This window comes from Pseudorasbora parva, chromosome 14, assembly GCF_024679245.1.
Source record: "Pseudorasbora parva isolate DD20220531a chromosome 14, ASM2467924v1, whole genome shotgun sequence".
NCBI lineage: Eukaryota > Metazoa > Chordata > Actinopteri > Cypriniformes > Gobionidae > Pseudorasbora > Pseudorasbora parva.
The window spans coordinates 30,820,419-31,108,776 of NC_090185.1; the positions used below are offsets into that span (position 1 = coordinate 30,820,419).

General features: G+C 38.3%; 8 protein-coding genes across 20 annotated transcripts; 2 read left to right on the plus strand and 6 right to left on the minus strand.

The window, feature by feature from the left end:
- Window positions 1-27,761: 27,761 nt before the first annotated feature.
- On the minus strand, window positions 27,762-30,919 carry adra2a (adrenoceptor alpha 2A). The gene is made up of 2 exons (XM_067414897.1): window positions 30,632-30,919; window positions 27,762-30,487 (listed from the first exon to the last, which is right to left on the minus strand). The coding sequence occupies exon 2, from the start codon at window positions 30,370-30,372 to the stop codon at window positions 29,218-29,220; it is 1,155 nt and encodes a 384-aa protein (XP_067270998.1). The 5' UTR covers window positions 30,373-30,487; window positions 30,632-30,919; the 3' UTR covers window positions 27,762-29,217.
- A 1,672-nt stretch (window positions 30,920-32,591) lies between these two features.
- shoc2 (SHOC2 leucine rich repeat scaffold protein) lies at window positions 32,592-67,893 on the minus strand. Of its 3 annotated transcripts, XM_067416213.1 has the most exons (10): window positions 64,576-64,748; window positions 49,206-49,406; window positions 48,430-49,132; window positions 43,337-43,474; window positions 40,928-41,058; window positions 40,620-40,808; window positions 40,313-40,435; window positions 40,061-40,198; window positions 35,824-35,941; window positions 32,592-35,739 (listed from the first exon to the last, which is right to left on the minus strand). In XM_067416213.1, exons 3-10 carry the CDS (start codon window positions 49,067-49,069, stop codon window positions 35,531-35,533), a joined length of 1,686 nt encoding a protein of 561 aa, XP_067272314.1. In that variant the 5' UTR covers window positions 49,070-49,132; window positions 49,206-49,406; window positions 64,576-64,748; the 3' UTR covers window positions 32,592-35,530. The 3 variants fall into 3 exon arrangements, with proteins under 3 accessions (XP_067272314.1, XP_067272313.1, XP_067272312.1); XM_067416212.1 differs by lacking the exon at window positions 64,576-64,748 and adding an exon at window positions 67,750-67,893 and having other exon boundaries at window positions 48,430-49,406; XM_067416211.1 differs by having other exon boundaries at window positions 48,430-49,406.
- Window positions 67,894-70,349: 2,456 nt separating this feature from the next.
- Window positions 70,350-82,487, minus strand: pdcd4b (programmed cell death 4b). The gene is made up of 12 exons (XM_067416220.1): window positions 82,342-82,487; window positions 81,806-81,893; window positions 81,199-81,501; window positions 77,202-77,296; window positions 77,013-77,126; window positions 76,621-76,842; window positions 73,689-73,786; window positions 73,490-73,607; window positions 73,234-73,341; window positions 72,160-72,270; window positions 71,942-72,081; window positions 70,350-71,026 (listed from the first exon to the last, which is right to left on the minus strand). Exons 2-12 carry the CDS (start codon window positions 81,846-81,848, stop codon window positions 70,966-70,968), a joined length of 1,413 nt encoding a protein of 470 aa, XP_067272321.1. The 5' UTR covers window positions 81,849-81,893; window positions 82,342-82,487; the 3' UTR covers window positions 70,350-70,965.
- Window positions 82,488-84,309: 1,822 nt separating this feature from the next.
- On the minus strand, window positions 84,310-171,082 carry rbm20 (RNA binding motif protein 20). 6 transcript variants are annotated; one of them, XM_067416226.1, is made up of 15 exons: window positions 170,980-171,082; window positions 127,294-127,366; window positions 114,004-115,024; window positions 111,736-111,797; window positions 111,249-111,346; window positions 108,670-108,746; window positions 98,101-98,244; window positions 95,471-95,602; window positions 95,318-95,397; window positions 93,238-93,859; window positions 92,100-92,192; window positions 89,843-90,392; window positions 89,479-89,586; window positions 88,967-89,088; window positions 84,310-85,841 (listed from the first exon to the last, which is right to left on the minus strand). In XM_067416226.1, exons 2-15 carry the CDS (start codon window positions 127,326-127,328, stop codon window positions 85,773-85,775), a joined length of 3,213 nt encoding a protein of 1,070 aa, XP_067272327.1. In that variant the 5' UTR covers window positions 127,329-127,366; window positions 170,980-171,082; the 3' UTR covers window positions 84,310-85,772. The 6 variants fall into 6 exon arrangements, with proteins under 6 accessions (XP_067272327.1, XP_067272325.1, XP_067272324.1 ...); XM_067416224.1 differs by lacking the exon at window positions 170,980-171,082 and adding an exon at window positions 165,420-165,733; XM_067416223.1 differs by lacking the exon at window positions 170,980-171,082 and adding an exon at window positions 129,203-129,485.
- A 502-nt stretch (window positions 171,083-171,584) lies between these two features.
- smc3 (structural maintenance of chromosomes 3) lies at window positions 171,585-202,636 on the minus strand. Its single transcript, XM_067416221.1, has 29 exons — window positions 202,425-202,636; window positions 201,772-201,847; window positions 201,643-201,681; window positions 198,153-198,220; window positions 197,887-197,958; window positions 190,921-191,000; window positions 190,760-190,838; window positions 190,177-190,294; window positions 188,571-188,746; window positions 188,342-188,422; window positions 186,721-186,885; window positions 185,204-185,325; window positions 184,231-184,444; window positions 184,005-184,108; window positions 183,638-183,737; window positions 181,777-181,937; window positions 181,539-181,680; window positions 180,582-180,732; window positions 180,337-180,489; window positions 179,604-179,755; window positions 179,352-179,510; window positions 177,642-177,749; window positions 177,446-177,554; window positions 177,112-177,359; window positions 175,399-175,611; window positions 173,922-174,110; window positions 173,645-173,822; window positions 172,455-172,561; window positions 171,585-172,301 (listed from the first exon to the last, which is right to left on the minus strand). Exons 1-29 carry the CDS (start codon window positions 202,437-202,439, stop codon window positions 172,230-172,232), a joined length of 3,651 nt encoding a protein of 1,216 aa, XP_067272322.1. The 5' UTR covers window positions 202,440-202,636; the 3' UTR covers window positions 171,585-172,229.
- A 1,488-nt stretch (window positions 202,637-204,124) lies between these two features.
- Window positions 204,125-209,560, minus strand: dusp5 (dual specificity phosphatase 5). Its single transcript, XM_067416228.1, has 4 exons — window positions 209,074-209,560; window positions 207,973-208,115; window positions 207,349-207,568; window positions 204,125-204,830 (listed from the first exon to the last, which is right to left on the minus strand). Exons 1-4 carry the CDS (start codon window positions 209,435-209,437, stop codon window positions 204,436-204,438), a joined length of 1,122 nt encoding a protein of 373 aa, XP_067272329.1. The 5' UTR covers window positions 209,438-209,560; the 3' UTR covers window positions 204,125-204,435.
- A 59,308-nt stretch (window positions 209,561-268,868) lies between these two features.
- On the plus strand, window positions 268,869-276,136 carry si:dkey-286j15.3 (uncharacterized protein LOC100038796 homolog). 4 transcript variants are annotated; one of them, XM_067416231.1, is made up of 4 exons: window positions 271,788-271,812; window positions 273,293-273,494; window positions 273,674-273,739; window positions 273,922-276,135. In XM_067416231.1, exons 3-4 carry the CDS (start codon window positions 273,682-273,684, stop codon window positions 274,467-274,469), a joined length of 606 nt encoding a protein of 201 aa, XP_067272332.1. In that variant the 5' UTR covers window positions 271,788-271,812; window positions 273,293-273,494; window positions 273,674-273,681; the 3' UTR covers window positions 274,470-276,135. The 4 variants fall into 4 exon arrangements, with proteins under 4 accessions (XP_067272333.1, XP_067272334.1, XP_067272332.1 ...); XM_067416232.1 differs by lacking the exons at window positions 271,788-271,812; window positions 273,293-273,494 and adding an exon at window positions 268,869-269,120; XM_067416233.1 differs by lacking the exon at window positions 273,293-273,494 and having other exon boundaries at window positions 271,745-271,812; window positions 273,922-276,136.
- Window positions 276,137-280,441: 4,305 nt separating this feature from the next.
- Window positions 280,442-287,126, plus strand: LOC137040539 (stonustoxin subunit beta-like). Of its 3 annotated transcripts, XM_067416235.1 has the most exons (4): window positions 283,033-283,325; window positions 284,796-284,997; window positions 285,177-285,242; window positions 285,425-287,126. In XM_067416235.1, exons 3-4 carry the CDS (start codon window positions 285,185-285,187, stop codon window positions 285,970-285,972), a joined length of 606 nt encoding a protein of 201 aa, XP_067272336.1. In that variant the 5' UTR covers window positions 283,033-283,325; window positions 284,796-284,997; window positions 285,177-285,184; the 3' UTR covers window positions 285,973-287,126. The 3 variants fall into 3 exon arrangements, with proteins under 3 accessions (XP_067272337.1, XP_067272336.1, XP_067272335.1); XM_067416236.1 differs by lacking the exons at window positions 283,033-283,325; window positions 284,796-284,997 and adding an exon at window positions 280,442-280,690; XM_067416234.1 differs by lacking the exon at window positions 284,796-284,997 and having other exon boundaries at window positions 283,034-283,325.
- Window positions 287,127-288,358: the final 1,232 nt, after the last annotated feature.

Genomic DNA, 288,358 nt, shown 5'->3' on the forward strand with positions numbered 1-288,358 from the left:
AACACCATCCAATCAAACTATTCTCAAATGAATGTATCTTGCTTTACAGAGATGTTTAAATGGAAACAAACAGAAAGGCTTTTGCCATATGCATTGGCATGCAAAATGTGACTCTTTTACCACGCACGGGGCACACAAGAGCGCAGCGCTCTTCTTAATTAGATGTGAAGTGTGAATTCAGCTAAAGTGACTCTGGAAGAACATAATTGACAAAAAATGGCTATTGTTTGGCAGGAAAGGGTGGTTGGGGGTTTGGAAAGCATAAAGGTACTGATGCATCCAACAATGCCTCAAAAATCAGAGTGGGTTACAGAAGCGGCACAAAAAAAATGCTCTTCAAAATTTAAAACGTCTAATGTAGAATCACACATGGTGATAGCCCTCCTCAGCAACACAACAATAAAGAGGTACTCAACTTCAAGATAAAGAGGGCCAAATTCAATTCATATATATATTCGATTTAGCATATATATTATTATTATTATTATTATTATTATTATTATTATTATTATATGCTTTTACACTGTTAAAGACTTGGATTCCCATGCTAAAAAGTGATTTAGCGCAAGTGTTTTTGTTTGTTCCCTGCATTTCGGCGATGATTGTTTTATAAACAAGGCCCAGTTCAACTCTGGATTTGCAGATCGTCTAATGCTGAAAGACGGAACGGCCCCAGCAATTAAGATTCACGGTAATGCGTTGGAACTGCAGGCAGTTAAGTGAGTAAAACGTGTCCTGCCACTCAGCCTTGTTACAGTGCATCTGTCTTTTATAAATATGACAACTAAAGTATTTTATAGTTATATGAATAGCTAAACACTTTTCAGAGATATCCAATACTACTCTATATGTACTCAAGACTGTCATGAGACAGAAACTGTGTGTGATACCACGCCTTTAAAAACGGGGTGTAGGGAGCTCTGGGTAGATGTAGTAACTTTGTTTTCTGGCAGTTGCACTCATCTTTTGAATGGACAGAAGCACTGATCCTCATCCATCTCCTAAATCTCTCACGGCTGGCTCCTAGAGCCACACCCCGGTACACTGCTTCAGCTGGCGGGCTAAACGGTGTGAGGGGGTGACGTCTACACTGCATCACTGGGTAAATTAACTCCCATGATGGAGTCACTGGCCAACTACCAACTATGGTTTGAAAAAGCAGGGAAAGCAGATCTCTTTAGCTTTGGCAGACCATCTGCTTAGTAGAGGGAAACTCTGATGTAAAACCAACAGCCCGAAGACCTCACTGTCACCACTGAACCCCGGTTTAAAGGTTGGGGTCAGATCTGCGCACACTGCGTTCCCCTTGAAAGCTCCTCTGTGCAGACAAGAAGGAAATACTCACGTCACACCAAACTCCATGAATTTTTCTTCTGCTTTTTGGAGCAGGGAAAACTTCTTCAAGTCCTCCGTGATGCAGTCATCATCACTCTGTACAAGAACAAAGGGGGGAAGTCAGACTGTTCCAGCTATCGTGGCATAACATTTCTGCCCGTCGCTGGCAAAATCCTCGCAAGGGTACTGCTGAATGAATTGGTACCTGTGATAGCAAAAGATCACATTCCAGAGACACAATGTAGCTTCAGAGCCAACCGGGGAACCACTGACATGGTGTTTGTCCTGATGCAGATTCAAGAGAAATGCCGGGAACAAAACAAAGCACTGTACGTCACCTTCTTTGAGAAAAGCATTCGATACTGTGAGCAGGCAGGGATTTTGGAAAATTCTGAAAAGGCTAGGCTGCCCTCTGAAATTCCTCACCATGATCATCCAGCTTCACGAAGACCAGCTTGGACAAGTCAGACATAACACTCAGACAACATAGCACTCAGACAGACAACTCTCGCAAGCCCTTCCCTATTTCAAATGGTGTGAAACAGGGCTGTGTTCTTGCCCTGACACGGTTCACCATTTTTATCAGCATGATGCTCCAGCAAACCTCAGACGGCCTCGACGATACTGATGGCCTTTAAATTCATATTAAATCTGCTCTTGATTGAGCTCTGGAATCTCCCTTACTGGAAGAGACTCGGGAATTTCTCTCACTGGAACAGACTCAGGAATTTCTCTCACTGGAACAGACTCAGGAATTTCTCTCACTGGAACAGACTCAGAAATTTCTCTCACTGGAACAGACTCAGAAATTTCTATCACTAGAACAGACTCAGGAATTTCTATCACTAGAACAGACTCAGGAATTTCTCTCACTAGAACAGACTCAGGAATTTCTATCACTAGAACAGACTCAGGAATTTCTATCACTAGAACACACTCAGGAATTTCTCTCACTGGAACAGACTCAGGAATTTCTCTCACTAGAACAGACTCAGGAATTTCTCTCACTAGAACAGACTCAGGAATTTCTCTCACTAGAACAGACTCAGGAATTTCTCTCACTGGAACAGACTCAGGAATGTCTATCACTAAAACAGACTCAGAAATTTCTCTCACTTGAACAGACTCAGGAATTTCTCTCACTGGAACAGACTCAGAAATTTCTGTCACTAGAACAGACTCAGAAATTTCTATCACTAGAACAGACTCAGGAATTTCTATCACTAGGACAGACTCAGGAATTTCTATCACTAGAACAGACTCAGGATTTTTTCTCACTGGAACAGACTCAGGAATTTCTATCACTAGAACAGACTCAGGAATTTATATCACTAGAACAGACTCAGGAATTTCTCTCACTGGGACAGACTCAGGAATTTATATCACTAGAACAGACTCAGGAATTTATATCACTAGAACAGACTCAGGAATTTCTCTCACTGGGACAGACTCAGGAATTTATATCACTAGAACAGACTCAGGAATGTCTTTCATTGGAACCGACTCAGGAATTTCACACAGGGGAACCGACTTGAGAATTTCTCTCACTTGAACAGACTTAGGCCTAGTTCAGACTGCACGATGTTCAAACTTGTCGGGTCACTGCTCTTTTTACATTGCATGACTGGGGTGATTGGTAGCATTCTGTCCCTGCTGTGTTCACACTGCACGATAGATTGGCGACAGAGGGGTTCACACTGCGTGACTGTACAAGAGGAAGAATCACCAACAACTCTCTCTCTCCGGTGCGCAAACTACGTTTCCCAACATTGCCAACCAAACACACATGCGATGTGACAAGTAACAATATGCGCGAGCAATAAGTTCTCAAGCGAGATTTGGAATTGTTATTAAAAATAATGAACTGCACAAAGTTTGCTCCAAATTGTCTGTGTGCTGATATGTGGAGAAAATGAAAAAAATATATTGCGGTGGAAATTGTGGGAGAGACAAAGGGAGCAAGGATTGTGTTCTGCAAAGAGAGTTTGAGCTAGATAAATAATTTTGCAATGTGCTGCTGCTGCGGCTGAACGTGCAAATGTTTGGGCTTTGTTTCAGTTTGATAGAATTGTAAATATATGTATTAAAATACTGATGTTCTGTCTATAACTCCTCCCTGAACTTCCCACTGCCCTGTATATTGCCCTCTCATTGGCTGTCAGTCATCTCTGATGTCCTTTTTAGCCAGAACTCATTTCACACAGCAGGAGTTTGAATCCCCGACAGGTCCAGATATTTATCATGCCAAATGTCTCGCGGGCATCTGCGACTCGTCTGTGATTCTCCCTGAATGTTTCCTTGATCATTCACACTGCATGCACGAGCACCGATTTGCCTATGATCTCGGGCATTTTTCGACGATTTTGCAAAACCTGTCAGCCAGTCGAAATCGGGGCTAAAATTGGGCAATGGATCGAGGATCCACAAGTGACCAGAACCTACTTAACAAGGTCCAAAAAGGTCCCTCGAGGACCATCGATGGGCAGGTATGCATTCATCTGCTTATTAAGCCTGGTGTTATTGACTTGAATTAGGGGTGTAACGATATATATTGTTAATCGATATATTGCTATATAAAATGTCGATATATGTGTCATTGATGTAAACGATATGATTCGCTATGTACGAGTTGTTTTATCCAAAGCATTATATATTATGCATGAGTAAGAAAAAAATACTGATTACAAAGTTTCAGTGACATTACTACATTAAATGTCTAAATATAATCTTCAATTTAATGTATAATAATGCAATCAGGGAATATTTGTGGGTCCTGATAATACTACACTAATAATAATATTATTTTAATAAATATTAAAAAAGCCTTTATTTTGGCTTATAGTATTGTGATACATATCGTATCGTGAGTTCAGTGACACAAGTGTATTGTTACACCGCTACCTTAAATTGAGTCAGACACGCCAGTTGTAGAAAATCCCTTGTGTGGTCCTCGAGGGTTCTTCCTTCCGCTTCAGTCTTTGATTTTGTCCCGTATTCTGTCACGGTTTGGGTGGATGTAACGATGCACACAATGATGTAATTTTTTTTAATTATGTTTTATTGACGTAGTTCGGGAGGAACAAGGCAAATAAGCTACTCAAGTGTCACCAGCTGACAATAATCGGTAATACTAATCAACAAATACTCTTGTGTTAACAGCTGTCTACAATCAGTAATCAACATATCTACCCTATCAGCTTGAAGGCAAGCCAAATATAATCACAGTCAAACTCACCTAAGGATTCTCTACAGTCTTCAGAATCTCTCCACTCACCAGGTTACTTCCTATTCCTGGGGGATACTCTGCATTCGGGCCAATTACCAAGCTCAGAGCCCTCACCCCGGACAGCACGCCAGATATGTTTACCGACTTAAATTATCTGACTTATTTGTAATTGTGAACTTTCTTTTAATTGTAAATTCAAACAAGGACACACACAGGAGACAAACTTGGAAACACAGATTAGAACAACTTCAATGTAGATGTTAAACAAAACAGAACAAGGAACAGACTGAAACTAAGGGCTTAAGTACAAAGGAGCTAACGAATTAATTAATAAGGCACAGGTGAATGGGATGATTCACTGGGCCTCATTCATGAAAGAAAAAAACGCATGCCAGAAAACTGCGTACGGCCGTTTCCACGCAAAACTTGCCATTTATCAATATGGACGTGAGCGGTGACTTAAACACAACATATCAATTCTAGCATGGTTAACTTGACATTTCAGCTATTCATCATCAAACTAAAATGCAGTCAACCAAACATAAAAGTTAAAAGTATTTTAATATAGCCTATTTAATAAAGCCTACATTTAATTAAAGTAATTGTTTGCAATTATGAGGTTAACAAGTAGCCTGACAAGCCAGACCCACATCAAGATATTTGGTCTGGAAACTCACCGTATACAGGGCTCAATCCGAGGGGCGGGATAAACGGTTGTCTTTCAAACTCCCTCTGCACGCGATAGGATAGCGATACAACCAACCAGAGCAACGAAGGTGAAGCGGAGCTCGTTGATAGATTAAACATTCGCCGTATCCGGTCTGCAAAACTCAGAACACATCTTCCCTTCTTAAGAATGACTTAGAGAAAAAAGCTTAACTCCAAGTCTTCCAGAGTCGCGGTCAAAGCTGATTCAAATGACCACCGTTAGCAGGGTTGCCAACTCTCACGCATCTGGCGTGAGACTCACGCTTTCAGGCTCTGTGTCACGCTCTCACTCCGCCCAACTCAATCTCACGCCAAATTGCCAAACCTGCTTTTGATATTAAACAAAGCTATAAGCTTTAATTTTTTTCAATGTGTCTTAATGAAATTCAAACAATAAATAGCGTTTTGGCGCTAATGTGGCATAATGTTAAAGCCAGAGGCGTTGAAAAGCGGAGTTGCATGCTCTAGTCTCCCTGCGGCGCGCGCTGGTCACGTGGCCCATGAGCGCTCAATACTTCTAGCGCTGTGCCAATGAATTTAAATGGCTTAAGCGGATACTCAACAGTTCCACTATATAGATGTTTGCTGCAAGTTTTGGTAAACAGTACAGCATAGTGTGAGTGTGTATTGATTATTAAGTCAGCCATATTTACAGGATCGTTTTATTATTGAGAGTGATAGAGATGCAACATTGTTAACATTAATGTTATTCTTGTATTTAGCCCTCAGGTATTCCTTACTAATTGGTCACACTCATACTCATTAAATTATATTTATTGAATATTTTGAGGAGATCTTTTGGTACTAAATACTATTGTGCAACAATTATTGTCAATAAATGACCACTTAAAATATTTTTCTTCTAATATTTGTATATATTTCTTCTAATATTTATATTACAATTAGTGTAGTAATTAATGTTAAAATAGAGAATTCCAATTCAAAGAGGCAAATTAGAGTCATTTTGTGGCAAAAAAATATTAATGTTTATTTGTAATGCCATTAGGTGCCTTATGGCTCTTTAATAAATATACATGTATCTAATCTAGTTGCTCAAAAATATATTGCAGTCTTTGCATTCTAATAAATATTTAGATATGATGATCAAACACTAGATTTCTTTAAATGTGAAATTTCAAAACTTGAATAACTTGCATCCTAATATTTTTAATGAATAATGATACTTATATAAGCACTCACAAGTGAATATTAGGGAATGGCCCATATAATTTGACCCAAGAAATGTTTAAACTAGTGCTAAAACAAACATATTTTTTCTTATTATGTACAGTATATATACTAGATATAAACTGATACTGAATCAAGATATCCCACCCCCCCCCCCCCCCCCCCCCCCGGCCCCAAAAAAATCTCACTCCAACCTGAACTTAAAAGTTGGCAACCCTGCGTTAGCCAGCTTCTGTGTTTACTAGTAGCTGGCAACCGCAACTCTGCTGTCATTATGTTAAGCCCCGCCCACCGACTGTATACACAATGTGATAGGCCTGGCAAGAGTTTAGCGTTTACAGCTCAGAAGGGTATTGAGAGTTGCTAGACGACACTCGCGGCAGATTAGATTTGCTGCCGCTAGGGTGCGTCTAGATTTCTAGGCTAGTTAACAAGTGTTTTTGGAGTAAGATCAATTTCTCTTACACGAGTTTACTTACTCTTCATGGCCGGGTTACGTTTCTCCATGTCGTAAACTCTAAAGCTAAGCTTCTAAACCGTGAATTATTTATTTTTTATTTTTTTACGATTCATACAACAATATGGGATTGGCAAACGAATGTTTGCTAAATCACAACTGAATTCAGTCATAAGATGATTTCTGCACTTGGGTCTGCACTAGTTTCTTTGTTAGATTGATAAATGAGGCCCAATGAGACACACGGGAAACCTGGGTTAAAGCTCCATCTCACCGTGTAACGTGCAGGAATATCTAAATTGGCAATGCCTAAACTTTCATAACGATGCAGCACTGGCCCGTTAGCAGTCACGAGCATAGTTCACGTTCGTGTTCTCGCAACATTGCATTCTTAGAATTCATAAAAATGTTACCAGCCAACTGGCAATTTACACTGTAGCAACTGAGACATATCAGACACAATTATTTGTCCAATTTAATAATCTTTCATGGGTCTATGGACCCATCCCCCAAAAGACCCATAAGAGCAAGAAGAGGCCTCTGGTTACAGGACATGTGGGAACTGATAAGGTTTATGACCAGAAAGAATTTGCAGAGAGCTGTGACTAATTATTTTTATTTTTTACAAATAACCATTCTAAACCTATATAGCCTATATATAAACCACTTGAGAAAATTATAAATATATATTTATCTCATGTTTTTTTTCTTTTATAGGGTTTGGCCTATGTAGAAATTCAATCTTTGTTGGATTTATGTTTCAGACTTGCATACTATATTTAATGAAAATCATGTGTATGGCATGTTAGTTGTCTACGAAGTTGTAATTTAAAGATCTGAATGATACCTGTTTTCCGGAGCTAAACTGAACTGACAATCCTTGGATTAGTCATGTCACTTATTTTTGATAAAGAAGTAACATTTTTTCTCAGTAAGAATGATACCGATTAAGTGCAAAATTAAAAGCAGACAGCCTTTAGCTTTTTTCATGTTATAATTAGCCCTTTAGAGTCTCAATTTCAAGCAACTTTTAAGACTAACTCAAATTAGCACATTCATAACTTGGCATAATGATGGAAGCCACAAAATAAAGCCTGGTGGGCCGGGTGCGCCTGTGGGGCACTAAAGTATAATACATTTTTTTATTTGGCTTTAAATCAAATACAGTACTTCAAAACTCTGTGAGTAACTGATAGGTGAAAATAATTGCATTATTGCTGTGCTGAATCATTTCATGTTTTAAAAAAAAAAATCTGAAAAGAAAACTAATTGCTTGTTTCCAAAATGGAGCAATTCTGACCTCTGTGTCACGGCACATTTGCGGACACATCTCTGCTGATGACAGCCCTCTGTCTTTACATCCTCAAGTCAATTATTGTGTGTGTGTGTGTGTGTGTGTGTGTGTGTGTGTGTGTGTGTGTGTGTGTGTGTGTGTGTGTGTGTGTGTGTGTGTGTGTGTGTGTGTGTGTGTGTGTAGGTGACTGGGGGGGAGGTTGAGGTCTGGGTTTCAGACAGTGAGAACATTGGGGGGGGGGTGAATTAGCATCTTGCGTTGACTGATATGGGAAACATAAAGAGGAAGTGTATGTCAGCACTGAGTAAACTGATGTGATTGAATGGTACAATAGTACTGGACACGTTGAACTTTGCTAATGAAATGCACATTGTATCTCCCAGTGTGGCTACCTACGTATGAATCACAATTCAATAACATACGGATACAGTAAAGTTGTTCTGTTTTTTGGGGGGGCTTTACTAGACAGGTTTGCGTGCCTGAATGTTCAAAAACACATTATTTTTCATTTTTGTAGCCCCTCTCTTCCCAGTGTGTCAGTAACACTCTTGTGTAATTCCCAAAAGCATTGTTTTGCAACTACGGTCTCAAGTTGTGATTGGTCAACCGTTTTAAAGGTGTGTTTTAAAAAAAATGTTATACTGTTGTCTGAGGTCACCTCATGATGTTTGTGTGGTTTTTACATTCAAAAACATCATAAATAATAAAAAATAGGCTATTTTCTACACTGGTTTTGAGGTTCTCTCCTGAACGCTGGGTTTTGATGGGCGTGACGTACTGGATACTTGGAAGTAATCGCCCACGGCTGGGATTGGATAAGAAGATTTGCATATTTAATGAGCTTCAGCTCCATTGTCATATCTATGCCCCCGTCCGTTCACATGAGGGAACGGGTGGTTTTAAAAGCAGCAACTGGAATGAATCAAGTACAAGAGAATAGCACAGAACAAGAAAGGAATATTATAAGATTCATCGGTCTGCCGATGGCTGTGTGCTTTCCAGACGGGCTATCAAAAACGTTAGCCCGTCTGGAAAACACACAGCCACGGGAGGTTGGGCTTTGCGAGCCCTGGCCCATACGTGTCCGAGTCCAGGGTGCTAAAGGTAGGCTGTGTTCTGTTAGACACGTACACATAAGCAAAACTATTTATAACAATGCAATACTATTACATATAAAACACGTTTTACTCACATAAGTGTGTTGCACCATTCCTGTCGGATCCAATATAGAAGAAACAGCATTGTGTTTTAATCTCAATTAGAGATGCACCGAATCCAGATTTTTGAGGTACGGGCGAATACCGAATCCACTGGTTAAGATTCTGCCGAATCCGAATACCGAATCCAACTCCCATCCTCAGTCCATTATCACAGTAAACACATTAATGACATACACTGCTGTGGACGTTGTTTATTTTTAATTTAATTAAATTTTTTTTTTAAAGGCAACATTATGCCGGATTACTGTGCCGTATTGCTGTCTTTAGATTCCTTCATGCACAACTCTTATTCTCTCGGATGGGAAGTTCGGTGCTTTTCCGCGAAACGGTTCTTTCGGACAGTTCATTTCAATGAACCGGTTAGAAAAATGAAGAACCGGTGTTCTTTTACATCTTCACATAATGACGTCATTTCTATCATCCCGGCGGATGAAAATACATTCAAACACATTCATATAAAGTATTTTTAATCAAAACTTAGTATAGTAATAATTATTATTGTCGTCATCATCATCATCATCTTGGATACGTTTTTTAATTCATGTTTTGCAAAAGCACTCAATACAGCCACTGTCTTGCAAACACTGATGTTTTACAATAAACTTACATTGACATAACATAAACTTACACAAATCCTTGCTCATATATTATCAGCATCTGTTTTCCGAGAGAAACAGCAGCCGTCCCACTCCGAGAGAAACAGTTCTGTTCAAGACGACGCTATCATGCATGCAGTATCTCAGCTCACCGGTTCTCACAGCAAAACATGTCTCAGTTCAGTGAACTGTTGGAGTTACAACATCTACTTCAAGATATTAGTTTATTTCTAGTCTGAGGGACTGTCACTCATGTCAGAAAGTAAGTAACTATAGTAACTTTTAAGATCAGCGCTGATTTAGAACGATTCAGTCTGATTTGGTGAACTGGTTCGACCGGATCACTAAAAAGATCCGGTTAAAAAGAACGATTCGTTCGCGAACCGGACATCCAGCAGCTATTGTTTAGGGTTCTTGCCACCACGAGACAAATCGGCATTGCAAATTGAACATATAGTTCGACTTGAATTGCCTTCTTGTGACTGAAAGTACTGCCAAACAACACATTTTCTGTTCACGAGTTCCATTTTCACTCTCTCACAGCCTACTGCATTCGAACGGTCTACCTAGTAAACATGTTGCCATAATCAACCGCGGCATCATGTTCGACCAGTATCGCGTAGTGCAAGTGGGTTCGGTTCGGTGGAAAAAAATTCTAAGGTACGGCAGAAACCGAACCCAGTCAAAAAGCCCAATATTTGGCCGAATCCGAACCCGAATCCTGGATTCGGTGCATCCCTAATAACAATGTTTTACTCACACAAGTGTGTTGCACCATTCCTCCTGTCGAATCCAATATAGAAGAAACAGCATTGTGTTTTAATTTCAATATGTCTGCAAATCCAGCATCGACCTGAGATTTGTTTATAAACGATCCTGGAGTGAACTGAAGTGAACACCACTGTCAACCCCACGTTAGCTGAAACTTCATTAAAAATAAAGTTCAACCACACATTCCTAATATTAGGAACCGAAGGAAGCTTATGCAGCTACTGTTCTTCCACAACCAGGAATAGTGCAATATCTTTCTGTCTTCTTCAGCATGTCTATTGCTGCTCGCTAGCGTGATCCGATGAGTCGGTGGGCGGGGCTATTGAACTACACCTGCTTATTATTCTCTAGAGGCGGTGTTTCGTCAGTTGAGGACGTCAAGATGCGAACACGATCGTTTTCTGGGCCTGGTGTCTATAAAAGCTTTTCTTTGACTAACAATAAAGTTTTCAGCTCTGAAACTTACAGGATATTCTTATATTACCATGACCTTTTATATATCAAAAGCTCAAGGGAAAGTTGATATCTCAATTCATCACCCCTTTAAGCATGCTTTTTCTTCTTTAGATCACAACAGCATCCTCATGTTGACAATCTTTCTCTCTCGTTCGGTACATCTCTCCCTTAGGGACCCCATAGGATTACCTGCACATCAATTATGAGTAAGTGCCCTGGAGAGGGGGCATGAAAGAATGAAGGGAAATTGATGCTACTACTGCCCCAACCAATTATTTTTCTATTTTTATTTTGGAATGAAAATCCTTTATATGAGTCATGTACTAAATTTATATAATGATATATTTTGTTAAGACCTTTTCACCTGGAATAATTTAACGTATTTTTCAATAATGTCCTACATGATTCATTTGTTGGATTGGGAACATTGCAATAAATGAACTGACATCACAAAGGGACCGAGATATATTAAGGCATTAGCAAAAGCATGGAATAGAAAATATTCAATAAAAATGGTTTTAAAATGGATTGGGGCATGATTTGCATAGCAATTACACAGACGAGACCTGCTCATCATGTTCTGTCCACTTCGTTCTTTAAAACTTGACGTGAGGGCGAATATTGGGTGATATGATTCACCTGCAATCAAGTGATTGCTTTTAAAAAATTTCGGACAATTTCATTTAGCATTTAATTCAGCCTCAACATACTTCAAGTGGGATCGAAGAACGAACTGGTGTGACGTTATTTTGAACAAAATCCGGCCAAAATGAAGCTTGTTTGGTGTTCGTTTTAGGAGTTCGAAACATCTTTCCAAAGCAAACTTTCCACAAAAAAAAGTACGATATTGATATTTTCTGTTTATGCCAGAGCTAATGATGGGAAATGTGGTTTTTTTTCCTCAAGTCTGTCAGCTAAACCAGCTAAAGAAGTAGTTACATTGTTGTTCTTTATCAACAGGAAACAACATTTACTAAACAACAAATTACCCTTGAATATGATTTTACAATGGACTTCCTGCTTAATTCAGAAGTTCTCTCTGAATCTCTGAGATTCTCTCTCTGAGCTCTGTTCTAGAAACATTTTTTTCATTCGATTTTTATTCAGCATTAAGACATAAGACAGAAGAGACTAACGCCTCCGGTAGAATGGTTAAATTTGTTCATCTTAGCCGTAGCATTATTAAACAGAAGGAGACATATGAAGGTCTGGCAACTGTCTGGTGTGGATTTACGTTCGGTCTACTACAGAAGCCTCTTTCTTAGTAATAACATTACCATTACTCTGTGTTAGGCAGACTATATGTGCAAGGCGCCGTGTCTTTTCCCATTTTTATGACAAAATGAAAGCATAAAAGAATTTAATAAAACCAGTGGTGAAATACTGCCAGAGTGGGGATCAACGTTTATACCTACAGTCAAGTAAAACATTAATGGAATGTTCTGGGGTCAATAAAAGTTATGCTGTATCGACAGTATCTGTGAAATACTGTCATTTACCACAGGAAATAATTTAAACTCATCCCTCAATTTGTAAAAATGAACAGATAACAAAAACTGCCCACACAGACCTTTATAAGTGTGAAGGTGTCAACGTTTTTCCAAATTCAATTTAAATTTAAATGATTTCCTGTTACCGTCACATCATATTAAATGCCGTTGACAAAGCTTACCTAGTCAAGTAATTTGTTTGCCCACACTATAATGAAACTGCTCCCTGAGATTTGACTGCCAATCAAATTTGACGTTTAATATACAGTTACGTGAAGCGGGATTTTGGACAAATGAGGTCTTGCTGTGGGCGGGGCTTCCTAACGTGACAACACGAACCTATCAATGCCAAATGCCTCTGCTTTGGGGTGTGGAGTGTTAAGTAGAAGCACCCTTAGTAGAAGCACCCTTTTGATCTAATACAGTCATGAGTCTTTTTGAAAAAGAAAGATGCAACAAGTTTTTCACACCTAGATATGGGGATACTTAGCCATTCCTCCTTGCAGATCCTCTGCAGTTCTGTCAGGTTGAATGGTAAATGTTGGTGGACAGCCATTTTCAGGTCTCCAGAGATGCTCAATTGGGTTTAAGTCAGGACTCTGGCTGGGCCATTCAAGAAGAGTCACAGAGTTTTTGTGAAGCCACTCCTTTGTTATTTTAGCTGTGTGTTTAGGGTCATTGTCGTGTTGGAAGGTGAACCTTTGGCCCAGTCTGAGGTCTTGAGCACTCTGGAGGTTTTCGTCCAGGATATCCCTGTTCTTGGCCGCATTCATCTTTCCCTTGATTACAACCAGTCGTCCTGTTCCTGCAGCTGAAAAACACCCCCACAGCATGATGCTGCCACCACCATGCTTCACTGTTGGGACTGTATTAGGACAGGTGACATTTTTCTCCACACATACCGCTTATAATTAAGGCCAAAAAGTTATATCTTGGCCTCATCAGACCAGAGAATCTTATTTCTCACCATCTTGGAGTCCTTCAGGTGTTTTTTTTTAGCAAACTAGGAGAGGCTTCCGTCAGGCTGCAGTGATGGTTGACTTTCTACACCTTTCTCACATCTCCGGACTGCATCCCTGGAGCTCAGCTACAGTGATCTTTGGGTTCTTCTTTACCTCTCTCATCGAGGCTCTTCTCCCCCGATAGCTCAGTTTGGCCAGACGGCCAGCTCTAGGTAGGATTCTGGTCGTCCCAAACATCTTCGATTTAAGGATTATGGAGGCCACGTGATCTTAGGAACCTTAAGTGCAACAGACATTTTTTATAACCTTGGCCAGATCTTTGCATTGCCACAATTCTGTCTGAGCTGCACAGGCAGTTCCTTTGACCTCCTGAATCTCATTTGCTCTGACATGCACTATGAGCTGTAAGGTCTTATATGGACAGGTGTGTGGCTTTCCTAATCAAGTCCAATCAGTATAATCAAACACAGCTGAACTCAAATGAAGGTGTAGACCCATCTCAAGAAAAATTAACAGAACCTGAATGTCCGACATCTAATCTGTTAATTTTTTTTAATAATTGTTTTAGTTTAGCTTTGTTCTTATCTTTGGTTATTATTATTTGATATGTTCATTTGAGTTAAATATGATGAGTGAAAACTGGGTTTGATGGAAATAGTAAGTTTGACAATAAGGTTTGAGTATGTGTAAATCTGTGGAGGCTGTAAACAGAAGGATGTTTTATTTTTTATTTCAGACCACTATTGTGGATCTAACCATTTTATTTTATTTATTTTTATTATCTTTACAACTGTTTTAACTATCCTTGTTTTTAATTTTTAATTTGTAAACATGGTATTCTTTTTTCTCATGCGTATGTTACCACTATTTTAATTAATTTCTATGTAAAGCACTTTGAATTGCCTTTTGGGTATGAAATGTGCTATACAAATAAACTTGCCTTGCCTGCCCTGAGTTAAATATATGAGTGTCACAGCAAAGGGTCTGAATACTTAGGACCATGTGATATTTCAGTTTTTCTTTTCTTTCTTTTTTCTTCTTTATCTGCAAAAATGTCAACAATTCTGTGTTTTTCTGTCAGTATAGGGTGCTGTCTGTACATTAAATTAGAAAATAATGAACTTAAATGATTTTAGCAACTGGCTGCAATATAAAAAAGAGTGAAACATTGAAGGGGGTCTGAATACTTTCCGTACCCACTGTATATCTCAGATACAAGCGATTACTTACAGTTAGAAAGAAACAAGCTTTGTTTCCACCTTAAAGGAACTGTATGTAAGAAATGTATTTCAATTAATCATAAAATGGCCCTGATATGTCATTAAACATTAAGAAATCATGTTCATTTCAAATACTTATATCTCTGACAACAGTAGTCCGGCCAGGATATATTGTCATTTTAAAGTTGTTGTCTCAGCCCTCAACTGATGTTGATGATGGCATGTTGTGTTTTGGCCTGAAGCTCCGCCCTCCACCTGTCGATCAATCACAAAGTCAGTAGTGTTTCTGCATCCGGGTTGCCAGATCTTCTCTAGTTACCACAGCTGCAGCTACAAACGTTCCTGCTGATCCTGCAGCCAATCTGGCAACCTCGAGTCAGGGGGAAGGGGAGGGGGATACACCGCTCTACAGTAATTTGAAAGTGATTGCAGTACCAGTTTTGGCCACAATCTTACATACACTTCCTTTAAGTAAAGATATGCTGGCAATTTGATTAACTTTTGTAAACCCAGTCAGTTACAGTGAAAGTTTTCAAAATGCAATATTTAACGTGATTATAACAACTGTAAAGTGTCCAAATGTGTAATCAAAATGATAAAACACTAAATCCAGCATAAACTGGATTTTCGAATGCTGAAGACAGATGTTGTTTTCGGCTGATATTTGCTTAATGAACTGCCAAACCTACAGATGAATCAAATTCCAAACTTTGGCAAGCTATGCAAAAGGGCCAGCCCTTTCAGCACACTCAGTGTCTGAATTCACTCGTTCATTTTCATTTCCTCCTTCAAGTGGACTATATTAGTGGAGTAACGTAGGGGATGAGGGGATGGAGGGCGATTTTGAACACAGCCAGAGAACTACTTGATTGAATCGTTTAGTTCCGTTCTCAAAAGAATCGTTTACAAGAATCTGATATCATATCGAATCAATAGCTTGGTGCAGTTAAGAACAAAGACATTACATGGAAAAGTATCTGGCATACACATCTCCTTAGATGGAGTTAATATCTAGACATTTATCATATATTGGAAAACGTGGGCTCCTTCCATAACACAAAGAAATATCGGATTAATTTTATTCACTAGCTTCAGTTTATCTCATTAAAATTAATTAAAACAGTGTTTTTCTCCACTGCTTGTGTTCCCTCCGTGAGTCAATGTTTACCTCAATTTCCAATTTGCTCTTTTTAATATTGACAAGTATGTACTCAAACACATGCACGTACGTTCTAACACAAGCATTAATGTCCTGCCTGGCAGGTCTTCAAATTTCAGCTGCAACTTTCCACTTATCAAAACAGCCACAAGGGAAAAGGGCAACAGATGCAAAGAGGAAACACTGGCTACTGATTCCCAGCGGACCCTGTGTGAACCGGCTACCGGAGAAGCCTGCTTTCACTCCATGCTGATTTGTTCACCGCAGGAACTACTTACTGTTTAAGTGTCTCATGACATTCGTGGCCCTCCTCGTCCTCACCGACCCAGACATCTTTATAACGGCATGAAGCTATCTGACCTCTTGGCCATTTTCAGTTCATGTGACAGAAATCATAGACATTCTCCGGGGACTTTATCATGCTGATTTGGTAGAACATCAAGGTCAAATGCTGCTATTGCTTCTCAACTCTCAAGCTTTCCTCAGTTCAACGTGACTAGTATTTTTTTTTCACCTTGTTTTTGAATGAAGGTAAAACATCCCCAGAGAAAACTTCTATTGCTCAGATGTTGCGCTTTCATAGCTCAGGTGACTTCAAGGTCCTGTATGTCATTTTAGTTTTAGTTTTTATTGTACTAAAGCATAAAAACACCATATGTTTGCAGAGAGAATTCCAACACACACACACACACACACACACACACACACACACACACACACACACACACACACACACACACAGGTGCAAGGTCTGTCTACCTTGCACCTAAAATATTTTGAAGATTAACCCCTTCATTGCTGGGGGTTTTTTTTTTTGCATCATGGCTGATTTGTAGTTTATATCACCAGTTTTCAGATATTTTCATATTTCCCATTCATTTCCTATGTCGGTCAGTTTTGACCACAAAGTTACCATGGGTTTATTTTTTATTTTTATTTTTCAACCCTTTAAAGGGGGGGTGAAATGCTGTTTCATGCATACTGAGCTTTTTACACTGTTAAAGACTTGGATTCCCATCCTAAACAGACAAAGTTTCAAAAACTAATGTTGGACGTTTTCTGTGTCAAAAATACTCCTTCCGGTTTCTCACAAGTTTCGGAGAGTTTTTTTCGAGTATGGGTCGGCTTGACGTTAATAGACCGGAAGGTCCTTGTATGGGCCGTACGGGCTCTTCTCCCGGTAGGGTGCACGCGCGTGCGTGACTAGAGCGAGAGAGGACATGCACGCCCATAAAGACTCTCTCAGGTGCAGATCCAGTCGATCCAGGCTCCACTTTATTCCTATGGGTGACGTCGAGCGACTTCAACGCTTCAGCACAGCATTCCCGGAAGGCAGCGCTGCATTTGAACCGATTTGAACACAGAAATGACGGGAAGCTTCACAACATCGCGGATCTCCACCGTTCACTGCTGTCCGGACTTCACCAAATCATACCAAAGAAGTGTGTTTTTGACGGAGCGGTCCCAGCGATAAAGGTTAGGTCCTGCTTTGGAAGCAGCCGGTGAGTAAAACTGCTTCAAATGTCTGTGCTGTTGGCAACCGTCGCATGAGTAAACATCAGTAAACGACACGATCGCGTGCTTCGTCATTCAAATGCGCTAACGGACTCTATTGTGTTGTTCTATGTACACTAGTCTGACGTGCAAAGAGACAGTAAAGACACACAAATGTTGACAGGACACTAAATACAGTACATACCACAGAGACAGACGTCCTGCTGTTTCTATTTCAGCCTCCGAATGATTCTGGATCATTATCTGTATTAGCTGAGCTGGATATCCATGAGTTTCTCCACGCTTGAGGACGTCACCGCTTTGCGCTCATCATTCTTTAGCTCCGCCCACACGATACGCCTCCAGGCACTCAGTTTTTTCCGGAAAGACTCGGTACAGCCCATATTTCTTTTATAAATATAATAAAACTAAAGACTTTTCGGAGATATGAAGGATGCAATACTACTCTATAGGTACTCAAGATTGACATGAGATTGACTGAAACTGAGTGTTTCACCCCCCCCCCCCCCCTTTAACATATCCAAATACATTTTCACGTGTCACCCCATTCTGATAAAGCAAAAAATGTAAAATAAAATAAAATATAAAAAAATAAAAATTAAAGTGTAAATTTTTTTAGACAGTTCTGACCGAAGAGGCCAAGAGGGCTAAACATGAAGCCCAACCTATAAAAATAACTGTTATAATATTCCTAGAATATATAATATGATTTCAGATTTTTTTTGTGGAAATATTACCTCCCACTAGAGGGTAAATCAGTAAATTTAGTAAATCAGGAAAACTAGATTTAAACAATAAGACTAACTTTTGAATATTCTACTCCAAAAATCTTAGATATTGTGCCTTTAAGACATTGTTGACATCACTAGACTACTAAGACAAAGGTGTCACACACACACACACACAAAAATAATAATAATTGAGAAAACGAATACACTCCAATGCTCACCATATAGCCTCATTAGTGGACATTTTATTTGGGATTTTCTTTCTTTGGGAACACTCTCAAACTTTGCACACTGAATTGAAAATCAACCGACCCCATCAGCATTCATCTCATGTTGTTTGTGTCCCCGCAGGCTAATTTATAAACTGCATTCTGCAATTAAGCACTCGAATCACTGCATTTCTGCCATTTGTTTTCCCTCAAATGCACTCCGCATCGCTGTGTTTTAAACACATACCCGATGACTCCTGGTACACAGCTGCATTTCAGTGGCTTTAAGTGTATTGCTCATTTGACAAACACAAATTGATTTCCCACAGGGTGGATTGTGAGGGGAAAGTAGGGTCTAGGAAACATGCTAGATGGGGCAAACAAATTCCTCTATTCTGCTCCCTCCCCCCTTCCCATCGCACTCTTTAATAAGATGTCTGCTTTTTTGTTTGCCTGTAAAAAAGAGAGAAACTGCTATTGATTAACAGCGTTGCATGAAGAACACACAGTGGGGTGTCTGCAGGAAGCGCTCAGTCTCTCTTTAAGCTTGACCTTTGAGGCTTCACAACTTTCTGAATTCACTGGTGGCGTTTAGAAGAGCCACAAACACAAATCTATTGCACCTCCACTCACAGATAACCGCAAGCCAAATCTAAAAGTTTCAAGTGAGACAGCATCTGGAGCATTTTGGTTCTTTCATTCAGTGCAGTCGTCTGTGTCGCTGAGGCAGAGTTCAGAAAAAAAAAAGTTTATCATGCAGTGCAGCATATGCCAGCACTCATAACCCATGATGTGGCGCTCATTTTCTCAGTCATTTTATCTAGACTGCCTCCTGTTTAAGCTTGGATTATGGGCCTGAGAGGCCCAAGGCACCCGCTTCAATATGAAGGCTCCCATTTTATGTTGTAATGTTGTAATATCTATTGAGTTAATCATTGTAGATGAGATTTTTTGTTCATTTTCACAAACAACGGTAATCAACACAATGTCACAAAAACTTATTTTGAACTCAGAACATTCCTTTCAATTGTGTACTGTAAGTCCTTTTCAAACTCATAAAATGAGATGAGCCAGAATTTAAAATGTAAAATAAACTGATGATACCAAAAACAGACCTGTTGTTAGCCAGGTGCAGACAGATTATTAGGAATAAAGTTCAAATGCAGTTTAAAAACAGTCTAACAAGCAGTACATTTACAAAGGATAGCACAAACTAGACCGGACAAACAGTGAGTGAAGGTGAGGAACTTAATTACACAAGGTGATGAACTAAATGACGAACAGTTGTGATGATTAGTGTCCATGGGAACTGATGAGTGGTGGGAAACTCAAACAAACGAACACATCTGACTAATGAAATCAAACTAAATGTCTATGAAAACGAAACTAGGCCCACATCCACACAAAGCCAGAGCTTTCCCTATCTGATCTTTTTTTTCCCAAAATGCAAGATCTGTCTGGACAAAATGCTGATACAATAAAAAAAATTACGTATACTACTAAAAGTGTCTCAGTGTGCACACAAGAACAAACACAACGGAGTAAGTTTAACAGAATGCCCCCTTTTGTCATGTGCAACCGCCTGACATGGAGTGGAAAAGGCTTAGGAGATAACGGCAGAGGCATTGAAGGGATGGTGGAGGCACGCTGCTGTAGACCCCAGCCCAGGGCAGAGCCAAGGTGTAGCTGTGACAATATCCTGGTGACGACCAATGGCAGTGGAGCCGATGGATCCCACGGTGCAGATTGAGGAGCCGAGGTGGGGGAGCCGAGGTGGGGGAGCCGAGGTGGGGGAGTCGTGGTAGAGGAGCCGAGGTAGGGGAGCCGAGGTAGAGCTGCCGAGGTAGAGGAGCCGAGGTAGAAGAGCCGAGGTAGAGCTGCCGTGGTAGAGGAGCCGAGGTAGAAGAGCCGAGGTAGAGCAGCCGAGGTAGAGGAGCCGAGGTAGGGGAGCCGAGGTGGAGGAGCCGAGGTAGAGGAGCCGAGGTGGGGGAGCCGAGGTAGAGGAGCCAAGGTAGAGGAGCCGAGGTGGGGGAGCCGAGGTAGAGGAGCCAAGGTAGAGGAGCCGAGGTGGGGGAGCCGAGGTAGAGGAGCCGAGGTGGAGCAGCCGAGGTGGAGCAGCCGAGGTGGAGGAGCCGAGGTAGAGGAGCCGAGGTAGAGGAGCCGAGGTGGGGGAGCCGAGGTAGAGGAGCCGAGATAGAAGAGCCGAGGTAGAGCTGCCGAGGTAGGGGAGCCGAGGTGGAGCAGCCGAGGTGGGGGAGCCGAGGTAGGGGAGCCGAGGTGGGGGAGACGAAGTGGGGGAGCCGAGGTGGGGGAGCCGAGGTGGGGGAGCCGAGGTGGGGGAGCCGAGGTGGGGGAGCAGAGGTGGGGGAGCCGAGGTGGGGGAGCCAAGGTAGAGGAGCCGAGGTGGGGGAGCCAAGGTAGAGGAGCCGAGGTGGGGGAGCCAAGGTAAAGGAGCCGAGCCGAGGTAGAGGAGCTGAGGTGGGTGGAGCCGTGGTGAGGGAAGCGAGGTAAAGGAGTCGAGATAGAGGAGCCGAGATGGGTGGAGCTGAGGTGGAGCAGCCGAGGTGGGGGAGCCGAGGCAGTGAAGCTGAGGTGGAGGAGCCGAGGTGGAGGAGCCAAGGTAGAGGAGCCGAGGCGGGTGGAACCGAGGTAGAGGAGCCGAGGTGGGTGGAGCTGAGGCGGAGGAGCCGAGGTAGAGGAGCCGAGGTAGAGGAGCCGAGGTGGGGGAGCCGAGGTGGAGGAGCCAAGGTGTGGGATCCAAGGCGGGTGGAGCCGAGGTAGAGGAGCCGAGGCGGGTGGAGGCGAGGTAGAGGAGCCAAGGTGGGTGGAGCTGAGGTGTAGCCAACAGGTCGACTTGCCGAGGTGGAGCGAAGGGATCGGAGGCAGAGCAACAGAATCCTCTTGCTTGGACGAGACTGGTGGTTGCACAACCTGAGGCTCCACGTCACAGCAAGGCTTCACTGGGGAAGGCGAAGGGCTGCAGGCATCCAGCAGAGGCGGGGCTGGAGGACTGGCTGAGTGTTGCGTTGCTCTGTGTTGCTGACAGAGGTAAGATTGACAAGCTCAATAATGGTAATTCCAGTTCCTAACAGGTTAATGAAAAGGTCTCAGTACTGTCTTAAAACAGTGATGATTCAGAACATACAGATATTACTGGATAAAATAATAATAGTTATTTTATAATGAGCATAAATTGATGGTAAAACTTAATTTTTCAGTGTCCTTGTTACATGTTACATGTATAGTAATAACAGTAAATTATGCATAATTACAGGCTACTTACCCTCAACCAAATCCTAACCCAGTAAGTACATGTAGTTAATTCATATTACTCAATATTTAAACATAGAATAGCACTGTAACAATGACGCCATAAAATAAAGTGCAACTTGTCAGAACTTTTGTCAACACAAAAGTAATAGTCTAAGCACCAATTTTTTCAAAGATATAACCATTTTGAAGTCTGTCAAGACAAACAATTGAAAACCCTGAAAACCCTGGCAGTGATTATTCTCACAGTCCTCACCTGCGCCGAAGTAATTTACTGTCAAGTTTTTTTTTACCCCCCTCACGAATTTGACCGATACACTCACTTCTCATTCACACTATGAAGTGAAGATCATCACTTCAAAGTACAGTACCCCTGCACGCCCACTGAATGTCCCTAACCGCGTGGCCTGGCCATCTCTCCGATCTCCCACTCACACTTCAGGATGGCCAGTATATCCACGCACAGCCTCTCCCTAGATCCCCCTCCAGCTCCTATCATGACATATATGCCACCTGTGGGTGGTAATGTGCTGCCGTATCTTTAAAGTTGCCATTAATGCTTTTATGTCGGTTTGTAAAAGGATACGGAAACCGCCACGGGTCCATGTAGGCTAATAAAAACCTTATTTTAAACTTCGTAATTGTCACCCTGCTGTCTTGGCGGTTTAATGATGATTATAGATGAGATGAAATTATCCTGATCCATCATAATTATGAAGGTCTCTGTACATTCTCTCCCGCTCCGGCAGTGGCTATAAATGTATATTGCTGCCACTGAGGAACTTTAACCGCAGGCAGTGTTTTACACTATATATGTAAAAAGCTATTCTTACCTGCAGAGCAAACAGGGACATTTCTGAGGTGAACGGTCAACTGATACTTTAAAGTCAAACTGAACTGACACACGGGCAAAATAATTAATATGACAAGATAATCGCTGAGAGATTTCATTTCCTGTGAAAGTTGAGGGGTTTGCGCAATTGCATGAGATTTTCAGTAAACAGGTTTAGAATAGTTAAAATTTAAAGGAATACTGCACAAATTAATTAATGAAATGAACTCTGATTGGTCAATTTGCATGTCAATCAAACCGTGGTTGTTTTTATTAATTTCTTGAGCATCTGCAGTGCCAGTTAATATACTGTCAGTCAAAGGATCGGGCTTTAAAAAAAATGCAAGTATTAAAAAATATTCAAGTATTACGACTATTTACAGTTTTTTTTTTTTTTTTTTTTTTTTTCAAAACGTCATTTAATTGTTTTACTTACGGAAATTTACTAGCAGTTTCTGTAACACAAATTGGATGTTTAAGTCATTTATTTAAATTACATTAAACTGACTTAAAGCCCCCAGTCAATCCCTTAAAACTCATCTTTGATTATTAAAAACACATGTAAAAGTTTTTTACTGTAGAAAAAAATGATTAATTCCTCAACATAGCTTGAATGTAAAGGCCAAAGTATACTTCACTTTTTTATGCGTAGGCTGGTCCGTTCACAGTGACGCGAATTTCATCATCAAAAGAGTACGCGCGTACTGAATGCTGACCTCCAGATTTTTTTAATTTTGTACTTTGTACCCTCAGGTTGCACATCTGCATTTAATTCTTTTGCAGTATTTACATGGGATATAATACGTGGTCGCCATTTCGAAATGTCCGTCTCGTCGTAGACTTGTTTTCTTATTGGCTATTGTGACCATAGACATCATTGTGACAGTACTGACGTTATTACAATCTTACTCATCCCGATAAATATCAAACATGTTTGATATGATCAGGATAAGCCCGATTTGCGTTAGTGCAGATCGGGAGGTGCAAGATTTGATCTGTAAACGCCTCACATTACCAGATAATCCGTGCCAAACATCGGAACCGATCGAGTCCTGGAGAATATTTTTTCTCCGAGTCTCGGGAGGGGAAAATCGGGCATAACTCGGCATAAAACTCCTGTAGTGTGAGCCAGGCATTAAATGCAACATAATATTCAATTTTGTTAGATTACACTTGTCAATAATTCAGATTTATACAATTCAAATTCAGATCATTTTGTCATATTTCTAGCTCCATAGCTGTAAGGCTTCAAAAACTCTCTTCAGAAACCTGAGTGACATCACGGACACAACGTCCATATTTTGTTTTACACATTTACATATTTTTTACATATTTTTTTTGTAACTCGTGGCGAGAGTTTTCTCAAAACTGCGCATGTGTTGAACACCTGTGAACTCATACATGTCAAAAGAAGTAACCTTTGCAAGGCTGTGCGTTCGACTGTGTGCATACATTCACATACACGTTAAAAAAAGTATGCTTTCAGCTTAACTCGACACCCATGCATCATTTAGTATATGCGGATTAATGAATATGCAAATTAGCCCTGCCTTAACTCACATGACTCAGGTCAACTTTACTGTAGTAAACACTGCATAAAGGTATTGCTGTATAAAACTTCGAACACAACAGTAATTAATATGATTAGCCTTTGCTTGACTATGATATCAAACAGCCAATAATGTGTTGCTAATGTTACACAAACCATGTTCCCGTTCAGAGTCACAGTCTGCTGTCGTCTAAAAATCAGCACCCTAAGAAACACTTCTAAAGAAACGTCAGTGGAGAAAGGCACATAGATCAAACCAAATCACCTTTCACAAATCACACAGTCAACTTGTAGAAGAATGGGGAGAAGACCATAGTGAGCCAAAAGCAACGGGACAAAACGTTTAAACAACGTGATTCAGATTTCACTTTCCACAACTACTAGAAGACTTAAAACTGTCAGACAGGAGGCTCACCTCACATCTACGTCGTCAAGCTCAGTCTGAGCCTGAGCAGTACGCTCAGCCATCAGGAAGTGAGTGCTTCTAATTGACTTCACTTTTCCCTGAACTCTATGTGTCCAAGTCTATGTGTCCACTTCGCTGTGTCCATTTCTTTTACTGTCTATGGCGAAACCAGTCTCAGTCGGGTGCATGTTGTCCTCTGGCCAACGAACAAACCGTGTATGATTATGATTCTGGCAACATTGCACCCTAGTTCACCCTAACATTGTAATACACATCATATACATAATTCACTCACTAAAATTTCCATCATTTTTCATATCAAAAGAAAAATATACAGTGATAACGTGGCTTCTCTTCACTGAAAAAACAGGAAAACGCACACTATCCAATTTACTTAATTATATTATTTGTTTTCTACGCAACAAAATTGTGTTTCTTTTCTAAACGTGATTTTATTTGCTTTGAATTAATGTAATTCTCTAAAATGTGCAATCTACTAGATTACAATATTTAGGGTAAATGTGAACCAGTTAAGTACTTGAAAATTATTTTTGCTGAAACTGTAGTTCCCAGCATACTTTGCTTGGGACTTGACGAGAAGAGTAAAATTTTTGAACTTAAGCGTTATTTCAGTAGGCTATTATTTGATGTGTTTCTGGGGCAAAAATAGATAAGGGGGAGACATTATATTATAGAGCATTTCATACATAGCACTTGACATGTTCCTTATGTGCTTTTGCTGGCTAATATAATGAAAGCTAGTTAGTACAGTCCACAAAAAAGTGACCACAAAAATATACAAAAACAAAATAAACTTGTGATTTAATTAAAGAGGCGGGATCTCAAGCCCCCCTCTGCAGACCACTGTTGTTAGGGAGCCATATTAAAATCGTTTTGAGACTACTCAACTGGGTTACTTAAAAATTACTCCATTCCATGATGTTGAAGTTATGTCAACAAATGATGTTTGTTTAACTTAATTGATTCATGTGGAACCGATGTACACAATTAAATCATGTAAATCTAACAACTTTTTTTCAGTGTTGGCGCTCCACTGCTTCAGAGAACAGATAATGATATGCTAAAGCCAGTGGTGTAAAGTAACGAATTACAAATACTCTCATTACTGTAATTGAGTAGTTTTTCTCAGGAATCGTACTTTTTTAAGTAGTTTAAAAACAGTGTAATTTTACTTGAGTACATTTTAAGTGCTATATCGGTCCTTTTACTGCGCTATTTTCCCTAAACCTGCCGTCGCTACATCATGTTTATTTATTTTTCCTGTCAACATGATTGGCTAAGATCAATAATCAGTCCTGTGTCTCCGTGCGTCACTCGCGTGACTCCGTCAAATCAACGACCAGCCTAGAGTCATAGGCACGCGAGCTTTATGAAAGGGGTAAGTGCTGGCTACTGTATGATGACTGAAATCGTCAAATGGCCTAAACAATTACTACAAATTGACTGCAGAATATTACATTTTCTAATACATGCATACGTGTTCTGTTAGCGCAGCACAAGCTCGCAGTGCCATCTGCTGAAAACACTTCATTTAGCTTGATTGTTTGCCAGGCTTCAAAGTGCATTAAGCATTAACCCTTTGTTACTGTTAGATTTTTGTCCCTTACGTTGATTTCGTTTAACATGTAAACGCATTAAACCTACTTTCTGTCAGCTTATTGAAGCGCATATTTTAATGTAATGTGTTCTCACGTGGCGATTTTAAATTGTAAGCCGTGTATATAGCAAATAACTTTTATAAAACATCAGATTTATATTTCAATCAGATTTATATTTTAATTGCAAGCAAAAATAATCAGTGGTGAAAACCATTTACTCGATGTTACTCGAGTTAATCGATTCTGATTTCTTTTCTTTTTACAGAGAAAACGTCCATTGAAATTAAAGCAAAGAAATATTAAGAAATATTTTTTTTGTTCTTACTGAGAGTCCTCCATAAAAGAGTAAGTTACATTTTTAATTTGCAGGGTATAAGGTGGACTAACATTCATAGCATAATACTCACTACTCTTGAGTACTTTTAAAACGGCTACTTTTTACTCCTACTTTGAGTAGTATTTAGGAGAGGTACTTTTACTCTACACTGTAAAAAAAAAAAAAATGTTGGTTTTTGTTGGTTTAACTTAAAAAAATAAGCAACCTGGTTGCCTCAAAATTTTGAGTTTATTGAAATTAAAAATTTGAGTTGATACAATGAAGGAAATTTGTTTAATAAATAGAAACTCAAAATATTATTGTATCTGAACCACATAAAAAATGTGATAAATCATGAAAATAGCACTATTTGGCATGTTTCTCTGCATCATTAGAAATAAAACACACACAATTACCCAATATGCTTACAAAATCTTTTAATAATATTTTAATAAAGGTTGTCGAATCTCAAAAAATGTTAATTGTATTAACTCACAATTTTAATTTCAATGAACTCAAAATTTTTAGGGCAACCAGGTAACTTTTTTCTAAATAATTTTTTACTGTGTACTTAAATTACATTTTTTGACAAGTAACAGTAATTCTACTTGAGTACGCTTTTTCAGTACTCTTTCCACCACTGGCTAAAGCCCACCAGCACCTTGACGTGATTGGTTACATGGTAGTTTGTGATGTCATAAACAAACCGCCTTTGCTTCAAGGAGAAAATACTCGGCAATAGTGTTGACACAGTGTAAAAAAAAATGTGTTGGTTTTTGTTGGTTTAACTTAACAAAGTAAGTAACCTGGTTGCCTTAAAATTTTGAGTTTATTGAAATTAAACATTTGAGTTGATACAATGAAGGAAATTTGTTTAATAAATAGAAACTCAAAATATTTTTGTATCTGAACCACATAAAAAATTTGATAAATCATGAAAAGAGCACCATTTGGCATGTTGCACTGCGTCATCACAAATAAAACACACACAATTACCCAATATGCATACAAAATATTTTTATAATATTTTAATAAAGGTTGTAGAATGTCAAAAAAAATTTCATTGTATTAACTCAAAAATTTAATTTCAATAAACTCGAAATTTTAAGGTAACCAGGTAACTTTTTTCCTAAATAATTTTTTGACAGTGCATGAATTTGCACATGGTTTGTCTGAAAGCATAATTAAAACACCACATAGACATATAAACAACATAAAAAAACTAGATTTTCACCACAAGGGGTATTAAAAAATGTTATTGATAATAGCTTTACTTATTTTGATGAGTTAAAGCAATGTAAAAAGTAAAACAGGTTGTCATAACGTATATATCATATGTTGTAAAGTTTTCATGAGTGTAAACTGTTCCTGCCCCAGTGTGTATTTTAATACCCATCCCAATCAATAATTTGCCTTATACACTTCCATTATAAAATCATCACTTTAAGTAATTTGGCCTCTGAGAAGATACTTTCAACTCTTTCACTCCATTTAAACCTAACTTGTATTATTCTCAGAAGCCTTTTTTCTGTATTTTGCAAAATCTTCAGTAACATTTCTATAATGATACCAGACAAAAAAAAACCTGTTCTGTACTTTTTATTTTTTCAATGTTTTCTCTCTTTGTTAGAGTGTGTGCAAATACATTTTTTTTTTAGATCTCAATGGTAAAACACGTAAAACCAGGAGACAACCAGAAAACAGCCAATATATATCGAAGTGAGTCATACATCACGATTCGTTTTTTCAGGTATGGCAATAATGCACAGTGACGGGTAGTTTGTAGATGTCATTTCAAACCTTTGTTTTGAGCCGTAGTACTCGGGTCACACTTCAATTGGACTGGACACTCGCTCAATCTCACTCCGACTGGATCTCTCCGTGCATCCCAAGAAAACAGAACGCACACTGTAATAGTCCTGACCCCACCTTGACCTGGAGAGGCTCTGTTGTCAGTCACTGGATATCTTGCTGAATATTCAACTCTTTTGTTGTGCGTTTCTACAAATTGGCCAGCTAAACCAACAGCCAAGTATGACAGAGTTTATTAGTCGCAGACTGGAACTAATTCGCTTGTGTTGTGGCACTAAAGATCCATCCATTATATCTAGGGTGACATATAAAATCTACATCAGGAGCCAGAGAAATTTGTTGTGACACCAGCCTGTCAGGTTCCAGTCAGACGAGCTCAACATCTTTTTTGCTTAATGGTCCATGACGAGATTTGAAATGAACCGTTACTGGCAAGGATAAAACCACCGAACAATATCAACACCTTCACTGTTAATTACATAATATGTCAGGGAAATAAACACGCCCTGCGAGAAGACATCGACATGCACATTGTGGATAGTTTTCACAGCAGTCCAAATCAACAATCCTTAGTCTTTTGGCACTTTTTCAGTTGTTTTTCACATTCGACAGGGTTTGTGATGCATAAACGTCCCTCCGCGTTGGCAGAAGATGAACAATCACAGTTACGAAACTTCACACATCAAGAACGACACAATTCACTTCTGAAATGGACGCCACATATTGTGCTGTATTTGCATAACCATGCATTTGTACAAAGCATGAGTGTCTTTTTTCCCCCTCGGCCTTAATGACACACAACACGCCGGCTTAGTACACAAGTACTTCCCTTAAACAGCAGGTGATATATTACATTTGATAAAGGAAACACAGCCCGAATTACACCATCCTCCTGTTATCTCTCCGGCAGAGGATCTTCTTGAAGGATCTGCGGAAGTCATTATTGAAGATGGTGTATATAATGGGATTGAGGGAGCTGTTGCAGTAGCCGAACCAGAAGAAGAACTTGAAAAGCGCTGAGTGGACGCAGTCGCAAAACGCCGTCAACGTGTAGGTGAAGAAAAACGGGAACCAGCAGATGACGAACACGCCTATGACCACCGCCAGGACGAAGGTGAAGCGCTTTTCCCGGTTCTGACGGCCCTTCCACCTGCTGGTCTTGGCGGCCTGGCAGGCCTCGTGCTTTTCGGCGTCCCCCGGTTTGATTTGGCTCAGCTTGGTCTTTCCCTTTGAGCTCTTCTTCTTGAGGGAGCAAGGGTTGGGGACCTTGTCGTCCGAGGAGGATGACTCCTCCATGTCCATGCCGTTTACCGCGCCCTTGTCGTCCGGTTCGACGTTTGGATCCCCGTTAAGCTTCTCGTGGGGGTCGTTTTCCTTCTTGCCCGCTTCCTTTTTCCTCCGGTCCCCCGGAGGCGCTCTGGTTCGCTTCTTGGCGATCTGGTAGATTCGGATGTACACGAGGACCATGATGATGCAAGGCAAGAAGAACGACCCGATGGAAGAGGAAATAATGTACCATTTTTCTCTGTTGATTTCACAGATGTTCCCCTCTTCCTTCTCCATGGTGATAAGTGGCGGGAAGGAGATCACAGCGGCGATGACCCAAACTACAAAAATGATGCGTTTGATTCGCTTCGGCGTGCGCTTGAGGTTGTACTCGATGGCTTGTGTGATCGACCAGTACCTGTCCAGACTGATGGCGCACAGGTGAGTGATCGAGGCCGTGCAGAAAAGCACATCCAAGGCCAGGTAGATTTCGCACCACACCTGCCCGAAGACCCAGCAGCCCATCAGCTCATTCGCCAAGGAGAACGGCATCACCAGGGTGGCCACCAGTATGTCAGCAAAGGCCAGCGAGACGAGGAACAGGTTTTGGGGAGCCCGGAGAGCTCGGCTCGTGAACACGGCGATGATGACCAGCACATTGCCGAAAACGATGAGGAGGATGAGAAGCCCCACCAGGACGCTCAAAGGAAGGGCCACTAGAAGTGTGTACGAGTGCTCTGTCCCGTTGGTCACGTTGTCACACCCCATTGCTGAGAATCACAATCTCTTCCTCTCACAACTGAAATTATGTTTTCAGTTGATGGCACTTCATTTTTTTCTGTATTATTGAAGGCAAAAGTGACATTTTCGGTCACTTTGACGACTAAAAAAAAATGGAAAACTCTATTATTATAAGAAATAAGGATACATTTATTTAATAGGATCATAAAAATAAGGTAAACAATCACTTTAAGCAATACCACAATATTACACTAAAAGAAAAAAGTAAGGCACGAATGGACCTTACCTTAGCTGGGAAAAAAGCCTGATACGACCCACAAACTTATCAAGCCATCCAAGAAATCTTCATCAGAGTGTAACTTCTTTTTTTTAAGTCGCTCAGCATGACAAAAACGGCGAGGTTAATTGTTCGCATCTCGTCGGTGGTGCGTGCAAAGACCGCGCTTCATCATCAGCGCTCAACTCAGCTGTGCGCGCGCAGGATGTGTCTCGCGCACAGAGCTAATAGAGGCGCGTAATCACATTAGCTTGTGTGTGTGTGTGTGTGTGTGTGTGAGAGAGAGAGAGAGAGAGAGAGAGAGAGAGAGAGAGAGAGAGAGAGAGAGAGAGAGAGAGAGGGTGCGCGCTCGCTTGAGTTCTAAACGACTTCCCTCGTATGCTGTACTTGAGCCACGCCCTCTTATTCTCGTCACACCAGCCTCCAAAATTACGTTGCTTAGCAGCCGCCAAGAGTAGCGAGGTGGAGACGTCAAAAGCACTTAAAACTTCTTAAAACACTCTTTATAAGTGCCTGACGGGTTTAATTCACTTAAACAATTTGTCCGTTTTAGTGATGAGAGAATCTACTAAGTGGCTTTGTTTGTCGGTGATAATATTAACAAAGTACAAACATTATCTAAAAAAATGTTATAAAATTTAATTATGCAGTACTTTATGATAATTAAGTAGATAAAGGTGAGTTATATACGCAGAGGTGAATTTCAAATAAATTTTTACCCTAAAAGTAAAGGAATATCTACCTGACTAACGTTAAATATGTTGAGCTGACTGAAGTTGCCAGGATTCGCACTCACTGAGATCCTGCTCATTTCCGTGACGTTTCCAGGGCTGAAAATCAGCCATTTTAAAATCCCTTCACATTTTTCAGGCTCTCCGTGACCGTGGGAACCCTAATAATAACCAAAAACGTTACTGCGAGTAACTAGTTTTTTTCAAGTAACCAGGCTAAGAGATGAATGAGAAGCGGATGAGCGCGGAGGACGCGCCCGCTCAGTCAGGAGCGGTGAAACAGCGACACCTCCCGGGATCAACCATATGCTGAATCCGAAATCGCCCCCTAAATTCCCTGCATTAATCCACTCATATTTGAAGGAGTGAATGAAAACGAGTGAGTGAATTCGGACAGCTGTTGTGTGTACATCGGCTGTTGACTCGCTATTGCGGCGCATTATGGGATTTATTGAGTGCACCCAAAAACGTCCACCATGGTTTCGGACACCACTTCAAATGGATGTCCCCTCAAATAATGCCCTATTTAAGGTTATATGGGGCGATTTCGGATTCAGCCATAGACTAATATAAAATATTATGGGAAATGAACAAAAATAAACTATTTTATAGCTCAGGTTTTTCGAAGAGAGCAGTCTCAGCTCTGTACATTCTCAACTAGCTTCATGGTGCATTATGGGATAGTCTATGCATTTTAAACAGTATTGAATACTTTTTTCTGCTCGGTTTAAACACATCAAATAATTTTTTTTTTATATTTGAAATGTTTTTTTAATGACAGACGATTGGATGGATGGACGACAGATATAGATGGGTAGTTGGATGGAAGATAGATAAACAGACAGATAGACAAGATGGATGGACAGCTAGATAGATGGATAGATGGACTGACAGACGGATGGACAGATAGATAGATGGGTTGTTGGATGGATAGACAAACACCCTGATAGATAGATGGATAGATAGATAGATAGATAGATAGATAGATAGATAGATAGATAGATAGATAGATAGATAGATAGATAGATAGATAGATGGGTTGTTGGATGGATAGACAAACACCCTGATAGATAGATAGATAGATAGATAGATAGATAGATAGATAGATAGATAGATAGATAGATAGATAGATAGATAGATAGATATAGACTGACAGACGGATGGATGGATGGATGGACTGACAGATAAATAGACTGACAGATGGGTGGACAGATAGATAGATGACGATTTGACATTCGTAAGGCAGTCAAATGAACATTTATTTGAAGAATGCTTATCAAAGCAAAGACTTGATCTGACGGAAGAGGGTCCTGTTACTCGTTCGGGCTGAGTCAGAAAGAAAGAGAAAACACCTTTAAGGCTGTTTTTCTAGAGAAAAGTAGCTTAGACACAGTCCGCACAACACTTGATACCATATGAAGTGTAAAAAACGAAACAAAAAACAAACATTTTGCAGTTACGAAAGAGCAACATTTTGTTTTTATCTCTTGTACTTTTTTACATCCCTGTCCACCCAACCAGACAAATATGAATCTTAAAAAAAAAAGAGAGAAAGAAAGAAAGAAAAACAACATGCTTGATTCCTATACATAGCAAGGCAAGAAAAAAGCAGGAAACAACATTCCTATGTTTAAAAAAACAAAACAAAACATGGAATATGACCTTCATTTATACAGCTTCTATGGCCTAAATGCACAGACAATATAAAAATAATAAAGCATACCCTTACGCTCCAATCATAAGGATTCACCAGAACAATACAAGATCAAAATAAAAATTGCCACCACGGCTGATTAGAACTGCACTGTCATTATTCACCATCAAAAGCACATTTTTTGACTACATTCCTGATTTGTGATGCACTCATCTGATCAAAACTGATCATACCATTACCTTAAGTAAAAACCAGCCTCTCTCCTGCATAAATGGCACATAAATTAAAACAAATGTAACTTAAAATGGGACATGTGTCCCTAATGCACGTCTCACTTGAAGTACTCAAAGGCATTTATTGTCACATAATTCCATTTCGTTAACATCTAACTAATCCCTCACACACACGCGCGCGCACACACACACACACACACACACACACACAAAAGAAAACTCAAATGTACAGTTCTAAGCTTTTATACAAAACCAGGAATGCAATGCCTCTGGTGTATAGTTAAGCATGAACAGAGAAAGCCCTTTTTACAATGTTTGTGTTGTTTTTATTCAGCGCAAGATATGCACCGTATCGGCTGAGCAGGTCCAGAGAGTTCATCTGCGGCGGAACGACCATGCTGGTGGAAACCGGCCCGAGCACACAGTCCGCAATGTCTCACGCGGGGCCGGCTCCTTCACAGCATTACGTTTCTAGGAGGTCCGTAAGCAGCAACAGGTTCTGCTGGTTGATAAAAAAGCAGCGATTTGTGTCCTTTTCATGGCCCCATGAATGCGAAGTGCCTCTCCGAAGCCTTTACACTGCTGCCAATGCACACAACGTCTTTACGGATCAAAGAGCGAGAGGAAACGTGGAAGAAAAAAAAAGACAGCGTGGACAGGACACCAACAAAACATTGGCTTGATAAACAAGAGGAGGTGGAAATTTACAGTCGACTTAAGATAATACTAAACCAAAAAAAAAAAAAAATCCATCTTTTCTTCAACAAAGGTTTGTATAAATCAAAACATCTCAGCTTTTGCTCGCAATACTTGACGATCCGCACCACTTGAAAGTGATAATGAGTGGAAACAAACTAGTCAGACAGAAGTTTAAATCAAAACATTTAATAAAGAGAAAGAAGGTTCTTAATAGAATGTTATCGTTCGAATTTGCTGAGGCAAATGTTTTCATTTATTGTTATAAAATATACATGATAAGATAATTAAAATCAAAGATAAAATACTTCAGAAACAACAATAATAATAATAATAAATGCCCCCATCCATATGTTTAATCGGTAACATGAAATATCACGACCCTTTTACTTGAGGAGGATGCCAAATATCAATACAAAGTGCATTAAAGGCAGCAGCATTAGAGGGGCGGTATGTGGGACAAACGGTGCCCAAACAGTAACCGTTGTTTAATATTCTGGAGCTGAAAACAAGGCGTGAAGTTTGAAACTTGAAGGAAAAAAATGCAGAATAAAAACAAAAAGGATGGAAGTGATGTTGAATGGGCGTTTGGCATTCCTCACAGTAAACGTGGGCCTTTAACTGCTAGCATTGTTCAGCACCTGATATGATATGTAGATGCGACTCTCACCATTAGGACACAAGCAGAGCGCAACACTGTGGATATGGCAAACAAGTAAACAATTACAAACCCCACCTCCAAAACAGAGACCCCCCACCCCACCCCACCCCACCCGATACCAGGGTGACGCCGCGCACTTGCTCCAACTAGCTAAACTCATGTGACGTGATTGCTGTCGAAAATGATTTGATTCATCCATTCACTATATCGCAAAAGGAAAAAGAAAAAAAGTTGCAGATTTATCATATTAAAACGTCAAGCGTGGCAACACGTCCAAATAGCGAACAGGAATGAATATTTCAAAAAAGGGACTGACAAAAGAATCAACAATCATTACGGAATAAATTATACTCTGCAAATTCGTCCTTTTAAAAACCTCTTGGATAATTATGTTCAGACACAAACCACCCAACTGCACTGGATAGGCACAATTCTATTATAACAACAATTAAGAATAGAAAAAAAAATATTAAAATAATATTAAAAAACAAAAACACTAAATTTGTTCACTGCTTCCAAACAGGTCCTTTGTACAATAAAAATATTTTGGTTGTGGGATGATGATAAAACAAAAATCTGTGGGTAAATAAAGAAAAAAATTACTCTCATACAGTATGGCGGCAGCAGCAGCAAAAATGAACTTGTAAAAATGTTTTGTTTTTGCATACAACTGTGTCCTGGCATCGAAACCTCTGTAACGACTTTCAATAAATTGGCAAGATGATTGAAACATTTTTTAAGAGCGCCTCTTCGGAATCACTAATGTACATTAATTTTGGCAACAGAAGTCTAGACGTTGTTTTCTACGGGGGGGAAAGAGAACCTAATTGGCTATGATTCCTCCATCAATTAGAACCCAGTTGCGCAGTTTCTTGTCCTAGATATAACGGCAAGGTAACGTCGTGTGGCGATTCGGCTTCCTCTTTGAGCGTCTCAGACCATGGCGCGGTAGGGGCCCTGCATCTTGAGGAACTGGATGATGAAGGAAGGGCCTCCGGCGACGATCTGCGGCGGGAGGTGGCTGAGGGGGCAGTTCTCTATGCTCATGATGGACAGCTTACTGCACAGGGCCAGCTCGAACGGCAGACTGTGCAGGTTGGGGTTGTCGTTCAGGTACAGGTCCTCGAGGTTCTCCAGTGTGCCTGTGGGTGGGACAGAGAAAGGCTGTGAGTGATTCGCGTATAAATGTTTGCGGTGTCCGTTTGAGGGCGGCGGTGAGGTCATACCGATCTCCTCGGGTAGGTGCTGGAGTAGATTCTCTCCCAAGCCCAGGTACGTCAGGTTGGTCAGGTGACCGATTCCTCTCGGCAAAGTGGTCAGCTGATTATTGGTCAAAACAAGTTTCTGCAAATAAATGCTTGAAATGAATTCCACAATCAAATCAACTAGTATAACAGCCTCCATACAGTTCAAAGCCTGTCCTTTGAATCCCAGAATCCCGGAAAGCAGGTGAGGGGCAAAATTCATCCTATGTTATAAACATACGTCTATATTTTAGTGCAAAGCCCCTTATGGAACATGGTGATGTAAAACAATTGAGATGGAAGAACGTTTTTTTATTTCAATGCTTTTGCTTTCTCAAGCAATAATTTTGCATGCCCTGGAGAAACTATGCATTTGCTTGAAATACTTTACCAAGACTTTTGTATTAGCCCTGAGACAACTTTACATTCACTTATATATAAAAAAACAAAACAAAAAAATAAAGCCACTTCCCTCAAGAAAGTTTGAGGTCAATTGTAAAATGTTTGCATTCTCTTGAAAAAACCTTATGTTCCCATGAGAAAGTTTGCAGTTATTTGTAAAACATTCACATGCTCTTGAAAAAAAACCAGTGTAGCCTCAAGAAACTTTGTGGTTGTTTGTAAATCGTTTGCGTTTTCTTCTAAAAAAACAACAACAACCTTATGTTCCTTCAAGAAACTTTGCGGTCGTTCGTAAAATGCTAGTGTTCTCTTGAAAAAAACCTTTAATTTCCTTCGAAAAAGTTTGAGGTTGTTCGTAAAATGTTTGCGTTGTTTCAGAAAAAACCTTACATTCCCATGAGAAAGTTTGAGGTTGTTCATAAAAACATTTGCGTTCTCTTGAAAAAATGTTGCATTCCCACGAGAAAGTTTGCAGTTGTTCGTAAAACGTTTACGTTCTCTTGACAAAAAAACGTAACGTTGCCTTGAGAAAATTAGAAGTTGTTTGTGAAGTCTTTGCATTCTCTGGAAAAAAAAATTACATTTCCATGAGAAAGTTTGCAGTAGTTATGATCCCTCGAGAAAGTTTGAGGTTGTTCATAAACCATTTTTGTTGTCTTGACAATTTTTTTTTCACGTTGCCTCAAGAAAGTTTAAGGTTTGTAAAATGTTTGCATTCTCTGCAAACTTTCTCATGGGAATGTAAAGTTTTTTCAAGTCGTTCGTAAAATGTTTGCATTTTTGAGAAAACTTAACTATCCTTCAAGAGTGTTTGCAGTCGTTTGGAAAACGTTTGAGCTCTCTTGAAAAAACTTTACATTCTCTTGAGAAAGTTTGCAGTTGTAGGTAAAACATTTGTTCTTTTGAAAAAAATAGTTCCCTAGAGAAGGTTTGTGTTTGCTCGAAAAATATTTGTATTTACCCAAGAAACTTTGCATTTGATCACAGAATTTATTAATAATATGAGGTAGGGATGGGCAACAGTGGTCGTGTACTCGAGTACTCGAACGTGACAGCGACGATTGATCATGAAAACGATGATCGCCCTGACTTTAAAAAATGTATTTGTATATTTCTTGGATTGGTTATTGCGGTATTTTGGACGGTAACTGAGGTCTGATTGGTTAGCATTAGACAGCACGCCTTCCAGACCGCGAAATAAAGTGAAACTGAAGTGCGCAGTGATGCCTGAAGCACTGTGAAAGATCTTGAAATACAGTGCAAGATGTGCGGCAGCAATCTGTCACATACACAGCATTATAATGAGAATATGATTGTCATATAATGTTGTATTCTCCATGCTTTAGTTCCGCGTCTATGAGCGCGCGCTGTTAAAGGAAATCCACAACGAGAGTCAGAGTCAAGCTGCGCATCCGCGTCCTTTTCCACAGATGTAAGTCGTAAGATTACTTGTTTAATACTTGATTATATGTTGTCTATATCTAATTAATCTCATATAGGACGACGTTTGGTTGAGTTTAATAACCAGCTAGCAAAGTGCTGCTATTATATCGGCTGGTGTTGTTCATTCTCTTTAGCTTCAGCTCAAATGTAAACAGCCCGACATTATCGCCTTTGGGTTATTTGAGACGGTCATATTTTTAGGTAGGCTATTTCTTTTTCAAAATCATTGATGATATTTATAATGCAGCAGTGTTACTCATTCGTTACTCAGTGTTACTCATTTTTAACAGTAGATCTGTTTTAAAGTTGTTTCTCATGGATTTGAAAATGATCAGTGATGCTGTAGCCTACTCACTTATCATGAAAAATAAAATTACGTGCAGCGCCAATCTGTTATGTAGGCTACATGGAATTATAATAAGAACACGATTATAGTGTTGTAAATGATCTGTGGTTTCGTTGCCCGTGTATTGGCGTTGTTGTTAAGGGAAGAGTGCATTCAAAATGAGTTTAGTTTTCAAGCCAGTAAAACTCTAGAATGGCCAAGTTCACATGCACATTTGCGTCCTTTTGGGCAGATGTAAATTGTAATAGGCATATATCTGATTAATCTCATATAGGATGCGTTTGACTGAGTTAATTAATTCTCTAGCAAAGCTCAGCGAGGTGGTGTATTCACAGTTTCAGCTCAAGTACAATGCCCGATATCATTGACTGGGTCATTTGAGATGGTTATTTAGTTTCTTTTTCTTTAAGACATTTATGCATCATAATCTAACAGTTATATTTGTATAGTCATATGTTCATATTTGCATAGACATCTCATGTTTTTGTCAGCATACATTTTCGTAATAGTCTTAAAATACTTTCTTATCTCCATGACGGAGACGCCCACGGTTAATCGATTACTTGTTTTTGAGACCTATCGATGATCGAAAAGAAAAATTGACAAAAATGGCCATCCCTAATATGAGGTGGGAGAAAGAACTGCATTTCAATGCTTTTGAGATCAACTGTCACAGAGCAACAAAATACTTTTGCGAAATAATTAAAGGGGGGGTGAAATGCTGTTTCATGCATACTGAGCTTTTTACACTGTTAAAGACTTCGATTCCCATCCTAAACATGGTGTCCATAAACACTGCTCTCAGGTGCAGCAGGTCCACTCGTCCGTGCAACACTAATCGTGCCATGCTCCACTTTATTCCTATGGGTGACATCAAGCAACTTTAACACTTCAGCACAGCATTCTGGGAAGGCAGCGCTGCATTTGAACCGATTTGAACGCAGAAATTACGGGAAACGTCACAACATACGATTCAGTCGTGTCGCAAAAGTGGATTTCTACGGTCACTGCTGTCACAGGACTTCACGAAATTAACAAGAAGTGTGTTTTTGACGGAGCGGTCCCAGCGATAAAGGTTCAGAGTCGTGCTTTGGAAACAGGCGGTGATTAAAACTGCTTCAAATATCTAACTTATGTTGTTGGCTATCGTCGCGTAAGTAAACATCAGTAAACAACACCATCGTGTATAACGTTAGTTAATTTATCAATGGAGCATGCGATCTATGGTGTGTGTTTAAATACATTTGTTTAGCTGACCAATATGTCAGTTTGTTTATTGTAAAACCATCCAAACATAAAACTAGTCTAGGGAAAGTTCTCACAAAGCGTGCTTCGTCATTCAAATGCGCTAACGGTTACTCCATTGCTGTTCTCTGTATAACGTTACACTAGTCTGACGTGCAAAACTGTTTTGCTTGCTACTGCTAAGGTTTAGTCGCATACAATAGTCCATAAACCGAATCATGTCCTCATAAACTGCGAGTAAACACACACAAATGTTGACAGGCCACTAAATACAGTACATACCACAGAGACGGACGTCCTACTGTTGCTGTTTCTCCTGTTCAATTTATTTCAGCCTCCGGATCTGATTCTGGATCATATCTGTATTAGTTGAATCTGATTGATAGCCATGGTTTATTTAGGGTAGCGTATTCTTCTCCACGCTTGAGGACGTCACCTCTTTGTGCGCACTCCGGAAAGACTCGGTACAGCCCATATTTCTTTTATAAATATAATAAAACTAAAGACTTTTCGGAGATATGAAGGATGCAATACTACTCTATAGGTACTCAAGATTGACTGAAACAGTGTCCCCCCCCCCCCCCCCCTTAAAATGCACTGGATTAAAATTGTTCCTCCCATCTTTTATTTTATTTTATCACAATGTCCCCTCAAGGGCTCTGTACAGTACTGCAAAGTATCACTATAAAAGTTCGACCTAACTAAAAATCTCACATTATTTAAGAAACAAAAGACTCAATTTGAAGCCTTAAATGCAGCTGCTTATGTAGACATATGTCCAACCTGCAGATCCTTAAGGTAAGCAATCTCATTCGGGAGGGACTCCAGTTTGTTCTCCTCCAGGTCAAGCTCTCGTAGTTTCCGCAAGTTTCCAATCCCATGAGGCAACTTCTTCAAGAGATTGTTGGACAATATAAGGACCTGAAAGAACCAAAGGAAAAACAATGAGTTAAAACATAGACCTAGCTACATGACAAAAACGGGTTTGCCATCATGAAACTCAGTGAATTGTTAAAACACAGAACATTATGTCACCTCTAAAGACACAAGTCCACAGATGTCCTCTGGAATCTTGGTAAGCTGGTTTGTTGCCAGGTTCAGCTCCACCATACTGGTCCACGTCCCAAAATCCAGCGGAAGAGATGTTAACTGGTTGTCCTGTAAAAATCATTTTAAACAAATAATTGAATGGAAGGCTTGGCCATGCAAAACTAGCCACAACTATGCTTATCGGTCCAGCAAAAAACAGCCTCTACGATATTCTGCTCTGTAGTTAAAGCCTATGCCCTGAAAAGCTTGTTTCCCTACATATCTTCAACAGTGACTCCATGTGAACAATTACCTTCATATTGAGCTTGCTGAGCACTTTGGCTCGGGAGAAGATGCCGAAGGGAATCTTGTTGATACGGTTGTGCTCCATGTTGAGTGAGTAGATGGTGGAGAACTGGGACGGGCCGCCCACTGGGTAAGACTGGAAACAGTTTCGCGCCAGAGTCAAACTCGTCAGGTTCACCAGACTGGACAGAAGCCCCTGAGGAGGAAGAGATACGGATCAATAAAATGACAAATAATACAAGACAATAATTATAATTATACAATTATACAAAACGATAATTATTAAAAGCTGGAATGAGCTGAAACAAGCCTTGCCTCTGGTAACACTGAGATGTTGTTGTTTTCAAGGTTGAGCTCTTCCAGCTCTCGGCACTTCGCCAAAGATCGAGGGATCGATGATAGGCGGTTGTATCTCAGACCCAGACGGTTTATACTCGACAAGTTACCTGAAACAGTAAATGAACGTGAGAAATACCATCAATAGGCTAAAGTTTATGGTACAAGGACCAGGTTTACTAACAGCTTCATCAGCGCAAACCATCTTCTGACGTTAAAAAACTACTATCAGGATTTACTAAAGACATTAAGTGAAAAACTATCGTGGACTGTTATTTTGCGGCTAAATTTACTTGCATAAGCATTTGTATTAGTTTCCCTTTCAGATTCAGCATTTAAATGAATCCTGCAAGGTGAGTGTTAATTTTGTTACCTATTTTTAATTTAGTCTTAGCCTTAGTCTTGAGCTAAATGTTCTTGTTAGTTTTAGTCATATTTAGTCATTCACATATCTTTTTTATTTAGTCAAGTTTTAGTTGACCAAAAGTCTTGTCATTTTAGTCTAGTTTTATTCAAAAGACAACTAAATATTTCTTAGTCAAGTTTTAGTTAAAACATTTAAGTCTTTTTTACATAAATTATTTCCAATACAATTTCAGTCAAACAGTGTTTTATACATCTCAAATATTGGTTAAATGTCAATTACCAGACAAACTACACTTGATGAATGATTTTTGTTGAATGAAACACTTCATATATATATATATATATATTACACCGTATTTTCCGGACTATAAGTCGCACTTTATTTCATAGTTTGGCTGGTCCTGCGACTTTATATTTCAAATTTAATTCATACTGACTGACGAGAATAAACATATAGCCGCGAGAGGGCGCTCTATGCTGTTCCTGTGGCCTACCCCAGAAAAAAAAAACTGAAAACAGAAAAAAAAAAACTCTTAACTGAAATATTAACTTAAAGACTTAGAACTTAGAAAGACTGAACAGAATAAAAATGCCCCCATAAAGAAAATCTTATTCTGTAAAACACAAACTGCATGTAGTAAAATATGCAGCGGAGAATGATTCACGCAGCGTTCCTCTCGCGCGGCTGAGCCTCTCCCGGCAGAGTTCAAGCATCTGTGGACTCGTTCCTTCAGCTTTGGCCATCTTGCTTACAGTCCACGATTAGCTTTCTTTGTTTTTCTTCATTACAGTTAAAGTAACCTCTGCTTTTCGCCAGTCCCTCATAAGTTTCTCACTCACTTCAAAATTTCTTTCTTCTGCTTGGTTATGCAGTGAGCGAGTGCACGCATGCGCGCGCGGCTCCCGCTCTGCCCTAATGCGACTTATAGTCCAGTGCCACTTATATATGTTTTTTCCTCTTCATGACGCATTTTTTGACTGATGCGACTTATACTCCGGAGCGCCTTATAGTCCGGAAAATACGGTATATATAAATACGGTAAATATAAATATGCTGTACATATAAGGGAAAATAAGTTTGCATTTTTAAGAACTATTTAAAACTTTTCTTGTGTTAAATTGTATTCATTAATATTCACTTGTGTGTGCTTATATAAGTATAATAAAATAAAAATATTAGGATGCAAGGTAAAAATTTCACATTTAAGGAAATCTAGTCTAGATACATGTATTTATTTATTATGTATTTATTAAAGAGCCATATAGGCACCAAGTAGGTAAACCATGGAATTACAAATTATTATTATATTAATATTATATATAATTAAAATATTATTGTATTTCCAGCCACAAAATGACTAAATTTGCCTCTTTGCATTGGCACTCTCTATTTTAACCTTAATCAGTACACTATAATATAAATATATTAGAAAATAAAAATATTTTAAGTGCTCATTAATGGACCATAATTATTGAACAAATAGTTTTTACTACCAAAATATCTCCTCCAAATGTTCATTACTGTACTGTTTACCTGTATAGTGAAGCTATTGTCTATTCAATGTATAGACTCTGCTATTCAATGTCTCTGGCTTTAACTGCTATGCCACATTTAGTGCGGCAAAACACTATATATTGTTTGAATTTCGTATTAAAACTTTACAAATTTGGCGTGAGATTACTTGGCCAGAGTGAGAAGTGCGAGTCAGAGCCTGAAAGCGTGTGCCTCACGCAAAATTCGCGACAGTTGGCAACTGTTTTCTGCTTCATGTAGTTTCGCGTTTTCTCCACAGTGATGCACTGTACATTGGTGCAGTCTCGTCATCGTCTTTGTCTTTGTCTTAGTCATGGAAAAAAAGGCTGTTGACGAACATATTTGTCTCGTCTCTTCTGATGAAATTAACACTACAAGGTGATTTAGTTATTTTCTATTTGCTCTATCCATTATTTACCAGCCAAAAAAGAACTGTACAGTACAATTTTTGTTTGCCTCCAACAATAAAGATCCCAGCAGGTCCTCACCTATAGTCTCAGGTAGGTCAAGAAGTTCATTGTGCTGCAGGTCAAGGTTGGTGATCTGAGTGCAATTGCCGATCTCTTTAGGAAGGTGCTCCAACTGGTTGTGGGCTACATCCAGCGTAATCAAGTTACAGAGCTCACCTATAACACAAGCCAGCAGAATCGTTGCAAATGGACATCACAAGAGATTTTATGTAATGACACTATATGCATTTATATTTTTTATAAAAAAATATAATATATATATATATATATATATATATATATATATATATATATATATATATATATATATATATATTAGAGCTGCAACTAACGATTATTTTTTCTGTCGACTAATCTAACGATTATTTTTTCGATTAGTCGACTAATCTAACGATTAATTTTTTTACCCTTTGAAATTTTTCAAAATTCTGTGGCACCCCCTCGCATAAGTTACGCTAGAGGTGTAACAGTACAGACTGCTCACAGTTCACTTTGTATCACGGTTTTAGGTTCACGTTTCAGTACAGTTTGGTATTTGCTATGTTCAGGGGAAAAAGGACTACTGTCAAATGAAAATAAAGAAAATAAGAACAGATAACTTAAATAGAAGCAGCAGCACAAATAAATACTATTGAGCAAAGATGAGAATAAAATAAACAATGCTTTTCAGGATTTTCAGGTAGGTCTAACATTAGTTTTTAGGTAGAGAAATTGAATTAAGTAATCAAAAGTAAAATAACCACACATTTAACTGTTTAAAATTAAAAAATAATCCTTATTAAACTTACAAAAGCTATTCAGTCAGGAGCAGTGAGTGATGTCTTTATCTTTGGTTTGACATTAAACAGACAGCAGTGAATGCTACTGCCCCTTTAAGACCCACGGATAGTCGTCGTATTTTCTGTATAAAGTTCACTTAAGGCATAGAGCAGGCTATGACAGTTTGACATACTTTTTGTGAGTTTGTCCGTTTAAGCACAGGATTTGAAAGATAACTCAATATTTGCGCGCTTTGGGACGAGTGCACAGAGACAGATCTTCTCATTCGAGTCTCCTGGCTACACGGGGGTGATGACGGTGAAAATGACTGCTCATATTCGGATGTACAGCAGCACTCGCATGCGTTTTATAAAGTTTACAAAGAGAGACCGTTTTGCCCACGTTTTTCTTTTATTATCGCTGTTGTTGTAGTGTATACCTGAGGAGTCAGCACGTGTATCCATCGACAGAAACATACATACAGCATTATTTTCAAGTTACAACCCATATTAAAGATGCGTCATCAGATGCGAGATGAACCGAAGTGTAAGTGCGTCCCCGCAACTTTTGCTCGGGATCCCGGTTGGGAAACACTGGTCTGTATTGATTGACACCGCGCTGGTTTGTTTAGAATTATATGAGCGCCGTGACCGCGCGCTGCCGCGTGATGAAGGCTTGTCGCAACTCTGTTATTCAACTGCTCTGGTTTTAAAAGCTATGTCATACTAAATGCGCCAAAATGCAATAAAACTTGTTTTACGGTCGAATGCAACGCGTGTGTGAGTGAGTAAGAGACGCGCAAAAGGGCGGAGAGAGAATTTAAGGAAATGCAGCTAAACGAATATGCGTGCGTCTTTTAAATAGCGTAAAAATGAATGAATGACGAATGTGGCGGCCGTTATTGATTATGTGGCAGTCCGCCACAAATTAGTCTATGTGTGGGAAAAACTGTTTGGCCTCTGTTTAAAGTATTCCCATACTTTTGATATTCGCGGTCTAGGTTTTTGTGATAGAACCAGGAGCAGAAGCCAACATTACGCGAGATGAACGTCTGACACGACGCGTCGACGCATTTCACGAACGTCGACGTATTTCCGTAGTCGACGTCATCGATGACGTCGACGCGTCGTTGCAGCACTAATATATATGTATATATATGGGCTGTCAATCGATTAAAATGTTTAAATCACACATTTTTATCAGTTCTTAATGTACCTTAAATGAATATGTTTTAAGTTTTTAATAATCTAATCAACATGGGTATGGACAAATATGCATGCTTTATGCAAATGTATGTTTATTTTTAGTGAAACCATACTCAGAGCATTAAGTTTAGACATGTATCAAAGGTCACAGATGTTTTTCAAAGAACTAGTTCATGTCTCTTAAGCCTAAGCTTAAAAATTCAGAATAAGATAAATAAAGGGATTTTTTACACTTGCAGTTTAATTCAGAACAGGGCACAGTTCGTATGAAAAATTGGTAATGTGAAAGCTGTCATGCGGACCACTGAGCTGGAATATAGCGCGACCCCTTTAAGAGCTGGAATATAGCGCGGCCCCTTTAAAAGCTGGAATATAGCGCGGCCCCTTTAAGAGCTGGAATATAACGCGGCCCCATTAAGAGCTGGAATATAGAGTGCGACCCCTTTAAGAGCTAGAATATAGCGTGGCCCTTTTAAGAGCTGGAATATAGAGTGCGACCCCTTTAAAAGCTGGAATATAGTGCGGCCCCTTTAAGAGCTGGAATATAGTGCGGCCCCTTTAAGAGCTGGAATATAGCGGGCCCCTTGAAGAGCTGGAATATAGCGCGGCCCCTTTAAGAGCTGGAACATAGAGTGCGACCCCTTTAAGAGCTGGAACATAGAGTGCGACCCCTTTAAGAGCTGGAATATAGAGTGCGACCACTTAAAGAGTTGGTATATAGCGCGGCCCCTTTAAGAGCTGGAATATAGAGTGCGACCCCTTTAAGAGCTGGAATATAGCGCGGCCCCTTTAAGAGCAGGAATATAGAGTGCAACCCCTTTAAGAGATGGAATATAGCACGGCCCCTTTAAGAGCTGGAATATAGCGCGGCCCCTTTAAGAGCTGGAATATAGCGGGGTCCCTTTAAGAGCTGGAATATAGCGCGGCCCCTTTAAAAGCTGGAATATAGCGGGGCCCCTTTAAGAGGTGGAATATAGCGCGGCCCCTTTAAAAGCTGGAATATAGCGCGGCCCCTTTAAGAGCTGGAATAAAACGCGGCCCCATTAAGAGCTGGAATATAGAGTGCGACCCCTTTAAGAGCTGGAATATAGCGGGGCCCCTTTAAGAGGTGGAATATAACGCGACCCCTTTAAGAGCTGGAATACAGAGTGCGACCCCTTTAAGAGCTGGAATATAGCGCGGCCCCTTTAAGAGCTGGAATATAGCGCGGCCCCTTTAAGAGCTGAAATATAGCGCGGCCCCTTTAAAATCTGGAATATAGCGCGGCCCCTTTAAGAGCTGGAATATAACGCGGCCCCATTAAGAGCTGGAATATAGAGTCCGACCCCTTTAAGAGCTAGAATATAACGCGGCCCCTTTAAGAGCTGGAATATAGAGTGCTACCCCTTTAAAAGCTGGAATATAGTGCGGCCCCTTTAAGATCTGGAATATAGTGCGACCCCTCTAAGAGCTGGAATATAGTGCGGCCCCTTTAAGAGCTGGAATATAGTGCGACCCCTCTAAGAACTGGAATATAGCGCGGCCCCTCTAAGAGCTGGAATATAGTGCGGCCCCTTTAAGAGCTGGAATATAGTGCGGCCCCTTTAAGAGCTGGAATATAGTGCGGCCCCTTTAAGAGCTGGAATATAGTGCGGCCCCTTTAAGAGCTGGAATATAGCGGGCCCCTTGAAGAGCTGGAACATAGAGTGCGACCCCTTTAAGAGCTGGAATATAGAGTGCGACCCCTTAAAGAGTTGTAATATAGCGCAGCCCCTTTAAGAGCTGGAATATAGAGTGCAACCCCTTTAAGAGCTGGAATATAGCGCGGCCCCTTTAAGAGCAGGAATATAGAGTGCAACCCCTTTAAGAGATGGAATATAGAGTGCGACCCCTTTAAGAGCTGGAATATAGCGCGGCCCCTTTAAGAGGTGGAATATAACGCGACCCCTTTAAGCGCTGGAATATAGCGCGACCCCTTTAAGAGCTGAAATATAGCGTGGCCCTTTTAAGAGCTGGAATATAGCGTGGCCCCTTTAAGAGCTGGAATATAGCGCGGCCTCTTTAAGAGCTGGAATATAGAGTGCGACCCCTTTAAGAGCTGGAATATAGCGCGGCCCCTTTAAGAGCTGGAATATAGAGTGCGACCCCTTTAGGAGCTGGAATATAGAGTGCGACCCCTTTAAGAGCTGGAATATAGAGTGCGACCCCTTTAAGAGCTGCACATTCCTTATTGAAATGCCAGTATTTTGTGTGCGCGCCGAACTGTCCCGTGATTCACACGAACAGCTAGTGTGAGAAACACAGACTTGGCAGCGCTCTTGTTCAGAAAAGTAATCTGCGTATTTGTTTTAGCCGATTGTAATGTATATAGTTCAATAAAACACATGAACTGTAAGTGGACCCTGTACTTTGTTTTGTGTTTTACACAAAGTAATGTATTTAGACTAAATTACTCTGGTGCCATTTCCGCCTGGATTTGGCCTACCCAAATTGAAAAGCCTCTTGCATACAAAAATCAAAAAGCGCCTACTTTTTGGAGGGGTTATTACAGATCAGACAACATATATTTACATGTTTATCACTTTTAGCAGTGTTTTATGTAACTTCAAAGGGTTTCCAGTAAAATGACACTAAAATTTTGATACTAGATCACTGCATGTGTGTATGGGAGGCTTTTCAATTTGGGTAGGCCAAATCCAGGCGGAAATCCCAAAAAATGGCCCTGAGTGTAAGAGGATAATGATTTACCTCGGACATGAGTGAGTGAGCTTGTAATGTATCGCACTCGGACTGCAGAGAATATGCTCAGTGAAAAACTAATGAAAGTTCAGCAGAAAATATGGTAACTTATGTAGGCTATAATTGCACTTGTTTCAGAGTAATGTTATTGTTAACCCTTTTCTTTCCCTATTAATGTTGCTGCTGCATCATTTAAGTCTACTATGGCTGATCTCAATTTCTCCAACCACGGGCCATGGATCAAACAGAAAATGCACGCTGCACAATCGCGTTAATAAAATTTGTCCCGTTAAAATTAATTTGCGTTAACGCGTTAATTTTGACAGCTCTAATATATATATATGTAATTTATTTATTATATATATTTTTTTTATTGTCATAATGTGCTTTCAAAAGAAAAGGATTAGTTTGAAGCTGCAGCTCACTCACCGATCTCCGCGGGCAGCTGTTTAATCTTGTTCTCTCGGATGCTGAGCATGGTGAGTTTGGACAGATTCTTGATGTCCTTCTCTACGGTGGTGATCCGATTAAAGCGCAGGTAGAGCGTGGTGAGGGATGTGACGCGGTACACCACGGCAGGGATCTCCCGCAGCTTGTTATGCCGCAGGTCGAGCATACGCAACTTCTTCAGGTTGTCCAGCGAGTCGGGCAGGCTGGTGAGAGAGTTCTCGCTGAGCGCCAGCGTCACCAGTCCCGACAGGCATCCCAACTCGGGCGGCAGACTTTGCAGCTTGTTGCTGTACAGGTATAGCTCAGTCAGCTGGGTCAACTCCTTAATGGAAGAGGGCAAGAGATGGATGGATCTCTTGGACAGGTCCAGGCGCATTGAGTTCTCCTCACGGCACTTGTTCAGCTCTTTGATGACCTCCGCATTGCTGGCTTTTTTGCGCGTGCTGGGCGGCGGGTTGGGCCGCTTTATCGTGCTGTCCAACGTGAAGGCCACCGCCGGCGAAGCGCCGCTTGTGTCTTTCTTCCCGTCTTTGGCATCTTTCCCTTTGGTTTTGGATTTCCCATCAGCTTTGGGTTCCCTCTCCTTAGAGTCTTTATCTTTGCCCAGAGTACTGCTCATGGCGAAAGCCCCGCTGCCCAATGTCACATGGGACCCTCAGTCTCTCGCTGTCTTTCTCTCGCTCTAGTATTTTGTTTGTTATTCAAGGGCAGAACCAAAGGGAGGGGCTGTTATATCTGTGTGCACTCATACATACCTGTGTTCCTTCACCAGTGTCGGTGGACCGAGGCAGCTTGTACTCCTACAGGGGTTAAAACTCCATAGGGGCGAGGCGTGTTTGTTGTAGTCGGTGTGGCGAGGAGGCCAGCAGCCTCATGCTTGTCTGAACGGCACTCTTTCCCTCGGCTCGGCTAGAGCTGTTCTACACAGACAGGTCGCCGGGATTCACATCCTTTGGCTGTTAAACAAAACAAACCGTTTCAGTTAAGATGCACAATGCCTCAAAGACGGGACTGACATACAGACAAAAGTTTCGTTCAAATCTCAGATGTGATAAAGGTCTTTAAGAGCTTCTCTCAATGACGCAAATGTGAGCTGCTAACCAATAAACATACAGTTCCTTCCTGTATGCTTGTACCACAAGCGCTTTCAGGAAGAAGCGGCATCAAGTCATTCAGGCCGTCAACGGTCAGCCACTTGATGCAATTAAGGGCAATTAAATCCTAAAACTCTATCGGCGATGCATCAGATGATCCTTTACTGGTGGATGTGCGGGAACGTATTAACTGCAAGAAGAATTATATAGGGTGCTTCCACAATGGGAGCGTTTCACTGATAAGAATGCATTAGATCCATTTTGAGGGTGTGGGAAAAGCCAGGCTTGTTTCCTCTGAAAGCAGAACAGGAGCCACAATAATAGAGTTGGCTTTTTATATTGTAACTAAAACAAATAGTTAAATATTATCAGGGGGGAAAAAATCGTACAGGGTATATGCTGCATTCAAAAAGAATTAGAATATTCTGTGAATAAAAAGGTTGCATTCATACAGCATTTTGTTTACACAAACGTGACAAAGGTTTCAGGATTCAACTACATTCTCAGCAAACCTGCACTGTTTGAATAAAACACTGAAAGATCATTGCTGAGGAAAGATTCAGTTAGAGCTATTATTTATTGGTAAGCTAATGAAATGATTAGTGATACACCAACCATGATTTTTCACAGCCGATCAGATTGTTTTTTGACAGAAGCAAATTAACAGAATCTGATACCGGTTGCTAATTTTTAGTCAACATTTTAAGCAAATGCATTTGTTGTTTATAGGGCTGTAACGTTTCCTCAATAAAATTCAAGTGGTTGATTTAAAAAAAATCCTCAATTGCAATTTACCCGTGTTGAGAAACCGGCAAAATACGGGAAGAGGCGCATTCCACGGATGAGAATCCATGAACCCCATTATTAGACAGTTTTCTAAGGTCGCACAATATATTAAAACCATTTAAAACCATACAATAGCATAGTGCTGTTGTGAATTCACAAATGCTGTGAATCAATCAAATAAATATATGCCCTGCGGCTGCAGGTTTGATATTTATTTACATGCGTGTCGGTTATGTGCGTCTGAGAGCGGCTTCACGTGATCATTTACATGCGTGGAGCGTGCCTCAAACTCCACCTCTGAATATGTTGTTAGTTTAGGTTGCTTATACCGTTCGTCTGCGAACGCAATGTATGTCATTTCATCTTATTCGTAAGATAAATCATTTATAAACCCACACCAACACAGGAGAATACATCAAAATGTTTCTGAATATAGAAACTGTTCATGGCGATTTCAAAATATATATTTAAACGCTTGCTCTTTAAAGAGTTTGCATGTTATGTTTTGTTGTCCACATATTCTTGCTCAAGAAAACAACAGCTGTAGTATTTCTATTTTATTCCCTGGTTGTTCAAACATGTATTTTTAATGGCTTTTGTTTGCTTGGGTCTATTTTTATTACCACAAAAATATCAGAATTAATTGCCAGAATAATGGATAGATTACTCAAACACCAAGGCTAGTTGTTTATTGGCTCTATAACAGCCCAAACAAACCACTGCATTATATTCACGATCCAAACAAAGTTGCTACACACATGTAACATGAGCAGTTGTTTCTGATTTGAATAAGGTTGTATAATTTCAAAATGTAAAGCAAAAGCAGAATGTTCAGACTTTAGATTTGTGAAACTATGCTACATAAGACACACCTGCACAAAACAAAAACCGCAGACGGACTTAATGAAAATGCAAATTCACTCTATGACAGTAGGTGGCGCTTGTGGAACAGAAGATTGTGTTTCCTTGGTTACTGCTGTAAACAAAGCAGCGCTGCGCTTTTAAACAATACTTAGATTATTATATGGAGGTAAAAGAAAATCCCATTGAAACTTTTCTGAAGACTGAGTCAGTACATTCATTTTAATCACCATCCTAAATTCAATAATTATATTTTTCTTCCAATATTCCGCTTGTTGTGCCTTTTTTTAGGATCTGCTGATGTGTCTGTTCTCCTCTTTGCATCCGTCTCTGGCCTGCCCTAACATTCTGGTTACAGACTTTGTAATATTTCCAAACAAATTACATTTTGGGAAATGATTAGTGCATTTTGTGTGCAAGCCCTGAACAGAGATAAACGAGAATAAACCCAAAAAACTGGTTCTGATGTCCAGTCGAATACTGCATCTCTTGAAAGTATTAATCAACTAATCAGGAAAATAATTGTTAGATTTATCAACTACTTACAAAAATTAATCGATATATATTAATCAGTTGAAAAACAGTCATCATTGTTAGTTGAAGCCTTAGATTATTTTACAAAACTATATGCTATTTTTTATGTCAAAAACTAGTGCTGTCAACAAATAAATTAATAATTAAACAATTAATTAAATGATTTCTGATTAGGATTTAGTGAGCAGAATTAAATTAAAATATCAAATTTGTTATGTTTCAGAGAAAAAAATAAAAACAAAATAAAAATCACATTGAATATATTTCATTATTTTAAGTGCATGTTTCACATGACGGCCCCAAAAATACATTTTCTTAAATACCTTTTTTTCCTGTGAAAATGTTCACAGATTCCTTTAGCGTTTTGAGACCGCGGTTTGAAAAGTTTGTTCACTTGCTCATAAAAAGATAAAGCAGTTTTCCATCGGGTTCCCATCCAACCACAGGAACAGAATCTGTGTAGCTTTACTTGCGAGATGCAAAGTAGGTGTTTCACAATGGTCATTAAAACACAAATGACATTCAACACTCAGTAATGCAATAAAAACAACAACCAAACTGAATCAGTAAAGCCTCAGTACTCTGTTAGATGCTATCGTTGCATAAGCATAAGTGTTCCTCTGCCCTGTATCGTGAAGTTCAAAAGTGTGTGTGCAGCTGAAGTCCAAGCTCAGATCAGAGCTCCAGAAAGGTTAATGCCGCTGGGAATAATCTTTGGGAGTGCTCTTCAAAGCTCAGGCCTCCCGCAGGTCAGAAGACCTTTACGGCAAAGAGTCCAGCTCGTCTACTAGGGTGTTGAAATTAATCGGTGCATCAAAATGGTCGTGGACGATTCTGTATCGATGCAGTAATAGAGCATAATCGATTATAGGCTACTGACGCTTCTCTGACATCATTCCTCTCGTACGCCCTTATTGCGCAAACGTCAAATGGCGGAGGGAGGCAAACACAAAAGCGCGCATGTGTGAGAGCGTTACAACCGTCTACAATGCGAGTAAAACACTCGCATATACGAGTAAATGTTAATTCTGGGTGACTAAATATTATCTATCACTAGCCATTGGCTATTAAATTCTAAGATTTTACTCGCCAGTGTGTGTTAGAGGTTAAAGAGATAGTTCACCCAAAAATGAAAATGTTATGTTTATCTGCTTACCCCAGGTAGACCCTAGCCTAGAAATCTAGACGCACCCTAGCGGCAGCAAATTTAATTTGCCCGCAAGTGTCGTCTAGGCACTCTCAATACCTATCTGAGCTGTATTCCTCAGAATCTGGACGGCCCAATCACATCGTGTAGGGCAGGCTATAGAGTCGGCGGGCGGGCCATTATGACGACGGCCGAGTTGCGTTTGCGTGCTTCTAGTAACACAGAAACTGGCGAACGGCGGCGGTCTTTCGAATCAGCTTTGACCGCGACTCTGGAAGACTTGGAGTTAAGCTTTTCTCTGAGAAAAGAACAAAGAGCGGCACTGAAGTCATTCTTAAAAAGGGAAGATGTGTTCGGAGTTTAGCCGACCGGATACAGCGAATGTTTAAACAGTCAGCGAGCTCCCCTTCACTGTCGTTGCTCTGGTTGGTGGTAGCGCTATCCTATCGCGTGCAGAGGGAGTTTGAAAGACAACCGTTTATCCCGCCCCTCAGATTGAGCTGTCTATGGTGAGTTTCCAGACCAAACATCTTGATGTGGGTCTGGCTTGTCAGGCTAGGTAGACCCCACTTTATACGAGCAATGGTTGGAGGCATTATACAAGCAACGGTTGCAGTTAAAAATCTTCATTTGTGTTCTACTGAAGAAACAAACACACTACATCTTGGATGCCCTGGGGGTAGGGCTGGACGATATGGCCAAAATTTATATCACGATATATTTCTTAATTTTGGTCGATACGATATAATTTCGATATCGATATGAACTATATAAAAGCTTTAGAAAAACTACCAAGAACTGCCACAAAGGATTTCTGTACCTACAAACTTCTGACAAATTAATTTGCCAAGTCTATGAAACCTCCTCCTCCTATAAAACTATATAATATTTTAGAAATAAAAACGGTACAAATAAATTAATGTTCACCTTTTATTTGTATTTAGCCTTTATACGAACAAGAAATGTGAAATCACCGTCAAATAAACATAAGACTCTCACTTCGCAGACGCAGTTTATTGAGCATTTTCTTTTAAGTTTTAAATTTCAGTGAAGAACGATTCATAGCGCTATATTCTCCTTTTATGCAAAACTATACCTTTATCTACTGATGCACAAAAAATAAATAAAAGAAGACTCAATTCAGTGGCCTATTTGTGCTCTGTTTGAGATGAGTGCACGCTGCTTTTTGCAAGGCTTTAAACAGGAGAAAATGATACATTTTCGTGAAGCCATGTCTGACCGTCTTTCACAAGCTTTGAAAGGTAATTTAAACGAGAATGAACGCATTGGTGTTAATACATGACATTGTGTGCAAATGTGGAAAGTATTAAAACAAATGTGCCACTTGCCTCTTACATAAATAGTCTACATGGATTATTTGTAACGCTTGGCATCGTATTGTTAGACATTAGATTGATGCATCCATGTCGATGTATTGTTACACCCCTAGTCGGCACCTCTCCGGCACAAGTTTAATATCAGCCCCATTCGCACGGGATTCGTATTATCTGGGGACCTCTGGTGATTTGTAATAATTGCAGTGAATGTCGGTGATCTTAATCCCGTTCGAATCGGCCATGTCTGTAATTTGTAAAGTAAAAATTCCCCCGCAAATTAGCCTACCTACCATATTTCGCCGAACACCGAGGTCCTGTGATAACATTAGTCCCGTGCGAATCGACATCTCTGTGATTTGGCCAGGATTAGGCGGATTGTATATACTTTTTGCAAGCTTTTTTTCTCCCTGTGAGCATTTCTATCTTTATCTTTCACGAAGAATAAAGTCTGCATTCATAATGCGCACCGTTAATTCCCGTGCAGCCGCACCCACACGGATTATACTTTCACTTTAGAATGAGTATCAATTTGAGAGCAATCTGATTGAATGGTGTGTTTAATATTAACATCAATACTGTTCTGAATGAAAAACATAACAGAACAGTATAGCACAATGACAATCTTGTTTAAATAGGCGCTTTTACATTTAGTTTTGAAACTGAATCTTCCGCCGTAGGCTATATTGTCAGCTTCCTACTCGTGATAAATGAAATCTGATTCCTGCCGCTGGTCTGAGCTCAGTTCATGGCGTCTGTTCGCTAATTGAACGAAATTATATTTATTTATTAGGCTACTGTAAAATAATCAAAACGATATCGATGCCTGTTTATGATTTCATACAGCTATCTATAACGAACATCATATCCGGGAGAAGTCAGTAAATTCGAGTAAAATCACAGGCTTTGCTTATCCCGTGCGAATGCGCCACGCAAAACTCAGATGTGGAGGAGTCTAAATCACAGAGGTCCCTAGATAATACTAATCCCGTGCGAATAGTGCTTTAGATAGACGAACCACTTCCACGCCACTAGAAATAAAGTTAGTATTTCTTCTCTTATCAACTATTTATTTCTCCTTACTTGTGGAAGCTCGTTCAGTCACATTTGTGTTGCGGTCTGGGAAACTCTCTTTGTAGCTAAAACTTGCTGCGTTGGATCCGTTGGATCTATCAGCCCACTACTGCTGAGCACTGGCTGCGTGTCCGTGGTGTAGGCCTACGTCATCACGCAAGCCAATCGTGTTCTGCTCTTTCTGATGGCATGCGCCCTGAACGTCAGTCATATCGAAATATCGGAAATGTGTTTAAAAATCATATCACCGTTATTGAAAAAAATTATATCGCGATATATATTGATATTGAATTATTGTCCAGCCCTACCTGGGGGTAAGCCGATTAGTGCTGCAACGATGCGTCTACGTCATCGATTACGTCGACTACAAAAATACGTCGACGTGCTTGAAATGCGTCGACGCGTCACACTGTTTGTTTACATCTCGCGTAATGGCATACAAGGAATGGAGAAAGTTGCATTCTATCACAAAAACAGAGACCAAAACAGAGAAGTATTCAAAAGTATGGGAATACTTTAAACAGAGGACAAATAAAATGCCCCTTTGTTCCCTTTGCAAAACCGATATGGTGTACCACGGCAGCACAACTGCGATGCGCGAGCACCTCAGAGGAAAACATCTCGGCGCTCTCCGGTGTTACGGTTTAACTGGTTTCCGTGTGATCTGGTGACCAACTTCCTGGTTCAGGTCTGATATTCTTGCGCTTGCGGCATTCTGAAAAGTTGAGATGTTTTTGACTCGATGCAGTGTAGACGTGTACGAGCGCGCTTACATTGGAAATAATGAACTTGAGCGTGCAAAAGACGTGATATGTGAACGGACCCTTAAAAGACAGCGCGCCGCGAGACAACAGTCACAAACCACCGAGCTACCCCGAATCAGCTCCAGATCTCTGGAAACCATGCTAAACCATAGCAGAACCCTGACTACATTTTATGGTTTGTGATGCTAAAGAACATTTCATGACGTCTCAGACAACTGTAAATTTATGGCTACTGTGGTTTAATTATAAACGCTATCATAAACTCATATTTACCATTGTAAAATAATTTTCTTTGCCTCTTTATTATTTTATACTGTAAAAACTTCCAACCACATTTGAAAATTAACAAAGGTTGAAATATATTAGAATATATATATATATATATATATATATATATATATATATATATATATATATATATATATATATATATATTTTTTTTTTTTTTTAAGTTATCCAAAGGATTCATGAGCTAATTACAAGAAAGAACAGTAGATTAATTATTTATTGTAATAAAAATAATCATTAGATTAGTCGACTAATCGGAAAAATAATCGTTAGAGTAGTCGACAGAAAAAATAATCATTAGTTGCAGCTCTAAAGCAGATGAACATCCAATTTTTATTTTTGGGTGAACTATCCCTTTAAGGAGTTTAGCATAGATATGTTTCCCCCGCTGAATACTCTGAATGAGCACGTAAGTTTCTCAGCTCTTCTGACGACATACTCTAGTGTGAAGTCGCACAGCTCGCCGTCGCTTTGCTGAACACGTTAACAATAATCTTTGTTGTATTTTCCTGTAAAAATACCAGAGTTAATTTAGAATTATTCAGAATTTAAGAACAAGCAGAAGATGCACGTTTTTTCCCCCTGGTAGTGGGTGGAACTAATGCGCAAATGGCAATCTCAGTGGCTGGGCGCTTATCTTTTCCTGTCGCCGTTTTGATTTCAGCGAATCAGTTTGAGCGAATGTTGTCACTGTCATGATTAATATTCATGAACCCAGCAGCTCATCAATCAATAATGCGTTGTATATTGTTATTATTAGTAGAAATAGTATTATTATTATCTTATTATTACAATACTATTATCTATTTTTTTACAGAAACACCAACAATATCTTAAGCACCACCACCAGTCATTAGTTCAGTTAAATGACAAATATGCATTCATGCACTGTAAAAAATTATTTAGAAAGAAATTACCTGGTTGCCTTAAAATTGAATTCATTGAAATTAAATTTTTTAGTTAATACAATGAACATTTTTTGAGATTCGACAACCTTTATTAAAATATTATTAAAAGATTTTGTAAGCATATTGGGTAATTGTGTGTGTTTTATTTCTGATGACGCAGTGAAACATGCCAAATGGTGCTCTTTTCATGATTTATCAAATTTTTTATCTGGTTTAGATACAATAATATTTTGAGTTCCTATTTATTAAACAAATTTCCTATATTGTATCAACTGAAATTTTTAATTTCAATAAACTCAAAATTAAGGCAATCAGGTTGCGTACTTTTTTAACAAAAAACAACTTTTTTTTTTTTACTGTGTACACATTTACCAACAGTTTTAGTTCTAATCTAAAGTTCTATCATTAAATAGTGCTTGATTATCATAATAATAATAACAACAACAGTCTAATGCTTGACTGGCTGATGTTAAGGGTGTACGTTTAGATATTTAAACAGCTGTGCCATCTAATAAATTTGGTGTTTTATATCAGTATATCAGTCTGGCAACTAAACAAAAAAATAATAATTACTAGCCAATGGCGATTCTATTGCCAAAGTGTGAATAGAGGGTTGCGTTTCTGTAACTCAAGTACACTACTTGACAGTTTCATGCGCTATTAGTACTAGTGTTTGTTAGTTTTAAATATTTAAATTTAAATTTGGTCATTAATTATTCCGACTCTGATTCGATGCAAGATAGATTATTTTGGATATATCAGGTACAATATATGGCAAATTTTCTCAAGGAAAACAAATCTCTTAATTTATGCTGTAAACTATGGGAGTCAGTCGATACTACAGGGTCTACTATAATATTAAAGGTAAATATTAGTGCTGGGCGCCCGGCGGTATGACCAAACATGTATATTTTTCTAAATTAATATCGGTTTCATGGTATAAGACGTTTTTTTTTTCCTATGCATGACCGGGTGTTAACCACATTTTCTACAGACTGAGAGAGGAAATATTGCAGTAGATTGACAACAATGCACTATTTTACTGTCATGAGTAAATATTGTAGAAAAAATCCACACTAGAGTAATACAGAATTTGCAAAACCCCACAAAATGATGCTGTGGGGAGACAACCAATAAAGCACAGACCTGCAACAAACTCATTACAGACGCATGAATATTAAAATATGACCCCGGAGAGAAAAAAACAGAGTTGAGGGCACCTTAAGCATTTTAAAAATCTAACCCTATAACAACAAACTGCCAAAACGAGGGAGAAACGCGGAGGAACATTTAAAAGGTCTAGGATATTTCAATACATTTAAGAACACTGAACAAATTACACACTTAAAGGGTTAGTTCTTCCAAAATTTATGTCATTAATAATTCAAACGGTTATAAATCAGCGTATTGAATCATGATTCGGCCAATGTCACGTGATTTCAGCAGTTTGACACGCGATCCGAACTAATGAATCAATACACTGATTCATAACCATTCAAATCTTTATTTGAGGTTTGAAAACAAACCCGGAAGAGAAGACAATGCTGAATAAAGTCGTAGTTTTTGTTATTTTTGGACCAAAATGTATTTTAATAAACCCATTGATGTCACATATGGACTACTTTGATGATGTTTTTATTCCCTTTCTGGACATGGATATGTATACCGTACATAGGGCTAAATACGAAATCGCCCTCTATAACATTGTTTGAGGGGAAAGCCATTTGTAGTGGTGTCCGCGACCGTAGTGGACGTTATTGAGAGCACTTATTCAATTTCACACTGCACCGCAATAACGAGTGAACAGCCGATGTACACACAACGGCTGTCTGACTTCACACACTTGTTTTTAATCTAACTGCTAGTGAAATATATTAGTGTATCTTTTTCTTTCAGCTGTTCCCTTCAGGGGTCGCCACAGCGAATCATCTGCCTCCATCTAGTCCTATCCTCTTTATCCTCTTCTCTCAGACAGAAAATCACCGCACTCCTTCTTGTTATGTCACTTCCGGTTTGTGCATTTTTAGATGCGGAAGTAAATTTCTCTCACAAAAACGATTTAAAAAGCCTTATTAGCGTATTTACAAGTATATTATAAAGAAAATCTACATTATTTTTCTATACACTGACTCACTGGAGTCTCTAACCTGCAATATGCTCTTTAAGAATCAACATCGGTTTGTGACAACTGATTAAAATCAAGAAATCAATATTTTTTACCCAACCCAAATGTGCCGTAATATTGAAAATTGAGGATTGAATCATTCACATGATAATCATAATTGAACTGAATCGAATTGTGAGACCAGTGACAATACATACCCATCATCTACAATAATAATAATAAAGCAATACCATGAATGCACATGAACACAAACTCCTCACATTAAGAGCAATATGTCATACATTAACTGACCTCCAACGATCACTGAATGTGTAACTGAGGTTACCTTAGGTTAAGACAAAATAACTTTCTAATTCATGACCTTCCACCTACTAATCTGGTTTATTTCTTGAGACGAGCGAGTCCCAGAGTGAATTGCAGCAGTTTCTGCTGACCTGTGTCTTAGGAAAATGCTGCGACTGAATTGTAAACAGGTCACTGTAAGCCACTTCAAAGCCTTTGATTCATTGCGGGATCTGTATGTTTCCACTGTCAACTTCAGATGCTGACACTCTTATTGTGTGACATCTCTAAATTAGAGGCAGGTAAGCCCGCACGACTTCAGGTAAGCTCCCTAGAAATCCCAGGGCTGTGATATTTCGCAGAAAGGCCACTTGATACCACTTCTGAGCAAGACACTGGTTTCGCAGAACAGGTCTGCTATGAGGGACGAGTAAAACTAAACAAACATTTGCAGTTCAATATCCAAACATGCACAAAACCCCATCCAACTAAACACAGAAAGCTAAAGCTATGGTAAATGGTAAAATGGTTGCCATCTCTTCCCTTTCTAACAGGGAAGGGCATAAGCACTTAAGAGAGAGAGCAATGATTGATCATAAAAATACATTAAGGTTAGTGATGGGAAGAAAAGAAAAAAATCGATATAGCATAGTATTGCGATATTTTAGGTGAGGACATTGCATCGATACAAGGGCGCCAAGTATCAATATTTTTAGGTCCTGAATTTTAGCTCGTATTTTGCAGAATTTCACCATAAGCTCCCGCTCCTATAACACGTAAAAATTATAATAATTTGAAATATTTCTTTCAGAATTTAATATCGCTCGCACACGTGCGTGTTATTTTAAAAATCGCAGTAATACTGTATCGGGGCTTAAGTATTGCGCTAATATCGAATCGTGGAGCCCCTGACGATTATCACCCATAATTAAAGGGTTAGTTCACCCAAAAATGAAAATGATTTCCTTAATTACTCACCCTCATGTCGTTGGACACCCGTAACACCTTCGTTCATCTTCGGAACACAAATGTTGAAAGCTGATGGCTAAGAAAGGCCTCCATTGGCATTCAGTACATTCCCACTGACCCACTCACAAGCCCATAAAGGCACTAAATACGTCGTTACAAAGTCCATCTCACTACAGTGGCTGTACAATATTTTTACAATGCGACGAAAATAGTTTTTGTGCGCGCACAAATCAAAATAACGACTTTATCCACCAAGTCATTGACGTGAACTCATGCGCGAGAATATGACGCAGCTCCACCGTTCATGACCCGGAAGAGGAGGAGCGCCGCAATCGCGAGTTCACGTCAGAGACCTACACACGGAAGACAATAACTTGGCCGATAAAGTCGTTTTTGATTTTTTTGTGCATAATAACTATTCTCGTCACTTCGTAAATTTATTGTACAGCCACTGTAGTGAGATGGACTTTGTAACAAAGTCTTTAGTGCCTTTATGGGTCTTGTGAGTGGGTCAATGGGAATGTACTGAATGCCAATGGAGGCCTTTCTGAAGCCTTTCTCAGCCATCAGCTTTCAACAAAAATATATTCATTTGTGTTCCGAAGATGAACGAAGGTCTAACGGGTGTCCAACGACATGAGGGTGAGTAATTAAGGAAATCATTTTGGGTGAACTAATGACCCGTTAAGACTGGGACTTTTTTTTCACATCCTGGAGTGTCTGCCGTGTCAATTTGTGTCTCCGCTGAATTTGCCTCGCCAGCACGTCATCCTCAATAAACCCGTCTCCAAAGACTCCGATCTCTCAAGTATTCATACTCGTGCAATTGAAGCGCCATCCTCAATCCTAAACCCGTCTCTTGCATGATATCAAGGAACTTTGAATATTCCGATCTAATATGATTTCTGACCTGTAAGGTTGCCAGAATAATAATCATACACGGTGTGTTAATAGGCCAGAGGAGAGTTGGCACCCCGACTGAGTCTGGTTTCTCCCAAGCTTTATTTTTCTCCATCATGCCCTGGTGGAGTTTTGGTTCATTGCCACTGTTTCTCCAGGACTGTACAGCCAAATCAAATTTTGCTGCAATATTTTCCTGTTTAACACTGCGAAGCTGTTTTGAAAAAATTGTCATTGTAAAAGGGCTATATAAATAAAGTTGATTGATTGACTGATTGATTCAGCTTTTCAAAATAGTTCATAGTCATACCAATAGAAAATCAGCAACAACACAAGTGTCAAAAAGAAGCTCACTTGGATCCACAGGTGGTGCAAGATCCTGAAAACAAGCATCAAGACACAAACTAAAATCTTGTAAAATCCCCCAGTCTGCTAACTGGTTTATCTGTGGAGTAAACCGTTATGTGCCTCTTCTAATTATTTATGAAGTAGGCTATAATATTATGTCAAATTTGGGGGCTCAGCACGCAGTCATTCAGACAAGAAAATGTCATTTAAGTGTCGTACATGTAATTACGCGACTATAACAGCTTGTAAGCTTGAAGCACAAACATGAGCCCAGCCATTCGCATAATTAAATAAAGACTTTATTTAATGTTTTGCACATTAATAACCTCACGCATTCTGTCACTATTTAATAGATCATCGTGAATAACTGCTTTAAAGACAAGCTGACTGCTTTTTTTGATGAGTCCCGTGACTAGTATGACTATGCTGGTGTTACTGTTGAACAAACTTTTGCCGTTGCAATTAATGAAATCTCTTATTTTTCATCTTTACAATAATTCCAGCATCATGTAGCGCAAACGTTAACTGTAGTGGACGTATTGACGACAGCGCTGTCTGTTTATTCGGCGGTATAAGACTTCAGATTGTGTTTTTTAAGCTTATCAGAGGTTAGGAACGCCACACAGCAACTTTTCAGGCATTGAACCAAGCAAAAATCAATCGTAATCATTACAAAAACTAACGATCAAGCTAGTGTGTTCCCGATATCGAAATGATCACTTCGATACGATACCAAACCAACGTATCTCGACATCGATACTCAAAAGATACCAAGGCATTAAAATAGTCATTGAATTAAATGACAGAATGATTTTACACAGCGCCTGAAAATAGTCCCTAGCACGCTCTCTGTGTAAGCAGGTTGTCACATTTGGTTATGTTGACGGAAGTTAGCCCATTTTCAGGCGCTGCGTAATATCATTGCGCCGCTGCACTCATGGTACGGCAGCAAAGTTCATTGATTATTACGCAGGAATGAGAGCATTCCTAGCCATATCAGTCTAGAAAATCACAACTTGTCATTTTCCGTCTGTCATACTACACAATGTAACTTTACATAGGAAATAGGAAAATATTAAATAGGAAAATGTTGGCGTTATTCTGTCACTTATTGAGCAGTAGCTAGATGGAGCTGTTTACCTCCAGTCTTTGTGCTAAGCTAGGCTAGTGGTGGGTGCATCAGACTTATGGACAGAGTTATGGCATGGGGATGAGAATGGTATGGACTTATATAACTCTGGGGGATACAGTGAATAAGCCAAAGTCCAAAAAAGTAATCTTAGCGATTAATCGTGCAACTCGAGGGTGAGTAAATAATGACAATTTTCTTTTTTGGGTGAACTGTCCCTTTAAGTTAAATTTGAACTAAATTCAAAATAGTTCAGTTCCTAAAGCACCAAACCGTAATCAAACATTCTGTAAAAGTACAAGACGGGAAACTCATAATACTGAAAAACAATACTGATCATCAGCCATAATATAATTATCAGCTACAAGGACAGTCCGTCTCAAATGAAACATTTAAATTACAGGAAATAAAACAGGACAGTTAATATGAAGAAAACCGAAGCGATTCTGGATTCGTGTGGTGGGCGAAGACTGTTGAACAGCACAGTAAAGCAGGGGTCATCCTGCACAACTTTCTCCTAATCTTACATCCGACTGCAGGAAGAAGAAAAAACATCTTTCCTCTCTTACCACACATCTAACACGGAGAGATGATGCATCTGATATTTATAAAACAGATCCATGAAATGGCAGGAATGCCAAGTAAGACAGAAGCAAATGACCATTGTTTATCACAGCTCAAACTTGGATGGCTGTGTGCAATCCTATGGGATGATGAAGTATAAAGTCTGCATTAGTACATGACATTTATTTAGCTAAATGTGACAATTTCACTTGCTAAGCTCTGCTATAGGATGCTGGCTTTAAAACAAGGCCACCAAAACCACAGCATTCCTTCTAAATAGGTTACAAATACACTAGAAATAACAGACAAGCACAATTTCCCTGACATTTCAGCAAAATCTCCTCAGAAGAAAGACTATTCTTCACTATCAAGCATTTGACACATTTTTAACACCCATTTAAGTGTCAGACTATGCAATGTAATAGTCTTTCTGAGAACTGACAGCACACAGGTACACAACAAAACCACAACAAAAAAAAGTGCAAATGAAAATCTTTGTATAAGAGACATAACTTGGATAGATTTAGGGCCTACATATGTAAACCTACAGATCAACGGGTCAGGAAAAGCTGCAAATGCCCAGTTTCGTTTATCAACAGACCAGATAGTTATCCTACAGCACACTTTCATGCACAATAAAACGTTTACAATGTTAAGCAATAAAAATCTGATGTGTGAGGGGGCTGCGAGCACAAAGCGTCTGTTTTGATATGGCTAACTAGCTAAACATTCCTTGCTATTAAACCACATAAACACCATAAATGTCATTAATAACGACTAACATTATATATGTCTCAAAAGAAAGAAAAAAACGAAAATAATCTGAGCATATTCGCTGTGTCGTGATATATGACAGCCTATACGGATAGCTTGAAAAGCTGGCTAAGGAAATCTCTCTGCTAGCATTAGCCACCCTTCAGCTGCGGCTAACAAGCTAGCAGCGTTAGCCCTGCGCGAGCTCCCACAAGAAACATCACAAAACACAAATGTCACCTCACACTTCTCACCAGACTCGTACATTTTGGAATAAGCGGTCTCATCCTGGCGAAAAAAAACTGTTAACTTCCCGCAGTTGAGGAGGTAAATGTTCGGTCTTCTGTTCAGACAGGCCCTCTGTGAAAACAAACTGTCATCCGCCAAACGGCACTCGGAGCAGCTCGAGCTCAAAGCGGGAAGAGCTCAATCCGCAGCGAGTGCGTGCGTGCGTGTGTGCGTTGGTGAGGGAAAGTCCGATTCTTTTTCACGAATCGGTTCTTTCGAACTGCTCGTTTTAAAGAATCGGTTAAAAAAGTATTAGCCAATCTTTTAGTCACCATTAAATCAGATTTGACAATATTCCAGTATTTATTATAAATCATTTATCAATGTACATCTTTTTTATTATTATTCACGCACCCTCACAATCCTTAACTGTCAACCCCCTTTTTGAAAATAGATGTGAAAATGCACTATCCAGACTTAAACTGCTGTAGCCTAATTTAAAGGTGCACTATGCAACTTTTCCATCCGCTAGAGGGCGCCTATTCAAAACAATTGCATAGTTTGACTGAGCGCAACCGCAGAATCTTGGGACATGTGGTCTTCACCTCAAAGCCGGTAGAAAAGAATCGGGACAGGACTCAGGCAGAAATCATGTTGATGGATAAGATTATTAACGTTACTGTAGTATGAAGCAGAGCAGGACCGAGTGTTGAGAAGCTGAGCACGGCTGCTGGAGCGATTGTTAGTGAGATTAACGCAACACACGCCTAATGAGCACCGGGACTTTTATTATGACGGGACACAGTCGCCAGCACCATTTCCGTTTTTCCGCTCATGAGTATGAGGTAACGCAGCTCTGTTTATCATATTAGATACATTTAAGTGTGTTTAAAATGATGTTATGACGTTACTCTGTGCGTTCACTCAGCGGCTGCTGTGACACTTGTTCACACTGCTAAGAGTAACCGAGGGTAACACAGATTTGATTCACGTGACAGGCGACTCCTTCAGACGTCCCGGTTCATTGGTTAAAATAGCAGTTTAGTTGGAAACATTTGGGATATTATAACACTAGCCTAGTGGTTTTTGGATATTTTACTGACATTTTTTTACATAGTGCACCTTTAAGAAAGCTTTGGAATGTAGAGCTAAGTGTGGTTTTGTTTTAAAGACACTCTGCAGAAGCGAAAAAACTCTGCTGAAGTGGGAAAAAATTTAAAGTATGAAGTTTAAATTTACTGTACATGAAATGTTCTGTACTAATTTTTTTATTTTATATAAAAATTAATACTTGTCAAATGATTAATCACGATTAATTGCATGCAAAAATAAATGTTTGTGTTTACATAATAAACGTGTGTGTGTGTGTGTGTGTGTGTGTGTGTGTGTGTGTGTGTGTGTGTGTGTGTATAATATACATATATATACACATACACTCCTTCATGTATATATTTAAGAAATATTTTAACATATATACTGTATACATATTTATCTTATATATAAATATTTTATATATAAATATAACATTTAAAAAAAAAAATTCTTAATCATATTTAATGTGTTAAATTAAGTGTAAATGTCCAAATATTTCACTTATATATAAATCAATTATTGATGTTCAATTACTAACTTAATATGCAGTTATTATTTATTAATTAACAGGTAATCAGGTATAAGAAAATACGTTCAAATGGTTTTATTATGCACTGGTGTGTTTTTTTTACACATTATGTACATTTAATTAATATCATTCACATAGGATGATCATTAACTGACAGTTTGGGGAGACCCAATTTTGGGGGGCGGAGCCAATTTGTCATGACACCGTTTCACAATAGCGAAGAAAAAACGTCCGTTTCATGAGGACTTTAAGTATAGAAGTAGGCAAATTCAGACACAGTTCTTATAGGCCCCGTCCCAGGACCCACACCTGTGGCCTTGGCCCCTTGAGAGCGTGTGTAGGCGATAGGAAGTAGGTCTCCAAGGCTGTTTGGGGTCTGAAAAATACCAAATCTCAGTGCCCTTGAATGCAAACTAAATCTATCTCTGCTTTGGAGGGATATTTGAGTGATATATAACCCTTATGCGAAATTCCCGAATAAGCAGATTCCAGATTTTGCCTAAAAAAATGTTTTGCCGAGCCATGACAAATGTTACCCCACCTTAAAGTAATTTTTTTAGGCATTACTTAGGCTATAATTTGTAGTAAATAACTACAAAAGTGGCACACATTTTAAAGTGGCACACATTTTATTAGTGCAATTACTAAATTGAGTCATTTGTTATACAGGAACCTCTACACATACAATTAGAGGTTAAGTGCAAAAAAAATAAACAAAACACATTTGTAAATAAACCACTGTAAAAACGTTTGTCAAACAAGTGTATGTCACCGGTTTATTAAAAAAAAATAAGGACACGCAAATAGTTTAGCTGGTGAATGGGTTCAGGTTCAAGCGAATCATTGAAAAGATTCGATTCGAAAGAACGAATCGCATAGTGGCTGCGTGAGCGCGCAGCAGCAGTCGTGCTGTACTGTTCAACTGACATCGATATAGATATATATATATATATATATATATATATATATATATATATATATATATATATATATATATATATATATATATATATATATATATACACACATACACACACACATTTACTATATATATATTTTTTTTTTTCACGTCTCTTCTTTGTCCTTAATTTCTTTATTTGCTTAAACGTATGTATCGCTGTATTAAATGTGTGTGTGTGCCTTAAATAGCCTATTTTACATTGCTTTCGCAATACTGAAAATGTTAACAATCATGCCAATAAAGCTCTGTTGACTCTGACTTTATGACCATTCTGGGACAAATCACTCTTTTGTTTACTGTCTGGTGGCTCAGACGCATTCCACGCGCATACTTGGCTTTCGCGGCACCTTTCTTTTTATTCCCTCACACACTCTCTCTTTCTTTTCGCAAGCCTTCGGAGAAAACACACTCTACACACACACACACACACACACACACACACACACGCACGCATAAAGCAGCGGCCATTCCGGGAGTGAACAAAAGAGTGCATTCAAACCCACCAAACGAGCACAGCGCCGCGTCTGTCGCGCTCGACCGCCGAACGCGCGCGTTTATCGGGCAGAAGATAAACCCTGTGCCGCGGAAGGTGCGATTCGGAGCCGCGCAGAGCCGTGAAAGTGCTTTACCTTGAGAGGTGTGACTCCGCCATCCCTGTTTCCTCCTCCTTTCCAGCCGCGCTGCAGCTCGCGCTCCCCTCCCCAGCGCGCGTCACGGACGCGTCACGAGACTTCTGGAGCGCCGGTTTATTTTTGTTTTGGAAATTTCGCAGCATTGACAGACGCAATAAAACGCCCTGACAGGGATCAGCAGAGAAAGAGGCGATTTTGGAGGACGGAGCTATCAGAAAACACACTGCATGAAATATGAAAAACTGAAATATGGACAAATTGATTACAGATTTTCTTTGATAAATGTGCAGTTTAGTGAAACAAGGAAATTGATGAAAAATGTGAAAATCATGTGCATGACAACAAAAAATACAATAATAATAAAATAATGGTAAATAATGTATTTATTTATTACCTCAAATAATAATAACAGTAAAACATGTATTTATTTATTGCACAATATAATAATAATAATAATAATAATAATAATAATAATAATAATAATAATACGGGGTCCAGAAATGCGCATGATCATGACTAAACGTTTTCTTGGAGATATTTGCTGACGGGGGCTCGCTTTATGGACGTAATGTTTGTTTGTTAAACAAAAAAATAAATCATAAAATAATAATATACAAAATAAATAAATACATTTTAATTATAATTGTTTTACCAACGTCATCAGACAAAAACATAAAACGGTATATGTTTTTGTCTGATGATGGTGGTAAAAGAATTATAATTCAAATGTATTTATTTATTTTGTATAATATTATTATTTTATGATATATATATAATATATGTCGCTAGGCGGCAGCAGCGGCTTATTTGTCTCGTGACATTAGCGCGTGCGAGTAGAAGGAGCTGAACCGGAAGTGCGTATAACACCAGCTGATGAGATAAACAGATAAACGGTAAACCCGTGAATCGAAGCATATTTTTTATGCTTTTGTATGTTTATTTAGGGCCCATAGGAATGTATAATACTACTAGTATGTCGTATTGTCGTTTATCAGCAGTAACGTTTGTCCTTCTTAGTTACTAATAGAAACCTAGACGCTTATAAGTTGATAAGGAAGGCGAAACCAAGAAATATATTTGTATGTGTGTATATATGTGATAGTAAATACATATTCATGAGATTCACTCAAATAGCCACAAAAATGCATGAATGTATAATACTAGTCTCTTGCATGTCATTTACAGGTATCGTTCTGAAGCACAATGCCTGAAGTGAAGTCAATGTTTAGAGAGGTTCTGCCTAAACAAGGTGAGTTTTCCGCTGGTGTGGTGTTGCTTTGTTTTGCCCTGCAGATTTCTGCTCGATCTACTGCGGGGCTTTCCGAGTGAAAGACGTGCCAACCTCACCACCGTCGAGATAAACATCTGCAGTCCACAGCTCAGCGTTATTTCATGCGTGTTATTCGAGTATATCAGTCAGTGTTGTTTTTCACTCGTGCAGGTCAGCTTTCCATGGAGGACGTGCCCACCATGGTCCTGTGCAAACCCAAACTCCTCCCTCTGAAGTCCGTGACGCTGGAGAAACTGGAGAAGATGCAGCAAGAAGCTCAGGAGATCATTAAACAACAGGAACTGGCTTCGAAGGAGCAACAGGCTGAGAAAGCAGAGTAGGGAACACTATTAAGGATCAAGTGCACACCTCCATCACAACCTAATATCAGCACATATCACTCCTATAGTCAGTCATAGCTCATGTATGACGCTCAACTCGTTCTTCTGCTAGAATCTGTATTATTTATGCATTTACGAGGTTATGTATGCGTTAGTTCATATGGCCGCATAAGAATGATGTAGATATGGTCAAATCACTATTATAAATAAGAGGCACTATTATTAATGTTGAGTTTCAGATATATGTCAGATATATGTTCCGTCACAGCAGTTGCAGTGTTGTGTGGTTTAATGGCTATATTCTCAGATCTCATTGTAAATATCTGTGTACGTGAATGTGGGTTTTTGTCAAATAAAATGCCAGCTAATTAACGCATGAAATTGGGCTTATGCGCCAGCCTTTATATATTTGTCACATTTAAACGTGTGTGTATATATTTATTTATCTTCAGTTGTTTAAAAAAAGAAAAAAAAGAAAATACTTTATTCATTAATTAAGGACACATTCAACTGATCAAAAGTGACAGTAAAGAAATCTAAAATGTTATAAAATATTCTATAATAAATGACATTTTAAAATATGTTAAAGTAGAAAACATAATTTCACTATATTTTTTATCACAAGATCTTTTAAAGACATCCATCCATCCATCCGTCTATCTTTCTATACGTCTGTCCATCCATCCATCTATACGTCTATATCTATTTATGGCATCCATCTATCTATCCATCCATCTATTGCATCCAGCCATCCATTCATGGCATCCATCTATCCATTCATCCACTCATCGATGTATTTATGGCGACATCCATCCATCAGTCTCTATCCATCATCCATCCATCTATGGCATTCATCCATCAATCAATCTCTATCCATATGGCATGCATCTATCTATCCATTTATCGCATCCATCCATCTTTCTATAGGTCCAATCGTCTGTCCGTCCGTCCATCCATCCATCCAATAAAGAACTTCCGAATACCAGTAATGACAAACTTATTTATTTGTCAACCATTTTAAACAAAGAGCAAGTAAGTTAGGTATGTTTCACATCCACCAGTCTACTGAAATATAAAAATAAATGTTCTCGACACTTCTGTGAAATGATCCCAGCTGCTGTACATTGCTCAGTTGTGTCCTTTCGTCAGTAACCATCAGAAATGACACCTTTGAAAAGTCAAAGAGAAAATAAACTTAAGCACAGCATACAAAAAGCAGCCCAGGAGGGAGAAAGCTTCCAACTTACATGCCCCCACTTATAAAGCTATGTACACAAATCCACAAGTCTCTACAAACACTGCTAACTGGAGAACAGGAGTGGCAGTGAACTCGGCAATACAAAACATGGAATGACTAAGTCATAAGTGTGGCACTTTCAGGATTAGCTTATAAAAGTGACATCAGAAGGATCGAGGGGGATTTACATCTCCTTCCGATTTGAAAAGTGCCTGGCCCTTCGGTCACATTGTGTTCTGACAGGAGGAAAGTTTTTAGTACTTAAACTTGCATGACAAATACAAGCAACGTAAAGAAATACAGAACTCCAGTGAGCATCAGAACTGGAGCAGCTGCCACAGAAATGGCTTGTGGGACTCCTGAACTCAGAAGCTTTCCAGTTTGAGGCGTCCACCATCTCCTTCACTCATGAACCGCTTTCGGCCCCTGACAAAAAAAAACAATACATTAAGTTAATTTGGGTACATGACTAAATGGTTTTTAATGTAATAATACATTGTGTGATAATGATAAATATATAAATACATAATTTGTATTACTATTCAGAAATATACTAATTAATACATTATGTAATGATAAATAATGTACATTTCATAAGAAATATGATATAAGTAATAACTTATTTAGGTGCATGACAAATATTTATGTAAAACTACTACTACTAATACTACAAATAATAATAACAATAATAAACACATTTTGTAAGAAATATTTTTTTTTATTTGGGTACATGACTAAAAATTTTGTAATACTACTACTACTACTAATAATAATAATAATAATACATTATGTAATAATAATAAATATATACTAATAATACATTTTATTCTATTCAATAATACATTTGTTTTTTCATATCTTAAGAAAATGATTTCATTTGGGTTTATGACTAATGTGAATAATAATAATACATTTTATGTAATAATTTGTATATAATAAATCTATAAATATATTTTATGTCAATAAATACTTTATGTAACATTTTATGTAATCATTTTTATTTACTAAAACTATTCATAAATATATTTGTGTCAATAAATACTTCATATAATAATACATTTTATGTAATAATTTGTATATATTAAAACTTCATTAATATATTTATGCCAATAATTACTTTATGTAATAATACATTTTGTAATAACATTGAATATATTTTATACATTACTATTCATAGTTTTTAATAAATGATTTATGAAAAATTATAAATATTTGTATACATTACTGCTATTCATAATAAACATAATTCATAACAAATCACGTAATAACAACAACAATAATAAAGCAAAGTTGTGCCTTTATACAAAAAAAGAACAAAAACAAAGCAAATGCCTCCCTCACCGACAAGGACAGAGGTCCCGGAGAGTTCTGTCGATGACCCCGGCATTAAAGCTCTGCTCCACAAACTGCTCCAGGAGCGAGTACGCACATGGAACATCAATGCTGATATCTGCCATGTCCATGTAGACTCTTTCAAATCCCTGTAGGAGGAGACAACGCTGATAAGAAGCACTTTCAAAGCTGCAGTAATTGAAAGTGGCCAGCAGGTGACGTCATACCCGTCTCAACTGGTCCACAGTGATGACCGTGGAGGCGCACAGAGACTTCAGCAACTCAAGGATGATCTGAAGCGTTCTGTTGCCTTTAGACTCCAGGACCATGATAACAGCCTGAAGGAGAAGAAGATAATCAGGCAGAGCCGTATCAGGCTTTCCACTTTAAAGGACAACTCCGGTGAAAAATGAACGTAGGGGTAATTCAATCGTTCTCTGGGATGCGTTTTCACAAATGTAAAGAGTTTTATCTCTAAAAACAGATTAGTTTATAACGCTTGTCTATGTGGGATAGAATAAGTACAATTAAATCGCTAGTTAATACCACTAACAAGGCTCAAAATAGCCTCACACTAACACAGTAGCATAATGAGGGTCCCTACATGCAAACCGAAGCATTGAGAACTTTGTAAGTGTACAAACAGTTTCATAAGAAGATACTTTAAAAAGACAGCGCATTACGCGTTCACGGACAGCAGCCATCTTGGAAAACAGTCTCGACTCATCGAGCCACGGGCGCTGTGCAGTGATGAACTGTGACTTGGCATCTCATATGGGACACCTTCTTCCCTTGTAGTTAGTCAACCATATATTTTAATTAACAGATATAATTCATGCATGTCCGTGTAATTACATTTCACAAACTTAATTCCTATCGACCAGCTCACTTAGCACAGCGCTCGTGGCTCGACTAGTCGAGACTGTTTTCCAAGATGGCTGCTGTCCGTAAACGCGTAATGCGCTGTGTTTATAAAGTATCTTCTTATTAAACTGTTTGTACACTTACAAAGTTCTCAATGCTTCAGTTTGCATGTAGGGACCCTCATTATGCTACTGTGTTAGTGTGAGGCTATTTTGAGCCGTGTTAGTGGTATTAACTAGCGATTTAATTTCACTTACTCTGTGCCCCATTGACAAGTGTTATAAGCTAATCTGCTTTTAGAGATAAAACTCTTTACATTCGATTTCCATGAAAACGCATCCCAGAGAACGATCTACTCAGTAACCATCTGTTAATTACCCCTAGGGTCATTTCTCCCCAGAGTTGTCCTTTAAATGCCTGTTTTGTTGCCGTGTTACCTCATAAACAAACTCGTGATGAAAATGTGGAACTTCCAGTTCTCTCAAGCAGCGTTCGGCTTCCACGGTGTCGCCTGATAACAGGTACTCCTTCAACAGGAGGTTAACCTGCAACAACAGCGATTGTGCAATCCGTTAGACTTACAGGCTGAATGCATGCGTTGATGCTTAATGTGCCGTAAAATTTTCCAGTTTGCCCTTTCATACACAAAGGGAGATGTTATGTAAGGCAGCCAGTAAGTGGGCGTGTCCTTGCCTCTTTGATGAGTTGATTGACAGGTCTCTGTCCGCCGCCCGAACCCCAGAGGCTGTCGATGCGAAGGCCGGTCCAGCGGCTCATTCTCAGCAGCACAGCCGCACGATCCAGAGCGGCTCTGATCAAACCACACAAACCAACGTCAGACACGCTTTCAAAACTCAAACGATGACCCAATAAGAGTAAAATAATTCAATACCTGGCGTATTCACAGTCTACTCGTCCTTTGTAGCCATCAATAAAGCTTTTCGGGAGGATGTTGTCTGCAACGGCTCGAGCGATGAACTGGCCGAGCATCTGCAAGACAAAAGCAAATGGGAATTAGGCAGGTGAAGATCACTCATTCTGAAAAGAAACAGAAATTCGTTTATTAAGCCTATTTCCTATTGGAAAGTTGTGTGCAGTCCTACAACACTGGACTCATTTTCCACGGTACTTTAGACCGCACGACACTTAGGACTTTAGGAAACGCAGACAGCAGCAGGTCTAAAAAAAAAAAAAAAAAAGTTTCCTGGCAAAAATTGTTCTGGGTAAATTTGGTGGAAATGGGGCCTTAAGGCTTTCAAAACTTAGATTTTTTTAAAATTATTTAACGATAGTAATATTAAAATATTACCAATGACAAATCCTCACATTTAACTTTTTGATCAACTAATTTTGGTCCATTTTTCAATCACATTGTTATGGATAAAATAAAATATACATTTAATTCCAGGTAAATATCACTCAGATTTCCACTGAAAGCATTTCCGTATTTCTCGTTGACGCTAAAAAGGAACTGAAATGATTAGAAATTAAAATGGGCTTATATGCATTTCTTTAAAGCTGCAAAAACTGGCAAATAATACAAATATTAAATCTTATTAATCAGTAATGTTTCACATAAAATTTTACTTTTTGGTCAACTCTAATCTAGGTCGTCCATTTTCAGATCACGCTTAAAAAAAAAAAAACATATATATATATATATATATATATATATATATATATATATATATATATATATATATATATATATATATATATATCATTCTGAGAGATTTCCACTGAAAGCATTTCCATATTTCTTGTTGACACCAAAAAAGGAACCAAAATAATTATGAATTAAAATAGTTTTTTAGCTTTAAATATTCCCGCTATTAAAATATGCCTATTAAATATCAAGCAGTAATATTTCACATAAAATATTACCTTTTTTGTCAACTCTAATCTTGGTCCATTTTGTGCACTTGTGAATAAAGATTATTTAAAAAAATAATAATAATAAAGTAATATTTCTTAGTCCACTCTCTATTCACACTGACATGAATAAATTAAGAAAAATGTATTTCATAATTCCAGATAAATATCACTCATTCTGAGAGATTTCCACTGAAAGCATTTCCATATTTCTTGTTGACACTAAAAAAGGAACTGAAATAATAAGGAATTAAAATAGCCATTTATATATATATATATATATATATATATATATATATATATATATATATATATATATATATATATATATATATATATATAAAGCTGCACAAATAATAATAATAATTACAAATAATAAATCTTATTAAATAATATTTCACATTAAATGTTACTTTATGGTCGACGCTAAACTAGGTCGTCCATTAACAGATAAAATATAAAAAAAATTAAATATATTTTTAAAAAATAAATAAAGTAATATTTCCTGGTCCATTTTTTATTCACACTGTCATAATAAAATAATAAATATTTAAAATTTCTACTCATTCTAAATATTTTCCACTGAAAAACATTTCTTGTTTACGCACACACACACACACACACACACACACACACACACACACACACACACACACACACACACACACACACACACACACACACACACACACACACACACACACACACACACACACACACACACACACACACACACACACACACACCCACACCCAAAAAGGAACTGAAATCAGTTAACATGGCAAATATTGAATTTAAAAGTGCATAAAAAAAGCCCAAAGTTCCTCATTGTAATATTTTTGAAATTCCACTGAAATTGTAAACAGAGCAGTTGTGTGCACAGCTGGAGGGAACACTGTCAAAAAATGCAGTAATGCACATCAGTTCATAATGGAGTAGGAGGTCAATATTTGTACACATGCTGTTTTGTCTACCCTTTGTATTCAGGCCGTGTTGGGTGTGATGGGGAGAAAGGGTTGCGTTTGCCACATTCTAGCACTCAAACAACATCTGCTCGTGTGTATGAGCGAAGGCTGACAGGAGAGAGCTGAGTGAATGTGTTTGTACAGCAGAGAGTGTGTTTGGAGGCACAGCGCTGACCCAGCATTCTGCACACAGCCAGACAAAAGCACAAGCTCTGGTGTTTGTATGAAGCCAAAGGAAACAGCTGAAAGTTTCTTCTGACTGGTTCATCCGCACCACCAGACACGCTCCGACCACACAGTTCTCATTGTTAACCGCAGCTCATCAAACATGCTTTTAGCAGAGCAAACATGAAGACGCACCGGCGCTTAGAAACTGTGGCAAATGTTACGCTGCAAAAACCTGCGCTTCATGATTATGAACTTTACCTGATGATTAAATGTCATAAATAATTCATTCATATCTTTGGACCCACTTTATATTAGGTGGCCTTAACTACTATGTACTAACATTTTAATTAATAATTTGATACATTGCACTTATTGTGTAAATACATGTTTTAACATTGTACTTACATTTAAAAAAAAATACCTGCATGTAATTACATCTGTAATTAATTTTTGTAGTTACATTTGTAATTACACGTTTGACACTTCCCCTACCCATAACTCCACCTTTAAACTTACCCACACCACCACACCTGTCCCTAACTCTACCCCTTTCTCACCTCAATAGCAGCAAAAGTTTTTTGCAATACAATATGAACACAGTAAGTACATAGTAGTTAAGGCCACCTAATATAAAGTGGGGCCATATCTTCTTTTCATGCCACTTAAATTCACTTCTAGAAATCATTTATTCATTTTTAACACGGATTCATAATAAGAATAAGCATATGTAATTAATTCATTGTGGTGTGAATTGGCCTTTATATCTGTGCAATAGTTACAGACACCTTAAACTCAGGCACACTGGCTTTAGCGTGTTACCTGAGGAGCCGCTGGCGTGTCCAGCACCAGGTCGGGCAGCTCTTTGAGCAGTTTGTGGAAGGAGGCCTCCACATCACTAGCCGTAAGCACGCGGCCGCAGAGCTCTCTGAGCAGCCGTGACGTCAGTTCCCTGTGGCTGGCTTTCGCTTCTAGCGCTAGCGATATGGCTAGCATGGGCACGTCCCCACGCATGCCACTCAGGTTCAGTTCGGCAAGCAGTTCCTGAAGGAACAGAGTGAGATGTTCTGATTATAATGAGAAAGCACCCTTTCACAGGTCTGCACATGTTTGTTTACTCATAAAAAAAATAATTGCAGAGCACTGCATAACACCGATTAGATTAGAAGGGCAAAAGCCATCTCCTCATTTAACAACACAGTCATAAATCTCACCGCCACTTCATTAGCATCCCCGTGCTCAAAGTACTCTTGAACGATAGGAGTGACAGTCTTCTCAAATGTCTCTTCGTCTAGAGGGAGGACGACCGTCTCGTATACGCAGTTCTCCTGGAGAAACGAAGTTTGAGTGCCAACTTGCATGGTGATAAAACCAAAAGCGAGTTTGTATTGTGTGGTTCTTACCTGCTCCGCATCGTAATTGGGATCTTTAACATCAACTTCATCTTCGTCATAAACTTCCCCTGGTGTTCCCCATACACCTTTACCGCCAGCCCCACCTACAGATACAAAACACACATCTTTTCAAAACAATAAAATGCGTTGGAGGAACTTTGAAAGCGATGTCATGTCGAGAACGGGAAGAAGAACGAAAACCTTATGACTCTTTCAATGCCTTCTGCTGCGGCACATGCAAGTACATGCTGTTCCTGCCATTGTCATGTCCACCGCATAGTGTCGTCCCTTAATTCACAGCTGTTGACATCATCTCTCGATATGTGCAGAGCTCTAACCGCAAGTGTCAAACTAATACTGAACCAAGAAATAGAAACTGATGCTAACCAAATCGGTAAAAAGCACCAAAGCAGTATGTGCACGCAAGGCTTAGAGTGGCATCCGTTAGTGTAAATGTTCTTTTGTGGAGCATAAAAGAAGATACTTTCTGTTGTTTTTTTTACTGTTCTTTTTCTTTCTGAGTTGTTTACACGGTTAAAGAGTTGGATTCTCATGCTAAACATGGCCAAATTAAAAAAAAAAAAAAAAATTAGTTGGATGTATGACAGCATCTGTGACAAATGACTTTTGTGACAGTATTGTCCTGTATGAGGTCATAAATGCCGGATTTGCTTGCATGGGCCCTTCTCCCGGATATTCGCGCACACATCAACCAGAACGAAAGCCAGAGCGCGTCCTTCAACAAGCTTTATTTGGGTTACGGGAGCCGTCCTTGTTTTTAGACCACGAAATCAGCTCTAAAAGTCACTAAAGAAGAGTGTTTTTGGGTGTGAGGGAAAGTTAACCTTTTTCAGCTTCCCAAATAATCCAGCATTAAGGAAACAGTGGATGCAGTTTTTTTCCTGGAGTAGCAACAGAGTTCTGCAAGTTTGTTTGTTTGTTCCCGGTCATGAGTGTCATGAGTCGAAACCACAGGCGGTGAGTGAAACTGCATCAAATGTCTGTGTTTTGTTGGCATTCAGCGTGCAAGTGCATATAAATGTAAACAGCACGAACGTATAGTAAATCTAAAGTTATCCAGGGAGTGTGTGCACGCTCGATATTCTTTAGCCCCGCTTACTGCACTCATCCATGAGTTCGGCTGTTTTTTGGAAACAATCGGTACAACACATCTGTCTTTTATAAATATGATAAAACTAAAGACTCTTCGGTGATATGAAGGATGTAATACTACTAATAGGTACTCAATATTAACATAAGACTTGCAGAAATTGTGTGTTTTATGACCCCTTTATAGTTTTTAATCATTATTTTTTGCAGAGAATGCATTAGGGGTGGACAAAATATTGCTTGGGCAATATATTGTCTTTCTTCTCCGTGTGATATGTTAATCGATATGCTGGCACATAATATCCAAATATTTAGGCACTCTAAATAGATTTCCCTGCTCCCAGCATCTCTACTTCATGGCTCCTCGAGGTGGCGCTCAACATATGAATGAGGGAAACATGAACATAAGATAACTAGCCTAAGAAAAAGAGGTTTTCCGTGGGATGGCGGACAGCAGTGAGAGTAAAATAATAGATGCCCCTGCCACGTTTAAAGAAGTCATGAATTGAGAAATCGACTTTTCTTTCAGCCATTGATATATGAAAGTTAATCGGGATATAAGGATATACTTATATCGTTTCGGAGCTGAAAATTTCCTTGTAAGCCAAAGAAAAGCTTTTATTGACACCAGGCCCACAAAGTGCTAGATTTCCAAACGCTAGGTTTTCCTGTGACAGAGTGTGGTGAAACGCCGCTTTAACCAAAGAAGAAGAAGTCCTGATTCGGTAGCCCTGCCTACCATGCAAGAAATGTAACAAATAACATGGGCCATCGTTGTCTATATATTGATTATCACAGAACTGATGTATCGTGATATTATAAGTACTGTAAGCCATGTATCATATATTGTGAGGTACCACTATGATTCCAACCCCTATATTATATTAGTGCTTAGATAGATAGATAGATAGATAGATAGATAGATAGATAGATAGATAGATAGATAGATAGATAGATAGATAGATAGATAGATAGATAGATAGATAGATAGATAGATAGATAGATAGATAGATAGATAGATAGATAGATAGATAGATAGATAGATAGATAGATAGATAGATAGATAGATAGGGCCCTTCTTGTCCTCCGGTTTAAATAAATTGTTCTTCATTAAACTTAGTCACAAATCTTTTTTGTTAAGTATTGTGATGTACATCCCAGCGATTCAAATTATTGAAAAAGAAAAATGTAGGGTTGGTTCTATCCATTGGTTGGTGATTGATTGGAGGCAGAAAGGGGCGGGGTTAAAACGGACAAAATGGAGTCTGACACTGCACCCAAAAATTTAATTCACATTTTGATAAAGAATTACGAGAAGATTAAGAAGAACGCATGGATAAATAGTCCACAAGATCAACATGCATTTAGAAATAGGTTTGCTGCTCTTAGATCAAATTACTATTTGACTATGAAAATGTCATCAATTTGTAATTTCTTATTTAAGGGCAAAACAACACTACTGGCTTCTGCTGAACCTGACCGCAAAGATGATTGTCATTATGCTGTAATCCACTGCTCAGGCCAACATGGATTAAGTGGAGAACTCTACCTTATGTATGGCACTTCCAAACCAACTACATTTACACTGCAACTCCTGCATCTGAAGGAGGATTCTGGCCAAAAAAAGCTAACAGGATCTCCTGCCCTGCCCTGTGGGCTGACTTAAGCAGCAGGTTACGTAACACAAACAGGGCCGACTGAGCCATCGCAGAGGGACTCAAAAAGAGAAGTGTGCATTTAGTCATCTTTCGGGTGATGGGGGAGGTGGAAAGGTCAGGAGGGGGACCATAATCTCAGCTAAAACACTCATCTAGACGATTAAATGATCACCGTCAGACACAAAGAGAGTCGAGGAGTTGTTTTTTTTGCAGGCTTGGCATTATGTCAGCAAGTTAGCATACACGCAGTGTACTTGACACAGCCAGTCGGACAGTATGTGGGCCGTTTCTGCAAGCCAGACCTTTCCTAATCAATTCAGGTCTGTTGCACTCAGGGTCATTGAACCCTCCACAAAAGGACCACCACTGGGTAAAACAACATCTGAATGAATGAATGGGAGTGACCGTCTGTTATGAACGCATGTGGAGTTCGGTAGCTTAAGTGTGTCAGTCCGTTCACTCAAACCATCTTAGGTGTATATCACTTTCTTCTTTCAGACAAATACAAGTTATATTAATAATAGGGTTATTTATATATAAAAATGTCCTGGCTCTTCAAGCTTTATAATGGCAACCCAAAATTTGAAGCCAAAAAAGTGCATCCATGCATTATAAACCTACTCTGGAGGTTAATACAAGCCTTCTGAAGCGAATTGATGGGTTTGTGTAAGAAAAATATTAATAACACATTATAAAGTAAAATATCTAGCTTCCAGTGGATTACTGTATTAAATGCGCAAAGAAAGTGTAACACCTCTTACACTGCATCCAACGCCATCATTGCGCCAGCTACGCTTTTGGAAGGCCGTCAGGTGGAAGCTAGATATTTCACTTTATAATGTTAAATGTTGATATTTGTCTTGAACAAATCCATCGATTCGCTTCAGAAGGCCTTTATTAACCCCCCAGAGCCATGTGGAGTACGTTTATAATGGATGAATGCACTTATTTGGGCTTCAAATTTTGGGCTTCCATTATAAAGCTTGGAAGAGGCAGTACATTTGTTTAATATAACTCAGACTGTATTCATCTGAAAGAAGAAAGTCATATAGGATGGCTTGAGGGAGAGTAAATCATGGGCTAATTTTCCTTTTTGGGTGAAATAACCCTTTAATTTGTTTTGAAAACATAAAGCCAGAATGTTAAGTCCAGAATGTTTTGGTCCGATGGTGTAGACGCGAATAAAGCTATGGTTCTTGGTATGAATGGGCTTTAAGGAATAAAACCAGCACCAGTACCTTTCTTCGGCAGGCCTCGTCCCTTGCCCATCCTCGACCTCCGGTTAAGCAGTTTGCCCTTAGGGCTGGTGGGGGGAACCGTGGCCCGGACCACATCTCCGTTATCGCTCAGCGAGTCGCCCCGGCCTGAATCCCGGGAGGAGTTCTTCCTCAGACGTCTCTTCACCTTGGCCTTGAGTTTTGCCTCATGAATGCTCCCGGTCGGGGCCAATATCCAGTTTCCATTGATCTCTTTATTGACATTTCCAGTGAAGGGGCTGTCCTCGTCCCCAGAGGGGAAGGAATCGCTAAGATTTCCAGCCTCTGAAGAAGACAATATGTGAATATGCATAACAATTTTGATTATATGTGAATAAATATACATTTAAAAAAATAAAAAAAATAAAGCATTAGCACTAAGGGGCCAACGTTTGGGCCCATTCAATTACTTTTTATTCCACTGAGATTAAAAAACAAGTGATAGCCCTGACCTTGGCAACGTCACCGAGAAATCATAAAAAAACTATAAGGGCAAATAGTTCTCATACACTGATCTAGAAACATTTAAAATTACATAAAAAACAAAAATAAAAAACAAATGTCGCGGTAAAAATCAACTTGAACTTACCAACGGGGTTTGCATTAAGCCATGCCTCACAGTCAGTTGCCATGGTTAAGGAATTAAGTATTTCAGCGTATGAAATGTGCCTTTGCACCTAGGAATGCAGAGATATTAATGTTAATATGTCTAAAGCATAAATTAATGAATACATGAAAACATTCGGACAGCTGCTCCAATCAGCAGCGTCCATTTGGCTCATACACAAGCCTGATACAATGAATGGACGCATTACCATAACAGACAGGAGACCCGCAGTCTCTAAAACGAAGTGTTTTGACGAAGCAATGCTTAGTTTTCATAATCGTTTTATTAACGCGTTTTACATTTGACGCAGAACACGCATTTAATATGGTGTTATGTGCACGCGCAAAGGCACGAGCGCAACATAAACATAAACAAAGCCTCGGGACGTGCAGCGAACAAACGCGTTTTTTACCTTTATTTGATGCAGCGTGTGAGATAAAACCTTCAAAAGTGTTATACGTTGCAAAATAAGTTTCTTTCAAACAACATCCCGTCGACGAAGAACAAATCATACTAACCTGCTTTATCGCGTCGTCCAAGTTCGAGCTTACTCTCCGCTGGTGTTGATTTTGTGTTCTCTGCCCAGCAACTCAATAGCGTAATGCTGCCCCACGAACTCTCTGATTGGTCAGAATAATAGAGGCGGATAGCAAAGTAACCAATGAAAATTAAGCTCGGGTGAAGCAGGTCTTTCTCGTATTTTCTACGAGGCGTTCGTTAAAGATCGTGACTTTCCGCCGCCCGTCGATGGACGCTGAAGTGATGTCATTATGTAACAGATGCGCATGGGTGAGGATGAAGTCTCTTTCTCTCCGTTATATTATTCAACTGACCCATAAAAATAAAATTAAAATACTATGGGTAAAAAAAGAAGGGCTATTTTATAATGTGCTGGCCAATATTCGAACCATGCTTCACATAAATATCAAGCCACGCTATTTTCCAAAATGTTTATTCGATATTTGCATAAATGCAACCCAAAATAATTATACAGATTTTCTTTCAGAAAATGGGATGCTATTATTAAACAGAATATAAAACAGCAGAGTAAAAGTTATCCAGAACCATTCCAATAATAAACTCGCATTATAACACACACACAACACACACACACTTTTTATCTTTAACCAATACATTTAATATCAGATAAATAAGCATGGTCCAGTTCAAGTATCCCTAAAGTCTAAGTTCGGTGTACAGCAATGATGAAAAGTAAAAGCAAAATAGCATGACAGACATTAAGTTACACTAATGTTTTAGCATTTTGAGTCTTCACTATACTTCTTGACCACCTAAAAGGCACTTTAGAAAAATGAGTATTTCAAGCATGAAATTCAAGACCTGAACACTGACAAAAAATGATCACTGAAAATACGATATAACAGAATACTCACAAGTATTAACCTGAGGATTATTTTACACCTCTTCAAATTTAAATAGAAATTGAAATAAGGCACTGAAGTCTACAGAGGAAAATCAACACATACACAAGCTTTAGAGTATGAATGAGGCAGATGCAAATGATGTAAACACTACACTTACCAGTGCATTTCACATTCTGATACATATTTTTCACAGTGTAATAAAAATTCCTGGACTGTAGAGACAGCTTACTTTTAAAGCGACCAACGTTGTCATTATTCATGTTCAAACCTCACAACATTCTTTCCTCCATGGAACACAAATGAAGATATTTTATAGAAAGTTCCGGCTGCTCTTTTCCATACAATGAAAGAGAATGGGAACTGTGACGTGGAAGCAGAATATATATATATATATATATATATATATATATATATATATATATATATATATATATATATATATATATATATATATATATATATATATATATATATATATATAAAGTAAAAAAATGCAAATTTTGAACTTTTGCAGTACAATCGACTTGGATGTTTAAGTTATTTCAACTTAAATTATGTTAATCTGACTTTAAAAAATGAGTTACATCTTTTATAACTAATAAAAACAAGTTTAACATTTCTTAACTTATTTTGATGAGTTAAAACAATGTAAAAACATATGTTATCATAACTTATTGAACATATAATTTTTTACAGTGTGTGTGATTTTAGTATATATACAGTTATAGTTTTTGTTATACTTTTTATTTTCCGTTTTCACTTTAAATGTTTGTAATTTTGTTATGCGGTTTTGTCTTTTATTGGGCTTTTTTTTAATATGTCTATCTTTTTTTATTATTTTTTTATTAGTTATGTTTATTTAGCTTCAGCTTCAGCTAAACAAAAATAAGAAATAAAATAAACTTATGTTTTTATATTTTATTCCAGTTAGCGTTTATTGTGTTTCAAGTAACATTTTTAATGGTTTGTTAGCGATAATAAATGATTTGTTGGCCATGATTTAAATAAATTGCAAACAGAACAAATTAGTACAACATAGCCATGATATATTTTCCTTCCACGTCATGCTCTGTAGTCAAGGTATAAAATATATATATATATATATATTAGTTTGTTTCTCACACCAAGATCTTTATGGCTTCAAAAGAATATAGCGTGCATAGACAGTTCTGGGTATAGATTACTCACAAACTGTAATCCATTACTGAATTCAAATTACTGATGAAAATTGTAGTTAGTAACATAATCTATTACATTCCATTTTAGGTAATGTAATCGGATTACTTTTGACCTAACTCATTTATCACATTGATTTCAATAGAATACTCTTGTAGCATATACTGATTCAAAGAGAAAGAAAATGCACTTCACTCTTTGTTATCAACAACGCAATGTGCACTAAACATACTTCAGGCTTTCTCGAGTTGGGGTTTGGGTTTGTGTTGGCCTAAAAGCCCTAAAATTATATTTTATATTTATATATTTGGTCCAGAAAGCTTATATCATTTCATTTTATTTTTATTTTCTATAGATTTTTTTTATTTTTATTTAACTCAATAAATAATATAATTTAAGCACATTCTTCACATTCTTTCAGCTTTATTTAAATAAAAAAAAATCTCACATTGGGTAAAGTTTGGTGTCTATAACGACCTCTTGTGAAAAGAAACATGATATTTCATGACTCTTGCCACTAGATGGCCTTGTAGCTCTATATGGAGCAAATGCACTCGTCAGCTGGGTCCTAAAGTCAGTTCTTGATTTTATCTCTTCAGTATGCATTCAGATACGCATGTAGACATTATAAAATCGTTTTCTGGTAAAGTTTTAGCATTTTTAGGTTTTAATTGAGCATTTGTCAGGTTTTTCTATGTGTACTGAAGCATTTCTTGCATTCTATTCATTTCGAAGCCGGTCAAATTGACCCGTGAAGGTAAGATTTGCTACTTTATTTATTAATAAATATAAGCTCCTCGAACCCAGTCCATTTTTTCTGTCTATTCGTAGTTCAAGTGCGACAAAAGTGCCAAGGTCCTTGTTTATTACGTAATTTAGCAGACTGCCATTTTGTGTTTAAGTGATTATGTAATCAATAAGAAAAAGTATCTGTAGTCTGATTACAAGTATTTTAAAATGTAATATAATCATTTAATTTGAGGAATCAATTACTACCCAGCACTGCACATGGACTACTTTTATGATATATATATATATCACATTTCGGAGCCACAGTCCCCATTTTACTTCCATTGGGCAGAAAAACACCAGCATAAACATTCTGAAAAATCACTTTGTATTTCTCTGACAAAAAAAAAGTATTGCATTTAATTTTTTCCAGTGAACTATTCCTTTAAAATATATTTAATTACCCATTTTTAAAGTCGTAAAAAACTTTCATACATTTCACATTGCTATGAACTAAAGAACACTAGGATCCAATAGCTCTGGTTCTCCTTGTGTCCCTTATCTTCCCTTTTGTCTTTGTGCTGCGTCTCTCTGTCTCTCAATGGCTTTGTCTCATTCAGTGTGTCCCAGCAGTGGTGCAGTCCCAGTAGTCTCACGTTTCATTCAGTTTTCGGTGACTCCGTGTGGAAGTTCAAGAGACTTTCCTCCGCCAGCTGTGACAGATACTTCTATAAAAACACAAACAACCCCCCATTAAATAACACAAATGACAGTTTACTTTTAAATTACAGGCATACAAGCAGCCATTCAGCCTTGAAGAGCAACAGTTTGGTTTCTCTGACTTAAAATGGCTGACTGACAGCACCTGACTTTTATACTGAAGTTTAGGCTATAATTAGATATTGCATGTTTATGCGCACTTTTGGCCCAGAAACCAAACTCTATTAAAGATATACTTTTCAAACTCAAACATTTATGTAATTTGTCCACTGACAATGTCTAACAGTGGATAAACTGACAGAAAACTTTGACTTGCTAAGGCTAATTTTATAGCTAGCTTTTTAAGTATCCTAATTTAGTCATCTTAAGTAATATAGTCACACTTTTTGCATAATTTGAACCAAATAAAATACCAATCATATTTTGTACTAATGTTGTGCTGATGAGTAGGAAGTTGACAGTTGAGAGTCATGTTGGGGTCTGTTTTTATGATATAAAAGTGCATGTAGTTCATGTAAACTCCCATAAATGCACGTCCAATGAAAAAGCGTATTTGTTTAACAGTGAAACAAGGAGAGCTGAAACAGAAGAAGGTCAAAATGTGGGAGGAAAGCAGGTGTTTCCTGTAGTGTTTATAGTCTCTCTCTCTCTCTCTCTCTCTCTCTCTCTCTCTCTCTCTCTCTCTCTCTCTCTCTCTCTCTCTCTCTCTCTCTCTCGCTTTTCTGGGGTTAATTTCAGCTGTCACCTTCTCACTGTAGTTCTTGTAAACTCAACACAGCCTGGCAGACCTCAAGGCGGAGAAGTGAAGTATGAGGTGACGCTCTTTGGCCGACCACTCTAGTCTGAGAGACATGACAGCTGGTTGTGGTCTGACTATGATGACGGGGAATGTCCGGCTCCTTGCCGCCTCAACTATGTTGTGTTGGAGAGTGTGTTTGTCTGTCTGTATGTGTGTGTTTCTGAGGGGTTATAATGAGAAACTATATCCCACCCAGAGGACAGGGCTCCTTAGATCAGTCGATCTTACATTGCCGTCACCAGTGGTGGCGAGTAACTAAGTAAGTGTAACCTTTTCACTTACAAGGTACTATTTCCAACAAGTAGCCGTGTAGCATGGCTAAATGCTACACCACTATTTGAATTTCACATTGTTTGCGTGCGGCTTTACTGCCAAGCGAGCAATAGTCAAAGACGCTCTGCTAAGTGGTCCTCTTAGTCCACTCTTATAAATTCTCACTGATTCAATTGCTTAAGCAGCATCCATGTAGTTTGCTAGACTATAGTGTAGCTAATCTTGTACACTATTTGGCCAAACATTTTGAGACACCTGTCTTTACATGCACATGAACTTTAATGACATCCCATTCGTAATCCATAGGGTTTAATTTAGAGTTGATTCACCCTTTGCCGCTATAACAACGTCAGCTCTTCTGGGAAGGCTTCCCAAAGTTTAGGAGTGTGTTTATGGAATTTTTGACCATTCTTCTAGAAGCGCATTTGTGAGGTCAGGCACTGATGTTGGATGAGATGGCCTGACCGCAGTCTCTGCTCTAATTCATCCCAAATGTGTTCTATTGGGTTCAAGGTCAGGACTCTGTGCAGGCCAGTCAAGTTCCTCCACACTAAACTCACTCATCTATGTCTTTGTGGATCTTGCTTTTTGCACTGGTGCGCAGTCATGTTGGAACAGGAAGGGGCCGTACCCAAACTGTTCCCACAAAGTTGGGAGCATCAAATTGTCCAAAATGTCTTGGAATGCTGAAACATTAAGAGTTTCTTTCACTGGAACTAAGAGGGCCAAACCCAACCCATAAAAATAACCCAAGACCAATAACCCCCTCCACCAAACTTTACACTTGGCACAATGCAGCCAGACAAGTACCATTCTCCTGGCAACCGCCAAACCCGGACTTGTACATGGGATTGCCAGACAGAGAAGCATGATTGGTTTTATTGCAATTTTATTTTATTGATTTTATACACCAGTGGCCATGGAATTGATTGGAACCCGTGAATTCAATAATTTCAGTGTTATTTTAGTTTTATCATAGTTTTATAAAAGTATATGTTTGTATATATTGTGGTTTAATTTTTAGTCATTTCGGTATGTACTTTTGTCATTTTTATTTTTAAATATTGCATAAATATGTTTGTCATTTATTTTTCAGTTAATAATTTTAGTGTTTCAACTTAAACTTATTTCAGTTTATCGCCAAGGCACCATTTCTAATTTTAAGTTTTTCAAATAATATTCATATTTTTTATTTTTTTTATTTTTTTATTTTAAACCCAGCAAAAGCTGTTTAAATAATCATTTTACAGTCGTTTATGGTGTATTGTCATGGTGACAAAACAGTAAATTTACATATAACCTTAAAGGTGCACTATGCAACTTTCCGTCCACTGGAGGGCGCCTATTCAAAACAGATGCGTAGTTTGATGACGCAAAGTGTGAGCGCAGCATCTTGGGACATGTGGTCTTCACCTCACAGCCGGTGGAAAATAGGACTCGGGCAGAAATCACGTTCATGCATGCGGTTATTAACGTTACTGTAGTGTGAAGCAGAGCAGGACCGAGTGTTGTGGAGCTGAGCACGGCCGCTGGAGCGATTGTTAAACAAATACCCGCCTCGCAAACACTGGGACTTTTATTATGACGGGACGGGACACATTCGCCGGGCGCCTGCACTGATCCGCTCTTCCGGTTATGATTATGAGGTAACATAGCTCTGTTTATCATATTAGATTCATTTAAGTGTGTTTAAAATGATGTTATGACGTTACTCCGTGCGTTCACTTGTTCACACTGCTAAGAGTAAAGCACTCCTGCCAAATAAAACCGGAAACCGAGGGTAGCGCAGATATGATGCGATTGACAGGCGACTCCCTCAGACGCTATGCTGAAACGTCCCGGTCCTTAGTTAAAATAGCAATTTTCTCACAATTTACAAATAGTTGGAAACATTTGGGATATTGTAAGAACTCAACTGAACAAAATATATAACACTGGCCTAGTGGTTTTTGGATATTTTACTGCAAAATACTACATAGTGCCCCTTTAAAGGTTAAGAAAGAGAAAATGTTCATATTTTAATGGATAGAGAAAGGAAGACTGCATGTTTGTATTTATGACCTGTAGGTTCCTGTAGTGAATTGTACTCCGGCAGTGTGACGTCTTGGCTGTTTGTTCGTTGGTGTAAAACAAGCCACACAGGTTGCAATAAAATCCCGTCCTTGGCACAATGAACTCCACACCTGCCAAAACAACAAAAGCAGCCAGAAATCAGAACACCACCAAAACGCCACATTTTCTGAGCTATATACTGTATGTGTGTGTGTGTGTATGTGCAGGGGTGTAAAGTCAGCTCTTCTGTGAGGGAATCAAGTGCGTTAGCTGTGTGGTAATGAGTACACAAGCTCGGGCCTCGGGGGTGCAATTCACACCTCACTCAACGGGATGACAAATGCTCCACTGACATCAGCTGGCCTTAAAGGCTTCAGTTACCCACTGAGAGCCTACATCACAGCCAGAGCGGTTCATTAGCGCTGCCTGCACAGCAAAGCACTGCTATTCCTATTGCTCATACTTTCTTCTTCCGGACTACACTGTGTTCGGCTCGACTCTTTTGACCCTGTTGGACGTACCTAACGGTATGCTGTGTTCACTGATGGCTTTCTCCTGATCCTGAGACGGTGATGCAGCAGAGATGTCTGTCGCCTGAGGTGAAGGGGCCGGTAATGACTCAGGAATATCTAGAATAGAAAAACAGGTGGAATAAAATGCTTAAAGGTTTGTTGTGAATCACGGACGTGAGGACGTTATTTCATCTAAGCCTGTAAATCACATTAAACTGCCACCGCACCCACGCTTTTAGTGCCATGCACTACTGTTCGAGGCTACTGTAGTTATGAGGATCTACTAAGAACTACGTATTAGTATCAGGAAGTAACATTCCCCAACACTGGGTTCATACACGCATTTACTGACAAACTAGTCGGTTGTGGGTACCTTTCTTCTGACTGTCCTGTTTGAGACATGGCTCCTTGTTGTCCGTCTCTGCCGCCTTTCTCTCGTCATTACTCGAGTCTGTCACTTTCCCAGTCTCACTTGTGCTGCTGTGGTTTGGAGGCCCCGATGGTGTGGCTGTGTTGGTCTGTGTATCCATTTCAGCGGTGGTGCAGGTCTCCTCCAAAGCACTCTTGAACTCATGGGACGGGAACTGGTTGAGTTGAGAGACCGGCTGCTCTGGGGCAGATGCCTTCAGGGGTGTCTCACCGGGGCAGGACCGAGCACCCCCAGAGCTTTGCTTTGGGACCAAATCCAGTGTTGGAAGGGTAGGAAGCTCCACCACGTTGTCCTCGACTTCTGTTGGGGTCTTGGCATTTGGTTTAGGGCTCTCTGTCGTCGACTCAACTCCCCGGTCCTCCTCTTGAAAATCAGGTAGATCCGGTTCAACTATAGAGTCATCCTCTCCTCCGACTTCATCTACAGTCACCAGTTCCTCCATGCTTTTAGGATACCAACTCTCCTCCTCTCCATCATCTCCACTTTCCAGTCCCTTGGCAAGAAATTAATACTTTCATTCAGCAAGGATGCATTAAATTGATCAATATACACAGTAAAGACATTCATCATGTTACAAAAGATTTCTATTCCAAATAAATGCTGTTTTATTTGAATTTTCTATTCATCAAAGAACAATGGATGACAAATTTATTATAACTGTATCATAATATTCCAGGTTGACAATGTCGAGATTCATCAGGCTCAAATTGTGAAAGAATGGTTGGGAGGGGGCAGGAAGAATCATTTTCACACTTGAACCTGACCAAAAAAATGTATGCACCTCTTGATGGAAATAAATGTGATGTTATTTCCATCAAGTGGTGCATACATTTTTGGTCAAGATCATGTTTTGTGAATTTAAGGTCTGGACTCAGAGGTGTCAATTCATGTGTGAAAATTATTCTTCATGCTCCCTCCCAACCATTCTTTCACAATTTGAGCCTGAGGAATCTTGACATTGTCATCCTGGAATAGCCAGGATGTGTCTTCCTATATGTGTTTAAGAAATGAAAAGACACTCCATAACACATAAACACTCCATCAGTTAGTGATAGAAGAACTGTTGCCAAACATGTATCATTTGCCTATTTAAATTCAAACAGCAACTTTTTTTGTCCTGGCAGTGTATATTGAGAATAATATATCATGACGCACGGATCCATTGTACAGTTACACATGCGTTTTATTTCTCAACTGTTTACGTTCACTTAAAACATAATTGGCTGAGTTTATATGAACATTCGCCAAGACTGGCATTTTGACATTATTTTGTGTGTATTTGACTGTTAAAACGCAATAAGAAGCAGAAAAGGCAGTTTTATGTGCACACACTTTGGGTAATGAGTAAAATCTGGAGCAATGCAAAACTCCCACTCTGAAAGCCTCTGTTACAGCATCCGGAGCAAATGAAAGAAGTGAGTGAGTGGAGGTGTGCAACTTGTGTGTAACTCACAGTCGGAGAGATGAGAGCGACAGCGTATTGTGTCTATTCTGCGGCAAATAAGCATTGGAAGCGTTTGAGATATTTCAGTTTTGATATAAGTTTGGTTTTAGTCGGTTATTTGATGCTATAAAAACGGGGAGTGTGACGTCATGATTGACAGTTGAGACTGACGTCTTCTCTGAGTGAAATTGTCACTTAGGCACTAACAGACTTTTTTCTGCATTTTTGGGAGCAGATTGGTGCTTTAGCTTTAAATTTCTACATTCGCATAACTGTTTATTTCACACCAACATAATGAATTGTTCTGCATCTGTGAGAGCGCGGACAGGCTTTTGATATCACAGCTCTACTTCCTGCTCTCTACAGCGCAGACTCCCATCCCAAATCTGCGCAAGATGTCAGCGCCATATTTGGACATTGGCGGCTTCACTTTTCTTCAGTGGAAGGCAGTGAGGACGCGTCGTCCATATTTTTTTATGGTCTTGGCTGAAATACAGCAGCATTTGGTGGGGTGTTAATGTCAAGCCCCGTATTCTTGCTTGGTTAATTTTCCCACTCTAGCTAGAAAATGGCTGCGCAAATGGATTTTTAAATGCCAATCAAGTGTTTATATTATATTTATTACTTGTGGTATTGTAATTCCAAGGAAGACAAAAAATACAGCCATAATTTAAATGTGGGATACCTTCTTACGTCTTGCAAAAAAACTCCCAATTTGGAGACAGGTGGTCACCCTATAGATGAATGAATGTTTACCTCACTGTCCCCATCTCTGTCACACTTTGAGGACTCTTCAGGTTTGCTGTTATGAGGAGATGCTGATCTTTCTTTGGCTTTATGTTCTTCCTTCTGTAATGCATTAAAAAAGCAGTGCTATTCAAATACTGTCTTGAAGGGTTTTATTACCTAACGAATAGAGAATCATAGTTTTATAAATATCCTATCTATCTATTCTGCTATTAGTGTGGCAAGCAACATCTAGTTGGTATCTGAGAGGTAATGAGGGTCTGATCTAGTGTTTATTCATATAACCGTATTCCACAGAATAAATATGCAATTGTTTTGTAATTCATACATTTTTATCTTCATGCAGTCATCAGTTGTACATATACATTTTTCTTTTGCTTTTCTTTTCGTGACAGCTGTACAAGACATGTAAAGACAGCTGTGTCCAGGGTCATGAAGGTCAGTAACGCTCCACATGTATCCACTGACACACTTGCCCTTTGTAGGTTTTACAGGTCCCTCCCTATATGTTAAAATGTGAGAATGAATCATTAGTAGATCATGTTTGCCTTGTGTGGATGTATCATGCTGTTCCAGCGATGAACCTTGAAGGGAAAGGATATCACCTATGTTTTATCTAATGGTGTGTTTGCGAGGGTGGTTTAGGAATATGACAGGCATGTGACCAGGCAAAAGGAACAGTCTCCAGGAGAAATCAACGGCCACCCAGATGAGCGATTTACAGCTCACCTGTAACCCGTATGACAGTTGCTTACGAATGAGAACTAAGGGCCAGATTTACTAAACCTCAAATTAGCGTGATGGCAGTGGAAAGTTCTGTGCGTGATCGACTGACGACACGCAAATTAAAGAACAGACGCAGCCAGAACATTTCCATAATGACCAGCGCAATCTACCAAGAGCAGCGCAAATTAGCTAATAATATATATATAGGCCTATACACACACACACACACACACACACACACACACACACACACACACACACACACACACACACACACACACACACACACACAAATCTATAATACATTTAATATTCATAACTCTGAAGTGTATGGTTTCAAATCTTGTGATTCAGTTGAAACATTATCCACAGTTGTTCTCAAAAGTATCCCTAATGAGGATGTGAAAGGTGTAGGACATGCCTGATTTTCGGACTCTTTCTCCTCCTTATCTTGTTTTCGGCTAGACCTCTTGCTACGTCCTCTGTCTTCAGCAATCCGGCTGGAGCTTGTGTCGTCCGTCACGTCTGACTCCGAGTGTCGTGGCCTGTGATAGTCGCCACCTTCCCGTCTCTTACTTTTCCCTTCATGTCTCTGATGTTGTGGCCTGCTCAGTTTATCAGTCTTGTAAAGTGAATCCTTCTTGTAAAAGTCATCTATGGAGTGGTAGGAGGAGAAGGAGGAACCCTGAGGACTTCCGCGTGGGTACCAATCCCTGCCCCGCTCGTCCCCGGGCCCCATACGAGGGCTGATCCGGTCCCCTGATTTAAGGTAGGGTTTCCTGCGCTCGGACAGCCACCCGTTGGCTCGCTCCTCTTCGTCATTCCTCCAGTCGTCTCTCTCACGGGGGTCCTCATCGCCGCGGGAATGGGACGTCCAGTCCCAAGAGGCCCGCCGGGGCCCCATGCCGTTGCTCCAGTCGGGCCGACAGGACGGCCCCGGTGGACTGTGAGCAGAACTACATGAAGTGAAGCTCGGACTGTGGGAGCGCGGACTCAGAGAACGACTGACCGGGCTACGAGATCTTGCACGTTCTGGGTGGTACCTACACAAACCAGCAGCAGTCGAGACAATGATGAAAACAAAGAAAAATATTTTACAAAACATAAAAAAACCCACAAATGTACTCATTCTTATTTTTATATTAGGGTGAAAAGACGTCCCCGGGAAATGTTCAAAACAGCCTGTAAATACACCGCAAAAAAATCCCATCCATCATAGCCTGCTGGTAACCAGAGCAGTCGTGCAGTGATTATTTTCACCAACAGAGGGAGCTGTAAGCTACACTGATTAAGAATAGCAGGACACCACTACTTTAGCTATGAAGAACTAAACCTAGTCGACAGCAGAGCACTATTATCTATCTTCAGTTGTCAGAAGAGACACCTTTATCAGTTTCAAGGTAGTTACATTCTAGCTGTTCATGTTAAAGTAAATGCTGTTTGTCTGTACTATATTACCATACAGTAACATGCATATAATATTATACTGTATGCAATTTTAAAAGTTGAACACCAAAACGTCTGCCATTACAACGCAGTAATTTACACACACACGTTTGTTTTGCTATATAAGTAAGGACACATAATAGTTTTTATACTTTACAAACTGTAAATTCTATCCCCCTACAGTGCCCCTAAACTTACCATCACAGGAAACGTTCTGCATTTTAATAAAACAGTGTTTAGTATGTTTTTAAAGCTATGTTAAATATGAGGACAAATGAAATGTCGTATTTCATGTTTGTGTCGTGCATACCAGTGTTACACCCATGTCATTGTACAAATTAGTGTCCTCATAAATCACAAACACCCACCCAAACCCACACATATGTTTTATGGGGACTTTTCATAGACAAGGATTTTTTTATACTGTACAAACTGGATATCTCCTAACCTTAACCCTACCCATCAAAGAAAACATTCTGCATTTAATTTAATTTTCAAAAAACTGAATTTATTATGATTTAAGCTGTTTTCACAAGGACAAGGATTTCGGATATCGCCATCTTGGTGGAGACATTTTGTCCCCATAATGTGGGGTTTACAAGGACACACACACACACTTTTGATTCACTATCTTTGTGGGGACTCTCCATAGACTTAATGGTTTTTATACCGTACAAACTGTGCATTATATCCCCTTACACTGCCCCTGCCCCTAAACCTACCCACCACAGGAAACATTCTGCATTTTTACAATGTAGGTGATCTCCGTAGGTTTTACTATCCTTATGGGGACATCTGGTCCCCTCAATGTAATATAAACAAAGACAAACACACACACACACACCCTTTCCTTAGTACTTTTTTTCCCTTCATTATGATATCAGGACAGTTGTATTTATCCTGACGCTTTTGACTTACTCCCTCAAAAATGTGAGTTTTATTTTTGGATTTTAATTCATTAGAAATTCCTTGTATATGTGAAATGCATTTTTAAATAAATATATGGTCCCAAACTTATAAAATGACGCATAAATATGTCCTGATGTCATTCTCACCTGTCAGTCTCCTGCATCTCATCTCGCTCTCTCTGGGAATTGATGTCTTGGATGATTGAATCGACATCTTTACCTGGTTTCTGCATCAGAAAGTAAAACACTCAGAGTTTGGTTTGTTCAAGTGTGATCACGATGAGACAGGATGACACATACCTTCAGCTGCAGCTCCTTGTATCTCTTGGACATGCGGATGAGAAGTTTTTGTCCATTGATGGAGGCCGGCTGCAGTTGGTAGTACTGCACCATCGCCTGAGCCGCCTCCACGTATGCCATTTCAAGAAAAGCCTGACAGAAAGCATGCATGAAACATAAAATGTGTCAAATGTGATCCTAACAGATCTTTTAAGATATTCTCTTTAATTGCGTAATAAATCTTCAAGACAGTTACAAGATCAATTCAACGCCAGGCATTTCAGGCACATGTCAATCTTGGCACTGGACCCAGAATGTGATCCAGTTGGTACTAACAACACCAATTAAAAAGTCAATCAAATGTGATTAACGAATCAAGGGGATGGAGACATCATCTGTGTCAGGGTTTAAAGATAAAGCACATGAAATGCCTCCAGCCTGGCACTATTTACCACAAACTGTGTGATCAATCAACTCAGGACACTGCTATCGTCATTCCCAGGTAAAACAGTTGTTGAAATTAATATTACAGCTTGCAAAAATTGCGTCACCATGAAACACCATGTGTACTGCGGTGCGATCGGAAAAGGGCACTTTCACGATTAAAGGGGCAGAGGCTCAGTGACCTTTTATGAGGATTTACTAAGCGGTAACCTCCCGCAGATTCTCTTGAAGCCAACACAGAGGTGACTTAAACTGAAATTCATCGAATTGGCTCCAGAAGGGAGTCAATTCCATATATCTGTCATGTTAAAATGCCCAACTTTACAGCAGAACATGCTGAACATATTTACAGCCTGATAGAAGATTGTGTTTTGGCCTTTCAAGTTCGGCATAATTAAGGGCATGGCTACTTGTGTGATAGGTAGAATGGAACTATGGTCAAGCTAGGTGGGCGTAGTTTCAGCAACAAGGCACCTCAGCTCCACCCAAGTCCCGCTTGATAAGTGAGTTCAGTGTGCACAATTTGCCGTAGAGATATGTGCGAGAGGTCTGTGCCTGCCTTCAATTGATGGCACGCTGAAAGGGTGTTGAACATACAGTGGGGCAAAAAAGTATTTAGTCAGCCACCAATGGTGCAAGTTCTCCCACTTAAAAAGATGAGAGGGGCCTGTAATTTTCATCATAGTTACACTTCAACTATGAGAGACAGAATTAGAAAAAAAATCCAGAAAATCACATTGTCTGATTTTTAAAGAATTTATTTGCAAATTATGGTGGAAAATAAGTATTTGGTCACCTACAAAAAGCATGATTTCTGGCTCTCACAGACATGTAACTTCTTCTTTAATAGGCTCCTCTGTCCTCCAATTTTTACCTGTATTAATGGCACCTGTTTGAACTCGTTATCAGTATAAAAGACACCTGTCCACAACCTCAAACAGTCAGACTCCAAACTCCACTATGGCCAAGACCAAAGAGCTGTCAAAGGACACCAGAAACAAAATTGTAGACCTGCACCAGGCTGGGAAGACTGAATCTGCAATAGGTAAGCAGCTTGGTGTGAAGAAATCAAAGGTGGGAGCAATTACTAGAAAATGGAAGACATACAAGACCACTGATAATCTCCCTCGATCTGAGGCTCCACGCAAGATCTCACCCTGTGGGGTCAAAATGATCACAAGAACGGTGAGCAAAAATCCCAGAACCATACGGGGCGACCTAGTGAATGACCTGCAGAGAGCTGGGACCAAAGTAACAAAGGCTACCATCAGTAACACACTATGCCGCCAGGGACTTAAATCCTGGAGTGCCAGACGTGTCCCCCTGCTCAAGCCAGTATATGTCCGGGCCCGTCTGAAGTTTACTAGAGAGCATTTGGATGATCCAGAAGAGGACTGGGATAATGTCATATGGTCAGATGAAACTAAAATAGAGCTTTTGATAAAAACTCAACTTGTCGTGTTTGGAGGAGAAAGAATGCTGAGAAAGAATTGCTCCATACCTACTGTGAAGATGTGGGCTGTTGGCTGTTTTTCTGCAAAGGAACCAGGACCACTGATCCGTGTAAAGGAAAGAATGAATGGGGTCATATATCGTGAGATTTTGAGTAAAAACCTCCTTCCATCAGCAAGAGCATTGACGATGAAATGTGGCTGGGTCTTTCAGCATGACAATGATCCTAAACACACCACCTGGGCAACGAAGGAGTGGCTTGTAAGAAGCATTTCAAGGTCCTGGAGTGGCCTAGCCGGTCTCCAGATATCAACCCCATTTAAAATCTTTGGAGGGAGTTGAAAATCCGTGTTGACCAGCGACAGCCCCAAACCATCACTGCTCTAGAGGAGATCTGCATGGAGGAATGGGCCAAACTACCAGCAACAGTGTGTAAAACCTTGTGGCAACTTACAGAAAACGATTGACCTCTGTCATTGCCAACAAAGGGCATAAGTATTGAGACAAACTTTTGTTATTGACCAAATACTTATTTTCCACCATAATTTGCAAATAAATTCTTTAAAAATCAGTACTTTACACTTCTGACTTAATTATTCCTAAAATCAGAGGGAAATGATTGGTGAATAACACGGATGCAGAAACACCAAACCCTGGTTGAAAGTCTAAACTGGACATAAACTGTAAACTCTAATCTGATTGGCTGATTGTAATGTTGATCCAGGAACATGCCTAACTTGAATGCTGAGTTGTACCTGATGCGTCGAGCGCATGAGGATGTAGTTGGTCACTTTGCCGAAGGGCAGGCCCAGGTTGATGACATCATTCTCCGTGCAGCTGCCCTCGGGGAGGTTACAGATGTGGACGACACGCCCGGGACACGCCTTACGCTGAAGAAACTGAGAGAGGACGGGACACAACGAAACAGTCCTGAGATTGTTACACATTCTGAGTCACACTTTTTTTTTGTCCTATAAATTGTTTACATCTGATCAACATTGTCGGAAATGTTTACGAGCATTTGAATATATCAGATTAAATATATGTGAACAAAGAAGATATTTGTGGCTAGCAGTGTTTAAGTGTGATCTCTTTATACTTGAGCCCCTGCTGTGCTCAAAGTGACCTGTGATCCTCTTCACTAAAAAAATAAATAAAAATAAAATAAAATTGTTTTTTGTTGTTGTTGTTTTTTTAGCATTAATCCATATTAGAAAATACCAAAATTCTGAAATTATTTTAAAAATAAATTTTAATACAATTCTTAAAAAATAGAAATCTGGATAATTAATATTACATTTATTTATATATTAAAAACTACAGAAAGTTTCAATTTTTGCAAATTAATCTATATTACACAACAATAAAAAGACTCAAGCTGTAAATGATCTAAAATAGATAGAACATGTAATAATAATTCTATATTATATTATTATACCATAATTTAAAGACTCTAGAAGCGTGAAAATGTAATTTGATTTGATTAATGTACACTACCATTCAAAAACTTGGGGTCGGATTTAAAAAATTTTTTTAAAAAGAGTCTCTTATACTCACCTAGCAAAAATACAGTAAAACGGTGATATTTTGAAATATTACAATTTAATATAACTGTTTTCTACTGTAATATTTTTAAAAAAATAATGTATTTCATTACTCCAGTCTTAAGTGTCACATGATCCTTCAGAAATCATTCTAATATGGTGATTTGCTGCTCAAGAAACATTTATGATTATTAATGTTGAAATCAGTTGTGATGCTTACTATTTTTATGGGGGGGAGAGAGCATGTGTTACTATATATACATATATATATACATACATATATACATATATACATATATATATATATATATATATATATATATATATATATATATATATATATATACATACATACATACGTACGTACATACATACATACATACATACATACATACATACATACATATATATATTTACCTGTATTTATAGCACAATCTAAATATTCTAAAAAGTGTCAAATTAAAATAAAATTTAAATTGTAAAATTATTATTATTTACATTTTTCCGAAGCGCTACAGTGAGATGGGTCCAGGCTGGCTGATTGACAGCAGCAAGTGTGAAAGGCGCACCGCCCATATCAGCGCAGGGTCGGAGACCAGGGTCAGTGTTTACACTGCAATTTACACACCATAGGAAGAGTATTATAGCGTAAGGACCACAGAGATCTGCAGAGCCCGTGAGAACCGATTAATTATCATGGCTGCCGATCGTGAGAATGAAAGTAGTGAAACTTGTGACGTTCCTGTTGTCAGTGTAAATGATTCAACCATGACGCTCAGACTGGATCTCAAAAGCTCTCCTAAAAAGTCTCTGAATGTGACCACCACTCGCCAATTCAAAGCCTTATATCAATGTTAATCTAGACACGGTTGATTTCTGGGTTTATCTGCGGCTGGCTGCTGACCGACTCTAACAGTTTGAGCAGAGCTTGTGATAATTCTGTGAATGGCTTCCTGCCAGACTTTGCCAAACAGGTCACATTAGGTCCATCTCCATTAACACATACAAAAATAGACCCCCAAACTGGCTGTTTATGCCTTCGCTATATGTTATACAAGTCAGAATGTAACTCTGAATGGCTTATGTGCCGGGATAGTGAAATACAACACCAGTGTTTTGGAGTTGGTTCAGCTCATTGTGGGCAGTCAAAGCTTGAAGCTCTGGCAATGATCAAGGTGATTATGTTGAAATGCTGAGTGAAACATCTCTGGCATTGCAGTGAAACCCGGAGGGGTTGTGGCTGCCGCTGATTGGCTGGCAAGGATTGCCCTCAAAATATTTTTTATGATTGGTCTGCCAAAGCAACTGGAACTCAAAGTATAAAAAGTGCTTTTTGTAGAGATGGGCAGATTTCAAGGTCATCGTCATGAAAGAGAGATGAGCTCCACTATGGGGTCAAATTTCCGGCAAAAGTAATGCGGTCACGGATCCAAAAACAATAAGCGTGATTTCAAAATGTAAAAACCCAAGAACACATATATTGCACAAAATGCAAAAAAAAAAAATAATGCAAAAATAATTGTTATAAGCAGCATGCATCATGAAATGAAAAGAGCATTTAAAAAAATAACGAGCATGAAACAAAACATTAAACACATTAAAATTATATTATTACTAATTATTTGTTCTTAAAAACTATGTTTTCCTTGGTTTTATTACTCTGTATTTTGTGCTCTCTTCTGGCCTAGAAATCTAGACGCACCCTAGTGGCAGCAAATGTAATTTGCAGCGAGTGTCCTCTAGCAACTCTCGTTGGCTTGCAAGCTTGAAAAACTAAACTCTAGTCAGGCCAATCACATCGTGTATAGAGTCGGTGGGCGGGGTTTAACATAATGACGGCAGAGTTACTACGGTTCCACGTGAACTCCCTGCTACTTTCCTGCTAATAAAGAACGGCACTGAAGTTTTTCTTAAAAAAGGAAGATGTGTTCGGCGTTTTGCCAACCAAATACAGTGTCAACTAGCTCTTCTGGAGGAAAAACGCTTGGGGCTCAGCCACAACCCACTTGTGATTGTTGTCTTACCACTGATAGCGCTTTAGTTGGTTGTAGCGCTATCCTATCACGTGCAGATGGAGTTTGAAAGACAACCGTTTACCCCGCCCCCAGGATTGAGCCCTGTCTATGGTGAGTTTCCAGACCAAACATCTTGATGTGGGTCTGGCTTGTCAGGCTAGCTCTCTTACATTTTCAGCTCATATTTTATTCTTTATTTACATCCTCTTCTTTCCATGTTCTGCGCTTGTTTTTCCAAATCTTGCACTAGTTTTATGTAAATAGTGTTGTTTCAACTCTCCTCGATGATCAAATCATAGCTCTTGCCGGAGCTTGCCGCCGGCACCCATTGAAAACGAATGACTTCTGGCCACTTTGATGCTCTTGCCGTGGCGGGTCTTGAGCGATTTGAGCGTCGATGAGGGTCGAAATCAGGTCAACTTTTTGGGTGATGAGCTATGACGCGGTTCGACGGCAACCAATCAGAATGTGGAAGTGCTCCGCTTGTATTTTTAGTGGGAATGCAATTAATTTTTTTCAAAACAACACCGATGCTGCACTTCAACCAGAGCAGTTATTGTAATGTAGGCTTCTCACAAATTAAAGGGATAGTTCACCCAAAAATGAGCATTTGATGTTTATCTGCTTACCCCCAGGGCATCCAAGATGTAGGTGTTTTTTGTTTCTTCAGTAGAACACATGAAGATTTTTAACTCCAACCGTTGCTCGTTTAATGCATGTCAATGGGGTGTTTTTCTGTGAGTCACTATGAGAGTAAAAAACACAGACATACAAATCCATATTAAACTCTGTGGCTTGTGGCGAAACATTGACGTCTTAAGACACAAAATGATTGGTTTCTGCGAGAAACCCAACAGTATTTGTGGTATTTTTTTACCTCATATCAGACGAATCTCATCTAGTATTCCCAATGCCATTACTTCCGCCGAAGAAGGTTAAAATTACTGCGCGATCATATGTATGTGTTTAGATGCCTCATTCGACCGATATATATATATATATATATATATATATATATATATATATATATATATATATATATATATATATACACACACACACACACACACACACACACACACACATACACACACATCTACGATTGTGCTGGGTTTTTGACCTTCTTCGGCAGAACTAGTGGCGTTGGGAACACTGGATGAGATTTATCCGATCGCTTCGTGTGTCGCCACGAGCAGCTGTGTTTAATATGCATTCATATGGCTTTTTGTTTTTTACTCTCATTGAATAACACCCCTTTGACATGCATTATACGTCAACGGTTGGAGTTAAAAACTCTTCATGTGTGTTCTACTGAAGAAACAAACACCCCTACATCTTGGATGCCCTGGGGGTAAGCAGATAAAACATCACATTTTCATTTTTGGGTGAACTATCCCTTTAATGTTCATTTTAATTAAAGACCAAGGTTAGTAAACATCTCCTATAAACTGCACGGTGAAATTAGCTCAGCCATTGCACACACTGTAAAGAGAGTAACAAGGACGTAGATTTTACACCAATCTCAGTGCAAGTCTGAATCAATGAAACACTGGAGGAGCTAGTTATTCAAACCGAACCTTGAGCAGGATGTTTCTAATTTATTGCGGTGCACATTCAGCTTCTGTACCAATAAGTGCATTCCTTAGCCCAGCACTAATGTGAACGACTGAAAAAACATTAAAGTTTGCAAAACAAACCTTGCTCAATCCTTTATCTTTACTCAAAGTAGTGAGAATGACAGAGAATCTGCATTAATAGACACAGTTTTAGGTAATAGTGCAGCCCATAGCTGATTAGAAGTAGTATTTCAGTAAGACAGTAATAGCGTGAGTTAGCCGGTTAGCCAGAGACCTACACAATTAACACATTGTAGAGCACAGGGACTTATCGACAGAGTGCTATCCAGTAACCGCTGAAGTGTTTGAGGTGGTTCAAGTTTTCTCTGGTGCCTGCAGATTTCAGTGAAATACGTAGTGCTGTAATATGACCGTCAACTGAGACAATGACACGATTAGATTTGTCATGAACACATCATAAATTAGGAGAACGAAAGACAATCCCTTTGGAGATCTCGTGATGACTGGCACCATATCATGCAACAAATGCATTCCCATTTGTTTGCTTATCTAGAGAGGGTTTAAACTGCTTTGCACAAGCCCTGAAACAGGTTCATCTGAAACCTATAGCTTGCACTTTCTAAATTTCATAGATCTCCCGGCATTCCTCCCGTCAGGAAGCCTTTATCCCCAGGGATCAGGTTACGATTCTGTGGACTGAAATTGAATTCCCAGCCTCAGAGCCTCCGAAGAATCCTGGAACAGCGCGCACAATCTTGATTACTTGGCCAGACGGTTTGATCTGTCAATGCTGAAAATGCCCTTTCTTTGCGGACTGATTTTTTTGTTGTTTTTTTGCATCCTCTCACGCGATAAGCTGAAAACTAAAAGAGTTATTAAAGTGCCGCCAATGTACAGCTGCAGTTTAACAGGTGGGTTTTATAGGAGCTAACATTAGCCTGTGCCTTCACCTCTTCCAATGGACTAAATCATAAATAACTTGGCTAAAAAGACCACCATAAAGAATCTTTGTGCAAGTCTCTGAATCCACAAGCTGGCAACTGCATAAAATACCGTCCCACACAGGACATGGTTTCAATTATAGGTGGTCTGAAGTCTGTGCAAGGTCGGAGCATCTAATCCAAAACAATGCTTCACACCGTCCATATGTGAGGATCCATCAGTCACACTCAGGACACGCAAACAGCCGTCTGTCAGAGCCCTACTCACATTACTATAATACATGCAAACAATGAACGAGCATGAGAAAAAATGAAAAATAGACTGTCGGAAGATAAACCGATGACAAGAGTACGGGAGAGCGGGGTACAAAGTAACACTTTTTGACTGTCTCAGTTTGTGTAAATCCACTTGGGGCTCCGAGTATTTATTTTTTCCCCACATTGATTTCATACGTCTACTACAATTATGTGGTTTTGTTTCAATTAATACAGTCTATTGTTTTTTTCTTGACTTACCCCGAAAGATTGGAAGTGAAATGTGACGTCAATAAAATATAATTATTAACTTTTTCATATAAAATAAATGGCCTTTTTTAATAATAAAAAAAAAACACGTTTTAATTTGACAACAAACACACTGCAAAACAGCACAGTTCAAAACATGATAATAGTTATTCATTTCTGAACATTGACTCTCAGTCTGCACTCTGCTTTTTCTCGGTTTAGAGATAGCGTCGTTTAAATAGCAACATGCCCCACCTCACATGCACAACTGGGATTTTAACCGGTTTATGTTATCTGCTGGTTCGATGAACTATCAACTGTTAAATAAGATATATTACAATAATATCAGATTTGTCTAGCTTTACATAAACAAAAAAAAACAGAGATGATAAATACACTTAAGTAATACATTTACCTTTGCCATGAATAAAATAAATGTTCAGTGATACAATAATATAACATTATGAATACAATACAGTATAATTAATATAATATATTACAATATAATAGTATACAATGCAACACTTTATTTTAAGGATCAGTTGTTTATAAGTATGCATATAAATAGGATATTGGCTGTTTATTAGTACTTATAAAGCACATATTAATGGCTTGTTTTGCATGATCATATGTTCTTAGTTCTACCCAATACCTAAACTTAACATCTGCCTTACTAGCTATCAATGATCTGTAAATTAGGAGTTTATGAAATCAAAAGTCATAGTGATGATATGTAATGATAATACTATATTGTCTAAAATTGTAGCCACAGTAATGATCCGTTATAATATGTTCCTATTATAATTACACTACCGGTCAAAAGTTTGGGGTCAGTAAGATTTTTTGAAGAACAAAATTATATATATATATATATATATATATATATATATATATATATATATATATATATATATATATATATATATTTATATATATATATATATATTTTTTTTTTTTTTTTTATTCAGCACGTTTGCCTAAAATTGATTAAAAGGAAGAGTAAAGACCTTCAAATTGTTGCAAAATATTTCTATTTAAATTAATGCTGTTTTTTTTTTAACTTCAAAGAATCAAAGATCAAAGAATCCTGAAAACATTTATCAAGGTTTCCACGCAAAAATTAAGCAGCACAACTGAATTCAACATTAATAAAAAAAAATGCAAATCGTCATATTAGAATGATTTCTGAAGGATCATGTGTCACTGAAGACTGGAGTAATGATGCTGAAAATTCAGCTTTGATTACAGGAATACATTTGAACCTGAAACTCATTTTAAAAAAAGAGAGACAGAGAGTTCATCGGAGTGGTCCAAGACCACAGGACTTTTTTTGCACTTGAACCACTAATGAATAAAAAAAAATATATTAAAAAAGTAACAGATCCTTCCCTCTCGGATCAATTTGACCCCCATTGGAATGAATTGAATGTGAGGAATGCTTTAGTACACATAGAAAACCTAACAAATGCTCAAAATTAAAACTAGAAATACCCAAAAAATATTTTATAATGTCTGCATGTAGATCTGAATGCATTCTGATGAGAACTGACTTTAGGACCCAGCAGAACAGCTGGCAAGAGTCATGAAATATCATGTTATATTATCTTTTTTCCACAAGCGATTGGAAAAGACACCCGATCCGACGTAAGATATTTTGAGCTGAATTAAAAGGGCTACTGATTATGCATTAAATTGTGAGCTATTTTGAATTTAAGTTGAAAGAATGTGAAGAATATATGCTTAAAAACAATTTATTTATTGATAAAATATAGTAATTTAAAGGTAAAGATTTTTTAAATTAAAAAAAAATGTATTAACCAAGTAATTATTAAAAATGTCGATACCATTAATGATTATGTAAATTGTGACAATAAGGCACAAAGTTTTATTAAGGCTTTCCACAAAGCTTAGGAGTGTTTATGGTAATTTTTGACCATTCTTCTAGAAACACATTCCCAGAAAACAAATCTCCACTGCTCTAGAGTCCAGTGGTGGCGTGCTTTACACCACTGCATCCCACGCTTTGCATTGCACTTGGTAATGTAAGGCTAGGATGCAGCTTCTCGGCCATGGAAACCCTTTCCATGAAGCTCTCTACACACTGTTCTTGAGCTAATCTGAAGGCCACATAAAGTTTGGAGGTCTGTAGCTATTGACAGCAAAAAGCTGGCGACTTCTGCCTTTGGACTCTAGAGAAGTAAAGAAGTGTTCTCTGGAGTGAATGATCACGCTTCTCTGTCTGGCAATCTGAAGGACAAGTCTAGGTTTGGCACTTGCCAGGAGAACAGTACTTGCCTGACTGCATTGTGCCATGTGTAAAGTTTGGTGGAGGGAGGGTTATGGTGTGGGGTTTTTTTTCAGGGGGTGGGCTTGGCTCCTTAGTTCCAGTGAACAGAACTCTTAATGCTTCAGCATACCAAGACATTTTGGAAAATTTCATGCTCCCAACTTTGTGGGAACAGTTTGGGGCATAGCATTCCTAACCCATGCGCTGACCCCGCTCTGTGATTTTATGTGTCCTTTTTACGAGTTGCTGTTGTTCCCAATTGCTTCCACTTTGTTAAAATGCCACTTGAGTTGACTGTGGAATATTTAGTAGTGAGAAAATTTCATCAATGGGCTTATCGCACAGATGGCAAACTATCACGTTACCACGCTTTGATTCACTGAGCTCCTGAGAGCGACCCATTCTTTTACAAATGTTTTAGAAGCGTCTGCATGTCTAGTGTTTGATTTTATACACCTGTGGCCATGGAAGTGATTGGAACACCTGCATTCAATGATTTGGAGGGGTGTCCCAATACTTTTAGCAATATAGTGCAAGTAAAGTGATAAGTAATGCAAGTGCTTTTTCATCCGCAAATGCTGTAACAGTAATTTTCTCTTGGTAACTTACTTTTTGTTTCTGTTTATCACTGTTACCACTTTTCCACCAGAAAAGAACCTTCTAAGAACCGGTTTGCCTTTCCATGGGCTAGAGAGCCAACAAAAAGCCAGGTCTTACGTTACTCTATATGTCTCATCTTTCTCAGCAACGCCAGCAAGGCAGTGAGAAACACAAACACTCCAGGCTTGTTCGAGATCAGACTGGTCAGTGCATGACATCAAAGTACTGCAAGAGTGATTCAAAAGCATAAGGAGCAAATATCTCGAATGAGCAACAATGGCAAACGTTACGTTAATATTGATGCACATGGCTTTGCGAACCTATCGGCATCAAAACACAGAGAATCAACACATTTGTGCAGCTCGTCGTAATTTGTATACACAGGAATTACAATCGAGCAGCTATTAGGTCACAAGCTTGTGTTCGTCTTGTTGGTCACGGTAACCCCACCCCCAGCTGCTGGCGCAAGCAGTTCTTACTTCTAGACCAGCGATGTTTTGGTTAAGAACCACTTTTCCTGGTTCAGACCTGGTGCTTTTGGTGTCGAAAGATAAATAACTGATTTGAAACTAGGCTCTAGCTCTGAACCAGCACTCAAACTGCCTTGGTGGAAAAGGGGAATTTCTTTTCTCAGTCCTTGACCTCAAAATGGCACTGCTTTGCTGAATTGCTACACTGAGCTCACACATACAAGGTTTTATTGAGTTTTTCTGTTTGTTTGTTTTGCTTTTTTAGTAAGATGGAATAAAGAAATAAATTAACTAATAAATCAGAATGAATTCTAAAATTGTAAGATTATAAAAAAAAAAAAAGATACTGTTAATTTAATATAATAATAACAAAATACAGTGACTACATTCAGACGGATATGTGAGATTAAAACAAGCAGCTGGTTTACTAAAGAAATATTTTTCTTAAGCATTTAGAAAGCCAATATTTTTTTTTTGGTCCTAACTCAAAAAATGTAAGTTGTGAGACATTCTTGTCATTGAGTGACTAAAATACAAGTCACAAAATAATGTGTGGTTGCTCCAATTGACAGAACTTTTTTTTGTTTGCATAAATGTCAATAAAAAATATATTTTGTTTGCAATAATATATAATAGTGTTTAAGAAACATATCTTTTTGTTGTTGTGAGAGTTAAACTGTGTTTTGTATTATGGGGGTGGTAGATTTTTTTCAACTCAGCACTGGCAGGCCACTGGCAAAAGTTAATTTTGGAGTCTGATCGCACAGCTAAATAAAGTCCCTGGACAACAAAAGCAAGTGTTCAACTTTTACACGGAACCAGATCCGTCTAGCCTGGTGCATTCCCACCTCATTACAACAACATGATAACATAACCGCATGAGCCGACCCTGTTCATTTAACTGACAGTTATGCTCGTATCTTCACAACCGAAACAATCCCCTATCGATGCTACCGAATCACACTCATACATTAAACTCTTTCCTGACTGAGCTGTACAATACTGATTGCTTCCACCTGTTCTCAGAGAGCTCTAGCTGTGAAGATGGCTCAGTTGTCCTTTGAATAATAACCGTTAGACTGTGATAATAAGCACTAAGTAATCTGTCCGTCATTGAAATAGTGTGACCAAAATATAGCATGCTCTGTATCTCAACACTCTTGGCTTCTTTACAAACCCTGTGAGCGGAAAGAACAATGCTATGAGATAAGCCAACAAACATTCAGAATGAAAGACCTCTTCAAAAAGAGCTGGGTACATTTTTCAGTAGCAAATCCACACCAGTCAACACCAAATATCACGTGAATTTTAATTTGTAACAAAATATGACAGCATATTCTCTTTCCATAATCCATGTCTGTTTGATGGTCTTTTTAAATGACTAACCTTTGCCCCTGAAGTAAATCCTGGCCCTGAGAGAGGAAATGACTGTAGAGGATATGAAGCACTTCCGGTTGAAACATCTAAAGAAAACAGGGCACAACATTTCAGATATCCAAAAATATTTATAAATAAGACATGTAATTTTAACAATCATGTTTCAAATTGTTCACATCACTTTATTTAAGGACTCACTAAAAAGTAAGACCCCATGAACTAGTTTGACTAAAACATTTTTGTAGGTGCGTTGATATATTTCCTGTGGAAACAGGAAATTGCGGCAGGACCAGTGAATATTTTAGTTTATTTAGGGCTAGTAGTTTTTAGCCACTAGACTACAAAACCAAATAAAGCCACTAATTTTTGGAAAAGTATGAAAAAAAAATTTTTTTTAAGGAGAAACCAAATTAAATAAAACTATGTTAGCAGTTTAACAGATTAACCATTGCTGCGTCCGAAATCCAAAAAAAGTCCCTATTATATAGTATTTGAAAAACAGCAGGCGAAAAGTCATCTGATGACCAACTACTTCTGGCAGAGGTGGACAGTAACTAAGTACATTTACTTGAGTACTGTACTTAAGTACACTTTTTGAGTATCTGTACATTACTTGAGTATTATTTTTTCTGGAAACTTATGACTTTTACGTCACTACATTTGAAAGACAAATATCATACTTTTTACTACATTTCTATCTAGGTCGAAAGTCGTTTCTGTAGCAGCTCTGAAAGTCGGTGGATTATTTTTTTCCTTCTTTAAAAGTTTTTTTGTTGTTGTTGTTGCAGACAGTCTATCAGGAATCACTCTTATAGGGTCATATACATTTCCCCAACTTTTTTTGAACACTGATCAGTTCATAGCAAAATGGAAGAAGACGGTTCTTAGGCACAAGTGTGTGCACCCATAGCCATACTTTGAAAGTATGTTTCAGTTAAAAAAAAAAATCAAGATTAGTTTAGTTGGCATAAACTTGGTGCATGTCTATTAAAATATAAACAATATAAATGTCTGGGAGAAAGAGAAGAGTAAACAGTTGGAGAATATCAGAAGTGTATCAGTGTATTGGGTCCGTGCATTCAGCCTTAAAGTGACAGCAGCTTCGTAAAGAGCTTTGTAACTTTTATACAAGTATTTAAATTAGTTTAAGTTAGTCCTATGCTAGTACGTCAGATGGAGCATCACTGACTGGATTAAACCATGATGGCATGATGTCCATTTATACAACAATAATAAAAAAATGCATTGGCATAAAAAAGGGAAATTTACTTTTGATACTTAAGTACTTTTGAAAACAAATACTTCTGTACTTTTACTTGAGTAAAAATCTATTTTTACAACTTTCACTTGTAACGGAGTAATATTTGACCAGTAGTACTTTTACTTTTACTCAAGTAATAGAGTTGTGTACTTTGTCCAACTCTGACTTCTGGCGTGATTCTTAAAGCTACACTATGTAACCTTTCCGTCCGCTAGAAGGCGCCCATTCAAAACAAAGCGTAGTTCAATGACACCAAGTTTGAGTAAAGAATCTTAGGCCACAATCTTGGGCCTTTTTCCCTCACAGCCAGTTGGGGAAAAAAATCAGGATAGGACTGGCAGAAATCATGTTGATGGATGCGGTTATTAACGTTACTTTATGAAGCAGAGCAGGACCGAGAGTTGTGGAGCTGAGCAAGGCCGCTGGAGCGATTGTTACACAAACACACGGCTCGCGAGCAGCGGGACTTTTATAATGACAGGACACAGACGCCTGCACCATTTCCGCTTTTCCGGTCATGAGTATTACTCTGTGTGTTCGCTCAGCGGTTGCTGTGACACTTGTTCACACTGTTAAGCGTAAATCGCTTCTGCAGAATAAAACCGAAACTGAGGGTAACGCAGATATGACGCAATTGACAGGCGACTCCCTCAGACGTCCCAGCTCCTTAAAATAGTAATTTTCTCACAATTTACAAATAGTTGGAAACATTTGGATATTGTAAGACTGAGCAAAATATATAACAATGGCCTGGTGTTTTTTGTATATTGTTGTGTTTTGCACATTCGATGGACACTTTACAATCCTATGAGGCCACCGAAGAGGATTTGTGAATGGAAGTGAAGCGAGCTACGCAACTAATGCCCTTGTTCACATGAATAAAAATATGGAAGATGTAGTGTGTCTGAATTTCATTCATACTACATAGAACTTGCTTTTTTAATGGTTGCAAAGCACGTTCAAAAACAAAAGTAGATGATTTCGGACCCAGCATGTTTTGCTTCTTGCTAATGCTAGTCAATGGCTATACAAGGGGTGTAATGGTGATTACACCCCTTGAGAACAAGATGATTGATCAATACTTTTATAAAGAAAGTATTTTAAACAATGATCAGTGAATAGCCCTGCCAACCCCCACCCCCCTTCCTTCTGACAAAAACAAAAACTGTGTTGTTAACATACGTCATTCAAGTGTGCCAGTCAGTAGACAGTCCACTCCCCCTTCACTGCCCTAAAAATAGTCCTGTCTAAAATCATGTCCCAGTGCCTTCAGTCTCCTGAATTTTCAGGACTTACATTGAGAGACAAATTAAGAGATTTGACTTACCTTGAATAGCAGCAGATGTGTATGCCATAGTGTTACTCAACGCCATGTTGAGACATCCTTCAGACGACACTGGAAAGTGCACTGCTCCGAGCGTTGGGCTGTGAGGGGGACAGCACTGCATTTAGATCCTAAATCCCAGTGCATCTGGTCTGACTATATCTTATGACACAGCTCAAATTCAGGTCATAACTCTCTCTCTCTCTCTATGGAAGAAGACTACTTATAAAATAATACGGAGATTGGTTGTTCTCATAAAATGTTTAACAAGAGTATCACAGACGATGACCGGTACGCAACAAGGATCAAAATAGAGCGCATACAAACAAGCCCTTTAAAAATATCTTGCTTCTACACCAGGTTAGCAACGATTAGCCGCTCATGCATCGGAGTTGGTGGTTTATCAACATGACAGACACTTAAAACAGCCAAGCCGATCAATTGATGAAAGTTGTAACGTGGCACAAATGGTATTTTCTTTAGTACTCACCTTTCAGTGTAGAGCGAACAGTTCTGCAGATGTAACTTGCCCTTCACATGCTGGTCCCAGTCCTGAAAGCAGCACACACACATACACACACACACACACACACAAACACGATACGCCTGTCAGATAGACTTCACTATGATCCTTCACTATGAGTGAGAAAGATTCCCCTGGCGTAGTTACGACCTGGGCCAATTAGAAAGCTAGTAGTTCACAGCAAAGAAAGGATGAGAAAGAGTTGAGAACGAATGTGGCAAACTCCAACAGAACAACTGTGTCCTCGCCCCCTCTAAACCTGCCTCCACTCGACACATGCCAGCTGCCACAAAAGCATTTACACCCTAGTGTAACAAATGAGCCTGTTTTAGCCAAGTATCACGAAAACCCTCTTAGAAATAGCTGGGAAAAACAGTTGCTGGAGTTAAGATCAACTGGATCTCAATTCTGGATACTGGATGATGAGACATCTGGATTGACTAATGTAGGTACAGTGAGCAGAATTCAAAGATTAACATAAATTCGGCACATATAGCAAATTCTTGTTTTATATATACTAGGTCAAATACTAGGTTGCTTCTGTTAACACCTAGTATTAAGATCTGTCTTTCCGATCCAATCACAAGTATAAGGCTTTAAATACAATTATAAACAGGATCAAGCGGGTCCACACCAGTTTATGAACCAATTTCAGGTGATCAGATCTTAAAGGCCCACTGAAGTGCTTTGGAACGCGTCGCATTATTCAATGTGTTGACGTGATTTCCCCTGAAACGGCTCCAGCTGTTTGCAGCTCCTCCCCTTTTTTGAAACAGCCAATAGCGTTTCGTTAATATACAGTTTGACTAGAGCGCAAGAGCGGACCTTTCTGTTTGGTAAAGCCAGTTTCCTCTAACACTGTTTATCATCATAATCGCTTTGAAATGCAGCATTCTGTGCAGAATTCAAATGGGTCGATATGTTTGTTGTCTGTGCAGTCTCACGCATATGATCCGTGCTGTGCTCTCGTATCTGTAGTCTAAATTTGGATCAGAGCCATTGGTGTGTGTGTGCGCTGCTGCGGTGCATGAAACTAACGTGAAAGCAGACTTCATTCGCCTCAAATGAAAGCATATTTACACTGAATCGTTTCCTGTTGCATATATAGTGTGCTATGTGCCTTTCACCATGTAGAATTTAGTAAATGTGTGTTAACAACTGACCGATTTCAGCTGCAGCTCCAGCAGTGTAGGGGGTGGGCTTTAGATTCTAGAGAGCATTTTGATTGGACAGAAGATTTGACGAGAAGGTGAAGTCTGCGATGATGTCATCAAAATCTGAGATTCGTTTTAAAGGAAGTGGGAGACTGTAATTTTTGAATGCTTATATCTCCTAAATGCACATTTTGTCATTGTTTTGGAACATACCAGCTTTTTCACAACTTTAAGGCTAATACAGTCATACTAAAAGCTAAACAAATTTTGATTTCAGTGGGCCTTTAAGTGGACAGTGCTGAGCACAGGTGTAAACTAAATCCTAAAGAGTTTCATATCTAACCAACATTCAGAGTAGTCATAGGCCCTGTTTTACACCTGGTATTAAGATGTGCTTTAGCCGATCGGATCACAAGTGGACAACGCTAAATCCAGGTGTAAACAGGATTTAAAATGTTTTGAGCTTGTCCACTTTCGTCCACTTCCAGAGGTAGTTGAAAATGCATTCGAGTGGATTGCTTTTGTAGTGTAAATGCTCATGTGGTCGAACTTTACAAAAGACCAACTTCTCTCTGCCTAATGTGTAAACATTATGGAAGCGCAATATCCAGGCAGGATTTAAACTTTGTCAACTGGAGACACAAATTTGGTTTGAAGATGAAAAACGTGCAAGCACAATGTTCTTTTACCATTTCGGATTTCTAACATCATCTCAGCATTAGTTTGATCTTACGGCTGTCAGAGCAGAAACGAAAGTTGTTGCTCTCTGAAAGTTTTTTCCGTTGTCTCCGGACATGTTCATATGTACATTGCTCCAACTTATTTTGTCCATTAGATCGAAAGATCTGACAGAACCCATACATTTTCCCGCCCAGACCTTCCCCTCGAAGAAATCAGGACAGAAGTGATTGACAGTGGACAAAAGAGACAAAAGCACATCTTAATGCCAGGTGTAGACAGGGCCATAAATAAATGTTAACAAATTATATTTGTAGTGCAGATGCTAATCCATCTTCGAAGTTGTTTACTTTAAAGGTGGACCATTTACTTTAATCTCAACCAACAAATCAGATCTACTCACCTTCAAGTTGTAAACCTTCTTTTCACAAATGGTGCACTGATGGGGTAGGTGTGAAGGTGTTGTCCCATGATAGTCATTGAACTGGTGGGGTTGTAATGACATGGTCACACCTTCTTCCCCCTGGGAAACATGTGGCTGCTGTTGAAATCCCCCTTGCTGCCCGATGGGTGGGCCAGTCCCTGGGCCACATGTAGAGTTGAACTTAGGATCTGCTGTGGGTTCTTCGGGGTTATAAAGCTCTGCCCTCTGACCCACAAACCCTGGTCCGGGTGGTACCCAACCACCAGAACCTGCTCCTGTACACATATCCATCTTCCCCAAGTTGATCGGCCCTTTCCATTGCTCCTTAGTAGCTGATGAAGAAACAGATCCCAGATTCTGATCGTTGCTTCCTCCCATGAAACCAATTTGCTGTACTGGGTTTTCTGAGGAGTAGAAGTCTCTTTGAAAATTGTTGTGGACATTGTTTCTGGGTTGTGTAGTGGCTCCACCATACTGTCCTCCATCACATGGTTTACTAGCGACCACTGAATTACCTCCCAGATATCCGAATTGCAAGCGACGGTCCGTGTCCGTCGAATATGTTCCAGCCTTTTTGCCGAAATCATTGTGCTGACCAACTTTCTGGTTGGACACCCCACTGTAGGCAGTGGGCCTGATCCCCGTGGGATTTGGGGTAAAGCCACCACCAACCAGTTGTCCTAGGGCAGCATTTGGGGGTGGGAAGGCTATGGGTGGGGGTGGAGGCGGAAAGGCCCCACCGTGGGCCTGGGCCATACTTGAACCTCGAAGATGGTTGAAGAGAGGCTGAGACATGGCCACATTGGAAAGGACCTGATTTAGGACAGTGGCTGCGGCAGCACTATTAGTGGTCTGGGCAAGTTTGAGGCGGTGAAGTGTGAGCTGGGCCTGAAGCTGAGCCAGCTGAAGACCTGCAGGACTCAGCAGCAGGTTCTGACCCACTCCACCATGACCTCCTCCCAGAGGACTGGACTTATTATCAAGCTTTTCTCCTGAAGTACTGTGGAGACACACAACATTTTGTCAATTGAATGACCATGAGCCATGGGAAATGTACACGGTAAAAACTAAGCATCAGCAAACACACCAAGATCTTTTAGCATTGATTCTGACTTAAGTAATCGCAACCTTCTACAACGCGAGTAAATCATTTGCATATGCGACAAAATTTCATGAGGCGAATAAAAAATGGCTAATAAATTATACAATTACAGTTGCCTTTACTTGAGTTAGAAGCAGAAAAAAAGTTTAGCACAGATATAAATGTAATTGAGCTGTATGCACCGTCACTTGGCTGAGAGCGCCCTATGTTGCTTTCTCTCACACACACGCACTCATCGAAAGAAAAAGAGAGAGCACATGCAGGACTCCTTCCTAATCGGACCAGTGCTGCGTCGTGATGAAAATTCAGAATTTGCACGTTTTAAACCTTGCAAATTTAAACACTCAAGTGCAAGAAGACGCAAAATATAACTTGCATGTGTTATGAGAGAAGATCTGTGTGCGCAAACTGCACATCCGAAGCACAGTGAATTGAGCTCTCTTTTACATCATCTTGTGCTTCAATGGAAAATTTCCCAAAAAAGGTCAAAATACGTCCTTGTAAACATAGTTGGTTGTCTTGAGTGAACGTCAATTGTAAAGACAGCGTATGTGTAACAGTATCAGTGTATTGGATCCGTGCATTATACATTAAAGTTACAGCACCCTAATATTTCTGCTGCTGTCTGTGGTTTTTAATGTTCATCGAACATACTGGGGGGAAAAAAACAATCACTGAATGATCTTGAATGAATACCTTTTGTAACATTAATAAGGATTCATCTATATGTAATGCAGTGAAGACTCTGAAAGTTTATTTTACATTTAATTACTTTATTCAATTTCTGTATACTTACCTAATTTGTATCTGATTACCTAAAAAGCATAGTTGATTTAATTTGCATCTTTATTCTGTTTATTTGTGCAATTTCTTATTTTGATTATTTGTTTTGTTTACTTGACTTAAATAGTGTTTGAAATGCATATTTTATATTATATTTATGTTCTTGCATTCCATGTAAAAAAAGCCTGGTGAGTAAAAGAAATAATTTACTAGCCAACGGCAACTTAAGCTTCTGTGTCCATAAAGGTTGGTTAATATTTCCATTAAACTTTCCCGATAAAACCCTTAAACCTAAAACTTAAAAAAATAAAATAAATAAATAATGTTCCCAGAACATTATGTAACCAAAAATGGTTACATGGGTCACTATGTTAGCAAAGGATTTAGAAATTGACATTTTTGTTGCACTTTTGCAAAACATCAAGGTGCTGAAATGGGTTTTGTCTAGCTCAGAAACATTCTTCAGACGTGAGTTTAGATACTGTGAACTCTCTGTCCCTGTTTGAGTGGACTGATTAATGCGCTCACATGCTTTGCTAAATTTAGCAGGCACTACTATCAATCAAAATATCTCTGCAAGTCTGATACCGCTATCGCCGAGCACACACCCTCCAAGCCAATACCTGACATAAGTGGCAGAGCCCCAAGGAAGAGTTGTAATAGTGGGGAAAGAGGGAACAGCAATGTTTCTGAAAGGTAGAGGTCATGATAAGGGGATTTTGTAGTTCTTTAACCTGAGAGGTTCTTTTGTGTTCTGGTGTTTCAAATACAGAAGGTCATGTATGAGCAGTCAAGAAACAAACGGAACAAGAGGAGGCCCTTAGATCCTCTCAAATCTGAATTTGTGCAACTGAATCTTTTGGTGGGATTAACACCTCTCCGGAGTAGTGCTGGAGTCATTTAAGATTATGACATGGTCTTACAGGAGCCTTTCCAGATCGTAAAGTTCACACATCAATACCAGCTCTAAATAAGTTATCCCTTCTTTCTTTAGACCAAAAAATAATAAGATAATAGTTATTTTTCAACTCAATACACAAATGTTCATTTTACAACCAAATGAATTATAGATTTGGGTATCCATTGCTGTGTTCCAATTCACAGGGTCCCTTAACATTGTTCAATGACTCCACTTCCCGTGAAGTGATATACTGATGGATTTCTTCCATTTGTTGTTTGAGGTGACTCCAAATATATGCTTCCTGCTTTTAGTTTCACCTAAAATGGCTGAATACACTTTGAAGTCCTTTGCAGGGCACTATGGAGCACACCCCTAGAGTGAATGTTTAAGAAAAATCCAAAACATCTATAGCCAATGCACATGTCTATATCAGTATTTCAAGCACTAGTCTAATGAATATAGAGTTGCAGCAAAAAAATTGTCAACCAGGCCACCACTGTTTCAAGCACTTCTGATATTCATGGAGGGTTACAGTGACTGCCACCCATCAATGACATTACACAGAACCGACTGCAAGAATTCATACACGGTTACCGCTAACGCTAATATAATACACTTAAAATATAGGGTGGGACTTGGCTTTATCCATGAGGAATTCATTTGATTGTGAAAAGTAGTGAGCAGTGTTGGGGAAAGTTACTTTGAAAAGTAAAGCATTGCAATATTGCATCATTCCTTTAAAAAAGTAACTAAATGCGTTACTTGGTTACTGTTTAAGAAAAGTAATGTTACATTACTTTTTCTTCTATTTTTGGCTAAATATAAAGACTCTTACACCAAAATTGAAATAACAGGAAACGCATATTCACATCTGTACCGTAGACTGCGCAACTCTAACAAACCTTTTAGCTGCGCTGCCATTTCGGATAATGGAAGAATAGGATGCTGGAGAAGAATTTCTTTTAACACTTACTTTATCAATAAAACAATATAGTCATGTTTGCTGAATCATCTAAGGTCCGCAACAAGTACATTTGTCAACAAAGTCAGATTAAATGCATAAACAATTATTTAACACATTTTGTTTATGTTTTTTATTTACACATTACATTATTGGAGGTTTGCAAAGTATTCTGATTTTGCATTCTTTTTGAGGAATACTGAATCTTTTTTATGCAAGTGAGATGAGTTAATGCCTTCTCACATTAGAAATACAATGTTTATTGTACAACGTTTACACACAAAGCCTCGGGACATCAGCACAAGAGAGTCAGTCAATGAATGGGAGAACAAAGTAACTTGCGTTACTTATTTGAAAATATTACCTCAGACATTTTGTTGTACATTTTAAAAAGTATTGTGTAAAGCTATTAAAGCTATTACTTGAAAAAGTACTCGGATTATACGTAACTCCAATTTTTTGGAGGAACTATCCTTTTTAGCATTATTTTCAACATATACAGTAAAAACAAATATTTTCAGCAATAGATTAAAGCTTGTGTTTTCCTTTGCCAAAGCCTCGTATAAGAGCTAATAAAATATTTAAACTCTTTTTTTTAGGGGAGAGCGGGGCACAACATAACACTTTTTGACTGTCTCACTTTGTGTTAATCCACTTGGAATTCAGAGTATTAATTTCACACGTCTAGTACAATAATGTGGCTTTGTTTCATTAAGGTGTACTTTTTTCTTGATTTACCCCGAAAGAATGGAAGTGAAATGTGACAACATGCCATATGTACATTGTAACCACCATATGAAAGCTTAAAATGCTATCTGATCTAATAAAATAAAAAAAATCCAAAACAAATTAAATTATTTTGTCAATAAAATACAATTATTAACTTTTGAAAAAACAATAATAATTGTAACTTTTTTTAATAATTAAAAATAAACACATTTTTGAGTTTGACAATAAATGCATTGCTTAACACAGCTATACAGCATAGTTAAAGGCGTAATAATAATGACTAATTTCTGAACATTGTCTTTATTCACCGTTTTCTCAGGGTTTCTCAAAAGAATTCATAAAAGTATAGAATTTAATATCATATTTCTAATAGGGGCTCATTGTAATGCAGTGTTATAACGCACCCCATCTGCACAACTGGGATTTAAACTGCGGCTTGTGTCTTCTGCTGGTTTGATTAAAGAACAGCATTAAATAACCATCTCATCTGTTAAATAACAGATATAAAATTACAATAATATCATATTTTTCTTATTTTAAATAAACACAAAAAAACTGAGATGAAAAATTAATTTAAGAAATGTACTTTTGCTATGGTTATATAAATGTTCAGTGATATCTTCCAAAGATTTCCAATTTTTTCTTTAAATAATGTTGATATGGCAACTAGTAAATACACTAAGTTTTGTCATGCTAGCATATGTTGAAAGTTTTAAACCACGCGTGTTACAAATGACTCTGCATTAGGTTGTGCCCCGAGCTCCCCTGCTTGATAAAAAAATAGCCGTGTGGACCAGTTATTTGATGGATAGATGCACCTTTATAGACTTAAAAAATGAACCAACAGTTACTGCCATTATGAAGCTTGGAAGAGCCAGGACATTTTCAATATAACTTTTATTTTAAAGATTGTATTCACCTGAAAGTAAAATGTCACCATATACACCTAGGATGACTTAAGAGTGTGAAAATCGGATTATTTTAACTTTGGGGTAAACTAACCCTTTAAGTCAAATTAAATTTGACTAACATTTTTCAGACCACAAATAAACAAAGATGTGCCCTGTTGAGAAAAAAAGAAGAAGAAGAAAAACACTGAATAAGCTGGTTAGGTATGTGTTGAGGTATGTCAGATGGGTTGAGTTGGTCAAGTGCTGGTTATAAGCTGGTCCTGAGCTAGGACTAGTTTCTTAGCACCAGTTTAAGACCAGCACGAGCAGATTAAACCAACTCAAACCAGCTATAAAACATACCTAACCAGCATATTCAGTGTTTTTTTTTAACAGGGAGTTTCTTTGTTTTTAGCATGTTAGCATGTCGCCAATGGCCTCTTTGTCAAGAAATAAACTAGAAGGTTTATTTGTATTATTATACAAATAATATATATATATAGTTTTTATATATATATATATATATATATATATATATATATATATATATATATATATATATATATATATATATATATATATATATATATAGTTATAGTTATAATATATATATATAGTTTTTATTTGTATTATTTCTCAGATCACTAATAGACAGAGAGATATTACTTTCAATAATATATTGTTTTTTATTGAACTTTATTTATACAGCGCTTTTACAATGACGACTGTTTAAAAGCAGTTTCACGGTGTTAAACAGGACAATTTTGCAACAAAATTTGATTTTGCTGTAGAATCGCTCTGGAGAAAACGGTGATGTTATCAGCTCATTTCAATTTATCATATAGTGATAATGTGGGCAGATCAGTAATATAGTTGATACAGTTAACTTAGTAATTAATTTTATTTGGATATTTAGTAGAAATTTTAGTGTTAGCATGTAGCCATGGGCTTCTTTTGACGCTTTCTTTGTAGACACCCAGACCGCAATAGATTCGACCCAGATCCGGCCCACATCTGGTACGTGTGAATTAACATGTACCAGATGTGGCCTATATCTCGACACTATTTTGCTGTCTGGGCATTAAAAGATTTTTTTTCATTTTATTGTTATAAACAGTAGCAGCAGTATAAGGGCAGTAAACTGGTACTTAAATATGGGTGTGTATTACCACATTACTAGACCTTCGCCAGTACAATATAACCTGGCATGTGAAATGGCATGCAAAACTGTAATGGAAATCTTGGTCAAAGACACAACATACATAAATTAGATTTTATGGTACAACTGGCCTTTGAGACGCAACAGCTGGTCAACTGTAGCATACCACAAGTAAGAGTGCAGAAACTGAGCAAACAATGAATTTTAAAAGTCTAGTTTTATGGCTGGCATGCTATAAAATGATCTTGCATAAATGCAACGACTGACTCTCTTAGGTTAGGTTTCAAAAATATTGTAACGTTAGTAGCACATAAGTGCCTAAAGCACATTTGCCGATGTCTTTTCTTCTTCTGAAAACGTCATTAGCGCATTGCTGATATGTTGCAGTGTTACTTTTTTGTTGTTGTTGTGTCAACTATCATTGATAAAAACGGTGTAAACAAACATTTTCGTCAGCTATTTCGTTTGCATGGCTATCAAAGGGGACCGTTGGACATTACGGCGGGATCGTTCATGACTCAAAAGCCTAAAATACACCAGTGACACACAACACAGCACGCTCAGCTACCACCGAAAACCAATATGGCTCTCACAGCTGCCTACTCGCTTCTGCACTTGAGTCGTCTGGAACAAGCAGAGGATCCAGGTGTCAAATGCCCATCACCAATTAATACAAGCCCGTCTTAGGACAGGAAATGTGCAGGGCATAATTATACGCTATTGTGAATGTACAATGTCTTTGCACTAATCTGGTCCGTGGGAAGGAACAAGCTGCAGGACTCTTTGTGTATTTCTTGCTAATCCACGGATAAATTGGCAAGAGTACAAAGGTCACGTCCCCCTGACCTCATGATGGGACAAATTATGTCCTGAAAGCACCTGTTCCAGTTGAAGGGCTGAACCCTATTGGCTGGAAACGCAGGACATCACGCCTCAGAGACAGAGCGGGGTCTGTGTCTGCAATACCTCCTGATACATTGAAACTGAACATCAATACAAGCTAACAAAAGGCACAGTGGCTGAAATAGTTTTAAACATAAAAATATAAAAAGTCAATAACATTTTTTTTGTAAATAATTTAAAACTTGTATTCAACGATACATTAAATTGATCCAAAGTGACCGTAAACAAATGTAAAGAATATTACAAAAGTTCGATTTAAAAAAAAAGATTCCTGAAAAAACTTAAATCGTTTAATCGTGATTACTCTTATCCAAACTAAAAGTTTGTGTTTGCATAAATGTGTTTGCATGTTTGTGCGCTATATTATGTATATATAAATACACACACGTGTAAATAATTTCATGTATATACTATGCATATACTATATATATATATATACACACACACATACATATTATATAAACAAATATCGATCATCCATCTGTCTATCTATCTATCTATCTATCTATCTATCTGTCTGTCTGTCTGTCTGTCTGTCTGTCTGTCTGTCTGTCTGTCTGTCTGTCTGTCTGTCTGTCTGTCTGTCTGTCTGTCTATCCATCCGTCCGTCCGTCCGTCCGTCCGTCCCTATATACAGTGTGTCTATCCGTCTATCTAAAATTAAGACTTTAAAGATTTTGTTAAAAGATTACATACAATCCTTAATCATTTATTTAATTAAAATATGTAAGGATTATTCAATTCAATCAGATGGAATTGAAATGTGTAAATCTTTTTTTTTTTAAAGCGCTTAACATGTTTGAGTGTATAATAAAATAAATGTGTGAAATCCGTTAATTATTTCTCATTAATATCTGCTGAATTTTATCCTTGCAGTGCCGTGTCTATACATTTGCATTCATAATATTACCAAAACATCATTAACAGCACAGGCAACTGAGAAATGAGAAAAGCCATAAAGAGAGAACAACAACTGTAAATAGATATTATAGATGTTAAATAGTATCATGTATTCATAGCAAGCATACATGGTTGTGTTTTAGTTAGAGAGAATGATTTGTTTGATACTGTATTTACTGTAATTTTAAATTTAATTTATCATAGGTTTATGTATTAGATGTGGTGTGTGTGTGATCGTGTTCTGCTGCTGCAAAGTCAAAATGTTCTCATTTTAAAGTGCCAGCTTTACACTGACTCTGATGTTTTGCTCTTTTCTGGCTCTTATTGTGATGTAATGCTAAAATAAAATTAACTTTTACAATTAAAACTTTTAATCTTTTTAATCCTATAGTTACTTTGCACTTTATCGTGTTATAGTTATTCAACGTTCATAAAAAGTTCAAATAAAAACCTGTAGAAATAAAATGTTCAAACTACACTTTATTTTTAAAGTGTAATTGTTACAGTGTACCTATATATAAATAAGTACAGAGTAATATTAATCAACTACATGTTCTTACTATAGGATTAGGGTATGATTAGGGCTTGCTTCATGTAATTATGCAATTACTGTTATTACTAAATACATGTAACATATGTAACAAGGACACTATAACAAATGTATTACCCTTTATTTTAAGGCGGCGTAGTTAAATTGTACTTAAATAAAGCACTGAGTTATATTATTTAACTACATGTCTTTAGAGCCATGGTTAGGGTTGTTTAGGGTAAATTACTTGTAATTATGCATAATTTACTGTTAGTAAATACATGCAGTAATGTGTCACAATAAAATAAAAAGTGTTACTAAAAGAGCATTAAATGTACTCCTGAACATGAATGACTAATGAACATTTTGGCGAGGAAATCAGAGGTCGTGTATATTACCATATTCAATTACTGCTTACAGGGGTGTCTGGTGTCTGACATGTAATGTACTGTATGCACAGGGTTTCGGTTTTAAATAAACTTAAAGTGTAAACTGACAAATACAATTATCTGTAAACTAAATGACCAAAACTGACTGTAGCTTTTATCAGAAAACAAACTTAATTTGTGTTTACAGGAAGACTCTTACTTCGAGACAATAATTCAATTGTATGTATAAATATGCATTTCAAATGCAATATTTGAATATGAATGTAACATATATATATATATATATATATATATATATATATATATATATATATATATATATATATATATATATATATATATATATATATATATATATATATATAGCATTTGAATGCAATATAAGGTTTGATTACCAAAAATTACTAAAACTACCAAAAATGATTTTTTTTTGGTAAGACACTATAAGAATCCTTAATTTTCAAGCGTTCAACTGAAATTATTATATTTTACTATAAATTATGTAAAAATATCTACAAGAAATATCATCCTGATCTGTATTCAGTGTTGTAACACTAAAAACATTTGGTGAAGAAACAACTTTCACTCTTCAAATGGCATTTAGTTTTTTTTTTTTACTTTGCATTCAGGTTAATTTAGTTATTTTAAATTAGAATTGTGACAGTACAATTTTATTCTTTCACTTTTTCAGTTAACCCAGATACTTTAGATGTTACCACATGAAGTACATTTTCCAAAAATACAAATCATAAAAACAACCAAACGCAGAAGAACAAACTGCAACAACATCCAAAACCGCTCAACTTCTCAACATTAAATTTCGAATAAATCACATCATCGAAATTCAACACGCATCTTTGTCTCGCCGTACGGCAGCACATCAAACGCACCAGTCTCCTGTAATGTCACACCGCAAATATCAACGCTCCTTTTCTCCTCGCACTGTATCTGCATTTACAGAGGAAACAATTAATCAGCCTCCTGAGGGTCTGACCCACAGATTTAAGAGCGTTAAATCAAAAACACTTGGCGCTTCTCAATCTAAGGCAGAAAACACTGTCACCGCATGCAGGCCACCGGCTCTTACCTCGCACAATCCCTTCACTCAACCCTACGAGCTTCCCTCTCCGGCCTCTGCTCAGATCCAGCGGGATCTGTGCACACCAGCGTACGCTTGTAGTTCCCTTTGCCCGAATGTGTGCTGCTCCATTTGGCCTGGAATAGTTCAGTGTCACATGTGCTGGGCTAAAGTGCGTGCAGGGAAAACAGGGAGGGCAATGTCATGTGAACGAACACCTATGGATGAAACCATTCCCAAATGGGATGTGCCTCCCCATCCAATGCATCAAATATTCTTTCATTAGGCATATTTGATTAGCACATGTATGAACGAAAAACTCAACCTACAACACTCTTGAGTTTAGAGTTTTATGAGGTAGCAGAAAAAGTAAAAGCCAAAAGTTTGATTTAATATGCATTGCCTGTTTTGGCATTTTGGACAGTCAAAAACAACAACCAAAATTATATTTTTAACATGCATTGCCTATTTTGGAATTATGAATGATAGAAAAAAATGAAAAGATTAGATTTTTAATATGCGTTGCCTATTTTAGTATTTTGGACAGTAAAAAAACAAAAACAAATAATATTTATATTTACACATTTTGGAAGATAGAAAAAAAAAAAAAAGAAGATTAGATTTGTATTATGCATTGCCTATTTTGGTATTTTGGAAGGCAGAACCTAGTCATTAGTTATGTTGATTTAAAATAGATTTTGAAAAAACATATATATAGCCAGTTTTGCTACTTAAAGTTAAACTATAACTCAATGTTGTTGTTGTTTTTGGGGGCCGGGGGCAGCACCACCCACTCATTAGTCCCTTACCGCCTCCCATCAAATAATATGTAGTCTAAATGTCTTCCCCTAAATATTAACATTGATTCTGAATTTATTAAAATAGGCCTCTTATTATATTTCTACCATTCAGTCAGAATGATTCAGATGTTTGCGGTCAGTATGATTCTACTTTAACAAAAAGCTGAAAGCTGAAGCATTTATTGTTGGTGATTTTCAGCTATGTTAAGATGTCTTTAAAATACTGTCTAACAGATCATGCCCCAAAGATTAAAGAAACAAAATCCTGTTTAGGAAATATTCGCTTGGAAGTTTTAGATTTGTTCTTTCTTACCACAGTGAATTTTGACCACATTTATTTTTAAATGCTGGTTGAATGTTTTTATGGGCTTTCAATGAAAAAAAAAAATTAAATATATTTTTTCCCTTAGTTCCTTAGAAAAGAATATATTGAAATCTCCCGTTTTCTGACTTGGGGAAAACGGTAATGTTGGTGGAAAAATATCACATTCACATTTAAATATAGAAGAAACACTTTTACTTTTACTTTATTTCTTCATAATTTTGTGAAAATATTTCCGTTTCAAATTCTTACATGTGTCCTGATTTACATTCATGAGTGAATTTCATTTCAAATCTTGCTTCTTCTTTTTGTAACTTGGAAGTGGGATGTGACAAAATAATTAAAAAAGGTAAAATATTTTTTTAAAAGTAACTATAATGTTAATAAAAATATATATTTTTAAATCATTTCAAATAATTCACATTACTATTTTCCAAACAGATTTCCCCCAAAACTCTATTTCTCTATTAACTCTCTATCCCAGTGTTGGTATATTTAATTACTGTATTTCCCTTGAGAAAGTAAAAAAAAAAAAAAGGCATTACTCTTGATCAATCTGTAATTTAGGCACTTCTGATGTAATTGAACAATATAAAACAATAAGATGTTACATTTTGATGTTAAATAAATCCACTTAAAACCTTTTTTTATTATTAACCTTTTCCCTTTAAATACTACAGTTGATGCAAAATAGTTGATGCAATTTTACATATATATATATAGCATATTTTACATATCCACTACGCACACACATATAAAATGTATGTATATATGTATTTTTTTTTTACTGATATAATGTCATATATCATATGGGTATTTCTGTGTGTGTGTGTATTTCTCTGTGTCTGTGTGTGTGTGTGTGTGTGTGTGTGTGTGTGTGTGTGTGTGTGTGTGTGTGTGTGTGTGTGTGTGTGTGTAAAATATGCTATACATATCAGTTTTTTATAATTTGGGCCAAATTAATGTTTTACTAACTAAAAATTACATCTTCAACAGTGTAATTAGATTACTGTTAGTAATTACACTGTCTAAAAATTATTCTATATATACATATTACATCTGACATACTTTAAAGTTTCCATTTAACAGATAATCACTATATATATAAAATCACACACACACACACACACACACACACACACACACACACACACACACACACACACACACACACACACACAAAAACATATTAATGATGTATTAAAGTTTTAAGTACAAGTGCAACATTTAAAAATACCTCTTAATTTTAACCTTTATTGGAGCTTGCAGATTATGTTTGATAAAATTTATTTTATATCTTTAATGGCTATAAAGGTTCTTTTACCAGTTCTAACACTAAATAGTGGATTTTATTTGTGTAACCTAATGTAATCAGGTTGATTTATTCATATTAAAAAGGTTTATTTTGTTTTGTTGTTTGTTTTTAATTAAAATGTTAATTTAATTTAAATTAGAAAGTCGATTTAAACTTAACCACACAATTAATTTTTAGATTGTCAAAAGTGCAAACCACACAAGTTTAAGAAAGAAACAAAAGAGCAATGTTTTGAAAAAACAGTAGGACCTTTAAAACAGAATTAAATGTTGAAGTGAAACATGAGCAATCTAAATCCAAGAAAAATGTTCTGCGGGAGTCACGTAGGAGTTTGTGGGATACTGTTAGAGTATTAAATCTAAAATGTGATCCTTGTTTGACAGCATTCTGTCTTTGCCAAGGCGCCCATCTGGCTCTGAACTTCATATGTCGAGTTTCTCTCTGTCCTAGTTTTCACATTTTTAATTAGCAACATCAGTGATTTGTAATGACAGATGAGTGGTATCACCTGCTTATCATGATAAACTGAAGCGCTGACAGCATCTGGAAGAAAACGCAACACCCTGACGGATCTGCTTTAACTATTGGGAATAACAAAAGAGAATGAAAAATCATTACAAACCCACAAGCATGTCGACGCTTGATATTGCAAATATGGGACAACATTACTGACAAAATCTTAAAATAAATCATATATAATCATGCCATAATAATAAAAAGAACATTATGCGATTTGCTTAAGTGTTTGTTGCAAAACATTTTTTTTTTTAGAAAATTATTTTTTTCCCCAGTCTTTTAGTTTGATATTTGTTATAGACTGCGAAGATATTACCAGTGCTTGTAGGCTAAAAAAACATTTGTTTATTATTTTTTTTCAATTATTTTAAATGTTCTTTTCCATTAACACAGGCAGAACACACACAAACACGCTGAAAATGAAGTGCATTTTTAAAAAGGGTAGTTATATGGTAAAACTTAAAGCCTTAATGTATAATGCATTATAAAAAAAAGTATTTGCATGCATTAATGCCTTGTAATGCATGTTATGATGCATTGTATGGTCTCATGAATAGTTGTAACCACAGTTATAGTACATTATAATCAGAGGCAGACAGAATTATTTTTACTTTCAAGTACATTTTTCAATTATGTTCTTTATAAGTGTTCTACTTAAAAAACTTACTTCACAGCATCCCAAAGCATAATACTGTACTTTACACTGCACTACATTTCATATTGAATATAATATACATATTATGGTGAACACTGATAATATACTTGAAAAATTTACTTTAGTAGAAAGTAAAAAGAGTTCACTACTGTCCGCCTCTGATTAAGTAGAACAACCAATTTCAGATGTAACAAAGAATCTGCCTATATTATAATGTATTTTAACTTTGGTTACAATTATTTATGAAAATATATAATGCATGGTGATGTACATTATGAATACCCTTATAATGCATTATTGGTAAAGGCTTTAATTGTTACTATGAAGTTCCTTGAATGTCATGTAATATCTAGCTTCTACATTTTAAATTTAAATGCACTTCAAAACCAGCAACAAAAGTGTGGTCTCAATTCATTTCTAGGTCCCACTTTATATTAGGTGGCCTTAACTACTGAAAGGGCGTTTCTGAAATCCAGTGCCGCTTCAATTTACCTGTATATAATATATATATTCTAATTAACTTCATAATCATAACCTTAATCAATATTCATCTTCCTATATTATTATAATGATTTTATCCAGTTATGATTTTGCTTTATGTTTCTTGTTTTCTAAAGTGTGTATTTGGTCTCTGAAGAGTGACTGAGGGTCTGGCCTAGGGATGTGTGATGAGTCACTAAACACTGGCAACAAGGTCATGTGTTTTGGGGTTTTTGAGATATCACACACCCTTAACATGTCAGGAGTGCAGTAAGTAGTGTTTATATTTCCTTTTACTGAAACACTTAAGAGTCAATATAAATGTACCATTGTGTGTCTATCTCACTGAAAGAGAGCTCATGTTATCAGTATGTTTTGGTTAGAACTGGAGCTTAATCAGCTCCAACCTTGGAGAGACTGTGTATCTGTGTATGTGCGCAATATTCTATGTTACAGATCAGTGTTGAGAATGGTGTACAATGGGCACCCTAAGAGATGGGTGGACTTGTTGTTCTGGGCAAGCTGGCGCCTGCTCCAGATCTGGAAGGTCACTACGAGCCTAATTCTGGGGTGAAAGCATCAAGTGACACATCTATGGAAACGTGCATCAGATTAACTGACATGAGTGGAAATTTACCATGACTGTGCATTGGCTCTGAGCCAATCAGAACCATCCACATTGCAGTAATAATGTGGATACTGTTGGGACAATTGTATGTATGATAGGGCGGGGCAACGAGACGGCGAGAGAGGGAGAGTGGCTTACAAACTCCTTGTGTGACTTGAAGCTGGCTTCTGCTTTTTTTTTCCACAAGACCCCATTTCGCCTGGCAGTGTGCAGCACATTTTTTGTAACTCCGCACGCAGCTCCGCATCCGAAGATGAACGAGTTCTCTGCGTATCTATCCGAGCATGACGTCTCATCACACCGTATCTTAAAAGGTAAAGTTAGGGACAGGTGTGGTGGTATGGGTAAGTTTATGGGTAAAGTTAGGGACAGGTGAGGTGGTATGGGTAAGTTTAGAGGTAAGGTTAGGGACAGGTGTGGTGGTATGGGTAAGTTTAAGGGTAAAGTTAGGGACAGGTGTGGTAGTATGGGTGAGTTTAAGGGTAAAGTTAGGGACAGGTGTAGTGGTATGGGTAAGTTTAAGGGTAAAGTTAGGGACAAGTGTGGAGGTATGGGTAAGTTTAAGGGTAAAGTTAGGGACAAGTGTAGTGGTATGGGTAAGTTTAGGGGAAAGTTAGGGACAGGTGTGGTGGTATGGGTAAGTTTAAGGGTAAAGTTAGGGACAGGTGTGGTGGTATGGGTAAGTTTAAGGGTAAAGTTAGGGGCAGGTGTGGTGGAATAAGTAAGTTTAAGGGTAAAGTTAGGGGCAGGTGTGGTGGAATAAGTAAGTTTAAAGGTAAAGTTGGGGACAGATGTGGTGATATGGGTAAGTTTAAGGGGTAAAGTTAGGAATAGGTGTGGTGGTGTGGGTAAGATTAAGGGGTAAAGTTAGGGGCAAGTGTGGTGGTAAGGTTAAGTTTAAGGGGTAAAGTTAGGGACAGGTATGGTGGTATGGGTAAGTTTAAGGCTAAAGTTAGGGACAGGTGTGGTGGTATGGGTAAGTTTAAGGGTAAAGTTAGGGACAGGTGTGGTAGTATGGGTAAGTTTAAGGGTAAAGTTAGGGACAGGTGAGGTGGTATAGGTAAGATTAAGGGTAAAGTAAGGGACAGCTGTGGTGGTATGGGTAAGATTAGAGGTAAGGTTAGGGACAGGTGAGGTGGTATGAGTAAGTTTAAGGGTAAAGTTAGGGACAGGTATGGTGGTATGGGTAAGTTTAAGGGTAAAGTTAGGGACAGGTGTGGTAGTATGGGTAAGTTTAAGGGCAAAGTTAAGGACAAGTGTGGTGGTATGGGTAAGTTTAAGGGTAAAGTTAGGGACAAGTGTGGTGGTGTGGATAAGTTTAAGGCTTAAGTTAAGGACAAGTGTGGTGGTGTGGATAAGTTTAAGGGTAAAGTTAGGGACAGGTGTGGTGGTATGGGTAAGTTTAAGGGTAAAGTAAGGGACAGGTGTGGTGGTATGGGTAAGTTTAAGGGTAAAGTTAGGGACAGGTGTGGTAGTATTGGTAAGTTTAAGGGTAAAGTTAGGGACAAGTGTGGTGGTATGGGTAAGTTTAAGGGTAAAGTTAGGGACAAGTGTGGTGGTATGGGTAAGTTTAAGGGTAAAGTAAGGGACAGGTGTGGTGGTATGGGTAAGTTTAAGGGTAAAGTTAGGGACAAGTGTGGTGGTATGGGTAAGTTTAAGGGTACAGTTAGGGACAGGTGTGGTGGTATGGGTAATTTTAAGGGTAAAGTTAGGGACAGGTGTGGTGGTATGGGTAAGTTTAAGGCTAAAGTTAGGGACAGGTGTGGTGGCATGGGTAAGTTTAAGGGTAAAGTTAGGGACAAGTGCTGTGGTATGGGTGAGTTTAATGGTAAAGTAAGGGACAAGTGTGGTGGTATGGGTAAGTTTAAGGCTAAAGTTAGGGACAGGGGTGGTGGTATGGGTAAGTTTAGAGGTAAGGTTAGGGACAGGTGAGGTGGTATGGGTAAGTTTAAGGCTAAAGTTAGGGACAGGTGTGGTGGTATGGGTAAGTTTAAGGGTAAAGTTAGGGACAGGTGTGGTAGTATGGGTAAGTTTAAGGGTAAAGTTAGGGACAGGTGAGGTGGTATAGGTAAGATTAAGGGTAAAGTAAGGGACAGCTGTGGTGGTATGGGTAAGTTTAGAGGTAAGGTTAGGGACAGGTGAGGTGGTATGAGTAAGTTTAAGGGTAAAGTTAGGGACAGGTATGGTGGTATGGGTAAGTTTAAGGGTAAAGTTAGGGACAGGTGTGGTAGTATCAGTAAGTTTAAGGGTAAAGTTAGGGACAAGTGTGGTGGTATGGGTAAGTTTAAGGGTAAAGTTAGGGAAGTGTGGTGGTGTGGATAAGTTTAAGGCTTAAGTTAAGGACAAGTGTGGTGGTGTGGATAAGTTTAAGGGTAAAGTTAGGGACAGGTGTGGTGGTATGGGTAAGTTTAAGGGTAAAGTAAGGGACAGGTGTGGTGGTATGGGTAAGTTTAAGGGTAAAGTTAGGGACAGGTGTGGTAGTATTGGTAAGTTTAAGGGTAAAGTTAGGAACAGGTGTGGTAGTATGGGTAAGTTTAAGGGTAAAGTTAGGGACAAGTGTGGTGGTATGGGTAAGTTTAAGGGTAAAGTTAGGGACAGGTGTAGTGGTATGGGTAAGTTTAAGGGTAAAGTTAGGGACAGGTGTGGTGGTATGGGTAAGTTTAAGGGTAAAGTAAGGAACAGGTGTAGCGGTATGGGTAAGTTTAAGGGTAAAGTTAGGGACAAGTGCTGTGGTTTGGGTGAGTTTAATGGTAAAGTAAGGGACAAGTGTGGTGGTATGGGTAAGTTTAAGGCTAAAGTTAGGGACAGGGGTGGTGGTATGGGTAAGTTTAGAGGTAAGGTTAGGGACAGGTGAGGTGGTATGGGTAAGTTTAAGGGTAAAGTTAGGGACAGGTGTGGTGGTATGGGTAAGTTTAAGACTAAAGTTAGGGACAGGTTTGGTGGTATGGATAAGTTTAAGGGTAAAGTTAGGGACAGGTGTGGTAGTATGGGTAAGTTTAAGGGTAAAGTTAGGGACAGGTGAGGTGGTATAGGTAAGATTAAGGGTAAAGTAAGGGACAGCTGTGGTGGTATGGGTAAGTTTAGAGGTAAGGTTAGGGACAGGTGAGGTGGTATGAGTAAGTTTAAGGGTAAAGTTAGGGACAGGTATGGTGGTATGGGTAAGTTTAAGGGTAAAGTTAGGGACAGGTGTGGTAGTATCGGTCAGTTTAAGGGTAAAGTTAGGGACAAGTGTGGTGGTATGGGTAAGTTTAAGGGTAAAGTTAGGGAAGTGTGGTGGTGTGGATAAGTTTAAGGCTTAAGTTAAGGACAAGTGTGGTGGTGTGGATAAGTTTAAGGGTAAAGTTAGGGACAGGTGTGGTGGTATGGGTAAGTTTAAGGGTAAAGTAAGGGACAGGTGTGGTGGTATGGGTAAGTTTAAGGGTAAAGTTAGGGACAGGTGTGGTAGTATTGGTAAGTTTAAGGGTAAAGTTAGGGACAAGTGTGGTGGTATGGGTAAGTTTAAGGGTAAAGTTAGGGACAAGTGTGGTGGTATGGGTAAGTTTAAGGGTAAAGTAAGGGACAGGTGTGGTGGTATGGGTAAGTTTAAGGGTAAAGTTAGGGACAAGTGTGGTGGTATGGGTAAGTTTAAGGGTAAAGTAAGGGACAGGTGTGGTGGTATGGGTAAGTTTAAGGGTAAAGTTAGGGACAAGTGTGGTGGTATGGGTAAGTTTAAGGGTACAATTAGGGACAGGTGTGGTGGTATGGGTAATTTTAAGGGTAAAGTTAGGGACAGGTGTGGTGGTATGGGTAAGTTTAAGGCTAAAGTTAGGGACAGGTGTGGTGGCATGGGTAAGTTTAAGGGTAAAGTTAGGAACAGGTGTGGTAGTATGGGTAAGTTTAAGGGTAAAGTTAGGGACAAGTGTGGTGGTATGGGTAAGTTTAAGGGTAAAGTTAGGGACAGGTGTAGTGGTATGGGTAAGTTTAAGGGTAAAGTTAGGGACAGGTGTGGTGGTATGGGTAAGTTTAAGGGTAAAGTAAGGAACAGGTGTGGCGGTATGGGTAAGTTTAAGGGTAAAGTTAGGGACAAGTGCTGTGGTATGGGTGAGTTTAATGGTAAAGTAAGGGACAAGTGTGGTGGTATGGGTAAGTTTAAGGCTAAAGTTAGGGACAGGGGTGGTGGTAAGGGTAAGTTTAGAGGTAAGGTTAGGGACAGGTGAGGTGGTATGGGTAAGTTTAAGGGTAAAGTTAGGGACAGGTGTGGTGGTATGGGTAAGTTAGGGACAGGTTTGGTGGTATGGATAAGTTTAAGGGTAAAGTTAGGGACAGGTGTGGTAGTATGGGTAAGTTTAAGGGTAAAGTTAGGGACAGGTGAGGTGGTATAGGTAAGATTAAGGGTAAAGTAAGGGACAGCTGTGGTGGTATGGGTAAGTTTAGAGGTAAGGTTAGGGACAGGTGAGGTGGTATGAGTAAGTTTAAGGGTAAAGTTAGGGACAGGTAAGGTGGTATGGGTAAGTTTAAGGGTAAAGTTAGGGACAGGTGTGGTAGTATCGGTAAGTTTAAGGCTAAAGTTAGGGACAGGTGTGGTGGCATGGGTAAGTTTAAGGGTAAAGTTAGGGACAGGTGTGGTAGTATGGGTAAGTTTAAGGGCAAAGTTAGGGACAAGTGTGGTGGTATGGGTAAGTTTAAGGGTAAAGTTAAGGACAAGTGTGGTGGTATGGGTAAGTTTAAGGGTAAAGTTAGGGACAAGTGTAGTGGTATGGGTAAGTTTAAGGGTAAAGTTAGGGACAGGTGTGGTGGTATGGGTAAGTTTAAGGGTAAAGTAAGGAACAGGTGTGGTGGTATGGGTAAGTTTAAGGGTAAAGTTAGGGACAAGTGTGGTGGTATGAGTAAATTTAGGGTAAAGCTAGGGACAGGTGTGGTGGTATGGGTAAGTTTAAGGCTAAAGTTAGGGACAGGGGTGGTGGTATGGGTAAGTTTAGAGGTAAGGTTAGGGACAGGTGAGGTGGTGTGGGTAAGTTTAAGGCTAAAGTTAGGGACAGGTGTGGTGGTATGGGTAAGTTTAAGGGTAAAGTTAGGGACAGGTGTGGTAGTATGGGTAAGTTTAAGGGTAAAGTTAGGGCCAGGTGAGGTGGTATAGGTAAGATTAAGGGTAAAGTAAGGGACAGTTGTGGTGGTATGGGTAAGTTTAGAGGTAAGGTTAGGGACAGGTGAGGTGGTATGAGTAAGTTTAAGGGTAAAGTTAGGGACAGGTGTGGTGGTATGGGTAAGTTTAAGGCTAAAGTTAGGAACAGGTGTGGTGGTATGGGTAAGTTTAAGGGTAAAGTTAGGGACAGGTGTGGTAGTATCGATAAGTTTAAGGGTAAAGTTAGGGACAAGTGTGGTGGTATGGGTAAGTTTAAGGGTAAAGTTAGGGACAGGTGTAGTGGTATGGGTAAGTTTAAGGGTTAAGTTAGGGACAGGTGTGGTGGTATGGGTAAGTTTAAGGCTAAAGTTAGGGACAGGTGTGGTGGTGTGGGTAAGTTTAAGGGTAAGGTTAAGGACAAGGTTAAGGACAGGTGAGGTGGTATGGGTGAGTTTAAAGTTTAAATTAGGGACAGGTGTGGTGGTATAGGTAAGTTTAAGGGTAGGGTTAGGTGTAAGGTAATTATAAATGTACCTACAAAAATTTCTTACAGATGTGATTATATGCAGGTAATTTCTAACCGGTCAGAAAAAGTTTAAAAGTAGTCAAATACTGCGGGAAAACAGTGGACTTGGCAACTCTGGTTGCCCCCAAAAATACGTGGTCACCAATCCCTGAAGCCGAGTAGTGAACTGAATACCAGAGCTAAAGTGAGAGAAATCTTTCCAGCCAATGCGAAACTCAACCCTCAAACACAAGAGAGTTGCAAAGATACTTCATACTCTAAACAAAAGTTTTCTGTAGTAAATGCACTGCAAATTATTAGCTTTTTATTAGCTTATTATATTAAGAATATAATTTGCACGTTTACAAATTAGATATTATTGTAGAGTTAACAAACTGCATATTTGCACTGTGAAAACCTTGCATAATGTGGCAACATGCCCTACTAAAGGGCATACGGGCAAAGTCAGATGATGATTTATAATAGTATTTAATTTACATAAAAATTTCATAAAACTTTTAGAAAAAAGGATCAATGGAATTCTATACAATGAAAAAATTATATGATCAATAAGTTATACCAACATTTGATTTTACATTGTTTTTTATAAGTTATACAAGATTCAACTAATTTTAAGGGGCAGTGTCATGTAATTTAAGTTGAAAATACTTAAACACCTAAGTTGATTGTACTTAAAAACATTGGAACCTCTAAAAAGTAATGAAGCACCTGATGGAACATTTTAAGGTTCTTTGTAGAATATTCTCTTCTAAGGGTCGGTTCACACAGAACATGCTTTTGCTGTTGAAAATGTGAGATGCAGGTCAGAAGAATGGAAAAAAGCGCAAGTCTAGAGACATGTTTTTTAAAAGTTGAAGTTATTGTAACTTGACGTCTCTCTAATGTGGTTACTTTGAAAAACAATGGAAAAGTAGAGTAGTAAAATGGAATGGAAAAATACGTTCTAAGAGTGTATTAGCCTATTTTCATATAGACCTATTAATAATTGAACACTTATGAACTACTGATCTATTAGAATTTTGTAAAATTTGGGTCCCACTTTATATTAGGTGTCCTTAACTACTCCATCATCCTCAAAAGGTTACATACCCCTTACAGAATCTGCAAAAGGGGAACTATTTTAACAAAATTCGATGCATTAAGAGCCGGGGGTGAAAACTTTTGACCAGGATGATGTCCAAATTTATCTTATTTTGCTTTAAGATCGTATTATATTTTTCATTTAGTATTGCCCTTCAGAAGCAACCAAAGATACTTGCATGGTTTTCCGAAAGACAAATTAAGTGTAATTTACATTTTTCAAAATTCCAAAGTGGAACCCTTTTAGAGAGGGTTCAAATAGAATATGCTGGAAAACTAAAGAATTTGGAGGACCTGAATTTTTCTGAAGAACTTTAGGCAGTTTAACTGCTCAGGACAAACGAGACTCAAGAACAACCATCATAAGACAAAAAAACAAAAACAGCCGTGGATCATCAGGGAACGACACACAAAGCCGTGGATATCAGGGAACGACACACACAGCCGTGGATCATCAGGGAACGACACACAAAGCCGTGGATATCAGGGAACGACACACACTCACAGTATTGAGAATCAATGGTTCATAAACTTTTGAATGGGGTAATTTTAATAAATTCAGCTTTTTTGTGGACTATATGCAAAAACAAAACAAAAAAGATCTAACATATCTTACTGAGGAAAGTACTAAATACAAAAAAGAAAAGCAAATGTAAACTGTATGTAAACTTTTGAGCACAACTGTATGTACTAACTACTAACATTTAAATTAACCACTTAATACAATGGACTTATGCATACATGTTTAAAATTGTACTTTTATTTTATTATAATTATCAGTAACACTTTATTTTAGTGTCATTGTTACGTTACATGTACTTACCATAGTAGTAACAGTACATTTTTAATATTTACATGCAACTAACCCTCATCCAAACCCTATAGTTAGTACATTTAGTTACTTATTACTACTTAGTATTTAAATATATAAGTACACTGTAACAATGACACCTTAAAATAAAAAGTGTAACCAAACTACCATACAGCTGTAATTAGTTTATGTAATTCCGACTATAGTTACACTATCGACCCTTCCCTTTCCTATTATCCTACGCTTAAACTTACCCAAACCAACACACCTGTACCTAACTTTACCCATATCACACCTCAATTTTTTTGCAATACAATATCAACACAATAATTACTTATTTTTAGATAATTGTATAGCAGTAAAGCCTAATATAAAGTGGAACCAAAGATGTCTACTGATTGTTTGTTAATTAATAGTTTTACATCACAGTCATTACTAAAACACTTTCTTTAAAAAAATTTAAAAAAAACCTACAGGTGATTTTGATAATCTTGCAATCCACTTATTTCTTATTTTCCACTGTAATATTAGGTGGTATAGTTTTGTAATGCTCCACATGGCCTGCCATAAACAGCCTGTCGTACACAAGCGCCCCAGCATCCAATTCCCAGCGAGGTGCCAATGTGACAGATTTACAGCCAGCCAACTGTTGGCATTGAGTACGGACGACACAACAACCAGCATTTCAGATTCTTTTCCCTTTTTTAGCCACACAGGGCCACTGGACTCTCAATACCTTCTGATGGGGAACAACATGACTGATATTAAACTAGACCTTTATTCTGATGCCAAAACAAAGGAGTAGAGGTAAACCAGCACTGCGTGTCTGGAGAACTGTATTTAAAGGCAACATACTTCAACAAATTAAGTGAATAAGGAAAACACACTTATGCCAAAATTTACAAGATGTATATTACATATAAACCGCAATCTAAAAAGTTGCGAAACAAACATGCACTTCAATAAAAGGTTATATGAAATTAACTGAACGAAAAAAAAGGAATAAAAAAAGCAATTCATGAAGGTTTAAGTTGGTCCCTGACAAAGTGTCATTTCAAAATGACTGATTTCATTCTTTGCCATGAGCAGATAAAAAGGTAAATCCACTAGATGGTGCTGACAGATTTCCCACCGTCACCAAAGCATCCGAGACATTAATTGTGTACTCTGATCCACATCCGGCCTAATGAGGGCAGTGTGCACTGGAAGACAAATGTGCTGGTTTCACCGTGAGAGAGAAATCTCACACCTCAACTGACTGTTGGTTTCTACAGCTCAGGTTCTTCATTACAGTGCGAGTCTATGGAAATATATCTTCATTGCAAAAAATCACAAATTGATAAGAAATGTAAAGGCACTCTCCTTATTTTGAGGATGTAGCACAAGCAGGGTGGGATGTCCGCCATTGAAAAGAAACAACTGAATTTTGTCGCATTTTGATATTGAACTATCGAAAACAGAAAAAGGTGGACATCACATAAATTCAATTATTCTTAGGCCCTTCTGTATGAGCAACTGTGAGTTTGATCTCTTAAATAATAATAATCGGTCGAAGCATGGGCCTTATGAGAAATATCTGTTATTCAAAATTAGCATACGTGTTAGCTGTTTATTCACATTTTGAAGATTTTATTTGTTATATTTTCAGTTGCAGTGATTTTGCCATTTTCATTAGTTTTGGTTTTCATTTTACCATTTATGTTTTAATTATTTTTATTCAGTTCAGTTTTCATTTTTATAGTTTATTTTCTGTAATTGTATTGCTTCAACTTGTTTCAGTAGTTACCATGGGCGAGGCTAGCCCCTTTTTAGGGGTGCTTCAGCACCCCTAAAACTTGGAGTAAGAAATTGTGTTATTAAAAAAATGTTGTAGTCTTTTACACGGTTAAATAATGTCCAAAACATACTCCGTAGTTTGTGGTTTAAAATGTATGTGTTAAGGAGGAAAATGAAAACATCCCCGCATAGCAAATGGTGTCATCCTCTTCTCTTCTCTAGGGTATGTGTGTCTCCAGGTTGGTGGCAGTGGGGCTCATTGGGTGCTCAGCACCCCTAAAGCTCTGACCCTAGAATCGCCCCTGGTAGTTACAAAGGATATTCAATTTAGTATCTATATTCATTCCAGAGTTTTTAATTAACAAAAGTTAAGCGTTTTAATTGATGATGATAATGCTGGTGTAGTGTTTTTGATTATTATATAGTTGTGAAATGTCTTCCATTTAAATAAGTACATTATGGTGTAATTTCCGTTAAAATTCTATATAGCGATAATGTATATTAACACTATCCATAATTTTTAACTTCATAAGGGAATTATATATATATAATTTTTATTATTATTATTATTATATTTTATTCATATGTCCTAAGTGGACACCAGGACTCAAAAAAGTCAAATGACATGAAATGACATGTATAGGCAAAAATAATAGTTATCTAGGGATTTTTTTTTTAAACCAAACTTTGTTTAAAGATGAATTTAAAATCTGTTATGAAATATATAACAGAAGGAATTGATAAACCATTTTACAATATGTGGGTAAAATAGCCATAAATGTTTTTTTCCAGTCAGTTTAATGTCTAATAAATTATTTGCATATATTAATGTGTTCTTGGAGCAACATGTAATGAAAAAAAGAGTAATATATGGCAACATTTTCATAAAAATATCTAATATTTTATGAGAAAATATTGATTTGTAATTTCTTTCTCTATTCACTTGTGTCTCCCAGAATGCCTGATGAAAGCAATACCTCTTATCTCAAAAGCTATATTTTGACTAGAAACCCCATAACTTTTTTCTGAGATGTTGATTTATAACAAAAAAGCATTTAAAAAGTAGTCAATTTTAAACAATAATTACAAAATATTACATTTTCATAGGAGTGTTACTTTTTATAATTCAGTCATTTTAAAAGAAAGGAGAATTTATTGTCCTGGTGAAAGCTCAAAGCAAATAGTATATCTGAAAAGCCGTGGATGTGCTCTTTACAGGACATTAGACTTAAAACTGTGTATGAGAAAAGTTCACTATCAAATCTATTCAAATAAAATCTCCTTGTAAGCTTATTAATCCACAAGGAAAAATATTCTTTATAAAATTGATATAACCGTTATGTCTGTTGAAAGTACAGACCAACTTTGATTTCTCATATCTCTTGCCAAAAGGAATTGAGTTTTCTCTACTAAAACTCAATTGCCATTTGGTGTGCATCCATTCAAATCTGGCACAACAAATCAGATTTGTAGTTTTTATAATCATTATAGAGGTTAAATGCAATATCGTGGCATAACATTAAAAAATATAGTAAACGGAAATGTGAAGTACGCTAATAATTTCAAAGTAGCTTTCAATAAATCACTCCGGCATTAACAACCTTTCAGCAAACGCAGCCTATGCCACTTAGGGCTGTAGGGAGTGTCTGAGCCAAACGCAGCCGAGGAGAGAGTGATTTACAGTATTCTGGTCTGGTGTGACCCAAACCACAGTCTAGTCCAAGAGCGGACCATAATCACAGGCATCTGTGCTGCAGAAGCGTCACAACCAGCAAACACGCAACCCATAGGGAGCATTTGTTAAAAGGTCCATATTTAGTCACAGCACATGGTGACTTTTACAAGCTTTTCCAAAGGAAGAAACCGATCATGTAAACAATAGGGCATTGTGTCCCTCAGATAACCACCTAATTCCCACATACAAGTTGTGTCAGCACAGAAATAAAATGTTAAGACTGGTTTAGTGCCTACTAAATTCTCAGAGTTACATGCTTTCAGCCTTTGGACAAGAAACACAGGCTGTGTTCCAAAACCAAAGCGATCTCATGAGAAAAAGTATTTTGTGCAGTGGCATTTTCATATGAATTTTTACGATGCGATTAATATAGACAGATTTATAATAAAAAAAATTCTTTTAAAGCAACCCTGAAGGTCCAACTATGTAACCGAACCCTCAGTGGGGAGTAAACCGATTGCACTAAAATGTACAAATGAGATCGTATGAATTCGCAATCAAATCGGCAAAGTGTAAAATAGTTACAAAACGTCATGAGATTCTGTAGTCCAAAACTTAGTGAGCTGCTTATGCAATTTTTTTTTTTTCAAAACAAAGGGCATGGCAGAAATTTAGGGCCAGATTTAATAACAGCTTGCGAGAGTGCAAACCGTCTTTTGGCTTAAAAAAACAAACAAACAAAAAAACACTGTCAGGATTTACTAAAGACACGCATTGAAAAGACTTGGGCATCAGGTATTTTTGCATTTGTAGGAGTTTCGTTTTCAGATGCAACATTTATGGGACGAAAGTATTTACATGAATCATGCAAGGTGATTTGCTAAGGTTTGCGCTCATTCATTTACTGGTATTTGCATCATTATTTACCTCCTAAAAAAGCATGTCTTGAACCAGACCTTAATTTGCGCTGCTCTTGGTAGATTGCATTTGTCATTATGGAAATGATCCGGCTGCGCCTGTGTTTTCATTTCTGTCTCATCACTAGATCACACGCTGAACTTTACGCTTCCATCTGTGTTGGGAATTGCGCTCACGCTAATTTAGTAATTCCGGCCATTATGGTTTAATTATTTCCCCACAATGTTGTTGAAACTAGCTATACTGTTTGCTAGCCTGGCATAATGACCTCATGTCCATTCATTCTTCCCACCATTTATTCTGAGGGTATGGCCGGTTGTTTTCCACATAATCCATTTTCTTTCAATTTTTCAACCTGCATGTAACGCCACTCGCAGTTCAAAATGCTTATGCTACATATAGTCATACATTGTGTGAGTTGCACTTCTTTCATAAGTTGTATACAGTTTTAAAGAAGGTAAGGGTGTGTGTGTGTGTATATATATATATACATATCATTCGAATATACTCCCAAGTTTCTACTGATAAAAAGCCATATGCTAAATCGCTGAAGTAACCTGACAGCCCTACTTTTGATTTAATCATCAGTAAATTCCATTTTTATTCCATCCACATTTACCATGACGTGGTAATCCTGGCCCTAATTTGACCATGTTGTCTAGCTTAGCGACATGCTAACATCCACTGGAATCAGTTACAAGATTGTTATTTATGAGGCAGCTCTAAATCGGTCACTTGCACTGTTTTATTTCAGGATGCTGCCTATATAGGCGGCGCGGCTACTCACTAGGTTTTGGAACGGACTTTCTAACAGCATGTCCAATGTTCCCTTCTGTCTGACTGTTCTTGGACACACTACACCCGTTTGATTGGTCAGTTTGGGCAGTGGAGGTCTCTGGCTCTAACCCCTGTGCTGACAGCCACAGGAAAAAGACGCCCACCTACCTGCAGGTTGCTGACAGTACATGTCACAGCACGTGCTGAGGGCAGAGGCCAGATGATTGCAGAGCTTTTGGCTCTGGGACCACCAGCCTAAGAATATTCTAAGTCCAGCCAGCTCAGCACATCATTATGTGGACTACATTCAACATTCACACACTCAGGCCAAAACAGACGGCCTTCAATCTGTTCAGCATGGTCTAATCCAGTACACACACACACACAAAAACAAACAAAGACAAACACTCTTCAAAAAATTAAAAGATTGTCTTTTCAGGATGTGCACTTCCACCACCTTCTAAAAAATATTCAAAAGAACATATGGCATGATTCCCACGTCTGGAACATACAGCAATGTAACCCTATAAAGCCTACTATGGCCTCTAAATTATCAACAATCAAAACTGCTGGAAAACCTGTTGTGTTTGTGGAATTATACTAAAATGCCTTTTAGTATAATTCCACAAACATCCACCTTCAGGTCATGGTTCATGCGTCTTTTTTAAACGGAGCCCCTAAGGAGACATGGTGGTAGAAAAAAATACGGGATGGGAGGAAAAAAAGTAAAAAGTCCATGCTTTTGGTTTTGCGCTCCCCTGAGAAAGTTTGCGTAAATGCTAAAAATATTTGTTTCCCGGAGAAAAGCATTTGTTTACAAAATGGAGAAACTTCCAAGAAAATGGCCGTTTACTCAAAAAATGTTTGCGATTCCCAGAGAAACTGCGCTCACTCAAAAAAGATTTACTTTTCCTAAAGAAACATTGCATTTGTTCGCAAAATTTTTGTGTTCCCTGAGAAACTTTGCGTCAGCTTAAAAAAAAAAGAAGCTATTTCCCCTAATGGTTTTTATTTTGTTATTAATATTTAAAGAAGAACACTTACTGAACTGAAAAAACTTTTAAAAAAAATATGTTTTTAGAAAAATTATGTTAAAATAAGATACATCAAGAAGATTTCCATGCCAAAGGCAGCAGGGCCTCAGAGCCCTGAGGTCAAATTATCTGATATTTTAAGAGACTTACTGACCTTGACACACAGTCATGAGTCTCATGTGTGATGGTTGTACAATGAGACTTTTTAAATGTTAATAAATAATTTTAATTGTTAGGTGAGCTATTCCTTTAAAGGAGGTCTGTGAGGCAGGGTGTAAATTTTCGTGTTGACTAGGCAGAACCAAAATAGATTAATTGGCCGATTTGCATGCTAACCGGTTTTGAAATGCAGCTCATTGCAATGTCACAGTAAATCAAGTTGATATAAGAGAGCATTTTCATCTCTGTATTCATAAAGTGGACTTCACAACCATGACTTTCAGAAGCTTTGGGTGATGTTTCCAAACATACCGTAAGCAGATTTAATCTGAGTACAGGACAACATACTCAAGGCATCCATTCCAGCATTCTTTGCCCCCAGCACCCCACACTACGCCCCCTGACCGCCCCAACTACCACCACCCTGTGAGCGAGCAGTCCAGAGCTTGCGTAGCATTTTACCATCTGTCAGCACCACCAGCCTGTGGATGCCAATCACGCCCTGTCACTCCCCAGCGATACGGCCTTCCTCAGCCAATGGCTGCAAAGTACTACCTAGAAACATGTCCTCTCCTGCCAATCAGGGTGCAATGCCTCATCCACCTGTCTCTGTCCTCACATGGAAATCTATGCCTGCCCAAATGCACTTACATGCACTCGCCTTCTAAGACACAAGTTCCTCTTCAGATATCTTTTGTGATTGAATGCAAAAAAAGAGGACTTGTGCTCCTGAAGATCTAACTTCCTCCATAGTCCTAAATCAACTGGTGCATTCAAGTCATGTCAGAAAGGTCGTATTTATGATTTAATCTCACATTAACACCACTACAAAAGTTATAATGGCTGCATAATTTTTTAATGTAAAATAACCCTAGTTTTGTACAGTTACATACAATGACTCACTTTACAGCACCATCATAAATTGCATAAAAGCTAAAACAAACCCCACGCACATTTAGAATTTTTTTTTTATTTTTTTTTAGAAAAGGTACATTGCCATCTTGCTACAACCAAAGTAATTTGAACACAACTAACATCATAATTATGACTTTCCAACTCGTAAATGCAAACTTCCCCGGAGCATCAAACGCACCAAATGATAACGATTCGCTGACACTTCATCACAAATGTTGTCTGATCAAACATAATAATTGAAATCGTACGATCAACTTTATGTAGAAAAGGTACATCGCCATCTTGTTCCAACCCAAAAGATGTTACTACACCTAATATGGTTTTTATGACTTCCCAAATCACATAGGAACTTCCAAGGAGAACTTGAATTCAACATATCTCACCTGAGCAAAGTAATACTTGCAGAAAGATAGCCTTCCATTAGCTGAAAACAGTCTCAAACTGTTATATCAAAACATTTTAGTTTATTTGTTATTTGCTAGCTTTTCTACTTTGGTTTGTAGCATTTGGCTTTTTCTAGTGTAAGTGTGATAATCATTTCCAATGATTTCAATCAAGTATAGCAATAGTAGCGCGCTGTGAAATACTACCGATGATTAATTTAATGCATTCTTACTCAATTTTATTTTTTTTAACTTTCTTTAAAAATATTTGTACCCCAAACTTTTGAAAGGAAGTGTACATGTAAATGGCAGCAATACTATGTATGCTTTGTTCTTACAGTAGCAGTTCTTTGACTACTGGGATGATGGAATATGTAACATTAAATTGTCAGCACATCAGTGAAGACAAATTGATAGAAACTGGCTTTATTTCAAGCATTGAAATACATTTCTAACCATTAAAGATAAAGCTGGATCCATTAAAGTCATAGCCAAATCCCACATTACAGAATATCTATTCTATAATTTCTCTCAGCAAGATGCAATTAAGAAGAAAAATAATAAGGCATGTGGCCACATGTGCGCGCCACAGAACGGAAACTAGTTTATGAAATAGCCATTACATTAATGACTGCAAATACAGAAGAGTCCAGTAACACTGTGAACAGCTGCCACATACTCAAGGCAGTTGGATGAGCTGTGTGAAAATCATAAGAAAGAAGGGGCCACATTGGTGTTTTATCCCTATTGGATTCAATAAAGACACGCAAACTATCAGAGAAGACAAATGAGGAAGTGGAGGATGAAACTACTGTGACTTTTCCGCTGTTAAGCCATTACACGCATGCACTGCTGGCAAAAAGACAAGACACCACAGCTGTAAGAAGCCGGGACAGAGTTTGTTCCAGTGTAGAAAGACTTATTATCAAGAATATACTTGAAGAGCTCAATTCCTCTGACAAACACAAAAGAAGATATTTTGGAAAAATGTCTCTGTCTTTTTGCCCATACAGTGTTGTTTTGGACTGCATTGGCTTTCATTCTATGGACAAAAAAAATACATTTTTCAAAATATCTTCTTTTGATTTCTGCAGATTAAGTCAATTAACATCAGTAAGTTACCCTATGGAATGGAATCAATTTTAATTTTCAGGTGAACTATCCCCTTAAAAGCCTGTTCACAGAAAGATGATATAATATGCAAGCAGACATTATCGGGGCCAAGCACAAAAAGGAACAATGTAACATGCAAGCATGTGTGGGAGCTTCAGAAAAAGGGCAATAAGAAAAAAAGTCTTTTTTTTCCATATCTTCTGACCAGTAGGTGGCGCTGTGCCAAAGCACTGCACGTAGCCTCGGGTCATGCTTAGGATGACTTGTACCAAATTTGGTCTGAATATGCTAAAGCGTTGCGGAGATATAGCTTTGCGTCCAGTTTGGTGCACACTATTGTTCATGCATTATTCAGGAACGTTTGGGTATTTCAATGCTTTGGGTATGCTTTTAATAACTTTTTGCCAACATGGTCTGAAGATGTTCAATTTACATGAAATCGGGCAAAACGTTTAGGTATGAAAAAGTACTTTTTTGGTAGAGAAATTGTCACGATGTAAATTGACGTATAGGGACCAAGCGAACAGCTTGAGTCAAGGAATTAAAGGAAAACTATTTTTTTAAACCCGTTTGGTTCACAAGTTCCTAGCATAAATGTATGTGAAACGTTGGATAGTTGGTGGCGCTAAAGGGATTAAGTTAGAAACTCCAAATTAGTTGTGGTGAATGTTTGGACTGACCTTTCATTGTGCCAAAGTTCACAACTTTTTACCATACGGTTCTATGGGCTGCTATAGACTCCCATGTTGGAGGAGGAAGAGGAGAAAGAAGAAAACTAACGTATACAATAGGTGCATACCAATAGCAGAGTTCAGACCACAACAATAACGATTACACAGAGAAATTAGATCATTAGAAACACTTTCACAATGATTTTAGCTGATAAATGATAAAAACAATGGCAGCCAGTCAGAATCCATCCTGCTTTAAGCATGAGCATTTAAAGTGGCAGATGACAAAACTGCAGCCTGCTTATAACAGAATGTGGAAGGGCAGAAGAATGTGGAAAACAAAAAGTCACAATTAGAATTTTAAAATTAAGTTTTAAAGAAAATTGTCAGAGGATTTCATAAGTGGAGTCAGAGTTCAGTCTTCTGCTGGATTTCGACTCTCTTATGAACGCACGTGTGGCCGTTGCTGGATCCCATTCATTGTAATTTAGAAAGTTATAAATATGGAGTTTTTTTCTCAAAAAGCAATTGCTTCACTTTAGAAGACATGTAGGATGGATGGATGGATGGATGGATGGATGGATGGATGGATGGATGGATGGATGGATGGATGGATGGATGGATGGATGGATTTATGGATGGATGGGTGGGTGGATGGATGGGCTTTTTGGAGCTTGGGCACTATTCACTCCCGTTATAAAGCTTGGAAGAGCCAGGATATTTATATATCTCTGATTGAGTTTGGCTGAAATAAAGTCATATAAACATAGGATTGCTTGAGGGTGAGTAAATTATAGGATACTTTTCATTTTTGGGTGAACCATTCCTTTAAGGCATGTTGCTGGTGAAGTTCACACATACACGCACAATGAGCTTGCACTTTGCACTTCTTTAAATAAGCCCTATTAAAATAAAGTTAGTGCAGCAGTAAAGCCTGAAAATATCACTGTTTGGCAGACTGCCTGCTTCAGTCAAGTAACAGCCATATCTGAATCATCCCAGACTTGTGCACGCACGCACACACACACACACACACACACACACACACACACACACACACACACACACACACACACACACACACACACACACACACACACACACACACACACACACACACACACACACACACACACAAAATCTAAATAGAAAATGGAAAAAATAATTGTAAAAAGAAAAACACGTGTTTGGTTTTGGGTAATATACATAAAATAGAACATTATTTAAATTAATAAAACATTCTTGTTCTTTTACAAAATGAGGATGTCCTGTGCGTACATCACACATACCTACAGTTAATTGTTAACTACAATGTTAAAAATAATGCGGTTCTTTTTTGGTCGATTGATAGAACCATGAAGAATCCACAGAAACGCTGCCTTCCATAAAAGATTATTTAAAGTGACAAGGGGTTCCTGGGGAAACCAAAAGTGTTTCTGTGATGGCACTGCTCTTAAAACCCCATTTAGGAACCTCTATTTGTAGCATGTAGCTACTTTTGAATTGGCATCATTTTTATAGTCATATGGTGTTGTTACAGTATCTGCCAGCAGGGGCAAACTTGCCCATGCTAATCAAACCTTGATTCCTTGTGCGCAACTAATAAATTTAATTTAGTACCACAGTCGGGGATGACACTAACTTTGCATCTGGGGCCCATTTGTAGTCATTCAATTACTACTGGCCATTAAGAGAGGCCTCGACATCACTTCTTCCCCACTGGGCCCATTGATTAGGCAAGATCCTCTAATGAGAGGTTACAGCTGATGACAGCTGTACACTTTCCAGACCTCACTGTGCTACAGCCACCCGGGTTATGAGATGTTATTAATATACTTTTGAAGATCACACAACACTTTCACACACATCATTCCTGTCATCCACAAAATTGTGAAATTACAGACTCTTCCCATTTATCAGAGGAGGACACAGGCAGGCAACAAAGGATAATGAAACTAGACACCCTCTTTTAGACACACGTCCTCCAACTGTCTGTCCATGTCTCTGTAAAAGCTCTTACGAGATAACCATGGGCTGAGCTGATAGCAGCAGCTGAGAATAGAGCAGTGACGGGCTGTTTGTTTCCATAGATCACACTGGGCAAGTGATTTAACAAACAAAGGAGTACAGAAGTTAAAAAGTTAATCAACAACATCAGGTTAGCCTTGTTAATTTGACTAAATTGTGTACAACTGTTCTTAAGTGTGGTTTTCACGCAAAACAATTCACAGCCGCTGCATAATGTAACATATTGATAAATATGGATAATAGTAAACAAATGAGGATAGCGTGTAGTTGCTAATTAGTATAATACACAGTTAAACTATCTCCAAATATGGGCTTGGCACAACTCATCTGTGCAGCCACTCATCACAAATTAAACTCAAAGTGGTGCTCACTGCAAAGCCAAAATGACATTTACCTCCCCCTCTCAGGGCATCATGGGTTGAGCCTGACCTAATCCAGAGAGGGGGAGCTGGACTTTAGCTCAGATGGGCACTTGCGTGCGCACATGCGCATCAAAAACCTCAAGCGAGCAACTCGATGCGGCAAAACAACATGATTATAATTATATTATAATCAGTGATGTTGTCTGCACTGGATGTGGTGAGATGCAACAAATCCGGACAGTAAACAGAGGTTTCGTTATATTTATGACATACTCCAAGCACTAGCATACATCAATGGACTAGAATACAAATTAATTTGCAAAGGTTGCTTTGTTAATTCCAGTGCAGACAGCTTCTAGCTGTTGTGGCGCAATGTGAAGCGTCAACGGTCACACTGGTGTAGACAGCTTCTAGCTGTTGCGACAAAAACAGTCGCGTCCGGTGTAGACAGCTTATAGCTGCTGTGGTTTAATGCGAAACCTCAATGGTCGCATCCGCTGTAGATGCGATGTTAGACTGTGCACTAATTTAAACATAATAATAATAATAGATTTTTTCACTCTCAATTACATCACATCGGAATTCGTTGCACATGTGTAAATAAATCTGAATTTTGACATCTTACCTACAAACCAAGCAACTACAAGGCGATGGCAACAAGTTTGCCCTGAAAGAAAGCTTTTAAATATCATATGAAACAGATTTGCCTCACACTAAAACTCACAGCTTTGTTATTTGATATGCGCGCACATAAACATTCAGGAGCAAAGAAATGTGTTCAACCTCTGCCCCGTCCATGTGAATTGTATAAAGAAAACCGCTTTGCTACTGAAAGCTACATATATTTCTCAGCAGCAAGATTTTAACTTTGCCGTTTTTTTGTAATTAAACTCACAGCATCACTATTATGCCGGGCTCAGATTACACAAATATCAACACAATTTTAGCACGATCCATTTTACGTAGGGTGTCGCAAAAATCTATCGTCTTATCTTTTACAGTGTATTATAGTGGACGACAACAGAGCGATTGATTGATCAGGAAACAATGTGTAGTCTGACAGGTTTTTTGTCCTCAACAAGAATTTAGGAGTCAAAATTCGCATTATATGATAACAAATAGAAGTTTGCAACGTCATGAAGCATAAAAGATTGCGATCTATAATAGATGTTTGTGAATAGGTAAAATAACTGGAAGTGAATGACACAGGTAGATACCCCAAAGAAAATCTCATGATATTCATGATTCTGAAATAAAAATATGAAATGAAAAAACTTGACACTTAATGGGTTACCTTAATACAAAACATGTAAAAAGTTAGAAAAGTGTGTGTGTGTATATATATATATATATATATATATATATATATATATATATATATATATATATATATATATATATATATATATATATATATATATATATACAGTCTTGTTCAAAATAATAGCAGTACAATGTGACTAACCAGAATAATCAAGGTTTTTCGTATATTTTTTTATTGCTACGTGGCAAACAAGTTACCAGTAGGTTCAGTAGATTCTCAGAAAACAAATGAGACCCAGCATTCATGATATGCACGCTCTTAAGGCTGTGCAATTGGGCAATTAGTTGAATTAGTTGAAAGGGGTGTGTTCAAAAAAATAGCAGTGTGGCATTCAATCACTGAGGTCGTCAATTTTGTGAAGAAACAGGTGTGAATCAGGTGGCCCCTATTTAAGGATGAAGCCAACACTTGTTGAACATGCATTTGAAAGCTGAGGAAAATGGGTCGTTCAAGACATTGTTCAGAAGAACAGCGTACTTTGATTAAAAAGTTGATTAGAGAGGGGAAAGCCTATAAAGAGGTGCAAAAAATGATAGGCTGTTCAGCTAAAATGATCTCCAATGCCTTAAAATGGAGAGCAAAACCAGAGAGACGTGGAAGAAAACAGAAGACAACCATCAAAATGGATAGAAGAATAACCAGAATGGCAAAGGCTCAGCCAATGATCACCTCCAGGATGATCAAAGACAGTCTGGAGTTACCTGTAAGTACTGTGACAGTTAGAAGACGTCTGCGTGAAGCTAATCTATTTTCAAGAGTCCCCCGCAAAGTCCCTCTGTTAAAAAAAAGGCATGTGCAGAAGAGGTTACAATTTGCCAAAGAACACATCAACTGGCCTAAAGAGAAATGGAGGAACATTTTGTGGACTGATGAGAGTAAAGTTGTTCTTTTTGGGTCCAAGGGCCACAGGCAGTTTGTGAGACGACCCCCAAACTCTGAATTCAAGCCACAGTACACAGTGAAGACAGTGAAGCATGGAGGTGCAAGCATCATGATATGGGCATGTTTCTCCTACTATGGTGTTGGGCCTATTTATCGCATACCAGGGATCATGGATCAGTTTGCATATGTTAAAATACCTGAAGAGGTCATGTTGCCCTATGATGAAGAGGACATGCCCTTGAAATGGTTGTTTCAACAAGACAATGACCCAAAACACACTAGTAAACGGGCAAAGTCTTGGTTCCAAACCAACAAAATTAATGTTATGGAGTGGCCAGCCCAATCTCCAGACCTTAATCCAATTGAGAACTTGTGGGGTGATATCAAAAATGCTGTTTCTGAAGCAAAACCAAAAAATGTGAATGAATTGTGGAATGTTGTTAAAGAATCATGGAGTGGAATAACAGCTGAGAGGTGCCACAAGTTGGTTGACTCCATGCCACACAGATGTCAAGCAGTTTTAAAAAACTGTGGTCATACAACTAAATATTAGTTTAGTGATTCACAGGATTGCTAAATCCCAGAAAAAAAAAATGTTTGTACAAAATAGTTTTGAGTTTGTACAGTCAAAGGTAGACACTGCTATTTTTTTGAACACACCCCTTTCAACTAATTGCCCAATTGCACAGCCTTAAGAGCGCGCATATCATGAATGCTGGGTCTCATTTGTTTTCTGACAATCTACTTAACCTACTGGTAACTTGTTTGCCACGTAGCAGTAAAAAATATACTAAAAACCTTGATTATTCTGGTTAGTCACATTGTACTGCTATTATTTTGAACAAGACTGTATATATATATATATATATATATATATATATATATATATATATATATATATATATATATATATATATATATATATATATATATATAAACAAATATCACCTTATATTTGTGTATGTATACGTGTGTATAATATATATATATATATATATATATATATATATATATATATATATATATATATAAATATATATATATATAAATATAATACACATATATATATAAACATCACACACACCAACAAGAATTCAGGTAGACCTACCTATATATATATATATATATATATATATATATATATATATATATATATATATATATATATATATATATATATATATATATATATATATTTTAGGATTCCAGGGATTTTTAGGATTATATATATATATATATATATATATATATATATATATATATATATATATATATATATATATATATATAAATCATTTAATTTTAAAAAATCAGTATCTTGTTTGTTGCATCATTGCTGTGGAGTTTGAAAGAAACGGCAGGTCTACCTGAGTTCTTGTTGGTGTGTGTGATGTTTTGGCTGTTATGTAAGATGGACTGTGGGTGGACATGAGTCACCTCGACCCTTAAAATGTCTACATGACTCACTCTTCATACATCTGCTTGATATTTACATTGTGAATGAACACGAATAGCCCGCACCTTCACACATCCCACCCCACAGACAATCAACGCCAACCTGCAGCTGTGTCATCCGCTCAGACTGCCTCCAGAGGGAAACTTTAGCTTATTTTGTCATCTTATCAAGTTCAGCTAATGACACCAGAAGCACAGGGGTCGGCTTTCCCACCGTGCTGAACGAAACAAACAATGTTTGGCAGGTGCCCGCTGAGTCGGAGTCAGAAAAGACATGGCAAAGAAAGGAGCTGCTGAGAAAAATACTACAGAAGAAACCTGGAGGAAACATTTTGGAAATGTTAATTCAGGCTTTTATTTTTTAAACATGAACGTGTCTCCTAAAACACAAAAAACAAAGTATCAATTGGTATAGCAACTTTTTTTATAAACCAATCTAAAACGCAACATTTTTCTTGTGTTCCCCCTTGAATTTCCAATGTTTTTTTTTACGATAGCTTCCAAAAACTACAATAGTCGTCTGATTCGTCAAGCACATAAACTTGCGTTCTTGTGGTATTTTCAGCCCTTGTGTAGAACCTTGTTAGCATTTTGCAAAGAAGACAAACCCCCAGTTTCACACACTATAGTCTTAAGTCTGGTCCCAGACTAAAATGCATTACTGAGCTGTTTTAACTGAAAACAATTTGCAATGACATACCTTTAAAAAAAAATTGTCATTGTTTTGTCTCAAGATGCATGCTACTAATGTTATTTTTTATCTGCAAGGGACCTTTATAAAAGCTACTTGAATGTCTTAAGAATGTTTTCTGTGAAACCAGGCCTAATGCTACCTTCACATGCTATCGGAAATGTGCTACCCACTTCTGAAGTCATGTTTATGAGCTCTTTGAAATCAAATTCTGACATGCGAGGGCGTATCCTTGTCCACATTTAAAACTAGGAAACTAGTATTTACGGCAATTCTGATAGCACGTGAGGGCAGCATAAAACACAAACTATAACGCTACTATGCTAATGCTACTTCACCATGCACATAAACTTGCATCCTTGTGGTAGACCTTACGAAGAACCTTGTTAACAATTTAAGATGGACTAATTACAAACATGTAAACACCAACAATATTATACAAGTAAACAGTCCAAGTAAATAATATTGATGAGCAAAGCTGACAAGTATGTTGGCTCTACTTTATAGATCGTTCCTACACCCCTTCATCTATTAATTTTGTTGCTAATATGGTGAGGAGTTTTTTTGGCATGGCTGGATGGGTTTGTGTTACGAGGAAGATCATATGGAGCCTTAGAGAAAGACAAGCTGTCACAGGGTCTGTAAAGCGGCTGTAAAACATGCCTTGCCTGTTGCCACCGTGCCCTCTAAATTAATCTTAAAGCCCTCAGAGGCTGTTAGTACTGTATGTGTGGCAAGCATGGGTTTTGTGCTTGTGTTAGCATTTAACTTGAATCCTATTTCACTCAAAATAAGATATTTTGCTTCAAATAAAAAGAGGTTTTAATACAATTAAGGGGTTCTGATTATGTCTTGGAAATGTTGTGATCTAAACCCATTACTGTAAAGGACAGTTAATTCCTCAGGAAACGTCCAACAGTCCAACAATTACCATCCATGAGGGGAAAAAAAACTTCTAGGTGCTGACACCAGTGGATTATGGGTCCATTTTTCCTGGTATTTTGATCCTCCTCATTTATCTTACTTGTTGAACAATAGCTATCGGCTACCGCGGTCTTGGCAGCGATCGAAAGGTGACCTATTTTCAACTGTCAGCAAGTCAACAAAATGTCGGCCCCACAGTGCACACTATAGGCCGAGCCAGGTCACATGATCAGAGACCAACACTGCTGTTAGTCCATGAGTAATATCAGGCATTGCTATCCATTAACATCGGCAGCAGTTAGCATCTAAAATTACAAATGGTGACTAGTAAAATTATATATTGACCCCTGCTGTTCTCTTCCCTTCAGCACATCTGCTGGTAAAATGCAGGCATCGCATTCGGCATTGCCATGCTTGGTAATTTATACACAGAGCACCTGGCCAGTCCACGAGACCTCAGTGCACAACCTGCTGGCAGGCCCAACTCTGTTTCAGATGTGAATGAACCTTACACTAGCTTAATATGGAGAAAAAATCCAATATAGTATGCTGATCTGTACCTTAAGACAACACAAATCACTCAACGTCACAGTTTGAAAGTAAGTTGACTGATAAACTGTGAATTTAGGGTCTTGTAAGACATCTTCGTTTTCTTTAGAAGTGTCAATGTGCACCATATACGATCATAAGGAAACTGGTGAATACATAATATACTAAGCTCTACCAAATTATTATTTTTCTTTGAAATGTGTGAAATAGTGATGGGTCGTTGGCGAATGAGCCGGCTCTAAGTAGGTGAACGTCAGGAGCTGGCTTGCATATCTGAAGAGCCGACTCTATTTTTAAAAATATATAGAAATTAAGTCATTATGTAAAAAAATAATTAATGATTTTAATTGTATATAAAATAATAGACTAATTCATAATTATATAGGCCTAAAGGCGTACACACATTCGTTTTGACTGTCTGATCAGCCTCACATTTTGTTCCTGTCAATCATACATGCGGTGTCAACCAATTATACAGCATGAGGAAGGGCGCTATGACAACAAACACACAATAAAAATATGGTCTGCATTGTGTGTGTGTGTTTTTGTTCATGCTAGTTATACATAACATGATTGTGAGGTTCATGCTGGTTATAACATGGCAATAAAGAAGAGAGAAAAAGAGGGACCAGTTTAATGCTTTCAGTTATTTATTCTTCTTTAATATGGGTTCATTATGTTGTTCATATATACAAATATGAAATTTTTCTCAGAAATGATCATGTTGGGTAAGTACTCTTTGTATCATTATATTATTTTATTTTTTTACAACACCGGCAAAGATCGTGTATTCCAGCCTGATTTCACCCCGCATGCAGACAGGGTTGCCAAGTTTTTACAACAAAACCCGCTAACTATTAGCCCTAAACAATAGCTTCTCGGGGGGGGTTCTCCGGGGAAAAAATGACGTTTTGGGGGTAAAATGTGTGTAAAATGTTGGCAAGGTTGCCTGCTAAAATTCGCACTCATGGGTCTATATGTCATATATTAGTCACTTCAACCCACGGACATGGAAAACAACCTGCGGAAAAAAACGCGGACTTGGCAACACAGTGCAGTTGAGCTCTGTTGACATTTGAATGGCAATGCATCCCTCCATTGCTCTGATTGGTTGTTGGTCTATCCAATTGAGGTCTTTCCTGGTTCGGTTGAAACACGCCCCAAAATCACAGCCCAATGGAGCAGTTTCAGACTCATATTCTGACTATGACCACGTAAGGCTATAAAAGCCTTCACATGCTTGTAGAACTTGGAATTACATGTAATCTCATAATTTTCTGAGAGCTACCACCTGACCACTGCAAATTTAAGGTGTGGTGACTTGAAGTGGTACTGTGCAGACCGGTGTATGACAGTACCGCAAAAACGATTGTAAGCATGCAGAACTTTATTTATGGCAATTGTGACATGCAGTGAGCACAGAGGTTATTGTCATTTAATTTTTTTTACATTTAATTAAATAAAAATACTAATTATTTGTCATGTAAAAATGATTATAAATCAATATAACTTATTATTATTATATAATTTTAGTGCAACATATTTCTAATTGTAAAGGAATGTTGAGAGAGAATAGTGTGCAGGACTCCATTTCTTGATTACATCCAGCAATTTTCACATTTCCATGACTTTATCAGACCTATAAAATCACTGATAAATTTCCAGGATTTCCATAACCCTCAAAATTATAATATATTAGGATGAGGACCATTTTGTAAGTAAATGTGACATTTTTATTTCATGTTTTATTCAGCAGCACTAATAAAAATACTGTCTTTATTTTGTGACAATTATTATAATGCAATCTAGTCCACAAAATTCCACTTTTTCCCTAAAATCAACACTGGAAAAGCAAGAAGAACATCTGAAGATTCTGTTTGTGCCTTGTAAATCAAATTCATAAATCAAACCATGTGGTCTGCTTTTAGCCTGACGTGGTCATACTCACTTCTAGTCAGAATATGAGTCTGAATCTGCTCCATTGGGCTGTGCTTATGGGGTGTGTTTCAACCGAACCGAACCAGGAAAGACATCAATTGGATAAACCTACAACCAATCAGAGCAATGAAGCGACGCATTGCGCTAGTTGTCAAATGTCAACAAAACTCAACTCTACTGTGTTGCCAAGTCCGCGTTTTATTTTCCATGTTAGCAGGCAACCTTGCCAAAATAACACACATTTTACCCCCCAAACGCCATTGAGTTTTATTTGTCCTGTATGTTAATCACATGCTTTGATTCTGAGGGCCAAGCGGACCGTCTGCTGACAGGAGACCCACAGAGGCCACTTTGGTTTCACTCAGGGTTTTTTAACTGCTGTCCAAAGGAACATTCGACACACTTTAGCCGACCAGTTTGTCCCATCTGTTAGATGCTATAACTACACTATTTGGGCCTAAAAAGCATCTTCATCCATTGATGCTCATTAAAAAGGGTGTATTCCCTAAAAACTTGACAGATGTCTCTTCTTCCCTTGGGTTTGTTTGCTGAAAAAAGCACATGTGTAACCCCTGAACTTTCTTTGAACAGGCCACATGTGTTTTAGCTGGACCTAAAGTACCATTTTATGATACACTGAAGACCTAAGAAGAAAGAATGTGTCAAAACACCATAAAGCTGAAAGCAATGAAAGGAATATTTAACAGAGCACTTAGCACTTACAAGCCTACACTATACCCTATAAAGATTTCATTGAGAAATCCATAGCGCTACCTACTGCGAACACACAAGCTGTTAGGAATTCAATCTACCTCAAGCAGAAACATTATTTGATGAAACTGGCTTACAGTTATTCTCGACGTGTGGTGGTGTCAAGGACAAGATAATTACTAACCAGAGAACCTATTAATTGTCAATCATATTTAGCTGAGATGAGTCACATCACTCTGCATCTAACAGATAAGCTTGAAAATCTGAGTTTCCATTTTATTAGTTTTAACTACATTTTATTAAATATAATTATAAAAAAAACAACTTAATATGCAATACAATATAGTATAACTAATTGCTTGAGGTGTGCAACGTAATGGAACTGCAATAATTGTTTTCAAACAGGTTCTCTCAAAGACTGCCATTGTTTAGGAAAACAGACAGCTCCACCCCAAACTCATGCTATTGGCTGAAGTGTTTGCTATGCTGGGCTGGTTGGAATCCTAAAAAAATAGCTTTCTTATGGTTGTCTGAATATTAAAATGGGGTTCAAGAAATATATTTTATTAACATAAATATTATACAACTTTTAATATTTTGGCTTTAAAATACAGAAACTCATATAAGGCATTATATCTGTGCTAAAAGACATCATAAAGATGGTATAATGGCACAGAATGACCAACTGAGCTACAGGTTGTAAAACAAACATGCCAGAGGGTGACTGTAGATGAAAGCAAAATGCCTTTATGTTGAACTCACGTGCTACAAACTCTACACACTACACAGAGAAGCAGCATCTGTGCAACCCTGAGCTTTAAGCAAGAGCTTTCAAAGTCTTTGGAGAGAAACCGAACACATTCCTGGCATTAAGGCATGACGGTACTGTTGTCAGGGTCTGTGATGTGTTAGTTACATGAAAAGAGGAGGGAGTGCCACACAGAATGCCATTGGAGTTGACAAGAACATGTCTGCGGTTATTATGACGATGGTTGTATTTCAAGCATTCGTTTATTAAATAAGTTTGGTTTTAGTTAGTTATTTGATGCTATAAAAACAGGGGTTATAAAGACAGCTGAGACTGACGGCTTCTCTGAGTGAAGTGTCCACTGAGGCACTAACTTACTTTTTTTGGATTTTAGGGAGGAGATTGGAGCTTTAGCTTTAATTTCTACATTTCCAGAACTGTTTATTTCACACCAACATTATGAATTGTTCTGCATCTGAGATTGTGGTGGCGCTACTTCCTGCTCTCTACTGCGCAAATCTGACGTTGGTGGCTTCACTTTTCTTCAGTGAAAGGGGGTGAAGGCACGTCGTCCATATTTTTATACGGTCTATGATGCCAATGCGTAACTACAGTATACATTTCCAATAAATGTGTCTACAGGCCATGTGCTGCATCAGCTACAGCAATGACTGCAACCAGGGCTGCATGTACCTAAATAGAGAAAATACAACTTATACATAATACTTTTTATACCTATATTTAATCAGGGAGGTTTCTCTTTTTACAGGAAGAAAACTGTGTAGAAAATTGTATGTGTGCAGGCTAGTTTAATAAATTTGCATTACATTGTGGCTCTTTTTCTTTCTTTTTTTTTGAGTGACTTTAATAATATCAATCAATGACATTCAGTTTATTTTTACTGTAGTATAAAATTGCACTTCCAGTGCAAACTGTGGGAGAAAATCTGTGAAACCATTAGATAGTGCAGACAGAGCACTCTAAACTTGGAGTAAAATAAATAAAACATTTGTATTCTATGGTAAAATATCATCACATAGGTTTGGCATGACTTGAAGGAATGTAAATTATTATAAAAACACTTTTTTAAAGAAGGATAATATAATTAAAAAGAACAGCTATGATTTGGAACTTATTAAGGGGCACATTCAAATTGACTGGGAGGTTAAGGGAAAAAGGGCTGGGGAAAAACCGAGTCATTATTGATGTTTTCAGACGGACATGCAACAAACACTGTCAAAATTAATTTGACACTGAACGCTAAATGAACCTACAGCGGCATGACAATGATTTTTAATTCTGCCCTTTGAGGACCTTGTATTTTAACAATCAAATAAAGGCTAAATCTAGTTTATAAGCAGATCTGCCTCATGCCTTAATTCTGCTCAGGGACAGACGTCCAATTAAACTCGGATAAACACCTTCTTTAATTTTAGACCATGTTTACCGAGGGACCTTTACACTTGGCTGACGTGCTCTCAGCATATGTTCGGCACACAGCAGGACTGCCGTTACAGTGCAGCTACAGCAGTGCTCATTACATATAATTCAATCAAACACATATAGAGCTGTCGGTGACGTCATATCGAGCCCTTTTCAGAAAAGGAAAACCGCATTGGGATTGGTGTGAAGCGGTGGTCAGGGCTGACTTACCATTTCTAATTACATCAAATATGAACTCGTGGAGTTATACCGCTTAGATGAGATGGCACAATTTATTTGATTATTCTGTAAATGGATATACAAGCGGGTAAAAATTACTCTCATACATTTTGAAGTCATTAAACCTCAAGGTCATGCACCTGGCTAATCAGTTAAATGGAAAAAAAGTTAGCCTAGAAATCTAGACGCACCCTAACGGCAGCAAATCTAATATGCCCGCGAGTAGCAAATTAGATTCGTCTAGCGACTCTCTCTACACTTCTGAGCTGTAAACGCCAAACTCTGGTCGGGCCAATCACATTGTGTATAGAGTCGGTGGGTGAGACTTAATATAATGGCGGCCGAGTTGCAACGTGCTTCTTCTAGTAAACACAGAAACTGGCGAACGGCGGTCTTTCGAATCAGCTTTGACGCGACTCTGGAAGACTTGGAGTTAAGCTTTTCTCTGAGAAAAGAACAAAGAACGGCACTGAAGTCATTCTTAAGAAGGAAAGATGTGTTCGGAGTTTTGCCGACCGGATACGGTGAAAGTTTAATCTTTCAACTATGTCTGGTTGGTGGTAGCTCTATCCTATTGTGTGCAGAGGGAGTTTGAAAGACAACCGTTTATCCCGCCCCTCGGATTGAGCTGTCAATGGTGAGTTTCCAGACCAAACATCTTGATGTGGGTCTAGCTTGTCAGGCTAGAAAAAAAGTGCATTTATTGATTTTTTATTGAAGTAATAATAATAATTTAATTGAATGCTACTCTACTATATAGTATATGCATAAAGCAGTATGCCAAAATAGTAGTACGACCGAATACATAGTATTTGAAAAACACGCATGAATAGGGTGACCAGACGTGGCGTTGAGGCGTCCTGCAACCACCCCCCGCCGGCTGCTCACTTGCGGCACTGTGTAAAAAAAAAAAAAAAAAAAAAAAACTTTACTACACAATTATTTCTTTATTTTCGTTTAAGGTTATTATCGTTAGGCTATACAGAAAGGTCTGAATCACGCACTGTTACTTACAACAGTCACTGTTTTCATAATAACATTTGAGTTCATGATTTTAATGTAGCCTAGTGTTTTTTATGGCAGACTAAAGACTAACAGACTGTTGATCTTTTAATAAGAATGTTTGGTTCAGGTTTGAAATGCATTATCTTTTATTGTAGGCTAGTAATGTTACGCAGTCTAATATCATAGAAACCCCCTCTCCCCAGTAATCTGGTCACCCTACGTATGAAAAAAGTGACCTGTGTTGGAGGAGACTTTACAGAGTGCTTGACTCTTGCAGTCAATGCAAGATCTTGACCAAAAAAGGATGAATAACATTTCCCCCCTATATTCTGGTTACAGTTTTGTGAGGGGCTGTTTTTCTAAATGACAAAGATAATTGATTGCCTACCAGACCATTTCCCTCTCCTTATTTAGGAGGACTAATTTTTATTTTTGACAATGGCAATTTAACACAAATGTATGGACTTTCAACCTCAGAAATTCCCTGTAGCCTTTTCCTTCCAAAACACTTCAAAGTTCCCTTTCAGTGAAATAGCAGAAGTTACTGGTGCCATTAAAGATTTCCCCATTTACTTCTACAGGTCAACAAAGCCATGCACACATGCTGAGAGGCCTGAACACCACAGCAGGAAACCCACAACTCTAACTAAGATGGAAACAAACAAGTGTCACCACAAATAAGCTGACAGTGGTTGACACCAGCTGAGGGCCAGTCCTCGCACTTTTTCACCAAGCTAATATGACGCCTTGAAGACAAATATTTTCACACTGTATTAGTCACATTTGTGTGTGAACGTGAAGGAAACAGCAACTTGTGTCCTATGTCATTTCAAACACTGACACCTCCCAAATTGAACCGACCTCACCAACTAAACTGGTAAAAACTGAAAGGCCATTAATTATCAAAACCAGAGTCCATCTATCAAAGCAGCTGACAGCAACTGTGCTATGGTTGCTTAAAGGGCGAGTGTTGATATTTGAGAGATCACACCTTCCTGAATAAACCGTCATGTGATCTAAGCCACAGGAGGAAACAAGGCACATTTAGACACACTGCCTGAACCTCACATTTTAGACAAATGGCGCCAGAATCATTTGGCTGAAGCAATTGCAATGGAGGGAAAACACAATTCACAGAGATATCAGATAATGACTCAGACAATTGAGTGAAAGCATAAATACATTTAGCTGGTTTTCAGGTTTGCCAACATCACATGATCGTGGCTGCATGTAGATAGTGTAAAACTAATAAAAAGCATTATTGAGTCAAAGTTTTGCAGTGTTTTTCTTTCAGTTTGGTGCCTTGACTACCAGTCAAACATAAGCCGCTCTGCTTTTGGTAATTTCATGCTAAAACCTTTTTTTCTCCATCATTTGCAGTGGCAGGTGTGTAAATCCTCCCTGATTTGGTTGATCTATTTGTTGACAATCAAAACATTTCTAAGCTAATGGTCGTTTTGTGGTTTTGTTTCTTTATACCCAATAATACAAATACCAGACTTTACGAAGAGTGAATTTATGGTTGGAAAACATCCTCAATGTCCATAAGTGTTGCTCGACATTTATATGATTGCACATACAGATAAAAAGCTGGTGTTTGCTTATCAAGCTATAAATTGGATGGGCAAGTTAGATATCCCGCTTCCCATTCGTAATTGAACAAAAGTAGGGGTCAATACACAACTTTAAATTTGCTCTTGGTTCTGGAACAACGTTTATGTCAAAGGTATTTCTCAGGCCTATGTTGCCACAGCTACACATCAAACAGCACAAAACACGTGTTTCCACAGAGCATTGTGTTACCATACTGATTCATGACCGCATAGACATGAAATTAACGACAAAAGGCAACCGAATAGCCGGTAGTCTTAAGAGCTGAAGTGACAAAGGCATTCACAACATATTTCCCAGCTGTGATTTAAGCATCCCTGGTAATACCAGCAAACACGCATGCTATGGAGAACCAAGGTCAACATACTGCTCAGGCCCTCAATAAGAAACAAGTATAAAACATTTTACTGCTCTATGCAGTGCTTGAAACATCTAGATCTAACCGTTCAAAGGTCAAACCACACCAAAGACCACGACAGCTGTGGAAAAACAGTTAAATGTTACAATAAAAATGAACAACGCAATGTACCTTTCCAGGGTCATATTCACACGGCAGTTTACACCAAAGTACCCGAAAAAAACAAAAACAGAAACGATGTAGCCTAGAATGGCGTCTGGGACTCCCATCAGCCCTCACGTTCCCGGGGGTGCGAGGAAACTTCCCCCTCTGGGTCGGGCTGGCAGAGTGATATAGAGAGAGCAGCTGAGGAGGGATATATGGGAAAAGAGAGGGAGCGACACACCATGGCAGATGAGAGGGGGAAAAATGACCAACACAACAGCCTGACACATCCTGACAATACCAGTTATAATGCTGCGGTCCACTGAGCTATTTAAAAACAATCCATCAGAAATGCCTCATCTTTCACCGCACGGTCAGAGCCCACGACCTCTCGCTGGCTGTGAAAAGCTTCACGCAGGCAGCTGAGGATTTAATGGACTGCACCATTAAATGCAGGAGCCAACATGCAAGCATCTGTTAAACAATTACGCTGACTTAGTATGACCGATTTCTCAAACAAATGTCACAAATGTATAATAGAAACATTTCAAATGACAACACGTTAAAACATTAGCTTAGTGCTGCAGGATTATTTTCAATTAAAAGTGTTTACAAACCTAAAGACTTGACTAAACTGCACAAAAACACTTTTTTGCATCCTTATCAAAAATTTTTGGAATGTATATGTAATTAAATAAAGCAATTTTTGCATAATTGTTCTTTAAAAACAGCAAACCACTGCAAATATGTAATATATTTAATATACCCTATAAATGAAAACAAATTGTGTACAATTTCTCATTAACATCTCATGGAATTGTCACAATCAAAGGGTATATAGCCCTGTAAACGGGGCAAGCAAAGTAGTGATATAAAAGCAAATATCACCTTATATATGTGTACGTGTGTGTATATTATATATATATATATATATATATATATATATATATATATATATATATATATATATATATATATATATATATATATATATATATATATATATATACACACATACACACACACATACATACACACACACACACATAAATAAGGTAATATTTGTTTTTAATGGTTGTTTGATTAAACCATAAAAATGTGAGAAAATATCTTATATTTTTAAATATAAATATTAAGGAAGAACAAAACAACCTTTTTTTGCAAAAAAGCAAACTGCAGCTACGTTTTATTTTACGATGCAAAAAATGCATAGAAAAATCAAAAAAAGAATCAGTTGTTAATATGGACTTGGATCTCGTTATTGCATTTGTTCATAATTTCTTGCTAAAAATGATGTCTGCACTATTTGGCGGACATACTCATACAAAGTGCAAAAACAGAATGTTTTAAAATAGAAACAGTGGACGACATTTCCATAAACGGACAGCTTTGTGACGCGCCAACAAAATTGGCATCTGCATTTCTGTCAGTAACTCACACGGACGACTCGCCTGATTCTACACGTCAGTCACTGGTGACACTACAGGGGGCTTTCACTCAATACTGAAGATCACGGCCATGTTCGTCCCGTTTACAGGGCTAATTTTGTTCGCCTGTCCTAGAGCAAGTTACACAGTACTTCAGATGTTATGCATGTGCTTCTAATGATGAACACTAGTCAATTTGCAAGACATTTGCAAAATAGAATTTTCTATACATGATTTACCAATACAACACACAAACAAATTAGCATTATTATATTTTGAGTAGTGTTAAGTGCTGTCATTGAAAGGCATGTTGAAGGAAAGTGTTCATCACTTACGTGCACATCAACACTGATCAAGCTGTGTCATATATCAGCAATAAACAAATAACACTGTCACCAGTAACATCTGCTGAAAACATTCAATGGGGCCACATCCATGTGCTTTGTGTCTGTGGAGACCCAAGTTCATAATTTTATCCAACTTCTATTTGTTTTCTTCATAATTGCTTCAACATAAAGGAAATGCGTATCCGCCATCATAGCCTCCAAAAACAACATAAAATTGTGATATTTAAAACACAAGTAACTATGTTCAATAGACATGCAATTTACCTTTGGATCATTTATCAAGCAAAACATGCCATAAAAAAAAGAGTTTGAATTTATGATTTTTTTGTTTGTTTTTTTGAGTTTATGAAAAGTGTATGAATATTTTCCAAAAATATTTTTAGTTTAAAATAGTCATTAGGATGAATTACAGCTAAAATAAATGTTTTATAAAATGACTATTAAAAAATTCAGGAGTATGAAAAGTGATAATGTGACCACTTAACTAATTGCAAAATTAAGTATTCTCAACAGTCAGTTTTATAATAAACAAATAGTATTATTTAAGCTTTAATCATTCAGTCATATCAATTATAGCTTAAGTGTTAATAATAATTACCTTTAACATCCTTTTTTGTTTGCTTTTATTTCAATACTACCTGCCCAGGGACTACAGGTGGAAAATAGCAATTTAATAAAACCCGGTGCAATGCATCTCTCCTTGCTATAAACAGGGCGAATGTTTTTATTGTGCACTGTCCCTGTTTCAAATAAAAGTAATGATAATAATAATAATAATAATACTTAACAGTCCTGTTTTTAACAAACTGTAAATATGAACCAAAGGAATATAGTTTTAGTAAAATTAGTAAGAATAACTATTAGCAAGTTTAAATTAAAATTATTCTTAATAAAAACAATGTAAGAAGTGAAATGCATGTTTACATGTGTGATGGGACAGAAAGCATGATGGCATAATCCTAAGGAATGATAACTGTTTATGTTGGAGATCTGTGGCTAAAATAATACAGCTCAAAATCGCAGTGGAACTAAACTTTGGCAAAGAACAAAGTTACACTCATCAAACCCATCCATCATCCCTGTGTCTTAAGGAACCATGCAACTTCAAGCATTAAAGAAGATTTCTTACTGTACTTGATACTCAAGTGTGAGTTAGCCCCCAAAACAGGGACTAAACACTCGTACAAATTGATTTCTCATATATCTCCGTGCAAAACAAAATAGTTTTCCCACAGCAGCACGTTCCTTACCTCTGGAGGTGCTCTGCGGAAGCTTTCCCAACATTCCCTGGATTTTTTGACTGACCGTTTTCAAAAACACCCTTGTCCCAAGTTTGCTTCATGGTAGAAACAACTTTCTACCCACAGGAAAATCCAATGAGTCACTCCAAAAAAATAGCAGGAGGTTTTTCTGAATGAAACTAATGACAAAATTCAACCGTAGCCGGGAGTCTCAAGAGCTGAAGGGAGAATCCCGACTGAGGACCTGTCTTTCTGTGCAGCCGTGTTGTTATGAATCGGCCTCCAGTGAATCTGGGATCAACAGCAGTAATGAAAGTTAGCCCACTCGTGCCTTCTCACTGAGCTTCTGCCAGGCCTTCAAATGTCTAAAAAAAGGGTGCTCAAAGGGACTGGTTGTAAAGCTGGGTGAGGGCTGGAGGAATACGACATGAAGCAGGGACGTTAAAGGCACTTGACAATTTGGGAGTCCCAGAGGGCTGCCGTAAACTTTCCTTCTCTCTCTAGCCAATGATAGAGCAAGTGTGAGGAATGCCATTAGCCAGTCACTCAAAAGTGCTGGTGGATCAGTTTCGTCAACAGATTATCAAAGGCCAGAGCCCCGTGCGCAGATTATTAACATTTCCGACCATTAACATTTTATGGGGGACAATGAGGCCCCTGTTGCATGCCTATGTGCAAAGCCGTTGATTCTCTTCAGACGCTTTTGTTTTAGTGGTCACTTCTAAGGCTGCGTATGGTCAACACATTTAAATACTGCACACTGAACGCATATAATGGGCAGCTCCCTTAGAAAGACTTGATGACCACAGAAACCAACAGCACGTTTTCAATAAAGAGATCCGGATGATGATATAACAGCGTCCTGGGTTTCACTTCTGAGTTTCCTACAACTGATATGGAGTACAATAGCGTTGATAAACAGAAAGCAGATACACGGAAACACAGATGATAGATAGAATAGGAGATATATAGGGGATAAAATGATAGAGCGATACATAAAGACAGAAAGATAGCGACAAAAGACTGAAAGAACGATAGGCAGTACGATAAAGTGACAACAGACAGATAGAAAGAAACAGAGAGCAACCCTCTACCGAGCAACCCTCAACCGAGTAAATCTTCACTATGCGTGAATAAATAATATGTATCATTAGCCATTGGCTAATAAGTGCTAATTTTTAACTCTCCATTTTGTGTCTAAGAAGCTAAGAATAAGTTTAGCGTGTATATATTTTCACTCGCTGAACACTCAGAAACAGTTTCGCTCTCTGTCAAGCGATCCTTTCTATTTCAGTTCAGCTCAACAGTTGCAAAGTGTACCTGTATCTGACGTACCGTACACTCGAGTGTATATATACACGTGTGTGAGTGTATATATTAGGGCTGTCAAACAATTAATCTTGATTATATATATAATCAATAACTATACACCATACACACACATATTATGTAAACAAACTTATTTTGGATGTGGTTGATCACGATTAATCAATTTGACAGCACTAATATAAATAAAATAGTATATCAGTCTGGCGAGTAAACTAAAAAAATGACTAGCCAATGGTGAGTCTATTGCCAAAGTGTGCGTAGAGGCTTGGATAGACAGAAAGATAGATAGTGACAACAGACAGAAAGAGCGACGACGAACAGAAAGACACAAAGATAAAGCGACAATAGACAGAAAGAGCGACGACGAACAGAAAGACACAAAGATAAAGTGACAGAAGACAGAAAGACAGTGATAACAGAATAGAGAAAGTAATAGACAGATAGAGCGAAGGACAAATAGAGCAATATAGACTATAGGCAGATAGGTAGGATGATAGATGAGAGCAAGATATAGAGTGAGTGACAGACAGACACAGAGGAAATAAATAAATACACAAACACTCATACACGCATAACTTGTTGACTTAAATAATGAATAGCAAATGCACAAAATATCTATTAGATTCTTGCTGCCACCCTCATTAGTGCAGACGTGTGGCATTCCCAATCCCAGAGTATTCTTGACTTGTAGGAAAGCAGATACTGTTTAGAAAAAGACTGACACTAAAAACGCAAGCACTGGACAAAATGTTCCACATCAGCAGGACAACTGCACACTGAAAACCCTCAGAAACGGTCGTAACCACACCGACAGGTGCAGCTGCGCCTTTAAAACCTTCTTAGGAAACAAAATAATGTGCTGATTTTAAACGTCTTTTTTAGTGACTTTAGTATTTTAAATTAAATAAACCTAAACATTTTCATATTTAGTTTGCGATAATTATTATTATTATTATTTTTTAATTAAAAAAAATTCAAAACACTGAACAGATTTTCCCCAATAATAATAAAAAAGGAATAAAAATATGATTAGCCCTAGCAAGACAAAGGAATCCGCCATTTTATTCCATACATTTTTAAGTCATTTCTATCTCTGAATGGTATTAAACACCATACATAATTTTAGCTTGTGATGGAAATGACTTTCAGGCAAAATTACAGAATTCTCCTGTCATGGACACTGTCAGTAGTGTAAAGACTTTTACGAGAATATATATATATATAATTTATTTATTTATTTTTTAAGGGCAGAAAGCAGCACCCATGTGACAATCCTCCCTGTTGAAGTTAGCACCCCCACTCATAGACTAAGTCATAACATTACCCCTTTACACTAGATCGCGGTTCTGAAAAAGGTTCAACTACAGCTGCGAATGCCATTCTCGAAAGCTCGCCACCACGCGACCCAATGTTTACGCCACACTGGATTTAAACGTGCAACCGTCACTCATCAGGAAGCAATAATGTATGCACATAATATAACGAAAACTCAACTCCGTTTTGTTGCTGTTGCTCCAACAGATCTCCTGCCTGACCTCATAAAACTGCTTTTTAAAAAAGGAACAAATGCAGTTCCCGCTCAAAGCGGCGAGCTGTAAATGCCTTTTCACATACGGTTATGGTTTACAAGGGTAAAAATGGATCCGCAATGACGCCTCAGCGAGTGGTTATATGTGGAGCTCGTAGTTGCTGGGTCAAATTTAAAGGATCTGCAGGAGAGGAGTTTGTGACGTTTTTTACAGTCAAGCTAGTAAAAGCAACAACGAAACAAATAAATATGCAAATAACAATGCGAAAGTCAACATGACGTACTTTGCAGAAACTTTCTTGTTGGAATTACTGCGAAGGAAGTGTTACAAAAATAAAAGTCATTCTGTCCTTTACTTTTTGAAGTATATATCATTTGATTGCTGGTGGATTCTGCTACAACAACAAATATCAACATTACACTTTAATTTTGTGTCAAGCTCTTATGTAAAAAAAAAAAAAAAAAACACTATGTGACCAGTCATTTAAAAATGACCTATTTATTCTATTACATTTTTTGTGGTTGGTTTATGACTTAGAAGTCCATAAAGTGAATTTAAATATGTCCACTAAGAAAAGTTGTTACTTTAAACAAGGTTTCCACTCCTTCACGAGCACCAGACTTTTAAAGAATCACAACAATAAAATGGGTTTGTTACTGACAATTCGGTCCATTACTTGATTAAAACATTAAAATATAGAGATAATATTGTATACAGAATTTTGCAATTAAATTAAATAATAATAGTTAGGCATTAAAAATATTCAAAATTATTTGTTAACCACCTGTACTGTATCTGTAGGGTTTTTATTTATTTATTTTTTAAATCTATAGGAACCTTTTTTAACACCTGCACAAAGATCATTGTTTATGGTAAAATCCTAAACCATAAAATGACTGATTTCAGCAAGAGTTCAAATAATAAAAGTTTACAAAAATGTTTTTTTATTAAAAAATAATTTATAAAATCCAAAGTCAACATTTTAAATGATTATACATATTAAATATGATTTATTATATATTATTTATTAGGCTACACATGATTAAATACAACATTCTAGATACCTAATTATTCTACATTTTTAGACAGCACATTAGCTCATCAATCCACAGGTTAACATTTACGTGTGCATGTAAGCTGTGTGAAAATATGGATCTTCGCATTGGTCGGAACAAAAACAGGAGACGCGCCAGTAAAGGGTGCTTAGGGAACGTTAGAAATATAGTAGTTTTCCCGGTTACCTATGTAACAATGCTTTATTAGGCATTACTTGTTCGAACTTTGATTAGCCAATTTTTATGTAGCTCAATACTGAGCTAAGAATCATTGAATTTGCATGTTAAATAGCTCCAGCAGCACAAAGTCAATTTTTTTGTAATAGCACCACTCTACACTAACATAATTTGGTTCAAGTTTAATTCAAGCACTTAGAGACCTGTGTTTGTTTTTACAGACTTTCCAGGCCTTGAATACATGTCGGAAATTCAACAAACAAAAAAAATTAATTAATTATATTGAACTAATAAATTAATTCATTAATTAATAATAATGCAAGTACACTTACTAATTAAAAAAAAATATTTGGCATGTACATAATAAAAATAGCAATTATTGTACAGGTTAAAAGTTTGGAAACATTACAGTTTATGTTTTTGAAAGAAGTCTCTTACATTATGCTCTAGCAGCACAACTGTTTCCAACATTGATAATAAATAATCATATTAGAATGATTTCTGAAGGATCATGTGACACTGGAGGCTGGAGTAAAGATGCTGAAAATTCAGCTTTGATCACAGGAATAAATTATATTTTAAAGTATATTAAAAGAGAAAATCATTATTTTAAATTGTAATATTTCACAATATTACTGTTTTTTCTTCTGTATTTTTTATCAAATAAATACAGGCTTGATAAGCATAAGAGACTTCTATCAAAAACAAAGAATGTTTCCAAAATTTAGACCGGTACTGTATATCGATAAAACATACATTTCGTGTTGAGCTCTTATATAAAAAATAAAATAATAACTACATGAAATGATGATAGAAAATAAGGAATTTTTAAATGACTGGTCACATAAAAGTGGTTTGTGACTCAAGTCAATGATGTGAATAGTTTTGTCAAAAGTAAAATTATGTGTTGTTCAATTATTTCAGCCTAAACATTTTAACAAATGCCCCCAAAGATGCAAATTGCATTGACAGCTGAAAGTTCATCCCGTGACAGTGAAGTGACTTGTGTAAAAAGCCACCGAGACAGCAGCATCTGTTCTCCCAGCAGGCCACCGCTCACAAAACTGACAAGTTTAATGGGACCCTAACACTATTCACAGACAGACTGAGTCAAGGGCACATGGAGGAACCAAGTGGTTATAGGTTTGACACAACACCTGTCAGACAACAAATTAACTTGTGTGGTGAACGACTGTAAAGCAGAGACAGATTTATGCGAGGTTTATCGTGGCCTCTCTGTGATTATGGGGTGGTTTCATCTGTTGATTATGTTAAGGGGCTGAACTAAGTCGCAAGAGGGCGATTCTGGCAGAGATGCGCTAGAGCAGTTAAGAGAAGAGAGATGGACAGGCCCAAAGGACTCTTGGATCAGTTTAGTGATCAGCTGAGTAGATCTGGCAGATAAAATTGTGTGTTGTGGTGTTGGCAAATGGAAAGAGGATCCAATATCCCCAGATCATTTTAGTGAACATGACTCACCTTGACAGAATGACTACAAATCTATTACAGACAAGCATGATCATTTCCAAAGCCTGATCTTCTCATGCAACTCTGATCTGCATAAACTCATGCTTGAATGGCACTGGGATGAAAATAATAACAGAAGCATTACAAAATAGATTTATTTATATTATAAATATTTACTTAAATTGTAGACTCATTGTTTAAATTTTACCTTGGTGTCTGGTTCATAAAAAACAACTTCTGAAAAAACCTACAAAAACAAACATATTTAATGTTTGCATACATATACACACACACATATACACACACACATATACATACATATATTATATATATATATATATATATATATATATATATATATATATATATATATATATATATATATATATATATATATATATATATATACACACACACACATACACACACACAGTATTATTAGTATATATTAGTAGTAAAGTAAATTTAAAAAGTACTTACTTGCACATGCTAAAAGTAGCCTCCAAATTGCTGATTTTTCTTTGCAACACGTAGCATAATCACATGATGTAATAATAACATCAAAAAGGTAAAATGTGTGAGAGCGCCCTCTAGCGGCAAGAAACCGGTGAAAACAGTTTTAATAAAGACCAGGGTAATTTTTATTCTTTTTGGGTAACAGAATACACATTAGACTATAAATCACAATGACCTAAAGAATAAATGGAACCAATAAAACAATGATAAAAAACATTTATGCTCATTCGGAAAACCTACAAAATGAGCTGTTTTCATGTTTCATTAAAAAAGGCAAGTATGATGGAACAGCTCATGCTGGTTTATTAGTAGAGGAAGAGAGAACTGGTGCCAAACCGCAGACTGCAAACCGCAGATCTTTAACATACACCTACCTCTCTATTCAGTCTCAGCAAACTGTATTTTTTCCTTTACTGGAGCTTAACTTTGAAACAGTGACTGAAGTTCCTCATCTTTAAATAACTGGCTGAAGCAAGTGTAAAGCACGGCACATTTAATCAAATAAAATAAAAAAAAGTTTTCAGTGTTTTATCCTTGAAATATGAGAATCAACAAAGAGGAAAGAAAATATAAAATTGTAAAACAACAATAAGTCAGCATATCCTGTTCCGAATACAAGCAGATTAAGAAAAACAAACTTTTGCTTTTCATTCATTCATTTCAACTGGGATTTTAAAAAGGAAACACACCAGTTGAGATGGAGGTGAGAAACAAGGAAAATGAGTGATTGTGGTGTATTGTTTCTCTTAGCCGTGAGTGGTGTCATCCTCCACAAAGTCCTTCGCCTGCTCTGCTGAGATCACATCGATGTGACTCACCTAAGAAACACACACACACATCGAGAGAGTAAGCCTAGAGAAATCATCTGTGCAGCTTGACTAGATTTCCATTTATAGCTCATTATCTATGCATAAGACTCGTTTGCATTTGCTAATTACTTCACACATCAAGGTGTTAATGATGCCGGTTACCTTGTTTCTGAATTTGACGCCGTAGAACTTATCGGCTGACTCCAGAAGCTCAGGTCTGAAGGTTGTGGTGATGAACTGAGCATGTCCAGCCAGCTCTACGATCATGTCTGAAAGACAGCAATACAAAGCATTGATGCGCTTCAAAACCACTTCTAATTCACTCCAAGCAGAAGCTTGCAACCTCCCCAAAACCAGACATTTAGTTTGAAATGAAACGGGAATATTTTTGGGCAATAATATATTTTTGGTCCACATTTTAAGCCTTTTATCCCCTTTTGAACTTTTAGGGTGTGTTCACAATTGTAATTCGGTTTGGTCCAGACCAAAAAAAAAGGCAAAACCCTTCAATTTTCTCAAAAAACGACAGTGCGCCTTATAATCCGGAGCGCCTAATATATGAATCAAGGAGCTTTGACAAAATGTTTCAGTATAAAAAAAAAAAAAACAATTTAATATAAAATGTTTCAGTATGACTGGTAAACTACGAAGACGCACCGCGTCTCTACAGTCACTGATTGAATGAAAACAGCAGCGCTAGCAAAGGGACATTAACGTCAATGAATTTCAAGGCGGTCCTTCTTGGTGCTTTCGTTTTATGAAAAGACGTAATCTCTCCATCCGCAGACAAACTACCGTCTCGCAGCAACTGCCAAAAGATTACAAAGGCTGGGAGATATTGTTAATATGCACATCAACGTTTGAACAACGTTACCATCGGAGTGAACGGAGTTATCAGAACGCTTAATAAAATTTGACTTTATCTGACTGTTTTGGTGACATTCCCTTTAGCACATCTCCATCTAGTGGATGCATAACACAAACCCAGTCAAACGTTTGACTGCAGTATCTTCTATTCTATGCGCCTTATAATCCTGTGTGCCCTATAAATGAAAACAGTTCTAAAATAGGACATTCACTGAAGGTGCGCCTTATAATCCGGTGCGCCTTATAGTGCAGAAAAAACGGTAGTCCTAGTCCGCTTACCATTCACAATGCCATTTTAACACCGAATCCTAAAGGCATAGGGATATGTTCACAACCTGATTGGTCGACATTTATTACGTACATTTCACATGACAGCTTACCAAACATCCTAAACAATGCGGTGTGCAGCTAAACGCACTCGCTGTATGTGCATAGCTTAGCTACATATGATGGTATTATGACCAGCTGAGACAATGCATTGGTACCTGACACTGCTTTTCTGTGCTGGGCATCCAGAGCCTGGTCGATTTCATCAAACAGGTAGAAAGGAGCAGGGTCGCATTTCTGAATGGCAAAGATGAGAGCCAGAGCAACCAGAGACTTCTGCCCTCCAGAGAGCTGCTGCATCTCTCTCATCTCTCCCTGTTTACCGGTGAACGACACCTGACGAACACAAACAAACACATGATTTGTCAAGTTTGAGCATGTAATAACTGCGCGTACATAAGCACACAATCATCTGATTCTCCATCCTGCCCTTACCCTGATGCCGACACCAGTGAACTGGTCTACACTGGGCACGCTGCTCTGGGAGGAAGATCCCCTCTCGCTGTCTGCTCCCTCACCCTCGTCCTGAGACTGTCCACCCTCAGTGTCTCCCTTCTTCATCACCAGAGTGGCTTTACCACCGGGCACCAGCTTCTGAAACACCTCGCTGAAATTTTTAGACACCTGCAAGGAGACAAAGCAGATTATTAAACAGGATACAGGTTTTTTTTTTTTTTTTGTGATGACTGAGGTGGGAATTTGATTTAAAATATATTTTTTACAAATGACCTGAAAGGCACTGGCGGGAGTTTATCTTATTTTTTTTAATGATTTAATGCCATATCAGCAGCAATGGCTATATTCATGGCAATCAACATTATTTATTTATTTGTTTGTTTATTTAACAGGGACAACGCATACAGACATAGCTACAATACAAGTACTGCAAATGATGCGCAGCATATAGAGTTTATAGCTAGTGCTAATTCTCAACTCCTGTCCCTGGTCACTTCAATACATGTTTACAATAATTTAACAATTTTATCTTAAAAACAATCACTATACAAAATCAGGCATATATATCAATAACAACAATAGTCATAATAACAACAATTACAACGAATCTTTCAATTGAATATTTGACAAAAAAAATCTAAAATTACCCCAGGAGAAACCTTTTTAAAAATATCAATGAATGTGTTTTCTGAATAAAACCGTTGTCTAATATTATTTAGAAAAGGACATTCTATTAAAATATGTTTTATACTCGTGAAACTCTTACACAAATCACAAACCGGTTTCTCTTCCCTTTCAATAAATATGAATGAGTGAGTCTTGAAAGTCCAATTCAGCATCTTGTATATACAACCTGGTCATATCTATTTTCAAAATAATAACTAATAACTCCTTGATTTAAAACTGGATTCACCTCATATAATTTGTTTTTTACACATTCGCTCCATTCCATTTGCCATTTGTTATAAATGTACAGGTTCAATATGGGTTTAACGTCAGATGCTGGTATTTTACATTCTGTCATTTTCAACTGAAGTTCTTCCTTTGCTGCTTTATCTGCTTGTTCATTACCAGTCTATCCCATATGACCTGGTCTCCAACAAAAAACAATATTAACATCTTTAATTTTGTTTCTTTAAAGAGTCCACTTTCCCTATTATGCAAGTAATTATAGGATGTTCAGTTTTCAGAGAATCAAGTGCTTGTAGGCCGGAACAAGACAAGTCAGAATGGTACAAAATTCGTGGAAAACGTTTTGGCACTTGCATTGTAAACACAAAAAATAAATCATGGACATGATTCAAGCAAAATGGCTGAACAGTCCTAAAAAAAAGATTTTGGCTAGACTTTTTAAATAAATAAAATTAAATAAAATAAATGATACAAACTTATTAACAGGAACTTATAATCCTGTCCGTGAAAGACGTACGAGCTTGAGTGATTCTGATGGTCATACCTGTTTGAAGGTAAGCTGGATAGCCTCGTATTTGCGCAGCTCCAGGACGTTCATGAGCTCCATGATGGATTTGTAGCCTCTGTCCAGCTCTTCCTGCCTCTTAATCAACTTCTCTTTCTGCTCTGAGAAATTGACGAACTGGTCCAAGGCTTTTTTATTCACGTGACTGTACTTTTTCAGCTCTGTGTTACACTGCTCCAGCTTCCTGAACAACTACACAGACACACACACACACACAAAATCATTGCACAACACGTAACCATACAAAAAAATTAATAAATAAATAAATAAATAAATAATACAAATGAAAGAGTGCTTTAAGGTTTTCAGCTAAGTTAGGTCTACCAGTATTCAGGTAGAGGAATACTATAAATTCTAAAAAACGTAATATTTCGTTGTATAAATTAAACAAAGATTAATTATTTTCACTTCTTTTGTTGTTTGATTAACAGTAATAACACAGAGAGCAGCAGGTTATTTATTTATTAGGCTGCTGTCACTTTAAGAGCTAATACATCTGATCAAATATACTGATAAACCTGCATTTTATTTATCATTCACATTCTCATTTACATTCACTTGAGACATCAACTGTGTTTAATTGAATCCTCACCTAGACAGGCATTTTGACAATTTTGTGTGTTTCTGAACATTTAAAGTGCAATAAAGCCATGAGAAAGCACTCGGTTTGGTAGTCACAAGCTGTTTGAGCGGCAGCTTTATGTGTGCGCGCACTGGGTATGAGTGCACAGACAACCGCGCAAGTACTACTGAATGCTTTAAATTGCTCAAATGTTTAAATTGAAAAGTCAGGCACATGATAACTTTAGAAACAATGAAACACTGGCCTGATTGGGTGAGTAACAATTCTAAAAGTATTGTATAGCAGTGAGCATCTTATTTGTACAGACAACGTGGTGATGAGAAGCCATGTGTGAGAAGACTTTTGGGAAAGAGCTCAAAACCATCTCATATTTTTTCAATCATCATGGAGCTAAACTCTGCAGGACTGTGGATCTTGAGGGACAGAATTGCCGACAGTAACTAATGTGACAACAGATTGGGATCAGCTCCTAATTAAATCTAATTTAGCAAACAACAAAATGTGTACATTTTGTCCAGAACAAAAATCACTTGAATGAACGTTATGCCATTATTACCACTTCTGAACCTGCGAGAGAGAGAATTCCAGAAGATGGCTAAAGAAACAGACAGTGATGACAATTCAACATCCCTCCTCAACGCATTCAAGTTCACCCAGAGAGGGTGAAAAAACTGGAGCGCAAGCATGGGGTAATGAAGAATGAGTCACCTCGGTGTAGGAGGGCTGACACACAATAGAGCCCCTGACTGGAGAGGTGAAGAGAGAGGAGGAAGATCAACTGAGAGAAATAATATGAGAGACAAGTGGGAGAGCTGCGAGACTGCAGGGGGATGAGAGGAAAAATTAAAGCCAGACATGCGCCGAGGAGGAGGTAAAAGGCTTCTTCAAGGGTATTTGGACAAATCGTGGTCTTCACGATTATGCAATACTCGTTTATGACCTCATTTGCAACAAGAAGGAAAACACGGTTTGATATCACTCTAAATGAGTCACTGGAAATAAGGACAATTTTTAGTAACTTGACCATGAACTTTGACTACAGAGGAAAACCTTGCATTTCAGGGTAAAAAAAAGAAGCTCCAAATATGTTTTCTGTAACGGCCGTGTACCTGTTTGAGTGTGAGAGTTTGGTACTTCTCAAAGGCCTCCTGCGGCAACGAGCCCAGCTCACGGATCTTTTTCATACATTCCTCTTTCTTCTTTAATAACATGCCCTGTCTGTTGGTCATCTTCTCCAGCTCCTTAGTGTCATGGTTGATGGCTTCGTTCTGCTCCTTCTCAATGTTCTTCCAGCGCTCCATACTCTTTTGATGGTCCTTTATTTCCACCTCCGTCTTATCAATGAGGGTGTCCAAATCTAAAAAATGTGACAATCAAGTTCAAAATTCATTTTTTGGGGCTTATTTAAAAAAAAGAAAGAAAAGGATTTGAGTCTTTACTCACCCTCAGAGCGAGCCAAAGTGTCTTTTATGCGTTTATTAATGCCATCCAACTCTGACGTTGTTGCCGTAAGGACAGTTCCTCCTTCAGTTTCTCTCAGTTCATTCAATTCCTACACAAACACATACTTTTTAGAGCACTATATGTCACTGTATCTCATACAAGTTTTACTGCCAAACAGCAAAACTGCTATATTCACCTGCTCCACTTGGTCGAGACGCTTCCGCAGGTTCTCGTTGAGGTACGTCTCCACCCTGGTCATGATTCCCTCCAGCTTAATTCTCTCATTCAGCAGCTGTCTGTTGTCCTAAAGTAAAAACATGGCACACATGAAACACAAACATCTGTAATTGTGATTTACGGGCTAAAAGCCACACGTTTGGCCATGTGAACACACATCTAAAAGAAAACGTGAAAATGATATGCATATGTTTAATGGCTAAGCAAGTCTGAAAATACAAAAGCAGACAAATTAGTAAACCAAATTGAAGGCAATACAAAAATAACAAAGGCTAATGATGTGGGCCGGTTATACAACATTTAAAGTAGCTTCTTAATTGTCTGCTGTGTCGTGTGTGAGGGTGGAGGTGGTAAAGAGCTGCAGCTGCGGCCTCAGGCTTATTCTCGCACACATCTAACAGAGCTTCAGACTGACTAACTTCACAAATGAGATTGCAGCCACTGTTTGAAGCATGATGATACACACACAATGTCACAGTAACTAGTCCTTCCTTGTGGCCTGTGACCTTGTAAACACCACTTTGAGATGTCACTAATCAGACTGAACTTGCAACTTGAAGAGAAGGTTTTGCCAGTTTTGTGTGTATCTGATGTCAGTGATGCACACAAACAGTCCATAATGTTGTTAGGGCTGGGCAATGAATCGATTTTAATGATTTTGGCTTCCATCGATTATGAAATTAAGATAATATCAATAAAATGATTACTGTTTGTATAATTGATTTTATTTTACTATTGTGTGCATATGTGTGTTTACAGTATTGGTATAAAGTTTGTAAACATTGATATTTTTAATGTGTTTGATAGAAGTCTCTTCTGTTCGTCAAGCCCGGGTTAATTTAATCAAAAATACACAAACGACAGTAATATTATTACAATTTAAAATCATAGATCTAATTCATTTTAATATACGTTAAAATCTAAATTTATTTCTGTGATGCAAAGCTGAATTTGCAGTCTTCAGAAATCATTCCGATATGATGATTTATTATGAATGTTGGAAAATTATAACATGACACTTTTTTCCGGATTCGTTGATGAATAAAAAGTAAAAAAGAACAGCATTTAAAAAAATTGGAAATATTTTGTAACAATATACACTATTGTTCAGTAACTGAATTTTTTTGCTTTCTTTTTTTCTAAAGAAATTAATACTTTTATTCAGCAAGGATGTGATAAATTGATAAAAAGTGAGATTATGTTATTAGAAAAGATTTCCATTTTGAATAAATGCTGTTCTTTTTAACTTTTTATTAATCAATAAATCCTGAAAACTGTTTCCAACATTGACAAAAATCATCATATTAGAATGATTTCTGAAGGATCATGTGACACTGGAGATCACAGGAATAGATTATATTTTAAAGTATATTAAAATAAAATAATTTTTCACAACATAAAAAAATGTTCTGCATTTTTGATCAAATAAAAGCAGGCTTGCTGAGCAGAAGAGACTTCTTTCAACAATATTAAAAATAGTAATGTTTCCAAACTTTTGACCAGTACTGTATATATTCTCATTTATTTTTTATTTGTTTTTTAGTTTATGGTTAAAAAGTTATTACAATTCAATAAAATCATGATGGTTCCAAAGTCGATATGCAATCGTGAACTCAATATAGATGAAAATAAATGTTCATGACTTCTGCCGTAAATTGAGCAGCCCAACCTGTTGCAGCTGTCTGATCTCATCATTGAGGTCGTCCACCCTGCGTTGGTCTTCTAGACTGAGCTGAGAGAGCAGGTCCGTTCCCAGCTCTGCCTTGAGGGACTCCCTGGTGCTCTCCATGGCGTGCAGGCTGGCCTCCAGACTCTGAAGACTGCGTTGCTGGGGGAAACAGTAGAGAGAAATAAAATTAAAGATCAGAGAAATAATGGCAGACATTGTACTAGCACTTGAAAACACAGTACAGTGCATTACCTTGGGCATGAACGTTTTCTCTGACTGCTGTCTCTTCTCCTTCAGCATTTTCATCTCAGACAATATACTGTCTCTGGATGCCTTGAACTTCCTCTGCTGGGTCTCGATTTGCTGCATCTGATTCATCAGCTGGTCAATTTCATTATTGATACGTGAAGAACTGAGTTAAGGAGAACTTGTGATCCAGTTTAATCCTGAAAATCTGCATACCTTGAGCTAATTCGCTTCTTGAATGTTATTTTTAGTATTATTTCTTTACTATTTATAGTATTTGTTAATATTAACTTTTATATTGTCTTAATGCTTTTGCTTCTCAGCAGTGCGTATACTTTGATAAGATGTTAAAAACTTTATTTGCCCTGTTTTTGCTGAAACTGAGGTGGTTATGTCATCATATTTCTGAATTAGTCACAGAGTATGAGCCACGCAAATCTGGTGAGATTCGATCTAGCTTAAAATGAATATTACTTGAGGCCTTGAGAATCACATCCTCCAATCCAGCTACACATTCTCATCCCTCCTAATATAACACCATGTGTGCAGCTCACACATGACCACATACACGTTAATGGCTAGCTGACTCATTCAGCCATCCTCTGTGACCTTGTGTCATCTAGGCCGATTACACCAGCATGCTCTACTGGGAAACACAAGTAGGACTTTACAATACATTGGATTTCATGCCACGACATTATAAGTAACCCTTTGTGAGAGGCGTTTATGCAGAGGATATGTTCAATGTTTCTACGCAGGTTCTCATTGAGTTTGGCCTCCAGTTCTCCAAGCTCCTCCTCGGCCTTCCTCATGTCCTTCTGCAGCTCCAGGCGGGACTTGCGTGTGTCATAGTAGCCACCAGTCAGAGCGCCACGATGACTCACCTGATCACCTGTTGCACATAGCAAAACAGCACAATGTCATGGGCTCAGATATCACCTGAATAATGAGAACAACGACACATATAGGAAAGCATCTGTTTACCCTCCAGAGTGATGCAGTCCATGGTGAAAGCTCGAGCCAGCTGAGTGGACACTTCCATACTGCGGCAGATCAGAGTCTTCCCGAACACATGTTTGAAGGCCTTGTCGAAGTTCGGACTGTAACGAAGCTTGCTGATCATGGGGATTGCGTCCTACAGAAAATTATTATTTTCCACTTAATAAAATGGCAATAAATGAATAAATAATTAAGAAGATGAGTATGCCTCATTTTTAGTTAAATCCGTTATGTGAAAATACAAAAAAAGGAAAGACAGGACTTGGTTTTATTTATCTGGATGTGTAAAGTGGGCATTCCTGAATGAAGGCAGCAAAAATTGTCAATAGTGCATCAAAGAAGTCACTTTCAAACCAAGAAGCCTTATTTTGGTTACTGAAGCAAATTCGTAGGAGCAAACAAGCAATTCTTGCATGGCGGACACACAAAACTCCAGATCGCACAGATCCGAAAACTGTTGTCAAGCAATAGCAAATGTGACCGCATTTTAAGGTGTACTGATAAATCACAATGTTTACAGATCTTTACAGATTTTTTAAATCCCATATTGTAACGCATGTCCGAATAAAATGGATTAAATGCAAATGAAAAAGAAAAGGGTGGGACTTGTTTCTATCCATCGGTTTTAGATTGGATGGAGGCAGATCTAAATGAGAGTTTGCTGTTGAGCATAATAAAGGGGTCTGGTTTAAACAGACTACATGATTGGAGAAGTCCAGTATATGTCAACAGAGACTTCATTGGAAGGTTGAGTTGATTCAATTATAAGCTCAAAAAAAAAATTATTCAAAAAAAAAAAAAAAAAAAAAAATGCATGGATGGATGAATTGTTCACATTAAGATCAATAACATGCATGTACAAAACAGATTCAATCTTCATTTTAATGCTGATACTACATAAACAGGGTCCATTTTAAATGTCATGTCAATTGTGTAGCTTACGTTAGTCTCAGGGTAAGCGGTGTCCCTGACGTCCAGTTTGCTGAGAGGCAGGAAGGTGACCTCTCCAGGCAAGTTCATCTTATTAAACTCCATCAAAATCTTGGTGCTCACTTCATCAGTTTCCACAATGTGGTAAAACAGCCTGAACAAACACCAGCACACACAACTCCATTAGTCAACACACTGCCACAAAAATCTGAGTGGCACATGACATCTAATAATAGACAGTGTGTCTGACCTTGTGCCAGCAGTCACCTCCACACAGGTGTAGAAGGCAGGCTCGCACTCAAAGTTGTTCATGACGATGCCGTGATAACCGTTGATGACGTGCTGGTTGATGCCCTTCCGGCGGAAATGTTCCAATACTTTATTAATGCTGTCGATACCATTCAAGATAGCCTGGAGGAAAAGCAAATGACACGAAATACATTGCATTTCTAAGTTCGTATTTTCATTTCAAGCACAGATGACGATAATCCAACTTCGTCTATACAGAAGTATATTTTTGTAACGTGGGAGAGTTGCTATAATTAGTGACTGACTCAGTCCATGAGAAATGATCCAGCAGCCAAGTTGAGCTTAGCAGATATGGTTCAGTTCAGCCAATACAGAGTGAACTGTTGTGGGCGGCATTTGATTTCAAATGCATTTGCATGTTGGTTACATATAATGAACTCTGAGGTAGGGTTGCACAATTAGGATGCATTCACACTTGTGGCTCGGTTCGCTTGGTTTGTTTGGTCCTGATCAAAAAAAAAATGACCAGCTGAGAACTTGTGAAGAGCTTATAAAATGTGTAAAGGAGCCAAACAGTGGCAAGAATCCCTCCGTGTCACACACACACACAAACAAAGATTCTGCCCTTTTTAATGTCTCAACCTCATGTTTTTGGTTCGTTTACATGTCTGTGGTCCGTTTTGCATTCATATATCATTCGAACTGCACAAGAGTAAGTTTGGAAGTGGAACGAGACCCAAGAACACATAAGCGACGATGATGATGATGATGTGTCATTGTTGCGTTTTAATGTTTTGTTAGCCTATCCAGTTGAACCCACAAGATATGGCGCTCTTGGTCTATTCATTCAAAAAATTAGATAGAAGCTCTCTAAGTGAAGTAATTAAACTACTATATGATCAGCTAATTGTCTGCCTCTTACATGTGTGCATTTCGAGAGATTGCAGAATTCAAGCGACAAATTATGTTTAATAAACAATGTTCGTGAGGAGCATGTTCAAACTATCTAATCGGCGTGAGATGAGGTATATATACACAGCCGAGTACCGACTCACCTAACGTTTGTTTCCTCCAAAGTTTTCTGGATCCCTCCGCCACCCCGTTCCTCACTCTTGTCTGCGATATGGGGCAGAACTCTGGTTTGGGCTGAATTCAGCGCTCTGAGCCCTCGATCGCTTCGGACAGCACGTCAAATACGCTTGAATTTTTTTATTTTATTCACTCATTTGTAAGTGTGAACTTGTAAAAACCACTGCCACAGGTAATCTGATATTATCTTTTTTTTTTTATTAAAGATACATTAATTATCACTATTGCCTCATTGTTGTATAGTGTCTTTGGGTGGATTGTGGCAACAGCCAGTGGGATTGTTAGTGCTTTGGTCTTAGTGACTTAAGAGTCCTCTTGATTACTCCTAGCGTTTCATGGATTTAGGAGCAAGTTTTAGCACTAAATTGAAAAGTTCTAAAATTAGGACTGACACACCCATAATTTTTAAGAGTTTCTCCTAAATCAGCAAGTTAGGAGCTACTTTTAGCCTTAAGATGTTTTGTGAATACGGCCCCTGATGTTTTCAGCATATTTATTTTTATTTATTTTACTACATATCAGACAAATCTCATTTAATTTTCCTAACGTCATTACTTCAGCTGAAGTAATGTCAAAATATAAGAAGGAACATAGATATATTTACATAGATTACTCATTCGACCAATCTGCACAGGTACTAATGAGGAATCTATATACATATATATTAGGGGTGGAACGATTAGTAAATATAAATTTTATATAAAAAAAAAGTTTAAATAATGCACAGATGATAACACCAACAACATTCATCAATGTCTGTTTTGTATTCTAACCTTTCCGGTGGCTGCTCTCAGTAGCTGTTGTTTCTTCTCCAGGTCTTCTCGTTTGGCTGCCAGCGCCTGCTGTTCTGCGTTCTCCTCCCTCCACAGGTAGCTGCAGGAGGAGGGACAACGACACACCCATCAGCTCTGGCTCACAAACACTATGCCTGGGTTCAGCAGGAGACCCTATTTCTATAGCCCATCCGTCAAGCCTCATCGTGCTGTGAAACCTATGGCTTGTGGATTATTAATAACTAAAATGCCAGGTGAGGAGAGGAACGGTTCGTTCAGGTAACAAGAAAGGGTGGGATGCTGGAAAATGGGCCAAAGCCAGAAATGTTCCCATGATGCGTTGGGAATAAGAACAGGAGGGTCTTACTTTCTCTCGCTCTGAAGTTCATCCTTTCGGTTCTTCACCTCATAGTACTTCTTGTCCAGCTCCTCCACACGAGTCTTCACTTCATTCAAATCCTGGTCCAGTTTCTGTGGACGAAATCAAATTTTGGAAGAAACATTATACATTCAAAACCATCCACTAAACATGCAAAAGTAATTTTTTTGTCCTCTACTGTTCAATACCAAGACAAGCTTTTATTGAATCTTACGGTGTACTGTTCCAGGTTTCTCTCTTTATTGGCCTCTGTGTCCTCCAGATCTTTGTGGATGGCGGCGATCTGCCGTTTCTTGTCGTTGATGGCTTGATCTAGAGACTTCAGCTCTTTCTTGATCCATTTGTCTCTCTCTTCTTTAGAGGTGAACTGGCTGCCTCGGCCCTGCTTGGCATAAAGGTCTGTTCGCTCTTGTGTGGCTTGAGCCAGTCTGAAAAAACACAATGGACAAATGAATCCAGAACAAATCATACTTCAACTATAGGTTAAAGACACAAAATAGCATTTTCAATGCATCTGTCCTCCTTAATGTGATATTTTGTGAAATAAATTAATTAAAAAAAAAAAAATTGCCAACAAAACGTAGGAAAAGGAACTAAAAATTAAGAAGGGGAAACAATGAGCAAAAATATTATTAGGGCAATGACATTTAGATGGGGGGAAAATGTGCAATGGTATTATTAGTGCAATGAAAATTAGATTGGGGAAAACTGGGCAGATTTAATTTGGGCAATAAAAATGAGTTGGGGGGGGGCAATGGAATTATTATTATTGCAATGAGAATTACATGAGAGAAAAATGGGCAAAGATATTATTTGGGCAATGAAAATTAGATGGGGAAAAAATAGGCAATTGGCATTATGGCAATGGGCAACTGGTATTATTATGGCAATAAAAATAAGTTGGGGTAAAATTGCAATAAAAATATATGGGGGGTAAATGAGCAATGGTGGTTTTATGGTTATTATTTTTCCTGGGTTAGGGTTATTTTAATTAAGTGCATCATCCAACACACTACTCACACTTTTTATGATTCAAAACAGCATTGAAAAGTGCACATGTATGTAAAATAATAATTCACCTAATATGCCCCACCCCAACTTCAAATTTTAAAAGAAAATACATCAACACAGGAAAGAAAACTGCGTTCCCCACTTCATAGGCCCTTTTGATGCTTCAAAAAGTTTACCGTGCAATTCCTCGCTCCTCTTTTTCTTTCACAGCGTTAAATTTGGGTTCTGTTTCCTGCAGCTCCTTCTGTTTTTCTTCAATCTTCTCCAGAAGCTTCTGGCGCTCTTTGAGCAGCCGTTTCTGTTGGACAGGAAGCGAGAGGGGAGACAGAACTGAATCACAAGCAGGGGCATTAATTAATCAATCTCTCCTCTTAATAGAACACCTAAATAAATTTTGCGCAGATGCGTGAGGAGGTGTTCATATTTAAATGGAGAACAATGAAATGTGCACAAACAGGTGTGTAGGATTCAGCGTCATGAGCAGAACAAAGGGGATCTCCATCGGAGCAAACCTACAGTCACCGATCAAAGGGCAAATGACGCATTTCTGCCTCTCCTCCATAGGAAAACACACACACACTTGGCCAGGTGGGGCTAATCCCTCTATAAGCCAAGCTGGGATGTGGGAGGGCCGACCAAAAGTGTGTATTTCACACATACAGGGATACACAAGCATTATGTGTGTGTTTGAGTCTGGCTTTAAGCCCGGGCTGGAGTGAGCGTGTGTAGTTAGTGACGCAGACGGAGACACTGCGGACCCTCTGTTCGCTAGTGCCTGCCAGCATTTCCTGCAGCTCTCTGGCTCTCGCTGTGTATTTATGCGTGTGTTTGCATTTGCGAGCATGTGTATCAAACCCGTGTGTTTGTGTGTGTGTGAATTCAGTCATTGCTTTGTTTGTGTAGCAGCCTCTTCAATTGAGGGCAGCTATACGAAAAGAACAAGCAGGTGGGTATTTGTTTGAGGAAATAGGGCTTATGAGTGTTTATATGCACTCCACACAAAGGAGGAACGGAAAAAAATAATATTATCGAATGAAGCTCTTTAAACTAGAGCTGTGATCAGTTTAAATCATTGGATAATTTGTCAACTAACTTTAATCCATGAACTGATATAACTCAAATTCTGTGTGTGTGTGTGTGTGTGTGTGTGTGTGCCCGTGCGTGCGTGCGTAATTGATCCTTTTGATTATTCAATGTGCCAATAATGAATAAAAGTGAAATTTAAGAAATGTATAATATTTCAAAACATTTATTTTTCACATAAATATGAAATGTTTCTTGAGCAGGAAGTCAGCCAGTTAGAATGATTTCTGTAGGATCAAGAGACACTGAAGACTGGAGTAATGATGCTGAAAATGAATCTTTGCATCAATGGAATAAATTTAATTTTAAAGTATTAAATAGAAAAGTTTTTTAAATTGTAATATTTCACAATATTTCTGGTTTTGCTCTAATTTGATCAAATAAATGCAGGCTTGAGGAGCAAGAGACTTCTTGCAAAAACATTTAAACAATCTCCAAACTTATGAACTGTAGCGTAAACAACTCTGCATTTTACAAAATCGAAGCAATTTTCTATAAACAGTCACTTTCTCTTTTCTTTGACTGCACTTCTGTGAAATGTGTGTGTTGAGTGCATATGTGTGCCTGTAGCGTGTGCATGTGTTAGTGTGTGTGTGTCTGCTAGTCGCACCCTCTGTTCACTGTTTCCTGCCAGCTCGTCCTGCAGATCTTTGGCTTTGAGTTCCAGTTTGGTCCTCTGTTTGATCTGCTCCTGTCGCTCGGCGCTCAGCTGTTCTTTCTCCTCCTTCATGGCGGAGATTCGAGCCTTCAGCTCCCTCACCACACGCTCCGTCTCCTACAGAGACACAGAGAGAGAGGTTAGATAAGATGACCAAGCATAAGCTGCTGTATGACGTGTGAAAGCAGTTTCCTAGTACATGTTAGGGGATTTTCACATTTCATTACTAGGCCTGTCACGATAGTCAATAAATCAATTAATCGCTCAACAAAAAAACACATTTGAGCTTGATATTTTTTTCCGGCCACAATAATTTCCATTTTCATGCTTGTTTGTTTTCCTCGTCTCTCTCGCTGACTGCGTGCGCGCCTGGGGAGCTGTGATGAGACGTCATGCTCGGCCAGATTCCCCTGAAATTCGTGGTTCTTCGTTGCAAGTTACAAAATTTTAAGTGCCCACCGCCAAGTGAAATGGGGTCCCGTGCACTCCGCTTTGGCGTCATTTTTGCCGCGCACACACTCGCGCTACTGCGGACGGTTTGAGTTGATAAATGCAAGTTACTTCTTCAGTTCAATCTTTGTGTGCTAAAGAGGCACTTAATTTCTGTAGAGATAGCAATACACATTCTGCTTTTTTTGCCAAATAAATGAAAAGAATGTCATCAATGTCTTCTCTCTTGCTGTATCAAAATCTCATCTAGCTTTCCTCAGAGATGGTCAAGTCAAGTTCAGTTTGTGCATGATTACATTATATGAAAAATTGTTTAATACTGTATCCTAAATTGTGGATAATTAAGCTATATCATATGCTGAAGTACATTTCTGGAGTATTAACGATTAAAAGCAAAAACAACAACAAGAACCGTACACAACCGAAAACCGTGATACGAACCGAACCGTGGGTTTTGTAAACCGTGCCGCCCCCAATATGCACCTAAAACACAATCATCCGCTGCAGTTCATCCATTTTATTTGTTTTTGGTATTAATTCAAGTGATTTTTTTTGTAAACAGACTGAGAGTCCATTGCTTTTATAATTTTTGGTTGTTTTGTTCATTTATTGTGGATATTTAAAATGTTTTCCATTTTCAGTGTTAAATAATATTTAGAAATAAAAGTTAATTGATCTTTAAAAAGGTGTATCATTATTTAAGATGAAAATGTTCTCAGAACGAAAATATTATCGTTTATCACAATAATTTCTTGGCCAATTTATCGCCCAGCAAAATTTGTTATTGTGACAGGCCTATTCATTACTTTATTTTAAGTTTGTGGGGCTGACATAGTGGAAGAAAAGTTAACGTGAAATCCCATTTACAATCAATGTTCCTGGTCTTATTGTGCCATAAAGGGGGGAAAAAGTTTCTTTTTTAATAATTCTTCCATGAAATGTTTTTTGACATGTGACTGCAGAAGCAGGTAAAAATAAATTGTAGTCTACTAGATTTTTTACATTCTCCTAATAAATTGTGGCAATTTTCATGCAACATGTTTGATCAAGATGTTAGGCTGTTGAGGATGAAAGGAAACATAAATACACATCAGTGATTAATGCACTGACAACCTCAGTTTACCTCCACTTTGTCTCGAGCATCTTGTTGCGCATCTCGCAGTTGTCTAGATTTGTCTCCACAGGTCTCTCTCTTAGTGGACAACTAGAGGAGGAAATCACACCTTCTATAAATGATGATGTTAATCACACATCAGCTACTAAGTATTACAGTGTGTTGAATACTAATTTATTTACTGACACAACCGAAATAGACTTGAGAAGGTGGTGACAAGTAAGAAGTGTGTGCGTACCTCGTCTAGTTTGGCCCGGGTCTCGTTGAGCTCCTGGTTGTAGATGGTGTACTCGAGAGCTCTCCTCATTTTGTCCCATTTCTGGTACTGAGCCAGTTCCTCTTTCTCATCCTCCAGAGTGTGCAGACGCTCCTCGATGTACTTCAGCAGCTCATTAATCTTCTCTCGCTTTCCCTCTGCACAAACAAACACACACAAACACACGTCATAAACCTTTGACTATTAAAACAAGAATAAAGCATCCACTACAGTGTTTTCTGTACTGCTTTACTGATTCATTTAAAAGATTTGGTTCCACAAAATAATACAAAGATAATAAATACACAATACATTTTCATTTTTGCGTTGGATGCAAATGATAATCTTTTAAACCAATTTAGACAGAAAACCACACGGAGCCCTTAACACTAAAACTACTGGAAATCTATAACTAGTGGAAGCATTAGCGCTCATTCTGGCTGTTCGTAGGCTATTGGACTGCGCCGATTGTCATTTTTACATTCAAAACTTCTATTGAGGTTTTAAAATTAAGCTTTGTTTGTCCATCATATTTTATAATGGATTTAGACACTTTTTCAGATTCAAATGTTCACTGTGATCTAGGGTTGTGTGGTACACAGGTACTGGGGAAATACCAATATATATTTAATTTAAAACAGTACAATATCATGATTTGACTCATTTACGTACTGATATGCTGCTTTTCTACTTGCATTCACCGCTGTGCTACCCAAACGTATCCAAAACCGGCAAATGTGACAACATAGATGAACAAAATGCATAAAGCAGTTGAATCTCACTCAACCCTTACAGAACAATTTAATAAATAGGGCTTTAAAAGTGAAATTTGTAACTACTTTGCTTAAAAAACTGGTGAAGAACCATCAAACTTTGCCAACCATTTGTCACTTGCCCATCCAGACTTGTAAAAGACATTAAGATATTGACAGGTAAGCGCATCATTCTAAAGACCTTTATTGTCTTTTAACACAGATCAACACTTTTACATAAAATCACATAATTTAAATATATAATATGAAGATCTTTTCAAAGCTGAGTGGAAGAGAGGACAAGACTTTGGACAAGATGGTGCTGTAAGTGTGTTTCCACTCTTAAGTTTTCAAATTACTGATTTGATGTGATAATCTATGTTGATTCATTTGCTAATAAACATTTTCGGTAATTTCCTGCTTTATAAACGCAAAGCCTCTAAATGAGTAAAATGTTGTGCAGTACCACCACCACAGTTCAGACCCTGCATGCTATTGATTTAATATTGAATACATATAGATTGATTAAATACTACGGTGTTAGATTGTGGTACCATACTATAGCCAAAATTATGGTATCGAGCCATCCCTACTGTGATTGTACTTGTCAAATGTTTAATATACACAGCTCCATGTCATTTAGGAATAAGATTGTGTGGGTGTTTAAATCTGGAGTGTGACCTTTTAACAGTTAATCATGCAGCGCTACAATATTGTTAATAAGAAAGATCAACTACAAATATTTTATTAGAATAAGCAGAGAAATACAGATTGGAAATTATCAATTCTCTCTAATCATTAATTAAAATAGAAAAGTCTCTCAGTGAAAGATCTACCTGTTTCCTTCATGAGCGAGATACTCTCCTCCTTGCGCTCATCATAGACTCTGGTGCCTGCCACCTCTCTGAGCAGCTTCAGACGCTGAGAGTCCGGCGCTGTCGCCATCTGATTGATCTATTTTCATGTTTGAGACAATGAAATGGTTGTAACAAAGTGAGAAAATTCATTTAGAATGAGTAAGAACAGCATTAGCACTGCTTTCAATCCTAAAAGCCACATTCTTGTTGGTTCAACACCATTCATGTTAATGAGAGAGAAGCTGTTGTTTGCTACAGTCTAAGAGGGCTGGAAAACACTGATGCAGCTGCATCTTAGGTGATAACAAGCTTTAAAGGAACACGCCACTATTTTTGAAAATAGGCTCAGATTCAATGATCTATGCTTAGCTATGCTAAAAATGCTACTGCCAGACCTGGCGATCGGCTGAATGGATTTGAAAACTGTAAAACTCAACGGTTTAACTCAAGGGGAGTTGGAAAGTGAGCCTATTTTCACACATAGTGGTGTGTTCCTTTAAATAAAATCATGAATAACTGTAAAAAGTCAAATCATTTGTCATGTCAAGAGACACTAGCATACCTTTCCCTGCTTGACGATGTAATAAGGGTTACTGCGGGAGAAACCAGCACTCTCCAACAGGTTCATCACGTCGTTCTTACTGAAACGCGCACAACACAACGCATTCAGTTACAGCTCTAATCATCATCTCTTCTATGATGTGTTACGAGAAATAAACTTACGTGACCATCTTTTTGTCCAAGAAGTACTGGTCTTTCTTTGCTCCGATGACACGGCGCAGAGACACTTCCTCTTTATCAATCTGAGAGCAATCATGACATGTTATTCACCTGCCTTTACTGCAGTGCACTTCTTATCATTTAAGGCCCCGATATACTTCAAATTAAATCAAAGAACGAACTGGTGTTATGTAATTTTTACTTCAAAGTATGTTTGGAGTTTATTATTAGTTTATTGTTTATTATTATCATTGCAGAAAAGTTTGCTCTGGCAAGTAAACACCTACCAGCAGTCCATTGAGGTATGGACGTCCACGGATAAAAACATGAATACACTAGAGAGCTGCTTTAGGCCATCCTTAAAAATATTCTTGTTTGCCGTAACCCGACCGACCCTGTCAATTTAGGGCCGACTCAAATTATTATTTTTTTTTCCATTTAGTCCGACCGACTTGCCGGTTGTAAATTTGCATTAAGACCGACCAATTTCTTTTTTTACTCTTCAAACAACTAATACAAAAGTAATAAAATAATATGAAATATATTTTAGTAAGTATTATAAATATATAAACTGCTTGGGTCAACATACGAAGGCTGCGTTCTTTCTTTTATAGAAAAACCCGTGACGTCATCTATGTTTACACTATGGTTAACGGATGTCACACTATGGCCTGCACGTGCATTCGTTTCGGCTCATACTCTCATTCACTGTAACGTTAGACTGTTAAACCCCTGTTGGAGATTTCGCCGCATTGTGTGACAGGAGTCAGTACCATGGCATGGACACGTTACACACACCAGGCAAGTGCACTGCAGAGGGGAGGGCTTTGGGGGTTCAAGCCCGTGCCCTTTTTGAAAATTAATCAAAAGTGCCCCTCTCAACATTCATCATTACTATATTGTGGCCAATAAAACAGAATTTGAATTATAATTAATATAAAAACGTGTACAAAACAGTAACAAATGGCGGAAAAGCCATATTTATCTTGTCTCTGTCAGTCTGAAAAATCGTTGTCATAACGCGTTGCTATGGGTAGCGTGTGTTTTGCTCGACTACTCGCAGCGCGTGGTGGGAGCGGCGGCACTGGTTGTAACTTGAAAAATAATGCTTTATGTATGGTTCTGTCGATGGATACACGTGCTGGCTCCTCAGTGATAGGCTACACTACAACAGCGATAATAAAAGAAAAACGTGGGCAAAACGGTCTATCTTTGTAAACTGTGTTCAATGCATGCGAGTGCTGCCGTATGACCAGTCATTTTCGCCATCATCACCCATGGGTAAATTATACCCATGCAGTATCACCCATGCAGTATATTCGCCAGAAGACGCGAATGAGAACTCTGCAGTGTGAGAAGCTGTCTCTGTGCGCTCGTCCAAAAGCGCGCGCACGTCTGTCAGCGCGCAAATATTGAGTTATTTTAAGTCTTGCGCTTGAACGGACAAACTCACACAAAAAGTATATCAACATGTCGATCTTGATGAGTATCCAAGCAGACATAGTCTGGTGCCTTAAGTGAACTGTATACAGTCGAGAAAGACGAGCATATCCCTGTATAAGGTCTTAAAGGGGCAGTAGCCTTTACTGCTGTCTGTCAAACAAAAGATAAGGACATCACTCACTGCTCTTGATTGAATAGCTTTTGTAATTTTAAAAAGGATTGATCTTTAATTTAAACAGTTACATGTGCAGTTATTTTACATTTGATTTATTTATTCAATTTCTCTACCTAAAAACTAATGTTAGACCTACCTGAAAAAATCTGAAAAGCATTGTTTATTTTATTAGTATCTTTGCTCAATAGTATTTATTTGTGCTGCTGCTTGTATTTAAGTTTTTTGTTCTTATTTTCTTTATTTTTATTTGACAGTAGTTCTTTCTTTCCCTGAGCATGGCAAATAACAATAATTAATTAAATTGTTATAGCGCTTTTCTAGACACCCGAAGCGCTTTACATATAGAAGGGGGGAATCTCCTCGGCACCACCACCAAATACCAAACCGTACTGAAACCGTGAACCTGAAACCGTGAACCTAAAACTGTGATACAAACCGAGCCGTGAGCAATTACACCCCAAGTGTAACATATGCATGGGGGTGTCACAAAATTAGAAAATTTTCAAAGGGTGCCATGACTGAAAAAAGGTTGGTAAACACTGATTTAGTGAATGGCTGTGGCTCGACAGCAGGAAAAACAATCCAAACAATCACGATTTTTTAACCTTTTTCATCATTAATGTTAATCAAATCTATTATTCTAAATGTAGGCTGCCAAGAAGGAGGAAAGAGGGGCAGTGTCTCTGTGTGGTCTGCCATTGTCTGTGATGTTTGTTTACTGTAATATATACCAGTAAAGAGTAGGTTATAGCTACTTAATTAATTTAATTCATAAAAAAAAAAATCTTTTTAATATTCAAATACACTAGTCTATATCACCAGATGCGTTGGTTTAGCAACAAGTGCAAGCCACTTCAGAGACACAGAGAGTTGCGTGTTCTGAGTTAACACAATCGAGCGTAAAAATACGAATACATATACATATCATATACAATACATATCACTGGAAAATACTAAAATGGGAAGACAGCGTGAAAAGAGCTAAAATACCTGAGAAACCCAGGAAAAAAGGGAGGGTTGACAGCTTTGAGTCAATGACAGCTAGCGGTGGTAGGAACCTTTTCTTAATGAATGCACCTGAAATTTATGGAATAAACATGTTTTTGACAAATATTTCAATTTGTTTGTGGTCTATATAGCCTGCAGCCTATGAGCCCGAAGGCAGCAGGGCTTGAAGACCCAGTCAGTTTAAATTCATACCTACGTAATCACCATCACCAAAAATGTACTTTTTTTTTTTTACATTAAAATTTGAAAAAAAAATTTTTTACCTACCTACCGACCCTTTTTTATTTTTTTTTTACTGTTACTGCAAACCAAAATATTTTTAAGGATGGCCTTATAGTAGAAAAATTTAAGCTGCAATTCAAACTGAAAGAGATACTGACAGGGTTTTTCACATTTAGTTCTATAAAGCTGCTTGCGTTGAAGCAATCTATTGTAAAAACTGCTATATTTCTAAATAGGGCTGTGTTGAAAAAAATCGATTCACCAATTCTGAATCGATTTTCATATTAATTTCTAAAGATCGATCCGTAACTCAGAGGTTCGATTTAATAATAGGCCTTTTTATTTTAAATTTGCCGTGTCATTGAATTCACACATACACGCGAGGTGGAAGGACATTAACACAACTAACATGGCAGCTTTGAAAACTCCAGAAACGCCGCAGACAGAGAATACTGGCTGGCATTTTCAATTGTTTTCAATGAGAGCGCCGGGTTTTTAGAAAGCCTGGAGTGCACCGAGGCGCTGAGCAAGTAGGATTTTCCGTATCATAACAACAAGCAAGTCTCAACTGAGGAGAAAAAACGCTGCCTGCCAAAACGCTCTCAAGCGCTCACAGCGGGGAGTTTTCAGTTGAGCGCCTAGCGTTTTCAGCTGGCTAAAAATGCTTTGGTGGACATACAGCCTAACGTTATACCGCCGTCACCGCGCTGAAGAACACAGCCGTTCTCTTACTGCCAAGGAAATTGTAAAGGCTGCGTTGTCATGACGGCGTGCGACAGCACAGCTCCACAGTGCGCGTTCGCTGACTAGAGCAGCCTGGAAGGGGGATTGTTCTTTACAACCATCAATACTCCATTAATTTGCAGTTGAATGTCTATAATAATAGTATCAATATGTTGCATAACTACAGTACTGTAATTCAGGTAACAGCTGGAAAAAATGCTTTCTTCAAAAACACTTATCTAAATCTCGAAGATCGGATCGGATCAGATCGGATCGAATTAAATAATGATAATCGATTCAAGATCTTGAGAATCGGAATCGAATCGGTTCTTGAAATTTGAATCGAAACCCAGCCCTATTTCTAAACATGACGTGACTTCACTGATGTGCCGAATTCTAGCGCTCATACAAACGTTGCTATGATCAGATGCTTTCTTAACTGTGATTTTCGCTGTGGTCAGTTTTGTTGTGTGTTTATTTTGTTATTGAAAGAAAAGCACACATCGCATATTTACATATTCCAGACCCTCCAGGATTTGCGATCGCAGAATTCAATGCAAAATCAAGTAAAGGCCACAAAATTCTGAGGAGCTTGCAATTTTTCAAAATTGCCACAGATTTCCCAAAGATTTTGGGCCTAGGTACATACTGGGATGTCATCACAACACACATTCAGCCAAAGCAAAGTCACTTCGGAGTACAATATGTGTTAAACTTGAATTGATCGATAAACTTTTGTTTGCGCAGGACAACCCCGTTCCCACTTTAAGCATGCAGGCGCTCTCTCTCTCTCTCTCTCTCTCTCTCTTTATTGTTTCCATTAGTCGGTTTAGATTATCAACAGTGTCTGTATGCAGAATGAAAGAGAGGCTCGCACACTCTGTAAACAACCCAAAAATGGATGAGTTAAATGAAAATGTAAAGTCAGTAAATTAGCTACTTCCAGGGTTAGCCCTATAAACACAACAGGCTACTACTTCTGAATTGTGCACTGATTCTTTACTTTCAAACTTTATAGTTTCAGAGCCCAAAGGTTCTTGATGTCAAAAAAGTAATAAAATGTTAGAAAAATGTTGACTGTTCACTGAAAAACTCAGTCTTCAAAGAAAAAAGCAACGATTTTAGCAGCATGTCGGGATGTTCTCTAACAGTATATAGCTGCTAGGGCTGTCACTTTTTATTCGATATTCGAATATGCATTCGAACATGGCGTGAAATATCCTTAATTGATGTAGCCATGTAGCGTAATTTTTTAGTCAGGTGCGTTTACATGGAGCACTGCAATCTGTTTAAAAGTCCAATCTGAATGAAAATGCTCCATATAAGCACCTCAATCGTAATCAAAATGCCCAAACTGAATGAAATTGTAATCGTTTTGAGATGTGTGGGATAAAACTTTTTATGAGTAGATCAAACGAAACATTTCACCATGTAAACGACCTGACTGGATTACTTTTGAGTGTGTGTCCTTATATGACGTACGCCGCGCGTGCCGCGGTCACATGCAGCAAGCATGTTGACAAGAAGATAGTACATTTTTCTGAGGGATAAACTTTTTATTTTGTAAAAAGTTATGAAGATAATGTTGGCATAATGGCACTGTCCCTAAACCTACCCATGTAAGCAAACAATCAACTACTTCAGCTGCGCCTGACATTAGAATTAATTTTTTCTGAGATGATTATTACACTTTACAACAAATAAATAGCTTTTATAGAACCGTATAAGTCCTGGTGGCCGCTGAGAGTTGCTATGGCACCCGTAAACATATTCCAGCTGCTGGAGAGGACGGCGGACGGCGTCGACATCTGAAGCGGGAAACGGCGTAACGCAGACAAACTGAAAGCTGTGATGATTGCATAGTGGCACTTCATATCGATTAAGTTGATAACCTGCTGTTTCAAACATTAAGTTAAAGGGGGGGGTGAAATGCTGTTTCATGCATACTGAGCTTTTTACACTGTTAAAGACTTGGATTCCCATCCTAAACATAGACAAAGTTTCAAAAACTAATGTTGGACGTTTGATGGAGTATTTCAGTGTCAAAAATACTCCTTCCGGTTTCTCACAAGTTTCGGAGAGTTTTTTCCGAGTATGGGTCAACTTGACGTTAATAGAGCGGAAGGTCCTTGTATGGGCCGTACGGGCTCTTCTCCCGGTAGGGTGCGCGCGCGCGTGACTAGAGCGAGAGAGAGGAAATGCACGCCCGTAAACAGTCTCTCAGCTGCAGATCCAGTCGTCCGTGAACACTTATGTGGCACGCCGCGCTCCACTTTATTCCTATGGGTGACGTCGAGCAACTTCAACGCTTCAGCACAGCATTCCGGGAAGGCAGTGCTGCATTTGAACCGATTTGAACGCAGAAATGACGGGAAGCTTCACAGCATCGCTTCAGTTTTAAGAAGTGTGTTTTTGACAGAGCGGTCCCAGCGATAAAGGTTCGGTCCTGCTTTGGAAGCAGCCGGTGAGTAAAACTGCTTCAAATGTCTGTGCTGTTGGCAACCGTCGCATGAGTAAACATCAGTAAACGACACGATCACGTGCTTCGTCATTCAAATGCGCTAACGGACTCCATTGTTGTTCTATGTATAACGTTACACTAGTCTGAAGTGCAAAACCATTTTGCTTGCTACTTCTAAGGTCTAGTCGCATACAATAGTCCATAAACCGAATCATGTCCCCATAAACTGCGAGTAAAGACACACAAATGTTGACAGGCCACTAAATACAGTACATACCACAGAGACGGACGCCCTGCTGTTGCCGTTTCTCCTGTTCAATTTATTTCTGCCTCAGATTTGATTGTGGATCATTATCTGTATTAGCTGAGATAGCGATGGGTTTCTCCACGCTTGAGGACGTTACCGCTTTGTTCACGATCGTCATTCTTTATCTCCGCCCACACGATACGCCTCCAGCCGCTCGTTTTTTTCGGAAAGACTTGGTACAGCCTATATTTCTTTTATAAATATAATAAAACTAAAGACTTTTCGGAGATATGAAGGATGCAATACTACTCTATAGGTACTCAAGATTGACATGAGATTGACTGAAACTGAGTCAACCCCCCCTTTAACAATTTATTTTTCCATACAGGCTGTGGCCTGAGTCCTGTTTATGACTGTCAGACTGTTAATGCATTTGTGATTGAATCTCCGTTATGGCGGTGTCTGTTTTTTTTTTTTTTTTTTTTTTTATGGGGGGTGGGTCGTAGAAATTCGAATATATTCGAATACATTGCTTGATATTTGATATCCGTTCAAATTAGATTTTTTTTTTAATTGACAGCCCTAATAGCTGCAAAGTTATTTCAAACTTAACTTCTTTTTACCCCTAAACAAAGAAGGAAAATGAACATCACTGTGAGTATATCAGGGCCTTTAGGATACATTTCTTACCGGCAGCCTGTTGTCAGAGTTGTCGAATATAATTTCCACAAAGGCTGAAATGACTCGAGGGCCAGTGCCTTCCTAAAAAAATACACAAAAGCACATGGTTTAGAATGGTTAGTGAAAATTACTTAACATAATAAATCAAATAAATAAAAATGTATGAGACGATATTTTACATAAAATTGTAAAAATAGTAATCAACTAAAATAATTGATCAATTCTCACACGAAGGAGTGTTTTAAATTATTGAAATAAAATATAATATTACTCACATGAAGCAGAGCCAGACGTTGCTCTGGTCGAAGATGACTGAACTCATCGCTGAGCACAAACTGTATGGCTGATGGGGGGGAAAATGAAAAGTGCTCATTACAAACAATTCACCAGCACTGTCAGTATTTTGATGCATTAAATTACTCTGGTTGCTCCGATTGATCAGGCGCCGATTGTTATCAGCCAAAAATAGCTTTAGATAGTTTAATCGATGGTCTCTATAAAGGAAACATTTTTTCTATGCGTAGCTTACATTGCTTCATTACATTCTCCAGTCTGGCAGTTCTACCAGATGTCTGAAAAGGACAGTAAATTTGTAAGGTATTTGATACAGTCTACTGTTGCAAAACCGCAGGACAATATAGTGCATAGTTATTTAAACTGCAATAAGGTGCAAATGTGATACTGTTCCCCAAGAGACTTTCTGTGCGCATGCTCCAATATGGAGTGGAACACGGACAAGCAAACTTTCAGCTTCGGTTAAAACATACAGAAATAAGTCAAAATGCCCAGCTTGGGTGAGCATTTGCTTAAACAATGTTGTTGATGTCTCAAGTGAACAAAAACAGTGGGGAAATAGTTGCACAGGTATCAGTATACTGGATCTGTGCATTCGGTCTTAAAGTGACAGCAGCCTAATATTCCTGCTGTCTTCTGTCATTATTGTGAATCAAACAAAGAGAAAAACCACTCACTGCTCTTTAATAGGATTAATATATATTTATGCAGCAAAGACTATGCAGTGGTTTTACATTTGATTACTTTCTGTTGATAAAGACTGGAATGGAATATGTTGCACGTGTTGCTTGCCAATAAATAAAGAGTTGCCAATTCATGATACTTTCTCATCATTAAACTATTTAAAAAACAGCATTATTTATTTCTGTGATCGCAGGGCTCCAGACTGCGATCAAATGGTCGCATTTTGCGACAATTTTTTTCTTCTGGTGTGACCAAAATATTGATAAAGGTCGTGCTGGCGCGACCACAACGTTGCCCATCACCAAATGGCAAAATGAATGCAGAACTAAACTGTTCTACTCATTTGTAGGGGGTTGGGTATCATTTGGGTTTTTAATAATACTAGTGCCAAAAAGATACCTTTAAAAGGTATTGGTGACTGAACCAATACTATTTTTTAAAGAGGCACAAAACGATGGTGGATGACATTAAAGAATAGCTTTTTGTTGAAAACAATTCATTAAATTGTTCATAATCAGAACTAATATACATAAATTCACTGTAAAACCTCAGCCAACCTGATCTGGCAGATTTACATCATGTAAATTCATCCAAGTCTCACGAAAATACATGAAAGTAAGTAACCGGTTAACTAGGAGAAGAATGGAGTAAAGAATATAGTTTAATATATAATGTGTATCTGAGATGCAGAGAAACTAGTCCATGCCTTTGTCTCCACCAGGCTGGACTACTGCAACGGACTCTTCAGTGAGATTTCTGGCAGAAATATCCAGATGCTTCAATACATCCAGAACAGCGCTGCCAGAGTCCTTATGAGAGTCCCTAAATTTGATCACATAACTCCCATCCTACACTCATTGCACTGGCTTCCTGTTTCATCCCGGATCAACTACAAAATCCTCCTGCTCACACATAAATGCATCACCGGACATGCACCACCATATCTACAGGAACTCATCAGTCTGAAATCCTCCACCTGCACCCTCAGATCATCAGGCCACCTGCTTCTTTAAGTCCCCACCACCAGGCTTCGTACCATGGGAGATCGAGCTTTCTGCTCGGCTGCACTGCGGCTTTGGAACCGCCTTCCTAGTAAGCTGAGAGCAGTACAGAGCCTGGACCAGTTTAAAGCAGAACTGAAGACTTCTGTTCAGAAAGGCTTTTATGTGTCGATTGCTTGTATTATTCTATATTTTTACTTTTTATTCATTTTTGCTATTTTTCCTGAATGAAAAGTGCCTTATAAATAAAATCTACTATTATATGGGTAAAACACACAGTCAAAGTATAACTGAAAGTATTGGTATTGCCACTTCCATAGACATCAGTGTGTTTTTAACAAAGTAAACTTTTTTTTTGTTGCTAGTAACGTTACTTACTGTAAATGTTTGGAACCTAAAATAAACATGTTGTTGAAAACAATGAATAGTTGTATGTGATAAGCACTGAGGGTGTCTGTCTCTGGCTTGGTGCCAGCCAAAGCACGACGGCATGTTTTAATTTAAGTGGCACTGAAATGAAGCCCCCGAAATCTGTGTTCTGATTTGGTCCAGTTACATACCAGTTATATAGGTACCGGTGCAATATTGGCACCAGGTTTCGGTGTCCAACCCTACTCATTTGTGCTTCATGGACTTTATCAGTTTGGACCAAAAATAGGTCAGCGCAGCACCGTAAACTAATCATGAGTCGCGGGCAGTGATGGTAATAACGGCGTTATAGATAAACGGCATTATTAATGGCGTTATTTTTTTCAGTAACGAGTAATCAAACTAATTACTGTTTCCCCAGTTACAACGCCGTTACTGAGAATAAAATGTGGCGTTACTATAATTGAGCTCACTGAAACGGCTTTCATCCGAATAGTCACGCTCTCTGTCAGGGGACCTGCAACCTCTGTCTCTATCTGTGTGCGTGTGTGTGTGTGTGTGTGTGCGTGTGAGAGAGAGAGAAGTCCACAAGTGTTGGGGGGTGGGTGTTGTACACATAACTGATTATAATAGGCGGGTGGGAGACAACCACATCTGATGATGACTCATGATTGGCTTAGGTAGACACACATGCACGCGCATGCGACCAGCGACCAGGAGAAAGAGCGATATTATGTCCAATGACTTCAAAGGTAGCTTTTGCAAGCTGGAAGTACAAGCAATACTTTTCCCTTGTTGAGGTGAAAGGTAAGAATGTTAATGTAACGTGCAACTTATGCCCAGGAAGAGTCTCTCCACATCAGTGTCAAGTAATTATAATCTAATGAAGCACTCCACATCGTTACATGCCACCACAAAATTAGTGGCTAAGAACGCAAAGGATAATGTGAGATCTGCTACCAAAGGAAGAACCACATTAATATTTTTTGGCCAGTTGGGGTCTGTGCAATAAATATTAAAGTTCTAAACAATCTATTTTGTATTATTGTTCCACTATAGTATTAATATTTACACAGACATCATATCAAACAGTGCTGATGTAGAAACCAGGAGAAACAGGAGAACTTATTGGCACCCCTGCTGCTGCCCTCAAATGTTAGTCTGGAGCCCTGTGAACTTACACTGTGAATTAAAAAATGCATTGTAATACTGTACGTTAAGTCTAACTATTACCAAGGCAGTTGTAAGTGTGTGTGTGTGGGGGGGGGGGGGGGGGGGGAGAGTAAAAACAATACAATCCAGAGCCTTGGATTGGTATTGGTTATTGTTTGTATCCAGTGGTGATCAGTAATTTGTAATCGGCCCCGAAATATCCTGATCGGAGCACCCTTATAAATTACTTTAAAAAATTACTTACCATAAAAGAAGTTACTCTTTCCTGATCCATTTCTTCCAACTGTGAAAAGTGAATAACATTTTTTTTATCTGATTAAATCAGATTTAAATCAGATCAGACTTAAAAGGATTAAATGGATTAAAATCATACCTATGACATTGTGTTTGGAGCTGAAGGGGTCAACCACAGTCTGATCTCTGTAGCTGCGAAACCCCTGAATAATAACCTGAAAGACATAACGTTAGTTCACAAAATATTATGTCAAATCAATGCAACATCAACTGTGATATAGCTATACAACCTACTAGAATACCTGTTTTTTTTTATTCAAATATGCTGAAAGTAAACCTGCTTTCAAATAAGAGTGTAACGTTAATCTAAAACTTAGAGATGTTTGTGTACATACAACAGCACTTCATGTATAAGTAATTAAGTTGCATAATACATAACGGAGTAGAAGTATTTACATGAGAAATAGCTTAATTTTCTACTAGCATTTTCCTCCCATATGATGGACAGCCGCAAATAAATGCTAAATTCAATATGAGATGTTTAATATAAATATAGCATAAAATATTTAATTGCAATGTTTGGAAGGTTTGACAGCTAATGCTAAAGCTAATGCTAACTTCATTAAAGGCCATACACTGGCAAAAACTTACAACCAAACAAGCGAAAAATTAAGAAACGTATGTTTGTGCATATTTGATTTTTAAAAATGTAAATAAGTAGTTTAATAGCATGATTCAACATATATATATCTATTTTACACGCAACGCGTGAGCCGCATCTCAGTCACTTACCTGTTTAATGTACATGGCGGTTTATGCACAAAACTCTCCTCAGAAACCAGCCGAACAAAGCTAAAATAAACACCCTCCTCCTCAGAGAGAAGAAGGGCTTGAGTGTAAATAAATATGTCTGCACACTGGAAAATTTTATCCGATATTTACTCTTGTGTAGGATCAAATTTTATTTTCCCTCCCCTCACGAAGCAGACATAACAATCAAAATGGCGACAGAGGCGGGACGAACGGACGAGTCTACTTGACTTTTTAGGGGGACTTAAAAGTACAATTTAAGAAAAATATTTAAAATAACAGTAAAATGAATCACACGAGCTTCATGTCAACAAGACAAATTAATTATATTTATAATAGTTGATTGCTTATTGAACTCCTTGCTATATGTTAGTTTCACATCTATTTCGTCTGTAACGCTACCCCTATTTTGTACAGTTAGTTTAGTCCATCGATATAGAGATTGGGCGCCAAGACAGCTGCTGTAGAATAAACTATAGATACATATTATAACTATGATTGTTCATTTGTGTCACTTATTTGTATTCCCTTTTAAATGTATTAATTTATTTTCATTTTCTCTATTTCACAGAAAAGTATGGAAGCCCATTTCCACCACATAATAAAACAATTCATGCTTTGGTAAGTCGTAATTATGACGCATTGTCACAACAAAATATCCTAACAATTATTACATAAAAACGCGAAATTATGACCTAAGTATGACATAAAAAGTCGAAATTGGGACATCGAAAGTCATAATTATGAGATAATTACATCCAGATGATGAAAAGGTAGAAATTAGGCTATATGACATCAAAATGAACATGATAATTCCCAATTTCTACTTTTTAATCATAGGCCTATGTCATAATTAGGCTACGACTTTTTATCTGATATGATGAAACATGACTTTTAATTTCATAATTACGACCTTCATAATTTTGATTTATATCATATGCATATAGAATAATTCAACATCTTTCACAACAGTAACACACGCACTCACACACGCACACATATAGCTTATAGATAGATAGATAGATAGATAGATAGATAGATAGATAGATAGATAGATAGATAGATAGATAGATAGATAGATAGATAGATAGATAATGGCATCATTATTTTAGAATGATCTGATCCAGATGTGCATTATATTTACATTAATATCCAGCATACACAGAAGAACAGAATGAAAATGCACCTCATCTGGATTCATGATTTGGTTTGTGTGAAGCACAACAAAAGCCTCTTGTTTCCAAATAATGGGTCACAGGATCCTTTATTGCAAGTGATTTCTGTTGAGGAATAGTGTAATGCCTAAAACTACTGAATTAGGCCTAAATTCGCTTAATTTTTTCATGTGGTGTGAAAAGAGGCTCATGTTCCACTAAAATATATATTTTAGCAGGCTAATGTCTATAGTGCAGTATTGATCACAGCAGAGGTCACTGTTGTGTCTTTTTTACTGTGGCTCCTTAAAGCTCTTTTTTTGTGAGGGTATTTTAGGCCCTGTCAGTAAAATGACAATGGCATGGGGTGGTATACTGCTCCTTTCATGACAAAAGCATGTTTTTATGAATTATTGTTGACTATTTGCACTGGTTTTAGGGGAATATGTACAGAATGTGTTTAAAACTGTTAAACAGAGGGGAGTAAATCAAACCTGCTGGTAATAAATTGACACCATGAACAAAATGTACATTGTAAAAACGTTTATTAACAGATCCACAATTCATAAAAAAGAAACTGTTTAAAAAATAATAATAATTTAATTTGCCCAGCTAGGCGCTGTTGATAGGCAGAACATCATCAAGCTAAGGCAGGTATTGCAGTGTAATCATTGTGCAGTAGTTTTCTCTAAGGCAAACAAAATCAAAAAGCTAACACTGTTGTCCATGATTTAAAAAAAATATGAAAAAATTTTATTCCCTGTGAGAGTCCATTGCTTTGTTCTGTTCGTCTGTCCTTTTTTTCAAGTACACTGAGACTGCATGAGTTGGCAGCCATTTTAAGGCAGCGCAGTTATTGGACTCAGTTTGAACTGGTGAACTGATGGTTGGATGGGCATTGGTGTCAGGAAGGAGGTAGGGAAGGTGAAAACTGAGGATTTGAAGCTCTCGGTTTCGATTGTGAAGTCACCACTGAAGAAGGTGGGCGTCTCCTGAGCGGCAGGAGTGACGGATGGAGGCGTAGAAGAAACCACCTCCGACTCGAACTGCAGTAGTTGACCCATGAAGCTGAAGTTGGGCGAGATGATGGCACGCCGCTTTCGGATAACCTCGAAAGCCTGCTCCAGCTGCAGCCGTTGGGTTTTCATGATGTACGCCATGCAGATGGTGGGAGAACGAGAGATTCCAGCCTCGCAGTGGACCAGCACTTTACCTCCTTTTTCTTTCACACGTTCTGTGGAGAGAAAAGGAAAGGAATTCATTACAAAAAGCTCTTTTAAAAAGTCAAGATTCAAGTCAGACTTTACTTATAAGTCAGAAGAGCTAATTGAAGAATAGCAGTCAATGTTTTCAAACAAGTTTCCCAAATCAAGCCCCTCATCTGCCACTCAAACAACTGAGCCATGCTCCAAACTTACACCATTGGTTGAGCCAGTGTTGCTATGCTGGGCTGGAAAAAATACTCAAACAAACAACACACTGGCTGCATTCAAAATCACATACTTCCCTACTATATACTAAACAGTATGTGACGTCTGAAAATTCACAGTACTAGGTAAATAAATTCTAGCGTAATTCTGAAGTGTGCATACGATGGACACATTACTATCCAATAAGGCCACCCGTATTTGTGAATGGCAGTGAAGTGACTTAACTGACACTGATAGGTCACATGATACTGACAGCATGGCGGGTTTAGTATGTCCATTACATTCATGTTACACGCGTACTATATAAAACACACTTTTTTAGCGCTTTAGCAGTCAAACAAAATACCTACTCAAGAGAGTGTGATTTCGGACACAGCCAATGTTTTAAAAATGCCTAAGACAAAAAAAAAGCAACCTACAAATGGCTTTGAGCATATTTGAGAAAACATCATGATGCCATTACAATCCCTATAAATGCACAAAATGATGTTCTGTTTGAGTTATTAGTGAGAAAGAGTAAAATAATCGCCTGGTTATATTTTCAGAGTTATTTTCTGATATACCCTGTCCATTATCGCTCGGCTAATTCATTTCCTCTCTGACCGCCTTTTTTTTAATCATAATGTCATATCAGTTTCATTTCCACCTGGAAGGTTCTGACTCATAAATCCATATATTCACACACTCACACCATTACGGAAAGCTTAGATTGCGTATTCCTTTCTAATTTAATACAGCTAAGCAGATTCCAGATTTATCTCCTCCACACACCGGGAGACTTCAAATGTTCATTTGAGATCTCTCACTGCTGGTCTCTTTGAAACAAAACCTGCTGGTGTGAATCACGCCTGAAGCCCATCTGGAGCGGAGCGGGGCCGAGCTGTGGGCGTCATAATGACTATAACACTCACTAATGCGCCTAAATATTACCACACACTCATTAGCCGACGCTTTCGATGGATTATTCTTTCATTTCACTGCTATCGCTTTCCTGTGAGAGAACAAATTATCTCATGGTCTCTTACGTATTATTGTCTATATTCAGGTACATGTAAAGGAAAAGTAATTTAGCTCAGATTTAAGTTAGCCATGTGACGACTATAAGAGTGAGTCTCGCAAAACCAATGTGTAGAGTATATTTCACCCCAAAATCTAAATAAAAAAATATTAAAGTATATTTTACATCAAGAAAATGAAGGTTATTTTAGAACTATTAAAATATGTTGTATTGTGTCCAGTATTTCCCTCATTACTCTAATGCACTCCGACAAATGATTCTTATACTAAATAAAATGCTGTAATAATTCCAACCTTAAAGCCACAATATGTCATTTTTTCTGCGCTAGAATTCATTATTCAAAACAATGTTTGGTTTGATGATGCCTGGATTTCGCAGAGCTTTTATTATGCCCCAGACAAGCCCATTCGCTTCTTCTGCTCAAACGTATGTGGGATAACGTAGTGCTTATCTATCATATTAGATACATTTGAGTGTTTTGAAAGTTGTTTTAACGTTACTCTGTGCATTCACTCGGTGGCTACTATGAGACATTTTTTCACATTACAGTGAGTTAGATCAATGGTAAAACAAGGTACTCGCGGTAAATCAAGAAAACCAGATTTAAACAATAAGACTAACTGTGTTGAGCAATATAACAATCATTAGTTTTCTGCCATGACCTGGTTAAAATTGCTAACTTCTTTTTAAACATTCTTGGAAACATCTGAGATAATGTAAGTACACAAGTCAACAAAAGATATAATGTTATTCTAGTGGCTTTGGGATATTTTAATCCAAAAATCATACATATTGTGCCTTTAAACGCTGTCAAATCATTGTGAAACCTATTTTCTTGATAATGAAGCAATGCACAACCTACAAATCACATATCAGTCCATTCATATAGCACACATACACACACACACCTAACACCACTAATCATCGACTCATCCACTGACACACTGGCCACACCTATGATACTCTTGAAATAGTCAAACCTATGACTCACAGTAACGGCAGTTTATCTCTGTTTATCTAAATGTTTCATCTTATTTATTTCTGCTGGAGTTGCTATTAATTGCATTTCCCAGAACACAAGTAACATGGGATTTGTAGGTGTAAATAAAGGTGCAGTCAGGTCGGATTATGGAAATGATGTGTTAGTAAGGCAGAGGAAGTCCTATATTTAACCGACCTGAAATAAGCTGCCTATCTATAGGTCTCTCTTGAGTTAATGGCTTTAGCCATATACGTGTGACGTTTACATAACATTAAAGATAGTGACGTTTAAAACTCTCACAAAGTACATATACAATATTTACCAATAAAATCTATGGCTTCCTGGAAGTGTGAGCTGATGTCCGCTGTGTGACTGTCCTCCACCGGGATCCATTTGTAGTCAAACTGTCCTTTGGTGGGCCGAGAGTCCCTGCGTGAGACGTTCAGCAGTGCTGTTATGCGGAGGTCACTGAGATAGTCCTGTCTGCAGGCGTGATAGGCACTGCCCAGGTACAGGAAAGGCAAGATCTCCACCGGCCGTCCCTGAAGAATGACAATAGCACACAGATATCAGAACTGAAACTCTCAGGGAAGACCAACAGGTGGTGTACAGGCACTGTTTGAAAGGTCAGACATAAAAGGACCTCAGATGTCCGCCGGGTGTCTTTGAACGCTTGACTTTTGGGTAGACGGATGGTTGTCAACAAGCCATATAGCCTCACATTTGTACATATATATATATATATATATATATATATATATATATATATATATATATATATATATATATATATATATATATATAAAATAAAGCATTGGCCTGTTCTCTGTATTTCGAATCAGATTTGAGGGGGAGTTGTTGCAGAAACTCCCCCAGTTAAGGGGAAGTGGTTTCAATGGAAGTGGGTTAAAAAGAGGAAATGACAGCATGCTTTCTTTTCTCTTACCTGATCATAGTCTGGTTTGTGGTGAGAACCCAATTTGTCACAGTGACTGCTGACGCCTCTTTCGCTTTTGTCTTCACTCGGGTCCACAGACTTGGTTTCAGTGCAAAGCTCGGGGTAATGGGAATGGAAGTTCTCGTAGCCTCCTGCAATGAGAAATGCACCCTTATTATGAGTTGTCAAGGACTGTTGAGTCGTTCGCCTTATCAAGAGCTTCTCGTGTAGCAGTTCAAGCTGATCAGAGTGTGAGAAGCAAAAAGCAAATCCCAGCAACAAAGGGAGAGCGCTGGAGCTGTTTTCTTCTTATCAAAATCTCCTGCACATTTTTTAATAAGCCAATTTGAAATCCATGTACGTTTGAATCACTGAAAGGAGTAATAATATGTTATGGTATAGCTATAAATATTACTGTGTTGGTTCTCATACTTCCCTCTCTGACTCATCCGTCCTTTGACGCACAATGAGAATGTATCTCTTGAAAACCAGATAAAAGCATGATCTGCTGTATCAAACTAAAAAACTATTAATTCAACAGCATAACGATGAATGTTAAACGTCAATGTAAAATTTTAGGTGTTATAGGCCAATGTAATAAAAATGTATGATTTAAATGTAACTTATTATTTATTCTAATTTACTTTTTTTTTATAAATAGGCTATATATGTTAATCTTTATTTAGTATTTATTTACTTTTAGCCAGGATTCTAAATTGATTTATTTAGTCTAAAGACTTTAATGAAATGAGAAATTAGCCTATATATATATATATATATATATATATATATATATATATATATATATATATATATATATATATATATATATAATCCAAAATGTATAGCCTATAGCCTATTAGTTTCATTATTAAAATGTCTATTCTTCCGTTGGCCTATAATTATGTCCGTATAAATCAGAGAATTTAAGAATTATAAAAATAAATATATTACGATATAATTATTATTATTATTATTATTAATTGGTTTTGCTTTGTCCTGACACCATCAGTCTAAATGTATAGCCTACGGTAGGCTGCATACAAATGAAACGAGTTTAAAATATTTTAACACATTATTTTGAGAAAAAAATGAACATTCTTCACTCACCTTTTAGGAAGCAGATGCTCGCGCTACTCGCCAAGTGCGACAAAGTATTAATGACAATCTGAGCAATACTGTCTTTTTTCAGTTTTTGTAAATGAGGTGTGCGGTCGTCCAGAGCCACGACTGCGGAGATGCTGCCCTCCCGGAGCCGAAACAAAGCTTCCTCGTCCGGGATGACGAACTGCAGAGGTACGGGACCGCCGCGGGACCTCCGCACCACCACCGAATTCAAGTTCACATTGACGGAGCCTCTGATGCTCGAGCTGGAGAAGGAGAAGTACGGTCTACAGTCCACAATGAGACAACTTCCACACTCCTTCCGTAGGATCTTCCTCAGGCGACGGCAGTCTATGCTGGAGACCTTCATGTTGATGCGATAAAGTGAAATGTGGAGGACTGCTTTTATTTGGATGTGGATGTTTCAGGGGTGTAGGTTGCCTACTAAACCCTGCGTACTGCGCCTGAGTCTACATTTCCTCCAAGGGGATTCCGTAGGATCTGTTTTATATGAATGGAACCTCCGGCGCTTGACGTCACGAACCATAAATGGACACACCGACACGAGAGCGCGCCTACGTTCTGTTGACTAAACCCGCCCTCAGCTGAAAGTGTGATAGAAACGAATTCTGAACATTTAAATCATCGCTTCATCACGGCACTGCACGTCGTGTCATTTCTTGTAATTCCAATCCATTTTCCTTTAATTAAATAACATTTGAAAATATTTAAAAGAGATAGGCTATGTGGGCTTGAAGCCCATTCACATCAATAACTAAGACAACTTTAAAGGCACATTATGTAGCCTATGTAAGATTTTTGGATTAAAACAGCCAAAACCCACTAAACAATGTTTATGTTTTGTTGACTTGTCTTTCATTATCTTAGCCTGACGTGGTCAATTCTAGTCAGAATATGAGTCTGATACCATAGACAGTAAAAGAAATGGACAGAGCGTTCCCATTGACTTCAATGGCCGAAAAGGAGGCCAATCAGGAGGCACTCACTTCCTGATGGCTGAGTGTACTGCGCAGGCTCAGACTGAGCTTGACGACGTAGATGTGAGGTGAGCCTCCTGTCTGACAGTTGTAAGTCTTCTAGTAGTTGTGGAAAGTGAAATCTGAATCACGTTGTTTAAATATTTTCTCCCGTTGCTTTTGGCTCACTATCGGCTTCTCCCCATTCTTCTCCTTTGACTTTATCAGACTTTATGTTTCCACGTCCCCCCGACTGCCTCATAGACAGTAAAAGATTGCCTGCGAGCGTCTCCTCCTGTCTATACGGTAATTTCTCAACTGTGCGACAGAGTCGCGTTGGTTATGACGCAATCGTTAGCCTATTTTTACAAAAACAGCTTCTACTACGGGGCGATAGTGTAAGATACAAGGTAATGGAGCCTTTTATGCATTGTCGTGTTTCTTTAGAAATAAACAATGCACAAATGGAGTCTTTAAATGCCTCAGATGTAAAGTTATTCACTGTCAAAGTGATTCAAAAATGAATGGGAGTCAATGGGATACTAACAGCAGGTGATGGCTTGGTTAGCAATGGCCGCCCCCATGGGTGGAACGCTTTCTGAGTGCTAGATTACCCCCTTGTCTGATACTGCTCCATTGGGCTGTGATTATGGGGTGTTTCAACCGAACCAGGAAAGACCTCGATTGGATAGACCAACAACCAATCAGAGCAACGAAGCGACGTATTATGTTAGTTGTCAAATGTCGACAGAGCTCAACTGCACTGTGTTGCCAAATCCGCGGGTTGAAGCGACTATTATGTGATATTTAGACCCATGAGTGCGAATTTTAGCAGGCAACCTTGCCAAAATTGCCCTTGCCCTTAACGTCCCCATGAAATCAAAGTGGAAGTCTCTTGGCTTTTAGTATGAATGTTAGTCTTACTGTTAAGCTAGTGTACTCCAAAGCAAAATGTGCATTTAGAAGATATAAGCATTCAAAATAGTCTCTCATTCCCGCCAGTATGATTTCTATGACATCACTCTGCACTTCAGTTTCTCATCAGATTTTCTGTCCTAGAATCGGAAGCCCCGCCCCCGCCTCCTCTGATGCTCTCTAGAATCGGAAGCCCCGCCCCCTATAAACAGACAGTAAAGCTGTGGCTAAATTCGGTGAATGGCACATAGTGCACTATATAAGGGATAGGGATCGATTCAGACAGTGTGAATAAGCTTTCCATTGGGGTGAATGAGGTTTGGACGCTGCAGTTTTGTCGTCTGCCGCTTTAAATGCTCAAGTTCTTTAAACCAGAATGGATTCTGGTTGAAAACAATCGTTCCAATCAATCTATGCTGTTATGATTATAGTTGTGGGGTGGACTTTCTCATTAAAACTTTATAGTTATCATACTTTTTGGGCCTTTTATATTAGATCTCTACCAGTTAGTCTATATATACTAAATTAAGCATGCATCAAAACAGACATCAAATCAATGAATAACATTTTCTTGGCAACGCTGGTGAAAAGCAAGTTGCACGTAATAAACTTCCGCTTCACTCTATCCACCTGCCCTATATCCGTTCTTCATAATCCCACAACCCCTAATACGATTATACTTTACCTTCGTCACCATGCAGCCAAGGAAATATACAACAGACCTTTGTTTTCACTCACCGTGTACATGTACACTGCATCAGATTGCGCAACATAATCAAAATATTGTCTTATTAGCTTATGAGTAATGGTTTTCACTGGTACGAGGGCCCAACATTTCCCAGAATGCATCCCACTGCGAGGAGAGCAAGTGTGTATGTGTGTTTGTGTGTGACAGGAAGAGCAGGCAGTTGGAGGATTACTGTGGCAGGCCGTCACCCATATGGCCCTGTGTAATCTCTCGGCTGATGACATCACTGTGTGTTGGGGTAACACACGACCCCCCTCACACTCGAAAATGAACAGCAAAATACAGGCTGGGAGGCGAAAATCATGAGTGTTTTTATGTAACTGTGTGTACGTGAGTGAGTGTTTAAAGGAGGAGGATGCATTAGTCTGAATTATCTGTCACAGGATTGCCTGAGTTTTATTTTTCATAATATATTTCTATTTAGCTTTAATTTACATGTATTTCAGTTTTAGTCATTTCAGTACTTAATTTTTTTTTTTTCAGTCGAAATTTCATTTAAGTTTGTCCTCTAATATTTTTTATTTTATTTCAGCTTTATTTTAAGTGATGAAAATATCATTCATATTTGTAATAGTTTTAGTAAATAATAACAACATTATGGAAGCCCATATCCGCCACATACAAATAAATCATGCTTTTGTAAATCTTAATAATTATGACATTAAAAGTCCAAATTATGAAATACGAAGTCACAATTATGAGAATAAAAAATATAAATTATGACATTAGAAGTCCAAATTATAAGATACTAAGTCATAAATATGAAATACTAAGTCATAATTATGAGGATAAAAAATATAAATTATGACATAAAAAGTCAAAAATATGAGATACAGTCAAAAATATGACAAAAAAGTCATATTTGAGATAACGTCGAAATAACCACATCCTAAGTCATAGTTATGAGACATAAGTCGTTATAATGAAATTCTAAGCTAAATAAGATATTTTTTTAGAAAAGTAGAAATGATGAATGAAAATTTTTGACTTTTTTTTTTTTTTTTTGAATGTGAGGTTTTATATATATTTTATTTATAACAGTTTTTACATAAACATAAAACAAATAAAAATCTTACAAAATGTATTAAAAAATATTATGCAAATTTTTGACTTTTTAAGTCATTATATAAAATGTTATAAAATGTTATGTTAAGAATTATGAGATAAAGTTGAAATTGACAGAAATTCATAATTGAGATTTTGTTGTTGACGTTGAAGTTACGACATACTAAGTTGTATTTATGAGATAAAGTTGAGAGAAAGTCATAATTATGAAATACTAAGATATATTGTAAGATTTAAAAAACTAAAAAAACTGCTAAAGTCATAATTTTGTTATTATGACATAAAACGTCATAATTATGAGATAAAATTGAAGTTACGACAGTCATAATCATGAAATAAAGCTGAGATTATACTGAGTCATAATTATGAGATAAAAGATCGAAATTATGAGAAAAAAAGGTTGAAATTATGAGATAAATAGCCCAAATTAGGATTTCGATTAAAAAATATACCACGGCAAATTATTGTACCATGTAAGGGTCTGTCTCATTTTAGAAGGCCTTAATACAACATTCCTGTACATTGATTTTCTTCTCCCTGTGTGAGTCATTCTCTTTCTTCTCTATTTTATCCACAGCATGAGTGTGCGTGTATAAAATGCCTTCCTGATGTATGTACGTCGTAGGATAAAAAAATCACAATGGAACCCACATGAGCTTTTTGCTCTAGACACAGATGCAGGTGCTTCCTGGCATCCTGACAGAAATTCCTCGCTGACCGATGCATTTCTTAATATATACCGTCAATGATGTATCAGTGCACACACACTCTTCCATAAAGAGCCTTCACACTAATCTAATATATGTGCACTGAGGGCACCTGGTAGGCCCTGCCCCCATGCTGATGATGATGAAGATGATGACGATGACGGGGTTAAACATCTGAATTCCTAGACTTACAGCTGTGTGCCGGTAAAATAGTGGGTCACATTATGACACACACAGTAAACCATCTTAGCTGATCAATAACAGACACTCAAGAGTAGTGTGAGATGAAAAAGCAGGGGCATTACAAGACTTTCAGAACATTAAATGTTCCAGGAGCTTGAACAAGTTCCAGGAACACCACGTTTTACATTTCGACTAACACGGCTGCCTGCTTTAATGGCTCATATGTTTGAAATTTCGCACATTGCGTCAGGTCAAACTGAAGACATTTAATTTATTTGAAAATGTTCACTGCCAAAAAAACTCGCTCACTTGTGCTTCTTAAAGTTGGGCTCATTCCTAAAGCACAGGCCTGAGTCACACAACACACCCTTCTGACTGTATTACTGATCATTCTAATGTCACAATGCTACAGGGCATGGAAAGAGAGAGAGAGAGAGATAAATGTACCTCGCCTTCTCTATTCAGAAGAACAAAGCGGCTGTAGTTAGAAGCAGTAAAAATAGCACAGACTCCAGGTGCTCGCAGACGGTGTCTGAACGAGAAACCACATCGCGGTCTGCGCCTCAGCGTGTGTCTATTTTCTGTCACATCATGTGTGGGAAATATTCAGTTTACAGCCGACTTTGAAAGCTGTGTCTTCTTACATGGATTCAAATAGACAGTTTCAGAATTATATTATTGTGTTAGTGTTATTATTATTTAGGTATTCCTAGTAGCTCTGTTTTACTCAGCCAACAGGGATGTTCTCAGAACTTTGGCTAATGCTCTGGCAAGGTTCTCTCAAAGTTATTGTAGCAACGTTCAAATAGGGAAGAAGTAGCCAGGAACCGGCGTATGATCAACTTAAAACTCGTCCCCGACCCGGGTCGAATTCTGTAATCAATGCCGGGACGTGGTTGCTTTCACACAGAAGGCGACCCGGCAATGTTCCGGGAATATTGCGGGTCCGACGTGCAGTGTGAAAGGGGCTTGTGAGTATCAAGACCGGTGTGATGCCCATTGACACTCGCAACACCAGCCGTGGTCCATTCCCACGGCTTTCGGCCCGCCCTGCTTGCTACAGGGGTGTACCCTTGAGACTGCAATCTACCCTCCATGGTGGCCGCAGCACCTGGGGTAAGGACAGATGAGGCAAGAAAAAAGGAGACGGAAGGATGAGGAATGAAAGAGGGGAGAGTCTCAGGCCTCTCCAGCCTCAGCAAATGGTCCACTCTCTCCTGGATGGCAGCCGCCTTCCACAACCCAGGTGGATGGCACGGACGATATTAATAATACTTTGTTAGATTTATATAGAGCTTTTCTAGGCACTCAAAGCATTTTACATATAGAAGGGGGTAGGCTTGGGCGGTAATACGGTAAAATGGTATACCGCGGGATCTAAAAATAGCAACGGTATCAGTTTCAATACCGTCAAACCGTCAAAAAAAACAAAAAACAGATCAACTTACATATTGCTGATCAACAATTAATTATTAAATATTTAATACATTGAACTAATTAAACTATTTACATATTAAATACTATTTATTTATTAAATGCCTAAATATGTGTATGCGTTGTTGTGACAGCGTGGATGAGAGAGAGAGAGAGAGAGGGGAAAAGACGGCGAGTGACTGAGTTATTATCGAAAAAGAACACAACTTCTGCAGTTTGGAAGTATTTTGGGTTTTGACAGTAAATACAGACGAGGCAATTTGCAAATTGTGCAACAAAAAGATGACCGCGAGAGATGGAAATACCTTGAACCTAAGGACGCATATCCGAAACCACCATCCTCACTGATGCGTGGATGAAAAACCGAGCGCACCCTCGGACTATGCTGTAATATTGCCGAAGCCTTTTGTCACACAGCTGGCAATGTAAGCAATAAGCATGAACTCCACAAAAATCAAGTGGACATGGGACTCACAAAAAAAAATGTCAATTGTCTGACAATTGTCTCATAACGGTAAGCATAAAACGTGCAGAGAGTTTCTCAGGGGCAGGGGCTCAAATGTAAAAAATAAAATAAAAATATAGGCCTATTTTATATATATATATATATATATATATATATATATATATATATATATATATATATATATATATATATATATATATATATATATATATATATATATATATATATATATATATAAGCCAAGCCAACAGTTTGTTGACGCTGTCTGAGCCTTACATCATAATGTTTTAATTATTCACGGTAATACCGTATACCGAGGTAAAATAGGGAGGAGGTTTGACGGTATCAAAATTTGGATACCGCCCAAGCCTAGAAGGGGGAAGAAACTCCTCAACCACCACCAATGTGCAGCATCCACCTGGATGATGCGATGGCAGCCATATTGCGCCAGAACGCTCACCACACACACCAGCTGATTGGTGGAGAGGAAGCCAAGTGATGAAGCCAATCAGTAGAGGGAGATAATTAGGAGGTCATGATGGACAGAGGCCAATGGGCAAATGTGGCCAGGATGCTGGGGTTACACCCTACTCTTTATCGAAGGACATATTAGGATTTTTAACGACCACAGAGGGTCAGGAACTCGGTTTAACGTCTCATCTGAAGGACGGTGGGGGACTGCGCTCTAGTAACTACCCCCCACCCCCCAGCACAGCTGCAGCACCTAGCGGTGAGGACAGATGAGGCCAGAGAAAATGAGACGGAAGTATGAGGGGTGACAGAGAGGGGAAAAAAGTCTTGGTCCGGTTTCCAAATTGCACTGCCATCCAGTCCTCCACTAGCTGAGTGAACTACTCCGCAATGCCTGGTGGTGTCGCAGGATACCCCTCAGTGGATGGTCCTCTAACTCCTCTGATGCCTGGTGTTGGCATAGTATACCCCTCAGTGGACGGTCCTCTAACTCCTCTGATGCCTGGTGGTGGCATAGTATACCTCTCAGTGGACGGTCCTCTGACTCCTCTGATGCCTGGTTTTGGTGCAGGATACCCCTCAGTGGACGGTCCACTAACTCCTCTGATGCCTGGTGGTGGTGCAGGATACCCCTCAGTGGACAGTCCTCTGACTCCTCTGATGCCTGGTGGTGGCGCAGGATACCCCTCAGTGGACGGTCCTCTGACTCCTCTGATGCCTGGTGGTGGTGCAGGATACCCCTCAGTGGACAGTCCTCTGACTCCTCTGATGCCTGGTGGTGGCGCAGGATACCCCTCAGTGGACGGTCCTCTGACTCCTCTGATGCCTGGTGGTGGCGATGGCTCCTCTGGCTCCGGGAAGCCGCAGAGAGAGTCCCCCGCTTCCAGCAAACGGTGGCGACTCCTCCACTCCCTATCAGTCAGAAGCCACCCCTCCACAGCCCAGGTGGATGCCTGTGAGTTTGTCCATCCCCCGGCAAGTCACGCCAGCCCACCGCCTCAGACGCACATGATGCTCATCTCGATGACACCGCCGGATTCCCACACCGCCGACGACTCTTTGACAGCTTATTCCTCCTTTCTGGTTTCGGTACCAACGTAGCAACTTTCAAAGCTCAGGAAAGAAGGAGGTGGGTACTCTCTCGTCTTGCACTGTCATCACACACACTTTTATCCTTCCAGAGCTCCTCCGTAAGACTCAAGGCTGGTGTACAGCGCAGGTGACGCTCATTAACACTCGCGCCACTATCCTCACTCCATTCCCACGGCTCTCGGCCACACCCTGCTTGCCACAGTTATGAACAAACATTCTTCCAGTAATGTTTATAGAACAACTAAGTAACTTTGTTCAAAGTTATCTGGTATTAATGTTCTCAAACACAAAAACTTTATTTATTGTTGATATAAATAAGTAGTAACATTTAAAAAATGTTAAATGAACATCCAAAGGCATTCCCAAAATGATGGCAAAATGATAAAATGCAGTGTAACATTAACATTCACATAGTCAAGAAAAAAAACTGGATGTTTTGAACACTCAGAAATAAAGTTTTCATCATTTAAAGGTGCCCTAGAATGATTTGAAACAATATATTAAATTGTTCTCTAATATCTAAATAGAGGTTATGCGACTTATTTAAGGTCAAAAATTGTCCAGATACAGTTTTACAGGTCCATTTACAACCCTAGAAATTGTCCCTAAGGTGTAATGCTCTGTTTTTGCCTTATTTGGAAGGGTCATGAATATTAATGCAGAGTTCGGCTCTGATTGGCTGTTTCACTGCACTGCTGCTCAATGACTACTAGGGGTGACCCCGAATAATCGAAGATTCGATGCATCGATATGCGGAGCCTGATTCGACCACCGATCTCACGGTCGAATCTTCGCGGGTGTTATGAAACGAGGCTCATACCATTTTGGCAATATGGGGGTGCTCAATATTTTAAAGACGTGTCGTGGCGCTGAGCTGAGCTGAGCTGAGCTGAGCATCGGTGTGCGACCCCTTTAAGGGCGCTGAGCTTTGCACCACACCTTTAAAATTAGAACATGTTCAATGAGTGTACACACACCGGCGGCAGTATTCAGCGCCTGTCCGCGGCCACTCAGGAAGTTGTTTAAAATCCTGCTGCACCACAGAGCGCTTTCGTGCAGCTCATTTGTCAGTCAATTCAAAATTGAGCTCGCGTGTATATAATGTGCGCGTCAGGTGTGAGAGAGATCCTGAGGCGCGTGGGGCTGAGCTTCGTGTAGGCTACGTCTTCACCCGCTTTAGACACAATCGGCTTCAGAACGTGCATGTAAACGCCCTCAAAGTGTTCTTTTCCTCTCTAGGCAGGTATTTTTTTAGGTTTATTTATCAAAATGTTCTTTTATATATTTGTGGGATGTTCTGTATTTCGGTCGCAGCTTTAACATGTTATGAGAAAACGGTTAATTAATGTTTATCCACCACATTACCTTTTAGGCTATTTAAACCTAAATCAGAAAGCCATTGTTAGTTCGTCTGTCAGTTGGCAGGCAGTATTGGTCGCTTTATTAAAAGTTGTTGCTGTGTGCAGTGTGTAAAGGAAAATAAAAATAGTTTTACCCTTCTGCTGACAGTGTCGTGCCCCACCCAACCCATTCACAAACACAGATGATTCGACTATCAGTCGACCATTGAGAGATTCGACAATTCTGATTCGATTGTCTAAATCCTTAGTCGAGGACAGCCCTAATGACTACTAACACATATATACCATCCATCATGGCAATGATTTTACAATGATAGCTTCTCAACTTTGAATCACGAACTGAACTGGGTAGCGCAAAAATATGTTGTTTACTGTAACGTTACAGTTTGACAGTAGAGTACTGATTTATAAGTATAAGTCGATTTATTTAGCCAAACAAAGTAATGTAGAAGCCACTCAAAATAGTCAGTGTCATGTGTTACTACTCATCCGCTGCAAAATAATCATATTTCAGTTCTCAAAAAATATATATTTATTTAACAAATTGACTAGAATCGTTTCAACTTAGATGGTGAAGAAGGTTACGTTAGCTACAATGATCGACTGAGCGATCTATAAGCAACTAAACAGTAGTAGTAAATGTATTTAGTTTCTGAGTTGTCTTAATGATGAAATATAGGCTAATTTAGATTTCAATCCGTCAAAAGGGATCTACATACATATCTAGTGTTGTATTTTATGACAACACTGGCAGGAAATAATATTAAAACATTTGTAATGTGAGCTACTTGGAGTTTCCAATTGTTACTTAAGCATCTTGCATTAGATCTAGACAACACAGGGGATATTATTGTAATGTTGTATTACTAAGAAACTTTCAGTTTAATCCGAAATGGGTTCGACAGTCAATAAGTGGATAAAATGACTACTTACTGCTTGCAGAAATACAGCAGAAATCGGCCCTTTCTTCAGTATCAGACGCTGAGCGAATCCTGCTATATTGCCCCAGGTTAGAAAAACTCTCCGTGGTGAAATGGACCGAGCAAATTAACAACTTTGAACTTAATTGTTGCGGTATCCAATAGTAAATAAACATCAACCATGACTGTTGACATTGTTCATCTGTGGGAAGGCTATGAAAAGTCCTCACGTCCCCTGCACAGCCTGGAACATGACATTTGTGTCCATGAGAGCTGCCGTTTTCGCTATCCTCGCGTGACGCTTGTTTATCTGCTGAACTCCCGATGACTCAGATGCGCAGTTCTGCCTAAAAAATGAACATGGGCTCACATGCAATGTTGGGGGCGTACATATTAAGGATCCCAACGATTGCGTCACAGTTGGCGTTATGTTGAAAAAAGCCTGTTTTTCCGTGGTGTTTTTCACAAACAAGATTTACATATGAAGTAGGAGGCAATGGTGTTTGAGACTAGTGATGTCCATGTACTGAACTCTTGTAATTTAACTATGGCAAGGTTAATTAAATTTTTCATTCTAGGGCACCCTTAATGTGAACGTCTTCAAAATGTTCTTAGAGCATATTGTTGTTGGCTGGGTACCTCATCCACAAATTCTGGGTGACAGACTTTTTAGGTAACATCCTGATGCAAAGGATTTTTCCAAAAGTTTTGCAATAGCATTCCAAGATACTTTGCATCATTTTGAAGCACCATGTACTACGTCATTCACAGTAAATGGAAAATTAGTTCAAGATGGCTTACAAGTCAACAGCATTTTTTTATTTATTTTTTTAAATGTCACTCCCTTTTTATTTTTTGGGTGAACTATATATCGTTAAGGTTCTGTTTGAGTCGCAAGTTTCACATTAGTGGAATTCTGGTGAAATTTCTGCAACAGAGAGCAGATTTCTTTCGGTTCTGTTGTCTGCTGGTGCTTGAATATGAGTACAATTTCTGAAATGCCTGGATTTCACCCACAAAATTTCACCAAGCCATGGTAAATGTGACTGCTTGCACATTTAGAGTGATGGCAGATGAGTCAAAACAAATATATAATTCGATACAAATATAATTGCATATATAGAGTAAAGTATAGCTACTTTAGTTCAGAAAGTATCATTCTGTTTGCTTAGCAACATGCTAACATTAAACTGTTTGAATCAATTGGAACTGAAATCAGAGCTAAAGTCTTTCTCTCAGGATCTGTGTGTGTGTCTGAGTGAGGGAGGGAAGGTGGAAAATGACTGACTGACAGCTGTAAATGGATCAACGTCAAGATGAGTAAGTGGCACAAACCTCCACCTCAGATGCAGTCGCAAGATTCTTCACAGACTCTCACAAATATTTCTTCATTAAGTCCAAAGAGCTGGATCAGAATAAGAGCTCCAGCTGGTTATTTTTACATGCACAAGCAGATAACCATAAGTAACGGGTTAAGAATGAAACATGAGGCAGCCAGCAGAGCTTAATGGCCAGAGAATTACATATAATCAGATCACGTTGTGAGTGTATGACACAGTGGGTCAAGTCGGCGTCAACAATGGAGAGCTGTGTCTTGTTATGTGGCAATGAAAATAATAGTTCACATAACCTAAATGAAAAATCTGCCATTTACTCTCCTTCATGTCGTTCCAAACCAGTCTGACATTATTTCTTTAATGGATGCACTGAGCTTCTCCCATGTAATGAGAGCAGAATGATTTTAACGGCCATTTTGAAGAAAACATTGCACAAAATACATGTTTTACATTTTCACTAAAATGTTATATTTCCTATCCTTGTGTGTTATGAATGTGTCAGCCACTCCCCCTTGTTATCTTGTAATCCTTGTTTCCCTTTGTGTATATCTGTATCCCTCTGCGTGTTAGTTATTGTTTGTCGGTCGACGTTCTCCTGTATGCGTGTTCCTGTGTTTACCCTCCTGCCTGGTTCTGTATACCCTTGTTCTTGTATTTACTTTTTTGTTATTAAATCTTTCTTACAGCACTTGGATTCTCGCTTCGCTTCTTCCCTGCTCACATGTGACAGAATGCAGTTCATATCGCTTATTAAGACATGTTGGACCAAAGACAGTTGATATCATTGAGATCAAACCTAGTGTGCATCTTGACCAGCCTTATTTTAATTACCTAAACATACCAAACAACTGATGAGAGCAGGGTTGACATGTTTTCTTAACAAAATCTACCAAATTGCTACTTAAAACTAGCCCAAATCTAGCCTAATCGCATTTCAGGAAGGTCCCCACGTTCCGGGTCCAGATTTATTTATTTTTAGGGGGGTTCCCCTGCTAAAACTTACATTCCCAGAGCTAAATATCACATTTGTGTGAAAAACGGGGACTTGGCTACACATTTTTGTGCGACCTTACGACCTTACTCGTATGAATTAATACGATTTGTCTATACTGCAGTAATAGGCCATTCGAAATCCTTTGAATTGACCAACTCGTCAAATAGGCCTACGTACGATTTAGCAAAAATTGTACGAGTGAGGTCAAACAAATTACAATATACAATAAATATATTTAATTCAGTCCAAAAAATAAATAATTAAATTAGTTTATTCTAATTAAAAATGTACTATTTCTTACAAAATGTAATCAATATTTGTGCATGCTATATATTTGTATACTTCTCAGTTTTCGCCTATTAAGTTGTGACATTACAAATACTGTTTCTGGGTCCGAATTGCTGCTTTTTTTTCCCAAGTGAGAATACAATTTAAATAGCCATTTTTCTTTCAGGATCTGATGCACAGAAACTGTGATGTGCAGTGAGGAGGAAAGTTGCTTTTAAAAGAAATGCATTGCAATATTGCATTACTCCCTAAAAAAGTAACTAATTGTGCTACTTAGTTACTTTTTAAGAAAAGTAATGCGCTACATTACTGTTGCGTTACGCTTTCTCACCTGGGCTGGGCTTGCTTGATTGTTTTTTAACAACAACAACAAAAAATGTTTGTAGATTTTTGGCTAACCTAAAGGCCCTTTCACACCAAAAGTTAAATTAATACTTCAAAAGCAAAATCACGCCTGTGCAGCACAGTTAGAAGTAAATTTTCAGCTGTTCTGCCATTCTGGATTTAAGAAAAATAGGATGCAGGAAGAAAAGTTCAGCATGCTTCAGCAATTAAAAACTAAAAAAATGAAACCTACATTTTTTATGTTTTTCTAAAGTTTTTAATATTTAGAATTAAAGTTGATTCATCTAAGATAAGCAGCAAAAACATTGATACATAAAGTGAGATTAAATACATAAAGTATATTTGTGTAATTTAATATATTTACTTATTGCAGGTTTGCATAATATTCTGAAATTTAATTTAAAACTAAATATTTGCGTATTTGCTGAATATTTTAATACAGGATTATTTTATGTTCAAACGATGCCTCTGCACTTAAATGGAAAACAAAGTAGCTTGCATTACTTATTTGAGAAAGTAACTCAGATATTTTGTTGTAAATTTAAAGGTAATGTGCCACTTTACTAGTTACTTAAAAAAATAATCTGATTACATCTCTCAAGTTACTTGTAATGTGTGACCGGATTGCATTGTTTGCTTATTAACACTATTGGATTCAATTGTCCTTCATATTTGTGTGTAAGCACAGAGTTGCTGACTTTAAATAATAGGCTTTGAGTTGGAGGAAATGTACGTTAAAATACCTCCAAAAAGTATTACGAGATTTAAAACGACACCTTAAAAATTGTTCCTCATTCCTGTTTCTGCATTTGAATGCACTCTTTTGTTTACGGAAGCATATTCTCATACCTTATTGTAAATGTATGAGCATGTGAGACAACCCTCTAAATGCAGACGATGACACAGCGTCACATTCAGCTGGAAAGTTTCGAGGGTTCCAGGGGTTTCCCTGAGCAAACTCTAGAGGTAAACAAGCTCTCTATTGTTCTACCTGGAATGGACTTTTTGTCCAGTTTAAATTTAATGACAGCTGTTCTCATTACAGACATAATGACCTCAGACACTTCTTGTCACGTTTACATTCACTTGTCTAGAAATCCAGCATTGTTAATGCCAATTAAAACAGAATTATTGGTCATTCACTGTTGAATTTCACTTATTTAATCATCTGATTAATAAAGTGGAAATTGCAATGTTTTCCCCCCTATTCTGGAACAAGAATAAATGCAGGGCGGGGCTTAATTTTGTCCATGGGAATTTATTGGATGGTTGTGGTTTGCTATTGGTCGATGTCATGTGAGTGACAGGTTGCCCCGCCCTCACGCCAGTAAACGCATCATCCGTGAAGAGAAGAGATGAGCTGCAAGAAGAGGGGAAGATATTTTGATTATGAAGATTAAAGGGTTAGTTCACCCAAAAATGAAATTGATGTCATTAATGACTCCCCCTAATGTCATTCGACACCAGTAAGACCTCCGTTCATCTTTTGCTGACTTTATTCAGCATTGTCTTCTCTTCCGTATTCCTCAAATAAAGATTCAAACGGGATCAATGATTCAGATTGTGTATTAAACCGTCAAACTGCTGAAATCACGTGACATTGGCGATCCGAATCATTGATCGAGTCACTGATTCACAACCGTTTGAATCTTTATTTGAGGTTTGAAAACAAACCCGGAAGAGAAGACAATGCTGAATAAAGTCGTAGTTTTTGATATTTTTGGACCAAAATGTACTTTCGATGTTTCAAGAGATTCTAGTTAACTAACGGATGTCTCATATGGACTACTTTGATGATGTTTTTATTCCCTTTCTGGACATGGACAGTATAGTGTGTAAACACTTTGATACGCTGTCGGACTAAATATAAAATATCTTAAACTGTGTTCTGAAGATGAACGGAGGTCTTACGGGTGTGGAACAACATTAGGGTGAGGAGTTAATGACATCAATTTCATTTTTGGGTGAACTTACCCTTTAAGGCAGATGGAAAAAAATAGTAATAATAATGTGGACGGATAAATCATTTTTAATAAATGCTCAATTTTGATTGAATTTCTTCATTAAACTGTTATTTTTATTAACTACCTGCAGTTGCAATAGGATGATTTTGATGATTCTGGCACCGATGAAGTTGATCCAGTCTTTTGTTTCTTCCTTGTCTGTCTGTGCATGTCACTGCCTTTAATTCTAGCTGAGTGGATTTGGCTTTCTGACTCCCACACAGACTCACTCATAAGGGAGGGGGAAGAGAAAGAAGGAAACAGGAAAAATGAGAGAGCGAGAGAGAGAATTTGGATCTCACCCCATGTCGCGGGAGATTGCTGCAGGCCAGGGCTGAACGGCCCTCCTACTTTCCCTGGAAGACCCTTATTATGACAACCATTGACAATCCTTCATGAAATATTTGCTGGGGGAATGACGCTTCTTGAAGGAATGTTTCGGGTTCAATGCAAGCTAAGCTTTATTGACAGCATCTGTGTCATGTTTTCATGTAGCTACCACAGAAAACTTTTTGATCGTTTCAGTTTGTAAACGTCGTGCTTACAGTAGGCTTATGTATGTACAATGAAAGTCGATGGAGCACAACACTGCACTTTTGAAATACTGTACAATATACCAACAACGTTCTACATTATATTAGCATGAGACTATGAGGACACAAATGTTTACAAGCAAAGTTAAATCCACTTTTCAACTCATGACCATTTAAAGCCAGAAAACCTGTTACATTGTGCAAAATTGATACCAGAAATTTTAAAGTAGTGTTTGCATATCAATGGAAAGCATCGCTAAAAATAGTGAACCTATTAGTATCAGCATTAGTTTAGTTATTTCACAGTAGTGAGGCGACATTAGCGTTAAAGCATTAGCATTGTTGAGGATGTGTTTAGGGCCTACCTCATGTCTCAGATAAATGACATTGTAATGTTTTCATGCCTTTTCTTAAGATGTTGTACCACATAGGGATTCCATCAAACTGACTATATAAGAAACAAATATGAAGTTGTTTGTATGTAGCAAGCTACTTTTGCTTCATAGGTTGAACTGGAACTAGCTACTTTGCTGAAGGGTAACTGTCAGCTTATCTGGGGCTGTGTACATGACTCTGCTTTCAACTAAAAAGGTTTCTAATGCGTTTTGGCCGTTCATTTACATGACAATGACGTTTTGGGGGCTCTGTGAAAACTATAAAATCATGCGCATGCGTATCACGTGTTCAGGCGCGTAGTGTTTCTCTACAAAGTGACATTGCCACCTAATGGCCTGGCATGAATAATACCGTGTTTTTGCCATTTTCACGCATCTGTGTGAATGGGGATCGTTTTGACCATGTTGTGGTCTGTACGTAAAAAACGCAAAGGTAAAACGCTTCTGTTTTTAGTACATTGTTGAATAATTTGCCCAATACTGTTTTTATGTACTGAATAACCAAGACCGTTTTCTGAATAACCACCCAGAGAAGTAGTTCCACCTCTAAAAGGATGTAGCTTGTAGTGTAACTAGTGTTACTTTGCTAAAGGTAACTTTCATCATATCTTAGCTAATTTTTATAGCATAGTTTGTAGCTTAGCTAACTAAATTTTATAAATAGCTTGACAGCTTTTGTTAACAAACATTCATCTGTCTAGAGAAGTCGTAGAGAATGATGTAGCTTGTAGTGTAAACAGCTACTTTTGTTAAAGGTCAGCTCATCTTAGTTCATTTAGCTTAGCTAGCAAAATGATCTGGATAGTTTTCCCAATAGACCTACTTAATTTTGACTTGCTCAGTTGGGGACACTAACATTTCGAATGAAGTTTTCAACTAAATATCCAAATAAAATTAATTAGCCTACTAAATTAACTATCATTTATATTACTGATCTGCCCATATAGTCGCTATATGATAAATTGAAATGAGCTGATAACATCACCGTTTTCTCCAGAGCGACTGTACAGCCGAATCAAATTTTGTTGCAATATTTTCCTGTTACACTGTGAAGCTGCTTTAAAACAATTGTCATTGTAAAAGCGCTATATAATTAAAGTTGACTTGACTTGACTACCGTTGTGTACTGAATAACCAAACATTCATCCTCTCAGAAAAGCAGTCCCAACACTAAGCTTCCTATGCTAAAGCTTTCAACTTATCTAAGCTCATTTTTATAGTGTAGTTAGCTTAGCTAGCTAAATGACTAGCTTCCCCAATACTGTTGTTACGTCCTGAATAACCAAACATAAATCCGCTCAGGAAAGTAGCCCCACCACTAAATAGACGATGTAGGCTAGTAGTTTGTAGTGTAACAAGCTTGCTAAAGCTTTCAGCTGATCTTAGCTATAATTTTTAAAGTGTGGTTTGTAGCTAGCTTGATTTTCTAAATAGCTTGCCAATACCATTGTTACTGAACAACCAAACATTAATCCGCCCAGAAAAGTAGTCCCACCACTAAATTACTTGCTAAAGCTTTTTCAGCTTATTTTAGCTAATTTTTAAAGTGTATTTTTTATAGTTTGTGGCATATAGCTAATCTATAGCTTGGGCAATAGCTTGCCGAATTCTGTTGATATGAATCATCAAAGCCCCTTTCACACGGCGATTCCGGCAAATACACGGATAATGCGACCCGGCATTTGTTCCCGGGCCGCTAGATTTGGTCCATTCACACTGCCAGCGAAATACCGTAATATGTGCGCTTTCACACACAACCCATCATGGTCCCGGGTCGAGTTGACACGTGATATCCTGATGTGACGTATAACGGCGAGCGATCTCAGCTTCAGCGCGGATATTAAGGAGCTCTGTGGTCTCGACTTGTGTCCAGTTTGCACACATTTCTGCTTGTTTAATTTTAGTTTCTTTTGTATACGAACACTCTCTGCGTTTAAAACACCGACTAGCTCTTCTGGCACTGCAGGGTTGTATTATTGAAAAAACAAGCTCTAGGAGTCGCACGATAACTAGGTACACGTTGCGGCATTAGTTTTGGCTTTTGTTCACACAGCGCTCGTCCCGTGTCGAACCCCGCAATGTTACTAGGTCCCCAACCCGGGTTCAATTCGGTAATCAATTCCGGGACGTGGTTGCTTTCACACAGAAGGCGACCCGGCAATGTTCCGGGAATATTGCGGGTCCGACGTGCAGTGTGAAAGGGGCTCAAATGTTCATCTGTTCTGTAAAAGTAGTTCCAATACTTAAATGATTTAGGCTAGACAACTTTACTAGATAACACACATTGTTATATTACATAATGAATATTTTAAAGCATGCTTCACAAAAGACTTTGATTGTAAGCGCATACCAAGATTTTTATTTATTTTGACATCTTGAGGGACAAGATGCCACAGATGCCACAGACGACAGTGTTTTGAACTTGTTTTGAACCCAGAACATTCCTGTATCCAAGTGTCTGTGTATTTTTAGAAAGCCTGATATATATATTGTATGCTTCATATTTGCAGTTGGCATCCCACATCCCTATATACACAGGAGAACGATATGAAGTGAATGACTCATTTTTCTATATTCTTGATCTCAGATCCCTCGGGAGGGAAGGAGGGATGAAGAATCGGAGGAAGGAGGGCTGGAGGGGGTGTTGTGGAGAAAGGCAAAGGCAGCAGACGAGTGACATCTCTTAGCTGGAGGTTTTCTCCCCTCCTCTGAGGCAGAATCTAAAAATATCGTAACCTAGTGCCTTCATTAGACCAGACAGAGCTCTCCACACACACTCTTCGATTTAAACACACAGCTTTACCTAAACACAATGTGCATTGACCGTTACCCACTCCTCGTGAGCCAATTAGAGGCCATGAGATAAAGAGAAAAGGATGGTTGCTCGTCTGCAGTTGCTTCATGTCCTTGCTATGACTCACTGTGTGATGAGCGCGTGGGCGCACACATGTGTGTTTATGTGCAAGTGTGTCTGAATGTGTGTCTGGGTGGCGATGACATTCTTCAAGACGAGTTTGGTGGCTTTGATAAACTGTACACACTCAAATGTGTGTCAGGGAGAAAAACATTAATTACGCCGTGACAGGCTGAGTGTGTGTGTGTGTGTGTGTGTGTGTGTGTGTGTGTGGTAGTTTCAAACCATTAGGGAAGAATATTGAATAACTGAAGTGGGTTCATTTTTGTACACTCAGAGAAAAGTCGGTATGAATAAGGCAGGGTTTTGAATTACTCATTGTGTTGCATTTTATGGTTGAAGGGAATGTCCGCTTAACAGAAACGGTACTGGTATTTTTCTGCTATAGGACATTATCTGATGTTTATTCTTGCTTATATATTTATATATACTGTAAAGAAATATTTAAAAAATAAGTTACCTGGTTGCCTTACATTTTTGAGTTAATTAAAATAAAAAATTTGAGTTAATACAATGAACATTTTTTGAGAATCGACAACCTTTATTAAAATATTATTAAAAGATTTTGTAAGCATATTGGGCAATTGTGTGTGTTTTATGTGTGATGACGCAGTGAAACATGCCAAATTATGCTATTTTCATGATTTATTAAATTGTTTATGTGGTTCAGGTACAATAATATTTTGAGTTTGCATTTTTATTAACCAATTTCCTTCATTATATCAACTCAATTTTTTTTCCCAATAAACTCACTTTTTTAAGGCAACCAGGTTACTTACTTGTAATTGGGCGTAAAGAGAATGAACACATGGATCCATCATGCCTTGTTACAATTGTGCAGGCTGGTGGTGGTGGTGTAATGGTGTGGGGGATGTTTTCTTGGCACATTTTAGGCCCCTTAGTGCCAATTGGGCATCGTTTAAATGCCACGGCCTACCCGAGCATTGTTTCTGACCATGTCCATCCCTATATGGCCAATATGTACTCATCCTCTGATGGCTACTTCCAGCAGGATAATGCACCATGTCACAAAGCTCGAATAATTTCAAATTGGTTTCTTGAACATGACAATGAGTTCACTGTACTAAAATGGCCCCCACAGTCACCAGATCTCAACCCAATAGAGCATCTTTGTGATGTGGTGGAGTGGGAGCTTCATGCCCTGGATGTGCATCCCACAAATCTCCATCAACTGCAAGATGCTGTCCTATCAATATGGGCCAACATTTCTAAAGAATGCTTTCAGCACCTTGTTGAATCAATACCTCGTAGAATTAAGGCAGTTCTGGATGAGAAAGGGGGTCAAAAACAGTATTAGTTTGGTGTTCCTAATAATCCTTAAGCACACCAGTGCACAAAGCAAGGTCCATGGATGAGCTATTCTAGAAGAATGGTCAAAAATTCCCATAAACACACTCCTAAACCTTGTGGAAAGCCTTGCCAGAAGAGTTGAAGTTGTTATAGCAGCAAAGGGTGGGCCAACTCCATATTAAACCCCAGAAAATATTCTGGGGAACACAAAAAATAGGATTTGCTTTTAATTCAATTCAATTCACATTTATTTGTATAGCGCTTTTCACAATACATATCAAAGCAGTTCATCTTTAAAGAAAATACATTCATTTAGAGTGATCTGTTTTTAAACTTTTACTGTAAGAAAAAATGTGATCAATAAGCAATGGCAGCATAGTACTGTATGTTTTTACATTACTTAAACTCATCAAACAGTCCACATTCACATTGCATTGACAAGAGCAGCCGGGACTTTCTGCTAAATAAATGTATTTGTGTGTTACAAAGAAAGAAAACCAGGTTTAAAACAACATGAGGGTTGACAATGACAATTGACAATTTTATCTTTTTCTTTAATAAATAAAGTTTGTAAGTCTTAATGACCCACTTAAAATAGCATTTTAGTGCAGTTTGTGGAGCTCAAGAAGTGTTTCATTATATAACCGTATTATTGTTTTGGTGCTAATTAATATCGCTGGAAAGCACTGTCTGAAAATGCCAGCTGAAGTCTCGGTGCAGACAGACCGGTTGAGTGGGAGGACTGCTGGTGAAGTGCTAAAATCCGCCATCTTATTAAAAGTATGCAAGTATGATTACAATGAGTCAACCACTTAAAAGTAAATACCAAACCTGAGTCACACAAGCTATATGAGTTATGAGTAACGGCACCGCTGGAACAATGAAGCTGGGTGTTTGAGACCTGATAGGCCTGTCGTATACACAAACACGCGCATATTCTTAGAAAATCTATATTTACAATATATATACCATGGTGTGTCTGACCACACTGTTTTCACAGCATTTGAATATTTTTTCTGGAAGTACCATGCTGTGACTCATGTGAATGCACACACACACACATATACACTTAAAAACACATCCACAGCCTATTTCAAGATTTGTTTCTCTGAAACAAAGGATGTTGACAATAACACTTGAGATATTTAAATCTCAAAAATGCCACGCTGGAAAAAATGATTTAGAAAACAATTACCTGGTTGCCTTAAAATTTTGAGTTCATTGAAAATTAAAATTTTGAGTTAATACAATGAACATTTTTTGAGATTCGACAACCTTTATTCAAAGATTATTAAAAGATTTTGTAAGCATATTGGGTAATTGTGTGTGTTTTATTTCTGATGACACAGTGAAACATGCTAAATTGTGATATTTTCATGATTTATTACATTTTTTTATGTGGTTCAGATACAATAATATTTTGAGTTTCTATTTATTAAACAAATTTCCTTCATTGTATCAACGCAAATTTTTAATTTCAATAAACTAAAAATTTTAAGGCAACCAGGTAACTTACTTTTTTAAGTTAAACCAACAAAAACCAACACAAATTTTTTACAGTGCAAAAACCAAGGAGAAGTTGCAATGATAGGCTACCAAACATATTTGAATACATCTAGCACCCATACTCTCTAACTAGTATTTGTGGTAAACCATTGTAAACATCTTGAATGGTTCAATGATTTTTGCTAGAACGACTGCATCCAAATCATATCTAAATACTTAAATCATACAATGTTTGGAGATAATCAGTTGATATTAGCGTCTGAATCTACTTTTTGCTAGTTAACGACGGGAAAAAAACGCAGAATTTTTTTTAAAAAATTTGTGTGCTGCTAAGTGTCCCTGTGTGTGTAATAAACAGAGTGTACGCGCCCTTTATATAACACATAAAATTACTGTGCTATTGACTTTAGACCAGGTTTCAGAAGGTCAATGGGGCAGTTGTTTTCAGTTCCTCAAAATGAAATGCTGAATTTCCCTGAAATGCGCCTGAACACAGCTGGTTTTCATAACTGCGCCGGGCTAAAATTAGATAAAACACTTACATCGCACCTGCCATCACATTGTGCCACGTGTTTGATAGGGCCCTATATGTTTTTACTTTTTATATAGATTTTCAATGTTTATAAAATGTTTTTAAAAAACTAACATTTGCAAGGGTTAGTTCACCCAAAAATTTAAATTCGGTCATTAATTCCTTACCCTCATGTCTAAACATGTCTAAGCTCTACAGTCTTTTTTTTTTTTTTTTTTTACAGTGGCTCTAAAAAAAACCCCAACTAAATAACAACTTATAAAGTGATGGGCCGATTTCAAAACAAAGCTTCGACCCATTATGAATCAGTGAATCGATTCATGATTCAGATCGCCAAAATCACGTGATTTCAGTAGTTTGAGGGTTTGACTTACAATCTGAATCATGAATCGTTTCAATGATTCATAACGGGTCGAAGCTTTGTTTCGAAATCGGCCCATCACTATATAAGTTGTTTCGTGTTTTTGCGCACAAAAACTATTTTAGTTGCTTCATAAAATGATTGTAGAGCCACTATAGTGAGATGGGCTTTGTAACGACGTCTTAAGTGCCTTTTATGGGTCATGAGAGAGGAAATGGCATTGGTGTCAATGAAGGCCTTTCTGAGCCATCGGATTTCAACAAAAATATCTTCGTTTGTGTTCAGAAGATGAACGGAGGTCTTACGAACGACATGAGGGTAAATAATTAATGACAGAATTTTCATTTTTGGGTGAACTACCTTTAAGACAATAAGGGTGCTTTCACACCTGCCTCATTTAGTTCGGTTGAATCGTACTAGAGTTCGTTTCCCTCTTTGGTGCGGTTCGTTTGGTCAGGTCTGAAAGCAGCGATCGCACTCGGGTGCGCACCAAAAGCGGACCAAACAAGCGTACCGAGACCTCCTTGAAGAGGTGGTCTCGGTACGATTTCAAACGAACTCTGGAGCGGTTTGTTTGTGGTGAGAACGTGATCCGACCTCGAACAGAACCAACTGCAAAAGTACTGATCATGTTTGGACTAAACCAGCTGCCATAGTTAGCTGCGCTGACATTGTGTGCATGATATTATTACCTGATAGATCGTTGGCAATATTTTCGGAAGATGAGCATGTCAAGAGTTAATAATTAATGCACGCCTCCTCTTGAAGAGACGAGCGATGTGCGCTCGCCGTCTGCAGTGCATTAGAGCGGTGTTTTCATGTCGCATCCGCGCTTCATTATAGAAATGTTTTGTTTGCATACTGTGGTAAATACACACAGTGTAGTAGATTATGGCCAGGGACAAAAGTGGCCCGCGCAGTCGTCTCTCCATAGTGTTATTATAGTTTGCTGGCTTTGCGTCTTCTGTTGGAATTTTCCCACATGTAAATTCTGACCAATGGAAAAGCAGTTTAGGAAATACGCCATGGCCAATGAGTGATGTGGATGTTGTCACGTGCCTGCGTTTTGGTTCGTTTCAACTGGTTCGGACCAAAGCAATCAGTGTGGTGTGAAAAGGAACCAAAAAAGCTGAAAAATGCAACAATGTATAATTGTTTGCCCTTGGTTCGGACTAAATGAACCGAACTAGAGATGTGAAAGCACCCTAACATAGCTCATATGATATTCAGTTTGACCTCATAGTCAAGATTTTATTTAAAAATAAAATAATAATAATAACCACATTTAGACTATAGCATTGTTTCATATGAATCTACACTGTAAAAAAAAATTCAACTTAAGAAAGTAAGTGTTACATTAAAATGTAAAGTTTAGTCAACTTGAATAGGCCCATTTGGGTTGACTAAACTTCAGCTCAAACACTTACTTGTTTTAAATGAAACAACATTTTTTTTTTTTACAGTGCAACATTTCCACCAGTGTGGTAACAGTAACTGAAACTACTCTAGATCTTGATGAAGGATATCTGTGAATTCCTGTCATTTTAATAACACTTCCTTATTTTTAAATGTCAAGAATAAATGTTGAGGAGCCATTTTTGGCAATTGGTTTGAGAAGTTTCAATGACAGTCTCTGTTCTCACACACAATGAGGCAGAAACTACTTCATGTCTGCCTCAGTATCACTTTCAGGATCAAAATAGGGATGTGGATATCAAAACTAACCACTAACACCTTCTCTCACAGTCCAAAAATGGCTGCCGGCAGCTGAGGCCTGTGAAAGCATGTGTGGGCAGATGGGGTGGTGGGTGCGTCAGTCACAGATGTATGCCCATGTGAGTTTATTAGGTCAGATTGTGGTGACACTGCACCTGTGTTACTTCCCTTTAAAAGGAAGTATCCTGTATGACAGTATAAAATGTACATGCAACATGCAGTCAGTGAGTTACCTGAACTCTTGTTACGTAATCTGTATACGTTTCTGAACAATACTGTTGAAATATAAAGGTTATTCTACTATGTTACCAGCATACTTTGCAAGGAACTGCATTAGGAGAGTAAATTTAGGGATTAAAGTGATATTTTATGTGTTTTTCAGTAAAGGGAAAGACGTTGTTAGTTAATGTTAGTGTTTGATTGTTCAGTTAGAGGAGTTTCATGTTTTTGAATTTTGTGGTTACCATTATGCAAAAGAGTGGCGCCTGTATTCAGGGCATGAGTGACACCAGTATTTTCATATTTTTACATTAAATACATCGTTTATAATGATGAATGAAACTGCTATACAGTAGTTGATTATCCAATGCGATGCTTTAATTTAAGTATGACAAGCATACAAAATAATTGTGTATCATTTTCATTAAAACTGTATTTGAACCAATTGAGTTGGACCAACTCAATTACATTTAATTGCATTAATTTGTTTTTTTTTTTATGAGTCTGGGCTACACAAATTTATGTGATGAAAAATTCTGCCCTCTGTTAAATTGAGTTTGTCCTAGGAGATATGTTTTTGTTTGTTATTTAAATCCAATCAAAATTCACAAAGGGCCTTATTCATGAAACACGAGCAGAACAAATTTGTGTGTAAATCATTTGTAAAGCTAGCCTGACAAGCCAGACCCACATCAAGATGTTTGGTCTGGAAACTCACCATTAACAGCTCAATCTGAGGGGCGGGATAAACGGTTGTCTTTCAAACTCCCTCTGCACGCGATAGGATAGCGCTACAACCAACCAGAGCAACATGAACCAGAGCTTGTTGACAGATTAAACTTTCGCCGTATCCGGTCAACAAAACTCCGAACACATCTTCCCTTTTTAAGAATGACTTCAGTGCCGTTCTTTGTTCTTTTCTCAGAGAAAAGCTGAACTCCAAGTCTTCCAGAGTCGCGGTCAAAGCGGATTCGAAAGACCGCCGCCGTTCGCCAGCTTCTGTGTTTACTACTAGCACACAAGTGCAACTCGACCGTCATTATGTTAAGCCCCGCCCACCGACTCTATACACAATGTGATTGGCCTGACCAGAGTTTGGCGTTTACAGCTCAGAAGTGTATTGAGAGTTGCTAGACGACACTCACGGGTAGATTTGCTGCCGCTAGGGTGCGTCTAGATTTCTAGGCAATTGCAAAGCCGCTCTGACGTAAATGTTCACATTCACGAAAATTTTCGAATTTTCAAAATGTTATACGAACAAAATATTTATACCTGCTCCCTACCACGAGTAAATGGTGCGTAACACATTTGAACGTTCTGTGTTTAAATTTATCTTATTTTTTTACCAGGCCTTCCAATCACAGTGGAGGAGGGGCGGGACAAAAACTACACCGACCAGTCATCCCACTTGTACACCAACCGAACAACAATAATAGAGAAGTTAATACTGTTTTTTACTGCATTTCTAAATTCAGTAATATTCTTCAAAAATAGATACTAGTAACACATTACTGCCATGGATATTCTGTATCAAAGCTACCAAACTATCTCTGCTGGAAAAACGCTGCCCTTGCAAAGCGCTCTCAAGCACCGCCAGCTGGCCGTTTTCAGAAGAGCACCATGTGTTTAGCTGGCTAAAACATGCTTTGGTGGACACACAAAAATGTAACATTTATTGCCAGTCATATGGCCATTTACTCTCTTTAGCATTTGTGCAAAATCCTGGATCCAAACCTGAGAAAGAATTCCTGAAGTGTCCACAGTATTCCTGGCCATGTCTAGGCAGTTGTAACTCATGGGCGGGTATTGTGCTAATTTAGAATGAGCGGGCACTCCCTTCTTATTTTCGCATGTTTGGAATTCATTGATATATACACAAGTTTAACTAACGAATCCATGGTTTACGAAGTGTTCGTGAATCTGGAGCAGAGTTTTGCTAAAGTTCCATTTTACGCGCAAATTACTCCGAATTTGCTCATATATTTATGAAAGTTTCATGAATGAGGCCTATTATGTTTACAAAATCTCTTTTTGGTGATTACTTTATTGTTATTGATGCAAATATCTAATCAGCCAATCACATGCAACTCATTTAGGCATAGGTCAAGACGATCTGCTGAAGTTCACACTGAACATCAGAAAGGGGAAGAAGAGTTATTTTAGTGACCTTGAACGTGGTATGGTTGTTGATGACAGGCAGGCTGGTCTGAGTATTTCAGCAACTGCCGATCAACTGGGATTTTTACGCGCAACCATCTCTAGGGTTCACAGAGAATGATCCGAAAAAGAGAAAATATCCAGTAAGCCGCAATTTTGTTCATGGGTGAAAATGCCTGTTTGATGCCAAAAGTCAGAGGAGGATGACTGGTTCCAGCTGATAGAAAGGCAACAGCAACTCAATTAAGCACTCGTTACAAACGAGGTCTGCAGAAGAGCATCTCTGAAGGCACAACGCGTCCAACCTTGAAGCAGATGAGCGACAGTAGCAGAAGACACACCGGTGACAATCCTGTCAGCTGAGAACAGCAAACGGAGGCTAGGATTCGCATGAGACAATAGACTGAGCCTGGTCTGATGAGTCACGATTTCTGCTGAGACATTCAGATGGTCGGGTCAGAATCTGGCGTAAACAACATGAAAGCATGGCTCCTTGCTGCCTTGTATCAACGGTTCAGGCTGCTGGTGAAATAGTGTGAGGGACATTTTTTGGCACACTTTGCAGTTAAGCATCATTTAAATGCCAGTCTTCCTAAGTATTGCTGCTGACCATGTACATCTCTTTATGACCCCAGTGTATCATCATCCTCGGATTGCTACTTCCAGAAGAATAATGCATCATGTCAAAAAGCTCAAATAATCTCAAACTGGTTTCTTGAATATGACAATGGGTTCCCTATCATCAAATGGCCTGCACAGTCACCAGGGGCATATTCACATAACCCATTTTGACTAAAAGTAGCTCCTATCTTGGCGATTGAAGAGAACCTCTTAAAAATAATGACGGTGTCCTAATTTTAGGACTCCTACATTTTTGAGAATTTCACAAAGCCTTTTACCACTAAAACTAGCTCCTAAATCTGTGAAAATGTAGGGGTAGTAAAGAGGACTCCTAGTCCTCAAATCACAAACAATCCTAAAATGGCTGTATCCGGCAATCCACCTCAGCAATCCACCCAAAGACACTGTACACCATTAAGGCAATGCATTGAATGATGGAGAACTTAACAATGCAGTCAAGTTGAAAACAATGTCCCATCATCTGTGCCGTTAGCCAAGTTTGAGTTCTGGCTCTGGTTCTTTTCCCAATTCCATCCCCACGTCTTCTCACTGTCCTATCATAATAAAAAGGCAAAACATCAACAATAAATCTTTAATAAATAAATAATTAAGTAAGAAAGTAATGTCTGATTACCTGTGGTAGTTGTTTCAAGAGTTACAAATGATCAAATAGATTAAAAGAGTAAAATGAGCATATTTTTCCGTGCTTTGAGCTCCGAATTTAGCCCAAATTAGATAGTGAGCTGATTAGATTGTGCTCCTCCCGAACTTGGTTTATAAAACATAATTTGTCGCTTGAATTCTGCAATCTCTCGAGATGCAGACATGTAAGAGGCTGACAAATAGCTGAACGTATACTAGTGTAATCAGTGACAAAGTTTAAAATCTTTATTTGAATATGTCAACATGATTCCTCTACAACAATATTTGATTAAATTACAGACAGAGACCATTCCCTATATCAGCCACTCACTCACATAACAACAAGGCCAACCCTGCCCTTTCTCTATTCCGTATAGGCTGGTCTCAGCAGCTTTCTGAATAGGTTTTAAAGATAAAACTCTTACCTACAAAGTTTTACTGCTATTTAGGAGCTCTTAGTGGTAAGATCAAATGTTTTGTGAATACGGCTACAGATCTCAATCCAACTGAGCTAATTTGAGATGTTGTGGAATGGGAGATAAACATCATGGATGTGCAGCCAACAAATCTGCAGCAACTGTGTGATGCTATCATGTCAATATGGGACAAAATCGCTGAGGAATGTTTCCAGTTGAATCTGTAACATGAAGAATTAAGACAGTTCTCATTATAAAGGCAAAATTGGTTCCGGTAGCAAGGTATACCTAATAAAATGGCCACCGAGTTTATAATAAAAAGAATAAGTGTCAGAGTTATGTTTCGTTTTCATTGTGTTTTGGTTTCGTTTTCACTGTTCCCTGTCACTTTTTTCCTGAGCTGTTGTTTGTGGTTTTGGAATGACCTACGCACCTGTTTTTTGTTTGTTGTTGTTTTGTTAATTGTCCCTGTGTATTTAAACCTTAAGTTCTTTCTGTTAATTTTTTTGGTGTCATTTATCTTGACGTGGCTGTGTTTCTAATTTGGTTACCCCTGTGATTACCTGCATGTTCTGAACATTATTGTTAATAAATTACTGTATATTTAATTATATAATTGTCATTATTTTTTCTTAAAGTGTATTTGTGTGCTATGCCCATATGCGACAAACTGTAATGCACTGTTTATTCTGACACCTTTTTATCAGAACTAGCATTAACTTCTTGAGTATTTTGAGCTACACTAGGTCGTCTGTTTGATCGGACCACACTGACCAGCCTTCGCTCCTCACGTGCATCAATGAGCCTTGTCCTTGATGTTGCAACAGTTTGGAAGAACTTTGCTTCGTATGTCTATAATGTTGCTACATCGACATATAAATTAATTGCTTTCATTCAAGTCAAACGAATGAATTAATATGACTAAATCATTCTGATCACATTGTGCTAAATCAACAAAAGTATTTCCAGAATCTTTGTACACTTCACTTTCACAGTGTGTTTCACCGCAAGGCAACTGACTGAGGACGGTTTGTGCATGTGAGTTCATGCAGCGTACAGTGGGATGATTCGGTGGGGGAGCCGTTTCCTGTGGGCCGTTTCCTCTTCCTGTCTCTCTGAGTGACAAAGACCATGGGGGTTGGCTCTTCCTGTTAAACAGGAAATGGGAACAGCTCTCAGCAGATCTAGACTGGCAACGAAGGGCTGCTTTGCGAGACCAGGCATCAGAAACAATGCACATCCTCAGGGCATGTAAACAACACCAGCCCGCCCCATACCTCGAGGACTCGACAAAAACATCTTTTTCACTCGACAAAAGATATTTTTTAGCTGTACATGACTTTCTACTGGTCATGTCACACTTTGTGGATATCTTGCAAAAAAGCTACAGTGTGCTTAAATGCGGGGGGTACACCCACACTTTCCATTTAGAGTGAGAATGAAACCAGCGTGGCGTTAAAACCCCCCTTTCCTCTTTAGTGGGTGTGCAGGGTGGGGTTGAGGTGTGCCTGTGAGTGCCACATTACTAATGAACCACAGGCAACTAATCTTTTCATCTATTGCTCAGTGTGTGTGTGTGTGTGTGTGTGTGTGTGTGTGTGTGTGTGTGTGTGTGTGTGTGTGTGAGATGTGGGAAGCTTTTACTCAGTTGTCTGTTTCTGTGGCAAAGCTGTGACATGTTAGCACATGTTCATAATCATGCAGTTGTAGGCTAATTGACCTCAGATTTCATGCTTGCATTCAAATAGCCTCCTTTAGGCACACATACTGTAATTTGGTCACAGTATTGACAAAGTAAATAAATCCACGTGTTACTTAAACTAGGTTAGCCTATATCACTGTTCATTCAGACCCATCTAAAAATCATTTTCAGTTGTTTTATTTATTTTATGGCAGTGGTATCAAACTCAGTTCCTGGAGGGCCACAGCACAACAGAGTTTATCTTTAATCCTAATTAAACACACCTGATCCAGCTAATCAAGTCCTTTAGGCTTAATAAAAGAAACTAGAGTTATATGTGTTGGAATAGGGTTGGAGCTAAACTCTGCAGGGCTGTTGCCCTCCAGGAATTGAGTTTGACACCCCTGTTTTATGGTATAATGCTGCCTTCACGTGCTATCGGAAGTTTCCTACTTCCCACTTCAGAAGTGGTGATTACGAGCTTCTTGTGTTTAGGTGCTTTGTTGTCGGAAAGAATGGAGGACGCCAGGTTCATACTTTTGTGCGTCTTTGGAAAATGTTATTTTAACACTATAACCATTTCAGTCATTTCAGAAAATCATAGAATCACTGGCAAACATAGCAGCACAACACGAAAGCATATTGTTTATAATCACATTCACAATATAGGCATTATGTAGACAATAAAGGCTGCTTAAAGACTAAAATGGCAATAGTTTTCAGCCATACCTGATCCTATTGTATAGCTACTTTTACCACACTATCAAGATAGTCAGCTTGTTCACTATTCTGGAATGATGGTCAACTAGATGCAATTTTCGATGTGTTTAAAATACACAAAATGCTTCAAATGATTATTAATTTATGCCGCCGAGCCTCGGGGACTCGATAGGGCCGCTGCCTGACGATCGTTCCTGGTGGTGTGCGGACGTCATGTTGGAGCACGTGGGTCCGCCCAGGGAGGGAGGAGAACACATCGCGGAACTGACCGACCAGGTGTTGCAGCTCCTTCTTTTGGCCAGCCGAAAGATGGGGGTTGAGGTCTACCACGGCCGGCTCAGTAGTGGCAATGGCGGATAGCTGGGCCCTAGTCCCGACCCAACGCTTAAGAAGGTTGACATGGTAAAGCTGATCCTCCTTCCTCCTTCCAGGCTGCCGTACCCGGTACGTAACAGGCCCCACTCGCTCCGTTACTGTATATGGCCCTTGCCACGTGGCGAGAAACTTGCATGCGGCCGTGGGGACCAGGACCATTGCTTGATCCCCCGGCTGAAACTCCCTTGGCTGGGCTGCCCTGTTATAGTGGCATTGCTGGGTCTGCTGGGCTTTCGTGAGGTGTTCCCGGACTAGCGGCATTACCCTGTCGATCCGTTCCCTCATCTCTCGGACATGTTCGATGGTAGACCGATGAGCTGCTGGCTGCTGTTCCCATGCTTCCTTGGCGACATCCAGCAGGCCCCGAGGTTGACGTCCAAACAAGAACTCAAAGGGGGTGAAACCAGTAGAAGCTTGGGGAACTTCTCGTATGCCAAAGAGTATGTACGGCAGCATCTGGTCCCAATCCCATCTGTCATCAGCGGCCACCCGACGGAGCATCTGCTTTAACGTCTGGTTGAACCGCTCGACCAGCCCATCGGTCTGTGGGTGGTACACCGTGGTCCTCAGTTGTTTCACCTCAGGAGGTGACAGAGGTCAGCCATCAGCCGGGACATGAACGGGGTTCCCTGATCGGTCAGTATTTCCGTGGGGATGCCAACTCAACTATGGAGGAGGAAGAGCTCCTGGGTGATGGCTTTGGACGTGGCCTTACGGAGGGGAATAGTCTCAGGGTAGCGAGTGGCGTAGTCCACCACCACGAGGATGTGTTCGTGGCCCCGGGCGGACTTCGGCAGCGGCCCGACCAAATCTATCCCAATGCGCTCGAAGGGCACCTCAATGATGGGCAGTGGAATCAGCGAGCTGGGGGGAGGAGTCCGTGGTGACGTCTGTTGGCAGGTCGGACAGGCTTGACAGAACCGCTTTACGTCGGCATCGAGGCCAGCCCAGTGGAAACGGTCCCGATCCGTTGAATGGTATTTTGCACCCGCAGGTGGCAGGCCATGGGATGTGAATGCGCTAGCTACATCAAGGTCTCCGTCTTGGACCATGGCACCACCAGCAGCCTTTTCTCCTCCCCCCTTTGCTGTGTGACACAGTAGAGCAGGCCATTCTGGAGGACAAAGTGCGGGACTGGATGTGGCGGCGGTTGCATCTCCTTTCCCTCGATTACCCTCACTTGTGACCAACAGTGTTTTAACCGATCGTCCCCATTTTGCTCCTTTGCAAATGCTCCCCTCCCGCCACCAGTTGGAAGACATCATAAAAGAGGTTAGCGGCTTGGGAGGGGGTCTTACCATCTCTGGGACGGTCCGAGGCCAGCAAGACACTCCGTCGCTGGGGACCTTGGGTCGTCGTCCAGCGTTGGTGCTTCCCGGCAGGACTGGCAGGCAGAGCCGTGGCGGCGAGCAGTTGGTTGAACCCAGCCAGTCTCTCCCAAGTAGCACTGGGACTGGTAGATCCTTTACGACCCCCACTTCAATAGTCCAGGAGCCTGGGGCCGCAGAGACAGTGATCTGGCGGGCGGGGACCTGTCGGGTGTCGCTATGGATGATGAGCAGTAGGGTCTTGGACTCTGCCTGCGGGGGCAACACTTTGGGCCGCACATGGCTGACCGCGCTGCCTGAATCCAGCATGGCCTGATAGTGCCGTACATTAATTTTTACTTTCGCCCACGGCGCCCCTGCCGGTGGGTCACAGTGGATGTCACAGTGGATGTCACAGCCTGCCAGCCAGGCTCGATCTGGTGAACAGGGTGGTTCGGCTCATCCTGTTGGCCGGGAACCGCCGGCCTGCTCACTGGTTGCGAGGTGCCCTCCGGCGTGCGTCGCTCCTAGTTCATCCTCCGGGGAAAAAGTGGCGCTCGCTCCCCAGCCTCCCGCTGTTAGGCCGCCTTCGCCAGCTCAATGGCTTCTAGGAGCTCACCAACAGTGCGTGGGTTCCGCATACCGGCTGCCTGCCGAAGGGGACGTGGAAGGGCCCGACTGCTCGGCCACTTGAGCAGCGGTGGGTCCCTTGGCGAGTAGCCAGTGTTGTGTCAGGCAGCTGAGTTCGTCCGCTTGGGCCCGGGCTGGTAATCGGGGCTTGTATTTCCAGTCGTGGAACAACTATGCAGCGGAAATGGGTGACAGCCCCCCGCGGCCTAGGACCTCCTTGCGCAGCTCGTCATAGGAATCACTCAGGGTCGGAGACATCGAGAAATAGGCGCGTTGCGCCTCCCCCTTCAGCAGCGGGCCCAGCATGCGAGCCCACTCCTCCCGAGGCCAGCCTTCCAGAGTCGAGATGGCCTCGAAAACATCTGCAGATAATTCTCAGCGTCGTCGTGTGTGGTCATCTTCGGCAAAAGCTGTGAGGCCTGAGCACGGGGATCTGGCGGTGGAACTCGTTGGGCAGCGGCAGCGCGGAGCGCGGCGATCTCTTACTCAGATTCCTCTTGGCAGGCGGCCATGTGTTCCACAATTTGCTGTTGTCGAATGCTTACCTCAGTGAGATGCTTTAGCAACTCTTCCATGACTGGGGAGGAGCCGCCGCCTGTGAAGACACCAAGGGAAGGGGGGAAAAGGTCAACAGCAACAACAAAAAAAACTGGGAAAAATTTACAGGCACAGCCAAGTTTTATATGGCCGGGGATGCTTGTCGGTGATTCCTCACAAATCTGCCTGCATTCTCCACCAGTGTAACGGGGTGAGGAATCACATGACAAGAAAGCTTCAATAAAGGCCCGAAAGGGTGAGTTTATTGAGGAGTGTGGTGTCAATGTGTCGCAGTGAAGTGCTCTGTTGCTCCGTGATCCGCCTTGGTCTTTCCTCCGTGTGGTTAAGTGCTGGGTGTATGCGTCAAGCTCTCGCACTGGGGCTAGCCGGTCACACACTGCTCTCTGGAAGAAAGGGACAAGAGGCATTTGCATGGAGTCTTCTGGAAACGTGTCTTGCCAGTGTGTGTGTGTTGGTGGCTTTTGTAGTGGTGAGTTAACGAGCTTCAGCTGTGGCTGGCCAGCCTGTGCTGAGTGTGCACAGGTGTTCCCTCTCTGCTTCCAGGGCGACGCTGATGAGTGCTCGGGACACGCGTCACAGTATATTATAGTAAAAACTACAGTTAATTTTGAACCGTACTATAGGAAAGATGCTACAGTAAATTGTAATCTATTGTAGTATATTATATAGTATTTACTATACTTTGTTAATTTACTGTAGTATTTTTTACTATTGTATGGTTCAAAAACACTATAGTATTTACTAGAGTAATTTTACTATGATATACCATAGTATTTTTTCATGTGGGCCCATTCAAAGAGATAGGAGCAAAGTGAAACACCTGAGAGGTGTTTCAAAGATGCCCACCAAGTGAAATGATGTCTTAAAGGACTATGAAAACACTGGCTACAAAAAATTATGGTTTACTGAAAAATGTTGCAAACCGCCCCTTTGCGCCACCTCGTGGTGATGAAGGAACACGCCGACTTTTTGGGACTTTAGCTTATTCATCGTATTACCCAGAGTAGATAACTCCATACATACCATTCTCATCTCTGTGCCATATAACTCTCTCTGACAGAGTCACCACTAGCCTAGCTTAGCACAAAGACTGGAGGTAAATGGCTCCATCTAGCTAATGCTCAATAAGTGACAGAATTTTCAAAAAATCATTTTCTGTTGGTCTTATTACACGATGTAACTATACAGATCACAACATGTAGCTGGTATCATCAGAAGGGTTTTAATGTTTTCTAAGTACCGTGAAGATTAGTCTGGTGACTGTGCATGACTTTCCAGTTCCCACTCTATTTTCGCCTTCATGTATAAGCTTAACAAAGCCTGAACCTCACTGCAGGAACTTTCCCCAGGAAAGGGGCTTTGGGGTGGTACTTGGTGGGTTTTTACCGCAGGAACTAGGGTCTAAATGAAGTTCTGGGTAAATATTTGCCCCTCCAAATGGCCCTTCTCGCGAGGTAGTACTTTTTCAAAGTTCAGGAACTTTCGAGGGCGGAACATGGGCGCTGAACATGCAAGCTCACGCAGCATTTTATTTCAACCGTCATTTTTAAAAGTCTTTTGTTTGGTTTTGTTCTGCGTTCAGTAAATACCAGTCTTGCTCTGTCTGTCTGATGGCGCGCGATCATCTCAGCCATCTCACGGTCAATGTCCGTAATAGCTGATAATAACATACGTTGTCATTTTAAATCTAGCTTTACAAGCTGTTAGAATAAACTTCAGTAATAGTGCTCTTTTCTGCCGACAGTAGCAGGTCTGTGGGAAAAAGTTCCTGTAAAAAAAGTTCCTGGTACAAATTGTTCTGGGTAATTTCGGTGGAAACAAGGCTTTTGTCTGTCCATTGGGCGTATTTTTTAAACTCCATTGTTGATTCAAAGAGCAAACAACTTGCTGCACGCACCGCAACAGCGTTGGTTCAAAAAACGTTGGTTCAAATAAAATGCTGCATGGCGTTAACCAATCAAAATGCTGCGTGAACTCAACCAATCAGCATGTTCAACACCCAAGTCTCACCCCCGAAAGTTCCTGAATGTTGTAAAAGTACTACCTCGCGAGCAGGGACTTTCTGAGGAGGGAATTTTTACCCAGAACTTAATTTAGATGCTGAGCCCTGTGGTCAAAATACACAGAGTACCACCCCAAAGTCCCTAGATCCTGGGGAATGTTCCTGCGGTGGAAATTCCCAATTGTTTTTTGCATTCAGAAATAGCTTCAATATTCTGCATTTAATGCACTGTTTTTATTATTAAACTTAAATAAATAATTAAAGTGTGTAATTTTTCTTAAATCGGCATTAAACGGAAGTTGCAATAGTCTTTTCTTCCCTATAGAGGGAATGCACATGACGTTATGTCAGTTGGAGCGACTTCGGTTTTGAACCATATAGGAAAGATACTACAGTAATTTGAAATCTATTGTAGTATATTATATAGTATTTACTATACTTTGTTAATTTACTGTAGTATTTTTTTTACTATAGTATGGTTCAAAAACACCATAGTATTTCCTAGAGTAATTTTACTATAATATACCATAGTATTTTTTCATGTGGGCCCATTCAAAGAGATAGGAGCCAAGTGAAACACTTGACGTCTCCATAAGTGCAGACATTGTGCAAATAAGAGATTCATTGTATACCAGCTTCACTGCGGAAATCTGTGAGATTGCGTTTATTGAATGAGTGACAGCTTTTAGTGAATATAAAGGGAGCACTCTCTGTGCGCTGTCTAGGCAATATAATTATTGTTTATTTTTTATTAATAGGTCTATAATATAGAATTTGAATAAAACTTTTGTTTTCCATTCGTGACAAGCGGCCACATACACGCTTCAATACACTGACCCATCCACATTTACATGCAGGATTCACTCGAATAATGTGATGACTGATCAGTTATAAGTAATCATGTTGAAATCAGGCTCATAAAAATGTCAGGAAAACACGATTCCTGGCTGCATGTCATTATCCATGGATCACTGAATCTGTGGTAAGTTGTAAGGACACTATATCGAGCCCAACCTTTAGTTTAAACTGATAATCATTTGCTCAACTCGCTTTTTCCTCCATTAACTGCAGTCACGCAGCAGCTCTTCTGCCACTCAGCTCCGGCTGAGGCTGTGTCCCGGCGGGAAAGTGACGTCGATGCATTCCCTCTATTGCGCTCCGGAGCTCTATTGTGGCGTAAAGACGAGTGAAGCGGCTTTTCGAATGAGAACAAATGTAGGGGCGGGGCTTAATTTTGTCCATGGATTGGATGCTATTGGTCGATGTCATGTGAGTGACAGGTTGCCCCGCCCTCACGCCAGTGAACACGTCATCAGAGAAGAGATGAGCTGCAAGAGGGAGGGGAAGATATTTTGATTAAAGATGTGGGCACATGAATTTAATGATGTGCTCGGAAAAATCAATGCCTACTGCAATATTGCACAAAAAAGGGATTGTCAATTTTGATTTCATGGTTGCTTTAATTATCATGGTGATAACTGTGGCTCTTCACAGCCAGGGGCCGTTTCACACCCCGAGTCTCCCGGCAACACCACCCAACCGGGGAAGGAAACGCAAGAGAGACGGCTTGGCTCTGGAGCCCACTGTTTATGCAGCGGCATCCTGCCCATCGCCCCGCTACCCACCGATAACACGTACACACACACACACACACACACACACACACACACACACACACACACACACACACACACACACACACACACACACACACACACACACACACACACACACACGTTTGTTTTTGTGAAATATGTGGACATTCCATAGACGTAATGGTTTTTATACTGTACAACCCCCTAGACTGCCCCTGCCCCTAAAAACCTACCCATCACAGGAAACATTCTGCATTTTTACTTTCTCAAAAAAACTCATCCTGTATGACTTATAAGCATTTTGAAAAGTGGGGACATGGCCAGTGTCCTCATATTTCACCCTCTCCTTGTAATACCTGTGTCATACCCATGTCATTATACACATTTGTGTCCTCATATTTCACAAAAACATGCACACACACACACACACACACACACACACACACACACACACACACACACACACACACACGCAAATGCACTGTTTTCATATAAAAGATAAAAAGAGCATAATGAATAAGAAAGAAAGACACAGAACCAAATCAAGAAGATAAACAAAAAATGCTTCAGAGAAAAGCAGTGTTTAGCTTAGCAGCATATGCCCTGGCATTGTGTTCACAATATGAATTCATATCAGGCTCACTGTTCATAAAAGTGGCAAAAAGGTTCCTATGTTTCTCTCAAACGTTAGTAACTCCATTTATATTGCGGACAAACAGCAGACTGACATGTTTAGAAGGGCGCCGTATTGATTCATTTTGACGTCTGTCCATTGTTGTTACACATTGAGCTACAAAAGACTCTGACCCATTCTGTGTGGGTCCGTTCACACAGTGGCGTCATCTAAGTTTCTCCTCCCATCCAGTATTTGTGTGTATCCGATCATATTGTACTGCATGAGTGACTCTGCTCCCTGAGCTGACTTGCTGTCTACCACCTACATAGGCAGCTGACTTCTGACAGCACGGTAACTGAAATGGAATATGGAACATTGAAATGGAACACTCCACATCAGGTCATCGCCTATATGTCATACTGATGATACATAAGGGATTCAAATAATCATGAAAACTGTCAGAAATGTGTGCAAAATATATTGAAACATTTATTCAAATGTATTCTCTTTATGAGCTCTTTGTTATGGCTTAAATGATTTTTTTGTGTTGTATTTTATGAATATGAAATCAGATTTTTTTAGTACATTTATTTATACATATTATAATTACGTAATTTATCATTGAGTATATTATTTCTTCTTATTTTTATAATATTAATAATTAACTATATATATATATATATATATATATATATATTCTTTTTTTTAAATTAATGTATACATTTTATTATTTCTTTATTTGCAATATTACAATTGTAATATTACTATTTTAGCAAACTGCAAAGCTAAAAGCTTGTTAAAAATTGTGGAAAAAAGATACCGCATTAAAAATAAGTGTTAGTTTAGTATTATTTTCATTCTATAGATTTTATTAATATTTTCCTTTTGTTTTTTAGTTTGACATTTTAGTTTAATTTTAGTTAAAGTTTTGGTTTGTTTAAGTTTTGTCATTTGTATTAGGTAATTTTTTTAAATAAATAAATATATATATTTATATAGGCTATATATACTGTGTATATATATATATATATATATATATATATATATATATATATATATATATATATATATATATATATATATTTATTTATTTATTTATTTTAATTATTATTATTTTTTATTTATTTTTTTAACCACAGTATTTTTGTTTTTTGTTTTTGTTAGCTTATTTTTTATTGCAGTTTTAGTTTGAGTAATTTTAGTTATTTTCATCTATAACTTATTTCATATCAGTTTTATTCATCATTTATTTTTTAAAGGTTTTATTTTTGTTTAATTATGTTAATGTTGATTCTATTCTAATAATTTATTTTCTTTTATTTCAGCTTCATTTAAATGATCTAAAATACATAGTTTCCCGCGTGCGTGTGTGTGTGTGTTTGTGTGTGTGTGCGCGTGTGCTTGTTTTTGTGAAAAATCAGGATACAAATGTGTATTATGACATGGGTATGACACAGGTATTACAGGAAAGGGGTGAAATATGGGGACTTTACCGTCGTCATTTTTCAAAATGCTTATAAATCATACAGGATGAGTTTTTTTGAGAAAGTAAAAATGCAGAATGTTTCCTGTGATGGGTAGGTTTAGGGGCAGGGGCAGTGCAGGGGGATAGAAAATACGGTTTGTACGGTATGAAACCATTACGTCTATGGATAGTCCCCACATGTCACAAAAACAAATGTGTGTGTATGTGTGTGTGTGTGTGTGTGTGTGTGTGTGTGTGTGTGTGTGTGTGTGTGTGTGTGTGTGTGTGTGTGTGTGTGTGTGTGTGTATATGTATGTGTGTGTGTGTATATGTATGTGTGTATGGGTGGGTGCATTAATGGATGTTATTTGTCAACTCTCCAAGTACTTCATCAACTACATTTTTAATCAACATTTCTCTTGCGTCATCCGCCATCTTTCAATTTTTCACTGAGTATGTCGTATTATATTGTCTCAATGTTGATGTGACGCTGCTTTAAAATACTGGTCAAAACGGGGTGTCTTACATAACTACACTGCCTACTTTTTGGAACAGTCGTTGTGTCGAGAGCACCAATGATGCCTTAAAATGCAGAGCCTATTGGAACAAAGCCCAGCGTATCTGTGAGTCACACTGCCTGTATTCTCCAGGTAAAATGCTTCAAAAGCATCAGTGCCTGGATGTGTGGTGAATAATGGAGAATCAAACACACACACACACACACACACACACACACACACACACACACACACACACACACACACACACACACACACACACACACACACACACACACACACACACACACACACACACACACACACATTCTCACACATGGCTAAACATCAATGAAAGGTGCTCTAATTTCACGGTCCCGCTTGCCGATCAAACAGTTACTGTACGTGTGTAAATTTTCAAAAATGATGACGCACACGCAATAGCAGCATTGTGTCATTTCATAAAGTGTGTGTGTGTGTGTGTGTGTGTGTGTGTGTGTGTGTGTGTGTGTGTGTGTGTGTGTGTGTGTGTGTGTGTGTGTGTGTGTGTGTGTGTGTGTGTGTGTGTTTGAGAGAGTGAGAGCTGCAATGTGGGACGGCTAGTGGTCAAAAAAATGAAATGCTGACGAAATGCTGACGTACTTCAAATTTTGACCAATGGTCTAGTTAAAACGACAGAAAAACATCAATTTCCAGTCAGTTTGCTGCTAGGCTTTTTTCTTCCCCCAGATACATAAACAAATATATACGCAACAAGAATGATTCACAAAGACACACACACACGCAAATACAAAAACCCGCTTTCTAGAAGATTACCGTGAAATGGAAGTGGAAATTGAAGTGTGTGTAATGACAAGAGAACTGATTTGGTGACAGCAATTACGGAGGTATTAAAGGACAGCACACAAACACACACACATAAGCGCTGATCAAAAACCTAGCAAGCTGCTTTGCTGTCAAAGTTAGGCAAGTAAAGCTAGTCAGGTCGTATTAAAAACGCTCCCAAGTGTTCCTGTCAACTTCAGACTTGACAAATGATTTCAGTGGAGTTTGATGTTAACCCTTAGACCTCGGGTCTTTAGTGACCCGGACATGATTCACTGCCCTCCTCCTCATTAAATTTATAAAGTCAGACATCAACCTTCTTAACATTCCTCAATTCATTATAAAACAATATAACAAGAAGAAAAAAATATGAAAGAATGCCTGTTTTCCCATTTATTTTTTGTACAAAAAAATGGTCGCTAACGACCCGAGCTGTGTAAGAGTGTAAGTATATTTTTCTGATGCACAGTGATGAAGTGACGTTTCACTCATAGTCACCGCAGGCAGAAAACAAAAGAATAGGAAGAGTCATCAGTAAAACTTGAAATGGCTCAGTGATTTACTGCAAAGCAACTGAATTAGAGTCACTGTCACTTGATGGTGGATCTGGTGAAGCTGTCAGCTATACAAATATAGATTTTAGATAGTTTTGAGAATATGTTTGAGATGGTGAGTATGAGGCAGATGCTGAATACTGTGAAATGAGCTCTGATGAGGACAGTGATGATGGGATAAAACATCTGCTCAAACTGAACCCTTCTGAGATTCAAAAGAGAACAAAATATGCTTTATTTAATTCTTCTGTAATTATTACTCTAAGAGAGTTTTATCAGCCTGTATGCCAGCTGAACTCAGCCCCGCCCACAAAATTTTTAGGTCGGGCGGTTCGGTCTGGCCTCGATTCATAGAGGAGTGATTATGAACAGAAACTGTTCAGACCAATGAAATCATCAGGGCGGGCTTTAGACGATGACAGACAGATGATAAACAGTAACGTAATCATCACGTCATCAAAGGCGCTTGGATTATATTTGTTCAAATCCTAAACGGAGAGCTTGTTTGTATGCATTCACCTTCACTATTTCTCTCAGAAATGATGATCATGTTGCGTAAGTAATCTGTGTATCATTATATTATTTTATTTTTTTACAACACAAAGATTGTTTATTCCAGCGCGCGTACAGACAGGGTTGCCAAGTTTTTACAACAAAACACGCCAACTACTAGCCCTAAACAATAGCTTCTCGGGGGGTTCTCCGAAAAAAATGGCGTTTGGGAGGTAAAATGTGTGTTATTTTGTCAAGGTTGCATGCTAAAATTCGCACTCATGCGTCTCTATATCACATAATAGTCGCTTCAACCCGCGGACATGGAAAACAACCGCAGAAAAAAAAACGCGGACTTGGCAACACAGTGCAGTTGAGCTCTGTTGACATTTGACAACTAAAGTAATGCGTCGCTCCGTTGCTCTGATTGGTTGTTGGTCTATCCAAATGATTTCTTTCCTGGTTCGGTTGAAACACGCCCCATAATCACAGCCCAATGGAGCAGTTTCAGACTCATATTCTGACTAGAATTGAGTATGACCACGTCAGGCTAGAGTTTTATATTATCGCGACAGGTAGAGATCCATCCGTATTCGATAAAGATCCGGGTCGCTAAAGACCCGAATATGCATTAATGATTGACGAAACTTTCATTCAAATAAGGGAATTTCTGCAGATCTGCAATGAAGGCACCGAGCTATGTTTCCCTCCAAAGTTACGAATTTAACTTATGTGCAACATTGAAATATCACATAAAGCATTTGTCGATAAAGCACCGTTTCCATCTCATATGTTCATGAGAACAAAACTTCCTGAGAAGTTGGTGCAAAAACGTTTTACTTGTTTTTGTGGCAATGCCATATAAGAACCAAGTTTGGTTCCCCAAAGAACCATTAAATAATTTAATCTATCCTTTTCCACTATAAAGAACCTTTTATGCAGTGGAAAGGTCCATGGAACAACAGACGGCAAATGTTCTATCCAATGTTTTTATGCAATATCCCAAAATTTGCATAAAAGTCGGTAAAAGGAAACAGTGGCTCGATTTGCACTTCCTGTTGGCCGAATTGAGAGGGAAATGAGTAAAATGAGAGAGAAAACCAAGCAAAACAGTTATTTCCATAGAAATGGGCAAATTACATTGAGTTTTACTAAGCTGCAGGCCAAGTCAGCAGAGAATGAGGAGATTTCCCCCCCCCCCCCCCCCCCCCAAATGTACAGCATATAATGTATTATTAATTTGACTTGCTGATGATCAAGATGTTTTCTGTGAGCCATGTTACACTGGACATCATATAACATCACTAACAGTCATTTGTTACAGTCTTAAAAATAAAGGTTCTTTATCTGTCGTTCCATGGAAACTTTCCATTGCACAAAAGGTTCTTAATGGTAAAAAAAAAAGATTCTTTAGATTATTAAGTTCTTTAATGGTTCTTTGGGGAACCAAAAATGTTTCTTCAATGGCATTGCTGCTAAAAACCCTTAAGTGTAAATGATGGCAGACTCATTTTAAATGCCTATTCCTTTAAATGCCACCTTGGAAGATGGACAGCTCACACTGATTCCCTGAAGCATCTCAGATGTGTGTGAGTGTGTGTTGACAGTATCATGGCACAGCATGTGGTGGGAGATGAGCTCGATGAGTCTGTATCCTGTTGGACTGTAGTGATTCAACACTGAGTTCCACATCAAACATTTTCTGATCCTTCATGTATCTATCATTCATTCATCGTCATAATAGCCAAAACCGACTGGCTATAATAAAACATTAAAAAGTATTTGTGATTACAAAAATGGATCTTACATCCAATCCCTGCTACTTTCTGTACAGTTCATTCAAGGCATATATTTTATCAGTTTATGTGTTTTTTGGGAATCAGACCCATGACCTTTCTATTGGTAGCCGCATCTGCTAGCAGTTGAGCTACAAGAAGGTTTGAAATCATGCTACAAACCCGATTCCAAAAAAGTTGGGACACTGTACAAATTGTGAATAAAAACAGAATGCAATTATGTGGAAGTTTCAAATTTCAATATTTTATTCAGAATACAACATAGATGACAAATAAAATGTTTAAACGAACAAAAAACGATAATTTTAGGGGAAAAATAAGTTGATTTTAAATTTCATGGCATCAACATATCTCAAAAAAGTTGGGACAATGCCATGTTTACCACTGTGTGGCATCCTCTCTTCTTTTTATAAAGTCTGCAAACGTCTGGGGACTGAGGAGACAAGTTTCTCAAGTTTAGGAATAGGAATGTTGTCCCATTCTTGTCTAATACAGGCTTCTAGTTGCTCAACTTTTTAAATTCTTCTTTGTCGCATCTTCCTCTTTATGATGCGCCAAATGTTTTCTACGGGTGAGAGATCTGGACTGCAGGCTGGCCATTTCAGTACTAGGTACTTCCACCCAGCCATGATGTTGTAATTGATGCAGCATGTGATCTGGTATTGTCATGTTGGAAAATGCAAGGTCTTCCCTAAAAGAGACGACGTCTGGATGGGAGCATATGTTGTTCTAGAACTTGGATAGCACTGATAGTGCCTTTCCAGATGTGTAAGCTGCCCATGCCACACACACTCATGCAACCCCATACCATCAGAGATGCAGGCTTCTGAACTGAGCTTTAATAACAACTTGGGTTGTCCTTGTCCTCTTTAGTCTGGAGGACATGGCATCCCAATTTTCAAACTTCAAATTTTGATTAGTCTGTCAACAGAACAGTTTTCCACTTTGCCACAGTCCATTTAAAATGAGTATTGGCCCATAGAAAACGCCTGCGCTTCTGGATCATGTTTAGATATGGCTTCTTGCGGCAACGGCGAATGGCACGGTGGATTGTGTTTACCGACAATGTTTTCTGGAAGTATTCCTGAGCCCATGTTGTGATTTCCATTACAGTAGCATTCCTGTATGTGGTGCAGTGCCGTCTAAGGGCCCGAAGATCACGGGCATCCAGTCTGGTTTTCCGGCCTTGACCGTTACGCACAGAGATTGTTCCAGATTCTCTGAATCTTTGGATGATACTGTAGATGATGATAACTGCAAACTCTTAGCATTTTTCCTCTGACAAACTCCTTTCTGATATTGCTTCACTATTTTTCGCCGCAGCATTGGGGAATTGGTGATCCTCTGCCCATCTTGACTTCTGAGAGACACTGCCACTCTGAGAGGCTCTTTTTATACCCAATCCCACTGCAAAAAAATGCTTTTCTTACTTCGTATTTTTGTCTTGTTTCTAGTCAAAATATCTAAAAATTCTTAAATTAAGAAGCATTTATTAGACAAGCAAAAGTTATTGTCTGGTTTTGGGAGAAAATAACTCAAAAGTAAGAGTTTTTGCTTAAAATAATCAAAATAATCTGCCAATGGGGTGAGAAAAATAATCTTGTTTTCTGTTTTAATTAAGATTATTTTTCTTAACCCATTGGCAGATTATTTATCTTATTTTAAGCAAAAACTCTGAGGGTAATTTTCTCCCAAAACCAGACAATAACTTTTGCTTGTCTAGTAAATACCTATTTAGTTATTTGGACTGGAAACAAGACAAAAATACTAAGTAAGAAAAGTATCTTTTGCAGTGCATGATGCCAATTGCCCTAATAAGTTGCAAATTGGTCCTCCATCTGTTCCTTATATGTACATTTAACTTTTCCAGCCTCTTAATCGCTAACAGTACCAACTTTTTTGGAATGTGTAACTCTTGTGAAATACAAAATGAGCCAATATTTGGCATGCCATTTCAAAATGTCTCACTTTCAACATTTGATATGTTATCTATGTTCTATTGTAAAATAAAATATAAGTTTATGAGGTTTGTAAATTAATGCATTCCTTTTTATTCACAATTTGTACAGTGTGCCAACCTTTTTAGAATCGGGTTTGTAAATTGGTAATGGAGTGTATTTACACTTAATAGCCCGCTTTGTTGACAGATGCTATCTCCACCCACTGATGTCCTGTCCCAAAGAAAGGCGGCATCCATTTAATAATTTAAATACATATACTAATTTACTCTCTGTGCTATTATTGCATACTGTTTAATGTACAACAACAGCAAGGTGCAAATACTATCTGCCACTATTTATGAGTATAAATAGCATCTAACTATTTAAACTTAAAGGTGACCTGCCACACAAAACCGTTTTTACTCGTATTTTTTATGTGTTAGGTCCATATTTGTTTATGTTATGTAATTTACGAAAGTTGGTCAGTCTGTTGCCTTAGCTCATTACTATTCATGAGCTCACCCAGTTGAGACCATGCCCACAGAATTCGTGTTAGCTCTGTGACAGTTTTCACAGCACATGGGGACCAACACAATATTATGTATTCATGATATAATTTTTCATAATGTTAAGCCTGATCATGTATATATGTTTTACATTTTTTAGTTAAAATGTATTTTCATGGGGGATTTAAAAATGGCTATGTCGTGTAACTATTAGGAGATTATATTAAAGGACAAAAATATTAATTAACAGGCAAAAATGCTAGCAATAAATGTTAATATTTAAAAAAACAAAAAGTACAAAACCACAGTCAGTTTGGACTTACAACAGGAAACCATTTTGCTGTCATGTAACACTGACGTCCGAGTGTCAAGGTCACAGTTACAGTCACTAAATTACAGTTTTTGTTTAAAACCAGCAACATTGGCATCAACGTTTTTCAAAAACAAACATGAAGGTTTTGAGTTTGAATAGCAAAAGATTTCCCATTTTGACTTTCTATTTTGTCCTCTAAAGGATGGGGTCTGTACTGTCACTGGATCCTAGAGAGGGTTATTTTTCACAAACACGGCACGTCGTTTTCACCAAACGCAGTCAGGCTCATCACAGATAAGTACGGTGGACAGGAAATGTATCTGTGAGGTTTTTTTGCATTCAACGCACGAACCAGCCTCACACATAAATGGAGGTGCTATATTTGACGTCACAAACAGTGACAGCAGTCAGCACATTCATGTTGCAAAAAAAAAAAAAAAAAAAAAAAAAAAAAATACAAACACACAGAAAAACACCTCGTTCGCTTCTCTTGCTGTTTTTCCAGTTCATCAGGGACATCTTGCTAATGTGTGAAGAAACAGTGTGTCTGAAAACTACACCCAGTCTCGGGACTCTCGGCACACCGTTCTTAGACTGAAAGCAGAGGAACACCTTTAGCGTTGTGTGAATGGGTTTGTTTGGATCCGTAGAATGGGATTTGTCATTGTCACCCATCTGTCCCATTACGTAGCAAACAGGAAGTGACCCGTTTGCTTCATCATTAGTCACAAACACACTCACAATTTGCCATTACTCACCTCTGAGGCCTTCAGTGTTAAGTCTGATACAGCAGCACAGATTGTACAGTATTTACACTTTCTGGCACTAAAAACCATTTGTGCTTCAAAATAATAATACAAATATTTTTTTTTAGACCTTATGAAAGTGTTAGGGCTTTTAGACCATGTCTGTTAGCTTCGAGGCTATAACAAATATGTGACTCTCACAAAATCCATATTTTTCTTATATATAAAAGCAAAATATAGATTTTGTGAGATGTTTGGCATCGTAAGATTCACTTTGTGAATTTCATCTCACAAAGTGATTTATTTGATAATGTTTGTGAATAGATTTTTCAGACACAATAATAATACTATGTTAAATTTATATAGCGCTTTTCTGTGTACTCAAAGCGCTTTTAGAAGGGAAATTTCCTCAACCACCACCAATGTGCAGCACCACCTGGATGATGCGACGGCAGCCATATTGCACCAGAATGCTCACCACACACACACACACACACACACACACACACACACACACACACACACACACACACACACACACACTAGCTGATTGGTGGAGAGGAAACAGAGTGATGAAACCAATCATTATATGGGGATTATTAGGAGACCATGATGGACAGAGGCCAGTGGGCAAATTTCGCCAGGATGCGGGGGTTACACCCTACTCTTTATCAAAGGACATCCTGGGATTTTTAACAACCACAGAGTCTGGACCTCGGTTTAACGTCTGAAGGACGGTGCTCATTGACAGTATAGTGTCCCCATCACTATATTGGGGCATTAGGACCCACACAGACCACAGGGTGAGCGCCCCCTGCTGGCCTCACTATCACCTTTACCAGCAGCTCCTAGTTTTCCCAGTTGGTCTCCCATTCAGGTACTGGCCAGGCTCAGCCCTGCTTAGCTTCAGTGGGAAACCAGTCTTGGGCTACAGGGTGATATGGCTGACAATATGGCTGAATCAAGTTGACAGTTGCTCGGCGGCTACTATGAAACACTTGTTCACACTGCAATGAGCTAGACCGATATAGGTTAAAAAATATACTTTTTTTTTTGGGGGGGGGGGGGGGGGGGGTCACATTCTGTAATGTTATTAATGTCCTAACTGTCCCTTTTGATCAATCTAATGTGCCCTTGCTGAATAAAAAAAAAAACGTATATATATATATATATATATATATATATATATATATATATATATATATATATATATATATATATATACGTATACGTAAATGTAAATGTATATATATGCGTTATATATATATAAATATATATTGTCACGGGGTGAAGAACCACTCGACAAGGCAGGCTTCGTGAAAAGTGGCCCCGGAGGGTAGATTTATTTACAGTGAAATCAAACTGGTGAAGGAAGGGAAGCCGGTGCGTGATGGCTGGTGCTTTAAGTGCTCTTCAGTGCTCAATCCAACCAAAAGTGGGTGACCCAGACGTGCTCCAAAGGGGTGGGCTGTCGGTCACTCGCTGCTTTCTGGGGAGAACAGAGAAACAAAGGTTAGACCAGCGTTTTGTCGGCTCAAGACCTCAGTCTTTCCAATCTGCTCAGTCTGTGCTGCTTATGTGGCTGTGGGCTGATTGGGAGCAGCTGTAACCGATCAGCCGGCGATGAGGAGGTGCAGGTGTTTTGTGTTGGTTACCAGGGCGACGCTGATTCTTCCGAGGATGCTCGTCACATTCCCCCCCCCCCCCCCTAAGCGTCGCTCTGGTCCTGTGAACAAACGGAGACAGCAGGGGTGATGTAAGGGGAGGGTGGGGAATGACCCCTGACAGACCTGCATACGCTGTCCAGATCCGTGAGAGGCCATCGGCGTTCGAGTTGGCAGCCCCGGCCCGATGTTGTACCTCAAAGTGGAAGTCCTGGAGCGCTAGGAACCAGCGGGTCACCCTGGCGTTGGTGTCTTTGGCGCGGGCCATCCACTGTAGGGGCGCGTGGTCTGTGACCAGGGTAAACTTCCGGCCTAGGAGGTAGTACCGGAGCTCCAGGACTGCCCATTTGATGGCCAGGGCTTCCTTCTCCGCGGTGGCGTACTTCCTCTCGGCCGGGGACAGCTTCCTGCTGATGTAAATGAGCGGATGCTCCTCACTTTCCTGGATTTGGGACAGGACGGCTCCCACTCCTGTGTCGGAGGCATCCGTCTGCAGCAGGAAGGGGCAGCTGAAGTCTGGAGCACGGAGTACAGGCGAGGACGTCAGCGCTGCTTTGACTTGGGCAAAGGCCTCCTCAAGCGATGGGGTCCAGCATACTTTCTCCGGCTGCCCCTTCCTGGTCAGGTCTGTCAGGGGGGCGGCTAAAGAGGAGAAGTTGGGGATAAAACATCGGTAATACCCCGCCAACCCCAAGAAGGCTCGTACCTGGGTCTTCGTCCGGGGTCTCGGGGCAGAGTGGATGGCCTCTACTTTCTTTTCCTGCGGCCGTATGAGGCCTCGGACGACTTGGAAGCCCAGGTACTTGGCCTCGGAGAGGGCTAGGTGGCATTTGCGGGGGTTGGCGGTGAGTCCAGCCCGCCGGAGCTCCGAGAGCACCCTCCGCAGATGATCCAGATGTTCCTCCCATGCCTCGGAGTGGATCACCAAGTCATCTAGGTAGGCGGCTGCGTACGCCTGGTGGGGCCGCAGGATGATGTCCATCATCCTCTGGAATGTTGCGGGGGCCCTGTGCAGGCCAAAGGGAAGGGTCCGGTACTGCCAGTGGCCACTGGGGGTTGAGAAAGCAGTCTTCGGCTTAGCCGTTTCAGAGAGTGGTACCTGCCAATAGCCCTTGGTGAGGTCTAGGGTGCTGATGTACCGGGCCCTTCCGAGGCGGTCCAGCAGCTCGTCGACCCGAGGCATGGGGTACCCGTCGAATTCGGAGACTTCGTTCAGGCGGCGGAAGTCATTACAAAAGCGGAGTGTGCCATCCGGCTTTGGGACCATCACAATGGTGCTGGACCACGGACTTCGGGATGGTTCAATTACCCCCAACTTTAGCATTTGTTGGATCTCATCCTCAATAGCCTGCCGACGAGCTTCCGGGACGCGGTAGGGCTGTTGCCTGACGATGACTCCTGGGGGGGGTCTTGATGTTATGCTGGATCACGTTGGTCTGCCCGGGTTGGGAAGAGAACACATCCTGGAACTGACTGACCAGGTGCTGCAGCTCCGTCTTCTGGGCAGCCGAAAGGTGAGGGTTGACGTCCACAACCACGGGATCGGTGAGACTCAAAGCCGCCAGCTGGTCCCGGGTCCCCGACCCACTTCTTCAGGAGGTTGATATGATAGAGTTGCTCTGTCTGCCGTCGTCCAGGTTGTCTCAGCCGGTATGTTACTGGTCCCATTCTTTCCAGTACTGTATATGGTCCTTTCCATGAGGCCAGGAACTTGCAGGCAGAGCTGGGGACCAGTACCATGACGCGGTCTCCGGGCTGGAATTCCCGTGGTTGGGCTGCCCGGTCGTAGTGGCGTTGCTGCGCTTGTTGGGCCTTGCTGAGGTGTTCCCGGACCAATGGCATCACTCGATCGATCCGTTCTCTCATCTGTCGAACGTGTTCGATGATGGTGCGATGAGGGGCAGGCTGCTGCTCCCACGCCTCCCTGGCGACGTCCAGGAGCCCACGTGGTTGACGGCCGAACAGGAGCTCAAAGGGGGTGAAGCCAGTGGAGGCCTGGGGAACTTCGCGGATCCCAAAGAGCACGTAGGGAATCATGAGGTCCCAATCCCGCTTATCCTCCGCCGCCACGCGTCTAAGCATCTGCTTTAGGGTCTGATTGAATCTCTCTACGAGTCCGTCCGTCTGAGGGTGGTAGACCGTGGTCCTCAACTGCTTCACTCGCAGCAGCCTGCAAAGATCCGCCATTAGCCGGGACATGAACGGGGTCCCCTGGTCAGTCAGGATCTCCGAGGGGAGGCCGACTCGGCTGGCCAGCAGAAACAGCTCCTGGGCGACGGACTTGGCAGGTCGGGCAGGCTTGGCAAAACCGCTTCACTTCGGCCTCCAGGCCCGGCCAAAGGAAACGGTCACGGATGCGCTGAGTGGTGTTGGCTGTCCCGAGGTGACCTGCCATGGGATGGGAATGTGCCAGCTTCAGGATGGTTTCCGTCTTAGCTCGAGGTACCACCAGCAATTTCTTCTCCTCCCCCCTCCGCTGAGCGACACAGTACAGCAGGCCATTCTCAATGACAAAATGCGGGAGAGGATGGGGCCGTGGGAGAACGTCTTTTCCATCGACGACTCGCACTTGAGCCCAGCAGTGCTTGAGCCGATCGTCCTCCCGCTGTTCCTTGGCGAATGAGCCCCCTCCAGCAGCCTGTTGGTAAATATCATAGAACAGATTAGTATTCTGGGCAGGGGACTCACCATCTCTCCCGCTGTCAGAGGCGAGCAGGGCCGGTCGCTGGCGGGGTCCCCGAGGCCGTCTCCGTCTTCGATGGTTTCCCTCCGGGCTGGCAGGCTGAGTAGCAGCGTTGAGCAGTCTGTCGAAGCCAGGCCAATCCCTCCCAAGCAGTACGGCCACCGGCAGGTCCTTCACCAGGCCCGCTTCTACCGGCCAGGTGCCTTGGGGTGACGAGATGATGACTCTGCGGGCCGGTACTTGGCGAGTGTCTCCGTGCACACATGTAATCGGTAAGAAGGTCTTCTGGCCGCTTCGAGGGGCGCGCAACCGTGACTGGATTAGGGTGACCGCACTGCCTGAGTCCAGCAAGGCCCGGAACCGTTTCCCTTCCACCGTCACTTCTGCCTCGGGGGCTCCCGAGGGTACATGCTGGTGGACGATGCAACCTGCCAGCCATGCTCGCGGAGGTGATGGAGGTTCAGCGCTGGGCATGGGCTCATCTCGGGGTGGGGGAACCGTCGGCCTGCTGACTGGTCGCGGGGTCCCTTCGAGCGGGCGTCGCTCCTGGCCGACTCTCCGGGAGAACGGCGGCGGTCGGTCCCCGGCCTCGCGATGATGGACGGCATCCGCCAGCTCGATCGCCTCCACAAGTTCCAGGGTGTTGGTAGGGTTCCTCATCCCAACCGCTTGCCGATGAGCAGCTGTGACCGATCAGCCGGCGATGCGGAGGTGCAGGTGTTTTGTGTTGGTTACCAGGGCGACGCTGATTCTTCCGAGGATGCTCGTCACAATATATATATATATATATATATATATATATATATATATATATATATATATATATATATATATATATATATATATATATAGAGGATGTCATCAGGACACTGCCGATGGGAGAAATTTAAAACATAGAGTGGACCACAGTGTGCTGCGGAGCTAACAGAGACTTCCACCATCAGCTCTGTTTCTGTTCACCGTCAGCTCTGTTTCTGTTCACCATCAGCTCTGTTTCTGTTCACCATCAGCTCTGTCTCTGTTCACCATCAGCTCTGTTTCTGTTCACCATCAGCTCTGTCTCTGTTCACCATCAGCTCTGTTTCTGTTTCACCATCAGCTCTGTTTCTGTTCACCATCAGCTCTGTTTCTGTTCACCATCAGCTCAGTTTCTGTTCACCGTCAGCTGTTTCTGTTCACCGTCAGCTCTGTTTCTGTTCACCATCAGCTCTGTTTCTGTTCACCGTCAGCTCTGTTTCTGTTCACCGTCAGCTCTGTTTCTGTTCACCAACAGCTCTGTTTCTGTTCACCATCAGCTCTGTTTCTGTTCACCGTCAGCTCTGTTTCTGTTCACCGTCAGCTCTGTTTCTGTTTCACCTTCAGCTCTGTTTCTGTTCACCATCAGCTCTGTTTCTGTTCACCATCCGCTCTGTTTCTGTTCACCATCAGCTCTGTTTCTGTTCACCGTCAGCTCTGTTTCTGTTCACCGTCAACTCTGTTTCTGTTCACCATCAGCTCTGTTTCTGTTCACCATCAGCTCTGTTTCTGTTCACCATCAGCTCTGTTTCTGTTCACCATCAGCTCTGTTTCTGTTCACCATCAGCTCTGTTTCTGTTCACCGTCAGCTCTGTTTCTGTTCACCGTCAGCTCTGTTTCTGTTCACCGTCAGCTCTGTTTCTGTTCACCATCCGCTCTGTTTCTGTTCACCATCAGCTCTGTTTCTGTTCACCATCCGCTCTGTTTCTGTTCACCGTCAGCTCTGTTTCTGTTCACTGTCAGCTCTGTTTCTGTTTCACCATCAGCTCTGTTTCTGTTTCACCATCAGCTCTGTTTCTGTTTCACCATCAGCTCTGTTTCTGTTTCACCATCAGCTGTTTCTGTTCACCATCAGCTCTGTTTCTGTTCACTGTCAGCTCTGTTTCTGTTTCACCATCAGCTCTGTTTCTGTATCACCATCAGCTCTGTTTCTGTTTCACCATCAGCTGTTTCTGTTCACCATCAGCTCTGTTTCTGTTCACCATCAGCTCTGTTTCTGTTCACCATCAGCTCTGTTTCTGTTCACCGTCAGCTCTGTTTCTGTTTCACCATCAGCTGTTTCTGTTCACCATCAGCTCTGTTTCTGTTCACCATCAGCTCTGTTTCTGTTTCACCATCTGCTCTGTTTCTGTTTCACCATCAGCTCTGTTTCTGTTTCACCATCAGCTCTGTTTCTGTTTCACCATCAGCTGTTTCTGTTCACCATCAGCTCTGTTTCTGTTCTGTTTTCTGTGTTGGTTGATTGTTTGTAGAATCCATTTGCATTTTTACTTGTTATTCATTGTTTTTTTTTTTTTTTTTTTTTTTTCTCCCTTTGTTGCACTTTGAGATTCTTTGGAATGAAAAGTGCATTATAAATAAAATCTATTATTATATATATATATATATACTACTCACTATATAAATATATTATATATGACTTTATTTGATATAGAGAGGGGGTTCGGATTAGGGTTTGGTTAAGGGGTGCATGCAATCATGCATAATTTACTGTTATTAAGTATGTAACAATGACACTGAAAAATAAACTGTTACATTTGTTTTCTTTGTTTTGTTTTTTGGTATTATGGTGTTACCTGTACTAATTTTCATAAGCTTATTATGACAAAATAAACAAATTATTTCACACAGACAAAAATGCTCTCTTATGAATAATTTAGGTGAAAACATTTAATATCCATTGGCAAATGAAAATTTCAGGCAGGTGTTTGCTTTGGAAATTCACGTTATCCATTTTTTCCCCATAAAAATGACGTGAACTGCTACATCAGAGCTCCCTCTATAGCAAGGGTGTCTAATCCTGCTCCTGGAAGGCCACTGTCCTAGAGAGTTTAGCTCCAATCCCAATTAAACACATGTACCAGCTAATCAAGGTCTTATTAGGCATACTAGAAACTTCCAGACAGGTGTGTTGAGGCAAGTTGGACCTAAACACTGCAGCACAGTGGCCCTCCGGTGCCGACCTTGGACACCCCAAAGTCTCTATAAAATAATGCTCTATTGTGTTGGAGCCCAGATCTTCACCTCTGATCACCACACACATCTGCCTCTTCCACCTCACTGTGAGTCAGTGATGACTTTAGTGGCTGCTCCAGGATCAGAGGTATTGATTCTTTCTCCTGAGAAAATGACGAATCTTAGACGAGCTCTTCAAAGAAGGGCTTTTGTCAGTCAGCTACATTGCTTTTCCCTGTGGAACACAAAAGGAGTGTGCAAAATATCCACAAAACTATAGTAGTATTATTAACAGCCTAATAATAACAATAATAAATATATCATGGCCTCCTAATATATTCTTCTTTTTTACCTTTCAATTATCAGTCTTGCCTTTTAATCTCTCGTCCAAAAATGCACACGTGCATTCGCTGTGAAGGGTCAATGCCTGTATATGACTCACGGGACGCGTGCATTACTGATATGCATGTAGATTCACGCATTGTTATATTGCTCACGTCTGAATTTTAAACTCATTCGCGGTGAGTCATATACCACAGCTCTGTAGGAAATGATACGTCACGCGGGGAGCTGTCAATCAATTCCTTCAGTCTATTATTGCAGTGACATAGAGCAAGGAAATCAGAATCTCGCATGCATATAAATAGGCTATATAAATATTGCACATCGGACTTTAGGCTCAAACCAAGTGTGCTAAAAAACCTGAGCTGTGTACGGAGGTGTTATTCAGGCATGGATAAACAGACCATCTAATTCAACAGAGCTGGGGCGTCATCTAATGGTGAGCACATGTATGGCAACTTTTGGCTCTTATAAACCTGCATAGAAAATTGTTTCCGCCGAATAAAAAAAAAACCCAAACAACAACAACACCAAAAAAAAGTATGTATGCGGGTTTGAGGTTTAAGCTGGTCACGTGCTGGTCCAGAAACTAGGACCAGGTCATGCACATCATATATTATAGCCTACAAAAATATTGAGAGAACATTTATATAAGTGAATAAAACTTATAAAAGTGTTTTTCATAGAAGAACATTAAAAGACATTAAATAAAAAGAGAACTGAACTTTCTAATAACGTTTTGAATAACCAAGCAAGAACGTTAATACAACGACAAGAGATCATAACTTTATTTTGTGTTGAAGGTTTACAAAAAATATATAATGAGAATGTAGCCTACAACATGAATCCATTTTCCAAACCGTGGTTTTGTCTTACCGTGAATCATTAAGGTAGCCTAGATCTAGACGCTAGCGGCAGCAAATTTAATCTGCCTGCAAGTGTCCTCTAGGAACTCTCAATACCCCTCTGAGCTGTATTCCTCTCACTCTGGACGGGCCAATCACATTGTGTATAGAGTCGTGGGCGGGGCCATAATGATGATGGCCGAGTTGCGTTTGCGTGCTTCTAGTAAACACAGAAACTGGCGAACGGCGGCGGTCTTTCGAATCAGCTTTGACTGCGATTCTGGAAGACTTGGAGTTAAGCTTTTCTCTGAGAAAAGAACAAAGAACGGCACTGAAGTCATTCTTAAAAAGGAAAGATGTGTTCAGAGTTTAGCCAACCGGATACGGTGAATGTTTAATCTATCAACGAGCTCCGCTTAGCCTTCGTTGCTCTGGTTGGTTGTAGCGCTATCCTATCGCGTGCAGAGGGAGTTTGAAAGACAACCGTTTATCCCGCCCCTCGGATTGAGCTGTCAATAGTGAGTTTCCAGACCAAACATCTTGATGTGGGTCTGGCTTGTCACTTAAGGACGGGGACACACTGCAAGCGTGCCGTGAGCGTCTCGGCTGCGTGGTGGCTCACGCGCGGTCCGAGCTGCGCGGAAAACGCGTGCATGCTTCAAATAGAAGAGACGCCTATTTTTCACGCGACACGTGAGCGTGTTGGAAGCGTTTCTATGCATAGGAAAAGATGTTTATATGCCATTTTGACACAAATACATATTAATAAATGACATTTTCATGTTTGAAAGTCTTTAGGTTAACATAAATGCAGATATAGGCCTAATTTTAATAATAAGAAAAAACATAATTATCGATTTTGAAATCTTAAACCTGTCAATACAGAACGAAATATTCTGTAGCCTATTTTGCCGTCAATACCATAGATATGTATGGCCAATAGTCTACTACCGACGTTGTCTTTGCTGTATCAATAGGCAATATATTTATATTTAGCATGAAGTATAGAGCTTCCCAGCAGCAGCAGCGTCGCGTCAGACACGCTTCTGGTGTGCAAAGAAGGAAACGCCACGCTTGCAGTGTGTCTCCGGCCTAAGTGTTTATATTGGGACTATTTCAGACCGGTGTGGTAGGAACCGCCGCGGAGGAGCACAGTCCCTGCGTGACTCACCATAGACATAAGAAAAACGAAAAGTAGCTCTGGCTGCAATGTTCTTCCGCAAGACATGCAGTTCTGTTTATTACCTGCTTTAACTTTCCAATAATATTTATTAGCAGCTTTAACTTTCCAATAATGGTTTAAATAACATTCTTATAACCAAAGAAGAACGTTAATATTAAAATTTATATAACAAGAAAATTGAACACTCTAATAACGTTTTAACCAAACAAGAATGTTAATACAACGTCTAAAAAACTGAGTGCTTTTAACGCTGGAAGTTAGCTATTTTAGACTATAAAGTCTATATACTATATGCATATTTTTCTTGCACAAACGCACCATTTTGCTTCTGAAGGCCTTTATTAACCAACAGAGCCATGTGGAGATATGATGGATATGCACTTTTATGGAATTTAAAAAATGACCCACAGTCACTGCCATTATAATTTATATATAAAGCTCGGAAAAAACAGGATTTTTTTTTTTTAATCTATTCGATTTTAAATCATGGGCTAATTTTCATTTTTGTGTGAGCTAACTCTTTAATGTCAGAATGATAGGCTATAGCCTGAGTTAATTTGATAATGCATGGGTGCTGTCTAGTGGCTCAAACACTGTGACAACAATACAACGAGTTACTCGCTCATGACCTCCAATCGAATGTGGATTTATAGGCATGTCATGCTTTTTATTTAGCATTTTATGAGCTTATCGCACTCGTATGTTTGTTTAGTGGCTTCATGTTTCTATGGGTTAGTTATTTGAATAAACAGAAAGCGATAGTAACTTCGGTAGAACACGTGATGTGAGTTGAATGTGTTTCAGGAATGATCTTTATCTGAGTCAGCGATCGCGGAAGAGAAGCACAGCGCTGGAAGCAGCAAAAATCTGTGGTAGGCTAATAAATAGAAATGATGATTCTGTCTAAAGAAATATGAAACGTACGTGTCGATATTTCTCAAAATATGCGCAAAATATCCTCTCTTTAGGATTAAAAGACATTTAATGTAAATAAACCGGAAGAGAGGTGACATATGTTGTAAATGCCAAACCCGACAAATTTAGTATGTTGATTTTGCGCTCCTGTCATAAATTAAGAAATTGCTGTCGCTTAAACCGGATTTGATCATAAACAGTGGTCTAATAGCGAAGCTTTTAATGATTAAAGAAGAGTGTGATCTGGTATAGCCTAAGGTTTCTGTCAGCTCTTCACGCTGATGTATGCTTAAGTTTTCATTTTTCTAATAAGTTGGGTTTTAGTTATTTGGTGCTATAAAAATGAGTTGTGGCGCAGGGGCAAAAAGGTGTCCCTGGACTTTCTGGCACAGAGCTGCCCCCCACACCCTGCCTGCCACCCCAGCTAACAGGGAACGTTCAGAAAGTTCTCTCAAAGTTATCATAAAACGTTCTTGCAGTAACGTTATTAGAACGTTATGCCAACGTTATTTGCTATTGAGTACCGTTCTAAAAACGTTAGCTATAAAACGTTATTTTTACATTGTTAGTGGGACGTTTTAAAAACGTTAGGCTACTACATAAAAAAAAAGTATTAGTCATTACAAATTAGCCATACAGCTTTTTTCTCAAACTTCAGATACATAATTTGTATATCCAATGACAACTTATTGACACTTAAATGCTATTTTCGTTAATATATCTTTTTTACAATCAGAAGAAAAATCTAGTAAAAAATAATTAGGCTATGTATTAAATATAAATGTAATATAAATATAAAAGTCAATTATAAAAAGGGGTTTTACCTTTTTTTAAGAAAGAATAAGATGTCAATAAACAAAGGCAAGTACTTTAAAGGAGAAAACAGGAATATTTAATTTGATCATACTCCCGACCCTTATAAGAACGTTATTTAATGTTCTTATAACCTAATGAGAACGTTAATACAACGTTCCACAAACTGGACATTTTAACGTTCCTTGAACATTCAGAAAACGTTTTTATAACTTAATGGGAACGTTAGGGAAAAGTTCTTATAACCTAAAATTGTTAACTGGGACACTCCACACCATAAACACACCATTATGCACACAGCCATTTTTAACACCACTTACTAACTTAAAGATATAACACAATGTAGAAATATTAGCTTTTTTAAAAAATTTTATTAAATGCGTATTATTTATTAGGCTGCTATTAATGAATGACTACCATACTTTAAATCAGGGTCACATGATCCTTTATTCTAATGTTATGATTTGCTGCTCAAGAAACATTTACAATAAGTACAAAGAAAAATATTAGTTTTCAGTGCTGACCCTTTTTTTTTAAAGAACCAATTAAACATTTGATTCTATATATTATATATTAATTATTATAATATTAATTATAATATAAATAAATAGACCCCCCCCACCAAAAAACAAACAAACAAACAAAAAAACAAGCAAACAAACAAATATGTGTGACCCTGGACCACAAGTAGTTATATTTGTGGCCATAGCCAACAATATGGGTAAAAAATATTTATTTTTATTTTTCTGCCAAAAATCAGTAGGATATTAGGCCTAAGAAAAGATCCTGTTCCATGAAGATATTTTGTGTGTGTATATATATATATATATATATATATATATATATATATATATATATATATATATATATATATATATATATATATATATAATATTGCCCTTTCCCTAAACCATAGCCTACATCAATAGAAAGCTTATTTTTCAGCTATTATTCAGCTATTATTCAGCTTTAAGATAAATCTCATCATCAACAACAACAAAAAAATCCCAATGACTGGTTTTGTGGTCCAGGGCCACAACTGTGCTGATGTTTCGATTTCGGAATAACATTTCTTTTGAAGATAATTAGTAAACTATTCTCGGCGGCTGCCATATTGTGCTCCTCATTCACACGGGGCGAGCGCAGAGCCGGCGGGACTTCCTGCCATATCGTGCGCGCCGCCGTCCTTCCGCAGATCGCCAACACATGAGGATCCGCTGCAGCCGCTCGGCCCCGCGAGTGACGTCCATCACTCTGCTGATGTCATCTGCGCTCTTCACTGCAACTCCGCTGAATCGCAGTTCAAACCGCTCGAGCTCTCTGGGCTGCTGACCGTGCGCGTGGACTGAATGAAAGCACCAGATTGGGCGCAACTTCCCAAACGCGGACAGGTAAGCGGCTCTCAGGGCGCTTTGCGCGGATGTTTTATTCGGCCTCTGTTAGATGACACTGGACTGTCTGACTGCATTGAATGGCATCTGCGCTCGGGAACGTATATATATATATATATATATATATATATATATATATATATATATATATATATATATTTTTTTTTTTTTTAATAAATAAATATATATATATATATATATATATATATATATATATATATATATATATATATATATATATATATATATATATATATATATATATATATATATATATTTATTTATTTATTTATTTTAAAAATGTCTTAAATAAAAAGTAATCTATTTGAATTAACCTATATATTATGTGCAATTAAAATAACAAAAAAGACTTAGAACTGTATGTAAGAAATGTTAATTAAAAAAAAAATTATGAATCATAAAATGTCCCTGATATGATTTGCCACTAAACATTAAGAAATCATGTTAATTTCATATATTATAATCAATATAATATCATATAACGTAACATAACTAAAATAATTATATATAATTTTAATAAAAATATGATATATATTATTTTAATACAAATATATTTTCATATATAAAATTGAAATAATTATATTATTTGAATAAAAATATTTCAAATGTAAATATATATAAATAATTGATATTATATATACCATATTATAAATCTAATATAAAATATTATGAATGTTTTAATTTATATAATTATAATAATTATATTATTTTAATAAAAATGTAGTAATAAAAAATATATGTTTGTGTGTATGTATGTGTGTATATTTTATATATTTATTTGTATATAATTATCAAAATTATATATATATATATATATATATATATATATATATATATATATATATATATATATATATATATATATATATATTAATATAATGTTATTTTCTATTAAACAATATATAATTATACATTAAATATATATAAAACGTGTGTGTGTGTGTGTGTGTGTGTGTGTGTGTGTGTGTGTGTGTGTGTGTGTGTGTGTGTGTGTGTGTGTGTGTGTGTGTGTGTGTGTGTGCGTGCGTGATGTTATTTCCATCAAGAGGTGCATACATTTTTGGTCCAGAGAGTCCAGCACTCTGTAAAGCCTTCTCCAGCACATCCCAAAGACTTTCAGTGAATGTAAGGTCTGGAAAATACAAAATAATAAAAAAGACTGAATTTTATTTATTAAAATGTATTCATTTAAATGTACTACTTAGGTAATTAACTCAATTAAATATTCTTTTCACATTCAATACACAATGTAAAATACTTTTAAAATAAAATAATTTATTTAAATTTATTTAAATACTTTAATGTATGTATGTATGTATGTATGTGTATAATATATATATATATATATATATATATATATATATATATATATATATATATATATATATATATATATATATATATATATATATATATATATATATACCGCTATATAATACAACATAAAACAAAAAAATATATATATATTATTTTAAATCTAAAAATATCAACCACTTTTACAATATGATTCTGGTGGCCCAGGTGGAAAAGAAATATATTTAAATTGTGCTTTTTTGGACATATTTAGTATATTTAAATTACACTATACTAAATGCATATTAAATGTATTATTTTGAAACAACTTCAAGTATATTAAGTGTATTTTAAGATATGCTTGAGTGCAATTTTATGCTATTTGCAATATATTTTAATATATTAAATTGTGCTAAAATGGAACAACTTTAAGTACATTTAGTGCTTTTTAATAATTAATTTTAATGGACTTCTAGAACATTTTAATAGCATTTCAGTATATTACAAATAAATTAATTTTACGCTACTAGTATATTATAATGCTGTTTTTTCAGTATTCAGAGTGGTATAAAAAGTGCAAAATTATTAAATATAAATGTTAAGACACGGGCACACTTTGAAATAGTATAGAAAACTTTAATGTACTATATTATATACCTTACAAAATAAATTCCTTGAGTACATTAAAAAAGTACAGCAGCATACAAATTCTCTTGACAAATACATCATAATAAATGAAAGATCAATAAAGTGCTATGGCAGAGCTATTGTCCTATATCTTGTAGAACATTTCAGTTTAAAGTTTTAAATAGCCAATGCATATTTTTCTTGCACAAACGCACCATTTTGGTTCTGAAGGCCTTATAACCAACAGAGCCATGTGGAGATACAATGGATGCACTTCTATGGACCTTAAAAAATGACCCACAGTCACTGTCATTATAAAGCTCGGAAAAGCCAGGACATTTTTAAAATCTATTCGATTTTAAATCATGGGCTAATTTTCATTTTTGTGTGAGCTAACTCTTTAATGTCAGAATGATAGGCTATAGCCTGAGTTAATTTGATAATGCATGGGTGCTGTCTAGTGGCTCAAACACTGTGACAACAATACAACGAGTTACTCGCTCATGACCTCCAATCGAATGTGGATTTATAGGCATGTCATGCTTTTTATTTAGCATTTTATGAGCTTATCGCACTCGTATGTTTGTTTAGTGGCTTCATGTTTCTATGGGTTAGTTATTTGAATAAACAGAAAGCGATAGTAACTTCGGTAGAACACGTGATGTGAGTTGAATGTGTTTCAGGAATGATCTTTATCTGAGTCAGCGATCGCGGAAGAGAAGCACAGCGCTGGAAGCAGCAAAAATCTGTGGTAGGCTAATAAATAGAAATGATGATTCTGTCTAAAGAAATATGAAACGTACGTGTCGATATTTCTCAAAATATGCGCAAAATATACTCTCTTTAGGATTAAAAGACATTTAATGTAAATAAACCGGAAGAGAGGTGACATATGTTGTAAATGCCAAACCCGACAAATTTAGTATGTTGATTTTGCGCTCCTGTCATAAATTAAGAAATTGCTGTCGCTTAAACCGGATTTGATCATAAACAGTGGTCTAATAGCGAAGCTTTTAATGATTAAAGAAGAGTGTGATCTGGTATAGCCTAAGGTTTCTGTCAGCTCTTCACGCTGATGTATGCTTAAGTTTTCATTTTTCTAATAAGTTGGGTTTTAGTTATTTGGTGCTATAAAAATGAGTTGTGGCGCAGGGGCAAAAAGGTGTCCCTGGACTTTCTGGCACAGAGCTGCCCCCCACACCCTGCCTGCCACCCCAGCTAACAGGGAACGTTCAGAAAGTTCTCTCAAAGTTATCATAAAACGTTCTTGCAGTAACGTTATTAGAACGTTGTGCCAACGTTATTTGCTATTGAGTACCGTTCTAAAAACGTTAGCTATAAAACGTTATTTTTACATTGTTAGTGGGACGTTTTAAAAACGTTACTACATAAAAAAAGTATTAGTGATTACAAATTAGCCATACAGCTTTTTTCTCAAACTTCAGATACATAATTTGTATATCCAATGACAACTTATTGACACTTAAATGCTATTTTCGTTAATATATCTTTTTTACAATCAGAAGAAAAATCTAGTAAAAAATAATTAGGCTATGTATTAAATATAAATGTAATATAAATATAAAAGTCAATTATAAAAAGGGGTTTTACCTTTTTTTAAGAAAGAATAAGATGTCAATAAACAAAGGCAAGTACTTTAAAGGAGAAAACAGGAATATTTAATTTGATCATACTCCCGACCCTTATAAGAACGTTATTTAATGTTCTTATAACCTAATGAGAACGTTAATACAACGTTCCACAAACTGGACATTTTAACGTTCCTTGAACATTCAGAAAACGTTTTTATAACTTAATGGGAACGTTAGGGAAGAGTTCTTATAACCTAAAATTGTTAACTTGGACACTCCACACCATAAACACACCATTATGCACACAGCCATTTTTAACACCACTTACTAACTTAAAGATATAACACAATGTAGAAATATTTGCTTTTTTTATTAAATGCGTATTATTTATTAGGCTGCTATTAATGAATGACTGCCATACTTTAAATAAGGGTCACATGATCCTTTATTCTAATGTTATGATTTGCTGCTCAAGAAACATTTCTGATTATCAAAATCAGTTGTGCTGCTTCACATTTTTTGTGGAAAATGTGACGCACTATTCAAAAGTCTGGGGTAAGTGACAATAAATACATTTATAATATTACAAAGTATTTCTATTTTAAAAAATGCTTTTATTTTTTACTTTCTATTCATCAGAGAATCCGGAAAAATACAGTGAGGAAAATAAGTGTTTGAACACCCTGCTATTTTGCAAGTTCTCCCACTTTGAAATCATGGAGGGGTCTGAAATTGTCATCGTAGTTGCATCTCCACTGTGAGAGACATACTCTAAACAAAATACAAATCCAGAAAGATTTTGGTCAAGCAAAAATCTTTTAATATTTTTTTTGCCAGCAAGGTAAATGAATATGATATGAGACAATTTATATGAAAATGATTTCTTTTTTAAATTCATTTTTTCTTCAAAAACCTTGCAGTTCAAAAGTAATTGGCACAAGAATAAGTGCAAATTTAGACAGTTGAATAAAATATTATTTATTATATTTGACGTTATGCTTTTTTGTTCTTTTTTTCCAGTCTGGATCATGTCTTTGATTATGGATTATATCGGAGAGAACATGAGTAAAGCAGATCTACAGAAATGTAGGTCTACACACATAACTTTTCCTTCACAGGACACCATTTTACATTAGACCAAGCAAGGTCTAACAAGGTCTCAAGCATAAAGTCTTTTGACTGTGTATATGCAGTCAAAATATTTATGTGGAACCGAAAATTAGATCCAATTTGATTCTTTTATTATTGTTCTGTTTTCTTATGTGCAGATTTCTGTGATCTCACACTGGATCCAAACACGGTACACAATCGTCTCTCAGTTGTAGAGGGCAACAAAAAGTTGGTATGTAATCCAGAAACGATGACACATCCTGATCATCCAGAGAGATTTGACGGCCTTCCGCAGGTTCTGTGTAAAGAGCCTCTGACTGGACGCTGCTACTGGGAGGCTGAATGGAGTGGGTTGGGTGATATGGTAGTGTCATATAAAGGAATCGGCAGGAAAGGAGAAAGCTGTGACTCTAGGTTCGGAGCCAATAAAAAATCCTGGATTCTGAGCTGCTTTGGGGAGAAACTGATCGCCTGGCATGATAATATGGGAACACACATACCTCCCCCATCACCTCCCTTAAACAGAGTAGGAGTGTATCTGGACGAGCCGGCCGGCATTCTGTCCTTCTTCAGCATTTCTGATACACACGCACTCAGACACTTACACACATTCAACACCAAATTCACCGAACCACTCTATGCTGGATTTGTGCTTTATACTAACTCAGTGTCTCTGTGTGATGTTGAACCAGAGGTCGACCGATAGAGGATTTTACTGATAACGATAACTTGGTTGACCCACGCTGGCCAGTAACCGATTAATCAAACAATAGTTTTTCAAATGGATACTGAATGAAAACAAGCATAAGACATAAATAAGTGCCTTATAACTTCATTACAACAACGGATACACAGTTAACTTTAAGTTGGCTTGAGAAAGCCGGGCCAGAAAGTTTTAAAGTTTTAAAAGTTTGAAGTTTGAAGCATTTAGTAGTTTTAAGACGTAGAAGTAGTTTTAAGTACTATAGGGTACTCTGGGTGGTTGCTAAGGTACTTAGGGTGATTTCTAGGGTGTTGCTATGCGGTTGCTGGGATATTCTGTATGGTTGCTATGCAGTTGCTTTGATTCTTGGAATGGTTGCTAGGGTGTTGCTAGGGTACTCTGAGTGGTTGCTACGGTATTCTGGCGTGAGAAAGCCGGACCAGAAAGTTTTAAAGTTTGAAAAGTTTGAAGCATAGTTTTAAGAAGTAGAAGTAGTTTCAAGTACTATAGGGCACTCTGAGTGGTTGCTAAGGTACTTGCGGTTGTTGGGATTTTCTGTATGGTTGCTATGCAGTTGCTATGATTCTTGGTATGGTTTGCTAGGGTGTTGCTATGCAGTTGCTAGGGGTACTCTGAGTGGTTGCTACGGTATTCTGGGTGTTGCTAGGGTGTTGAAGAGAAGAAGTTTATATAGTAGATCACTTTTTCAAGCTAACTTAATTATAATTTGAACATTTATGTTAGTTCATAGTGCTAAACTAATAAAGAATAGCAGCCACACCAGCAATTGTCCCCCCCCCCTCCACAATGTTTAAAGTTTATGGCGTTTCCAACTCTGTATCAAGATTATTCCAGAGCTTCCCAGTGGCAAAGAGGGCGTTCATGTTGAATTATTAACTAGGAAACTCATATTTACAATAATTCTGATAGCATTAATACCAGGTGTAAACTGCAGTAGCACTGGCATAACTAGTTGTGCCAAATTAAAATCGCCAAATAAAAGGATTTATTTTCTTACTTTTTTATGTTCATTAATTCATTTATCTAATAATTTCATTATTCAATTGAAGATTAATCATATATAATAATCATTTAAACCATTTAAATACTTTTGTATTAAATCACAATTGTATGATTGTGTCGTTTCAAGGGATATTTGTCTTCATGAGTTAGACGTCAGAAAATGACTCCATTTCAAGGTTTTTATGTCACGCGGGATAATGTTGTGAAGCAGTCATTTCTCACCACTATTGCTTGTGTTATAATAACTCTTGTTAGATTTGTGCTTATCAGATGAAGTCTAAGCATTGAAATATACAAAATATTATTCAATAAACTGCTTATTTTACCATCAATTTGTCTCCTAGCTGGTTTAGTTCAAATGTAAACTCTGTCATGAATTCCTCACCCTCATGTCGTTCCAGACCTGTAAGAACTTTGTTCATCTTCAGAACACAAACTAAGATGAAATCCGAGAGCTGTCCTAATGTCCTAAATAATACAATCTCTCTCTAGAATACACTACTGGTTAATTTCTGTCAATTTTGACAAAGATGGGGTAGATGTAGACATAAGCCACAACATGTAAGTTTTTGCCACTAGAGGTTGCTTATTCAAAACCAAGGCATAGTTTGATGATGGCTTGATTTCGCTGAGCTTTTATTATGCCACAGTTGCCACATCCGCTTCTTCTGGTCATGCGTATGTGGAGAAGGCAATGCTTTTCTTCAACCCATTCTCACTCCCAAGGCGTCAAAAACCGAAGCATGCTCAAGTGCCTTCTGCGTCACAATAAAGACGCTAAAGGTACCCCAAGGCGTCATGTTTCGACGCGCTGGGTGTTCCATTCATTTCAGTGAGAAACCTTTGGCGTCATACACAGACGCGCTGGGAATTAGTAATGTTATCGCCATGGTGAAATTGTATTAGTTTATAAATTTGCCATTATGACATGTTGGAGTGTGTTTTTCAATTTAATCAGCAAGCATAATTTTATTTACATTTATTTACGCTATTTAGACATGTTTAACATGTAACCCAACCCCATCCCATCCCTAAACCTACCCATTTGTCTGAACGTGATATAAAACACAGGATATAACATACGACTGCATCCACGAGTTATTCAAAAAAGTTAAATAATCCAAGTTTTCCGAGGCCAAACAATTGATTTGCATGAAGAAAATCTCCAAAAGCGATCAGCATCTCCATCCGCAGAAGATCATCAACAAACACAATCAAATTTCAAATATTGGCGCCGGTTACGTGAGATGTCTTGTGTCTTGTTACTCTCGTATGTCTTGTGACCAATTGCGTCATTACGTCAGCATTGATTGTAAAATGTCATTGGCTCTCGTGTGTCTTGTGACCGATTGCGTCATGCTCAGGAGTCTTTTGAATTATTTGAATGAGATATGAATGAGTTAGTTCACGGGGCAGCGGGATCATCATTTCAGCGATTAAAACATCAAGATCGACTCTGTTCTTCACATGAAGATATCGTATGACTTCAGAAGACTTGGAATGCAACATGAGTTAATGCTTTTATACTGTTTTGGTCAGTTTTTGCAATACATACTTGTGACTGTACATTTATTTGCCTGTTATGTGTTTTATATTGTTTAGATATGGGTAGGTTTAGGGTAGGAGTGGAGTTAGTTGCTCAAAAATATAAAAGTAGCCTTTAAATATTAATAAAATCATGTCTGCTTTTATAAATGCAAATAATTAAATGCGTCTGTTTATGACGCCAAAGGTATCTCATTGAAATGAATGGAGAACCCAGCGCGTCGCAAAATGACGCCCAGGGGCACCTTTAGCGTCTTATTGTGACGCGGAAGGCACTTGACCATGCTTCGGATTTTGACGCCTTGGGGGTGAGAACGGGTTGTTTTCTTACTTAGTATTTTTGTCGTGTTTCTAGTCCAAACATCTAAAAATTCTTAAAACAAGAAGTATTTACTTGACAAGAAAAAGTAATTGTCTTGTTTTGGGAGAAAATAACTCAAAATGAAGAGTTTTTGCTTAAAATAAGCAAAATAATCTGCCAATGGGGTACGAAAAATAATATTAATTCAAACAGAAAACAAGATTATTTATCTTACCCCATTGACAGATTATTTTGCTTATTTTAAAACTCTTCATTTTGAGTTATTTCTTCCCAAAACAAGACAATAATTTTTTACTTGTCTAGTAAATGTTTCTTAGTGTAAGAATTTTAAGATATTTTGACTAGAAACAAGACAAAAATACTAAGTAAGAAAAGCATTTTTTTGCAGTGTATATTAAAGAGTCTTTGGTGTTTCCATGGTTAGAGAGAAAAAAGACGGAATTGATGGTATAATGTCATTCATAGGCGACACATGGTCCTGGTAAAAAAGCTTATTTCTCTGGATTAAAACATTCTTGGAAACATTTGGGATAATGTAAGTACTATGTAGTCAACAAAATATATAACATTGTTCTCGGGGTTTTTGTATATTTTAATCCAAAAGTCTTAAATATTTACATAAGGAGGTCCAAACGAAAAGTTAAAGATTTGATTTTTAGTTATTAGATTAAAGCCAAAATGGAAAACACATTAAAGTTTTAAAGTTTGATATTGGGAAATATGGTTCCTTTTTTTAACCAAAATGAAAGAGCCAAAGAAACTAGAATAATTATAAGAATAACAAATTTGTCACAGAAGCATCCAGATTTAAAACTCACACTACTCACAAAACTCAAACTTAAAAGAAAACTAACACTATTTTTTTTTCAATTTAGAAAGGTGTAATTTTGTTAATAACACCATTAATAAGTTAAACATTAATGGGGTTAAGATGATGATCATATAGTAATACTGTATCTCAGTAGTGAATTTGATAAGAATTTGCATACCTCTAGTTACTCTCAGGTGTAAGCTGATACCTTTTTTAATTTGTTGCAAATTAAACCCATTGATAAACCTGAATAGGACACTTGTGATAAACCTGTTACAATTTCTGAATTGACAGATGCAAGGTAAGTTATTTTCCAAAAATGCACGCTGAAAGCATTGAGAGACAGTATCTTTCACCCTCTTTCACACAAGGTTTAATTTGCTACCCAAAAGTTTTATGAACCTGTTTCTTTTTATTTAAACTAACTTAAGTTTAACCGAAACTGTGCTGGGATTTCTATTCCCCAGCATGCTTTGCCATGAAACTGAAAAGGGACAGTAAATGCCAAAATTGTGTTATGTTTTTTTGTGTGTGCAAGATTACCAAGAGTTTCTGTTGTTTTTTGGTGTTGTTGTAGTTGTTGGGTTACCATCATGGTGACGAGGAGAGCATGAGCTATAATTGAGAACAGAAATATGTTAAATTATATTGCAGTCCTCATTCAGCAAGTGCTATGCTAATGCCACAAAAGCATTGTGTTGCAAATTAGCAAGGTGGCATTTATTGAATTAGCTAGTTAAAGCTAGTCAAGTTTCACTACTAAACATTTGAGATTACATTATATATTTATATTAAATGTTCAGACCAATTAAAATGTTTTTGTACAAAAGAAATGGCCTTAATTTGTTTTGCCAACTTAGGAGGAATTGGGCAGGGGTGTCCTGTCTCTCCATACCTCTTTTTTTATTAGTCAGCTGCTTTCTTCTCATATTAAATCGAGTCCAATGAAATACATCACTATATTTGATAGAGAGATCAAAATCTGGTCTTTTGAAGGGCTGTGGAGACGAGCACAGTCAGGTTTATATAATAAATATTATTCTTTTAATGGCAAAATGTTCACAAATGCATGTTTTCCTGTAAAAAAGAACCATGTTTTACCTGATTCAAGAAATAAATTGTCAATCCAATGTTATTTGAAGCAAAAATCAGTTTAAACATAGGACATTTGTAAATGCTTCAATATCTTTATGTATATATACATTAGGCTATACTATGTGCAACTCTTTTATGATGTATTTTATTGTATACTCTGATATTTGTAACATATTCTTTTTTGTTGTTGTTGTTGTTGTTAATAAAAAAAAAGTCACAGCATCACGTTATGGTCAATCACACTTCCGGTGTCGTGATGATGTAATAGCATTGTCGGCCACTAGGTGGAAGCGTCGGATCATAATGCCTCTTCGTTTCTCCATAAATATGAATTGGCGATAACATTTGTCAAGTTAATGGTCAATACGACTGTAATACGACTGTAAATATTAATATTAAATGATACGTTTTTACTTACAAACAGGACAGTTAAACTATCTAATAGAATGTTAATAAATAAATTAAAGTTAATGACAAATGTGGGCTAGTTAAACAATAAATGTATTAATAATGAATGGGAAAAAAAACAGTTGGCAATAAGTACAAAGAAAAATATTAGTTTTCAGTGCTGACCCTTTTTTTTTAAAGAACCAATTAAACATTTGATTCTATATATTATATATTAATTATTATAATATTAATTATAATATAAATAAATAGACCCCCCCCCCACCAAAAAACAAACAAACAAACAAAAAAACAAGCAAACAAACAAATATGTGTGACCCTGGACCACAAGTAGTTATATTTGTGGCCATAGCCAACAATATGGGTAAAAAATATTTATTTTTATTTTTCTGCCAAAAATCAGTAGGATATTAGGCCTAAGAAAAGATCCTGTTCCATGAAGATATTTTGTGTGTGTGTGTGTGTATATATATATATATATATATATATATATATATATATATATATATATATATATATAATATTGCCCTTTCCCTAAACCATAGCCTACATCAATAGAAAGCTTATTTTTCAGCTATTATTCAGCTATTATTCAGCTTTAAGATAAATCTCATCATCAACAACAACAAAAAAATCCCAATGACTGGTTTTGTGGTCCAGGGCCACAACTGTGCTGATGTTTCGATTTCGGAATAACATTTCTTTTGAAGATAATTAGTAAACTATTCTCGGCGGCTGCCATATTGTGCTCCTCATTCACACGGGGCGAGCGCAGAGCCGGCGGGACTTCCTGCCATATCGTGCGCGCCGCCGTCCTTCCGCAGATCGCCAACACATGAGGATCCGCTGCAGCCGCTCGGCCCCGCGAGTGACGTCCATCACTCTGCTGATGTCATCTGCGCTCTTCACTGCAACTCCGCTGAATCGCAGTTCAAACCGCTCGAGCTCTCTGGGCTGCTGACCGTGCGCGTGGACTGAATGAAAGCACCAGATTGGGCGCAACTTCCCAAACGCGGACAGGTAAGCGGCTCTCAGGGCGCTTTGCGCGGATGTTTTATTCGGCCTCTGTTAAATGACACTGGACTGTCTGACTGCATTGAATGGCATCTGCGCTCGGGAACGTATATATATATATATATATATATATATATATATATATATATATATATATATATATATATATATATTTTTTTTAAATAAATAAATAAATAAATAAATATATATATATATATATATATATATATATATATATATATATATATATATATATATATATATTTATTTATTTATTTATTTATTTATTTATTTTAAAAATGCCTTAAATAAAAAGTAATCTATTTGAATTAACCTATATATTATGTGCAATTAAAATAACAAAAAAGACTTAGAACTGTATGTAAGAAATGTTAATTAAAAAAAAAATTATGAATCATAAAATGTCCCTGATATGATTTGCCACTAAACATTAAGAAATCATGTTAATTTCATATATTATAATCAATATAATATCATATAACGTAACATAACTAAAATAATTATATATAATTTTAATAAAAATATGATATATATTATTTTAATACAAATATATTTTCATATATAAAATTGAGATAATTATATTATTTGAATAAAAATATTTCAAATGTAAATATATAACTAATTGATATTATATATACCATATTATAAATCTAATATAAAATATTATGAATGTTTTAATTTATATAATTATAATTATAATAATTATATTATTTTAATAAAAATGTAGTAATAAAAAATATATGTTTGTGTGTATGTATGTGTGTATATTTTATATATTTATTTGTATATAATTATCAAAATTATATATATATATATATATATATATATATATATATATATATATATATATATAAATATATATTAATATAATGTTATTTTCTATTAAACAATATATAATTATACATTAAATATATATAAAACGTGTGTGTGTGTGTGTGTGTGTGTGTGTGTGTGTGTGTGTGTGTGTGTGTGTGTGTGTGTGTGTGTGTGTGTGTGATGTTATTTCCATCAAGAGGTGCATACATTTTTGGTCCAGAGAGTCCAGCACTCTGTAAAGCCTCCTCCAGCACATCCCAAAGACTTTCAGTGAATGCAAGGTCTGGAAAATACAAAATAATAAAAAAGACTGAATTTTATTTATTAAAATGTATTCATTTAAATGTACTACTTAGGTAATTAACTCAATTAAATATTCTTTTCACATTCAATACACAATGTAAAATACTTTTAAAATAAAATAATTTATTTAAATTTATTTAAATACTTTAATGTATGTATGTATGTATGTGTATTATATATATATATATATATATATATATATATATATATATATATATATATATATATATATATATATATATATATACCGCTATATAATACAACATAAAACAAAAAAAATATATATATTATTTTAAATCTAAAAATATCAACCACTTTTACAATATGACTCTGGTGGCCCAGGTGGAAAAGAAATATATTTAAATTGTGCTTTTTTGGACATATTTAGTATATTTAAATTACACTATACTAAATGCATATTAAATGTATTATTTTGAAACAACTTCAAGTATATTAAGTGTATTTTAAGATATGCTTGAGTTCAATTTTATGCTATTTGCAATATATTTTAATATATTAAATTGTGCTAAAATGGAACAACTTTAAGTACATTTAGTGCTTTTTAATAATTAATTTTAATGGACTTCTAGAACATTTTAATAGCATTTCAGTATATTACAAATAAATTAATTTTACGCTACAAGTATATTATAATGCTGTTTTTTTCAGTATTCAGAGTGGTATAAAAAGTGCAAAATAATTAAATATAAATGTTAAGACACGGGCACACTTTGAAATAGTATAGAAAACTTAAATGTACTATATCATATACCTTACAAAATAAATTCCTTGAGTACATTAAAAAAGTACAGCAGCATACAAATTCTCTTGACAAATACATCATAATAAATGAAAGATCAATAAAGTGCTATGGCAGAGCTATTGTCCTATATCTTGTAGAACATTTCAGTTTAAAGTTTTAAATTTGCATATTTTTCTTGCACAAACGCACCATTTTGCTTCTGAAGGCCTTTATTAACCAACAGAGCCATGTGGAGATACAATGGATGCACTTCTATGGACCTTAAAAAATGACCCACAGTCACTGTCATTATAAAGCTCGGAAAAGCCAGGAAATTTTCAAAATCTATTTGATTTTAAATCATGGGCTAATTTTCATTTTTGGGTGAGCTAACTCTTTAATGTCAGAATGATAGGCTATAGCCTGAGTTAATTTGATAATGCATGGGTGCTATCTAGTGGCTCAAACTGTGACAACAATAAGCTACAAGACAATTTACTCGCTCACTTTATGTCCTCCAATCGAATGTGGATTTATAGGCATGTCATGCTTTTTATTTAGCATTTTATGAGCTTATCGCACTCGTATGTTTGTTTAGTGGCTTCATGTTTCTATGGGTTAGTTATTTGAATAAACAGAAAGCGATAGTAACTTCGGTAGAACACGTGATGTGAGTTGAATGTGTTTCAGGAATGATCTTTATCTGAGTCAGCGATCGCGGAAGAGAAGCGCATGCGCTGGAAGCAGCAAAAATCTGTGGTAGGCTAATAAATAGAAATGATGATTCTGTCTAAAGAAATATGAAACGTACGTGTCGATATTTCTCAAAATATGCGCAAAATATCCTCTCTTTAGGATTAAAAGACATTTAACGGAAATAAACCGGAAGAGAGGTGACATATGTTGTAAATGCCAAACCCGACAAATTTAGTATGTTGATTTTGCGCTCCTGTCATAAATTAAGAAATTACTGTCGCTTAAACCGGATTTGATCATAAACAGTGGTCTAATAGTGAAGCTTTTAATGATTAAAGAAGAGTGTGATCTGGTATAGCCTAAGGTTTCTGTCAGCTCTTCACGCTGATGTATGCTTAAGTTTTCATTTTTCTAATAAGTTGGGTTTTAGTTATTTGGTGCTATAAAAATGAGTTGTGGCGCAGGGGCAAAAAGGTGTCCCTGGACTTTCTGGCACAGAGCTGCCCCCCACACCCTGCCTGCCACCCCAGCTAACAGGGAACGTTCAGAAAGTTCTCTCAAAGTTATCAAAAAACGTTCTTGCAGTAACGTTATTAGAACGTTATGCCAACGTTATTTGCTATTGAGTAACGTTCTAAAAACGTTAGCTATAAAACGTTATTCTTACATTGTTAGTGGGACGTTTTAAAAACGTTACTACATAAAAAAAGTATTAGTCATTACAAATTTTTTCACAAACTTCAGATACATAATTTGTATATCCAGTGACAACTTATTGACACTTAAATGCTATTTTCGTTAATATATCTTTTTTACAATCAGAAGAAAAATCTAGTAGGCCTACACTAATTAGGCTATGTATTAAATATAAATGTAATATAAATATAAAAGTCAATTATAAAAAGGGGTTTTACCTTTTTTTAAAGAAAGAAAGATGTCAATAAACAAAGGCAAGTACTTTAAAGGAGAAAACAGGAATATTTAATTTGATCATACTCCCGACCCTTATAAGAACGTTATTTAATGTTCTTATAACCTAATGAGAACGTTAATACAACGTTCCACAAACTGGACATTTTAACGTTCCTTGAACATTCAGAAAACGTTTTTATAACTTAATGGGAACGTTAGGGAAAAGTTCTTATAACCTAAAATTGTTAACTTGGACACTCCACACCATAAACACACCATTATGCACACAGCCATTTTTAACACCACTTACTAACTTAAAGATATAACACAATGTAGAAATATTTGCTTTTTTTATTAAATGCGTATTATTTATTAGGCTGCTATTAATGAATGACTGCCATACTTTAAATAAGGGTCACATGATCCTTTATTCTAATGTTATGATTTGCTGCTCAAGAAACATTTCTGATTATCAAAATCAGTTGTGCTGCTTCACATTTTTTGTGGAAAATGTGACGCACTATTCAAAAGTCTGGGGTAAGTGACAATAAATACATTTATAATATTACAAAGTATTTCTATTTTAAAAAATGCTTTTATTTTTTACTTTCTATTCATCAGAGAATCCGGAAAAATACAGTGAGGAAAATAAGTGTTTGAACACCCTGCTATTTTGCAAGTTCTCCCACTTTGAAATCATGGAGGGGTCTGAAATTGTCATCGTAGTTGCATCTCCACTGTGAGAGACATACTCTAAACAAAATACAAATCCAGAAAGATTTTGGTCAAGCAAAAATCTTTTAATATTTTTTTTGCCAGCAAGGTAAATGAATATGATATGAGACAATTTATATGAAAATGATTTCTTTTTTAAATTCATTTTTTCTTCAAAAACCTTGCAGTTCAAAAGTAATTGGCACAAGAATAAGTGCAAATTTAGACAGTTGAATAAAATATTATTTATTATATTTGACGTTATGCTTTTTTGTTCTTTTTTTCCAGTCTGGATCATGTCTTTGATTATGGATTATATCGGAGAGAACATGAGTAAAGCAGATCTACAGAAATGTAGGTCTACACACATAACTTTTCCTTCACAGGACACCATTTTACATTAGACCAAGCAAGGTCTAACAAGGTCTCAAGCATAAAGTCTTTTGACTGTGTATATGCAGTCAAAATATTTATGTGGAACCGAAAATTAGATCCAATTTGATTCTTTTATTATTGTTCTGTTTTCTTATGTGCAGATTTCTGTGATCTCACACTGGATCCAAACACGGTACACAATCGTCTCTCAGTTGTAGAGGGCAACAAAAAGTTGGTATGTAATCCAGAAACGATGACACATCCTGATCATCCAGAGAGATTTGACGGCCTTCCGCAGGTTCTGTGTAAAGAGCCTCTGACTGGACGCTGCTACTGGGAGGCTGAATGGAGTGGGTTGGGTGATATGGTAGTGTCATATAAAGGAATCGGCAGGAAAGGAGAAAGCTGTGACTCTAGGTTCGGAGCCAATAAAAAATCCTGGATTCTGAGCTGCTTTGGGGAGAAACTGATCGCCTGGCATGATAATATGGGAACACACATACCTCCCCCATCACCTCCCTTAAACAGAGTAGGAGTGTATCTGGACGAGCCGGCCGGCATTCTGTCCTTCTTCAGCATTTCTGATACACACGCACTCAGACACTTACACACATTCAACACCAAATTCACCGAACCACTCTATGCTGGATTTGTGCTTTATACTAACTCAGTGTCTCTGTGTGATGTTGAACCAGAGGTCGACCGATAGAGGATTTTACTGATAACGATAACTTGGTTGACCCACGCTGGCCAGTAACCGATTAATCAAACAATAGTTTTTCAAATGGATACTGAATGAAAACAAGCATAAGACATAAATAAGTGCCTTATAACTTCATTACAACAACGGATACACAGTTAACTTTAAGTTGGCTTGAGAAAGCCGGGCCAGAAAGTTTTAAAGTTTTAAAAGTTTGAAGTTTGAAGCATTTAGTAGTTTTAAGACGTAGAAGTAGTTTTAAGTACTATAGGGTACTCTGGGTGGTTGCTAAGGTACTTAGGGTGATTTCTAGGGTGTTGCTATGCGGTTGCTGGGATATTCTGTATGGTTGCTATGCAGTTGCTTTGATTCTTGGAATGGTTGCTAGGGTGTTGCTAGGGTACTCTGAGTGGTTGCTACGGTATTCTGGCGTGAGAAAGCCGGACCAGAAAGTTTTAAAGTTTGAAAAGTTTGAAGCATAGTTTTAAGAAGTAGAAGTAGTTTCAAGTACTATAGGGCACTCTGAGTGGTTGCTAAGGTACTTGCGGTTGTTGGGATTTTCTGTATGGTTGCTATGCAGTTGCTATGATTCTTGGTATGGTTTGCTAGGGTGTTGCTATGCAGTTGCTAGGGGTACTCTGAGTGGTTGCTACGGTATTCTGGGTGTTGCTAGGGTGTTGAAGAGAAGAAGTTTATATAGTAGATCACTTTTTCAAGCTAACTTAATTATAATTTGAACATTTATGTTAGTTCATAGTGCTAAACTAATAAAGAATAGCAGCCACACCAGCAATTGTCCCCCCCCCCTCCACAATGTTTAAAGTTTATGGCGTTTCCAACTCTGTATCAAGATTATTCCAGAGCTTCCCAGTGGCAAAGAGGGCGTTCATGTTGAATTATTAACTAGGAAACTCATATTTACAATAATTCTGATAGCATTAATACCAGGTGTAAACTGCAGTAGCACTGGCATAACTAGTTGTGCCAAATTAAAATCGCCAAATAAAAGGATTTATTTTCTTACTTTTTTATGTTCATTAATTCATTTATCTAATAATTTCATTATTCAATTGAAGATTAATCATATATAATAATCATTTAAACCATTTAAATACTTTTGTATTAAATCACAATTGTATGATTGTGTCGTTTCAAGGGATATTTTTCTTCATGAGTTAGACGTCAGAAAATGACTCCATTTCAAGGTTTTTATGTCACGCGGGATAATGTTGTGAAGCAGTCATTTCTCACCACTATTGCTTGTGTTATAATAACTCTTGTTAGATTTGTGCTTATCAGATGAAGTCTAAGCATTGAAATATACAAAATATTATTCAATAAACTGCTTATTTTACCATCAATTTGTCTCCTAGCTGGTTTAGTTCAAATGTAAACTCTGTCATGAATTCCTCACCCTCATGTCGTTCCAGACCTGTAAGAACTTTGTTCATCTTCAGAACACAAACTAAGATGAAATCCGAAAGCTGTCCTAATGTCCTAAATAATACAATCTCTCTCTAGAATACACTACTGGTTAATTTCTGTCAATTTTGACAAAGATGGGGTAGATGTAGACATAAGCCACAACATGTAAGTTTTTGCCACTAGAGGTTGCTTATTCAAAACCAAGGCATAGTTTGATGATGGCTTGATTTCGCTGAGCTTTTATTATGCCACAGTTGCCACATCCGCTTCTTCTGGTCATGCGTATGTGGAGAAGGCAATGCTTTTCTTCAACCCATTCTCACTCCCAAGGCGTCAAAAACCGAAGCATGCTCAAGTGCCTTCTGCGTCACAATAAAGACGCTAAAGGTACCCCAAGGCGTCATGTTTCGACGCGCTGGGTGTTCCATTCATTTCAGTGAGAAACCTTTGGCGTCATACACAGACGCGCTGGGAATTAGTAATGTTATCGCCATGGTGAAATTGTATTAGTTTATAAATTTGCCATTATGACATGTTGGAGTGTGTTTTTCAATTTAATCAGCAAGCATAATTTTATTTACATTTATTTACGCTATTTAGACATGTTTAACATGTAACCCAACCCCATCCCATCCCTAAACCTACCCATTTGTCTGAACGTGATATAAAACACAGGATATAACATACGACTGCATCCACGAGTTATTCAAAAAAGTTAAATAATCCAAGTTTTCCGAGGCCAAACAATTGATTTGCATGAAGAAAATCTCCAAAAGCGATCAGCATCTCCATCCGCAGAAGATCATCAACAAACACAATCAAATTTCAAATATTGGCGCCGGTTACGTGAGATGTCTTGTGTCTTGTTACTCTCGTATGTCTTGTGACCAATTGCGTCATTACGTCAGCATTGATTGTAAAATGTCATTGGCTCTCGTGTGTCTTGTGACCGATTGCGTCATGCTCAGGA

What these genes read in the sequence shown, in the direction of transcription:
- adra2a (XM_067414897.1), bottom strand. Translation starts at nt 30,372, where the DNA reads ATGGGGTGTGACAACGTGACCAACGGGACAGAGCACTCGTACACACTT.
- shoc2 (XM_067416212.1), bottom strand. Translation starts at nt 49,069, where the DNA reads ATGAGCAGTACTCTGGGCAAAGATAAAGACTCTAAGGAGAGGGAACCC. An exon ending in TGACCTACCTGAGACTATAG is followed by an intron (nt 41,059 to 43,336) that starts GTGAGGACCTGC and finishes TTACTGTTTCAG; the next exon opens with GTAACTTGTCGAGTATAAAC. An exon ending in GTGGACTTGTGTCTTTAGAG is followed by an intron (nt 40,199 to 40,312) that starts GTGACATAATGT and finishes TGGTTCTTTCAG; the next exon opens with GTCCTTATATTGTCCAACAA.
- pdcd4b (XM_067416220.1), bottom strand. Translation starts at nt 81,848, where the DNA reads ATGGCAACTGACTGTGAGGCATGGCTTAATGCAAACCCCGTTG. An exon ending in ACGAGGCCTGCCGAAGAAAG is followed by an intron (nt 77,297 to 81,198) that starts GTACTGGTGCTG and finishes TTGTATCTGTAG; the next exon opens with GTGGGGCTGGCGGTAAAGGT. An exon ending in TCAATCAACTCATCAAAGAG is followed by an intron (nt 73,342 to 73,489) that starts GCAAGGACACGC and finishes CTGTTGTTGCAG; the next exon opens with GTTAACCTCCTGTTGAAGGA.
- rbm20 (XM_067416222.1), bottom strand. Translation starts at nt 127,478, where the DNA reads ATGATTTATTTTAAGATTTTGTCAGTAATGTTGTCCCATATTTGCAAT. An exon ending in AGAAAGAGTCCGAAAATCAG is followed by an intron (nt 92,193 to 93,237) that starts GCATGTCCTACA and finishes AATGCATTACAG; the next exon opens with AAGGAAGAACATAAAGCCAA. An exon ending in TGAACACAGCATACCGTTAG is followed by an intron (nt 89,089 to 89,478) that starts GTACGTCCAACA and finishes TTGTTTTGGCAG; the next exon opens with GTGTGGAGTTCATTGTGCCA.
- smc3 (XM_067416221.1), bottom strand. An exon ending in AACGTCTGGCTCTGCTTCAT is followed by an intron (nt 197,959 to 198,152) that starts GTGAGTAATATT and finishes GTATTTTTTTAG; the next exon opens with GAAGGCACTGGCCCTCGAGT. An exon ending in GGACTGCATCACTCTGGAGG is followed by an intron (nt 180,490 to 180,581) that starts GTAAACAGATGC and finishes TATGTGCAACAG; the next exon opens with GTGATCAGGTGAGTCATCGT.
- dusp5 (XM_067416228.1), bottom strand. Translation starts at nt 209,437, where the DNA reads ATGAAGGTCTCCAGCATAGACTGCCGTCGCCTGAGGAAGATCCTACGG. An exon ending in GAGCATCTGCTTCCTAAAAG is followed by an intron (nt 208,116 to 209,073) that starts GTGAGTGAAGAA and finishes TTCTCATTGCAG; the next exon opens with GAGGCTACGAGAACTTCCAT. An exon ending in GGAAGCCATAGATTTTATTG is followed by an intron (nt 204,831 to 207,348) that starts GTAAATATTGTA and finishes TTCTCTCCACAG; the next exon opens with AACGTGTGAAAGAAAAAGGA.
- si:dkey-286j15.3 (XM_067416232.1), top strand. Translation starts at nt 273,682, where the DNA reads ATGTCTTTGATTATGGATTATATCGGAGAGAACATGAGTAAAGCAGAT. An exon ending in TAAAGCAGATCTACAGAAAT is followed by an intron (nt 273,740 to 273,921) that starts GTAGGTCTACAC and finishes TCTTATGTGCAG; the next exon opens with ATTTCTGTGATCTCACACTG.
- LOC137040539 (XM_067416236.1), top strand. Translation starts at nt 285,185, where the DNA reads ATGTCTTTGATTATGGATTATATCGGAGAGAACATGAGTAAAGCAGAT. An exon ending in TAAAGCAGATCTACAGAAAT is followed by an intron (nt 285,243 to 285,424) that starts GTAGGTCTACAC and finishes TCTTATGTGCAG; the next exon opens with ATTTCTGTGATCTCACACTG.